Genomic DNA, 245,356 nt, shown 5'->3' with positions numbered 1-245,356 from the left:
TCAAATAATTGTCAAAAGCTGGCAGACTGCCCCACTGCTAGCTTATTTCTGGTCGCTCGCAGATTCAATTGGGAGATATTTCTGCAGAACCACTTTTACACCTCTGATCAAGCCCGATGGCCTGGCTATCTCGGCCAGACTCCTGCCTCCATTCCGTACTGCGGTTTCCAAATGAAGGAACCAAATATCTGTAACAAGGTGGTTGGATGTTGAATGAGCTGAAATTCATAGTCATCACTTCCATACTCTCAAACATATTGGAAATGGTGGTTGATAAAAAGTTGGTCACATAGTGTTACGATCTGCTCGGGTATGTAACGCATATTTTGGGGTAGTGCTTGGCACGTTTTGGAGAAACTCATACCGTCGGGTTGGATATATCCTTTGATAGGGTCTGGCACTGAGCGCTTGTCGGAAAATTACCATCATATTGAATCCATCCGACCTTGCATAGTTGTATAACGGACTTTCTCAAAGGAAGAACAATCAAACCCGTGGTTGACAGCTCATTTCCTCTCCGCACCAAATCAATGCGGGGGTGCCACAAGGATCTGTGCCGTTTTTGTAGCACATCAACGATCTCGTTGAATGTGCACCAATTCATTATTACGCTAATGACTGCACCGTTCACGAGGGATATCTTTTTAATAAGCCCCTTTCATTTAAGATATCCGTGCAGTCGAAGTTTTTAGACAAAAAGTTCTCGAGAGGGTTTGTGCCTGGGGTAAGGCTAACCTGGTCAGTTTCAACGTCTCAAAAACCCAAGGTAGATCAATGAATGTCTGGTGCATGTTAATGTAAGCACCCTCCCCAATAAATACTACATTGAAATGCTTGGAGTAAGTTTATCAGACCGGCTCGTAAGTATTGGGGCTCTAGAGAAGCCTGAGTAAATCTGGATACCAAGAAACTGGGTGTCTTGTACAGGACTAGCAGATTTTTCAATAGTAACCATCTGCCAACCCTATACAAATGTCAAGGGTTAGGGCATGCTAAATTTGTACGTAATTTTTTGTTGTCCAATATGACTTCCGGCAGGTCACCCAGATTAAAACTGGCAGGACACCTAGATTAAAACTGGCAGGTCACACAGATAAAAACTGGCAGGTAACCTAGATAAACACAGTTTTATTAATAACTTTAAGATTAGAGGAGATACTATTTTACATGGGACATAATATTAAAAACACTGCACATTGTAATATTTTTCAGTTCCTATTTTTTGTTAGTAATAATAATAATAATAATAACACCTCTTATTGGAAAACCCTGTATAATTTTTTTTTAAATAAAGTCTAATATTCCCGGGTTACGAATAACCTATAACAATATTTGAAAATCTCCTATAACCACCACAGTACGCGGAAAATGTTGTTTGCGTTGTCATGGAGGACTTAGCCATCCGAGGAATTGGACACACCTTCCGAAAGACATTCTCTAAATAATAGTTTAAACCCTAACTGAAGTCCGTTTTAGAAGAACCAAGCTAACAAACAAATAAACCCGGATAGCGACATTTTTTTATACTGCCGTCGTAATAATATACAGTAATTACAAGAAATTTCAAAAATGTGTTGAGTATGGAAAATTATTAAGTATCGATTGGATCGGACTGCTCTAATTGCGCCCGCATAGGGTCGATCCTGGAATTATGATGCAATAGTTGAACGAAATTGGAGAAGATACAATATTAAATTAATACTAATCTAATTAATGCTTCACACATCAATGTGAAAGATATAATTAAGCAAATAGAAGACGCAATACGTAGTAGAGATAATAATCCGTTTGCACATATTACATTTGTATTTGAAGATGACATATTCGACAGAGGTATTAACGACAATGACAATGTGTGTGCAGAAACGTGATAAGTAGATTAGTGGCAGAATAAGAAAGAAAACAATTCCACCTTTGTTGTAATCTTCTAAAACCCTAGCATTTTTATCATTTTTTTTCTATTTATCATCAAAAATATTTATAAACATATGTACCTACTTACAAATCAAAGTAACAATAAATGTATAACAACAATTCTAGAAAAGAAAGTATAAAAGCACAGTAATAACTACTGAAGAATAGTCGTTATTACTGTGCAGAATTTCTAACAAGATTAATTAATGTACTGTCTATGGTTAACCAATGTACGTACATATGATTTCCAATAAAACTATTTATTTACAAGTCGTTCGTTCATCAGGCATCGTCTATTTTACAATAATTTTATACGAAATTCACCAGAATTGTTTGTGTTTACTGGGTATATTATATATATAATATCCATTGTTTAGTGTCAATTTTAAATTGATTTAAGCTTTTTATTTGTCTTGTTTCGTCGGGTAAGTTATTACATAGTTTAGGTGGAAGTTATCTGAAGTTTTTTCGTCCAAATGTAGTTATTGCTTTGGGCTTTAGCATGCATTCTTTTGATTAATTTCGGGTGTTTCGTGTGTTTTGAGTATTTTCCTAATTGGTTAATTTTAAGTTAAGAAGTTTGTATTTGTTTGGCATAAATTTGCCGAACATCCGGTACTTGTAAGTTTCTTTAATGTCATTACCTATTTTGATTTTTTTATAACACACAACCGTAATCTAAAATGCAAGTCTGTCCGTGTGACAAATAAAATAAACATGATAATCCACGAGTTTTATTTTCGAACTCAGAATTTAATTTCATATTTTAGGAACGAAGAGGCTATAGAAAGTAGGAACCTACCTACGCAAATAACAATTTGATCTAGGTAGGTACAGGTAAATCATTTTATACAAATCCTTGCTTATGTAGTGATGTATACTATATGTATCATAAATTAATTGATTTAATGACATTTTTGTTTTTTTATGAAGCTGTTCAAATCAAAGAAAAAAAATTCTCGAATTGGGTCTCAAATTTAAATGTAATTGATAAACGTAACCAGCATCTTTAGGAATTATAGGGGTAAGAGGGGACTGCGGGTGAGTGTTCCAAGCTTCTTAGAAAAGCTTTTTTAAAACATTCGATACGTCCTCTTTACAATGATTTTTCATAGATATTTGATTTCCACCACCTCAGAACCTTCAAGTATTCTTCATTCTCAATTATCATGTAAGCAGATACCCATGGCCGGCCTTATGCAGGTGCAATTGGAGCAGTCCGCTCCGGGCGCCGGCTTGCTAAGAAGCCAAAAAGCCAAAGCACTGATAGTACCAACCTAAACATGTCCAAAGTATGAAAAAATTGCATTCCTGTGGAGAATTACAATAGGTATGCAAATTACCATGAAAAGTTTTTTTTTCTTAGATTTAAGCTTTAGATTGATAAGATCTAACTATGAAAATATACATACATAGGTACGTGATAACGACGTACGGTAAAAAAAGTAACATAAATGATGATTTTTCTTTTTTCAGACGATTGTATTCTGTCAACTTCAAAAGCACCGCCATTTTTTATTTAAAGATAGTGGAATTACCTGATGATTTATTATCTAAGCCCCTCGTGTAATACCTACACGAACCTACCTATTTATTTGTACAGTAACTCCTACTTAATTTTTGCCAACACGGCGCGTGCAACCTTAAATGTTAGTATCTTAAGTTGGCATTACAGTCGTTACCTACCTTTCATCGTCACATAGGCTGTCCCAATACGTTGGTTGGTTGGTGTCCTTATCTCTGTGAAGGTCAACTTGCTCCCGGCTCAGATCAAAGGACCGCCGTGTTTGGCCGGTAATGCCGCCATTACGGTCGGGATGCTAATGGAATGGGTCCTCAAGGAATATCTCTTCTCTGGAAACTATTTTATATCTGCGGAGGATGCAGAAATGTAGTGGCATTTATGTAGGTACCTACCTAAAGTGAAGACTGAACCCCATTTTAACTACTCGAGATTTTAGGCTTCCCAAAACTCAACTTATGAGGATACGTGAAGGCATTTTGATATGTGAAATAAAATTATGATTAGTACTTACTTATTATTAACCCATTCTATTTTTATGTACCTAATAATAGTAATATACCTTATCATTATTATTTTTATGTGATTCGTCTTACTTTGTTGTGAAATGTATTATTTTCTACAACATTTTTTTCATTTATTTAAAAAGAAAGAAGAATGTTATAACATTTACAGAAAATGTGTTAAAACATACATAGTAATCATTTAACATAATGTTATATAAAAGTTGTACCACCACAATAGCTAGTCTTGTATGCAGAGGGGGATGTGTCATTATGTTCGTTGTTTCTTTATTTAAATGTTAAAGTATGTAGTTTGTATTTTCAGTGTGTTTTTAAGATCAAATTTTAAGTCAATAATAAGTTATATTTCTGATACTTTCACCCTTTAATTATTAGGAGACCAAATTTGTCCCCAAACATCATACGAATTAGAGTTCCTGATATTTAAAGGGTTCAGGTAATGTATTAACGACTTTACTTCAAGAAATAGTTAAATTGCCCCATTGTTTTTATACATTTTGTAGTTGGAATAATTGATTTTTGTCTGAGTTTTAAATTATTTTTTTAAATGGTGCAGTTTTATTTAGAATATCCTTAGCTTTGTTAATTTTTAGTGCGGCATGGTGTATAAAAGCATTTAGTTTTTTTTTACTTCAAAATTCTTTAACTTGAAGTTCTGATGAATATGTATATTTTTTATATTAATTTGTATGCTATGTAAAGCGGACGTACCTATGTGAGTTTTTATAAGTTCCACCCCATCCTGTATGGCCACATTGTAGATATTATTGATTGACAGAAGACAAAGTACAGCATTCTGAGTAAATCTTTACTTTTGTTTTAGACATGTTTAGGTGTGTCGTCCATTTTAGGCGTTGGTCTACCCTAATGCGTAGGTATTTTATTTCGGTTTATGAAAAAATTACATGCATCTAAAAAAACGTTCAAAAACAATACAAAAAAGCTCTTGAGTTAATTTCCACTATGGGAGTAACCTTGCGTTCTTTAAAAATGATTTGTTATAATTATTAACACCCTTTCTTCAGAGTTAGGGAAATTACTCAGGGTGATTCCACAAAAACTTCTTCAGTATGTTGTTCCCCGTTCCCCTTTGTCCCCTAGACGCAGATTTAATTACAAAATAAATAATAACCCTATCACTAAAAAGATTAACTTACTTTAAAACATTCAATAAAATGGGATGGATGAAAGATGACGGTCTTGGTGGTAGAGAGGAAAGGCTCTCGACTAACGAAGGTCGCGGGTTGAAATCCCGGCGTGCGCAAGTAAATTGTATTTGATTAATTTGTGTTATTTCACAATTTCTTAGTTTAAAATAATATAATATATATAGATACTCTCAGTATCGCCCTGGTGTAAGACCACCATTCAGAATTGAAACGTTGATTCAAATGGCTTTATTTGGTGACCAGATCAGAATAACCACATGCTTCCATACCTTCCTCTGCCCCATCTCCTTCCCCTCCCCACTACCTTCAGCCTCACAACATATACCAATTGGGGATGCCTCTCACTGGCTCCAGACGGTTGCGAGAAGTTGGGACTGTGGTGCAGTATTCACATTTAAAAAAAACTAAGGAAATTAAAAATATGGAAAATTCAAACAGTGGAAATTCGAACTATCACAAATTCAAAAATCATCAACCTTCTTTCTAAATGGGACGCCAACTTCAAAACTTCCCACGTGTCCAACATCCTTTCGAGTGACCTCGGTAAAAAAAAGAACGAACTGAATAGAGGTACCCATGCATCTCTACATAGTTTTTTTATCCTGCCGTCTGCAAAGTGTCTCACTGGTGTTTACTCTGTTCATTCTTGTTACATCCGGTGATTGTATCTTTCGGAACTAAGCGAGTCATCTACAGAGATGGACATGAGACAGCCTCCGATAGCCAGTCACTAGTCACCTGCAACATGGTCATTTCGGAATAGGTAGGAAAGTACGTAATTTCATCTCAAAAGCTTTTCTTTTGGAAGCATTAACTCTTGACAGGCCAAGATGCCAAACAAAACGTTTGTAACCAAGTGGGTCTTCTGACGACCCCATGCATTTTTCTGTCTTATGGGCTCTTAAACTATAGAAATCCCAATTATGCAGTCAATTATTAGTGGTAACTTATGTATTTGCGCAGGAATACGTAAAATACATGATATTTCAAGTATTTAAGCTAATATAAGCAGGATAATAATTTTGAGTACTACCTACTCCCCCTCTTGGCTGCAGGATAGTTTACTAATAATATACACCCAGGTGGCATGTACCTACTTTAAAAGGTAGGAAAATTAATTGGAAACAAGGCAAAAGGTCAATTTGGGAGTAGGGTATGGGTACCGCGACCCCGGGAACCATTATTTGGATAACTAACACCCTTGCCTTGTCAGCCCAAGTGGTTCGCTACGTTTGGTGAGTGCAGGGATGCCCGGGTTCATAGGGGTGAGTATTATCTAGGTCTTGGCGGCGGATGTGTGATTTTCCACTGATTGAGAGAATATTTTTACCTCTCTCTCGGCTTTCTCGACCTATCCCCTTGGGAGGGTTGAAATCAAACGTCCGTCAATCCTGGACACACTGACCCCCAGATTCCTTCGCACCCTTCATACCATTTTCCTTTTCAGATCTTTCTGTCCTCATTTTCCTTAAAAAACTTTAAACACTGCATCCCCAAAGAAGTCATAGGCCCTAAGGTAAATTATTTTCATTAGGGCCTCCTATATGGAGCAAATTTTTAAAAAAGGTCAAATTAAAAATACTTGGCTTAATATCTGTAACTCTGGTTCCACAGAAATTATTCGTAACAAACCCGAAGTTTAAAGTTTACAAGCGGTAAATGGGCTACAGTACCTATTTAAGTACCTATCTGCATAACTTTTTAAACAGTTTTGTGAAATTTAACAGAAATGTCGCTCTTTCTAGCAAGTTACCTAATTGATGTGTAAATAAGCAAATACTCTAGTCTGTGCAACGCATAGTTTATATCATTTATATAAATGGCTTTGTTTTAACTCCCTCTAAACGAGTTAAGAGATTTATATATAACAGAGGCGGTTCTATACTATAGAGCTAGTGTCGTAAATTTGAATAGTACGACATTATTTATATTTTTATAGCTAATTCTCTCCTGAGAATTAGCATCAGCTTTATCGAGAGAGTTTATGTAATATAACATAAATCAACACTATTTCGCTCGTATACAATTTATGAAGAAACTAAAAAATATTAAAATAAATAGAATATTCTTTATTCAAAATTTAAATTTTCCGAATGATATGTAGGTACCCAGGTGTTAATTGCCCATATTTTCCCCGTCAATTACAACAAGCCAAGTGACAACACCTCAGGCCGTTGGAGCGGAATTTGGGAACAAATTAAAACTCCATTTCGATAATTTGTATTTTCTTTATATTGTTAAAACCGTGTTTGTAAAATAAAGTCTTTTGAAGAGCCCATTTCTGAGATAGACATAAGAAGCCAAATTAACTAAAGCATTTCTGAAGCAAAACTTCCATTTCCATGCAGCTCCATTGGCGGTCTAGACACAAAGTAAAACATCCTTTGTTGTAGGAATGTCTCATTTTAAAGGAACGTGTTGACATCTAAAGTGACTCCATGAATGAAAAAGAAATTTAGAAAATAGGTTTTTTTTTGTCGTCGGTAGATAGGCAATTTGTAAATTTGTCGTCGCCACAGGAAAACAAACGAACAAAACAAGTTTCATATTGTTTCATGATGGTTCAATGCCACTACTGAGACGTTTCTGATGAATGATGGACATTTGGTCATAAATGTATCATGAGTGTCTTTTTAGGCACTGTAGGAGTGTTGTTATGACATAATATTGGATATTGAAGCCCCAGATTATAAATAAATACTACCTACAGGTATCCGCAATTTTCTGATACTTTTTGACCACATAATAATCTTTTCGGAAATTTAAATAAAACAAATCATTTTTTGGAAATTTATATAAAGTAAATAATCTTTTTAGAAAATTAAATAAAATATATATATTTGTGTACTACACTATTTATTAAAAATTAATAAATACATATATTTCACTTAAAGAAGAAGATAATACTAATAAATCTAAACGAAACGTGAAACAGAATAAGACACGGAAAATGAAAAGATAACGATCACAACATGGAATCGAACCCAGGTTCTCTTGTCTTACCGTGACAGCGTCTTAACAACACGACCATTGGGACCTAGTTATTAAACCTCACATTTGTCGATATCATATTTCAAATTCACAATTAACAATATCATGTTGAAACAATTTTTTCTCACATTTTTGGCAGCTACCTTTTAAAATGATCACGAAGTTCTAATGAACTAGTTTGTTACCTAGATAGTGTCTCCTAAAATTTATATGGGACTTATATTTGTTATTTTTTACTATACGTTTATCCTGACGAAGGAACCATTGGTTTTAAAGCATGTCCATTATAATTATTAAATAGTGGTGTATATACAGTGATTTATTTTATTTAAATTAAAATGACACCACAAATTGTGAATTTGCGATTAATGAAAGAATTTTATGGGAGTTTCGTCCCCAGTAATTTCTTGTTTAAATAACAATATATTTTACGCAATTCAAAACATCTGTCCTGATGACAGAGGCCATAAGACTTCCCGAAATGTTAGCTAAAGGAGGAAGAAGCTGAAAACGGCATAATACCCTAAAACTCAATCACGATATAACATCTATCTTTTAGTTAGGTAACAAAATAATGTTCAATTTGAACCCATTGTTTTGGCGTTTATTGTGATACGTTCCTACTGTAAAAAACAGCATCCAGACTTTTTCCCGAAATATAAAATGAAAAACATTTCACTGAGACCTATATTAAATGGAGCTTATTACTCTATTAAAGAATAATAATTAATCAATCAACAATTGAACAATTCTTCGAATTTCAAACTATAAATTAAAGTTCTGTGAAAGTTCTATTAAAATTCTAGTAAAGTTCTTTCACAGATCTTGAACATTAACTTTGAAATTTGATAAATTGTTCAAATTCTGTGAAACAACCCATCCGTCTCGGATATTGGAATAATGACATAGATGGGCTTCGTTTTCACCGGCTGAGGTTAGTTCAGGATGCGCTTTGTGCGTGGTGTGTCAGATCGGGAGTGGCTGGTTTGAGGAGACCCTTTGACCTCTACAACTGATCTCTCTTGACCCATTGCCTTGCGCCGCAGCGGGTGGGATAGATCATACGTCAATCACACCTGAAAACACTGATCCCTAGATTCCTACCCATTCCGCATACCTTTTTCCTTCCCAGAACTTCCTCTCCTTCCTTTCCTTAAAACGACCCCCCACACAACATCCCCAAAGATGACCCTGGCCCTGAGAGAAATTATTTTCCTCATGGCCTCCTGTGTACGGTTAATGTAAAAAATGTTAATGTTTAAGCTATTTTTTACAAATAACTTATAGGTAGGTACATCAACATTTCAATATGTCATGAAGAATGCACGGTTGTGTCCAAAACACGTTGTACGATTTTTGAAAGCATTTCTGAATTTTTATGTCACTCAGTTAATAATAAATAGGCTGTCACCAATGCAGGTAACTCAACAAAAGTTCAAAATAAATACTTAAGATGGATATATAGAGATATAGTATAGTGGGTACTTTAGTCTTGTCGCATCGCGTACAAACGGTTTATTCGTAATTCCCAATTAAGCACATGAGCAGAGTGAATAAACACTATATCTAACATCTTTGAAATGATAATCTTGAGCACACGAGTGATAAGAAGATATGGTACACCATAAATATTAAGCGGAGATTAAGTTTTACAGCCGGACAATAATAATAATGGTAGTGTCAATACGCCGCACAAATATTTTATCACAGTTCAGAATCGTGGATTGTTGTGGAAGACGTACGACGAAGCATTAATCATTTTTTCCATCTTTAAAAACGTGATCGAAACCATTATTTTCTAGTTTTCAGAACGTGTCATCTATCCATCAATGTTGCCACCATGACTTTTTTTATAAATTCCCTCCTCATTTAAAATGATGAATTAATATTAATAAATTGATAATATTAAAGAACTTTTTGCCATAAGAAAATATTGTTTTCAATTCAAAATTCAAAAAAATATTTATTGCACAAAAAGAGTACAAAGGGTATAGCTTATAGGTTACATCCTATTTCTTCCAGCTAACCCAACAAATACACATTATATTACATAACCCAACAATTAGGTACATGATGTAAATAAAAAATAAAAAACAGAGGTATTTAATTTATGTAAGGTATTCATTTAAGGTGTAGTGACATTTGTTTAAAATAAATGTTTTAGTGTTGATTTTTTCCATGCTGAGGTGAATCATTTAAATAATTAACTAAATTTAAAGTTTATGTTATTTTGTTATTTATACAAATAGAACGGCGTCATATGCTCTTTTCAATTTTTACCCCGTATGGGTGTTTCAAATATTATCTGATTATTGTAGACTAAGGAAGGGTTGTTTCTGAAAATTTGAACAATTTATCAACTGAAATATTAATATATATTTTTTTAATATTCATATTTCCTTAAATCATAACTACAAACACTTAGGACGGGTTGTTTCGGAGAATTTCAACAATTCATCAAATTTCAACGTTCATTTCCGGGTTCTGTGAAAGTCCTGTTCAAGTTCTGTTATTATATCATTATAGGCTAGTTGCTTGACAAAATTGAAATTAAAACAGAACTTGAAAAATCTTTCACAGAACTGGAAAATGAACGTTGAAATTTGATGAATTGTTCAAATTCTTCGAAACAACCCGTCCTAAGAATGAAAAAAAAAAGTTCTGTTACTATATCAGTATATTACAGATATTGGATTCAGATTGATACCAAGTGATACAGAAGTGATACCAAGAGTATTATACCCAAATCGATGTTTAAGAGCTTTATGTTTTTGAGAAAAATAAAAAGTAATCTAGTTAGTATTATTCCTAATATTTATGGAATGGCTGCTGGAGGCAGTCTTCCATAGTAATTATTTTGACACTTTAAATTGTAGGACGCCTTTCATGGGTGGGGATGTTCACATTGCTCACACACAAGGATTCCGCGAGACCAATTATGCTACGAAGCGAACTGCAGAACTGAACCTCAACTTATGGGAAAGAAACGAAGCAACCGCCAATGGCGCGAAACGCCGCTTGCAGATTTTGTATTACGGTGAGAAATTCGACTTGAACAGAGTTCTAAAGAGAAAATACCGCGCTTACATTTAGCTCCCAATTTTAAAAATAATTCCATTTAACATTTACCATTTGAAAAAAATTTTCAACACTTGCAAATTAAAAAATATATATATATATATTTTTTTTTTTAAGCGAATAAGGGAAGTGACGATAACTTTTATAATACTTTTGTCTATTTAATTAAGTTTTTATAGTTTCGTGTAAAGCAGTAATTATATTTTACATGATAAAAACCATCCGTAAGTAACTTAAGAAACATAAAATTTTAATATTTAAATTACAAATGTCGTTATTAAATAAAATAATTATAAATATGTCGTTAGTATATTAAATATTATAAATACTAATATCTGAGTCAAAACATTTGCTTTCAAGAAAATTATATTATTTTGTAAAACGTTCAAAACAGCGAATCTGTCTGAAATCAAACGCGATGCGAAAATATTTTTTGCGAGAAATGTATGCTGACTGCTCGCTTAAAGGATTTACATTGCAAAATGTCGGATGCTTTAGGAGTTAAAATTATTAATTGCATGTTAATTCAACTACGTTACTACAACTATTCAGTATCCCCTCTCGTAGATTTCCCCAATCAACATTATCCTTTGTCCAGAATGGTCAACTGGTTAACTCAAGTCAAGATCTTGTTTTCTTTTAGTATAAGTAAGGCTATTGACTATTTTTGTCTCTCACTAAACATATTATGTCTTTTCCCAGGAGAAAAATTATCCTGTTAAAAAAGTGACAGCATGCCAACTTCCTGACAAAATATTAGTCATTCAGAATATATCTATATACAGAATATATCACACATAACACGTGTGCATTTCCTAATAGATATCATGATGGAATGCGATAATATCAATATGTAAATATCAATACCAGTACCTATTTGTGTGAACACGTGTTCCGCCATACTCATAAAATTTTAGCTTTTGACTGATACTTTGTTAGGAACTCTTTTAATTCATTCATTATAGACCTGTAGTCTCATTTTTAAAAGGAAAACGAATAATTTTTTACCATATTTTTTTCTCTGTGTAGCGAGGTGTTAACTTGTAACATATATTTTATTATGTTTATTATCTCTGTCTTTTGTCGTTGCTTTCATGCATTATCCTTACTATAATGCACATGTTTCTTTTAATTTCGTGTTAATTATTTTGTAAATAATTAAATTGTTAATAATTAAACAAACCTTCGAATTTCGATGTAATTAGAAAACCTTCCGTCATTTTAGGGCTCTCAAGGCTAACCGAATGACTTAATTTGGAATTTTGAAGTGTGCCATCTTCATGATGTAATTGTACGCACACCTGATTGCCTATTCAGATTCTGTGGGCAGTGTTGGATTACCATTTGATGAGGTTAGAAGGTAAACAAATTAGAGGCCTAACTTTTATAGAAGGAGGTGGGTTGGAGAGAGGGTGTGCGGGGTGAGGAAAAGATTAAAGTGTTATCTTTTTTGGTGGGATTTTAATTTAAAAAAAACTCGTATTTCATAATTTAAGGATAATTTATTAATTTATCACTATATAGCTGGTTTTTACTGTCGCATTTTAATCCTTCCAAACCTGATGAGGCATCGCCCTCAGAAATTCACCGAAAAATTAATGAAAATCTAAACAAAATAAAAATTTGGTTGGTAAGTACCCACCTAATAAAAACAATACATTTTTCAACTTCGACATAAGTTCATCAGTTTACAGTAGTTACCGTGTATAAAAAAGTCGGGGACCGATTGAACCTTCCTCCCACTCCCTGGGAGGAAGGCTCAATCCTCAGTCAAATTTAAAAAAAAAGTTTTAGTGATAGTTAAGTGAGATAAATTTATTTGTTTTTTACGTCCTATTTGACTTTTACATGAAATTAATACAATACAGTCGTGTTATATTATTAAAATAATTACATAGGTAATATTTGTAGAATATTTGGAGAATCTACGATGCAAATGTGAGGGGTAGCAGAAGTCGGGAACGCCCGAGGAAGACATGGCAAGATCAAGTGAATCAGATAGTTGAGTCGGATCAGGTCAAAAGTCAGAATAATAAAAGAGTATGTATGAATGTGAATGAGGCAAAAAGTGTTTGCCAAGACTGACTTGTTTGGCGGTCCGTCCTCTCTGTCTACCTCTGCGGGGAAACGGCGTGATGGTTAGTTAGTTAATTAGTTAGCTTAGAAATTTTGGTCTGCCTATTTTCATCTTCAATATTGCTCGCTTTACAATCTTAACTGTTACGACAACCAGACTGACAGACTGGCATTGAATATTGAACTTATATTGCCTGTGAACTTATGTTAAAAGCACAACTGAATGTAAAGAGAACGAAGAAACACCTTTTTATCTATGAGGCCAATATCTCAGTATAATGAGGAAAAATAACATATACCTTTAGCTTAGCAAACCTGATGCTAACGCCAGACTCCCGATGACCATATACCTTAGTGAACTACTTCAAATGGGCTGGACTTTTTTTGGGTGAAAAGGGTTAAATATGGGAGATGCCAATGTTTATGGAAATATTATGAAAACTATCCAACTATCTATGTATCTAATTTTGGTAAGGATATAGAGCAGTTATAAATGGCGAATAAGTTATCACAAGATTGTGCTGGATTCAGTGGTATGAAACGAATGAAGAGGAGAAAAAGAAACGTATAGAGGAAATATGGCAAAACTAGTTATTCACAACAGCTGACTCATTACGCACAAGCCATTTCTAAAAACCTCAATGTTTCAAATTGGTTGTCTTTAATCCAAGTTATATAAAAGTAATATCTACTCATTATAAACAATGTTCATGCTATATACGTAGGTAGTTTCCTACTTGTCCTACTAACGTGAATCGAAATTAAAAATGTTTTATATATATTTTTTATAATGTCACATGCTTCGGTATTAAACATCCTATATTACCGTACATAGTTATCGGTACCTGAACACGTGTTCACGCAGGTGCTCTTGTCTGAATAAATATTATGAAGAAAACGTGTTTCGACCTCAGAACGTTTTCGTGCTTTACTGATAGTTTGTTATGAAATCTCTAAAATCATTTGTTATAGGCCTCCAGTCCCGTTTTTAACAGGAAAACGAATAACAGATTTTTCTAAATGAACAATATTTCATATCAGTAAGTTTTCTCCGTTTACATGAAGACTATGGACCTTATAAGATGGCAGCCTTTGGCAGTCGCTACATTTCCGTAGAATTACGCTTTTTAAAATATTCCAAGAATTACGTCTTCTACCTGATTACGCAACTACATATTTTCCCAAAAAGTGACCCACAGCTTCAGAGAAAATACCTACAGCGGCGGTCCCTCAAAGGAAGGTCGAAAGGGACTACACGCATTTGGGAGATAATTCTGGGAAAATCTGCAATCGGTTTCATTGAACCTCTCGATGGGTCATAAAAGTCTTACAGACTTACGTCCTACTTATAAAAATGCGCAGCAATATAATAAGTTTAAAAAACATTGCAAAAAGTTTTAGTGCCGGCTTTTACTGATGTTGTGAAAAAGTGTGTTACTTACTTCGGACCCTCTCTTTTTGCTCGCGGGTCAGTTAAAAATATAATCCTCATGCGTACGTGCCCAAGAGTGTCATATTTTCAAAAAAGGGGATTATATTTTTATGTATAAAATTATACAAATTTAAAATATAACATTTCGGGCAAACGATAAAGTTACCTAGATATTATATATTTTTGGTGATATATTTATTCCATATAACTAGAATTTGGAATGCGGGTATGGGTAACCATTGGATAATATTGGATAACCAACACCCCGAGTGGTTCGCTACATTTGCTGACTCAGTAGGGGTTCCTGGGTTAATAGGGTGAGGTTTGTCTGGGTCTTGGCGGTAGATGCGTTTGCCCACCTACTGGGGAGAAACTCATTGAGGGAGACTTTTGGCCTCTCCAGCCGGACTCTCTATCGACTCATCGCGTTGCACCGCTTGGGAGGGATGGATTCATACTTCCGTCACTCCTGGATACTTTTCCCCTTTCCAGAACTTTATCTCCTTCCTATCCCAAAAAAAACCTCCGCGCACCATCCTCAAAGATGACATAGGCCCTTTATAGGGATTGTTTTCCTCAGAGCCTCCCGCGTAGAGCTAATGTAAAATATATATGACATGCGATTCTGTAGAAACAGAATGTCTCAGGCTTCGTCTTGGCAAGTGATGTACCTAATGTATAATGGTAACATTATTTTTATTACATCGATTGACCCTAGTAAAATTACAGTACCTATATATACCCAATATGTATTATATTTCCAATTTTTAAAATGACAATAAATTAATTTTCTGTTTAAATATTATATCATATGTGGGTACTTTATTACTAGTTTGATTTTTTTATTGCCCGTAGCGTATCTTATAATGCGCTTGAACATCGACAAAGAGATACAAATCGATTACGTTTCTTAGGGCTTAGAAAATGTGATTCGAGATCCCTTATGGATTTCACTGTTAAGACAATATTTCATTATTTAGGTTGTAATCGAATTTGATAGACTTTTTTGAACACTTATATTAGGCTGGAGTGAATTTTTAAAATTTTATAGAATCCCTGCATGTTTAATAATAATTGATCCTATACTAGATGAAAAAAAATTGTCGACCTGTGATAAAATCTTCAGGTGGCGCGGTTAACCTTAAATTTGCGAAAAACTTTTTTCTACTCATTGCGATGGCACGTATTGGACTATTATTTTTCGCTTTTGCAACTCTTTCTAGTGACTTCCGTAGAAACTCAAAATCACTCCAGCTCAAGTGTTACCGACTTATTGCTATATTATAAAGTTCCTTTCGTCGGTGAAAAACGATTTTTTTTTGCATAACGGAAAAAGTGTTTCGATTGGAGAACTTTTTAAATTTTGATTAAAGAAATTTAAGCAAAACGTGTAGAAAAAGTGTAGTACAAGCTTCGAAAATTTAAGGTTAACTGCGCCATCTGAAGACGTTATCGCACGTCAATAAAATGTTTTTTTTTCTCATATTTTTTCTAGCGATTCCGTTCAACTACTTATGATAAAGTCAAAATGCTATCGACTTGCCTACCAATGGACAATGGACAATATCAGCGGGAACATAACACGTCAATCGGTTTGATTGTTGGCAGATGAATCATCTAAATGCGTTAAAGATCGACGATTAATTTCATTTATTCACTTCATTCATTTAAGATATATATCCAGCTAGCCCGTTTTGCACCCGTGTTCTAAAATTAATTATAAAAACACCCTAATATTAAAGAACTTCCTTCTTCTTCTGGCGCTAGTAAAATTAGATTGTTAAGTTAATGTTAGTTGTAAGTTTCTACATATGTAAATATATATGTCATTAAGATTGTAGTTATAGGCCTTAGACGTAAGTCACTAAATATAAGTCTTAGATGTAAGTCACTAGTTTTAAGTCAGTAGTTCTAGTATTAATTATTTGAAAAATATATTTGTACAGCGCCCTTGAGGTTATTTTTCACGTAAACGGCGCTATATAAATTAGCCAAATATTATTATTATTATAGTATAGGGTCAATGATTAAACATACAGGGATTTTTAAATTCTAATAATAATTAAAAAAAATCACCCCGTCCCAACGTATATATGTCAGAGTGACTCATTTTTTTACGTTAAACAAAAGTTTATTCTCATCGGCCATTGAATATATTGCGTCCCAATCGTTATGTAATTTAAAATAGCCTTGAATGTCACACATCATCCTGAATCGTTTGAGATCGTCAGCAAAAAGCAAACAATTAGTAATTTGAATGCATTCTTGGATGTCATCAATCAATATCAAGAATAGTAGAGGACCCAAGTTTGACCCATCGGGTATTCCCTAAAATTCAGGGAGTTCCCTGGACACGTAACAGGAGATGAATACATAGTGTTTTCTGTTTCATAACAAAAATTTTGGTAGAGATTGGTCAAAACCTACCCCTATTGTATAATGTGATGAACTCAGTCGAAAACATTTGCAAAGTCCATGTACCTAAATCACGTCGTAATATTTCGCATCCAATCCTTTTGCATATTTACGTGAGTGTTAGATTTATTGACTAAGTCATTGTAAAAATACGAGACACGTTATATTAATACTAATCGAACAAAATGTAGCACCGCTCATGAAAAGGATAGCAATTCACAGTATACGTGTAAGTATGAAATAGCTCTAGAAACTGTCCGCTAAAGTATGACCACTGGACTTGGTTCAGTAAAACTATGCAGGTTAACTTTTTTTAATAAGAGAGCATGCTGATTACACCCAAGAAACAGTTTGATAATGATGTACAGGTATTACCTTACATGTAAGATGATATTATTCATAATATGAAATAGTTAAGGATATATATCTACATGCAAATTCTTTTATTGTGAAGAATTTTTTAAATTTAGATATACATATTATATCCATATCTGTTGGTAGGAATCAACAAAAATACTAATTCTTTTAGCCTCACAACTTGCAACATCCCCAAAATGTCAAGTTAATGTATTTTCTTGTTAAATTATGTTTACAAACATTTTATTTTCATATAGCTACCATCGATAGATAATTCGACTATAATAACAAGACTCATTGTAATAGTTACCTCGACTCAGTGAATTATTTAATAAAAGTAGTAATCGTTAAAAATAATAAACCGTTTGGTTCGCCTCGCCGCCAGCCATTTGGGCAGATACCTGAGTATTGCATACTATATAAGTATTAAAATGTTGAAATTTATTTGTCCTGTATCTAAAGGTAGGTACATAACTGTGGCTATTTGTTTTCTTTTTTAAGTTACCTACATATCACAAATTACGACATACATGCAGTGGGGGGCGTCGCTATTGAAGATATTGTGGAAAAAAAAATTCTCAGCTGTAAAAATAGCACGGCATAACACCCCAAAATAATATAATATTTTGGGGATTTTACGCAGTTAATAGTAACAGACAGTAGATAGGTCGGGTATTTCCTAATTTAGCTCTTAGCAGGAACCGAAAGGACTAAGCAATTATTAAATTAAATAGGATTATATCAGGTATGAAAACATACAATCTAGCAGGTACTACAAAATAACAATACCAACAGGAATGCTAACGACCTAACGATTTCGCTTCGCCGCCGACCGACAATGAATAACAAATTTATTTAGACACACACAGTACCTACATGGTCACAAATTAATAATAAGGAATATAAATATACCTATTCATTTTACATAGGTATGCTATTCCCATAACAGCCTCCTAAATTTAAAATAATTGCCAATAAATGGCAGTATTCATTGATTCATATTTTGATATGCTCCACCTTATTATCTCATAAATTATTGATAAATAGATTGGTAGGTAGTACCTACGTATCTATATGATTACTAAAACATTAACATTAAGCGTATGTGTGGTACCTATATCATGTAAGAGAATGAATCTTCCCCCCTCCCGCCCTATCTAATGGCCGTTTGACTATAATTTTTTTCGTCCAGTCATATGCGTCGTCGTGGATTCGGGGTGAAAAAATGATGTTCTTTTAATTTTGTATTATCGTTCGGTATAGAGAATTTCGCGTTTATTTTTTATGATTTTTTGACGGAAAGGCAAAGGCAAATACGATTTCATGTGATCTTTGCTTATATTCAATGCGTTGCAATATTTTAGCAAATCAAAATGAAAATAATGATCATGTAACTAATGTAACACAAAGATTTATCATACAGGTACGTAGTTTACACAAATGGGGATAGGTATAAAAAAAGCATCGTTTAAGAAGCCCATAAGAGGAACCAATATTTTCTTAGTAATTTAACTTTCAATTAGTAAGAACCGATGTATGAATTCGAATAAAGCAAGGCTGTGCTTGTGAGGCTGAGGGGAATTGGGAAGGGAAATACACGGGGAAGAGGAAGGTTGGGAAGTTCCTACCAGGCTATATGTCTGCTCACCAAGCACTGCTAAAGGCATTTCAAACAATATTTCGATTCCGAATTGTGGTCTTTCACGGGGGATTTTGAGAGTATCCACCACTCTAGTTAACACTAGAAAGACCGAAGCGGTCATTTTGACCGTTTCTTGATGTAATATGACGATATTTTGCTTAAAATTTATGGTAATGATCTGATTTTTTTTTACTTTTCATGATTCATGTTTTAACGACCATTGTGAAAAAAACAGGTAAGTACCTTATTTATTTATCGAAATATAATGATTTATACCTACAAAGACCGCCGCGGTCAATGTGACCGTTAGGGCCATTTTAAGCTGGGTTTGTTTAGGATCTTCTTTATCCAAGTTACGCTCGCGGGGTTTATAATGCTAGCCACCTGTATATTGACTTATTATGGTTGACATTATGGGGACCCCTCATATTCAAAGAAACTATGAGTAAGAACAGGTTCAAAGAAATTGTGAAATATTTGCGTTTTGATTTGCGAACTACGAGATCTTCACGACTGGCAACTGATAAATTTGCACTAGCATCGGCAATTTGGAACAAGTTCTTAGAAAACTGTAATCTGTGTTACGTTCCTGGTGAAAATTTGATGGTCGATGAACAGCTTTTTCCTAGCAAAACTCGTTTTCCGTTTACTCAGTATATAGCAAATAAGCCTGACAAATTTGGAATAAAGTATTGGCTTCTAGTGGACTTAGATACTAAATACCTATGTAATAGATTTCCATATTTAGGTAAAACTGTGGAACGTTCAAATGAGTCATTACCAGAATATGTAATAATGAAACAACCGTTTCTCAAAAAGGGACGAAATATCACAACTGACAATTTTTTTACTTCGATGAAGCTGGCAGAGAAATTATGAACTGAACAAACAAGTATTGTCGGACGATGAGAAGGGCCTGGAGAGAAATACCAGCAGTTTGCAAAACCGTTTGTACTCCACGTTATGAATAATTTATTTTGAAGGATAAAAATGGTACTACACTAAGGACGGGTTGTTTCGGAGAAGTTGAACAATTCATCGAATTTCAACGTTCATTTTCAAGTTCTGTGAAAGATTTTTTAAAGTTCTGTTTTAATTTCAGTTTTGTCAAGCACCTAGCCTATGATGATATAATAACAGAACTTGAATAGGACTTTCACAGAACCCGGAAATGAACGTTGAAATTCGATGAATTGTTCAAATTCTCCGAAACAACCCGTCCTAACTGTTTATCTAGGAAAACCGAAGAAAAATGTAATGATATTGAGTACAGTACATCCAAACTTTCAATTTGGCGACAGAACAAAGAAAATTCCCGAAACGATTGAATTTTACAATTATACAAAATATTGTGTCAATATAAATATTACGTAAGAGCTGGAAGTAGAAGGTGGCCTGTGCACGTTTTCTACAACATACTTGATCTAACCGCTATAAATGCATGGATAATTTATAAAAAAATATATCTTGTCACAATTTTATTCTATAGTTTGTTGGAGAACTAAGGACAGCATATACAAATAGCAGAGCTGGTGCAGTTGTGTTTGCTTCTGAAAAATTGACAGAAAGGGAACCGGAAAATAAAACTTCTAAAAGACAACAGTGCCAAATTTATAAAAAATGTAAGCAAAATAAAACAACCGACACATATGATAATTGTAAGAAATCTGTTTTCGGAAAGTGCCTCGGATATTATAAAAAAAAACAGTTTGTACTAAATGTGCACCTAATTAATTAAAGTTTATCATTTTTATATATAATTATTGTTTAATTTATTTAATATTATGCCAAATATTACAAATATTACACAACTACAATAATAATAAACTCGCATGTTATCAGCGGTCAAAATGACCGCTGTGGTCTTTATAGGTATGGAGCAGTACCCGGTCTTTCTAGTGTTAAAGCTTACATCCCTTCGACATTACATCCGTTACAGACAGACCGCTGTGCAAATAAGACCAGTGACAAAATGTAAAGAGATACATAAGTTTTTTGGGTTAACGGGATTAGTTGATTTGTTTCAGACTACACCCCTTTGGCGGTGACAAGTTCTCGGAATTTCATTTTGCATAAAACGGTAAAATTGCTACCAGGTTACCCGACCATTTTGGCTTTCCGTTATTTTAGCATTAAGTGGGTAAGTACGTACCTAAGTAGATATACGCAAACGCATGTGATCTTTACTAAAATAAATGTAAATTCTTTAATTATTAAAGACAATATTAGCGATTCTTAAGGCGATGCCATACGTAGTAATGCAAAATCATTTGTTTTTGAATTGAAAATTTGGTCGCCTAGAAATGTTTTAGATGCTTTAATTAAATACTGCGAGTAGAATATATCTTGGCCTTTGAAATAATCGAGTATTTTTTAGATTTACGTAAGGGTTGTTATTGATAGCGGCTCAATTTAAAATATTACACGACGTAGTGCATCGCCTTAAGCGAAAATTTGAAACAGAAAAATGGGAAAAAGATACGGCTGCATCTAAGACTTGAACCCAGGATCAAAATTTCGTTTAAGAATCGCTAATTTTGTCTTTCTTGTTTTACTCCTAAGTTATATAAAAAAAGTACATTTATTTTTTTTAATTTGTCTGCAGAAAGGTAAGAGTTTAGTAAACTCACAGTGAATATATTTTTTTCAATTTTTATTTATTTTATAATATATTTTGGGTTTCATACTGGTTTCAAAATTATATTTGTCTACTTTGTTTACGTGAATAAATGAGTTCAAATCTTGAAAGTGGAAACTAACCCGCAGCTAGACTCGCTGTCTTTGACAATGCAAACTTGGTCGCAATTACGCTTACAAACGTGGAAATAGGTATACGCATTTCTCTGAAATTGAATGACGTTACAACAGTTAATAAACGAAATAAATGTACGTCCTACCCAATCGGGATTTGGTTAAGTTGTTAGCGCGGTTGACTCCAGTCCCTGTGAGAAAGGTTCAATCCTCAGTCAAACCAAAAAAAAGTTTTAAAAGAAAATATTTGAAAATGCCTGCTCTAAAATATAAATGATGTAGCAAGTGAGATAAATTTATTTATTTATTTACGTCCTATTTGACTTTTACATGAAATTAATGCAATACAGTCGTGTTATACTATTAAAATAATTACATAGGTAATATTTGTAGAATATTTGGAGAATCTAAGATGCAAATGTGAAGGGTAGCAGAAGTCGGGGACGCCCGAGGAAGACATGGCACAATCAAGTGAATCAAATACTTGAGTCAGGCCATTTCAAGAGTCAGAATAATAGAAGAGTATTATGAGACGATGCATGAATGTGAATGAGGCAAGGAGTGTGTGCCAATACCGAATTGTTTGGCGGTCCGTCCTCTCTGCCTACCCCTGCGGGGAAACGGCGTGATGGTTAGTTAGTTAGTTAATAATGGCAGAGCAAGTAGGTACACGGTATTGATTTACGAGGCCGAATGTGTGAGTTTTGGTATTTTCAATAAATAAATTAATCTCAGTTGCTATATCATATATATTATAATTACCCAAAAGCTTGTCTATGCGATTTACGTGAACAATTAAAATTTATATCTAACTGTGACTTATGGTATCTGAAAGCCGTTTCTGTTAAATTTTTAGGGAATTAGTTTGTTCAATAACAATCATAATTTGGAATAAATCATATTGAAACATACCTACGTACGGTTTAATAATTCTCAACTCAACACAATAACATTTCAACACACATTTAAAAAGTTATATAAAGCTTAAAAAAACTAACCTATAAACCTAACCTATTTTACCTAGTTTTTTGTTGTATTTAGTACGGGTTATTATATACATTTGAGAAATGTTTTGTCTGTTAACTAGGAGAAAATCTCGTTTTAGAACGGGCTAAATTTAAATAAACTGACATTCATATTTGTACAACTCAAGTTTAAGAAAAAGGAAAGGAGACCAAGAATTAAAAAAAATTAAAACCTGAAGAGTAGATGTTTGATTACCAAACTTAAATAAAAATTATTTTGTTTCATCACTTTTCATGACATTACATAACTTTTCAAAGGTGTGTTGAATTGTCCGGTTACCCCTAGGTACATAGTAAATGTTAGTTATTAGGCTCTTCCAGACGTACGCTTCGGAGCGGCGGTACCACGCGCCACTCCAGTGCGCCGTGCAGAAAAGTAATGTCCGAAAGTAAGTTACATAAGTAAGTTTACAAGGCAGCCCATTATGAGACTACCATGGTACCGCCGCTTGTGTACATGAGGCAGAGACTATTGATTGATATTTCAGATTTTAAAACTTTTAAAAGCCAGATACAAATAATATAAACATAACATAAATAACTTTGTAGTAGTTTGCCTAAGGTTACCTAGTAAGAAGTGGGTACCGTATTGGGTAGGTGCCTACCGCTGTAATAAAATAATATCAGTTAGTTAAATTAGTTTGATGGCACCACCGCAAATATGCAATTAAACCCGGTAGTTGAATGTCTCTTGCCCCTGTTTATTTAACCATCGAATTTTTATAGGCGAGGAAAATACATTCCGGTAAATAATGGTTCCCCGGAGGCCGCTTAGCGCTGGCAGCGCCGTGATTTAGGGGCGCGGGTAACGCGTTCGAATTTCAAATTGCCCTACTAGGCCGACGTAGCATCCATCAAAGGTCACAAATAATAATATTCAGGTCGGGTTGCCATGTTTTGAAAAGGTACCCAGTCTAGTACCTAGCTATGTCATTTTGGATATTTTTAAAATAAAGATTTTCACACATTAAAAAAGTATTAACGTGGTTAATTTTTTCTTCCTCCTTTAGCTTTCTTTTAATATTTTTTAAATGTTTCAGTCAATTAAAAAAAAAACAAAAATGAGGTTCACAATGATATTAGCGCTTTCTATGAAAGAGCAGATTAACCATAAAAATAAATAAACGTTGCTTAGTGACATCTAACGTTGAGTAGACAAGAAGTCTATCGTAATGCAGTTTCCTACAATAATTATTTTATCATGTTTGCCAACTTACTCACTCAAAAAAGAAAAGTGGGATGAACCTCTCGAAATTTTAAATGCCAAAAGTGACAGCGCACTTCGTATATCTGTGGGTTTAAGGTTATGAGAGTTTATTTTTGTTTTATATTTGTGAGTTCTTATTCATTTTATCTTAGAGTATCCTAATAATTATCGCATCAAGATGTCAACAAACGAAGTAAAGCCGGTTAACGAAGATGATTTGAAAGACCTGAAATCTAGAATGAAAATGATATCGGATGCGGATCCTGCTCAATATCATAATGAATTTTCATTGAGACGGTATCTAAGAGCATTCAAAGATGTTGATAAAGCATTCCAAGTAAGTTTTTATTTTTTATAATACCATAATTTAAAAAAAATACACATCAGGATAAGGAAGACATTCATTCGACCAATCTAACATATGGTTATCATTGATATTAGATTAGGTGATTGATAAAAATTGCCCATAAAACCCTTCAAAATCGTAATATTTTATTCTAAATAATTTGTGCAAATTTAACTTCATATTCTGATACAATGCTCCATGTTGCATGCTCATGAAAAATAATGTCACCTCATCTATAAATTTTGCAGGTTTTGGTAAACCAATTCTTTCAATACATTTGGCATTTGAAAACAAAACCTATTTAAATTTATTACTTTATATATTATTATGTGAATGCGATGAATTATCAATGCTACAATCATATTTCGAGATGGTTTCCTGTATGTGTTAAGATTATCAAAACATATGGAAATGTAAAAAAAAATGTTATCAAGATAAACCAATATTTTAATGATTACCCATGTTTTGACATGTAAGCACTCTAAACAATCTTCTTCTGATTCATCGTTATTACTTTCCAGGCTATATTGAAAACTAACAAATGGCGACAGGAGTACGGAGTGGCAAATCTAACCGAGGAGACGGACGAAGTGAAAAAACACATGCTCGGAAAAAAGGGACGTGTGTTGAGACACCGGGACATGAGCGGAAGACCTGTTGTTTACATTCCTGCACGTAATCACAATGTCAATGACCGAAACATTGACGAACTTACTAAATTCATTGTTTACTGCTTAGTAAGATATTTTTACATACCTTTTATTTATGGATCTCTGAAGTAACTACTATTTGAGTAGATGTATTTTGTTTCTTTTTTAGATTATGATGTTTTGTGTGTTGCCATAATGCTTATTGACATTGAAATTACAATCAGTTGTATAGCATTGCATTTTATCATTTGTCCCGGGCTTCGTAAACATTAAATAAGAACCCTATCAGCTAATAAAAAGACACTTAATTTTGTTTGACTTTAGTAATAAAAATATGACTTTCAACTACTGATATTACTACTCCATAAATAATTTTGTTACGTTAACCACCTGTTTTGTTAATATTGGTTATTACAAAATAGCGATAGGATTAGGGTAGGTACTTTTAATATAGGTACCATAATTAACCGGTACCTAATTTTGACCAGCATTCTGACTGACCACAAAAATAATAACACTTCACCCTTCCCAAATCCACCAACAATCAGGGTAAGAACACATATCGTAATATCTGCTACTCAATGGTGCGTCGGCTGCAGTAAACGAAACTACCCTGCATTAATTACTTTACAAGTAATAGTAAAGAAGTAAGGCATCGGTATTTTGTACAATAAAATACTTCGCAATAACCCAGTCATATCTGCAATTGGGGGTAATAAAATGCGTATTTCTTGTCTAAGGTACATGTTTTTTTTTAACTGCAATTTACAAGTATAATATATGAATCCTATAATTTCTATACCCGCTATATCCGATTTTTTGACAAAATGATCTGAGTATGACATCTTGTTCACATTTTTGCGAGCAACAAGAGGAGCCTAAAATTGAGTTTCAAAACCCTCCTTATCATGACCAAAAACCATGTTAAAACTGCGAGTGAGAAACCAAATCCGCTATATCATACAGAAAGTCACTATCAAAACCCGCTATATCGGATTCAACGAATCACAAGCAGTTATTTTGCCAAAATACAATATGGCCGCCGCTCTGACGCCACGCTTGTGTGTCAAAATGATCTACGCGTGAGTTTCTAAACCCGCCATGTCGCCTCAGTTGACTTTCAAAATCACGAAGTGAGTATCAAAATCCGCTATATCCATTTTATTTATCGAAATTACTTAATTATTGCTAGACATATATAGAAAAATAAATGCTTTTCGAAATTTTATTACTCCAATTCATTATATAAAAAATTTTAATGCATTTACTTATGTACGCTAGAGATGTGACAGTTTTTTGCGGTTTTCTCCAAATCAATGAAAGTTGATATAGCGGGTATAGAAATTACACGACTCATATTATACTATTTATTGAAAACATTTTATTATTATTTTGAAGATTATGAAGTTGGTTGCATTTGATATGCTTGCACCGGTTGATGTTAGCTGAATACTTGAGCGACATTATTACATGCTTAGGGTTTTTCTCTTGTGGTCAAAGTTGAATTTACCTAAGTATGAAATTATTGAAATGGGATTGGTTTATTTGGTAAAAAAAACTGGGGTAATTGACAAAAACCAGATTAAAATGTTCTTGAGCATTCCTATTCCCATTGAATGTGGTCTTATTTTTTAAGTAACAATGAGTTGGAAGCATAGACATTCAAATTGATAGACCAACCAATCAGGGAAAGGGTAAAGTAATTTTGTACAATATGAATCAGTAGGCCCTCAGCGCGACATTGGTGCGAGGAAATCCTTATAACTACTTAATATTAATGTTTACATATTTCAACCTTACTTTACAACATAAATGCGAGTCCAGCCTTTCAATCTGTATATTTTTATTTTGTCAGGGAGGGGATAAGACCTAAATACTAGCTTTCTTATCCTGCTATGATCAGAAAGCTGCTTTGTGGCTTTTGGGTTGCATTGCGTTCGATACAGAATGGTTACCGCGGCCCCGGGAACCATTTAGCCAACATCCCTGCCATAGGTCACCTCAAGTAGTTTGCTACAATTCATTATAAAAACATCAAAAATGCTAGGGAAAAAAGTTTTTATGAGATGAAGCGGCGTCACTCTATTAAAGTCACTTGAAAACACACGAAGCTGCACATAAATGGACCTCGGTAAAAAAAGGGAGGTCCTGACGCACGCTCACCGATCTGTGCACGGTCCCTCTACGCCCTTTAAATACTGCGCGAAAAGCGATCTCAACTCTCTCTCTCTTCCGACATATACTCAGAATGCTTCACTCTGGACTGCTTCTTCCCGCTGAAACCACTACAACCGCCTTTGACTTCCGACCTTGCGCTTACTTGGACTACCTACTGCTCACTCCTTGGATATACGACATCACAGCGACCGGACCAGGCCCTGAACATATAGCAGCTCACCAACTAGAAAACCCAGCACCCCGTCAGTGTAAAGGACTCCAGTCTGATACACATACCCGCCTCCTAAATTGAGAAATTAACTTGTTCATAAAATATTTTTATTTTTTTTACAGGAGGAAGGGTGTAAAAAATGTTTTGAGGAGGTGGTTGACAACCTCTGCATTGTGTTTGACCTGGCCAACTTCAGCATGGGCTGCATGGACTACCAGATGATTAAGAACTTGATCTGGCTCCTCAGTCGCCACTACCCCGAGAGACTCGGCGTCTGCCTCATCATCAACTCTCCCACCCTGTTCTCCGGCTGCTGGGCCGTCATCAAAGGATGGTAAGTTGATGCTTATAGTGGCTGAATCACTTAAGTTAATCCAACAAGACGGACAGACTTTCATGTCATTTTCACTTCACCGAGTGCAAGCTGAGCTGAGCATCAAATAGAGACACAATAGGAACAATGCCCAACAACTGGAAATCAAATTTACTCTTTTGAAATTATGGCTGTCAAAAGAACACCAATAATATGATGTATAGAGTTTCTGCCAAAAGTAGGTATGTATGTCCAAATTTTAAATAAAAAAGGCGATAAATAAAATGTTGGCAAGAAATTTGTATTATCATTACGAGGGGGTACCTAAAAGAAACCGAACTGATGTTGCCAAGGGCTTAGTTTTTTTAGTACCGGGACCTGCCTGTAGGACTGTGTACAGTTGCCTTTCCCCAGTCAGTATACCAGGAACTGCCCTGGAGAAGTTGTCCATTCGGCCGGTGTGAATTTTTTGGCAATGGTTGTTTTATGTGCTCATGGTTTTTGCGATGGCTGATTTACATGAAGAGTGTGCGGCCATGAAGTTTTGAAAACTGGGACAGAAACTCTTGAAATGTGTAATTCTTGGGCAATAACATGACCTCTTTAAAACAGTTTTTAATCTTTGTGATGAGCTTATTGGAGTACTACAATATTTTTGCAATTTAAACAAAGTAGGCTATGTAGTAAGGTAATGTATTCATCCCAAACTTTTGATAATATTATTTGAGTGGAATTGGTTTTATGAGCATGGAGGAAAATGATTGTAACTAATTAAGTTTAAATCGGATATAAAATATAAATGTGGGAATATATTCCACTTTGAGCAAGTATTGTTATATTCTAATAAAATTAGTTCGTAAAAGAGATTAATATTTCCTTTTCTTTTCAGGCTCGATGAAAACACTTCAAGTAAAGTTTTCTTTGTGGGATCCGAGATAGAACTGTGTAAATACTTGATACCTGACATGCTGCCTACAGATATGTAGATATTAATTACCACTGTACAAACAATTTGTTGCCATGCTTTACTTACCTCATTACATTCCTTCATATTGTGATTTTAGTAAAATTATTGGACAGTTCACGGTGTATTTTTACACTTTATCGAAGAACTGAAATTTATCCATTAAAATAAATGAATTTATTAAAGACCTTGCTTGATAGCCCATTCAATAGCATGCTTGCCAATGCCTTCATAAAATAAAACAATTATTAATCCTTTGGAAAGGTTAATTAGTTGAACTCGTCCAATTTACCAGACTTCCCTTTTGGATGCATAATTTGACCAAAGCCCAAGGTATGTAAAGGACATCACCATCCCGCCCCACAACGCTGCCCAACCGGGTGGCGGCATAGCTCCCCCGCCTTTATACTGTACAGACAGACACACTCTCGTGAAGTGTCACAAAAATCACCACTGAATGAATTAATCCAAGTCGTCCAATGCTGTACATATCCCAATGATACGAATATGAATTTTTTTATATTATTGGTGTTGAATAAAGGACGAAAAAAGGGACAGATGGAACTTTTTTTGCTTAATGCATCCAAAGGGTTAAAATTGTTTAATTTTCTTTTTTCTTTATTTATTAGTGTATAAACATACATTAAATTAGATTATTTTAATTGTACAGTTAAAAATTAGTTGAATTTCACAGCTATTTTGGCAAACTAGTTAAATAATTTGTTTGTGTTATGTATAAACACAGTTTTATATATTTTTTTAAACTAAGCTTTAAAAGCTATTCGAGGGTTACAATTACTTGCTTTTATTTTATTACTTTTATCTGTACTTAATGCTTTCCATTTACCTGCGGGGGGATATAAAATATTGTTTTGTTGGATAAGTATTATTTTTTTAAAAGTTGTTTTTTTCTAAATAACTAACTAGCTTAAATGCATTTACCCTTCTTTCGATATCTCTGTCAGCCTTCCCATCTCTCACAAACAAGCTCCCTAAAAAATACACAAACTCATCCATCTGCTCCAAGTATTCCCCATTCATAACTATATTGCACACTGTTTTTGTACTCTCTCTTTCAAACACCATTACTTTAGACTTACTTATATTCATCATTAACTCATACTTGGTTCATACTAGACACAAGAGACTGTAGATCTTCCATACTGTTAGCAATCAGTTATTTTTTTCACTAAATCTATTGGTTTTCGTTTGTTTTGGTTGCAGAATGAAATGTTCTGGCTTTTTGTTATCTACCCCAAACATAAAACAATGGCAAAGAATAGTGAGAATTTAAATGTTTCATATTTTTGCATACATTTTGCTCAGTATTATTATTTTGTTTATCATTTAAAAGTGTTTATCTGTAAGGGATTTTATTCTCGGAGATTAACTTAAATAAACTAAATGAAATGTATTTTAATTTTTCGGAATAACTTTATTGAGTAAAACCTCAAATTGTAATATTTAAATATTGAAGACAATATTAGTGATTTTTAAACGAAAATCTGAAACAGAAAAATCAGAAAAGGAAACGGTCACATCTGGGACCTGGGTTCGAGTCCCAGATGTGACCGTTTCCTTTTCTGATTTTTCTGTTTCAGATTTTCGTTTAAAAATCACTAATATTGTCTTCAATATTGAAATGTATTTTAACCAGCATCAGGGCAACCTTACTATAGTTAATTATTAAGTCCTGATTTAAGTATATTTATAAAATTAACTATAAATTGAAACCCAACCAAATAATTCTACAAAAACTAAGAAGTGTTTTTAATTATATTTTATTTCTTGCTAAGTCGCCAGTTTAAAAAACTGCTGAGATGTTGCAATCAAAAGTTGGCAATATGAAAATAAAAATGTACACGAGTTAATCTTTGAAAGCTGATTTGCAATTATTATAGCAATTAATAATTTTTTGTTGTTTTTCAGCACATAACTTAGAATTGCAATATAAAAACTAAATTTTTGCTGATGAAGGCTTTATTTCGAGAAGGTATTTTTATTTAGAATAGATATCTCTGATTTTTGTTCTCATTCATGCTATTGGTTGAAGTTGCAGAATATTTTTTATGTTTTATTCTGAGATAAATTAAAATGACTTATTTCTAACGAAATATTTAAAATCTGCATCCTTGATGCTAATGCAGGTTGTCTGGGGGTAAAGTGCACTAACTTCGGGAGGTGATTCTACATGATGGTAGGACTAAAAAAGATAAATAACTTTTTCCAAAACTTTTTTTTCTTACAAAAAAATACATAGGTACCTACTAAAAATCCTTAGTGTGAAGTACAAACTTACCTGATAAAATCGCTGTGAGCTTGGCGAGAACGAGGTGGCAACTTTGTGATCGGCCCATATTCATTTAACTGACGGAACGACAGAGTTTGGGCGCGGGACAGTAGATTTAGCAACAGCGCAAAAACAATAATGCCATGCCAACGCAATAATTTTACGATTTTACCTGAAAAGTACCCATAAAAGTTGGAATTTCGAAAAAGTCATTTATCTTTTACTTGTACTATCACGTAGACTCACCTCTCAAAGTTATTGCACTTTACCCCGGACACCCTGTATAAACCTTAAAGTTCAAAATTTAAGAGCAATTTTCTGTAATTTAAAGTGTACTTATTAATTCATCATTAGTTTATTATATATTGATGAGATGCAAAGACAAATATAACAGGCAGGGATCACACGCTTGCTTTCGTCTGTCGGTATTCGAAATACACAAACTACCTACTGTGTTGTTTTGTAATGTTTCTTTCTATAAGAAGTATGCAGTCACTGCTTGAAGCTGGCGATACTGACTGCTACAAGCAGTCCGTGTATTCCTTGTCATACATTTGCTATATTGAGAATCATTACCTCCTAAGCCCCCTTATTCTTAATAATTTCCTGGTAGGTATTAAAAACGTTAGCATTTAAGACTTTGCACTAGTCAATTAACCTTGATGACACCTGCGGAACTTTATTTTCTTCAACAACTTATGATTAATAGGAAATATTTATTTTTGTGTTAAAAATGTTAAATAAGTAATGACAAAATACAATTTTATTACACCATTAGACTACGGATTATCCGGAGCGGAAGTGAAAAAATAGACACAAATAAATATATAAATCGTAAACACTTTAACATCAGGTCTTATGCAACATATTTTTCATATAAATTTTCCAGTTTGACCTCTTTTACCTGCCTTAAGTGAAGGGTCTTTGTGTAAAATTAAATGATATTTTGGAAATGTTATTAAAAACTCTCAACTATCTCAGTTTATTCACAGCCTGGTTGAATTGACCTCTGATAATCAGGTGTTTACTGTATTGTATTTATAATGTAGTTTTATATTATAGAAAGAAAGTCAAGTCAATTCTTTAGTAAAATATAACCATTATTTTCTAAATTCTTCTCATTGTAAATTTCTGTATTTTTCTGTGCACTTCTGTTTATCCAAGTCATCGATTGATGGAGTGATTCCATTCTACAGGTGTCGCTTAAACTATAATCATTGTCATTTGAACAATAATCGTGGTCAATGTCCCTGAACCTAATTATATTATCGTGATGTACATACATAAATATCTCTTAAAAGTAAACAATAATAAAGGCAATCCTTTGCTCACATAACTGTTCTATTACTGTAATTCAATGTATAAAATAACTCTTGTTACATTGAAGCAAGCTTACAATTCCTTAAAATTTTTGCAAATATCTATTTTATCACTTTTTTCTATAATAGTATCCATAATAATTAAAAGCCTTAAATAGTTATTAGACTTATTAAAAAGAAAAAACGGAAAAAAAACTTATGAAGACCATACCACTGAGAGCTCCATTATAACCTTTCTTTCTGATAAATACTCTGTGTATGTGAAAGAAGGGAAGGTTGCAACCGAGCTTTCAGCGGTAATATAATATTATTGAAGAGCAACTTTATAAACAACTAAAGAAGGTTACGTTTTGTTGTACAAAACAGAAATTACAAAAATGAAATATTTAAATTGTTATAGGTACATTATTACATTTTATGCGATAGATTTATTGTTCACCAATTCATTCAATGATAAAAGATAATGCTGGGTTTTAATTTTAAACTGCACATAAATTTAAGTGATAGTAAAACTAGTGTGTAATGGTGTATTAGATTAGTTATTGAATATCGTTACCATAATACTAAATATAATAAAGTACCTCACCGGTTTCATGAAATGTGAATATTGTTTTATTTTTGCTGACACAATCCTACTACAACTAACATTAACAATTTAGTTTGTTAAAAATTTAAAGAAATACGGCATAAAAGGAAAGGAATTAAAATGGTTTCAAAATTATTTAAGCAACAGACAGCAAAACAACTAAGGTAAGTAAGGTGATTAATTTGTGTTATTTCACAATTTACTCATTAAAAATAATACATAGTATATTTGCAGCACGTTCCCGAGTGGAAGATACTCTCAGTATCGCCCTGGTGTAAGACTACCATTCAGAATTGAAAAGTTGCTTGAAATGGCTTTGGCCGTGTTTGGTGACCAAACCTGAATAGCCAGGTACTTTCCCACCTTCCTCTTCCCCATCTCCTTCCCCACCCCCGCTATATTTAGCCTCACAACATACCCCAAATGCGCATGCCATAGTCTCACGGCTCCAGACGGTTGGGCGCAGTTGGGACTCTTGTGCTGTTTCATAAAAATAATTTGATTACTGTACTTCAAACACGAGAACGGCTTCATGGGCGTCGCCAGCTTGCAAGCTAGGGAGGGGGGCAGCTAATTATTTAATTATTTTTATGTAGCTTGTAGGGAAGAAACAAGGAAATAGTCAGAATAAACTAGAAATATTTTGCGTATACCGACGTTGCTCAGGGTTATAAACAGGGCTGTTTTAATCCGTGAAGAAGATTAAAATATCCTTTTGCAAATAAAATTTCAATTTATGTTGATTATCTAAATACCTAGATATATAAAGAGACTTAAAGAAAAAAATTGCGAATAAAAACTGGAGTAAGTAAAGAGAGGGAAGGGGGTGGAAAATTTGTTACAGTAAAAGCGCTGCAAGCAAAATTTAAAACATATCAGCTTAACCGGCTAGTAACTGAGTAGACAAATGTGTCGGATGCCCATCCAAGCGCCACGACTTCAAACCACTATTGTCATTGCAACATTTTCTACTTACACAAAAATGTGAAATCCTCAAAGTGTATCATTTTGGAACCTAGCTGGGGCCTCTCCAACGTTGGGGCCCTATGGACAATTTGGTTTGTTATATTATTGTTACCGTGACGACGTGTTAAGCTGCCCCTCTTGCCGACGCCCATGAATGGTTTCCATCTTAAAAGTGTCTCCAGGTGAATCCATAACTGTGATTTTATCTTTAAGCGAGTCCCCAGTTTAATTAGCATTAGACTCATAATTTCTTACTAGTCAAATAATAAGAAATTAAAAAGTGATGTTGGATTGCCTATTTATTTGTGTCTAAAATGCTTTCCAGTACTGTAGGAACATACATAAGTACCTGTCAGCTATGTTATGCCTTTCTCTGGGTTTTGTAAAAATGTGTTAAAAATTTATCTGAGACACCGTAAAAGAAAACCGTTCTCGAGTTCGAAAAATATATTTTTTATGCTCTTTCATGCCCTAACTCATGCTCACTATAATCTGAACCGTCATTAATCCTAACCACCGGGTGACGGGGGCAAGATGAGTGGGTGGAAAACACTAGTCCTTCAGGCTAATTTAAAATCATGTGGTCTCATAAAAATCTTTGTATCTCCCTCTTACTGTCATGACGAGAAATATGATCTAAACTGTGTTAGAAAGAGAAAACACCTGGTTTATATTCAAATATGGAAGTTAGCCACCGAAGAATTAAAATGTACACCTTTATGAAACCAAAGGTTAGGAACACAATTTGAAAAAAATTATGAAACTTGACGACTGTAAGGTTTGTAATTTTAGTTACAAAAAACGTGAGGTGAGCCATGTTTTTTTCACCAAAATTTACGTAAATTGCCTACTTTTTCAGTAGGCAGTGAGGAATATCGATGATATTGAATGATAAAGGTGATTTTCAATCTAAAACAGTTTGGTAAGGTATAAGAGCTATTTTTAAAGTTCTAGTGTGAGAACAGTTTGTTTTCAGTGGTTAGTTCATCATAATTTCAACTCTCCTGACCTCAGCAAAACAAGTACTACTGACAATTAGTAAGCACCATGCTGATTGAAGTGGGGAATATTAGCAAAAATCAACTTATGAATTAAACCCATTGTTAAATTGATTAAACCCGCATAAAAATAAAATGCCAACATCTCCACAACAGTAGTTTGGTTTTGCAAAGAAAAAAGAAATACATTCCTCTATTAACCTTTCCGGGAGTAAGTTACGTAATGCTGGCCGTGCTCTGGGGAGTGAGTTTTTTTTTAATAATTTTTTTTTTTTTTTGTTTGATTAAATGTATGCTTTATGCAAAATAAATAACAGCCGATATCTCTGTCGATAATGATGTAAAATGTTTAAAATTAGTGTAAAGTTACAGGAATATGCCCATTGATGGCAATACGATGCATATTTACAGAATATGCATCGAATATGAATATGCGACGCCTGTCGTCCATAGCCGTCCATACTCCATTGGCGAAAGTGTGTACTGTCGTTCATTAGCGTCCATACTCCCGGAAAGGTTAAAATTATAGACAGATGTAATTTTGGTGATATCTAAACTTATGACATATAAACGGATTTATGTACTAAGCTCAACATTCCAACCAAGCCAAGCTCAAAAAGCAACTTAACGAGCAGAAAGGCCCGGTATATCAGTCAGTCCCTATCCTCGCTATGTTCGACTTTCCTCGCTCAAATTTAAGCATGCTAAATCGGCCGCTTAAGCCTTGGAAAGCCGCAAAATAGTTTTCTTTTTAGACACCGAGGTGCTAGCAGTAACAAATGTCAAGTATAACATTTTTGTACTTCCATCTCACCGAAATACATGTAAATTGCATAGTTTTATCAATATGGACTGCTATATTCACTGCGCGAAGAGGGATGTTGACATTATCAATTGATAATAGTCTGATAAGAGGAATTTTTCAACACCAGGAGAGTGTTTTCAGAGATTTTTTGTCAATTTCATGAATAGTGCATTGACTTCAGCAAAACAAATAATATTTAAAATTAGTATCCTCGCATATGAAGTGGAGAACTTTATCATAAAAATTGTAAATTAGCCCGCCTAAAACATTTGATATTTCGAAAGCTCTCGATCTCCCGTTGACAGTAGAGAGCACAGATGTACCACTCACGTAGATAGTAATTTGGTATCACATAGAAAAATTAAGAACATTCCTCTATTGAAATCAAAGACAACAGATGTAATATTACTAATAAGTAGGCTTCCGATCTATATACAAATTATGTTCCATGCCACGCTAAGCTCATCATTAGCTTTAAATCAACCAGTATACTGGGTCATAATATAATCATTGGTAAGTTCACAGTGTCCGATTTGAAAAGTATAAAGAATTAAATTTTCGGCCATCTACGTTAAAAGGTTCTGGAAAATGAAAAACTCTCAAATGTTGCCAAAATCCAGCTGTTTCTTAATGATCAGAAAATTCCAAACAGGCTCAGTTTTTAATTGCTTGGATTACAGAGATTATAGTGTATGTACCAGCCGATAACAGAACCACTAGTTCTCAGGATAAAATAGGAATTCAGGATAGTTAAAACAAGGGGTTATTTTCTATTTTATTTTATTCTCACCTTCAAAGCTCACAATGAATGACAGAATAAAATTTTGACTTTGTATGACATATTTCACATTTACACTTTAATATACATAATTAAATAATTAACATAAAATTAGTTTATATGGGTAATAAATATATTAACACAGGATAGGAGTATTGAACAATAATCATTATTATTGGAACAAATGATAGAGAATGGCTGAATAAACCAAATTTAAATAATGATTTTATTGCAATTCCATTTGGCCATGGAGATAAATCATTCTCTTTCAGATTCATCCTAACCTCACCGTCAAGTCAAATCGCTAAATAAAAAATGTTTTAACATTGGAAGTCAATTTTGCTAATATTAAATATTCAAATAAGAAATACTTGATTAAAGAGATACTAAACGAAATCTGCTGATGGTAAACAACACAAAAAAATTATAACAAAATTACATTATGTTTTTCAATATTACATCCAGAAATTAGTGCCATTGTGATTTATGTACAAATTTCGAAAGTCTATTTTGTGAATATGTTTTATGAATGAAGAGAATATCATTTTTTTCCATTTACATCAAAATTGGCAGTTAATAAAAATATCTAAAAGAAATTATACAATTATGTACATCATAATTTGAGTGTAGGTTATATTATTAGTTCCAAGTGATAGAGGAATGGTATGAACATTACTGACTAAATCACATGCGATCATTGAAGCATACACTAGAGTTAGATTGATTACAGAATTATAGAAATATATTCCAGGGCAATTCCACCGCTTCTGTTATAAGATTACAAAATGCTAGTCAAAAGTAAAAAAGAGTTAAAACCATTGGTCTTTCATATTTCATTCAGTTCATACAAAACATCACTCATTATGTATTATAAGCACTTACCTAATACACACATGTCATGTGACTACATAAGCTGTTGAACACGGAACTTACGCTTGTGCTCAGAGACTAATCTTGTATAAAACTGTATTTTCCACAGAAAATACCTTATAAATGCACCAATCTGGAAAATTCTCTAAACACCATTTAACACTATCAATAAATACATGATTACAAATGAAAGGAGACTAAAATATTATTATTCTCGGCTGTATTTATGTTCTATGTAGTATTGAAATACAAAATATAAATATATGACATATTTAATCAATGATAATTCACATTTGCCTATGACTATGCAATTCCAAATTCTACCTACTTAAGTATGCATTCAGAATAAATAGAAATAGGTTATTGATCATTTTACTTGATGAAGTATATTCGTAAATAGATTAGGTATTCAGCGGGCATGAGTATTTTGAAGAACTCGCTCTTTTACAAGGATAAAATATATCATTGTAAAGCTGCTGTGATGCAGATGAAGGTACATATATATATATTTATTAAACAATTATTATTATTTTCATTCTTCGTATCGATTTGTTCGTTCTGTGAGTCGTATTAGGAGTCGAATGTCGAGAGATCTCTTCGATGAGGAAAAATGAACTCTACAGCAATGCAGTCCTGGAATACAGTTCCTGATCACACCACCTAGCCTTTCCGCAATACAAGAATTATAAATTCTGTGTTTTTTTTTAAAGAATAAGATTCGTCGTTTCATTCAGTTAAAAATGATGTGATGATTCTATGGAAAACGTTTCAAACATTTATTGAATTACGCAGGACATTTTATATAGAACACAGATAATATTTAACTATATTATGGCTTTACATGTCACATACAAGACTGGCTCAGCCCTTTATTTTATTACCCTGTGAATAACCTTACACATAGACAACCTTCTATATAACATGTATCTTTTCCAAAATTTATCCGTGTGAACAGGAGGGGGGTGACCAACATTAAAAAGGATGTTACGACTAATACTTCACTGCAATATAATATTGTGAAAGCAGAAATTGGTAACACTATGCAACCTGAATAATGGCAGTGCATATGTAAAAACTTGTTTATGGTAATAAAGTATTTCGCTTTCGTTTCGGTATGTTCTGCATTTCTCACAGCCATTCAGATTAATGTTTTCTGAGTTTTCGAGTCATACATCGTATTATTTATACAATGGCAAAAATTGAACAGGAATCGGGAATTTCAGGCATATTTAACTACGCAAACAATAGTCAGAGCAAAAAGCTAATATGTAAATATTTTCTACAGAATTTTTGGACTCTACTGCTCTTGGTTATTGTCACAAAATGATTCTTTTCATTTCTCTCTCTTTCAACTCTGTCCCGTGCAGTCTGGCCTCATACATACATATTATCATTGCTATGTTTAAAATTCTGGTATTCATAACACATACGTATATTACAAGACTATGTAGAAATGAAGATTGATAAAACTAATTCATTGACTTTAGGAATAATGCTTTCAGATCAAAATAAACTAAATTATTCGATGTCTTCACGAGCATTACTTCCTGAATTAACATATATACCAAAAGAATTATCGTCTTACGTGTTAATCACATTATCACCATTTCGCTTGATAAAACTAATCATTGTATTCTAAACACTCTAAATGCTAAAAAATCTACTATATACATTTATTTATTGTTTATTTTATTATGACAATTTCCTTTACATGATACAAACAAAAGAATATACGGTAATAATTTCAAGATTTCATAAATTAATCAGTTCGAGGATACGCTAGTGAAACCTTTACATGATGATTATTGGAAATCCTTAAATATTTTAATCAGTTGAATATTTAAGGAATACTTTACCTTAATAATAGACCGATGTTAGGATTAATAATGTAGTTAGAATGTGATGTTGAAGCCATATTAATAAAATATATCCACATGTAAAGCTACCATATATATTATTTTCAATAGAACCCTATATATTCCACAAGTAGTACATAGAACATCATTTCTTTTTGGCATTCTCTGCGATAATCTTACAAATATCTAGTAGCCACGGGGGCTGCCTGGCGGTGTTGGCTGTATTGGGGGGCACGTCAGGCTCTAGCGGGGGCGGGGGCGGGGAGGCCTTCTTGGTCCTGGGCAGCGTGGTTCTGGGCGGGGACTGCTGCTTGCGGGGGGCGCGCACCTTGCTGCTTGTGCCCTCGCTGTCCCGCTCCACCAGGCAGTGCGTGACTAGTTCCTTCAGTAAGACTGACTCGTTGGAATACTGGGTGAGAAGTCGGATCAACGTCTCACGGTGGCCTCTGGAGAGGGTGTCCAGGGCCGTCGGGTTGAGGTTGGGTGGTGAGGTGTTGAGAGAATGGCTCTCCTCCTTGAGCTTGTTGAGTGGGGTGGTGCCGGTACTGGCGGGCTGCTGCTTCTTGACTGGGGCCGGGTTGAGTGACTGGGTTTCCTCCTCCCAGGGGGGGGGCTGGCTGTGGGGCAGGGGGGGGTGGGTGGAGGGGGCGGTGGAGGAGCTTGATGCCAGTCAGTCGGCGAGCAGTCCCTGGGAGACGGCCAGCAGCTGATCCTTGAGTACCCTGAACGATGGTCTCTCTTCAGGGTTATGTGACCAGCACTTCCTCATTATCTATAAACATAACACAAATATTGTCTTAAAAATTACATCTACATAATTGTAAAATTTCATTTTGAGTCGTGTCAGAAACAATAATCTAGGAAACAAAAAAGCAAAGATAGTAAATGATGTTGTTTTTTAATTTGACCTTATATCCTAAAATATACCAATATTATATCAGTATAAACTTGCACATTACCTCATAAACTTCTTTAAAACAGGCTTTTGGCTTCTCAAGGACTATACCCCGTTGAACGCGATCCACCACTTCAGTGTTCTTTAGTCTTCCATAAGGCATTTTACCACAAGTAAATACTTCCCACATTAGCACACCTGGAAAATATAAAAGATATTATAATAATGTGTTTGTAAGAATCAATTAATCCAAGTACAAATTGAAAGGGAACAATTACAAATACATAATGAACAATTGTGACGAAACTAGAAACTTTTACTTTGAAACTTTTTTTTTACAAGAAACAAAAATTTAATTTCAAAGAATCATTGTCAAAGTATACTCCATATGAATCTTGACTACTATTTTAGCCGAGGTTGCCTGAACACACTTTATTATTTTATTCGCTGCCAATATTTTATACCAACCAAAAGGTAGTTGATACAAAATTATTGATAAATAAAAATACTAATTTTGGTTGTGGGTCTGTCTGCCAAAAATCCTACAATTCTAGTGAATGTTCTGATTTTGAATGGGAAATGTTAACAAAAATGAGAAGGATATTTGTCTACCTATTTAGTTATCTTTTGTATTATAAAACTCACCATAAGCCCAAATATCCGATTTGGAGGAGAACCTTGTGTAGTTAAGCACTTCCGGAGGCGCCCATTTAATAGGAAACTTGGTTCCCCCCGAACTCGTGTACTGATCGTCCAGGACATATCTGGCCAGGCCAAAATCGGCCACCTTCACCACATTCTCCCAGCCAACCAGGCAATTCCGGGCCGCCAAATCTCGATGGATGTAGTTATGTCTTTCCAAATATGCCATCCCTTTGCATACCTAGAAATAAATTTATACAAATATTTAACGTTGAATGCAAAGAAATGGGATAGGTTCTTGAACTGCTTGCTTGCAACATTTTTGAATCTATTCCATTTTATATAAAACAAACAGACAATTATGACAGACGGAGAATTTATGGCGAGAAGGCAAAATGGTAGAAAAAGTGATATTAGAGTTGTGAGATTGGTTGAAAGATAGGTTGTGATAGAAATGGTGTAATAAGATTAATTTGAGGCTAATAAACAGTAGAAGTAGGTACTAATTTAATCAATAAGGGTAGGTAAAATAATAAATTCATTTGCTTTGAAACCAGAAAATTTTTCAACCGGCGAGATTTTTTTTTTGGTGTTTCTTTATTCATACAAATTTAAATGATTACAGTTTTTTGTCTTCTAAAGCCACCATACTAGGCACATGCCCGTATTAAGGTAGCCATATTTCTTTAGATTACAATGTTAAGATGTTAGGATATACAGAAATAAGAGAGAGAAAAAAAGATATTAAAATGAAAATAAGAAGAAAACATATGAATATAATGGAATAAAAGAGCAGTTAATTTAATTTAATGACACGAGACATTCTTTGCAATAGTTCCTTCCCTTTACCAATAGCCAATTCTGAACATTTTTTATATAAAGATGTTCAGTTTTCGATTTTCTTGTATCTATATTGAGTGAATTGAATATCTTGGTAATTTAATTTAATAATTGATTTTACAATATATTCTCATATTGACACTGGTAGTGGTAATGTGGAAGAATGTCTCTTTCTTCCTTAAAATAATGAACTACGGACCTCTATCCCCGAATGCGAACTGTGACAATATGGAGTTTAACGTTGCGGTAATGCCCCTAAAAGTATGATATACCTTTAAGTCTTAGTAAATGAATATGTCACGGCAATTATTAATATTCCTTCCGTTTCATAAAGCTCTGGCTGTGTAGAATATGTAAAACCATACAATATCAAAACTGTTAACTCTTCAGGCTAATTTGTTTGCTTTTGTGAACAAACATCCGTTGGGTCAATTTGTTTGCTTTTGTGAACAGCTTGTACGGTCTAATAGAAATCATTGTTTCTCCTTTACTGTCATTGTGAGAAATATGATTTAAACAGTGTTAGAAAGAGGAAACACCACGCTTTATATTCAAATCTATAAGGTAACCGTAGCATATTTAAAATGTACACCTCTACAAAACCAAAGGACCTGACCGCAATTTGAGAAAAATAAAAAAACTTTTAACAAATTGTGCTTCGTTATTAGAATTTTAGTTCAGTGTTTATGAGCCATTTTTAAAACTTTTTTATGTTAAATTTCAAACTTCTAATATATCAAAAAATATATGATTATTTCTAATAATAAAATTTGAAAGTATATTTCATCCCCTTTCAAAAGAGTTTTTAGTTTTCGGATACATTTAGAAATATCCCATTTATTTTAATGTTATTGAGAAGCGGAAATACACACAAATCTCAGATTTTCTGACAGTATCTTTGAAAAATGTAACGGTCAATATGACAGAGGTTAACCTACATTCGCTTTGTAAAATAAATATGTTTTAGTTTTTTAAGCTGATCTTTTATAGTTATCTTATGATCTATAAAAAAACGAAGGTTAAAATTAGGTACAAGTACCTGTATGCACATGTCCAGGAGCATTCCAACATTCCCCGAGAGGGTGTTCTCATGCCGCCTGAGGTAGTTGAGCAAGGAACCGTGTTTCATGTATTCGGTGACTATAAAAATAGGTCGGTGCTTGCTACAAACCCCGTACAACTGCACCAAGTTCTGGTGTTGAAGCTTGCTGGAAAAAGGAAAAATCATCATATAATGGATGAGAAGGAACCAACGTGAAAAGTGCCGCTTTCCATAAAACAGTTGTTTCCTCTCATCGGGACATGCCACATAAAGCTTAAAACGTACAAAGAATGGTAAATGTTTTCAAATAAAATAAAGGGATGTACACAAAGTTATGTTGTTTTATTAATTTAATGGTAAATGAGAGCTTGTAAAATAATAAAACTCCAGTTTAATAAACATCACAAACGAGGTGCCAATTAAAAAATATGTCCTCATGTATTGACAATAATCTATGGTAAAATATAGGCATACCACTGACTGTCTGTCTGTGTAACTCTGGTTCAATGAACTCGGATTTGATTTGAATTTAAGTATCATTTTCAAAATTAGAACAGATTGTGTGAAGAATTCTGACAAGCAACAATGTACCCACCCTATCAATTTATTTTAATTTTTAAAGAAAGACGAACATTACCGGGTTACGAATAAACTGACAATAATTTGAAAATCTCCGCGATGCCTACTCAGCCACTGACTAGTTACCTCTCTCTCTTTCTTAAATGATCATCGTCTATGGTTAACTGTAGTGCTAAGATCTGAAATTTCCGCGTCCCTTATAAACTAGCCGAAAAATTAATAGGAGTTGTTTAAAGCCACAATAAATAGATTTAAATTAAAGTTTAAACCTTCTACGTTTTGTGGGATCAAAAGTTTTAGTTAAGATTTCAAAGTGTGAGTGATTTTTGCGCAAAAACTAATTAAAGTAAAAAAATATTAAATGTCAAGTTGAGTGACTTTGTCTATGCAATAAAACAAATATTAAATAGTGATTGCCACCATCAATTTTTCATCAAGCATAATTAAAGAGGGGCATTTGTGAACTTACTAAAATAGTGATGTCTAGCACACGTAGCAAAACCCCAATAATTTCGGAAGATAAATTGAACATGGATAAGATTATTGAATACATTGATAAAAAATTTGAAACCCTGAAAAAAGATATATTTACAAAAATTGATTTACAAACTACAGAAACTACAAAAAGTATTGATTTTATCAGTGCTCAATACGATGAGATGTTAAAAAAAATTGAGGTCTCAAATAATTTAAATCGAGCGATTCAAACAGATTTTGAAAATATAAAAAAAGACCAAATGGAAAAAAATATGATTATTAAAAAACTTGAAATCCGACTTTCTGATTTGGAAACGTTATCAAAATCTAATAGTTTGGAAATAGCAGGAATTCCACAACAAAACCGCGAACAACCTGTGGAAATTGTTAAAAAAGTTGCTGCCGCAGCAGGAATCCACCTCTTACACACTGATATAACTGACGTCACGAGAGTCTCAGACAGACGAAATGAAGCCCCTCCTAAACTTCTTGTGACCTTTTCCGATAAAAGAAAAAGAGATTCCCTCCTTGATAAGAAAAAGGAAATAAATTATAATGAAATCAAGGATCTGGCGACATCTCGAATCTTCATCGGGGAAGAATTAAGCCCGTATCATAAAGAAATCCTATGGAAAACAAAACAATTATCAAAAGAAAAAAATTACCAATATGTATGGTACAAACAGGGTAAAGTTATGATACGCAAAAAACAAGATGATAAAATTATCTACATTAAGCACCTTGATGATATGGTGAAAATAATTTAGTGAATAATATGAACAACATTACTTAATCCACTTAATAATTTAAATTGAGAAAATGAATAACGCACTAACAACAAACATACCAAACATATCATCCATAAACAATAATTTTAACATAATGCACCAGAATATTAGAAGTATCAATAAAAACTTTGATGAACTACAAATATTGATGAAAAGCTTAAATTTAAAATGGGATATTATTATTCTTACTGAATGTTGGCTAACTGATAAATACTACCCCCTACAAATTGGGAATTATGTCCCTTACTCTACAATAATGAACCACACAAAAAATGATGGTGTCATCGTATATATTAAAGAAGATATAGAAGCTGATGTCAGAGAGATCTGTATCAATAATGCAAACTGTCTAAGTATATCAATCGGTAATGACACAACAATACTCGCAATTTATAGATCTCCTTCTACACAAAATCTAGAACCATTCCTCAACTCCTTATCTAATCAACTAAGTCTACTAAAAAGAACTAAAGATGTATTTATCATCGGTGATATAAATATTGATATTCTTGAAAATGGCCATCCAAAAAAATTTGATTATATGCAAACACTAGCATACCATGGATATAAAAGCCTAATTGATGAACCAACACGTGTATATAATGAAAGCAAAACTTGCATTGATCATATCTTTTGTAAAACTAATAGAAAAACTCAAGCCATTATTTGTACTACCACACTGACAGACCATTATACAATAATTCTATCTATTACAAAAAAAAATACATATGTAAACCAAAAAAAGAAATCACTCCTAACGAAATCTGAAACAAATTGGGAAAACGTCAAATGCGAGTTAACAGTGAATGACTGGACAAGCCTTCTGGAAAAAGATGATACTGATACTGCTTGGAGTTATTTTATAGAAGTTTTACAGAACATTATCCTATCAAACACCAAAACCATAGAAAAAAAGTTATCTCATAAAAATTTACACATTAAACCTTGGATTAGTCAGAATATTATAAACTCAATCAGAAAAAGAGATGAACTGCACAAAAAAGTAAAAAACAACCCTTATGATATCCTAACACTTCGATTCTACAAAAGATATCGTAATACATGTAAAAATGTAATACGTTATGCTAAAGAAACATTCTATAAAAACAAGATTGATGAATGTAATAATGATTCACGTAAACTCTGGCAGATCATAAATGAAATAACTAATGCTAAAGCCTCACATAATGACAATAGCATTAAGGAATTAAACATTGATGAGATTCCCACATCTTTTACAGAACACCCGGACAAACTTCTTGACTTTATAAACAACTATTTTTGCAATATAGGCTCAAACTTAGCAAATAAAATTAAACAAAATTCAATTAGTACTATCGAAAATACAGTGAGGATTGACGATGTAAATCAAGAAAACAGCCTCAATATTGTCAAGATAACAAGTGATGAAATAAGAAATATTATAGCCTCCCTAAATATAAATACTTCATCGGGAAATGAACTGATATCAAGCAAATCAATTAAATATCTACAAAATGAGTTAATCCACCCACTGACGTATCTTATAAATCTGTCAATATCAAATGGTATTTTTCCTGCTTGTCTTAAAATTGCTACGATCATTCCAATATACAGGGTGTATCGGCACTAACCCGACAAACTTTAACCAGCTATTCCTTAGCACATTTGGAGTAAAAAATGTTATGTACACTTTGCTGTCCGGTAACATTTTTTTTCTTTTAAAAACAAAAAATAAATAAAATTTCCACACTCCGCTACTGCCCACAGTATAGGGGTAAAATAATTGGCAACGCCGCGCTACTGTCATCTCTTTCACACATATTCTGTCTCAAGTCCCGTGTGGTTCCCGCCACCCCGTCTCGTATCAGTGGTCAGTGCTGTTTTGGGAGTTCGCATGTCATCAAGTTTCTAGTTTCGTTTTTGTTTTGTTATCTAAGTTTTTACTGTTGAAATATGCCCCTCAATTATCCACCTGCCGAGCAAGCAGATATTGTTTTTGTTTATGGATTTTGCAATGGAAATTCACGAGCAGCCGTAAGGGAGTATCGCATGAGGTTTCCTGGAAGACGCGTCCCACACCATGCTACCTTTGTCCAGGTTTGTACCCTATCAATTGTTTATTGAAACTATTTACATTCATTGATAATGCCAAAAAGCGCTTTTGAAATTTAAACTGGGAACATTAAAAACATAACAAGGGGCCACCAACTTTAAAAATGTAAATTGTACTTTAGGTGATTTGTGTTCAGTGGTCACTAAACGGCGTTTTAAAAAGTTAATTAATTTTAATCTCTAATAAATGCATCATTCACTGCAATTGAATTCACTCCCTTTCTCACCATGGGATTATTTAAATTACTTGAATTCAATTTCACCCCTGTGAATCCAAGATATCAACCGTACCTAGTTAAGAAAATTATAATTTAAAACACTTTGTTATACATTTTACTATAAAAAAATGAAATAAATGAAGAGAAAACGTAAGTTTTCTGATATGTGCCTAAAATAAGTGTTCTTTAAAAATAAAATGAGTGAAAAAGCCCGCGATTGTTTATTTGACATTATTACTGAGCTGAATAATAAAAGCAGTTGTTATTTGTTGTTTTGTTTCAGATGTATCAACAATTGCGTGACTGTGGCATCGGACGGATTGAAGGCGCCGGCGGAGGACACAACATCGTTCCTGTGGCAGTTGAGGAGAGAATCCTGAACTTAATTACCGAAGACCCCACGCTGTCCGTGCGTCGGGTCGCTCTGATGATAGGACACAGGGAACACATGGCGGTATGGAGAGTTCTGAAGAAGCACGGGCTCAAACCTTTTCACTATAGGCGCTGCCAAGGCCTCATGGAGAATGACCACTTTTCCAGAGTCGTGTACTGCAGAAGAATGCTGCATAATGTCATAAGAGATGCAGACTTCATGAAAAACATATTGTTTACCGACGAAGCACAGTTCACTAAAACAGGAGTGCTAAATGTGCACAACTTGCACCATTGGGCTGAACAAAACCCCAAGCTTGTTCGGGAGTCGTCGAGCCAGGACAGATTTTCCATCAACATGTGGGCAGGAATCCTGGGAAATCAAATACTCGGTCCAATCGAGTTGCCTCCCAGACTAAATGGACCGATGTATTTGGAGTTCTTACAAGTGCAACTGGGCGAGATTCTGGAAGATGTGAACCTCGAATTACTACGGAGAATGTGGTTCCAGCACGATGGAGCCCCACCACACTATTCGATTGCCGTGCGGAACTACTTGGATGTCGAGTTTCCTGGTCGTTGGATAGGCCGTGGAAGTCCGGCCATTGCTTGGCCACCAAGATCACCCGACCTGACCCCCCTGGATTACTACCTGTGGGGGGCTCTCAAGGAAAAAGTGTATGCTAAGCCAATAGCCTCAAGAGAGCAACTGCTCGAACGAGTGATGGAAGCCGCTGCAGAAATTAAAGCAAATCCTGCAAACTTAAATAATCAAAATATAACAAGACTACACGCTTGCATCGAAAATAATGGTAGTCACTTCGAACAAATGCTCCAATAAAAAAATTAACATAAACTACATGTCCGCATTTTCATTTATTATTTATTGGTAAAATTCTCACAATGTCATTCATTTACACATCAATATTACCTACATATCAATATTTAATAAAATCTGTAGAAGAGTATGCCCGTCGGCATTCAACAAGTTTTTCGACAAGTGTGTCGAAAAGCGTCTTCTCTCTTTCCTACACACTAAATATTAATGGTTAAAAATGAGACGACTGATGCTTGTAAGCGCGCCAATACGTAAAAACAACGAAACTCGAATAAGAATTGCCAGGTGGGTTTTTTAATCGCTTTAATCTGACTTTAAACAATAATTAAACACGTAAAAATTATTTAATATAATATTACAGTACAGTACTTTGAACCTTCGCAATAAATTTATTTGATTTTAAGTTTAGTTTGTAGAACTCCATTTCAATTTAGAGATTTTTTTTATTTTAACAGTCTTATTAAAAAATTTATAAAAACAGTGTGTTTATAAACAAGTTCTGCTAGTTGTAATTATTATTACGCGTGACAGCTGTTTCACCTTCTGACGGCATTATCAAACTTTGGTAAAGCCACTTACAGACGACGTAAGTGATAACTTTCTTTTTTTATTATTCTGGCTTTATTGATTTCCGAGTAAATTGTCGTAAATTATTATTTGCTAATCCCAATATTATTTGCTAATGCTAATAATTAAGTGAAATTTTAAACAATGCAATAATAGGATTATTGCATTGTTAATTTCACTTAATGTCGTTGGTATTTCCAACTGATGACTCAGGGGTTTATTTCCCTGAATAATTAAGTATTTTGGGGTCTAATTATTATGCATTTCATTACATCCGATAATTTAAACAATTTTTATGTTGAATTGGGGTAAGTTTTATGGCTAAGGGAAGGAGTGGAAGGTGAGGAAGTACCTGGATATTCAGATCTGGTCACCAAATACGGCTAGTCATTTCAAGCAACGTTTAAATTCTAAACCTGGATATTCAGATCTGGTCACCAAATACGGCTAGTCATTTCAAGCAACGTTTAAATTCTGAACCTGGATATTCAGATCTGGTCACCAAATACGGCTAGTCATTTCAAGTAACGTTTAAATTCTAAACCTGGATATTCAGATCTGGTCACCAAATACGGCTAGTCATTTCAAGCAACGTTTAAATTCTGAACCTGGATATTCAGATCTGGTCACCAAATACGGCTAGTCATTTCAAGCAACGTTTAAATTCTAAACCTGGATATTCAGATCTGGTCACCAAATACGGCTAGTCATTTCAAGCAACGTTTAAATTCTGAACCTGGATATTCAGATCTGGTCACCAAATACGGCTAGTCATTTCAAGCAACGTTTAAATTCTAAACCTGGATATTCAGATCTGGTCACCAAATACGGCTAGTCATTTCAAGCAACGTTTAAATTCTGAACCTGGATATTCAGATCTGGTCACCAAATACGGCTAGTCATTTCAAGCAACGTTTAAATTCTGAATTAATTAATCAATTACGAAAAAGCGTGGGGTTAAGAATATTTTTTTTAAATTATAGTTGTAATTTATTGTCGATTTTTTAAAAAAATTGCGATATTTTAAATAAAATTTAATAATTATTGTTTAAATAAATTAGCAATCTGGCAGCATTCATTTGCAGGTGGTCAATCCAATGCAGTCATGACGTTTGTGTGAGTGCTTTCCTTTGTCTCAGTGTGTTGCGCAGCAGTTTTATATGAACCGTTTTTTGATTCATCGGGATTGTTTTTAAAACTATACATTCTTTGTACCTTCAAATTAGTGGAAATAAACTTAAGTGTGTCAAGCTGCTCGTTATATTCCGGTAATTCTGGAAGGCTTTTAACATAAGCAATAATATTCATAAATCACATTCCGCGAAGTTGTAAATAACTAAATTTATTAAAAAATATACGTTGTAGGATAGCCTAGCAAGTAACATTTTGACAGAGCACTTACGGTGATTTAAAAAACAACGGCGCTGTTCAAATAATCCAATTATTATTATTGATAAGTACCTAAGTGAGGAAAATTGTTTTTAAAAGTGCTCAGAATTATTGGACTTCGATTATAAATTCAGGAAATCTACTAATTAGTTTCTTAGTTTCAAAATTAGACTATTTAATACGTGAAACGCGTAAGAGGTGAAACCAAAGCATTCCAGAGGTGAAACAATTTAGATACAAAAATAAAACTGATGTGTACAATACAAGAAGACAATCAGTGATTCGCATACGAAAAATGTGAATAATCATTATTGTTAAATAAAATATTTCTTTTCTGGTACTGGATTATGTAATACGGGCTTCGTTCGCAGCAACACGCAAGAGTTGCGATGTTGCTTTCAAATTTTGACAAAGGATAAAACAGTGGTGACATGTGGTGAAAATATGTTTAATTAATTTTTTATTAAAAAAAAACGTTACCGGACAGCAAAGTGCACATAACATTTTTTACTCCAAATGTGCTAAGGAATAGCTGGTTAAAGTTTGTCGGGTTAGTGCCGATACACCCTGTATAAAAACGGTCCCAAAAATGATGTATCAAACTATCGACCAATTAGTATTTTAACTACACTATCAAAAATATTAGAAAAAGTTATAAAAAAACAAATGCTTACATTTTTGGATTCTAATAAAATATTATCATCTACGCAGTATGGTTTTAGGGAAAACCTGGGTACTGGTGACGCTATAGCTAATGTAACAAATACAATTATTAGAAAATTGGATGAAGGCAAAAAATGCCTAGCAGTTTTCATTGATCTTCAAAAAGCTTTCGATACCATTGACCACGAAATACTGTATTTAAAACTAAAAAAAAATGGAATAACCGAAACAACCCTAAACCTACTTAGAAGTTACTTAACGGGAAGAGAACAATTTGTACAAATTGGTAAAAGAAGGAGCAAAACTCTACCAATTAAGTACGGTGTCCCCCAGGGAAGCGTATTAGGACCTATACTATTTCTAATTTACATAAATGACCTTATGAATCTTCCCATCAAAGGAAACATAATGAGCTTTGCAGATGACACTGTAATTTTATTCCATGAACAAGATTGGACAAGCACATATAAGGAGGCTGAACATGGCCTAACTGTTCTTCAAAACTGGCTTAAAGCAAACTCCCTTACATTAAATGTGAATAAAACCAAATATTTAATTTTCTCCAAAAACAAAAGAGGACAACCAATGAATGAGCATATACTCAAACTACATGAATGTCAAAAAAAATTTCCTCAATGTTCCTGCTCGATTATAACTCAAACCAAAAGCATAAAATATCTTGGTATTGAAATTGACGATAAACTACACTGGGATTCACACATTGATCGTACTTCAAAAAAGTTAACTAAACTCATCTACTTCTTCAAAAAATTACGGAACATTTTGTCAGCTAGGGATTTAAAGAGAGTTTACTATGCTTTATGCCACTCCAAATTGGAATATGGAATAATAGGATGGGGCTCAGCAGTATCAAAACATATAAAACAGCTGAAGGTAACTCAGAATTGCATCATAAAGACCATACTAAAGGTTCCCATAAGGACATCAACAACAGAAATTTTTAAACAATTTGACGTTCCAAGCATACAGAAAATCTATGCCAAAAACATTTTGGTACAACACCTCAAAAATAATTCTCAGGAAAACACCTCACATACTCATAATACCAGAGCCAAACAAACAGAGATACTAACTATACCAAAGTGTAACTCTACCTTTGGACAAAGAAGCTCTGAATTTTTAGCAGTAAAGGTATATAACAAACTCCCACTTAGTATCAAACAAATCAAAACAAAAAACAACTGCATTAAGAACATTAAATCTTGGCTTAAGGAATTACCGGAAAAAGAACTTACTAGCATATTTAAAACATCGTCGTAGAAGTTTCTGGAAACCCTTACCCAAAACATGAAGTCGAACCATAGAAGTCGCTGAAAAATTATTCAAAACCTAGTCCCCCTCAGCACAGGATCTCCTAGTGAGGAGGACTATAAAAATCTATATCAATTAATCATATAAATATATATAATTCTTATAAAAATGTTTAAAAAAATGTAATATAGTAACTAAATAAAAAAAAAAATTAAAAAAAAAGATAGAGATCATAACGGCGTTCTCAGTGCAAGCGACAGAAGGTATATAATCAGGGACGTATTCTCGAAAGGGCGTAGGGGGCGATCGGCCCTCTGGACACCCCTGTTCCCTCGCCGGCGGCTTATTGTAGAAAAAAAATTGTTGCAATTTCTATTACACGAAATCCATGAGACGTGACACGCAGGTCTGAGAAAGGAAAGATGAGTGAGTTGGATAGTAAGTATGTAATTCATAAATTAGTTACAGAATGGTGTTATACAGTAACAGCGATCGTGTCGTGTAATAGACGCGAGTTCTGCCATTCGGGCACTCGTGGATTTTGTTCTGTTGTTCTGATCATTGTAATTTTTTGTTTTTTCGGTAGCGACCCTAAGCGGCAAAGCCACGGTTGACAGCCGTTTTATGTCTATTGAAATATATTCACATATTGTGTTTTGTTCGTAAAATGACCAATTTATTATTATATTCGTGTTATTCAACATATCTACCACTTAATTGTGTTATTTCTCATCAGTTTTAGAGAAGTAATTGTATAATAATAGCATTTGTAAAATCTACTTTCATGTTATGTCAAAGTTAAAAAGGTTATGTCACTATTCAAACTGAATTTTATGGTAAATATTCTTTAAAGAACTTCATTGAAGTGATGTTTTTTTATAACGCACATGTTGGTAACCATGACTAGTCGGTGGCTAATTTGACATCGCGTTTGGGTACCACACAAGTATAGTGTGCTCAATTCTTCGGCTGGCTATGTCCTCCATCACAAAACAAGCAACATTTTTCGCTTACTGTGGTGGTAGTAGGATATTTTCAAATACTGTCAGGTTTTTCGTAACACGAGAATGTTTGTCTTTCTTTTTAAAATAAAAATAAATGTATCGAAGAAATAAACATTTTAAAATGTGCAAGCATTTCAGTTTTTTTAATGTTGTTTTTAGGAAATTAAAGGCAAGTTCAAATTTTTTTATATATCTTTTTGTACGAATGAGATGAAAAGTGAGGACAGTTTTCTTGCATTCTCCATAAATAAAACGTGTTTTTTGAATTTTGATTTCTCTGAAATTTTGCAATGTTTTGACCAAAAAATTTTGTGATAAGTTTTTTTTTTTCAACTTTTACATTTTGAAATTAAATTATGACACTTTTTAATTATTAAGGTATATTTCGAATTCAAAATCCAATAAGTAATTTTATCTAGTTTCAAAAGAGGTATTCGTTTTTACGAAATCTTCAAAATTAAGAAATATATATAGAACATTTAAGATACCTTGGAAATTCAATGAGATTATTATTATTTGAAGTTTACACAACAGATAAACTACCCCCTGTGACTGGATGTATATGTCTTATGTATCTTTCCAGGAACTATTTTATGTCAGTTTCTATTTTACGTTTCAATTAGTAAGGTATTTACACACACACACGGTCGTAAGAATAAAATTTTCACCACGGTTTTTAGTAGGACTGTTAGAATTTTGTCATTTTTAAGTAGAATAAAAATGAATCGTTTACATAAAAATAAATAGTTTATGAAGTTTATGAAGGGTTACCGATGAACTGATTTAACATGTCTATAATTATTTCAATATTTCTGTAAATATAATATCACAAAGTTCATATTTTAGGTGTTCCTCAGCAATACATTTTGTTATAGGATGAAATATATAAATATGACAGAAATGCGACAGAAAAAAATGTTTTTTCGAAGAATCTGGAAATAATCGTAAATATATGTTATGTATGTTTGCAAGCAATAATAATATAATGGTTAATACTTACGTCATGACCTTGGCTTCCTCGATGAAGTCGTCTTCGGACATCGTGCCCTCTTTCATCATCTTGACGGCAGTGTCCATGCAGCCTCTCCATCGCCCTCTCCGCACCACGCCAAACTGGCCGGAACCCAACTCCTCGTGGAGAACCAGCTCGGAGGGGTCGATTTCCCATTTGTCTGGAATTGCATAATTAAATAGGTCAATATTATTATTATTCCAAAAGGTAAATCTTTACGCTTCCGGTACATTTGGGAAAAGGAATTACTCGGAATTATAGCAGTCAGGGTTAAGTACAACACGCTAAGGAATAATTTATATCGTTTATAAAATACAACTGATTAGTGTGGATTGTTAGAAATCAATTCATATTGAATTTCTCCTCATTGCTTGAAAACAAAATATCACCAAAGGCAAACCATCCAATTTATCCCGAAATGCCACTCGGCAGCGGCAACAATTATACATCGATTTCACAGTATCACCGCACAACATACACGCCCTAGAATTGTGTAATTTTAATTTATTAAAGCGGAGACAGTATACAGAGAGTTAGCGTGAGCCTTCAGGCCATGGACCCATTATGCTATCGCCTATTTGACCTCATTTCTTTGAGTTTGTATCTAAGGTTTTGTTTGGAAAGGTTCCTGTTTTCCCGCACATGGATCCCCTGGAGGATTCTGTAGCGGTAAGGGTTTTCCCATCGGAAGTCTCCCTTTGTTTGGGTTCCCTGAAAGCCCCACGAGGGAAGAATCTACCAAGGTGGTCTCAGTTCACCCCTCCACTCCCCCTTGCTTTAGTGAAGGCCAAGGTGGCCTCAATTCTCCTCTCCACTACCCCTGGCTTCCCCGGATGCCCCAGGAGGGAAGAGTCTACCAAGGTGCCTTCAGCTCTCTTCTTCACTCCCCTTTGCTTCCCCGAAGGCCATGAGGGAAAAGTTTACCGAGATGGTCTCAGATCACCCCTCCAATACCCCTTACTTCCCCGAAGGCCCCACGAGGGAAGAGTCTACTGAGGTGGTTTAGCTCTCCGCTCCACTCCCTCTAGGTTCCCCAAGAGCCCTTAGTTTTTTTTTGTTTTAGTGGTGCATTTTTTAGTCCCTCGTAGGTTTTAGTCGTAAATAGTAGGTTCACCCCAGCAGAGCTCCGAGTGCTATCTCGGTGACATCTTTCATGACACTTTCCCCCAGTGTCATTGAGCCGGATCATGGAAGCTCACACCTTGGCTTGGGATGGCTACTGCAGGTCGTGTTTCCAAGAAATGAGTTCACCACACTCAATACGATTGTGTAAAATCCCCGCGGTTTTTGCCTCTCCTGTAAAGTGGTTGAGTATGATTCACACAGTGATGAATTGTCCATCAAGGATATGTTCGAGTTTAGAATTTGATGAATCAAAATGATGTTACCATGTAACCATTCAAGCCCTGGGTCCATTGTACTATTTCAAATGCATCGCATTATTCCATAGACAAGTTATTGGGTCTCCATGTCTGGTTCTACAATGTGACTCCCCAGGTATGTGTACAATAAACAATACTAGACATCTGAAGCGTGTAGGGTACAGGATAATAAAGTAATGTATGAATGTAGTACCGTGACTAAGTCCAGCGGTAGCCGGGGCAGGCCTGTCGCTGGGGGAGGTCTTGAGTCGCGAGCAGAGCCCTCCGCTGTTGTGGCGGTGGTAATTGACCAGGTCCGCCACGGAGCCGCAGCAGTGCTTGTCTGACAGGTAGAACTCCCCGCGCGGGTTCGTCTTTATGTGGTAGTGCTTGGAGTGGGGATGAGGGCTGAAATGTTACATTGCAAGGTTAAAAAATTGTCATGTAATCATAGCATAGATTTAAATCTTTTCTTGTCCACTTGAAGGATTATATACATTTACCATATTATTTAATTAATACTCCTCGAAATATTAATATGGAAACATATGAAACTGCTTACTGCGGTTCAAAGTCAATGAATCCACCTAGATTTCACCACTTATCCCATATCTTTAGGTTCTATAAATTTGGCACATTATGGCAAGCGATCAAATTTTACAATGCAAAAACTTTAATTGATGCTTGTATCAAATATGTAATTGACAAAGTTATGTATTGCATTTCCAATATTTGTTCGCACATCCATGTAAAATAAATATACATATTTAATATTTACATATTGTTTTCCTATCTATAAACAAATTATTTATCAAAATAGGAATGCCTTATGCTCCTAGTACATGTTGGTTATTATTGTCAGTTTTCGTGTACACATTTTAAGGATCTCGGCACCAATCCGACAACAGCTTTCACATGTTGGAAGGAAGGCGCCAATGTTGGACCAATGCTATGGAACAATGTGTACTAGGGACCTTATACAACACCCAAGGATTTTTGCCTCGTTCGGTGTGTGGTCTCGCAGAAGTGAATATGAACGCATTAATAATGAATATGGAAATTTCAATGTACAAGTATATAATAATTTTAAAACGTAGAGCAAAATATTTTACTTTAATACTAGCTTTACATGTGAAGAATTGCGGAAAATCTCAGTTACTGAAAATGAAGATTGAGATTTGCTATCAATTTGCACGACACAGTTGGGGGGGGGTGAGTCTGTATCTTTTGCATTAGCCTAACGCGTAGGGGCGAAGCGATTTCAATTCGAATTTTAATCTGTTTGAATTCTTTTCTAAGTAGACCAGTGATATCCCAATTGCCCCAATGCATAACGCAGCGATAAGGGTGGGTTACACAGGGCGAGCTGCTGACCTGTCAGTAAAGAGCTACTGCCATTGTATACTCGCATGTCAGTAGCTCGACTCACCTCGACCGGTCATACAACGAGAGTAGCTGCCATGGCACAGGCGAGTAGCTACTGCCCGAGACTGCAGTCAAGTGCGAATTATGATTATTATTTATTATTGGCCCGAGCATATGAGCTACTGTCCTTTTTGTAAAATTGGGCAGGTGACGTTCGAGCTGCTGCCTTTTGACGTGGTGGGGGAAGGTGAGTGGCAAGTGAAAAAAAAATGTTGTAGTAACTCGTATGCAAGCTACTGACCGACTTATACAAGCCAGTAACTTGTATAATGCGGTCACATGGTGCGAGTAGCTCCTCTGCAGCAGTAGCTGCTCTCTCTCGCACGGCCAATTCGCATGCTGGCTCGCAGTGTGTAACCAGCCCATTAGGCTGACGCAAAGGTACAGACTCACATCCTGGATGTTGACTCATTGGAATGTGTGCCAAAAGAGTAGTCTGATTATTTTAGTGTTAAAGCCTTTTTATAAAGAATATTAAATAAAATAAAACTTACACTTTAGTGTAGAGGGAAAGCGTGTACATTCCCTTAGTAGAGGAGTTTCTGACTACGAAGCATCCTTCCTTGTCTTCTTGTTTCAGACACGATTCTGCCCTTTGTCTTGACATATCACCTACATACCATCTGGAATACAAATAAACATAATATTTAAAATATTCATCTTCAAAAATGAGCAACGATTCAAGACAATGTGTTTTAAACCATCCATGATGATTTCAATGTTGGAATTTTATAATCAGTATATGACGTGATTTCATGCAAGTGCAAATAAATAAGTAAGCATATCCTGTTCTAAGAGTTTTTGTTGTTGTTTCCTATTATCATTGTATGGTGAAGTATTAATTGGCTAGTTTATTAATAAATAAATAGAATGCAATTCACTTACTCGTATTTTTGTAATCCTAATAATTCCTTTTCTTTTACATAATTACTTGGAATGTACCCCACCAATCTGAAAATGAAAATGTTAAAATAATATAAATAAATGAAATGAAAATACTTGGCTTTGTGTCACTTTATTGATAAATTATATTGTCTACCGGTTTCAGTACCTCCGTACCATCATCAGGACAGTTATAAAAATTATGCTATTAAATACAAAAGTACACATATATATACATAAATTATCAAAAAAGAAAGAGACAGTATACTAGATTGGGACAGTGCTTCAGTTATGGGAGAGAGGTGGGGGAGGAGAACTTGGCTAAGTGAAGTAATGGGGAACATACTAAGAATTGACCTGACAGTTAAATTTAATTGGTTATTAATAATTTCAACCTTTGATTTTTTTTAATTTTCAAAGCGACTAAATTGTTTAGTCTTAAACCTATTTAATATTTATGTACGACTTTAATTACGTAAAATTGGAATAGGTATAAATAGCAATACACACAATTATTCCAATTCAGGGTCTCATCATAACATTGATATTATTCAAAGATTATTTTTTTTAAATAAATTGAATGTATAACTCACCCATTATCATCCTTCACTTTCCACCAATGTTCTTGGGAGTCATCTAAAACTTCATATTCCAAACCCTATAAAGAAGAAAAACACAACGTTTTTTCACAATTTTTTTTTTATTTTAAAATATTAAGAGGAAGGGCTGGACAATTTTTTTCCATATAAACTTAAATTTGGATTTGAGGCCAAAATACTTGACCAAACTGAAGAATATTTTTTTTTAATCAAAAGGTATCCCTAGTGGATATTTGCTATTTTATTAATTTGTGTTTTAAATTATGAAATATATGCCATTAATGAATTCGATTTTGCATGAATTTAGAGGAAAATTTGGCAATTTTTGTGCCTCTAAAATCATCATTTCTATACTTTGTAATTTAAAGCACAAATAAATAAAATAGCAAATACTAGATATTTGATAAACCTTTTGATTTAAAATAATAATATTCAGTTTGGTCTAATATTTTGGCCTCAAATCCAAATGTAAGTTTTGTAAGAAAGAGGCAACATAGCCTTTTCTCTTAAACTCTTTTTACAGTAAAAAACAAATTAGTTATAAACACTACCAGTTACTTATTAATTTATCCTCATAAATCAATATAATGCAAGAATTAACTGACCATTTCAAAAACAAAAATTCAATTTACAGCAATAAACAATTTTTTTTAACATAGATTCATTAGGTAGGTTAGGTTCTCTCATGTAATGCAGATTATGGTTTTCTATTAGTGTACTGTTAATATTTTAAAAGATTTGATATGTTTTTCTAATAGTGGAGGCAAAGGGTTATTTTGTTTTTGATTCAACAATTTTGACAAATAAAAAAAACATATATTACCTTATCAAGCGATAGATCACCCCCTTCAATGGCTTTGAAGGGGTAAAGTGCTACCACCACCTTGGCCACCCGGACAGCAGTTGGCTTATCCTGAAAAAAAATAAACATAAATTAATTGATGCTATAAAAAATCCTTTCAATGTCGTCACGTACCATGGATATGTAGGCGCCTTTCTGTAAAATTCTGCAAGAAATAATCTACACAAGAGAAGCTGAAACTTATTGTAGAGATTATAATATTATTAATTATTTGCGGTAAGCAATAGCGATTGCGGTAAGCAATAAGGTATTGACTAAAAATAATTGAAAATATTTGAGTAATATGTGATAAAGTCATCTTAATCATAAACGATTTGATTGATAATTTTAATTGAGACATAAATTTAAGATAAAAAGAATTTAGTGACAAATCGTTTAGTGACAGTAATATTGATTGAAGTGGCAAAAAATCCTTTAAATTACCAACATTGATTTAAATGTCCAAAACTGTTTTAAATGACAAAACTAACTAAAGTGACACATTTGATTTCAGTGACAATATTTGATTTGACAAGGGATTTGAGTGTCTGGGTTAAGGATCCTAAAGCAGTCAGCCTGGAGGAGGTGCACCACAGCAAGCTATAGAAGAAACTACCTTAACCTTGGAGGAGGGGGTCCCGGGAGCCGCTCCACCCGGCATCATGGGGCTGGACGGAGCGCCTGAAACAACAGAAAAATAAATTAGTCAAAAGTGGTCAAAATTAATTTCTGAAAATATTAAATAAGAACCCTGCTGTAGAAATATTCTCTAAATGTTGCAAAGGTAAGAATTGGTATATTATGATAGAGACATTAAAGATTTGGGAAAGCAAGGAAAAGTTACATTATGTATATGTGAAAAATTAGAAGATTATTGCCAGGGGCTTACATAATAATATAAAAGTTAATATTATTGGTAAACTGTTTTTTGATCGTCCCAGACTTTTTAGTTTATTATCTTCTCTTAGCACTGATTTGTTATTTTAAATGCTTTCAAACAATGAGAAATGAGAGTTTTTGATTAATAAAAATACTTGGATGATTTGTATAGAGTCGTTTTAGGAAAAATCACCTCAATAGGCTCTGAAATAGTTCTGAAACAGCACTTAAAACCTTTTTAAAAATTATAAATTTAGATTATAAGTTGAATGATATTTTCTTTTTTCATTATACCCCCTGATATGAATTAAGACACTTCTCCATTATAAAATGATAGCGGATTTATAAAATTTCAGTGTTACCTCTATGATATTGTAAAGTCGGTTTCATGCTGACTTTTCTACGAACGTAATAATTCGTGTAGGTATTCTTGTCAGCTTTATTAACCAAAAAATCAAAGAAAACGTGCAGAAGAGCTTATTTGCTTCTGTTCTACTGGAATAGGAGGTTTGAACTGAGTGGGATAACAAAATAGTATTATCAGTATGATGTGTTAATTTCCTGTGTTCTTGATAAGAAGAGCACTTTGTGGATGTCGAAGGCATACTTATAATAGCATAAATTCTCTTAATTTGTGTGCAAACAAGGCTAATGTATATTTTATCCAAGTGTCACTATCAAAATGAGTATGAACTTGATAAAAAATATGTATATGCTGCTATTAGAACATTATTATCAGCGTCATTTACATACCACACAATATTTGCACTGGCCGGAGTCTGTGGGAGTATAGCACCTCCAAGTAGGTAAGGTTGTGAAGTGTAAAGAAATGGGGGAAAGGAAAAGGAAGGTTGCGAAGTAATTGGTTATTAAATATAGCTAAAACCAATAATTTTAAAACAACTTATAGACATTTAAATGTAGTTTTCTCACCAAAAGGACAGGTATTTAAAGTAGCTTCTACTCTGGAACGACTACGAAAACTTATAATTTTTGAATGAAAAAAAACAATGAATTATAAATAAGATATAATTTCCAGTGAGTAAAAATTTCTTCTTCAAGGTCTTTACGAAAAATTCAAATAATAGGTATACGACATCATGGCGATTTAAATAAATAATAAATTTATGAACGTAATTATGACGAGTTTTTTCTTCACTCATGTCCCATAGAATTAAAGAAAACATCAATGATGTGTCCAATTTCCGTCTGTCCATCCCATGAAATAAAGACATAAAGGCGTATCGCTGATAGCTCCACCGCAACCTCACACTCACACGAGATGGCAGAGGCACGAGGCAGCTCATCAATCCGTAACTAAAGGTGGGCGGAAACCAGGAAACTACGACATTCAATAAAATATTTAGGCAAAATATCGCCATTTATATAAGTGATCGTGTGGGCGGCCGAAACGCGCGCCTTTCATTGTCGCCTAATAGAATAAACCAAAACGTGATTATTCGACGATTTCCCTCGCCTAATAATTTATTTTATTACGGAAGATGCGCGTCACAGAATATTGTGCGTCATTTCGAACTCGCCGTTGAGATTTTCGACGCAGATCTGCACGTGTTTTTACGCAACGCGCGCACGTGCTAATAGAAACACATTTATTATAGATTGAAACTCAAAAAAATCCAATAATTATATCTTTGTTTTGTTTGCGAGCGTAGCCGAAACCATCTTCTCTGGGGAAATAAATAACAAAGGTACTTCAATCATGCAATTAGTTTGCAAAAATATAAACTAGAAACAATGACAGTATTTATCTTTGGACTAGATCTAGGTGTAGACATTATGAATATTATTCGCGTTTATGATAATATTTATGGCAGTCCGAGGATGCATGAGGTAAGATTTGATCCCTCGAAAGTAAATTGACCCTATGCATAAACAGCCTTACTAAAAAACGTGGTATAAATATTACGCGGTGCGTAAGGGCAGAACAGTGTAAAACTTCACTTTTTACGACGGCGTTTGTTTGGTTAAAACGGTCTTAAACCAGCCTCAAGGCCGGCTTTACCACACCAACGTTGAACGGGCGTGTAAGAATCTAGTAAGACGGAAAGTGTTTAAATGTGTCCAAAATTTAGGTCATGAAAATAATATTCATTTTGAAGTTTGCCGCATGGGGAGAGAATTTAATATATCTTTTAAATGTGGTTACCAAACGAGAATCCATACTACCCGAAACTACAGTAGAACTAAAGCAACCACAATTTGGGGGATGTTGTGAGACTGAAGGACACGGGGAGAGGTAAGAGAAAAGAGATGGAGACTATTGGACAGTACCTGAATATTCTAATCTATTCATTATTAAAAACGGCCAAAGCCATCTGCAATTGAATAAGTATGCAATGTAGATTCCTACATTCATGTTAACTGGAGGGTACATAACATACAAAGGAAATTAATTCGTTAAAAATTGTTTCTGTAAGCAGCGATTAAAAAAAATGTAAGGTACTTTAGGTAACCTAATTTTTTGATACTAAATAATTCTTATTCATGTTTGTTAAAATAGCAATATGATAATAATAATTGTTATTATTGTATGACCTCCTAGAAGTAAACCCCGCGTGTTAAACGCAATAGGCACATGGTTAAAACAATACTGACCGAGATAACATTTCATTACACAAGTAATCATTGCGATCTCAGGCAAACATATTCAATGTCTAATACCTACACAAATACTCAAGTAATAAGGTGATTGAAATCTAGTCAACTGGAATTGAGTAATACAATGTTGTTAGAACCTACCGCAAGCCATGTTAAAAGTATTAAGAGGAAGCTACACAAACCAAAAATGTGTATATTCTTGGTATAACTTATATTGTAGGTAATAGGCATTAAAATCGCTTGACAAACGAAGTCTGCAAAACGTTCGATTTCAAGCACAAAACTGTTTTTTATTTATATCATAAGAATTTAATTTTATGTGAAACTGTCACAGATAATTTTAGCTATAATACTGTGTTTTTTAAAGTTGTTTCCTTTTTTTTTAGTAGTTAACATTTATTTATTTTTTGAGTTATTTATTTTTTATTTGTATTCTACTCGAGTGAAACGATAGGAAAACCTTCAATGTCTCTGAAGCATATTTTTTGCTATTCATAATGCACACCATTTCGTTATAAAGATCAATCAAAATAGTGATTAAGCATTAAGCTCGAATTAAATAATATTGAGGGCTGAAACTATTGATATACAATACCGCTGATAAAATGAGTATTGCAAATCACTTCAAATTATTAATAACACAGATAAACTTTTAGTAAATTCCTAATTAATCCTAAAAACACGTGTTCATGGACGTGCAATTAATTACCTTGATAATATACGAGTATAATGACGAAAAACGATTAGGATTTTCACGACATCGTGATAATACATTCGTCATTTACTAAAAAAATATCAAGAAACCTATTAATTCATTGGTTAAGGCCTGCAATCCCGTTTTAAACCGGATTACGAATAATTTGAAGACATTCTTAATAAATTAGCAAGCAGTACTCATGTTTCTCCGTGTGAAACCATAACTTAAGCAACAAAATCTATCGCCTTAATAATTTGCAGAAAAACTACCAAAAACATGAGCGAAATTTACCGGAGAAATATAGGAAGGTACTTATGAGAACGATGCGCGAAAAACTATTGTATGTTGTGTCCGTGAGCGATTCTATAAAAAGTTCTATAAATAATAAACAAAATTCTGAAAAATTATGGGTTTTTTATTTATTTTTACAGCCGTGATCTTGGTATTTCAAAACAGTTTTAAATGTCAACAAGTATTGGACGAAAGAGGTTATAAGCCCAAATAATTATAATAGTACAGACCTCACTTATGAGGAATTCAGAGCCCGTTGTGATATTGTAACTCGATCTATCCGACTGTCAGCCGAGCGTTTTATCTAACCATTTCTGATTCTTACGTAAATACAAACTATGAGGCAGAAAAAGTCTGTGTGTATTCAATGAACAAAATTCAAATTCAAAATTCAATTAAATGTAAGCAAACGAATGTTGAAACTTGGCCACATCGGTTAGTGACTATGTTTGATATAAGATAAAAAGCATCTCACGAAATATTATTTTGAATTGCCAATAATTTGCGTAGATAATAATATACACGGTTTAAAATTTAATGTATAAGTGGGCTTGTAAAATGTTCTCGAGTAAGTTTGTCGAATTTACGAGAAACATAATATTATTTGTTCTAAAACCTTATGCCCACGGATGTGTTTCGAGTGAATTCTTTGAAAAGAGAAGACTTTTATTACCATCACGAAATAGAATAGTTCTTTCCAGGTATTTTTACTTGTTCACTTGATACGAGTACAAATTAGAAGCGAAAACAAAATAAAATTAAAACGTATTATTGATTAGTTTGGAGGTGAACAGTGGAAAAGGTGAGCGCCTTGTGCGGTTCTCAGTACAAAACCGAAATAACAAGCCGCAAAAAATAGAGGTCAAACACAATAAAGTATATTTTAATGAAAATAATTAATAGGTTCGGATAATATTTGGAAAAAAAACCTTTTTTTTAAGATCACGGAGGCTGCCTGTCTAAAATGCCTAGCTCTAATAAAAGCTGTGGTGTAAGATGTTTTGAAAAGGAGATATGTAAATACGAATATTAGAGGGAGCACGATAATATAAAAAAACGATGTAATTAGGTAAGCGAAAATTGTTAAAATATTTAATAAAACACGACTCTTTAGAGCGTTTAACATAGAGCAAAAATCTCTCGACAAATGCCTAAGTTACATTTAAATATACGCTGTGAATTTCTCCTACTTAACAGAATAAAAATGTTTTTAATAATTTTTGGAACCAAATTTTGAATACTTTGCGATTTTTTCTTTCGATGGAATTTAATATAATTATCGTTTAGGCTCTACAAATGTATTCTATACCCAGAATTAGGCGTTTTTCCTGTTAAACTTGGAGGGGTTTATTAAAGTTAATGTTAAATAAAATGCACAATGAAATTAAAATATCAATTTAATGAGAAAATTTGTTTTCTTTTAGCTCTTTTTAACAGTAACAGATGTATGCTATGGTAGGGGAGGTAGGGGAGGGACGGGCAGTCGGGAGACATAGGCACCCCCCTTTTATTCTGATCCGGTCACAGATTTTATTTTTTTCCTAATTTTGTAGTTTACTTTACCGACTGACAACACTGTTCATCCATAGACTATCTGTGATTTCTGTCAGTTGTTACACACAGACACGTTTGAAGGTAATGCACTCGTAAAAGTGAATATTTTGTTGTGGTTTCGGATCGTAATAAAGAGACAACTAACGAAAGGTATGTCTATTTTTTATTATATATCTCTTTTATATTTACTAACTTATAAATCAAACTGAAATTCATGCTTAAATACCTAAATAAAAAGAAATACCGGTAACTTATGTTGAAAATGTATACAGAGGGAGTAATGGGCATTCTGATGTGAGGGAGGTTCGGGCATGCCCAAAGCTCCCTACTATATATTGAGTATAGGAGGATTTTTTCAAATTCTTATTACCTGCTTTAATTAAACTATTTGAATATTTTTTTATTACAGAAAGATGCCCTTCAAATTCAAAAAGAAAGGTTTGCGACGGGAAATTCCTAAAGATTTGATATTACGAGCCATAGAAGAGGTATCAAAAGGATCAAAAATAAAAACAACAGCTGATAAATATCATATCCCTAGATCAAGTTTGCAACGGTACCTTAAACAAGATTCTGTAAAGGATTCTTCGCACAGATTTATAACCTCACAAATTTTCACCGACGAAGAAGAACAAAAATTGTCAAATTACATGATAGTTTGTTCTAAACATAATTATGGATTGGCAAAGATACAAGCACGTAAATTGGCCTATGACTATGCTGTAGCCATAAAGAAAACTAATATTCCTGAAAATTGGATCGATAAATTTACTACAAAAAAAAACTGTTGTGCACTATGTCGGCCGAATCGAAGACATTAATCATACCATGGCTACAATAAAATTTGTGAGGCTGAGTAAGATAAGAAACACCTTTTTTTCCTGAAGTAGATGACGTAGCTAGTGTCCCACTAGACGACATCAAAACTAAATTGCAAGGACCAAAGACATGCAATAAAACCAAAAGTGGTAGCTCTAAATACACATTTGATAAACCTTTATGGGTTATACCTAATCTTAGATAAGTTAAGATACTATTTAAGATGTTTTTTATTTTTGAATACTATTATGGATATCAAGTGTTTTATAGGCCATGCCTAAGCCTCCCACAGGGTGTGTCCAAACCTCCCTGCCATAGGGAGCATCGGGCACTTTTGAATAACTTCTGAAATTATCTCGTAATGTTGAGACTGATTATAATTTCAAGAAAGTTCTCTCTAAAATATCTAGCCAAATGTGTGGTGAAATAAGAATTGGCAATAAATATTGATTATCTATAAGATCTAATTTTTTATGCATTTAATTGTGAAAAAGTGCCAATCCCTCCCCTACCTCCCCTACTTTAAAATCAAAAGAATTACAAAAATACAAAAAAAAGTTACTAAAAAAACTACTAACTATAGTAAACAAATCAGTCTTATATTATAAGAGCTTCCTTAAAATAATATGTAATTAAGTTGTACCAGTCATCAACGCAGGTATCGCATCGGCTGAGCCTAAGTTTCGGATAATTTTTGACCGAAAACCGTGGCCGAAACTCATTCATTGGCCGAAACTGGCCGAAACCGAATCTTCGGTCGGTCAATATGCAGATGCTTGGGAAAAAGTGGCATTACACCTACAGTAAAATAACATTTAACCACAAAAATGAGTATAATGACACAAGAACTTAAAGACCAGATCGGGCACTAGCCAGTGGGTCCGACACCATGGCATCCCCAATTTGGGGAATGTTGTGAGGAGAATGCTATGGGGAAGAGGAAGATTCATATCTGGATACTAAATATATTTATAGCAACTCCAAGTAACGTATCAATTTTGGGTGATAGTCTTCCAATTCGTTTCTTACAAAAACGATCGACAGTTAATGCTTGAATTTAATCAAATACAAACTATTGCATGTGAGGTTACAAGAGCTACAAATTAAGACGTTACGTTAGAGTTTGATAGACACTCACAAAACGACTAGAATATAATTGCTCAATGATTTCATCCAAATGTATAATATCGTCACGCGAAAACATAATTTGGGACGGCTCGAATCACGATCCACAAAACTGCATTCTAAAATAGTTAGAAAATTTGTGTGACTTGGTGATTACATATTATATATTATAAGCGAGAACACGTTCCTTTTTTCCATTCGCGGAACGCCTATAATTTTAAGATACAAATAATTATTATTTTCCCTTCCAATTTTTGTCATCGCCTCTCTACAGTCTATACTATCTAGGGTAAGCGAGGGATTTTTTCCAAATGATTCTGTCTTTCACCCTTCATTTCAAGTTATGGAGAGAGGGAAGATGAATTTATATAATAATTTAAACGGGCAAAATTTCTAAGTTATGTGGAAGATTGAAGTCGAGTTCAGATTTAGAAAGGATGATATTTTGAATGGAGGGAGTCAGTTTTAGATAAGGCTTGACAGAAGAGAGGATATTTGTTTAGAGAGGGACAACCACAAAATATGTGATGTAAAGTTCCCACAGAACGTACAATTTGGGTCAAGCAGGTGAATTTAAAAAAATCGTGATAAGGAACGGAACAGTGTACAATACTCATTTGAATAAGTAAGGAAGATTATTTTTTTGAAAAAATGGGAAAATTATTGAAACCACGGTTTTGATAGGATAGTTATTTGTATTGAGGCATAGCAGGCTCCCTTTGATTGGGTAGCTATGTGCCAATTCAATGCTCTGCCCAAAGGGTGGAAAAATGATAGAAAGGGGAATGTGGTTTAACGAGGGTAACAATATAAGGGATTCAAAATAAGAATTCTCTCACATAAAATATACTGTTTTAATATATACCTTAACTTAATCCCAAAAACCTCTGACATTTTGCAATGTACTATACATAGGAGAACTGTCAAAATACAGATTCCGGGGAAAATATTTTCGAATTGCATTTGATTCCAGTTTCGCTGTTTTAGAACTATTTCAAAATAAAATACTGTTTGAAAGCAGGTGAAAGACTTTCAGATTTTAGTATTACAAATCGACATAGAAAAAAAAATTAACGCAAACAAAGATAAAGTTTTTCAAGTCGCATACCGATAGTTTTTTTTATTGTGTAAACTGTAATTACTACTACGACGCTAAAAAACAGTTGTAATTAGACAAAGGAATTATAAAAGTTATTGCCATTTCACTTATGTTCGTTAAATATAAAAAAATATTTATTAAAAGGTTTGCAAATCTGGAGAAATATTTTTCAAGTGCTAAATGTTCTTTCATAGAATTATTTCATTTTTTTCGGGAGCGTTTATGGTAATTTTGAATGCAAACTGAAAGTGCTGTACTCTTTCTAACACTGTTTAAATCATATTTCTCACAATAAAACAAAATGAGACAGCATTACTTTTATGAGACCGCGTCAGGCTGGGAGATATGTCCCCCAAAAAGATTTTAAGGTTTTTTATAGTCTGTCTAAGAATATTTCTCAAAAAGCCCAAGGAATTATTATACCCAAAGCATTAAAAAAACAGTTGTAAAGCTAAATACATTAATACTCTATAAAACATGCTAAAACAACACTTAAGTTCGTATATAGATGCATACTGTTTCTGTGTGATTAAGTTTATAAGTCGATTGTCTACTTTTTCAACGAAAATATGATGTTGTGGTTATGTCCTTTTAAAAAAAATTAAGTATTCACGCCGATATATATTAAATTGTATAAAAAGGTTGTCCTGTCGAACGTCTAACGAACTTGGGTCACTTAAAAGGTTTAATGTCATAAACATAATTATACTATTCAGGTATGACATTTATTTTAATTCTTTTGTTGAAACATGAATCGAATGTGAGCCAGTTTTCCTCTCTCTTGATCAATTTAAAACGTGTGATACCTGACCTTTGATATAGGTACCTACATAGTCCGCAATATAATATGCTGGAAATTTTTAAAAGTATTCAAATATTTTATTTGTACGAAAATATAATGATAATGATTCCTATCATCCTCTGTCAATGTTGTGACATGCCACAATTAGTTGGGGTCTCTCGTTCCACAGCGGTATTCACCAAGGCTGAATAGCTTGATCCTTCTAAGGTAAGTATACATTTGCGAACCTAAACGCGAACGGTACCGCGAATTACGGGAAAGGAACGAATCAACTGCAAGCGGCATAAGTTGAGCGTTCGGCAGTTCGGCTCTCGGATGTATACATAGCATAAGCCACGCAAACTGCACAGGCAAAGTATTCGATTGTGCATTATTAGTGTGTAGGTGAATTGCTATTTGCAGAACCAGCCTACCTGATAATTATTGCGGGACACAAGCGTTGCAACAGTTGCAGAGAGATGCTGCCTAAACACACTAGCAATGTTGTGGTAATAATTACATGTCATCTCAGTTATAAAGAATAAATCTGATTGTGTGAAGTAGAAAAACACAAGTGCGTCGAGTTCAGTGAGGGCGGTGCGAAATTTTAACCGCTTTTTCCGTCTGTAATTTCTAAATCAACGCAACAATGTTCACTTTATTTCATTTCATAAATATTCAATTAACTAAAAAAATAAATATAATAAAGTGCTGAAACTCGGGTCAAGCTCGGTAGTAACAACTAGTAATTATCTATGTATAAAACCATAAAAAAATTCTACAATGATTTAAAAATATTGTTAAAAACTTTAAACCAGTTGATCAAAACTGTTGAATACTTTTATCAAGGGCAAACACTAGAATTATTTATTTGTAATAACTTATTAATTAACTAACCAATTAATTAACTAATTAATTAATTAACTAACTAATTAATTAATTAATTAAGTAATTAATGAAATAACTAATTAATTAACGCCATCTATGAACACGTAGAATATAACGATCGTCGCGTTTAACCTTAACCTTTTCAATACCAGAGTTCTTCTTTGCTAGGTTGCAATCTTTATTCCGGCGACAAATACCGTAAATAATATGACGCTTCGGCTGTTTTGCTGAGTGTGATCCATTATTGTTTTCTTGTTTCTAAATAAAAAATTGTATCTGTAGTAGAAAGGCCAAAAAAAATTTTAAATTAGAAAAAAATCTATAATAATAAAATTATTCATAAAAATATAAATAAAAAAATACACCATTTTTTTTAAATATCAAGCCTAAAAAATGGGCTATGCGTGAAAACAATAGTGCGGTGCTGAAAGAGTTCGCATTTTTAACTTTAATATTTTAACTTTAAAACAGATTTATTTAATTTTGATAGAATGGATCAAGGCTACTTGTCCAGTCCTTGTTGAGGCTGAAGCTTCGTTGAAATAATATTCCAATTTTATTCTTCTACAAGAAACAATCAAATTCTGATATTATTTTAAAGTTTTACTTTTATTATTCAATAATATTATTATTCTACAAATTAAACTTGATAAATATATGACATTGATCATTAATCATCGAAACATTACCAAATAAACAAAGGATTAATGTAAAATAGGTTAGTTGGTCGCATGAGATGATCATAAAAGAGCAAATAAATAAAGCACAACAATAATAACTAAGCAAAAGAGTTAATTGCTATGACGCAAGCGCTCACGTTCCTACAGAGATAAAACAAATTATATTTCCTTTTGCGATCATTAAGGCAGTACAAACTATTAAATTAACGTGACCTATTAGCTGCTTACCCGACTGAGCCATCATACAAAAGTCGTTAAGTAACTTGTATTCATTTGAATCACTTGAATGCACCGCAATTAGTAGAGACGCTAAAGTTTACATGAAAAAATCGATACCATAATAATAATACAGTGTAATTACCTACCTACACAGGTGTGCTATTTAAATTTGCACGTTTATTTAATAATTCGAGTGCCAAAAAAAACATAGTACCTAACATAGAATTATTTATTAAATTAAAAAATACACTTTGTAAAACACCACTTTTATTTTGAATTAATATTAACAGCCAACCAGGTTTCGCTTAGCTCAAGCTTCGTCAGGGCTTATTATATGAACTAAAGTTATTTTCACACAGACACATATATATATAGAAAAATATATTCACTCATTGTTTTATTTTCTTCTATATATATATGTGTCTGTATGAAAATAACTTTGGTTGATATAATAAGCCCTGACGAAGCTTGAGCTAAGCGAAACCTGGTTGGCTGTTAATATTAATTCAAATAAAAGTGGTGTTTTACAAAGTGTATTTTTTCATTTAATATATAATGTCACATCACAAAGTGTTTGCTTCTTTCTATAAAAAAATAGAATTATTTATTGTTCTACTGTGATCCATCTGAGAAATTTGGTAGGAAATTGATACATTTATTTTGGATTAAAGTTCATAATATGAATCATTTTCTTTATTTAAATTATTCTATTTTTATTGCTTTTAATTATATATTTTTCAGAGCAAATTCAATAAATCACGTTGTACTGTATTTTGTTGAAAATTAACCCACTTCCCGACTGCCGATCGAGTTGAAACTCGGCAGATAGGCTCGTTGTCGATCAATTTTTAGTGTCAATCACGTATACAAACGCCAACATATACGCAATTCTCTGAAATCTGACAAAATTATAACAGCTAATGTATTATGAAATAAAATTTAATCGTACACGATCGGCATCTGGCAAGGTCGGTAATGCGGTTGTCTACAGTCCCTGGGAAGGACGCTTTAGTCCTCAGTCAAAATATATATTTTTTTATGTTATAAAAGCCATTGACATTGTATGTTTCTAATAGGTTAATTTTTTTAGATCATTATTTTTACTCCATTTATATTGCCCGAAATTGTAATGTATGTTTATATATGTGAATACTCGCTTGTTGGGAAATTTAAATAATATTATGATATACTAAATATTTGGTCCACAGTATAGGTCGAGGCTAGTTAAGGCGAAGCTTAGTGCTAAATCACTATTTTGATTAATCTTTATAACGAATCGGTGTACATTATGAATACCAAAAAATATGCTTTAGATAAATTGAAAGTTTTCCTATCGTTTTGCTTGAGTAGAATGCAAATAAAAATAAATAAATTACTCAATAAAAAATATAAATGTAAACTACACTAAACTAAAGGAAACAACTTAAAAGAAATACAGTTTTATAGCTAAGATTATCTGTGACAGTTTCACTTGATTAACTTGTTTGCTTTCTTATTAAATTATTTACAAAATAAAAATAAAACAGTTTTGGGCTTGAAATCGAACGTTTCTAGAATCCGTTTGTCAAGCGATTTTAATGCCTATTTCCTACAATATAAGGTATACCAAGAATATACACATGTTTGGCTTGTAGCTTCCTCTTAATATAATACTAAAAACCAACAAAGACAAAACATATTAAGTAAAACTGATCATGGGCCGTAGGATTTAAGGCGATGCACTACGTCGTGTAATATGTATGAAGTAATGCGTACGATCGATTATTAATATGAGAGTATGGAATGTATCGGCAGCATCTCCTATCCTCTTCCTATTTTCCCCTTCCTCTCCCCTTCCTTTAACACCAAATTAATTTTAAGATACTAAAACTTCATTTCTAATGCACTTTAACATAAGAAACTTCTGTGGCTTGACTTCAGTTAACTTGTATATTTATATCTATCATTGTATATTATATAAAAGCTGTTTGTTTCTTACAAAATAAATAAATATTTTAAATTGAGCCGCTATCAATAACAAACCTTACGTAGATGGCGATAAGGTTTATATTCTCGCTTAACACCATCCGCCTGTTTTGATTTATGCAAGAAAAAAACATGGCCAAAAAGTGCCTTTTATTTTATTTTGCGGATGTTCAGGCATAAATATTTAATTTTATAAATAACTTAATTTGCCACATTATACAATAAAATCATAAGCGAAAATTGGTTCGTAAGTAGGAGATTTTGAACTTTAAAGCAGTTTTTATAGGCATTGTTTTTTCTGGGCTTATAAAAAGACTTATCTAAAAAATACTCGATTATTTCGAAGGCCAAGATGTATTCTACTCGCCGTATTTAATTAAAGGATCTGAAACATTTCTAGGCGACCAAATTTTCAAATAATCATTAAAATATATTATTTTTTGCGATTTTTAAACAATTTATGAATAAAATTTTGACTCTTTGTGGCATATCATCAAATTTCGATGTTAATCAGTGTTTATACGTCTGACCTATCCCCGGAAAAAAAACTACATGGTTATTCTAATATAAATTTAGGACTTGATACATTATCATTCAAAGCTCTTAATAAATTTAATTCGTTTTTATTACAGAGATATTATTATAATTGTATTGGGGAAGTCACGTTTATTGGACGTAGGTATATATGTATATACTCTTAAGGTTAATATGCATCATGAATATATCCGAACATAATCACATGTTTATTTGATATTTTTATTGACGTGATGCTATCTTAAAAAGACTTATCTAAAAAATACTCGATTATTTCAAAGGCCAAGATGTATTCAACTCGCAGTATTTAATTAAAGCATCTGAAACATTTCTAGGCGACCAAATTTTCAAACCAAAATCACATGATTTTGCATTACTATGGCATCGCCTTAACATCCTAAACTGATTTGACTATTGAAAAAAACAGTATTCGTTATTCACAAAATCCCCTGTATCAAAAAAAAACTGGTATAGGAATTGCTATTATAACCAAAATGTGCGCGGGTATGAACACTTCGGAATCTTCAACAAGTATTAAACTAGCAACCAGCTACCTAGAATATTAATTGCCGCTACCTAGTTGGGATTCACAGACACGAATATATACGGGTTGGATTGTATAACTGAAGCGAATCACCGTGTCTGTCAGCTGACTTTTTCACATAGAATATAATTACACTCGGCGAAGCGTACCGATACAATTTTAAACCACATTCAACACAGAACTATCGGCGGATAATGTAGCAAGAAATTAAAGTAAAAAAAACTAGCTTCTTCAATCGTTAGGATGATTCAAACATACGCTAATTCTATCACGGTTTGGTTAAAACGAATAAATTTCAATTTGGGAGGCAGGTTTGGGTACCATTTATCTGATAACCAACACCTCTGCCAAGTCGTTCGCTACGTTTAGTCGCATACCAGGAGTGCCCAGGTTAATCGGGTGAGGTGTGTTCAGGATGCGCCTGCCCACCAACTGCGAGGCGTGCCAGATCGGGAGAGGATGGTTTGGGGAGACCCTTTGACCTCTCCAACTGGTTTCTCTTGACCCATTGCCTTACGCCACAGCGTGACGAATAGATTCATACGTCCGTCACTCCTGGACACACTGATGCCTAGATTCCTACCCAACCCTCACACCTTTTCTTTATCAATACTTCCTCTCCTTCCTTTCTTTAAAAATACTCCACACAGCATCACCAAATTTTGTTAATTTTTCTGTTCCCAAGTTATTTTACACTATTTTTGCCGGAGTCAATAATTATAATCGTTACACACAGAAAAACAGATGGTTAATTGAATATTAAAAAGTATTCTTTATTGATATTCCGTTACCTTTGTTGATATAATTAATTCGTTTGGAGTAGGGATAGCGAATCTATGACAAGCTGAAAACGTTTAGTCACACACGGGTGATGGTGGAATTTTGAAAAAGAATATGAATAAGATCTTGGGTCCCGAATCTTTTAAATAAATTGTGAATTTCTGTCATCAAAAAACACCAAATATAAATTGAGTGGTAGATTAAAACCACTAAAACCTGCTATATTTCAAATTTATTTAGGTAGGTACATTATTGATTAAAACTCATTCCACACAAATAAATAATTGCCTGTATATGTTTCACCAAAAAATCCATCATGGAAATCGGCTTTTATGCAGCTTTTCACGTGCTAAAAAAGGTTCTACATTTTATGGTCAATCATGCGGTCAGATTTTGCATGTAGTGAATTGTTCCGTGAAGGTTCCGTGTATATATCGTAACGTATATACCGAACATGCAAATAAGTTTACGTTCAATCGGTGGTACGCCTTAGAATGCGAAAATCACCTATTATTAGAACTAGAGACAATAATCATTATCAATACTTTGGAGAATGCGGGAAATATGCAATGTCAGACTAACCATAAATAATAATATATTAGGTAGGTACTTGAAGTATATTAGAAAGGTAGGTCTGTATATTTTATTACATTAAGTCAGTTTATAAAGCTAATTTTGTGAAATATCACGCCAGTTGATAAAGATAGAAAATGATAATTAATAATTAAAGTAACTTAAGGCGAAGCTTAATGCTAAATCACTAGTTTGATTAATCTTTATAACGAACTGGTGTACATTATGAATACCAAAAATATACTTGAGATAAATTGAAGGTTTTCCTATCGTTTCGTGTATTGTAGCTAAGATTATCTGTGACAGTTTCATTTGATTAACTCTTTTGCTTTCTTATAAAATTATTTACAAAATAAATAAAAACCAGTTTTGTGCTTGAAATCGAACGTTTCTAGACTCCGTACGTCGAGCGATTTTAATGCCCATTACTTACAATATAAGTTATACCAAGAATATACACATTTTTGGCTGGTAGCTTCCTCTTACAGCTTTCTAAAATGAAGGAAAAATGATATGCAAATATGACGTGAACATTTTCACAATAGAAAATTTTAAATTACAGTAAATGAAAAAAAGGTGGGTAAATTTTTGGAATACAAAAAATATAAATTCGTTACTTAAGTAGATTTCAATAATAGTGCTGATAATAAACCATGAGAAAACATCGACATACATTTCAACACAATTACATTAAGGATGAGTTGTTTCAAAGAATTTGGACAATTCGTCAATTTAAAATGTTGATTTTCAAATTCTGTGAAAGTTCTACTTAAGTTTTCTTAATATATCATTACTAGCCAGTTGTTTCACAAAACTGAAATAATGACAAAATTTTAATTGAACCTGCACAGAACCTTGAAAATCAACTTTAAAATTTGTTGAATTGTACAAATTCTGTGAAACAACCCGTCCTAAGTATTTATTCACACCTCTTTGGACTTTTATATGATAATGTATTTTATTGTAAATAGGTATATTTACACTGAATATTTCCGAACAAATAAAATAATCATAATTTATAAAGTAACAAGAAATAATAATGTAATTGGTTCGCGGTTATCCTACTTGACACGTAAATAATCGATCATGTTGAAGTTACTCGCAACTAGGCAATACGAATGATATTTATAATACGTCAAATTATCAAAAAAATATATGACAAAAAGGTCAATACGCGATACTACGAAATCTCACACCTCGGATGAAATTTAAAAACTGGTATGCAATATCAAATATATTTGAAATTTTAAACCATCGAAAATGTCATCAGGATTATGCAAAACAACGTATTAGTTTGTAAGTAGTCATAAATCATACATACTCGTAAATTAATACATAAATGTATTTAAAAGTTTCTTGCTTTTCCTATTCCAACATTTTTTTGTGATTACTAATTTTCAAAAAATATTAATTTCAGCAGTAACTAATTGGCAATCAAAATAAATTATTTTTGCTCTATCAACTCAATACGTAAAAAAATGTATATAATTATGATGACATCCGAAATCTACACACTGCCTATACCTGTACATATAGAGATTACATTGCATGGGTGGTTACCTGCGATACAATTAATCAAAAACACGTATTCAACTTTACCCTCTCGGTTATTTTCGTTGGTTGCGAAAACGAAATGAGTTAATAAAATAAAATTGCCAAATCGTCTGAACAGATTCAACCATGCTTCGTAGAGAAGTGGGTGGCACTCGCCTTGGATTGGCAATCCCAGCTTCAACTTAGTTATATTATCTTCACAGTAAAAGCAGCCGAGATAATATATTGTCTACAATCGTGTTGGATACTATGTTGGTTCTGACAAGACGTGTGAAAAGTAAACTTATGTTATTGGTAAACATTTTTCATGCGGAAAGAATGAAGTAAAAAAATAATTATGTCTTAATTATTGAGAAAGGACAGATTGAAGAAAACTCATAACATGATCTTAATGTCATGACAGGCATTTTGGGAACTGTGGGACGATGAATACTCAAAAAGAAGCACACTCTTATAACACAGAGGTCAAGGTTTCAAAATCTGGCTTTGCAAGCAAAAGTGTACCTTAAATTTATTAGAAATAACTTATTGAAACTTTTATACTTCATTGTAATATTGAATAATTGAATGAGATTATAACAACCCTTCCAAAATGAAACATAAATAGAGATAAAATAAGAAGGTAACGGTCGCATCTGGGAATTGAACCCAGATTCTCTGGTCTTACCGGGACCAAATTCTCGACCAATTGAGCTATTGAGACGTAAATACATTCGGTTATTTTTATCGATCTCGTCTTTCATGTAGAAGATGAAATACATTAATTCGGAATCAATTCGTTGGCGTTGCTTTAAACGGTTGTTGAGTGACGTAAAATAGTCAGGCTCTTCCTAATTAATTTTACTCTTTTCTAACTTCCTTAAAACTCACAGAATTCCTCAAATGGGATGCCATAGTCTCACTGCTTTTGTGAAGTTGGAACAATTGAGCGGCATTTATTACAAGTATTAGAACTCATCGATAGACACAGTTGCAAAACTATAATACGAAACTAATGGACTGGCCGTTGACTGGAAAATGACACAATAAATAAGTGGTGGTCATCGACTCATAATAATATTATGATCCAATAGTCCCGTATTACGCAAGGCGATAAACATGCAAAGCTCGCCTCTCTATTCCTATTATGACGGGGGACTTACTTACTGATAAGGCCAAAGACATGGAACATGGATTGGCAAGCACAGGAAAGGCCCGACACGACACATTATATCATCATATTCACCGTTATTTAATAGGCGGCTAGGGCAGTGGGCACACCTGACTGTGCCTTGAATTCGTGATCAATACATACGAAGAGGGCGTCGAACAATGCGCCCGAAACCCAACGACAGGTCATAAATAACGAGGCGGTGAACTCTGACAAATAGCCGATATTGTCGTATTACGCAACACTCAAGGCTTCTACGGTCAGAGACGCCCAACTGCAAGCAAAGTGCTTAACTTTCGAAAATGGAAAAGTAAAGAACCTCCGTTGGGTTCGCACGGTATTTATCTTCTACTCTTGCGTCATATTTCAATTTTTTGACAACTCTTCAACAGTTTTTTTTGGTGGACTATTTATCTGTGATCTTTGTTCCGTGATTTATGGCTGTTGCTAAACAGACCGACTAAATTAATTTAGCATTCGGTAGCGTTGCCAATGTAAATGTTGGGAATATCAGTTAGAAATAATTAACTGGATATTTATTTGGACAAATTAATTTTTATCTGGATATTCTATCCAGAGTTTTCAAAATAATAATTTCACCCATAAAAATACAGTAGTCAATCCTGAATTTATTAGAAACTAGCTGAAGTCCCCGGCATTGCCTGGGCTTTTAGCTGTAGATTTGTATGAAAATCAAATCCGCCCGCCCGCCACACGCACTCTCAATTATGTAAAAAAAATTACACAAACAAGTCTTCTCGTGTGCAATTATTTACCGAGAAACTGGCAACGTAATTTAAAATGAAAGTAAATCGTCCTAATACTAGAAATACGGGGCTTTTCTAGTTTTCAAAGTTCATGAATTTCAAAATCCTGAGAACTTTTCATAGGCTAAAATCGTTTTATTATATCAAAAAAGCAAAGAACTTTGTAGAAATCAAATTGGAATTATTTGAACAGTCGAATACAAACCCTGGACCATTCAGGGATGCCCAGTACTGATGCAGCCTGGACCTCCTGGCCCTGTGCTGCCCGTACCTCTGCCCCACCCGGGGTACCCAGCGCCGATGCAGAGAAAAAGTGACATCTGTAGTTCTCATTTCGGTCGCCTTACAAAGTTAACTATGTCAAGCTATAATTTTTTTGGTGAACTATTTATCTGTGATCTTTGTTCTGTGATTAATGTCCGCTGCTCTGAGCAAATACTAAATGACGCGATAAATGTCAGTCTGGCGGTGATAAAAAGTGTGCGATCAAATATACCGCGATTCAAAATCGGCCATCAGATAGATGTTGCTAAACAAACGTCGGATGTAGTGGTAATTATTTTAACTAAACCGGACTCCATACGGCATGAACCGGTATAGGCATAGAAATCATTTTCCAGTACACCACTCATTGCTCTATATCTACATTTAATTGAAATCCCGTTGGCTACGAGCTATAGGGTATTCATATTATATGGGTCGCGCAATTAGAGTTACTCCAACAAGACAAACTTAGGCTTGTTCGTATTGGTGTATATTGTGTATTCACTTCCAGATGTCCTTTCCAAATGTTGCAGAAAAAAGCAATTTCTTGCCTGCTAACTATTGTTATTAGCGAGAAAGCGACAAGTGAATACTTCGAAAAATTTTATACAGAGAAAAATGATTATTGCTAATTTATTAAGAAACTCTTCAAATTATTAGTAATCCGGTATGAAAACAGGATTGCAGGCCCTTAACGAATGAATTGATAGATTTTATGAAAACTTTTAGTAAAAAACCGAAGTATTATCACAATGTCGGAACACGTATTCATGAAAATTTTAATATTTTCTAATTTCGTCATTATAATATATTATCATGTGCACGAATACGTGTTCCAATATATAAGGAATAATAAAAATCCTAACATTTTCGCATTTCGTCAATATATTATCAAGACAAACCACTCGACTTAACAAAACCCGCCATGAGATATTTTAATAATTATTTCAGAAAAAAAACACTATTTAATATTAATTCATTTAATTACTTTATACTATCTATACGACTAAATGTTATGCTACAAATGAAATCCTCAGAACGGGAGATCCCAACAAGGATATCATGAAATCTATTTGTTACAAAAAGGGAATATAATAAAACACTTTTATTATAAGTATTATAATTTTACTAACAGAATAAAGAATCTTTTACTATCATAAAAATAAAGTTTTCTTTTCCACTATAATTATATTTTTCTGAAATCGAATAAGTGTAAACAAACTGTATGCAGGTAATGCACATGTGTGGATACTGTGATTGGCTCAATTCTGATTGCGATACCTTAATATGACTATCCGATCATATAAATGCCATCTACTGAATGAATCCGTGGGGGTTTCCTGTTACACCCAGTATAGCTAACGCAGGTCTAAGAGGCAGAATGGGTAGAAAAGGTGGAATAGGGTTGCGGGGCTTGCGACGAAGCGAGGTCTCCTATCGAATCTTAATTGCGAAGCCTTATTTATCTGCCGCATCATTTCATATCTGAAAATTATTGTGTTTTATCTGCCGCTTCATTTCAAATCTGAAAATTATTGTGTTTTATCTGCCGCTTCATTTCATATCTGAAAATTATTGTGTTTTATCTGCCGCTTCATTTCATATCTGAAAATTTTTGTGTTTAATCTGCTGCTTCATTTCATATCTGAAAATTATTGTGTTTCTGCCGCATCATTTCATATCTGAAAATGTTCTGTTCGACGGAAACCATAAATGGAATATAATCTATCCGTAATTTGTGATATTGGATTGTGTCGAAAATTACTTTTAAAAAGCGTTGATATTTTTTGGTTAGAGTTCGATTGTTACGAAATGAATACATAAATCTGGAATCAGGGCTACGATATGTATACCCGGGATACCTGCTATGGTAATTGACACCCCCTCCCGGGATAGGCGGGAAAATGAGGAGAACGGATTTCCCAAAAGAAACCAAAGAAAATCTTTACCCACACGAGGTATTGAATTAAAAATATCTGTAAATATCAAGGGTAACTTGCAAAGGCAAAACAAATACTGTACAATGGAAGGTATTTTTATGGATCTCTCGCATTTGTACCCGACTAAAAACACAGAAAAACAATATGGCGTCGTGATGGAGCCTAACAAAGTTAAAACACTGTTTCTTCCGACATTTAAAACACTTCCTTAGAAATATTTCAATAATAATTGAACAATTAAAAATAAGACGTCTTGTCTTTTTAACAGTAAAACGCTTATTTAAAACATGATGAATTATAAAAATCTGTGCGAATTCGATGACACTAGAGAATTGGTACTGCCTCAGAAACAGACGAACAGAAATTACGTTTAGTACTCGTAGTTAAGATTGCAAAATGATTTATTTTTTTAAACCTTATTCTTTATGGAGTAACTAAAATTATAACGCATAACACGATAATAAAATGTGAGAATGCGGCGCATTGTTCCCTAGCATGTGTCTATATATCAATAGTTTAAAAAAAACTGGTCTACTTTTCACATACGTGTACCTATTATGTATGCCGAAATCAATGCATCAAGGCAACGCACAAAGGCTACCGGTTATAATATCACTGCGGGGCAAAAAGATTACCATCGAATTCAAAGGGGAACGATATTAATAAACTAGACACTAGACCAGAGGTTCCCAAACTTTTTTGCCCCGTAGACCACTTGCCAAATATATTTTTTCCATAGACCCCCTGCCTGCCGAATATTGAATTTTCCTAAAACTATTAACATCCCACGTGATAATCGTTTCTCTTTTTCGTAAGAAGATTCCCTTCCCTTGCCTGTCTAACAACCGGGTGGCGGTATAGTTCATCTGTCTTTACATTGTGCAGACAGGGGCGCCCTTGTGAGGTATTACACCAAATGAAAATGGAGCAGGATAAGCAACGGGAATTTCTTTCTGCTTGCCCTACAGAACTGCCCCTTAAGTTCTTTGTTAGCGCTTATTCCGATCAGTTCTTCTTGTTATATGATATCCGATTCTTCAACATTCCACTTCCACAGTAAAAATGTCCTCAAACTTAGTTTTGAAGTCTGTGTGAAGTACATTTAAATGTTGAACGTCATTATTACCCTGGACGTTTTTCAAAAACAAGTTGGGAATCTAGGAAAATTCGCGGCTTCCGATGTGCAATGTTTTGCTTCAATATATTAATACTGACGAGAAAAGGAACGTATAATTTTATTTATATACATCAATAAACAACTTTACGAAATATAAAAATACAAATATCAAATAAGTAATTTCTCAGTCTATTATAAGTATTACGTAAACTGTGTTATTTGTGTTAGGTGTATTGTGTCATCTACGGAACTCCTAAATGTTGACTTAATAAATGAGGGTCAAAATGAGGGTCCACTTGTATGTACCCCCATTTGAATCTCGTGGACCCCCAATTTTTTTTCTCGCTGACATAGACCCCCAGCAAGCCGATATCGACCCCCGGGGTCTAAATAGACCACTTTGGGAACCTTTGCACTAGACTATAAACGAGACAATGTAACGCACCGACATACCAAAATTAAATGCAAAAATAAAACAGATTTCAAATAAGAACTACATTAATCAGCATCTCGCATGGTTTTTTAAATGCCTTAAATTAAAAAAAAAAAATCACTGAGTTTAGAAAAAAGCTACAAAAGGTAGTTACATAATATGTTTTTCGTTAATACACGTAGAAAAATGAGTGTTGATAATTTACTAAGAATCTCTTCAAATTATTCGTAATCCGGTTAAAAAAGGGATTGCAGGCCCTTAACGAATAAATTGCTAGGTTGTATGTCAAACTTTTAGTAAAATATGAATGTATTATCACGATGTCGGAACACGTGTTCATAAAAAATATAATATTTTCACATTTCGTCATTATAATTATCAAGGCAAATGCATGTGCATGAATACGTATTCCTATGTTAGGAATTTACTAAAGTTTATCAGGAAAAGTCCTGCAATTACGTTTTTAACCAGATTACGAAGAATTTTAAAGGATTTTTAATAAAGTAGCAAAACTCATTTTACTCCGTGTAGATTGAACAAATGTTTTTTTTCTTCATTTTGTTACACAAAGCAAAATGGATAGTAAAAATATATAGTCAACATTTCAAGACTAACAACAAAAGTGATGAATTTTTTACTCGCGCGCGTTTTTTTAATGAAATTAAAAACGTAATGTTCAATTTATTGATTTATTTCTACGATCGTGAAACCTATGAAATTACTATTTTTAAAATGAATGGCTATTAACGTTTTTCTATTTTATAAATCGATAGAAATAAACTTGGAAAATTTTTAACAAATCACAGCGAATTAAAAATATTAAAAGTGAAAGCCTTATAATGAAAATAAAACTTTGTATATAATCGGTTTCGCGTAACATCTTCTAACAGTTTAATTTTGTATCCTGAAGATGCTTTTGCTAAGCGAAACCGGTCGGTCATAGTAAATTAAATAAATAAAAATTCGTGGTTATAATCAAAGTAACAACAAAAGTCAAACAACAAAATGACTGCTTTATACCAAAATAGAAATACTTAAAATTTATGTCAAAAAAAATCATAATGCCACTAGCTCATCAAAAAAATAGATTTACAAGTTAGTTAAAGCAGTAAAAATTTGCGCAAGACGAAAACGAAAAGTAACTTTAATCATCATGGTGTCGATAAAATATCCATGTAGGTACAACACATAATGATGCTGATTTAAAAACGATTCAATAACGTTACACTAACCAACTGGCGTGATCAAACTTATGTTCGGCGGAAACTGGTGTCAGCCGATAGACGATCTATAGACATTCAAAACTTAATTGCTATATTAATTTAGCTACGAAGTGTGATAATGCTACTCGGGTGAATTTATTAGGAATATTAATTAGACAGTTGGAACCCATTGTTTTTTTGTAGATTCAGAGCATAGATAATAGCTGCTGCTATAATGTAAAGTTTATCTTCAAAAAAACCAAACGGAACTTTAAAAATGTAGTAATCAAGTAAAAAACTAATTCAGTAATAAAACAAGTTTCAGTTTTTTTCATAGTAAGAACCAACAGCATCCCATGGCATTATAAATGTGCTACATAAAAAAATAAACAATCTGTTAATTTTTATGTGAAACTTAATGGTCCATAATCCACTAGTCTTATTTATTGCTTAATCAACGGAGTTCTGCGCCTTTTACATTTCGAAATGTTAAAATTATTAAATAAAATAGAGCGCGTATCGAACATGTCGCTATTTCCGTGTAAATAATATTTCGAACCGAGTAAACGAGGTTGTGAAAAACAAGAATAACTATTACTGAGAAAATCTAAATATGTATGCAACAAAATATATAAGAAGAAACAACAAATTCACAAATATGAAAAAAAATGTTTATTGTATGACAAGCTTCTGCCAATTTGGGAGCAGGCGGAGATTACGGTTGAACAGGGTGAATAAAGTCAGTAGGCTGTATATAATAGATTTACATACATTTTAGAATCATGGAGCCTTCGCGGCTGGGGCAGATGCCATAGGGCACACATTGCGAAATCAAACAATCTTCGAGATGATTGAGGTAAAAAGCATTACCGAGAAATGGAAAGGCAAGTATTCCGAACCAACAAACATAATAATAATATACGTTAGATGAAATAGTAATAGATACATATTCTTACATAAAAGCATTGTCAGATATCTCGGTAATGATTCTGGGAAAGGAAGAACTGAATTGATTCTTATTATTCTGTTTGAAGATTCTATATAATTCAGCAAGCCGAAATGGAAATAATATTAACTGTTCGAATATCACGTGAAATCGTACAAACAAATTGAATATTATTTTGATTTTCTTGGATTCCTTTGTTCAAGATAGAGTATCAACGTTTATTTTGCTTATTTTTCAAGATTCTCATTAGAAATCAAATAAAAAACTTTAAATTGTAATATAAAAATGGGAAGGTGACGTAAACAATGTGCCACAAGATCTAGTTCTATTGTAGTCCTCCCACAAGGTGGTAGTACAATTTTATTATAATATCATATCCAAGTACGTTACAACATGTTTCAAAGTAACTAAGATAAATGTTTGTAGGGAATATTTAAAATGTCCGTAACAAATCACGTAAATCAAATTTCACTTGTAAGTACCTAATTTAATAGGTATATTATAATATGTATGTAAGGATACAGTAAACACATTTAAGCAATACATATAGCATATACATTAAATATTTTATAGTTAGTAACAACATAGAGCAAAGTTCAAATTATACATAAATAAAACATAAAAATAAATATTTATGTGTGAAAATGTGGAATTAAATGCAAAATGCAAATAATGACCGTTCGAATGTGGTCATTATTTTGTAACAGCCAAGACGAAAATTACGTGATTAAAACATTGTTGTACCAAACCAACAAAATGCAAATCTTGTAAATAGTTTACTCACAGTACTTTGATCGTAAGTAATCTTGCCCTAATTATTATGCGATTAATTTCGCACTCAGTTATTTGATAACCCCTGATAGATAACTAGAGACAGAAAACTTTTAGGTTAAGCACAAGTTCTAAAACGAGCCGGAAGTCTAGATGTATAATTTGGTAGCCAGTAACGGGACCGCAGCACCGTTCCAAACCAGTGCAGCGTTGTAGGATACGATATAACTTATGTATTGCATACCTGCGGCAGAAAGAGTATAATAATTGCATACCTACGGGTGTTGAATCGATTCAGAGACCCGAGACAGCCCAGATAGTCCAGGCTGCGGACTAAGCCGAAAGCGGACATGGCCATTTCCTTCATTGTAATCAATAAACATGTAACCCACGTTTCGACTAGATTGCGGTCGAAATGTGTTTCAATTATGAGCCACATTTCTCCAATCAATACATTTTCATCTGTCGTAAATCAATAAAATTAAGCAATGTACTTTCAAGATAATTGTTGCAACGACACAGGTTTTTAAGGAAAATACTATACTAAAAATCTAAAATATTTAATTGTATGGGAAACTCGGTCGCTATTCAGTGGGGTACAGTCCACAAACAACACATCATTAGATAATTATTATTAATTAACATTATGACTAACCGTACACAGCAGTGTAAAATGATTATAAATTAATGGTTTAGGTTGGGATAGTTTCAATTATTCCATTATGAATTCCTTGTGTAAACTAGTATTTTTGATGAGGAGGACTTCATCTAATTTAATCATTTATTCATGTACTAGCTGTGCCCCACCACGCGTTGCTGTGGATCAGTCTGTCTGTGCATATAGAGAAACAATAGCGCGTGTTGCTTTTACGTCCAACTATTGGCGCTGTTTAAAAAATTATTTATTTACCTGTCACAGGTGACATTTGTATAATATAATAAAACACTCAAGTATTTGAATACAAAGTTGTGTCAAAATTTCAAAGCAATCGGTGAAGAACTGTCAGGAGATTTAAGATTTTAAACAAATGAATTTTTACATTCTTATTTATATAGATTAAAACATTTCAGAGGGAGGGAGACGAATATATTAAATATATTTGTCTTACACCTTCGTGCACATAGGTATAGATTACTCAATACCTGTCAAAAAAGGCTATAAGATAATAAATACTATAAGGTTCTCTCTCTCTGGTTTCAATCCTGAGATTGGTTTGCAGCAATTTCATCTAATCTCCTCTTCCGTTCTTCCCTGTCTTGTGCGGCTCTTTTGACTTGTGCATATGATGAGCAGCCACAGACATAGGAATTAATAGACGAGAAGATAATGGCGAGGGGTAAAATCAACTGTTGAAGAACGAAGGGGGTAAGGCTGACTGTGATTCGTCAATAAATCAATCTGACAGTAAATAGGCATCTCGCATTATAATATCACCATTTAATTCTTAAAAGTAAAATCTGCTTTTGAATGAATAGACATTTTTACATGGGAGCGCAAATTACTCGCCACGTTATGAACTAATTTGCGAAGTCCAAATTCGGCAAAGTAAGGCAGCTTCTATTTTCAGAGTCGTAGTTAGTTTCAGAGTATTTAGTTAAGACACTTTTACAAATGTTTCATAATTTACTTACCCCAGTAAACAACGATGAGCACACTTGAGAATCGCTACATTGTGATGTGATAGTATATGTTTCTAAAACTGATCCATATAATACGGTGTGAATAAGCTTAAAATAAAGTAAAATAATGCTTACTTATGGAATGTAATACGACAATTGGGTTTATTCTCTTTTTCACATCTATTTTTACAAGTTTTCATAGTACAAGTCAACATTTTGCCGTGTTATTTCGTAAAATGAACCGATGATGCCTCGACCATAGTTCGCACAAGAATGATGACGTCACGTTTTCAAATTTCACTTGAGGCCATACGCGAGCACAGCCGGCTCCAATGGAACCGGTATGGGGAGTGGGGATAATACGCTTTTAATCACTTAGGGCAGGTCTACTAATATTCATATGTCTATGTGAGCAGCGCACGTCCACCAGCAGGTCCTCCAGGTACTCTCGGCGTGGGCGTCCCCTAGAGTTGGTCCCCTCGGTCATACCCTCCATTATGACATGCAAGAGGCCTTCTTGTCGTATAACATGGCCGATCCATCTTGCACGCCTTTCGGACAAGGTCCTGAGCAGGTGCCTTCCTCCTTCGATTCTTTGGAGGACCTCCTCATTTGTAATATGGTCTCTCTATAAGGTTAAATATATTCAAAATATGGCTATCAACTGAAAAAACCATCTACATTCCCAACAGCAATATTGATCCCAAAGTCCCGAAAATTGAAAACATCTATAAAAAGACCCAATATTATAAATTTTCATAAGAAAAACACATTCATCATTAAAACAATACAACACAAGGAAATTAATTTTACATTTAGTGCAAAATAATTATATTTACAAAGGGATAAAATTTAACTTTTTAACAGTCGTCCCGAAGACGTACAAAAAATAAATAAGCATTGTATTTTTTTTCAATTTTATTTAAAAAAAAAACTGTACACCCGTAACATCATCCACAAAAAACAGTAATTTCATCAATTCAAACCATATTTATACTTTTAATTTAACCTCATCCTAGTACTATTTGTATCTCCTACACCAAACTCAAGAACTAGATTTCTTCATTTATCTAATATTTACAAACTATTTGGTTATGTCATTTTATGTTTATCATTGTAACAATATTATAATTCAAACACAAATTAAAAAAAAAATGATGTGAACATTGGGGCGGATTACCTGCTAAAATAGGCCGCTATCATGCGCAATAATGTTCTGTTATAATAAATTGAAACATTAATAAAAATATGATTATTATCCTTCAAAATAATAACCCATTTCATATTCGCAGCATGTCCGATTTGGCCGATAGTATTGATTTACGAGGTAAATAAATACCGGCCATACCAGCGAATCAGTTTATACTATTGTCCGAGACACGAGATATTCCTGCATGGTATTTGATGGAGTGCAGAAATTAAACAATAACCTGTGACCACTCGGTCTACTAATAAAGTTTCAATAGATGGCATTTCACATGTCGCAACACCATTACCAAGTCGTATGATATCAGCGTTGATTATTCAAGGTAAACCTGTATGCAGGTTGCCCAAATCTATCTACGAAGTATTCAACAACTACACGCCAAACTACCGTATATATTTACATTTTTACGTATCAACATTCATAACGTGTAAATTATAGATGGAGAGAATAAAATATTTTATGAGCCAAGTGTTTTATAATATTATACCTTTATAAAACCGTAATAAATACTTCAAGCATCTGTCGAAATCGAGACACTAAACCACAATAAATCAATTTTCCGCTAGCAAATTCATTTAGCGAATTCGAACAAACAAGAATGCATCATTGATATCACAACTTTCTAATGGCGTGATAGAATCAAGACAAAATAAACAGAATTGATTTAAATGCCTCGAAAGACAATGAAAAACCAAAGGTTAGATTCAATAATAATGTATTATAATCGTGATGTTAGTTAATAATCGACTTGTTTGGAAAGGAACTTCTCGGAAAATATTTAGAGGATATTCAGTATTTGATTAATACGTTTAATTAAGATTGGTATCTTTCACAATAACAACGATTTTAAAAAACTTACTGTACGAGCTGTTGTTGGCCGTTTGGGATAGCACGGTGAGCTCAACCCATTAATCAGCGGCCAAAGGTAATTATTTAGTCTTTAGTAAAATTACATATCAATTAGAAGCGTGATTTGGGAAAAAATAAGTGATGATAATTAAATACTGTATCATTTTCAGCTGTTCAATCGTTTTCCAATATACGGGAGCAGTCAGTGCAACTCGTTAAAAATAGATTTAAAAGTATTTAGGCGTGATTACGGTGGAGAGCTATTTCACCTTGTCGTTAATACAACGAAACTAAAGTATAAACAAAATATTAATTTTCATTATTACGAAAAACAAAACATCTAGGTAGGTTCCACAAAAACTCACTAAATTCTGATACTAAACCTTTTTTTCTTCATTTTGCAGCGCAGTTTCGTTCTTGTCCGCTCGTTTATAGTTTCAAAGTGACTGAAATGCATTATCATTATTGGTCGAGAATGAATTGATATTATGAAAGCTTTGCTGTCAGCGCCAGTTGGCTTATGGAGAAAGTACGTTTATTGAGATACTAGATAAATAAATAAATAAAAACGAATAGGTAAAATAATTTCATCATGTCAAAAATATTTTCGCATTACATTCGAATCCATATAAATTCAGTGTTTTTGAACGAATTTTTAAATTTCGGTTTTGAAAGCAGATGAAAAGCTTTCAGATTTTAATATTACAAAACGAAAATTTTGAACACAAACTTAAAGTTTTTACGAGTGGTTTTTATCGTTTAAACTGTAATTACCATTTAATTAGACAAACGTATTATAAAAGTTATGGTCATGGTCAAAGTAAATTTTGCAAGCCTCGCAAATGATAAATATTGTCTCGTAGAATTAATTAAAATAACGGGAATAATCGGGCACGTCTACGGTAAACTTTTAAACGAAAATACAAAGCGTGGTGTTCTCTCTTTCTAACACTGTTTAAATCATACACCTCACCCTGATACAAAATGAGATAGCAAGACTTTTGAGTCTTTTTCAAACTGGAAAAAATATTTCCCTAAATGCTCTTGAGGTTAAAAAAATCATAATAATACAAATATGCTAATTGCAAGGATTACAAAAATATGTAGCAATCGGCAGGTTTTGTATTATTTAAAATATTATTTGTATGATCGTTGATCTAACCGGACATAATTATATTACAAAATTTAAAAAAAAACATGTAAAGAGAACAACTCATATAGTTGTAAAATTATAAAAGTGACAATTTTATTACCACAATAATTTACCTAAATAACTGAAATCGGTCACATTAATACTGCAATGCGTGAAAAAATAATACAATAACAGTAAATTTAACTTTTAAAATCCATTAAATGGCAAAAAATAATTACTGTAAAAAATGTATCTTTCATCTAGTCACCGCAAATAACAACAAAAAATATGATTTAAATTTAAAGAGCGAAATTCGATATTATTATTTCTAATTACGCCGCAGGATATAAAATACTTCAAAGCTAAACAAAACCAATTGAGAAAAAATAATATCACTGTAACGATTGTAATAAATTGAATATTACAACTGAACATGCGCCCATCAAATGTCAGATGAATTTACACAATCCATTATAATAGACTGAAATGTCAGATTAAAAAATAATTTCAAAATAAAGTTACAAAATATGAAATGATTAAAAAAACTTTATTTTTAAATTTAAGTTTGACGGGCATGAATATCACTGGGACGAGGGACATTTCTGTCCCCAAAGGTTAAGATAAGAGTCACGGGTTAACTTTTATAATCCCCGACGAGAGTTGAAGGAAATTGAATTTTAGCACTATACATTATTCCTACGCGTAGTGATGCCAACGAGAATTGTAGTGCGAGTCTTAAAAATATAATAATCTACACCTATGTATTTTTATCGCGTATATCTCGATTTTCACATGAAGCTTAAAAATGCAGCATTTCGCTCGTTTGATCGAAGCCTTTGAAATGTAGATACTTTAATATTCTCAAAAACACGCTGATCAAATAATAACCAAGAAGTTCTTGATCGTATGGCCAAAACTGCACAGAGAAAACTTAATATTGCTAATTTATTAAGAATCTTTTCAAATTATTATTACATAAAATTGGATTGCAGGCCTTTAACGAATGATTTGATAGGTTTCCTAATAACTTTCAATAAAACGCGAATGTATTATCGCGATGTCAGAAGACGTGTTCATAAAAATTCTAATATTTTCGCACTTTGTCATTGTATATTTTCAGGACAAATTTAGGTACATGAACACAATATGTTCCAATATATTAGGAATTTACTAAAAGTTTAATAGGAAACGGCCTGCAAACCTGTTTTTAACCGGATTTTAATAAATCAGCAATACTTATTATCTCCGTGTGTAAGACTTTACTTATTGGTTATTAAAGAAAGATAACTCCATTTTCTTGATTGAACTACGAGGAACGACATATACATGGTTACACAATAAATTGGTAATTCAAGAGAAGGTTGATGATAGGTATAGTCGAGGAAAGAGCATTTCATAGCTTCGAAATACACGCGGCTGGGACTGCTGCCACTGCTAATTATCCTGACGAAGAAGAAGCTGTTTTTTTTTTTAATTTACCTTACGAACTACAACTATCGTTGGCAGAGCAATACTGCCTGTAGGTTTTAGAAAGACGAAACGAAAACATAAAATACATTTTCACAAACTTACTTCGAAAGCAGTTTTACTCAATTGGCTGGGAGACATGTCTTTAGAGAATAATTTAATCATAAGGATACTAGCTGTTAATTGAAACGACTTTCCTTGACTTTATAATGTAACTAATTTAAGCGCAGAAAATTATAAATAATGTCGTATACTAATAATAAAAGTATATTCCAGAATGTATGCAGGGGTAGTGCAATGCAATTGATTCCATATTTTAAAATAACAGACAGATATAAGAAAAATAAATTAAACAAAATAACAGTACATAGATAGGCAGAAAAAATGCGGAAAGTAAGTGAAAAAAGTTTAACACAAAAATGTATGCAAGCAGCTGTTAATGGGGGATATTTGAACATCCCCCATCTCCTGTCGGGCCATCAGGGGGGACTCCATCCAGGCAACCATGGCAGGGATGATTGTATTATTTGATTGGCGTAGTCTGCGTCATAAGCTTCCCACGTGGTGGCGGAGAAGCGCCCTAAAAGAGTGCACTCGTCCCTCCAGGAATATTTCCGTAGCGCTGCAGTATCTCGGTAGGCGAAATAGTTGGCAATAAGCATTATTGTATATGTTATAATGAAACGCGATTCCGATAATTGCGATGAATCGACTTAGATGCGAGATAAGAGATGAAAATCATTTCACACATTCTAAATTGTATCTATACCGTTCACCACCATAACAATTTTTGCTCACTTTTAGAATCAACCGACAAAATTATAACAGCGAAAGATAACATCTGGCAGATAAGTCAATGTTCTCGGCTTCTAAATCAAAAGTGTAATTTATTTTCCTTAATTAAAAAAAGTGAACATTCGTAATGAAAGCGTTCAACACAGAGAAATATCTTTGGCGGCAATTATTTATTGATCGCAATCTCAGTGTAATTTTCAGCGCATTCAATAAATCAGTGATTCCAAAATCGGAAATATCGTACACCTGAGGGCACTGAAATAATGCGGGGTTCTCATTGAAAGGTTATTAGAAAGCGGCGAGAGCAATAAAAAAGCGCTGAAAAAATTTAGATTGGCTAAAACTTCATTTTCAATTGACTTATACCATGCGTTGTCGCAACAATAAACCGTTCTGTCGTTTTATGTGAATACCACACAAGAGTCCCAACTGCCCGGAGCCAGATGGCAGATGGAAAGAGGTTATAAGCGATTCTGAGAATAGGTACAAGGTGGCGCAAAAATAATCACCCTATCGGAAGATTCTATAATTTTTGCAAATGGCGGCAAATGTCAATTCGGCCTTGACATTTGTAAAGTAAACAGATGCAGAATACACATCCACAAGCCAAGGAACGCTATACTCTTCAAGAACATGGAATAATTGTTACCTTTTTTTGCGAAATAAAATAATAGCAAAACTCATTATAATGTAAAAATTGATATTATTATCGATAGATTTTCAAGATGGCGGGTATTAAAAAGTGCGCAAAACCTTTGAAAAGAGGGCGGTGAAACAAATAAGTTTTAGAAACTCTACTTCAAACCATTCTCAACATTTTTTGCCGTGAACAAGCCATTGTGTTAAACGAGATAGTGTGGGTTGCACCTTTATCTACGGATTAATATAGTTATCAAACTACATTAACCGACCAACGCGATATCGGCCCATTACTAAAATGACAAGCACTCACCATCGCAACAAGGCTCAGCCATCTGATGCCATTTGTAATAATGGAATCAAGTGACTTAATGCCATTTCCAGCTTTCATTGTGACACTTTAAAGTAGGTATATTATTACGTAAGAGTCGATCGCAAAACCATAAATTAAACTGGAAAACCAATCTTTAAAAAAATAATGTAGATATCGTATATTAGAATTAATTATCTGTGTAGAATCTAGACTAAATGTTAATGTAAAAACTAACAGAACGTTGTACTTTCTAAATCAGGTAAAAGACCATAAAACAGAAATGAAACGGTTTTAGTGCTTTCACGACAAAATTTGAATTAATTACACTAATCCATCCTGTACACAATCTAACCCCTTATTCCTCCCCTAACCCCAATCAGGGAAGACATAGAAAACAGATTTCAAAAATACCTGGTAATTACGGATTTCTCAGACTATTTACATAATATTATAAGTCAACAAATTACATTAATAATAATAATATTTTGCTGATTTATATAGCGTCGTTTTCGTGAAATATCAACTCAAGGGCACATTACTTGGTGATGCTTAAAATTTTAACTTGACATTGGAAAAATAATGACTTCTGGTAAGAATTTATTATTAAAAATCTATGTTATACACCTGTTTTTACAAGGAAACAGATTTCAAAAATACCTGGTAATTACGGGTTTCTCAGACTATTTACATAATATTATAAGTCAAAAAATTACATTAATAATAATAATATTTTGCTGATTTATATAGCGTCGTTTTCGTGAAATATCAATTCAAGGGCAGATTACTTAGTGATGCTTAAAATTTTAACTTGACATTGGAAAAATAATGACTTCTGATAAGAATTTATTATTAAAAATCTATGTTATACACCTGTTTTTACAAGGAAACTCCTTCCAGTAAGACAAGCGTAGTAAACACCATAATTACTAAATAAATTAAAAGAAAGAAAAAATTAAACTAAATTAAGTCGGATATTTTAGATTTTCACTACCAAAAGAATGAATTATTGTGATTTATTTTAGGGGTAGTATGCTGTGATGCACTAACTCATTATTTAGCCAGAGTTACAATGTCCGTCATCAGGGCAGATGTGTACTAAATATGGAAACTGTAACCAGCTAAAGAAGGAGGTAGTACAATATACCCCGGGCGCAATACCCCAAAAATAAATCACGATAAAAATTAAGTCTATTATTAATTCACCTTGCAACAGTCATCTTCAGACTGGAAGTTTGTTCTAATTAACGAATTTTTACTATTCCAAATACGATATAATTTAATCAGAATAGGAACTGACGGTTCTTTAAAATTCAACTATATTTCGCAATAAAATATGTCATTATATTTGCGATGACTAGTGCCTATGACGTCGAACAGCTGGGACTCGTGTTTTTAAAATGAAAAAAAGGTTTGCATAAAGACCAAGAGAAAACGAGAAGTAAATCTCGTCGTAAATATGTTATATCAATCATTTTCCAATTGCAAGACAATCTTCTCATTTCTAAGAGGCGGAAGCCTTGTGCGGGCATTTAACATAATGAGACGTTCGCAAGATGTTTTTTAAAATTGTTATTTCGGTTCAGAAAGTAATTCATTTATTTTCATTATTTATATATTTTCGAAGCTTATATTTTTATGCTTTTAATATCGAGTTTTTAATAAACTATGAAACAAGTTTCTTATTGACGATAACAGCTGGATAGTATTTTTTTAAACAGAGCTGTTGTTATTTAATTCTCGAATTACATAGGTAACTACCAAGTTTCGTAGAAAATATATACTTGACATTAAAATATACTTTCTACGAAACTTAAAAAATAAAAAAATATGCCCCGGAGACGATCAATTAAAATTGACAATAAAGCTTCAATATAATATCGAATCATTCGCAACGAGTGTCAAATGGAAAACGAAGGGGAAACGCTTCAATTGCCTCTGCAAAAGATCAATTATTATCAAAGTAAACATTGATCATTTATATTGACTGTCTTTGGTGTGCTAATGTTGGAAGTTAATTTGTTTTTAAATAGCTAAAATCGTCAAACGCCATAGAATAACGAATAACACAAGAAGTGGTTTGTGGGCGTGTTTCGTGATCCAAATATAAGCCCAAGTTGGGCCTATATTTCCAGACTAAACTGTGTTTCATCGTGATTACGAAGTTCATATGGAATGGCGATGTACAATTTCAGGAAAGTGTAAGAATACAGACCGCGTGCAAAATTTAGAACCAAAATGTACTCAGTGGCACATTTGTATCGAATATACTCCTACTTGCTTCTTTAATAAAATCAAATGTATGTCAGTTTTTAAACGGCAATATTAAAAATATATATTTTGTCCTGTAACTGGAAGGCTATTTTCATACGTAACGTCACGAGCTAAAAACACGTATTTCGTTTAATTTATTTTTATCATTTATGTATTCTCGGTACAAAATCTATTCACATGAATTCGAACCCATTTCATCATTCTGAATGTCTAGTAGTAAAAGTAGATATTAAAATTTGCCAGACACGAAAAAAATAACGATTCAAACAAATTTTGTGGTATAGATTTATGATTAATCCATGTCGGTAACTTATTTCATATAAAAAGTTCCAGTAATATAAAATTTCTTGCGGTGGAAAACGATATCTGGAGTTGACAGTGCCAAAATTCGTTTTCCATCAAAAATGCCCTGGCTGTTTATCGGGCCCGTGTAATGTTTTGATATTCCTAATAAAAAATAAAATACACCAAATTGCGTTATTGTGAGGGAAATTTTATCTGACAATTCTTCCACGGAGTTTTGTTTTTTATTAAAGAAAAACAAAGCAGACAGATGAAACGAGATTAAATTTCCCCATCGTAGAACCAGATTAGACGGTTTAGTGTTTAGTCAATTATATGTTTAGTCAGTTTAGTGATTAGTCAGTTTAATGGTTATTGAGTTTAGCGTTTAGCAAGTTCGGTGTTTAGTCAGTTTGGTGTTTAGTCAGTTTAGTGTTCAGTCACATTAATCGAGCTTTTTGTGTATATTATGCATATAGTTTTAAAGAATGTGGAATTGAAAAATTACGCAAATTAAGGTTTGGGCAGAATAGGGGCACATTGCTAGTCAATCCAAGGGAACCGCCACCAGGAAATAATTATAATGAAAAAAAATTCTAAACTTAGAAGGAAGTTTAGGTAAAATTTCTGGAAACACCAAACAAATTGGTTTTTTAGAAGACGGATAAATGACAAATTAAATTAAATATATATTATTTAAAAAGTTCTCATTTTTACATTAGCTCCACGCAGGAAGCCTCGAGAAAAATAATTTCACAAAGTAGGCCCTTTGTCATCTTTTATGAAAACCTAAAAATGCTTTGAAAATTAAAGATTTCCCGAGTTAGTAGTGAGAAAAATGATCGCTAAAATTTTACACTTGTACAATGGCGGTGCTATGCTTGAAATGGTTTCAACCGTCTTAAGTCAACAGATCTGAATAGCCAGGTACTTCACAACTTTCCTCTTCCCCATCTTCTCCTCCCACACTACCTTCAGCCTCACAACATACACCACTTGAGGATGCCGTAGTCTCACTGGCTTCAGACGTTTGGCAGCAGTTGCAAATAAAAAGCATATAATGTAAGCTAAATAGAATTGCGACAAGATTATAGCCATGATATATAGTTTGAATGCAAGTTCTTTCAGATGCCATAAAAATAATAAATGGCAACATTAGAAGTGAAGGGCATAAACGCGAGACACATATTATATCTTTATACTTTGTATCAAAGTATCCAGTAACTTTATCTTATGCATAATAAACAATTAGTACCGTGATATGCAACGGTGTTATTAACAGAAACGATTTTTTCTTAGAAACAGGTAGTACAAGTTTCTTGTAGCCTTCTGAAAGAACAAAAATCGTGTATCCAACTAAATTTTATTTTCATATACAATAATTCGGTTTGGTCATGGCTGATTAATTACTAACAAGTAAAAATGAATAAGCATAATTTTAATTGAGAAGATTGAAAATTAAAAAAAAATAAACGTTATGACGTCGGACACATCAATTATTACACAATTTATTTTAAACGTTTGCTAAAGAACACGACTTTCAAAGGAAATAATAGTCTGTGTGTATTGCTTGATTTGCTTACAAACTTATTTCCATAAATGTTTTTTCATATCAATAACAAGTCGTGAACCAGAGAAGGAAGCAACCATATTTTTTGGTTTATCAAGAGAACGCAAAACTAATCAAATTATTTATGAGGTCAATCGACCGATGAAGAATATATCAATTGATATTGGTGAAAAACCTAAATTTGAATTGAATCGTGAAACGAATTCACAAAAATATCCATAGGATTTATTACTTGAGGGCAGTGGCGGCTCGTATGAGTGTGGTAGAGTGCAGAGTTTGAAAAAATGGTTGACGTTATTTAGTTCAAAACGATTACTAGTGTGAGTTTCGAAGATTCGGATTTTTGTATAAAGATTATCAGGAAATTTCAGTTCACTGAATTCCTGAAAATCTGCATAAAAAAACCGAATATACGAAAAAAACGTTTTCGGCTACAACAACACCAATAATGCTTTTTTTAAATATTAGCACTCTAGTACACCCAAAAGTCACGAGTTGCCACTGCTTGAGGGTTGAAAAATAGAGAGTTTATTTGAAAAAATGGCGCTAAAAGGGAAATTAACAGAACACCGTTAGGTGCGGTTTATGTGCTACACAATTTAAAGCTTTTAAAGCCAGATTTTTGCAATACAACCTTAACATCTCCGAGGCAGTTAACCGATAATTAAAAATGGATTCAGATAATGAAATCGCTTTTGTTACTTTTTATTGCGATTGTGTTATTTTTTGTGCTTTTTGTGTCTAGTTTCATTGAATTGATTGGGTTATTCAGTCAGTCTCTTTACTCTAGGAACGTTTGTTACTGAATTAGGAAAGTACCATTGGTATTTAAGATTGGCCTAGTGCGAAAACCGGATCTCCGGTTGGCGTGTCAAATCCACCGATTCAGCCAAGTAGATCACATGTAGCTAAGCGCCCGTTAACTATGTCAAATCGATCTGATAAGATGTGATGGTTTGTCTTTTTATGCTTAATATGCGATAACATACATTTAAAGATCATACATTTAACATTCTAAAGCGGACAAACATTTAAAACAGATGCTAATTGTACAAAGTAGAAAATTTGTGAGTGAAAATCTGAAGGAGGAAAAACTTTAAATATTCACGGTTTCTCGGGAATTTCAAGTATAACATGTTTTCACTATTTTCATCAACATAGAGGTTTAAACTATCCATTACAACAGTGGAAGATAATCTCAGTATCCCCTGGTGGAAGACCACCATTCAAATTGAAACTTTGCTTGAAATCTTTGGGCGTCAAATATGATTTAAGATTTTCACGGCCAAAAGTATTTTTGTTATTTGTTTTTGGGGTATTATGCCGTGTTGCGCTAACTCCTTCTTTAGCCAACGTTTCGGACAGCATTGCAGTGTCCATCATCAGGGCAGATGTCTTATTATTTGACAATAAGACATCTGCCCTGATGATGGACACTGCAATGCTGTCCGAAACGTTGGCTAAAGAAGGAGTTAGCGCAACACGGCATAATACCCCAAAAACAAATAACAAAAATGGCTTTGGGCGTGTTTGGTGACCACATCTGAATAGTTAACTTCCCCACCTTCATCTATCACATCTCCTTCCCATCACCACTACCTTCAGTCTAACAACATAACCCAATTGGGGATGCCATACTCTCACTGGCTCCAGACGGTTGGGAGTAGTTGGGACTGTTGTGGTTTCACATTAAAAATATTTATTTTTGGAATAAGAGAGTAAAACCTTAAATTGTAATATTTAATTATTGAAGACAATATTAGCGATAGGTATTACAAGTATTTTAATTGTTCAATAAGAAAAGATTAAGAAAGAAGCCAGGTAATAACTACTAGTGAAGACCTTATCAATGCGATCGGAATATTTATTTATTTATTTATTTTGTAAGAAACAAACAGCTTTTATATGCAGTGATAGATATAAATATACAAGTTAATTGAAGTCAAGCCACAGAAGTTTCTTATGTTACAGTGCATTAGAAATGAAGTTTTAGTTTCTTAAAATTAATTTGGTGTTAAAGGAAGGGGAGATGAAGAGGAAAATAGGAAGAGGATAGGAAGAGGAAAATAGGAAGAGGATAGGAGATGCTGCCGATACATTCCATACTCTCATATTAATAATCGATCGTACGCATTACTTCATATCGATATTTCTTTAGGTTATTACCAAAAATGTCAATGCTGTAAAATTTTTTATTATATTGGGCACATATACGAGGAATTGGGGAATTTTTTCGAATGTTTGTTCTACACGAGGGTAGATAAAATAAATCAGATTGTCGGATTGATCTAGACGGAATATGAAAATTAATTAAATTGGTAAGTTCTGGTGAGTCCAGACCTTTATTTAGGATTTTAAATAATAGGATTTGATCAAAAATTAGACGTCGTGTTTGGAGGGAGTTAAAATTATGAAATTTAATGTCAAGGAATATGTCAGCAGCAGATCGGTAACAAAAAAACACGACAAAAATGTAATTAATCGCCATGAAGGAAAGACGAATAGCCGTTTTTCAACCGAATAGCCAAATTCAATTAATTGTCGTAATACTTATTGACCACATTTCATTGAAAGCAATAAATTCATGTCAAAAATATTTACTTAAAGCATAACTTAATTGTCAAGTCAAAGATACGTTACATTGTAATATTATATGCATATAGATACCTACTAATTACATGGACGTAATGTGAAAATAGTGGTAGTCAAATTTAATGGTTCTAATCGTCACCGCCTATACATAACATCACGCTTAGCGCTGCTTGTTCCTCCGAAATAGAAAACTATGTAGAGACAAAGTATTATTTTTTATGCATTGAACAGACAATACCTAGAAATGTGTTACACAAGGTGTCCGCGGGTAAACTGCACCCGGTAAAAATAAGTACGAGTAATAAATGAAAGATAGGCCAATAAAAAAATGAAGAATAGAAGAAGAAGAAACACGATGCACACAAAAACAGGAAAGATCCAAAATCACGACTGTTCAGAAAAATATTATTATAAAAAATGAAGGTTATAAAAACTTCCTCGCAAAAACTAACAATACAACATGTTCTAGTCAGGTATCTTCCTTTGAAGATAGCATCACGTCAATAAAAATATCAAATTAAACATGTGATTATGTTCGGATATATTCATGATGCTTATTAACCTTAAAAGTATATACATATATACCTACGTCCAATAAACGTGACTTCCCCAATACAATTATAATAATATCTCTGTAATAAAAACGAATTAAATTTATTAAAAGCTTTGAATGATAATGTATCAAGTCCTAAATTTATATTAGAATAACTATGTAGGTTTTTTTCCGGGGATAGGTCAGACGTATAAACACTGATTAACATCGAAATTGGATAATATGCCACAAAGAGTCAAAATTTTATTCATAAATTGTTTAAAAATCGCAAAAAATAATATATTTTAATGATTATTTGAAAATTGGGTCGCCTAGAAATGTTTCAGATGCTTTAATTAAATACTGCGAGTAGAATACATCTTGGCCTTCGAAATAATCGAGTATTTTTTAGATAAGTCTTTTTATACCAATTTTCGCTTATGATTTTATTGTATAATGTGGAAAATTAAGTTATTTATAAAATGATCGGAAAAAAATTAAATATTTATACCTGAACATCCATAAAATAAAATAAAAGGCACTTTTTGGCCATGTTTTTTTCTTGCATAAATCAAAACAGGTGGATGGTGTTAAGCGGGAATTTAAACCTTATCGACATCTACGTAAGGGGTGTTATTGATAGCGGCTCGATTTAAAATATTACACGACGTAGTGCATCGCCTTAAATTATTTTGTTCGTGATGTTATTATTATTAGTAAGGCAATATTATGTATAGGCATAGCTCTAACTATAATGTACCAGTAAAATAGAATAAAGAGGAATACAATAAATCCCTTGTGGAAATTTTTCGTGATCCAAATATTTGCCCAAATAAAAGGGGCTTAAAATTCCATTATAAAATTGTGTTTAAGTAATTCAAATGGGATAGAGATCTACGATGTCAGGCGAGTTTAAGTGAAGCAGAGCGCTGGGCTATTGGGCGAAATTGAACATTTCTGTTTCCCTTAAAATTTGTACGTAAGGCACCAGTGCCAGGCTTTTCAAATACGTTCTTCTCATTGAACCGTGAAAAAATATTATACATACAATACGGCGTCTTATTATAAGATAAATGAATATTTCAAATCTCCGTAGCTCATGGTGGAAATGGCGTAGCGAGCTGACAGTAGCATAATTGATCTAGAGGGCCAACGCCGCGTGAATTTCATGACGCCAGAACTCAGAGCTGGAGAAAAAAATCAGTTTTGGAGATTAAAAAGACATGTTTAAACAACCATAGAATATGACAAAAGCAGAATAATAGCAAAATTTAAATGAGACTTTAATTATATTTTCATGGATCGGTCATGTTTTTACGTGTGTATTTTATATAGCAAGGTAAATTAATCAATTAAATAAGTCAGGAAATTGATTTCCTAGCGATCACGTAGATCCACAGCAATCAATTCCTAAATAATAAACCACGAACTATGTACATTATAAACACATGTTTAAGAAAAATTAACACAAGGGCAACATAATAGGTAATATTCTCCGAAGTAGAGGATCTTATCCGGCAGAAATATCGCCGATTCTAAATCACAAAAAAATAATTTATTGATTGTTTGCGGTTTTATAAACACGCTTGCATGAAATTTTGATATGGGTAATTTAATCATAAAAAGGTTTTTTATGTCATACCGCACAAGAGTACCAACAGCCCGAAGACAATGGGACCATCGCATCCCCAATTTGGGTTGCGTTGCGAGACTGAAGGAAGTGGAGAAGAGAAGGGTGAGAAGGAAAGAACCTGTCTGATCAGAGAATTTCAAACAATTTTAACTTTAAATGTCATATGGAAAAAATCTGTGGGTAAACGTTATAATATTTTTGTGTACGTTTGATTTCCACTTAAAATCAATAACAACTTTACAATCATCAGTCATTTTACGTAAATGATTTTAGGATTTCAGATTTTTAAATATAATTAATAAAATTCTAGATCTAATTTTTATATCTTACCATTAGGTATTGTTCGTGAATACCATTAATATATTAAAATAAAATTAGTATGATAGAATATTAAACATGCGTTTGGAAACCGTTGCATACAACGGTATATTATAAACAGATGTTTGCTCATTTACCTAAGATGACGGAACTAGAAACTAGCCTTTTGCAACAATTAATCCGTATTCAAATACTAAAATCTGCATTGGATTTGTCAACTGATCGTGACTTATGAATAAACTAATGGCATTAATGAAGCAGACCAGAATTATTACAAGTTACTACTGAAATTTAAGCTTTGTGAAAGTTTTTATCGTGGTTTAGCTGTGAAAATGGAAGTATTTGGAATACGAAGGTGAATTTTGAGCAGTGGCGGCCAGTGAATTTGTAAATAGCAATTACATTGTTTCTACACAGAGCTATACATTACATTTCTAAATATTTTCGTAGAAAGTAAGCCCTTTAGTGACACAGCGGTGCGCATTTGAAAAACATGGAAGATAATATTACGTTATTTTCAACAAAAAAATCAAGAGACTTCAAAGATTTTGTGAATCTTTAAGCCAAAGAGCACACTTTCATCTAATATTTATATTGACATTAAGTAAAATGCTTTTGATATTCGACTCCATGACTGTCGGAATACATTATCATAATTATTGTGGCGGATACGTATAAGGTACGTTGGTTGTGCATACAATACCTGTGTTGTTAGTTAACCAAAGATAGGATGGGAGGACGGATGTAAAACTTGTTGACGTAAGATTAAGATAATATTTTATAAATAACTTTTTTCAAGTGGAAAAACATTTTTAATCAAAAATGTGGAACGAAGTTTACATTATTGGAAAGAGGTGTACCGCAAGGATTCATAATTTGACCAATTTTATTTGGAAGAGATATAATCGGCTTTTGAAAACCAATTTAAGTTGTAGTAGCTCGATTGGGTTTGCACCATCAACCCACGTGCACAAATAACTTAAATAAATAAAAAAAATAATACAAAATTCCCAAATAAATGCTGGGTTAGTCGAGTTAACTGCCCAAGGAAGTGAAAATATTAATCTCTTTTAACAATATGAAAAAAATAATGCTAAATAGGCAAGGAATTATTGAGGATATAAGACATGAAAAACGTCTAAATTTTAAAGTGTTCAGTTACTTGCAAACGGATGGTATATTTTTATAAATCATAATAATAATTATTTGTTTTAGCATCCGTTAAGCCCGCGATATTAACAATATGAGTAACTTTAATCCATTTATCCTAGGGTATGTGTAACCATCTGTCGCGCCGAGAGCCAAGAGGCAGTGTCCCTATTACAAAGGCCACATCGTGCTAAAGCCATCAACGAAGAACCGAACACAGTGGAAACTCACCGTATAAGATAATGATATTACATATTAAGCAACCAAAGATGCCCCAACACTGACAACAGAAGGGATATCTCCGTCGAGGCTCGAGACAAAGCCGCCGGTAGAGTATCACAAATAAGCGGCAGTAGGTATACTATAGTGATATATTATAATGTGTAGTGACATACAAGGCCAGCGAGAGATTGATGGTAAGCCAGTCTGATGAACCAAGCGTATGACGAGCGAGCATCGTGAACAATGAACCAGCGGAGAAGAGCTCAAGTGATACATCATCTTTAACTGAATAATTTGCCTATTGAAGGACTTTAATACGTAAATCGATGGACACATTAACCCTTTAAATCTGATATTTACTTTTCTAAGTCATTTTTATTCTCCATACATGAAAAATATCGATTTATTCTTTTAGTCATAGTATTAGCTATCACGACAAAATCAGGACATCTGTGTTATTTCTAAACATAATAATATGGTAATTTTATTGTTCGAACTTTTTTTTACAATATATATATTTTTTTAAAACAAGGTAAAATCAAATGAGCAAATTGATTCATCAAAATAGTTTTAATAATTTAAACCAAATCATTTGAAAATGTGATTAATTAATTACGAAGTAAAGGCCTACGCATTTCTTAAAACCGATGGATTCAAACGGGTCATGAAAACAATAGAAATAAAAATTGTAGGTCATATTTAATTCACAGTTCATTGTCATAGGTAAATACTGTAGGAGGATAATATTATTAACAAGCTGATTTATTTACCGCGTGCACTTCGAAGTAAATATTAACAAACCTTGAAAATAATAATTTGTTTAATTTAAATTGTTCTGACATATTGAATTTATATCAACTGTGTATTTTATTGTCAATCGAAATTCGTCCAGAAGATTATTATCCGTATTCAATAAGGTAAAAAAGGATGAAAAGTTAGACGTGGAGACAAAATAGATAAACTTGTCGACCGTGAAGTAACTAACGATCAAATGCCGGATGAACAGAAATATTATAATGTAAGTTCTAGGTTCCTACCTGCCTACAGAATTATTCCGTGTGGGTGACAATCCAATAAGCCAAGCATTGTATAAGTAGTCGGCAAAATACAATACTTATTACTGAATAGGCGCTTTTATAAATGGATACTTTTTATCACCTGTCGTGTTACAGTAAATCACAATATGTTAATTACATAAAAATCGGATTCGGATGGTAAGTTTAAAAGTTGAAATCATTAAAAAAAAATCCTATTAAGGAAATTGAAGCAAGTACGAATTAATATACTTTGTAATATGTAATCATTGAAGGCAATATTACCAACTGTCAAACGAAAGATGTGAAATAGAAAAATCAGAAAAAGATTCGGTCGGATTCGGGGATAGGGTCTTACTAGCTCAGTGGTGGTGCACTTCCCCGGCAAGGTTGAGGTCCTCGGTTCAATTTCTAGATGCGTCCGAATTTTTTTCTGATTTTTCACATCTTTCGTTTAAGAGTCGTTAATATTGTCTTCAAGGATTATATATTACAATTTGAGGTTTTACTCATTAAGTTATTCTAATTTCAATACTTTTTACTGTATAAATTCGTAACTTTTTTTGTCTAAGGCAACGGTGCTTTAGATTTTTTTTAGATAATATTTCAATGTCATTTTGATGACAGAGTATTGTATTATTGAATAATTTCTGATTTTTTGTAGTATTATGTTAAATAGTCAGTCGTGTATGAAAAAAAATAATCCTTCCGACAATATATCCTTTTGTGTCAGTTTAATCGTGAGTTCAGGCGGCTGGAAGCATCTGTAACCTTTATGGGGAGAAAGCCATTGGACTGGTAACTTTAAAAAGGGGCCATTCAAGGTGAGATCATTCTACATTTGCCCTATTCTCCTGATTTAACAAAAAGTTTAATCTTTTCCGCTTTTCATCCAATAATCTTTACGGAATCTCGTTTGATACTGCTATTCAAAATAGTATTTTTTCTCAAATTTGTCTGGAAAAGAAGAAACATTTGAAAATGAAAAGTGAAGTTAAAGAGCAGCGTTCCTCTGACATGTTTGTTGGATAAGGGGCGGAAATGTCTTCACCTTAAACCACCAGATCCTTTCAGGTGTCGTTCGGAAATAATGCAAAAAATATTTCTATTGATCAGTTAAATTAATATATCTACAGACTTATATTACCATCCTCAACCCAAATTAATGATTTCTACTGTTAATGGCAGGGTCCTTTCAAACCTATTTCGTACAAATAAAAACACTGTTTAAGGGGTTTATTTAGCGAGATCGCATTGTCTGATATTATATATACATTTTGCATACATAGTTTCTGCGACACGGTGAAACTAAAATGTACGGTTTATTTTAATATCATGGTTCATGCGATAAGAATTCAGTGTGGGTGGAATACATTAAAACACAACTGAAAGTTGCACAATATATATTAACTTGCCTTCAATTTGTCGTATTGATTGGTGTAACAATGTACATATCGTCGACAGCTACACCAAAAACTAATTTATTTTTATCGTCAATAAATATCCATTTTAAGATCTGATGCATCCAATCATTCTTGCAATATGAATTATTCAGAATTCTTCAGGAAATGAGATGACTTTGAATGTCAAAGAAAAAAAATTGAATACATAATAATAAGATGAACTCTAAAAGAGTGATATATTTATTTCCATTCTATCGCAGGATTCATTCGTCGACCAGCGATAAACCAACACAGAAAATATATTCATATGATTGTATATACATACATTACGTGCAAAGTTTTAGTATTCACTTCGTTGGTAAATACTAAAATCAGAATAATTTATCAGTGTGAAAAACCGGTTTCAGTAACGAACAGATGCTTAGAACAGGTAAACAAACCAACTATAACTTCAGCTTAAAATTTAGATAAAGTTTTAAAATATTTTTCAGTTATATTGTTTAATGTCAGACTGTCAGCAGCATCGAGACTAAAATTAATTATGAAGATTTATGAACAGACCCAGACAGTTATATATCTACGATATAAATAGGTCGGTTGGGAAATCGACCGAAAATAGACAAAAAAGTTAAAAATAAACATTCACCTAGTGCAGTTTCACAGTCGGAAAATAATTAGCGAGGCTGATTGAAATTCATCTGCTACGGTAGCGAATGTTATAATCACTGTACAGAGTGGTCGGCTTGGGTTCAGTGCTTTATGACAATTTTAATGAATTTACGTCTAAACTGTGGGAGTCTAAAAGGAAGTACAAATAAGCTATTACGAGTAGGAACGTATGTAGATGAATGTGTTAATGGAAAACAAATTCTCTCCGAATGCAGAGTGTACACAGGTACGGTGTGGGGCCGTAGGTGTACTTTGCAAACAATGGATCATCAACGACAAACGTAGGTGAAACATTTATAAAGTTTTTTTTTCACGACTAGTTAAATATTACTTATGACGATGTTGTTATCGGACGAAAATAGTAAATTATTTGTCCTTCCGCTTCTGACTATTCTAAAGGTTATTTTACGGAGGTCTACAATATTTGATATAAGTTATCAATAAGCTATTAGATTATAGTATTGTCAAGGAAACACTAATAATACGGTACCTACCTTGCGGACGAGGTGTAAAGATTACCAGTTGTTTGAAAGAGGCTTCTATAAAAATATTTATAAATGTGGGACACTCCGCTAGGCAGGATGTAAAACAAATATTGAAAATAATCGAGTGTCAAAGAGGCTTCCCTATAATAATCCTGGAAGATGAGAAATGTTGGGAATCATAAAACTTAGGTGGTTAGGCGGTGTCGAAATGAATACGGCATCCTTAGGTATAAGAACCTAGAGAAAGACTGAGAAAGAAAGAGTTAAGGCGATTCCTGGAGTGGGCAAGGCATTGAATTAAAGCTCCTTACTTCCATGTGGCCAGCGATTTCCAAGGGTTGTAGAACCGATTATGATTACCGGGGATCCTAAACCCACAGAATCGTTAAGTTAATAATAATTCAGACCCTTACAGTCTTCATCGAGATCGAAGCGAAGCTACAACGGATAAGCACCTATTAACTAAAGGCAACCTAAATCTTTCGAAAACATCCTTGCGCCAACGCAAAATATCCCATCCCGTGCCAATATTGGAAATCACTTAAGGCGTCGGCAGTTATGGCAGTGTTGTAATAATAATTGTAATTTGCAATCATATTCAATCTCCCCAATTCATTATGGAGGTTAAACTATTCGCGTTGACAAATTCACATTGCGAAACAATGCGCCTGAATGATTTAAATAGAGAAAACAATAATGATTCAACTGTAGCCATGATGAAGGCGACATGCGACGGTTTGAGTCGAAGGCGACTTGCGAACAATACTTATAGTCAAAATGGTGAGATTTGTTCCTAAGAAGAAGCACAGTATATTTTAATGTATAATTTTATCGTTATTTTTCTTGTAGACAGCGAAAAAAAATAATGGTGTCAATAAGAGGAGGAACCCTTTGCTTTGCCCAGTGGACAGACATTAAAAAATAGTATAATAATATTAATGTGTAAGATTTTTGTGTAAAATTAAACTCAAGAAATTTTTTTGACGACCTCCGTGGTCGAGCGTGGTCTCAACTAGCAAGCCGAAGGTCGCGGGTTCAATTCCCGGCGTGCGCAAGTAAATTTTATTTGATTAATTTGTCTTATTTTACAATATTAAAATAATATATAATGTGCTTGCGCCATTCCAGAGTAGAGTATACTCTCAGTAACGCCCATGTGTAAGACCACCATTCGGAATTGAAACGTGGCACGAAATGGTTTAGCCATAGTTTGTAGTTTGGTGACCATATCTAAGTAGCCAGATACTCCCCCACCTTCCTGTTCCACATCTTCTTCCCTTCTCCACTACCTTCAGCCTTATAACATACCCCAATTGGGCTCCAGACGGTTGGGAGCAGTTGGGACTCTTGTGCGGTATTCAGATTTAAAAAATGTTATTTTATTGATTGTTATAAAAAATTAGCGAAGCAGTTAGTATTATTTTTCATATGTAACAATTAAAGTTTCCATTTTAGCACACTGGAATGATGTAATATTAAAACGCTGTATAAATTGAACAACTGTTGTGAGAGCAAAGTTTTAACCTTACATTAATTTCAGACTCTCGAAAGAAGGAAAAAAAAGTTTTCGTCTCAAAATGTATTATAAGTTCAAAATGGGGATTGAAGCGAGCTTTCCAACTAAGTTTAACCGATGGGATGTGAAACCCCAAAGGCAAATAGAAAACAATGATTTATATTTTACTTTCAAGACAAATGTACAATCTTGGTTCAGGACAGTACACGAGAAACAGCTAACGGGAGTGGTGTAGGGCTTGCAGATTAATGGATTTTTTTAGGAAAACTGAATGAAGGGTATAGGATTTAAATGAATATGGATGATCTTAAAGCTACTCTCAGAGCGGCCAGTTAGTCAAATAGACCTAACTAGAAAATAGTACGGTTTGCTGAAATACCATATTATTATCAATTATCAACATAAATGGTCAGTAAGACGACTAAGCGTGATGAATTTCCGAATAGAGAAATTTTCTCATTGGCGCGTGAAAATGATACCAGTAATGTCTGCTTATCAATTTATAGTACGCAAAAGAATTTACTTCTTGTAATTATATTCGTTAAAACATAAATACACGAGAAATAATAGAATCTAGAATGTACACATCATGAAATTTATTAGAAAATAGTGTTGGCAGTGATGATGTATGAGATGTTTGTGTAGTAGGCATCAATATAATTATTGTTCCTGTCCACTAGCTGTATGTCATCAGAGGTGGTCGGCGTATACATAACTAAATATTACTAAGAAGAAGATAACGGATCCAGGTTATGTTATTTGGATTGAAAAGAAAATATTAATTAGTTGGGTGGGAGGTTTGTTTAGACACAATTTTAAGTCGCAACCAAAAGAAAGTGATTCCATGACAATGTTGCGGATATTTGCATTCCGCAAAAAATATGAATGTGCGGTGAAATCGCTGGTGGCGAAACTCCGCGAGTGAATGTTCACTAATTTTACCTTTCTGCGGGAGAAGAAAGTTGCTCGCGAACGCCCAAAACGAAAAGCGGTACCCGGCGACCGAGCGGCCGTCTGGCTTGCTGGCGGCCCCGGACGTGTCCTCTCTCATGCTTTCCCCGTCGGCGTCTTCACACCTATATCATCACTACACTCACTATCCACTATCCACCATCCACCATCCAACGTGCACCGTTAGCTGTCTCCGTTACCTGTGGCGTCCTCCATGTAACCGTGCTTCTCCGTGGCCGACCAACAGCCAGCGACTGCGGGAACCCTACAACAAACACTCAACAAACACTATACCACTGCACTAGTCCTGGATACTTAGACCTCCAGTCCACATGCACAATGCGCACCGGCCTTATCCGTATTATAATATAACGCAACTAGCGTTTAGAGTTCTGATTAGGTATCGACATGGCCAATATGATCGAATGACTTTTGTAGCTCGGTTGCCAGAGGCAAGAACGGAGACACACAGGTAGTTGACACAGTTATCAAAGCTGATTTCACAACACCGGTTCTGGCGCACACAACACACCAACCACACTAGAGTTACATACGCCAGCTACATGAGCAAATAACGATTTACGCTGACATCCGCAGATAATCAATCACCAAGCACCACCAAATGAAAAAAAAATAAAAGTCACAAGGATGAGTCTCCGAGACGATTGAAGACGTTTCTTTTTAGTTATAGATGTTATTAGTATATGGTGTTATAGATCGAGAGATTTGATGGTGTTTGTTAGAGGGTGATGCGCGGTACAGGTGCGCGCGGCCGTGCACTGTGCAGTACTGAAGACCGGAGGAGGGACAGAGTGGCGGGAGACCGCCGCGCATCGCCGCTTGCCGGAGAAAGCAAGCCAGCGTAGCCACCATGTAGCCACTAGCCAGACATGCTCAACACTAACACCAGCAACGACCAACACCACAGCGTGAGGGCTTATGTCAGGTGTTCGCAGAACCTGCATTAGACGGTGTTGATGTTGATGCTGATGTTGGGGCATGGGAAGCGGATGGATTCAGTTAGGCAGACTATTGATTGATTGTGTAAACATTGGTGCGAACAGTAATAATCTGAATGTATCGGTGTGGGGTTTAAGGTTAGCATGGAAAAAGAATTACGGAAAACTCGTATTTATGCTATTATGGTAACATTTTAAATACTTTCGATAATTGACATCTACATATATTAGTTGTCTTCTCTTTTCTCCTTAATTGTTTCAAATTCACTTTATGTACTATATATACTTTTATTTTCTTTTCTTGTATGCATTTTTACTATAGTTACTATGTCTATATTCTATTATGTTTTGCTTTATCTGCTAACACCACAGCACAGGTTCTCCTAGTGAGGTATTTCCGTATAATTACTTTACACCCTAAAACAATGTTTGACATCAGTTATGTTACTTGCATTTGTCATTTGTTTACTGTAAATCGTATATGCGAATATGGAAATTAAAAAATTACAAAAATAAAATGTTATAGACAATTTGTGGAGTTTAAGGTTAGTGTGCGAATGAAATGACTGTAAATGAGACTTTTTCTTAATTTGTTTGAATCCCACAATAAGCTAACGTGTACTACCGAGGTGTTTAGGTGTGCATGGTAGAATGACGCGTGTGTTATTGTATTTTTGAATGAAATGACTGTAAATGAAAATTTTTCTTGATTTGTTCCGCGAATCCCACAATAGGCGAACGTCAGCGAACGTGCACTACAACGGTGTTTAGGTGTGCGTGGTAAAATTAAGCATGTTTTTTTGTATTTTTGAATGAAATTACTGTAATTGAGACTTTTCTTGATTTGTTTGGCGAATCCCACAATAGGCGAACGTCAGCGAACGTGTACTACCGAGGAGTTTAGGTATGCATGGTAGAATGACGCGTGTGTCATTGTATTTTTTTGTTGGTTAACCAAAGTTTTGAGTTATTTCTTTTTGTATTGGTTTGTTTGATTCGGGGTTATTTAAAAAAATAATTGAACATCTTATTTTTTTATCCTTCAATGCAAGGCCAATATCCAGTAATGACGACAGAACCGTGCTACAATCTCGTTAATCATAATTGAAATTTTAGTATTTCTCACCGCTGTTCTTGCATTTGATTAAAAAATAATTGTGAAAAAACACGTTTGTAATTATTATACATTTAAAAAAAGAAAATATTAATAATTCATCAAAGTCCGACACAAAACATGCATTTGAGAGTAGGCAAATTGATTTATGGGATGAGGTCAAAGTTTGCAAGAACTGTAAAACCGTACGTTTATATTATTATCAATCGACAAATTAATCGCTCTAACACGAAACGAATAATGAATATCATTCAATGGTAAATAGTAGATTCATCACGAGTTGAAAGGGAAATATTGAATCGTTTAAAGTTTAAAGCGAATTAGATGATATCGGAGCTGGAAAGCTCCAGGGAACGGTGGTGGCCTTAAGCTCGGTCCAGACATGTTCTTTTGTCCGTACCGTACCTCCGTTTCGTACCAGCGTCGCGATCAAGAACGCTAGTTTGGACGCCCGTTCGGTACGGTACGGTGGTACGGCATCTCGATACGGATAGAGGTACGCTCCGATCCATCGTGAGTCGGTTTTTCGGCCCGTTCAAAGGCGATACGGTACGGGTCTGCGCCAGTCTGGACGTGTTCGCGGCGTCTTACATCTTTCTCTGTTTTTGAACAATTCTAACTCCCACCAACGTCGCCTTTTTTGTTTTTTTTTCGTTATATTATTGTGAATAACAATGAAGGACGCGCAAGCAATCGTCAAATTCTCAAACACTTCCGCAGTCGACGACATGGTGGGAGGAAATGGACACGCGATGATCGCAGCGACGTTACGGAGATACGGGCTCTTGATCGCGACGCGGATACGAAACGGAGGTACGGTACGGACAAAAGATGATGCGTCCAGAGTTTTTGGATCGCGACGCTGGTACGAAACGGAGGTACGGTACGGACAAAAGAACATGTCTGGACCCAGCTTTAGGGGTAACAAGGGGGAGGGGGTTTTTAAAAGTAGTAGTGGGCGGAAAGGCCAAAAAGAAAGCGGTGAAAACTGTGCCCATTTTTTAATTACATTTTTCCACTTGACGACCCACAGATTAACCGACACACACACTAACCGTGCATCGCCGCAATCTATCAAACATTAATATCAGGGATTCTATGTACTAAATTTTACATTAAAATATAAAAAATATCGTAACAAATGTACTGTTTGTTGACTTGTGCAATATCTCCAAGTCTCAATAAACTATTTCAAAATGTATTTGGATTTTAAAAATGTTGGAAAACTCTAGTTTAAAACAACATCTACGATTAGTGAACTGCGACAATTTTCTTTTGAAAAAAACAAAATGTGAGTATTTTCAATTGTCTTTTTACACGGATGCGACATCCCCATTGAAGAGTCCTGGCGTGTCGGGTTCGCGTGAGACGTACGGCGCGGCCATTATCCGCCGGCGAGGAGACGCGACGAGATTTACAATAATATGAATCGCGCGCGCTGACCTCAATAAGGTCCGCGACCCAACGGCAACCGGCCCGCCAGCCAGCCAGCAAGCCCGCGAGCCTGTGAGACAGCCAGCCGCTTTGTCCCGGCTGTCCCGGCTCCCAACCATCCCAACTCTCTCTCTCTCTGCTGCCAGCTCGCCGCTGATATAGTGCCTGCGCTCGCCCCCGGAGATGGCGACCTGATGTCTCGCCGTCAACTTTGGGAGTGATCCATTGCAAATGATATTATGTAGATGCTGTGAACTAAGCCAAGCGGTGCATCAATAAAAGGACTGAGAATAATATTCGTCGTTCTATCACTTTCAAAGTTATCATAAGACATATGCGAAAAGATATTCTGTGTCACAAAGTATTTTAAAATCATTACAGTTATTTATTCATTAAGGTGTTGGCAAATAAAGATATGGAAGTGTCTCGAGATCGAGCATTTACAGACTTTTTACCAGATTTTACAGTTGACCCTTTAAGAAATAATAATAATCATCAAATTCCATTAAAAAATAAAAATTAATTTCCTTTTCGTTGACATGGAATATTTATATTATTGATCTATCAATGTTCCTTACGACAGCTGTAGAATGTAGAACTGTAGTCGTTTAGTAATGTCTATCAATTAAGCGATCAATCTCTCATAATATGACAACACATATATATTTAAAAAAAATCCATGATAGTAAATGTCGATATCCGGAGCATTCTGTTTAGCAATTACAGTAAACGCGGGTTAATTAGTTGTTAATTAGCAATTACTGTAAACGTAAGATAATTAGTGGTATTCATAGCTTCATGCTGGATGTACATATATAGCGGTATCTATAAAAATTGCTATTTACTGTTTTGATTGCCAACCCATATTGTATACCCGCATATTTATTGTATTTTAAAATATATCCGTTATATTATATTTTTATAATAAAATGATGTTTCAGCAAGAAATTTCCGGAAAAGGCTTCAACTTGACAGAAGACAACTTTCATTTTCACGAATCAATTTCAAGAATATTGGAAAAAATTTGAATAACCCCGAACCAGATAAAATACTGTTTCTGAGTGAACTAGCCGACTGAATGAAAACTGTAGATAAAAGAATCGAGATAAATTTAAATATCCCGAATAACGTGATGTTGTTGAACGAAAGAGCGAATAAATCCATAAAAAAATACCCATTTCAATTGAACACAAAGATTCCAAAACACGCCAAGAGGAAATTAAAAATACAAAAGAACCGCAAATAAATAATGCATATCCGAGCGGAATATTCATGATATAAAAAATGGAAGATTTGATAATCAGGTTCTCGAAAATATTCAGACTTTTGTAATACACTTTTTGAGGATATATATCATTGTTAAAATAATCAACCAAAACCTCATTGCAAGAGAATAAAATAAAAAGAGTAATATTTATTCAAGTGCTGTTTTTGAAGAAAAACCCAATTTACCAAAAGTAAAGAACGGATGTACGTTTGTTATCCGATAAGAGGCGGATGAGATCAAAATGGAAAATGAGATACAATGTGTTGCTAATTTTATTTTTCGTCGGAGAAGCCATTTGTGAATACTATTTGCAAACAGCACTGAGCCGTGATGTAACAAACGCGGCGAACATGAATAATGAAAGACATTTGGAAGAAAACTCCCGCACCCATCAAAACCTACCTATATACTATACATTCCAAGACACACTTTTTATCAATGAATAAACGAAGACGATGCCAATGAATAAAAATTATATAATATTAAAAAAAAAAACTATTTCGCACAGTGAAGACTATTCGGGGAAAAATCAAATTCGTCCGTTTTTTACTTTTTGCAGATGATATTAAACTGTTCTTAAGAATAAGATCATTAGAAGACTGTAAAAAGCTCCAGGAAGGTATAAATGCAATTATTAACTGGAGTATTGACAGCAAACTCGGTTTCAACTTCCAAAAATGCTCAGTTATGTGTTCTACGAGGTAACAAAAGATCGTATATTTTAATTACAAAATGAAAGATACATCACTGAAGCATACGGTGACTTATAAGGACTTAGGAATTGTGTATGACGCTCACTTAACATTTCACGCTCACATTGAAAAGATCTGTAAATCAGCTACAAGAATGTTAGTTTTGTCATACACAATTCAAAGGAACTGACAAACCTTGCAGTCATTAGGTTGCTTTACTTTAGCTTAGTGCGTAGCATTCTCGAGAGTGGATCTCAGGTATGGGGGCCAGAGGACACTGTCTACGTACTAATGGTCGAGAAAATACAAAAAAAAATTTTACGATACCTCTATATGAGAGAGTTTGGTTTTTACCCATGGCTGTTTCCAACAGCATTTATCTCGGGAATGCTGAATATCTGCAGCCTTAGTTCCAGACGGGACGTCGCATTATTGTTGATGGCTTACAAGCTTCTGAATGGTTTACTATCAATTCCAGACATTCTGTCAAAAATAGGACTTTATGTCCCGGATAATTTCACGAGAGGCCGCCAACACAGGCTTTTAATTCTTCCCAGGTCCAGAACTAACTTACCAATGGTGATGCCCCTGGGAAGACTCACTAGGTTAATTAACTCCCTTCCAGCTAACTTGGATATTTTCCATATGTCCTACAACGACTTTAAGCGCGAAATATTGTATTTGTTTTAACTGTATACTTACTTATGTATAATTTTTTTTCCATATTTTGTTTACCGCTTTTGCAAATGTTTTAACTGTATACTTATGTATAAAATTTTCTTCCATAATTTGTTTACCGCTTTTGCAATGTATTGGTTTTTTTACTGTTTTTGCAAATAAATAAATAAATAAATAAAATAAATTAAAAAAATTAAAAACAGTGAAAGTAAAATATGAATTTGATCGTTATTAACACCTATATGCATCAATATGAATGTGATCGTTATTAAAACCAATATGCATCAATATGAATTTGATCGTTACTAACACCCGTATGCATCAATATGAATTTGATCGTTATTAACACCTATATGCATCAATATGAATTTGATCGTTATTAACACTTTTATACTCATACCTAATTCAAATCTGAAAATACCTACAATATAAAATAGAGCAAAAAATTATCGCTCTATCCCATGTTGTAATTTGTTAATTTTAAAGGCCAATAGCAAGCCTGAAAGGCATCGCATAATTAGAAATAAAGATGAAGTTAACAACACAACTTGATGTAAACTTGCTATATAAGGTTCTAAAAACGTACGCGAAACCAGCGAAGATCGTTAATTTCTTGGCAAAAGTGTTAATAATTTGTTGCGTGACATAATTGTTTTGCTAGAAAGAAATGTAAATTTTTTTATCATTTTTTACATTAATGGATACTCATTAATATACGAGGTATATTTTTGTTTAAATATTCATATAGCACATTATATTGTGAATAATAAAATCCCTACCTAAAATATTGCTAACAGCCTCAAATTTGTGTCTGATAAATGATCTTCACACCGCTCACGGACGAACTTGCTGAAAGACAAACTTGCTCCGTGCAGACCAACATAAAGTAAGAAGCAATGCTTCTTCCGACCTTTCGACTGCGAGATAATGCAGTTTCTTTTTGATAAATGTTTTCTTTAACCAATAATTTTGGTTTCGGTGTTAATTTCAAAGTTCACACGCACCGTAAAACTTGGTCGACGCTTACAAGTGTGTGGAATAACTAGGCTCCGTGGTCGAGGGGTAAGGCTCTCGACTAGCAAGCTGGAGGTCGCGGGTCCAAATCCCGGCGTGCGCAAGTAAATTTTATTTTATTAATTTGTATTATTTCACCAATTACTGATTTTGAATAATATATGTTATATGATCAGCACGTTCCAGAGTGGAAGATACTCGCAGTATCGCACTGGTGTAAAATTACCATTCAGAATTGAAAGGTTGCTTGAAATGGTTTTGGCCTTGTTTGGTGACCAGATCTGAAAATCCAGGGACTTCCCCACCTTCCTCTTCCCCATCTCATTCCCCTTCTCACTACCGTCAGCCTCACAACATACCCCAATTGGGGACGCCAGTCTCACTAGCTCCAGACGGTTGGGGGCAGTTGGGGCTCTTGTGGGGTTTTACATAAAAAAATCTTATGTTGATAGTAATGCATAAAAATTTCTGTTCCTCAAATTTGGGCTGTCATCGCAATATGCTAACCAGTGGCGTCCAAAAAATAAACTTGACTCACTTCTTATTGGCTTCGATTTTATTTTACTACTTTTGAGAGCATCTTACTAAATATATTTCGATAAATAAATATATATATATAACTACGCTAGTTGAAACCCTGATTTTGTATTTGACCATTTTGGTCCTCTAACTAGCTTATTATTTATCAGAAATTTAATTATGATTACAATGATATTAGAGATAAGTAGTTCACAAAGATCGGCGGCCATCTTGACTGTCAGTCTAAGGTTTTGCATCCACCCTTTGCAAACTCATCCGAGAACATTCACGCCATCAATTCCATATCTCCGCCATTGTTAATACAGAAATAAAATCGGCGGAGGTGTCGAGACAAAGGCATCCGAGAAAAGCGGCCATCTGTACATTCACGCCGGGGTCTGTTTTCCCCCGGTGCCAGCGCCAAATCGAGTCGCTCCTAATTGCGTATTTAGCATTCTCCCGACGGGCAATTGGGCACGTCACAAAGGTGTGCGAGACTTATTACAATTCCTTTAAAGGGATGTCAGGGCATTAAGTGACGCTCAGGTAATTTAATAACTTCTGTCGTTAAACTGTTATGTAAGCTCTTGCCATCAAATGTTTCGGCAAAATGTGGTTTTTACTTTTAGCTTGTCAAAGATTTTTAGTTGTTTGTTTACATCTTCGTAAAAACCTGATGCACTGTGGCTATTAAGCAAATAATCAGAAAATGTTAACCTAACCTAACGCCTTAGAAAGACCCTAACAGAATGCCGACGAAAAATTATTTCACAAAGTTAGCAATCCCTGAACTATATGACAGTCAGTTCAAAATGATACAAAAGTAGAATTAAGTACATTTAACATTTTGTACGAGAACTTGACTGAACCTTAACAAAATCCACATATTTAAATATTTAGATCATTCAAATTTAAATTCATTTCATCAATTCCCTTTTCCCAACCCAAGCGACCCGAATTATTATGAGATGGCAGAGTAACATGAACATACATATATTTAATTACCTGTGCTAGTATACACGTGAAATATTTCCAATGCGAAAATATCTGAAATCATCGTAGCATAATACCTATCGGATTGTAAATAGGAACATCGTTATTAATAAAAAGGCTTCGTCATTTCTTTGAATAGGTCTTAATAGGGTTAATGACGTGATTTTTATATTTGATTCAGCGACCGGTGGTGCGGAAGTTCCTACTTCCCTCCAGTCTATGCTAGTTATTCCGCTTTATTCGATGGCAAAATACAAAGCTGGGAAAAGAAGGAAAAACGTTATTGGATCTAGAAAGTGGCCTTAAGGAAAATAAAATATAACGAGAAATCCTATTATGTTAGGTTTTACCCTTATATAAATGCATAAATAAAATATTATATAATTAGTTCAGCAGAGTTGGAAGGCGAAGAAAGCGTAATTGAGAAATAAAAGAATGAACATAAAAATAAATCAGGTACTTATTAGTAGATTTATTGAAATGAATTCAATAATAATTACTAGCAATGTTGACATTATCACGGAGAAATTTTGTTTTTATCAATAACTATCTGAAGTTCCCGGCGTTGCCCGAACTTTACATGGAGTTTTACGAAATCAGATATAGACAGTGACCTTACTCTTTGAAGGTCATGTGTACAAAATTCCTCATTCTCGGAATAAAATTTTATATAGATTTTTTTTAAATCAAATCCACGCACCCGTCCGCCAGACACAGGCATTAATAAATGTGCTATAAATTTAGCACAGCTGATAAATAACAATGGTAGGGTAAATGGTTGTTTATCATTGTGTTATAGGGTTCTACACCTCAATCCCTACTCATGGAAAATCGGATAATTGAAGTTAATTGGGAAAAGGGAAGTAGGGGAGAAGTGGAAACATGGACAGATAATGATGTTGATTGCACTCACCGGATGTGGAGTCGATGGATACCCTCGGCGTGGCGAGGTCGGCGGGCGGGACGGGCACTTGCGCCGCCCAGGCCCCGGCCGGCTCGCAGCCCAACGCGCCTCGCACGCTTGCCCTGCAGCACGCCCAGCGGCGGCCCGCCCACAGCCCGCTGTGGAAGCGCGGGCTCAGCTGGAGATTGCCCGAGCAGACTGCACTCAACAAACAAATACATTATTAACTAACTAGGGTGGCGGATAGGCCTGAAAAATCCATAGATAGCAATAGTAAAATGGATAGAAAAAAAAACCCGACACACTGGGAAAGCGTAAGGACGTTTTGTATCACAGAATTAAAAATATTCATCAATTTTCAAGTTCTGTAAAATTTTTATTCACATTCTATTATTATTTCAGTTTTGTGAAAAAAACTCGCCAAACTGATATAATAACAGAACTTGAAAATCAACTTTGAAATTTGATGAATTATTTAAATTCTGTAAAACAAGCCGTCCTAAATGTTTCATAAAAATATGTATAAGATCTCGCTTTTAATCGTCCTGGCCACGAACTGAGCGTTCTAGTCATGGCATGGAGTGGACCTGTAGTAGCCTGTTATTGCGGCGATGAATTTATTTTTAAAATAGTTATCAATTTTAAGGTTTCCTATAAATTTATTTCAGTTGTAAGACACCAGACCATACTGATAAAGATAATATTATGAGTACGATTAAAAGTCTTCCAACTTTAAACCGCAAAATTAAACCATCGGTATCAGACGATATACGACATAGTTGTAAAAGCAAATTTAAACGGAGCTTTGAAATATCCTAAAGGATTATTATGACCCGACGCCATATTTTAGTTTCTTTTCTGAAGAAAAGAAAATAGTAAAAAAACGTCAAATCCCGGTAGTAAATACAAATAGGTACACATCAATGGTCAGAGAAATCTCCCTAAATCTAGGGGCGAAAAAAAATGTTCATGGAATGGGGAAAGCAAAAATTGTTGAGAATTTCGGACGACAAAAGCATTTGTAGTCTAAATTCTCTAGTAACTCGCCCCCAGGATACGAAAAATAATATTATATTCGATTGATGTCAGATCTCTTAGGATGTAATTAAGTACATTGTTCTCCTTAAAGGTATCGTCACTGATCACCTCGCAGTAAGCACGTGCCACTCGTTACTAGGTATTGATCGTTGATGATTTGATCGTAGATAAGTGTGTTGGCCTCCAGAGGCTGACTTTGCAGCAGAAATTGATGTAAATCTCAACGGGATTTAGAATCAGAACCGGATTTACTAAAACTAAAGGGATAAAAAGGTTACAGCACAGGGCCCCAAAAATGTAGGTGTAGGCTGAAAATAAATATGCACAACTGGTAGTTTTTGAAATTAGGATGCGTCGTCCTAAAGACTAAAACAAAACGTTGCTTAAAATTGCTTTAAACGTGTTTGGTAACCAGATTTGAATAGCCAGGTACTCCCCCACTTTCCTATTCCATCTCCTTTCCTTCCCGCTACTTTCAGCCTAACAACATACCCCAATTGGGGAGGACGAAGTTTCTGTAAGGACTCTGGTGCGTTAATCACATTAAAAAAGAAGGGACATTTCTTTGATAAATCCGGCCCTGGATTCAGCAATACATTTAGATTTGAAGCCAGGGAGATGGAAATAACAAGGTTCTCCGCTAGACGCAGGTGAAGTTTTCATTGCGGAAATGCCCCAAATTAAAATACGAAATAAGCCAAAGTGCTCAAACACAAAAGTAATATATAACTGGGAAAGCTCGAGTGCTCACTGCTCAGTGCTCACTGAGAAATACAATAATAATATGGCACGGAACGAGTACACAGGAATACACGACTGCAAATAATACTGCGGGTAATTTGGAGACAAATTCAATCGTGGAACCGGTTCCCAAAGTAAGCATATTAAATGATTGATAAAATATTCGTGTGTCCGTTGTTGTGATTAGTTGATTATAGCATTATTAATAATGACAATTTAACAAACTACGTGGTACAGCGTAAGTTACTTGCACCTGCCAAAAAGACCACCATTTAGAATTGAACATTTGCTTAAAATGGCTATAGCCGACTTTGATTAGCAGGTCTGAATAGACGGGTACCTACAAGTCTATAATTTTATGAACAATGAAATGTAACGTTGACAAAAACAATAAATAATTTATAATTAAATTATTTATTGAGTAAATTAAAAGTAAAGTAAAAGCGAAGTAAATTAAAATCATGAGTTTTAGGTCTTGAAAATTTAATCGCCTAGAAATATTAAAGATGCTTTAATTAAACCCCCGCATTCCCGATTTATAGCAACTTTAACTCTTTAACTCTTTAAATTATGTTCCAAAACTTATTTTATTTATTTATTAACGCCCTTTTTCGGGGCATTTACATGTGAATATAAAGAAATATACATTATTTATCGTACATAATAAATTTACTGAATTGCTTCATTAACAACATTTTATATTTGTTTAAGGATAAATTGAAGATGTCCACTGACTTGGTAAAATTGTTTCCCTCCATTAATATTCTGGGCAAAGAGGAATACATATGGTAGTTAGTCAATTTTATTTTTTTTAATAATATATATTTTTGAAAATAATATTTATACATTTGTTAGGCCGAAACGTTAATTATATGAAATTCTATCTATAGAAAAAAATCGCAAAAGTAATCTACGAAATTTATTAAAAAAAACTTTTGTTCTGTTATTTAATAGGTTATGGGCATATAACATATAGAACTAAAGCATTTATCGAGAGATTTTTGCTCTATTTCAAACGAGTCGTGTTTTATTAAATATTATCGGTTTTTAATATTAGCTTGCTCCCTCTAACATTCGTATTTACATATCTCCCTTTCAAACCATCTTTGAACGCTTACTACCGAGGCCTTAAATACTGCTAGAACACTTCTTGGAATTTTCTTTATTCGAAAAAAATTTTATAAGCTATATTTATTAACCAGAACTGTCAGGAAATTCACAAACATCCATCACCCCAAAGATATTAGGAGAACGAGATATGCTATGTTGGCCGCCGGACCGTAGCCGGAGTACTACCTAATTAGGGTACTTTGAACGGTATCGGGACGTGTACGCACAGAAATCTGTTATATGTATTAGTGCGGATACCTTAGCGCAAGCGAAGGTGTGCAGTAGTATTGGTGAACAAAACCGGCGACACTCGGCAAAACAATTCCACTCAGTACGAACTGCGCATAGCACATCTCGTTCTTCTAATATCTTTGCATCACCCTTTCTCACGACCCTCCAAAACACTTTTCAACTTCACATTATTCGTAGGGGCCATAGTTCCATTAACAGTTGAACATCTGTGCTCTACAGCATGAAAAATAAAATTTAATTAAATGTACAGACAATAAATTCAACTTATGCGAATATTGATGAATATATAAGCACTTTAACTGTGAATGCACGAGGATTCATTTTGTAATCCGCTGGCCTGTTCTTAGCGCTTCGGGAAAATAGCCGGTCAAAATGACTAGGTTTTTTTCTCTAAAAAACACTTGATTACTATCATCACGCTTTGTGGATCTGGCGGTTCCCATAGAGTGGGCATAATTAAGAGTTCAGGATTGTTATTCATTGTTCGCAACAACAAGAGATTAAGTACCTAAGCGTACATCTGTAGAAACCTATTCCAAAAACTACCATAAATAATAATAATAGTACAACAATGGGTGTTTTTTAATAACTAGGATTTGCAGGACACTATTAAAGGAAATTAAATTACAGAAATTAGAAGAAATACCTAAATAGATTGTGAAGACGTTTAAACGGGTACAAAATTCGGAAGACGGTATTGCCAAAATTTTACACTTACGGTTCTCAATTAAGGCGAAGCTTAATGCCAAATCACTATTTTGATTGATCTTTATGACGAATTGGTGTACATTATGAATACCTAAAAATATGCTTTAGATAAATTAAAGGTTTTCCTATCGTTTCGCTTGAGTAGAATAACAAATAAAAAAAATAACTCAATAAAAAATATAAATTTAAACAACTAAAAAAATATTTTTTCAATAGAAATGTGTGAACCCATAAAGGAAACAACTTAAAAAAATACAGTATTATAGCTAAAATTATCTGTGACAGTTTCACTTGATTAACTTTTTTGCTTTCTTATAAAATTATTTACAAAATAAATAACAACCAGTTTTGTGCTTGAAATCGAACGTTTCTAGACTCCGTTTGTCATGCGATTTTAATGCCTATTACCTACAATATAAGGTATACCAAGAATTTACACATTTTTGGCTTGTAGCTTCCTCTTAAGTGTTTGGAAATTCAAATAAGTTGACGTCGTAACGCAAAAATTTGGCGATCACAAAATTGATTGGAATTGTTTCCTGAAAAGTTCAAAGCCACACAGCTATGTATGTGTCCAAAATAATCTGTGTTGTAAAATTATAAAGGAAACTGGTACATTAAGTCGGAGAGTCAATAGCCTTGTTCACACACCGCGCTCCTAGCGTTCAAGACAGTTAACAACCAACAGCAAGAAATTGCAGTCAAATTATTGTTAAAAAGGCAAATGAAATCAATAGTTCAGTTTTGAGTTTCAGTGACGGCAACCCGGGCGTTCATTTTATTTTATTCATATTAAGCAGATACTTTGTGATGACACATTATAATTTAAAATAAAAACAATAACTTAGTAAACACCACTTTTATTTTTATACTTAACACTTTCACACCTGCATTATTTTTTCCACGTATATAAAATATGTAATGCTTGATGATACCACAGAATTTTATTTTAAATTTTTTGGTATTTAATTTATTTTTGTTTTTAGAAATTATTCTATGTTAATTTGGATAAACATTGGACGTCAGAGGGTATTTTTTAAATAGTAAGGTAAAATAAACATAACACAAAAGTAATATAAATAACTGTTTCATGTAAAAAAATGCACATTTACAATGTAGTGATAATCTCTAATGTACAAAACAAATAAGATTTTAACTGAAATTCATTTAGAAATTAAGAAATAATCTAGGATAATAAATCTTTAAAAATTCGCCATACTAGTCGAAAACATGTCCGTCACTACCAGTGTTAATTTGAATGAACTTTGAAATTATTTTACAATATTCTGGCAAATGACTGTGAACAGTGAATTGAACTGATGTTATTATTATATAACACATCTTTACGCGTTAAAATATTTGTAATTCGAGTAGAAAATATTGATATCTCACCTTAAATGAAGTAATCAATGACGGCAGAAATTCGATGAAACTCACAATCAGCAGATGTCTAAATATTTATCGTTGTTGTGGCGGGAATAAGGATTTCAACCGAGTGGTAAAAATAGACGCCACAGAAAAGATTACAAGCTATAACAAAACAAAAACGTGGCTTTTCTAAATCGCTACCATTACGGGAAAAAATCACAAAGTTCGTGTTAATTAGGATTAACACTGGGGCTGAAAGGGTTAAAGCCGAACGGGTTTCGCTACAATCGTAGCTTTTCCATAAGGGCTGTATAAAAATGTATTAAGCTAAAAAAATATAAAATCTACAATCTACCAGAAACATGTGTTATCAATATATTGAGCTTATTTGACTGCTGATGACTTGGCCATTATTGTTTTTGGCTTTCCGTAACTCTAATGCCTCCAAGTTATCCAGTATGAACCCATTTGCATTCTTATAATCTGTTTCAATGAGATTGTTTGCAAATTGGAAGAAGCCGTTACTTTATTGTGATTGCGTTTATTTTATCTGATTTTTTTTTACATAGTTTTCTTTACCAACTTGGTACTTGCTCGCACTCGTCTAGGTCACGCGTCAAACGCTTCGCGGCGTCAGGACAGAGCCAATTGAACGAAATACAAATCCAATTAATAGATCACCTTCAGGTTCCGACTTCTTAGGACGAGCTTTCGACTTCTATCATACAATTATAACAACACAATATATGATAAATGTACCTGCCTACTTTTTTAAATATGAAAACATCCTTGGATGGGCTAACCCCCAGCATATAATATTGTTTTTGTACCTGTAACGAAAAAGTCCAGATCGCGTACGTTACGTAACAGAATTCATTTCAAGCTTAATGTTCCGCCAATCAATAATTTTGTACAAAAGAGATTCGCTCAAATGCGCCGGATTTCAAAAGGAAATTGAACACTGAAAAAAGTTTTGAAAGCGAGTTATACCCACAGTAATACATATATATACAGGTTATATAATATCTGGCGGTCCCAGCCTTCAATTCATCCGAGCGGAGCGAAAACAAATCTATCAGCTGACAATTCCGATCCTTGCTCCTGAAGGGGGATTCTTTGTGAAATACTTTATACTTTGGGGCCGTGGAAATCTTATCGCAAAATAGAAATTAAATATCCGCCCGTATTGTGTTCACGTACCGTCGCAATATCGATCGTCGAATTAAATTCCTACGCTTAATGGAATGGTAAGTAATGGAATGCACTTAAAAAAAGATTTTGAAGTTCTTTAAATTTACACGGTTCATTTTGTGGAAAAGTGTAATACTGCTCATAGTGATGTAACACATTTATCGCGGTGAAAGAGGTATCGATTGGTTCCAATCGAGTGCAATTTAAACCGTGCCATAATGAGATACGCCAAAAGAAAATAATTGATGTTTTGTGTTTCGCGGGATATTATAATCTCTGCACCTGGAGAAAAGTGAGTATTACAGATTTATTAAGAATCTCTTCAAATTCTTCGTAATTCGGTTAAAACCGGATTGCAGTCCATTTCCTGACAAACTTTAAGTAATTAAATTCCTAATATATCGAAATACGTGTTCATGCACCTGCAAAAATATTATGGTTTTTACGAACACGTATTCCGACAGTGTGATAATACATTCCTTTTTTACTAAAAGTTTTAACAGAAAACCTATCAATTTATTCGTTAAAGGCCTGCAATTGCGTTTTTAACCGGATCTCGAATAATTGAAACCGGTTATCACTTTACATTTATTCATGAAGTCGTGGAAAGACACGAAACGCATTGAGCATGACTAATTAGGAGACATTGTTAATTTTTTTAATTGATACATTCGAAGTATTTTTTGTACAAAATATCATATGTGAATGTGAGCCTGAATGGGTGACATTTTACAATTTTATGTAAAAGTTAAATTGAACGAATTTAAAGTAAATATTAAGAAATAAAGTAATGAAATTAAAATAATTAAGTTATAAAAACCGTATCTAATTATTAGTCCGGTTGTATATGATATGTGTACTATGTGGGTATTTTTTATTATTATTTTAAGTTAATTAAAAATAATTCACCATTTTTTTATTCTTTAATCTATATCTTTAATTTTTGTGTGTAGTGTAAGATTGTTAAATGCTTTTATCGCCTGGTATTTGTGGTGTCTTTGTCTAAAGCTTGTGCTTATCAACGGAGTTTTTATGCTTTTTATGTACGTTCGTCTAACTGGTCCATTAGTGTTTGTTGAAATTTAGTTTTTTGGTCAAAAGTGTATTTTAGAAGTGTTTTATGTATTGAAAATTGAAATCCAGAAAAAACTCTATTAATATTAAAACAGACGACGCATACGTAGTTCTATGTATTCGGTACTTGACGGCTACACCAAAACTAAACGCCGAGAACCTATTAATTTAACTAATTCACTTACTGAAATACGGGCCCTGAGATAATTGACGAGCACAACACAGAATCACTTATAATAAATAATAAACATAGGTAGATTTCACCACAATCTACACACCTGCACTGATAGATATTGTAACGTTGTCCGAAATATCGGATATACAAGAAGGAAACGCAACACCCCATACTACCCCAAAAATAAATCACGATAGTTAATAATGAACTTTCTTCAAAAACAAAAAGATAACGATTCAAATATATCTCAGTACTTCTCAATATGATGATATTATAGAAGAATAGTAAGATAAACGTAGTCTATGATAATTAAGAAGGAATTGTATAAAAATCAATCACCGATTCATTATGAAAATTGCTTCAGACACACGGATATTGGATACAAGCGAAGATTTACGCAATTTATTAATTTTCTCAAATGCTTTCTACGTGCGCAAAAAATAGCTCACTAGTTACTCCGCGAGTTAAATAGGTCACAAAAAGGTTTTCATATAGAAGGTTCAAATAATTAACGTAAGTATCGTATTACTTTCATTAAATATTTTCAAAGAAAAACAAATTAACGGTTATAATTGCTTTAGAAACATGATCCTATTGGGGTACAAAAACGCAGGAGTTCCTTCATTGATCATTTTTCTAGAATTCATAATATCTTTGTACAATATCGTACACATTGGCGAGTGAAAAAAAAAGGTCACGGACATTTATTTACCTACTGTAAATTTAGGACCCTTTGATGTAAAAAAGCGTGTTAAAAGTTATTTATTTATCATTTTTAGCTTGACAAATTGGCCATTGACGTTACGGGTAAATGAACGATTTCCATGACAAATAATATTAAAAGGATTAACACCATCAATCATAGCGACTGAAAGCTTCCTTCAGGGGCTGTTTATTCCAGTGACACCCAATATAAACTGTGGGGAATAGAAGGAAATACAAGGTAACAAAGAAAATTCTCAACTCTCCACACTCACCGATCAGCCCACGCGTGGTTATTGAGCTATCATAATGAAACCGAAAATAAACTGACTGCTGTGATACGATACCGGTAATTAAAAATCTAGATAATTTTTGGGTGCTTTCCGTGTAAACATTTTTGATTATCTGGGTACTGAAAAGGAATTATGAAGTATTTTTAATTTGATCGTTACCCATTCATCAGGGCGTTGAATGGGTCATCTATTTTATCAAAAAAATTGTGTTATAAAAACTTACGTAGAGTTTATAAAGGTGTTAATACTATTGATTAGAAGCAGTGGAAAACCAAAACATTCGAGTTTGGAAAAACTGAAAATAAAACATGAACATCAAATTTGCAATTAGCTTGCTATCAATCTTCGCGAATGAAGCAGCAAAAAGTCACCAACAGTGAGCTCTAACACCATGAAATTTGTACTGCTTTTGTCTGAAATTTATAAGTAATTATAACCATTTCCAGCATGAAATAATAATTACTAGAAATGTAAAATATTAATTATTGTTTGTGCCATGAATATTTTTTAAATTACATAATTTTACGGAGCAAAAAAAAGTTTCACTTAAAATAAACATTTAATTGATAGGTTTTTCATATTTTAATATTTTATGAAACATTATTATATTATTTTCATATAATAATGTTTCTAATATCATTATTATTAATTATGTTTTTATTTAAATTGTACTTGATCTAAACATATCTGAAGGCGAAACAGCCGTCACGCGTAGTAATAATTACACAGCACTTATTTATAAATAAACTTTTATTTTATTGAATGAAGATTACAATGCGCAATTTTAACATAAAAACTTCTTCTTTCCTACGCCTTCTTACATTCTATCTTCTACGCACTTAGCCAACAAAACCCCATAAGCGAGTTGAGGGATGTCGAATCCGCCGTATAATAATATATTTCAACACCTTTCAACCCTTCGGGTGTCAAGTAACGGAAATTATATGTTAGAGGAGAAAGCGGCCATATCCGGCTGCGAGTCGGAGGAACGTCAGGTAATTTGTAACACCACGCACCGTGTCACGCAGATTCGTAGGGAAATGGATGTCCATGAAAGAATGTATTCTTGCGTTGGGTAATGTACTGATGATGCAGATCTGGAAACTGTGATGTTTATTATTAAGATTAATGTAACACGCAAACAGGGTTGATGTGAAAACAATTTTAAAATCGATGCCGTGTTCAAATGAGTGACTGTTTCTGTCAGGGTAATTTCAACATTCAATAACTCGGCAAAAATCAACATAGCGCCACCATCCTAGTCTAGTTTTAAAGGGGAAGGATGAAAAATGATATACCAGTACTGCTCCTGACATTCGTGGACATCTCGAACTACGCACCTGCATATTGAACTGACTTTTATCTACATTCCGGATTCTACGTCCATAAACGTAATCAAATCTCAGAGACTAATTCCATCATGCTAAGAATAAAGAGTACAAGTAAAAAACAACAACTTTATGGGAGAGCGATTTATTTAACTATTTATAAATTACTTTTCGTAAAACAACTGATTACTTGTATTGGGTGATTAAGTAACAGTTCCTGTTATAATTGAAATATATTTTTGAGATGTTGTACAAGAAATTGAAAAAATTAAATAATCTGAAAGAAAAATTTCTTGACTTATACTTTTTATACCTAGCTTTTTATACCATAGCTTATATCTTATCTGAGAGAATCAAGCATGATGAGTTTCTTTTTTCAGTAACCCCACACAGGAGGCCATGAGGAAAATAATTTCCCCCAGAGCATATGTCATCTTTTGGGATGCTGTGAGGGGGGTCTTTTTTAAGGAAAGGAAGGAGAAGAAGTTCTGGGAAGGAAAAGGGTATGAGGGGTGGGTAGAAATTTAGGAATTAATGTGTCCAGGAGAGACGAACGTATGAATATATCCCTCGCGCTGCGGCGCAAGGCGATGGATCGAGATGCCAGTTGAAGAGTCGCCCCGAACCAGCCGCTCCCGATCTGGCACGCCACGCAGCTGATGGGCAGGCGCATCCAGAACACACCTCACCCGATGAACCCAGGCACCCCTGCTAAATCTTCAAACGTACCGAACCACTTAAGATGACCAATGGCAGAGGTTGGTTATCCAATAAATGGTTCCCAGGGCGGCGATACCCAAACCAGCCTATAAATATATCAAAAAGATCCAGAGCTCTGAATTTGAAGTTTTAGAAATTTCCCATTTTTCCTTAAAATGTCGAAATGTATGAGGACTTAGCCCAGATAAACTTAAAAAATATATTCATACTCTGAATTGAATCTGGGTCCAGAAAGACTTCGGAGTTAAGTTGTCTAAGGAATATTGATAATCAAATAATAATTAATGGAGAATGATTACTAATGAAAGTGTTCATATTTTATAGGGCGTTTTAGATCAAAATACTCCTCGAATCAAAGAGTATAATGTCTTCGTGTAATAATAAGATTAAAACTGTTTTAATTATCTTTTCTCAGTTCGTTCTTTGTATTTTAGCATTTGAAAGTATGAGACAACGTTGGTATAAATGCAAGAATTTGCAGGAATGGTACCAAAATCCGAACGAGAAATTCGGAAAAGAGGCAGGAAATAATTTTGTCGCTTTTCCGAATTTCCGCTTTTACGACAGTCGTTAATCGGAAGTTAATGATTATTTTTGGTCCAACTTGAGTGAATGCCCACGTAAGTCATATTTAACTACGAGAAGCCGTCATTAATAATAATAAAGGTGACCATAACACTCACGAATCACACTTAACTAACTTTCATTAAATTATATACACTGAAACAAAATATCCCAACTGAAAAGGAAAAAAGTGATCGGATGAAGCAGCAAACCTTTGAAACTGTTAACTCTGGCGTCATTTGCACAACTTTTATGTCTGGAATGTATGGTTCAACGCAACTATTTTAATCTAATACGGAATCATGAATAGTGGAGCTTTGAAATATTATTTTAACCGTCAAGTAAGATTTTGATTTTTTTCTCCATATTTTGCAATCGTTCATACTGACTTGTAAAAGCTTATTTTTGTATCTAAATCATGTGCAAAATATAAATCTATATTTTGGATGTTGAAAAGGGACAAAACGAAATGGAAAATCTAAGGCCACTGGAAATTAGGTATACATTTAATGACTTCTCCGACCAGTTTGTGGAACTCTTTACTAAAGCATTCATGCACGCAGCATTCAGATTTTTTATTCAGTGGAGGGGGCAAAGGTAATTAAATTTTGATTAAAATTTAAGTAAATTGAATTGAGGTAGGTACTTACATGAGCACATTAATTTTGAGAAACCATAGAACAATTATTAGACGTGAAAACAATTGGAAATATCTAATTACATGCACAGACGATTTATTTACGAAGCCAAAGAAAGCAAAATATCTGTGAATTATTCTGAATTATTTGCTCTATGGAATGAATATTTTAAACTAGTAGTTCTGCGAACAAGTTCGGGTCCAAAAAAGCAGGTGCGTTTCTAAATATCTCTATCTTTATCGTTTCTCTCTCTTATTGTAAAATTCAAATAATCAAAACAAAAATTTCTTCTGAAATCATAAGGTTTTCTAAGTAGGTAGATACTTAATTACAAAAATTCTCCAGTCCTAGAGTCATAAATTTTCCAGTCTTTTAAAAATAACTATTAACCCTACTTTTGCCACCAATTTTCCTAATATATAAAAAATCAGCCTGCGTATGTTTGCGCCCGCAAAACTCAAAGAGTAATTGACCGATATTGTTGAAAATTTAAAAGTTTGTTCTTATTAGTGCCAAGAATGTTTAGATAGTGTTTTGAATGGTAGAACAAGTCGGGAACAATTTCTACCGATTTATAATATATTTCTCTTTAAGTTTTTAAGTTCCAAAAAAATGTTATTTTTTGTAATATCCATACATTTTTAAGCCAAAATGTTAATTATATATTATGAAATTCCCTAGATAGAAAAAATGAAGCTCCGAATGAAAAAATTACAGTGTATCTTTAAATGCAACTAAAACATTTTTGATAGATTTTTGCTCTATTTCAAACGAGTCGTGTTATATTAAATATTTTCAACATTTTCGCGTAATTATTATCGTTTCTTTTATATTAGCGGGCTCCCTCTAACATTCGTATTTACATATCTCCCTTTCAAACCATATTTGAACGCTTACTACGGGGCGGGGCCTTAACGCTATATTTCTGCATCGGAAAGAGACACAGACGAGTCGAATGTAATGTAGTTTTTTAACAATAACATTGTGGTACACAGTAGATAATGGTGAAAGAAGTCGGAGACGCACTAGAAAGACATTAGCAAATAGCAAAGCATTGCGAGGTCCACTTCTCTCTAATAAATGAAAACTCAGTGTTTTTACTATGGTGTCGTAAACTTTTAAAATAAAACTGTGTTTATCTGAAGTGACCTACCAGACAAGTATGTATATCTGAAGTGACCTGCCAGGCAAGTATGTTTATCTGAAGTGACCTGCCAGGCAAGTATGTTTATCTGAAGTGACCTGCCAGGCAAGCATGTATATCTGAAGTGACGTGCAAGGCAAGTATGTTTATCTGAAATGACCTGCCAGGCAAGTATGTTTATCTGAAGTGACCTGCCAAGCAAGTATGTTTATCTGAAGTGACCTGCCAGGCAAGTATGTATATCTGAAGTGACGTGCCAGGCAAGTATGTTTATCTGAAATGACCTGCTAGGCAAGAATGTTTTTCTGAAATGACCTGCCAGGAAAATATTTTTTTCTGATGTGACCTGTCAGGCAAGTATGTTTTTCTGGGTTCCACGACAATTCAACACACCTTTAAAAAGTGATATAAAGTCATTAAAAGCGATGAAAAAAGACTAACCTCTAAACCCAACCTACTAACCTATTTAACTTTTCTGTGTCTGTTTCTATGAAATTAGATAGAGCCTAGGAACTCATAATAAATTCTACAACGCCCTTGAGGTGATTTTCATAAAAAACAGCACTATACAAATTATAGAAATATTATTATTAATACTACCTAGTACCTACTTAATCATAAACCATACATATTTTATGCAACATTTTTTTTTTTATTTCAAATTTGACAACTCTTTTCTCAAACTTTTTTCAAGTACCTACCTAAATATTTGACAGCTTGTAGTAGAATCTATGCTCGTGCAAAACTCTGACGGATTCTTGAACCGGAAACGGAACACACAAACAAATTAACAGCCAAATTTGTTTCAATTTTGATTTTGAGACGTGTTGCCTAAAACTAAACTGAGATAACCATAATAAAGAAATATTTTAACGAAAACTTTGAAGAAATGTGAACCTCGGATAGAAACTAAGTAGTGGGGAATTAAAATGAACCACGAACTAGAAAATCTAATAGGACATGAAGGACTAGCGTGATTATGCGGGTTCTAAGTTCCAAAGGCTTGTTGTGTTTTGAATTACCACTGTCCTGAGTTGCCGGGTTACCCTGGAAAGAATAGCAGATGACTAACTTTGACCGAGTTTTTCAATATTTTGGTACGTAATTGCCTGAAGACAGTTTGAAAAAAGAATTGTCATTTATATAGTGACGTATCTCTTTTCGAAAAGAATGTATAATTCCTTATTTGAAATAAAATAATATATGGTTTATAATTAAGTAGGTACCTAGATATTTAAGTACCTACTCACAAAGCTTATGATTTCTGAGGAAATTTTGGTCCTGATTTAAAAAAAGAGAATACTAGTAGTAACACAATATTTCTTGGATGCGAGGCCTACAGTTCACATAACCACTAGTTTTATTCAACATGTTACAATCGTGAAAAATGTCCGAAATTGTACCTCGAGTATACAGAAAAAAAGTTGCATTTAATTGATAAATTAAAATATTATTTTGCAAGTGCATACATTAACACCCGTATTCAGAGTCGATCCTTAAAGTTGTCTAAGTCAAGTGTCAGCCTTACCTAAGCAAAGGTAAGAACCGTCCTTACCTTTAACGCTTCTATACAGAGTCCACACTTTGAGCTTCCTTTCCTCAGGTAGAGACCTTTTGTCTACGCCGAAAGAAAGGTGTGACGTCATCCGAAACTTGTCGATGTCCTGCTTCTACGGAAACAACATGCCCCGTTTTGGGACAATCTGTGTGTTTATCTATGCTGTTGTCTATGGATTTAGTTCAAGCGTCTGTCGTAAATAAGTAAATAACATCGGCCTGTCAAAAGTCTCTGTTACATCTTCAGTTGAGTGTCTCGAAAGTTTCCTTTTTAAACAATGAATTCTCGTATTATAATCACGCCGAGTGAAAGGCAATGTTTATTAGATTTAATAAACACATATCCTGCCGTTGCCAGCATTTCGACTAATCATCTGCAACTTGGCGAGAAGAAAAATGCGTGGGCCAAGTTGACAGATGATTTCAACTCAATCGCCGGCAATCAAAAGGTTTGTATCTTTTGTAATTGAAATACTAACTAGCCATCACGCCGTTTCCCCACAGGGATACTCTTTTTTCATTCATATACATACTCTTCTATTGTTCCGATTCCGTAATACTATTATAATACTGTATTATTGAATTCCTTCTTAGCGGACCCAAGCGCAGCTTAAGAAATGCTGGGACAACATTAAGTCAAAAAGGAAGATGGAGCTCTGCGAGGAAAAGAGGAGCAGGATGAAGACGGGAGGGGGCAGGCTGTCGCCAACTGTCTCTGATGAGCATCATCCCGTTGACAGCGTGCTGGACTTGGCCACCAACGTTGAACTGAGCTTTAGCAACGACAGCGATCGCGGTTAGTTTAAGAAAGTTATGTGAAATATTTTGGCTACTTGTTTATTTAACTTTGACCTTATTTCTTATAAAGTATTGTTTAAGTTTCAGATACCGCTGTGCCCAGCACCAGCACGTCTGCTTTATTCAGCATGCCATGGACTGACCAGTCGACGGAAGTGCCGGTGTTTGGTAAGTCAATTTTTGATAATATAATTGATTCTTATCAATTCAAAATGTGATTTGTTGTTAGATGGTAGTGTTCGCATTTCTCTGTAGGAACTTATTACATAATTTTATCAGTTGTCATGCTAAATCTTAAATAATTTTCGAGATAGAAATATTGCAAAAGTGTTTTTAATTTTCAGATATAACAAAAACACCGGAGGAAAGTTCAACGCCCCAGCTCAAGACGAAGACACGTCGCATTATAGCCAAGAAAGGTGACTATATTTACCTCTCTATTTGCTGTGATTACTTGCATTTTCGTACAAAGGTTCAAATAATGCTCGGAGTTCGGAGAGCTTTACTTTAACCTCTCGTTTTCCACCATAAAGAAAGAGGGGCCCTGTTGAAGATGCTGTGTGGGGAATGTTTTTGAGGAAGGAGTGAAAATGGGTCTTGAAGAGACCAATGTTGTAGGAGGGAGGAAAAACAGAGGCCAGCAAATCGTTCCACAGCCGAGCTGTTGATGACAAATGTCATCCGTGTACATGCAATGAATATGCTAATATCGATCACTTCGTCGGTAATCTGGCCTCATACAAAAGATGCATTAAACTTAATTTGTTTGCTAGTAGGTACCACGATAATACATCATGTAAACATAATATGCCTACCAGTACTGCACTCCAAAACTATTTAATGTACTAGAAATCATAGGTACTTGAAAAATTTATCAAATCGGATGACATAATCCAGGATTTCTTACTTTTTATATTTAAATCTTTGTGGGTACCTTTTAGAGATAATTTATATTTCTACATTTTTACTGTTTTTTTTCTTACTTTAAATTTTAATTTTTACTTGTAATTTATAGTTTGCACTTTATATTTACTTTACACTTACTTACTTTACTGTGTAAATAAATAAATATGTTGGGCGCGTGTTTGGCGTGTTTCCCGACTGTGCACTATGTCATGGGGCACAGAGTGTTATTTACACAAATAAACCTGTTATTTACATTGATGACTAATCAGCTTGCAATTTTGTGTTGTTTCACTAATCAGCTTGTAATTTTGTGTTGTTTCAGACTTGATACCATCTAGTGGGCAGGTGGTTCGGGACGAGGGCCAAGTGCGTTGCCTCAGAAGCACCAATCTAACAAAGTACGATGAAGAAATGCACGTAGTAAGGATGGAGACTGCCCGGGAGCAGAGAGAGACTGCCCGGGAGCAGAAGGAGACTGCCCGGAAGCAGAGGGAGACTGCCCAGGAGATTGCCCGGGAGCAGATCGAGACTGCCCGGGAGCAGAGGGAGACTGCCCAGCAGATTGCCCGGGAGCAGATCGAGACTGCTCGGGAGCAGTCGAAAGGAGCTCGTCTGCAGAACGAACTTATAGAACTACAAATAAGAAGAGCGAAGGCAGAATTGGAAAAAGAGCTCGCCAATAAATAAATATGAATAAAAAATATATTAATCTCCAATAAATGTTTTATTTATTTTCCATTCTGTTTCAATTTTTTTGATAATGGACATTATTAATACATACATAGGTATATATTTAAGATAAACCCTTGTGCTCTTTCATAATTCAATACACAGCATAATTATAACATATTATAAAAAATATGACTTCACTACTCATTACATTAGATAAGGTGTCCTTTCACAGCATGACATTACACAGCACAATTACTATGCATTAAAAAATATGACTTCATTAGTCATAACATTAGATATGGTGTCCTTTCACAGTTCAATACACAGCACAATTACTATACATTATATATGGTGTCCTTTCACAGTTAATTACACAGCACAATTATTATACATTAGATATGGTGTCCTTTCACAGTTCATTACACGGCACAATTACTGACGTCACTATTCATTACATATATGGTGTCCTTTCACAGTTCATTACACATCACGTAAAATGTCTTTGGATAAATGCATCTCTTATCGTTCTGCCTGAAGCAGACTGCACCACCGAATTGACAGGTATATTTATACCCTCAAACCGCCCAAAATGCTGGTCGTTTGACGATATACATAAATTATGCAAAATGGCACACGCAACGATAATGTTTGTAGTATTACTTAGTTTATTTTCTAATTTCCTCCTCAGACAAGGAAATCTCCTCTTCCATACACCAAATAATCTTTCGACTACATTCCGTGTGGAAATTTGCGCCTTATTATATTTTTCTTGCCCTTCATTTGCAGGATTTAATACTGGTGTGAACATATAATTTGTCTGGCCATATCCGTTGTCCCCGAGAAGAATGCCTGTAATCCTTTTCTCCTCAAACTTTAGGCGGCACGCGCTGTTTTGAAATATCCTGGAATCGTGGGTAGAACCAGGCCACCTGGCAACTATGTCCAAAAATTCCAAACGTGGACCTGACACAGCTTGCACATTCAAGGAGAACCATCCTTTCCTGTTGCGAAAAGATTCCCCTATTGTTCGGCTTGGGCTCTTGATGGCAATGTGTGTACAGTCAATACATCCGACGACTCCTGGAAATTGGGCTCTTGAATAGAAGAGTTTCCGATTTTCAGCGTAGTCCTGGGGCCGTTGAGGAAAATGAATAAATTCAGTTATCCGTTGCGCCAATCTGGAGGAAATCTTTTGCACTACTCTGCTGGAGGTTGGTTGGCTCAGTTTGTGTAGATCTCCCGCAACAATCTGGAATCATATAAAAATATGTAGGTAGTTAATGAACATTGAAAATAATACAAGATGAACACTCCATCTAGATATTTTGTACATCTAAGGGCATCTGGTTAATTTTAGGTTGACATCATGTTTTCATTAAATAATATATGCATTTTTTCATTCTTTGTCGATTTCAAATCAGTACAGACATAATGTAAATAACAAGTTTCAGCATCACAAAATGTAATATTTTCGTTTCACAAAAGTAGAACATAATTTGACAATAGATATCTAGTAAAAAAGACGCATTTACCTGATAATTACCAGTAGCGTAGAATCGCAGCGCGATAGCTACCTGAATAACAGGAGGTATGGGCAAGCCTCTATTATTAACTAAAGCGTAATTCGGAAATAATAGAGGAATTAATATATGCATTACAGTTGTTTTCTCCAACCGATAACGATCCTTAAATTGCCGGTCACTGTAAAACTCCACGGGATTTTCAAAATCGCGTAAATAACGCCGCACGCTGCCCATATTGTCCGTGCCAACGTCGTCACGTGTATTGTATGGATCAACGATGTAATCCAAAAACTCGTTATCCATTTCCATGATCTCCATTTCCATAATCTGCATCTCCATTGTTTTATGTTTTCAACAGCAACAACCGCAACAACTGGGAACAAATCACCGACTTAGCAAGGCAAAGGTACCCTACCCACCAACCTCGAGTTTTGACAGCTAAAAGTCAAAGTAAGCAAGTATGCGCGTGCGCAGTGTCGTAGAGACTTCCATAGTGACGTCTCTGAATACAAAATTTTTTGAAATCTTGAGAAAGGTAGCTTCCTTACTAAGTGACGTCACACCGACTTTAGGCGTGTCTCTGAATATAAAACGGTGTTTTTTAAAGGAAAGGAAGGTTTCTTGAACTAAAGGATCGACTCTGAATACGGGTGGTAACACAAAGCAGGTAATCACCGACACAGATGAACTTTAGCAACGTAATTCTGATAAAAAGAAAGGATGCAAAAAAAAATTATAATTTTAAGAGTAATCAAAAAGAATGACGCGACGCGAACAAAATATATACGTGAGAAAAAAGCTGAATTGTGAACAGGGATTCGTTGGTACGTTATAGAACCACGTAACCGTATGAAGAGTCAGTGAAGCGATTCCACTTCGGATGGCGCTTCGGAAGCTTTCACCATAAATACTAGTGATGCGACGATAATTATTTTAGTGTTGATGATATTTCCTAACAGTTTTCGATTTATTAATTGAAAAAAAATAAGACCAATCGTTAATCAATAATAATGAAAACCGAAAGAAATTATATTAAATATAATTTAAGGTACTATTTTTAAATATTTTAGGATATACATTTTCATTACATTACGATGACTAAAATAACTAAAACCAATAAGTTATATATATAAAAATATTTATCTATAAAAATAAAAATGTAAATGTCCGTTTGTTCAAAATCTTAAATCTTTGAAATTTCTTCACTGATTGCTTTGAAATTTTGACAACGTTGCATTCGAACACGCATATTATCAGAGATGTGCAAAATGGGTACCCAAAACCATTTGAAATGCAAAATGGAAATGGGTCAAAACTTTTCCATTTGAAAATGCAAAATGCAAAATGGTTTTTAGAAAAGCATTTAAAATGCAAAATGCAAAATACCTATTTTCAAAATGCATTGAAAATGCAAAATGGTTTCTCAGGTCAAACAATTAAATAATTATAGAATTTTTAAACAGTTTTGTCATTTAATAATGGACATCAATATAGAACAAACATATTACATTATGGTAAATCAAAAAATGCAACGACTACAGATTATGAACCACAAAAAATTTGCGCGGGACAAATGATGCCAACGTAAAAACATAGAAACTGCTATCTAACATTTAATATTACAACCTCATGGCCCCATGTTCAGTATTTGAATCAGTATTTTGTGTAATGGTATCACTCGATTGCCAGGGCTTCTACCAGGGAGCAACTTGAAACATGTAAATTATCTCTCATAGCGAGGTTGAGGATCGACTGATTTGGGGCTTATGAAAAAAAAAATGAGTGGAGATAGTAGGAAGAATGTTGCAAAAAAGCATTTAAAATGGAAAATGCATTGAGAAAAGCATTTAAAATGCAAAATGCAAAATGGTTTTTAGAAAAGCATTTAAAATGCAAAATGGAAAATACCCATTTTGCATTTCCATTTGAAATGGATTTATTTGAAATAAAGCACATCTCTGCATATTATATAGATGTCATCTGTGACAGGTGAAAACATACTTAAAAAAAACAGCGCTATCTGTTGGAAAAACACGCTTTTTGAAAAACAGTGTCATCTGTTAGACGTAAAAGCAACATTCGAGAAAAATTCGAGATAGAGACATAGGAAAAACATACTTATTATTCAGTGTTTAAAAAAACATTAACGATTTAAGATAATAAATAATAATAATAATAAATAAATAATATAACAATGGCAAAATATCCAAATAAACTACTTTTTAGTAGTTTGTCAATGGGTGCTTTTAAATTTAAAAAAAATTTATTATAAACATTTATTTATTTGTGGTACTAAGTATGTCCTAATACAATCCCTATACGAATATTATTTTAGTAATAACTGACGACAAAACTTCGACGATTTCGACAGTAATATTTGGGAAACAAATAATCACTTGAAAGTTGTGAGAGAATATCAAATTATTATTATAACTTAAATTGCTTCGAACAAATTACAAGCGTTGTTTGATTCGAACCGCCTTACTAAAATAATAACAGACGACATAATTTCGACATTAATGTTTGGGAAACAATTGATCACTTGAAAGTTGTGAGAGAATATAAGTCGGTTATGGCAAACTTAAAATGCTTCGAATAAATTATAAGCGTATTTTTTTAAATTCGAATCTGATTATTAAACAACGTTTTATTAGCCCAAACGATGATAATTTTGTTTTCATACATTTTTCGGAGCATTAAGGTCAAAATGGCATCGCAAATTATTCTAATAAGAATCATATTAAAATGCTCGAATGTTCTCCAGAGACCCATCGGCGTTCCACAGGTTATTATATGGAAATAGTTATTTATTAGTTGTGTAAAATTTAAAAGACGTTTATTAGTAAGGTCTGAAATATCTAGAATCAACAAAAATCGAAATTTTTTTAAATATATTTATTTTGTGGAAGATATAGTCGATCATTTCGAAATGAATAATACGATTAAGCCCATCACTAATCGTAATCGCATTAGTTGCATCACTAATCCGTACATTTTTGACGCGCCGTCCAGTCAATCGAGTGCACATCGCTAAGTGCCCGTATTCAATTATTATTAACAAAACACTATCGAATTAACGCTGCCAACTTCATTGGTCAATAATATCCAACCTGCAGATCGAGTAGCACACGTCGAGTAATGTCAATGTACATCAGGGGTTACCAACCTTTTTGTACTCTAGAGCACATTCTAAAATATCGGTAGGGTGGCGGGGACCGCCTATTATTAAACGGGGCTTCAATCGCAATCAAAATGACAACAACGGGGTCCAAGGCGGGGAATGCTATTTTCACATCACTCCTTGTACACGCCGAAAACCCGAAGTCAGACGAAGATCGCCGAACCGAGCGGCACGGTACGAGCACGTGACTACTGTCAGTTTGGCTGTCGGGGCCATGCTTATTGCTTTCACTGACAGACAGAGCTGGCAGAGTCATTTTCCATGTTTTTGGCGCCTTCGGCGTTCAACGGCTTAGTTCGTGGCGTTCGTTCACTTCGGGTTTTCTGCGTGTACATGGAGTGATGTGCGAATAGAACTCTCTGTTCCAGGCTAGCTTGAAGAGTGCAGTCTGGCTCGCCGCTTGACAGGTTGCGACAAGTACTGTCAGCAAAGGAACCACTCATACGTACAATATCTCAAACATACGAACGTATTTAATAAACCTAGGCACTCAAAAAAAATATAAAACTTTAAAAAATCGGCCATTTGGGACTTAGTGGAGGTGTCAAAAAATTATTTCACTGTCGAATTGTGGCGGGCACATACGAATCGTTCCGCGGGCGCCATGGTGCCCGCGGGCACGGGGTTGGGAACCTCTGATGTACATAATAGAAGGTACGATTAATGTAGTCGATTCGAAACCAGGTCACACCGCTCGAAAGAAATAATTTCGTATTGAGTAGCGATCGTAAATTAATAATTCATTTTGTAATTATTATCGAAGCAGAGCGCTAATCACGACTGATTAGTCAAAAACCATGGCAGATTTAATTAACGTAAATTACTCGGGACACACAATCCACTGGAAAATTATTTTTGCCGTATTGCATTATTTATATATTTATAATTATGAAGATGTGTAAAAAGCCGCGTTGGCTGTTCTGCCATCCTGATTGGCAATTATTATTTGATTACAACGGGCAATCTTTGTAACAAAAATCAGATAATAATTCTGTGTTTGTTCTACCGGTCTTTTAATGGAAGCTGCTGAAGCGTGTTCCCAACAAAAAGGTACTTTATACTACTCGTCTTTGTCAACGAAAGCTCGACTCGGCTGAGGGGTTACGATCCTCGGCTACGATTATGGAGGTCGCGGGTTTAAATCCCGTTGCAAGAATTTATTTATTTGATTAATTTGTGTTATTTCACAATTAATTAATTTAAATGTATTAAATTGCGGCACGTTCCAGAGTAGTAGATACTATCGTATCGTATCGCCCTGGTAAATTACCACCGTTGAAAAACTAAAAATAACTTGAATCGCTTGAAATAACTCTAGACGTGTTTGGTGAAGAGATCTCAATATCCAAGTACTTCCTCTCCATCACCTTTATCTCCCCTCCACTCCTATTAGGGATGCAATGGTCTCACTGGCTCCAGACGGTTGGGACTTTTGCGGCACACTCATAAAAAATATTTAAAAAAAAAACAGGTCTATAGACCCAGTTTTACACATTTTTCCCATTGAAAAGATACTCCACACAGAATGAGCCCCAATTTCGTAAAAAAATCCTTACATAATGACTTACGCAACATGATATTTTTCCTCCTGTGTGAAGTAAATTAATTTTAAAAAATAGTTATAAATTTGCTCGCAGTATGGGTAGGTAAAAAAATACTGATTTTTTCTTGGTCGAAAATATCGCATAGTATCGATGTCACTAAAGGAATAATGCTAAGGGACATACGAAGCCCCACCCCAGTTAACATTAACCCCCGCCAATCCGCAAAGGCAGAAGCAAGTCACCTTGATTAGTTTTTACTTTACTTTGTTTTTTTTACAGCTTCCACCTTCTCCCATATGAACTAGACACCGTCGCACCACCCACACATAAATTCTGATAAAACCAAGTATAGATATTGATTTAACGATAGGAATATCAAAGAAAACGTGGCACCGTTGCTAGCCGCTATTTCGATATTAATGATTTCTCTAACTACCACCTACACACTGAAGATTGGCTAGATTTTTCCAAAAAAAACGGACATTTCTTATATTCGTGGATTTTATTTGAGCTCCCATAAATACCTACCACCCAAATTAAATGACATAACGGATTACAGTTTGACGTAGTTAACTTTGCAGGCGACAAAAGGCAAGTATAATTTTTTTGATGTGAAACATATTTTGGCATGCCTAGGGAGGTAAGCGTGGCAAGATGGGACGACGCTCTAACGACCGTTCATTCGGCCAGCCTCGTGACTTGTCGGGTCTTTCCGCACGGCAGTTAAAACTTTGTATGCTACATTTCATTCCATTCTCACTAAAAATGGCAATGGATATATTCTACTCGTAAATGATGGATACTTTTAAATTTTTTTATATTTTTCTTTCGGCATATTTTTAAAATAATAAAAGAATTGTGTTACTATCTAAAATGTAGAGACATAAATAATAAATAATTCTCATTCATTTTCACTTCCTTCGATAAAAATCAATTTCGATGTTTCACATCTTCCAGGCATCACGCAACTTTTTTTAAAAAGCTTTCCCGGGTCACGAATAACCTGTAATAACCATTTGAAAATATATTTCATTTATTAGTAAAACGCCTATTGGGATTTTAGGTACATACACATTTTTTTTATTTAAAAAATTACAAGAAAATAATAGTTATAATAACCTTATTCCTCAATCATAATAACAAACTGATACAGTTAAATTTTACATTAAATCCACACAGGATTGGGGATGCTGTATAAAGGGTTTTTTGGGCGAGAGGAAGAAGTGAACATGTTGTAAGAGGGAGGAAACACCGAGACCGGCAAATCGTTCCACAGCTGAGAAGCGACCCGTCAACCGTGTCAATGACTCTAGTTCCTCGGAGCATCTTCCATTGCAATACCGGTAGAACAAGGACATTATAAGCTGTCGTAGATGTCCCTTAGATTAAATATACCATTCCTCAGAGAAAGTCCAGTTATATTCAATTTTTCAATTAAGTCCTAAATTCTGTATTTAAATTTCGCCAATAAACAGTTACATAATGTTAATTAAGTGTTAATCTCAAGTGACCTACCAGGTAAGCATTGTACTGTATATTTTCTCCATAAATAGTTAAGAAATAACATAGATCACTGTAGAAATGTATTATAAGTTTGTATAGCGCCCTTGAGGCGATTTTGCACAAAAACGGCACTATACAAGTCATCCAATTATTATTATTATTATAACTACCTGACGACTGTGCCCTAAAGATTGCAATCAATATATCAAGATAGGGGAATTAATTAAACGGACCGCCCGTTTCTGCACAGAGTCAAGGGTTTTTCAGGTATTTTGGGGCTCCATACCAGAGGTGGCTGCCAAATTCAACAGTGGGGTGCACTTGCAATTTGTACAGGGTCAGCAGATAAGAGAGATAGACAGAGTGCAAAATGGACTAGAACCTCGTCAGTGGCACATTTGTTTCCAATAAAATTTATCTGGAAGACTCTTCTAGTTTTCTTCTTTATTCTATAGCTGACGACGTGCAATAACTCTATGATGGCATTTTAATTTATCATTACAAATAAACAAGTAGGTATCTATTATTTTTAAAATAATAATTATAAAAATAAATTATAGTTAGTAATTTATCTAAATAAAGTGCAGTATTTTTCTCTTGTATCCCCAATATACACTCAAAGTTAAGCGTGTCAAGCTGAACACTTTCAGACAAAACAAAAAGCTGTGAGAACCCACACCACGACTGTATATATTTACATCTTCAAGATTTCTATTAACCCCTCCAGAGTTTTAGGGGCATATATGACCGGGCGTACATATTTTATAAAAGTATTTTTTTCTATCATGCGGAAACACGTTATGTTTTAGAAGTCAGGAAGAGAAATAATAATTCTTTCCAGTTTGCATCGAATATTTAACTAGATGCCATTAATAAAATACTAAAAATAGCCAAATGAATAATTCATATTTCAGGTCTCTAATCGTAACAATCGGTTTAAATTTAAAAAAAAATCTTATATTTAATTACATGAACGAGATAAAAGTAAAGTTACAGTTTTCCTTCAAATTTCCCAAACTATACGAATGTGTTTTCGAAGTATTGAGTTCTCTCAATTTTTCTACGATTAGAGTAAAGAATTAAGTAAAACTGTGGTTAGCATTTTCGACAACACTTTACACGTTTGTTTTAAAAAAAATATATTTAGAAATATTCATGTTTATTTTAAATACGTACACCGGATAGATAATTTCATCTAGTTTTTGAAACAGTATTTGTTTGTAAAAATAAGATGTGTATTGAAATACACAAAAAACATTGCAAAGTGAACAAAAGTGTTGAAAGTACGAAAGATTTTCCTATTCCCTTCCAAAGCGAACCAATTTCATTGGATACTTGCAGTAAAAACGTCTGGGAAAGTTTACAAAGTTTCTTCACACTGTGTGCTTTCTCGCAAATGAAGGTTACTGAACGCGATTCGAAACAAAATATATGATCTTTTATCGGAATTCATTTAAATGCAGCATTTTATGACGATTATAAAACGTTCGGAATAAATGGGAAAATTCTATAGAAATTCTATCAGAGCACTTTACTTGGAAGTAATAAAATAAATAGCATCTACAAACAAACAATACTAAACTTACTCATTTTGGTTATCGGTGTATGGGTGTATGGATACATCCGTTATTTAAAATTGTATTTAAGATTATTCAAGTTCAATAAACTTTAATAATTTTATTGAACTGTAACTGGAAAGTATAAATCATATCATACAAGCGAAAAAGTGGATACCAAAATTTATTAATTGATAATTCATTATTTGAAATGTATATTTGTTTTGTTTAAATGTTTGACAGATTTACCTGGCAGGTCAACTCAGATAGACACTTTTAAACTTATTGTTACGAGAAAGTTTAATAAGATAGACAGACAGACGTGGGTACCAAAATTATGTTATCAATTGATAACTCTTTATTTGAAATGTATATTTGTTTTGTTTAAATGTTTGACAGATTTACCTGGCAGGTCAACTCAGATACACACTTTTAAACTGATTGTTACGAGAAAGTTTAATAAGATAGACAGACAGACGTGGGTACCAAAATTATGTTATCAATTGATAACTCTTTATTTGAAATGTATATTTGTTTTGTTTAAATATTTGACAGATTTACCTGGCAGGTCAACTCAGATAGACACACTTTTAAACTGATTGTTACGAGAAAGTTTAATAAGATAGACAGACAGACGTGGGTCCCAAAATTATGTTATCAATTGATAACTCTTTATTTAAAATGTATATTTGTTTTGTTTAAATGTTTGACAGATTTACCTGGCTGGTCAACTCAGATAAACACACTTTTACTAGAACGTTTAATAAGATAGACAGACAGACAGGCAGACAGACCACACTTTGAGACCACCTGATGGGAACTTTTGTTTTTTTTTTTTAATTCTTCACAATACGAGAGAAGAATCCGAAAATTTCGTCTGAAAGCCGAGGAGTAACAACTAGTTACAGATAAATACGAATAAAATAAATAAATATCATTCAAGCCGAATGAATCATTCGCTCGTCAAATTTATATTTCCAAACGAATAAATGACATGAAACAAGATGACTGTATAGTTTCATAAATCACAAACTCACTCAATTCTAAAAACAGTTCACAGACCGAAAGCTGATTGTGGAAACTCATTCGGAAAATATGTTTTCCAACGTTTTGAATTAATGAAGGGTGTCTCGTGTTTGCCGATACAATTAAAGCCAGAATACCTAGGCGCGCGGAGCAGGGGGAAGTATCGAGGCGAACAGGAAATTAGAAATTATAGGGGGCTGAACCGCGGTAACAAGGATCACTTTCGCCTGCCGGGCGAGCGAGTGACTAAACAAGAATGACGAACTAACTCGTCGAGTTAATAAATCTTCCTCGACAGATTCGTAGGGGTGGTGTTTAGTCACTATTGGAATTGCGGAAAGATACATTTAATAATTCAAAAAAGAGACATACAAAATGGATGAGGCTTTCCCAATTACATCGACATACGGAAGTGCAGGTCTTAAACAAATATGGCTATCGACTACCAAATAACAAGAATCGAAAATCAGGTAATACAAATTATGTTAAGTTGGTTCGTTTGTTATTTTTCTTCACTTTTCTTCAATTTTCTGTTTTGTTATGGAACCGTCATACTGTGGTCACCGGATAATACCCAAATCTTAATATTATTTATTACACGATGGAACCAGCGCGACTCTATAAGATAAGGGGGATTTAGACAGAGATTGATAACGACGGAGATTGGTGCCGACGCCTTCTGAGAAACGGATAAGACGCAATTCGAGAGACTTATCGAGTTTAAACGAAAGCCGGAAGTCTGAAAGGAAGTTCAATATAACCTGACTTCCGCGAAAAAACGTAAATCAAGAATAATGAGACACAAAGGAAGGACTTTTTCCTCTTCAAGTCATATCTTATTATTTTGACTACTAGTTGTTAACAGCGAATAATCAAGGGATGTAACTTGACTTGCCAAGGTGAAAACTAATACATTTTATTTCTACAGAATGAAATAAATATTATCCACACATTTTTTTTAATTTTTTTTTTTAAATCGTCCCGTTAGAAATATTATATGTAGGAAGATAATTAATCGCTTGTTTGTATTTGAAAAGTTAATTTTTATAACTTTCTTAACGAATGGAGCAGTTTTGAAAATAACACACTCGTACGAATAAGGAAATATCGCCCAATTCAAAAGAAATATTTCATGTTTTGAAACAGTGTCGAATTTTCAAATATTTGTCATAAATCAAACATACTGATGTTTTTTTTCTGTTATCAGTATAAATCTTTTTTTTAATCTCTAAATACTATGAAACAAAGTCGCTATCCGCGTCTGTCTGTTTGTACGCTTAGTTAAGCAATCATTTAGAGAATTTCTCCCGGAAGGTTTACATATACAGGGTTTTCCAATAAGAGGTGTTATTTTGAATAGCCCGCTATTTCGGTAGATGTTACTTTTGAAGCTGTCATTTTTGACATTTGACAAGTAGAAACAACGCCATTAATAAAAATGGAACGATACACGCTTCAACAACGCATTGAAATTATTAGAATTTACTTAAGTGAATCAAATGCAAATCATCTTGAGTGATGAGGCCCATTTCCATCTCAGTGGCTTCGTCAACAAGCAAAATTGTCGCATTTGGGGCTCGGAAAACCTAAGATTTATTGTTGAAAAGCCTCTCTATCCTCGTGACTGTTTGGTGCGGTTTATGGTCCGGCGGAGTCATTGGACCTTACTTTTTCGAAAATGAGGCTGGAGTAACAGTTACGGTGAATGGATTGCGCTATCGAGAGATGATTAATGATTTTTTATGGCCGAAATTGGATGGAATTGATCTGGACAGCGTTTACTTTCAACAAGACGGCGCTACGTGCCACACAAGCAACGAAACCATTGATCTTTTACGATTGGATATCAAAATAACACATCTTATTGGAAAACCCAGTATAATACATGCATATTATATTTACAAAAAGTAGAGATAAGTCGAAGTTTTGTAATCAAGTCGTAAAAAAAATCGGGCGCTTACATTGCTAACGCTGGCTAAACCTTATGATTAACATTACTACGGAATTGTAAATCTTAAAAAGGCATACAGAAAAGTCCGTATATGTATAGCTCCTAAGGATAACCCCCCGCCGGGTACAAGACAGCTAGTTATTTATAAAAGAATACTTATTAAAATAAAATTATATAACATTTGTAATGTTTGAAAAGAAACATATCCAACAATAACGGCGAAATTAGATAAATAGCAGATGTGGTCTTTTTACATAACGAAGTTAATTCAGTTATTTTAACTTAAAATCACGATTTTCGCACATGTGGTTCTTTTGAATTACATAAGCGCTAAATTGTTCAATAAAGCAGGAATTAGTGTCTTACTAACGATGATCTCTGGTGTCATGAAAAGGGCACACTCATTTCTAGGTCAACAGACCTATTTGATCGGAACGTCGAATATAGGTACCTACTAACGTGCTAACTATGAAAATATGGTTTGCAACTCTGTACCCAAGAAGCATACGGATGCAACTCCAAATATTACACGAAATGTTCAGGAGAGACGAAAACCTATGTGTTCTTAGCAAATTCTCAGTAGTCCGGCAAATATTTTGATATATAATTGAAAAAAAGACAATAATTATTTTAATTATGAATAAAATAATAAGAGATTTTCTAAAAACACAAAGGTTCAGCACTCCTGAACAGTTCCAGTCTTCCTTATAAAGATTCCCTAATACGCCGCAGAAGCGCTGGTATAGCTATACGATGAGAAGGGCCGTTTACTACTTGAGTTAAAAGATTTACTAATAATAATAGTCAAGCAAGATTTGTTTAGACTGGCACCACTTTGTTCCAATCCTCAAAAACACGGTCATTTTTGCATTTCGCGTTTAGATGCTAACTTCACGTTTCTTCAGATGACATTCGCGATGTCATCGACACGGTCTGCTTTGAATTGCTTGGAAATTTGGCCAATTTGATTATGCGTTCCGTATTTGCTGTAGTAAATCGATATTTTGATTCAAACTATTCCACTGATAGTGCTGCTAATGGGTATTACTGCTTTTTACATTTCCATTGCGTGACCGATCGTTATTTGTCAAATCAACCAGATTTTAACAAAGTCCGCGACCTGCGTCTCAATACCATAGTAATACGTCCCTAATCTTGGGGGCCGGGTGGTTTATAAATCTGTCAGCCACTAATACTGCGGCATTACGACCGGTATAGGCAGTAAGAATGCGCGTGATTATGTGACACCTTTTATACTAACCTGTTCTTATCCTCCGTTTTATCTATTATGAGTAAAACGGTTCGTGTTTTGGAGTTGCATTCGTATGCTTCTCGGGTACAGAACTTTATTGTTCTGTTTGGTGAGGCAGGTTAGTTAATAAGTATTTCATTTCGATAAATTCGATAGGTACATTTTTTGAAAAATTGTAAGTCTATTTAAAATTTGTCCGGAGCTCTTTATATCTAGATCTAAATATACTTTGTACACATCTTTCATCCTTTCTGGTAGTAATTAGGTTTCGAAGTAAAGATATCATTGTAATCGGTAGGTACCGAGTTTTTAGTAATAGCGTTAATTAAGTATAGTCGGATGGCAACATTAAAGTTTTATTCAACGGAAATAGTGGGCGATGGCGTAGGAATCGTTTGGGGTTGATAGGAAAATACTCAAGTTTCAAGATGGTCAAAACAACGTGCGTCAGAGCTCAAAGATAAAAAATAAAGCAATCTTATTCAAGATTTTATAAATAGATATAATTAGAACTAACTTAAAATAGCATATAAGTCTGGTTAATTTACGTAGAGTAAAGGGTAAAGGTAATACAGTCATATATTTTTCAATCCAGTGAGCTTTCGGTGTTGTACACATAAAGCTTCGTTATTTTTGTTGTTTCTCTTTCTCAATTCAGCACAGTAAATTATAAAAAATAACTTTTCAAATCTAAACAAGCGATTAATTATCTACCTATAACATAACTTATATAATATTTAAGTGAGACAAAGATGGCAGAGTTTTTAGAGAAAAATATATATTAGTGTTCTTAAATCTGCTTGCATCTCACATGACAGCATAATAATATAATAATTCCTCGATGACAATAATAACGTAGAAAGGTTTTCTTATATCTATAGTTGCTCCACATTTAGATTATTACTCTACTATGTTATATTTGGCCAATGAAAAAAAATTGAACGAAATAGATGTTATACAGAATAGAGCTATGAGATGTAAACTGGGAAACATTAATCAAATGAGAGAGCAGCTAAATTGGAATCCAATAAAAAAGACTGTGATTTAATGCGTTAATTTTTGTACATAAAGTCATGAACAACCAAATGCCAAAATATTTTAAGGATGAAATTGTTTTTAATAGACGAGTTCATAAGTAAGAAACCAGAAAAGTAAACAGAATTAGATTGCCACATATGAAGAAATCAAAATCACGGAACTGCCTAATATACAAAGGACTAAAGATGTATGATGAAATGCCTGAAAGTTTGAAGAATGAATGTATTTAAAAATTAATGTTATGTTTATTATAAAAATATTTAAAGTTACAATAAGAAATATTATCTTGTTTATATTCAAATGTTGTATAAACTAACACAATAAATATATATTTTTAAATGAATGTTAGAAACATTGGTGATATTTTTAAATACTAATAATTATTATTTTGATGTAACTTAACTGCTTATCTATTTGTAAAAAATCTGTTTCGAGTATAGAAATAAAAAAAGTTCGTAAAAAAAAAAATTTTATGGAATTTATAAAGATGAATTAATAAAAAAAAAGCTTACAATGTTACGATAAAATAAAAATGCCTATGTGATTTAAATAATTTATTTTTTGTGTTTTATGCCGTGTAATCATGCTAGTACTGTTGGCCGTGAAAATCTCAAATCATACAAGAAAGTACCCAATATGTAACCCAAGAAATTAATAAGCAAACCTGTGCGAAATTTAAAGTAGTTTTTACTTGATATCTTCACAAATTATTAAAAAAAACATGTCATTAAATCCAGTTTTGCATATTCTTAAAACATGGATTTATTTTCGTGATAATTTTTGACGTACCGACGAACAAAAATTATAACTTATTATTTTTTTTGGTAAACTAATGTTTAAGACAAGATTTTTTATGCATAGCACAAAGGGTAACAATTATTTTACAAGCAATAATTATTAGCCTGAAACACTCATCCACATTGAAAAATCTCCTGATAAAAGATACATGACGCCAACGTGACGTGTATGTGTGGATGAGTGTTTCAGGCTAATAATTATTGCTTATAAAATAATTGTTAAAAATTATAACTTTGCTTATAAGTTCGCTCCTGCAAAGATATAGATTTTAAGGGTTATTACGTGGGGTATATCTGTGTTTGCATACTACCGTGTTGAATGTCTTTTAATTTTAACGCACGTTACCGTAATAATTTTATTTATTTTTTATTTTATAAAGTTTTTTACGTGTATTTATCGACATCTGTCTCACTAGGGTACACCTGTGTCGAGACAGACGTATTCAGATACTTAAAGAATATTTACATGCATGACTAAATCAAAATACAAATTACAAAGTTGTATACATTTTAAACTATGGAGTCAATAGATAGATTAAAGGTGAAATATGTGAGAACTGTCAAAATATGCGGTAAATGGTCACGCCAACAAGCGTCGAAATAGTGACTTTTACCCCTGATTTCAATAGCCAGTTAGTTAAGAGATTCTTGCATCGGTGACCGGATAAAATAGAAAAATGATAAAAGAACCAGTTCTGTTTAGTGATGGAACCAAATAAAGCACCAAGTTGTCTTACCTGCGCGGATAGCAGCGATCCACTCTGTCTTATCCTGCTCTCTGGCGGCGATGAGATATAATGTGTACTGCTGACCTTGGTCCGCGCGGTAGCCGACCTGGAAGGGGAAGCCCTGGGGGTGCTCCGGAGGTGGGGCGGGCTGCGCGGGTTCCGCGGGCGGGGTGCTGCCGCCCCCGGGTGCAGGCGGGCCGCTCGCGCAGAGGGCGGCTGACTCGACCACCTGCACGCGCCCTACCTCGATGCGGCCGCGCTCTTTTCGTTTCTAAAAGAGAATGCAATCGTCGTTAGAAACATCATCGAAATCAATATAAGAAAGAACCAAATCACCAAAGTTAAATACAACTACACATGTGTGACCAAATGGACTTAACACACAGACATAGGAATTAATAGACGAGAAGATAATGGCGAGGGGTAAAATCAACTGTTGAAGAACGAAGGGCGTAAGGCTGACTGTGATTCGTCAATAAATCAATCTGACAGTAAATAGGCATCTCGCATTATAATATCACCATTTACTTCTTAAAAGTAAAATCTGCTTTTGAATGAATAGACATTTTTACATGGGAGCGCAAATTACTCGCCACGTTATGAACAAATTTGCGAAGTCCAAATTCGGCAAAAAATTCGGTTCTATTTTCAGAGTCGAATATTTCGTTTAAGTATTTAGTTAAGACACTTTTATAAATGTTCATAATTTACTTCCCAGCAACCAACCAGCTTTGTGTTTCGCGTCCAGACGTTTCTCGATGTGATAGTATATGTTTCTAAAACTGATCTATATTATACGATGTGAATATGCTTAAAATAAAGTAAAATAATGCTTATATGTATATGGAATGTAATACGACAATTGGGTTTATTTTCTTTTTCACATCTATTTTTACAAGTTTTCATAGTACAAGTCAACATTTTGCCGTGTTATTTCGTAAAATGAACCGATGATGCCTCGACCATAGTTCGCACAAGAATGATGACGTCACGTTTTCAAATTTCACTTGAGGCCATACGCGAGCACAGCCGGCTCCAATGGAACCGGTATGGGGAGTGGGGATAATACGCTTTTAATCACTTAGGGCAGGTCTACTAATATTCATATGTCTATGACTTAACATCAGTAAAATCTGACTCTATGGTCTGCCTACGAACACACAAAGCAAGCCTAAAGACTTAATGACCATTCCCATACAAATTTTCCTATAGAATAATTAGGTGTGCAATGTGCAAGCCTTCAACAAATATCGTGTCTAGTGCTTTTGTAGACCTTCATAAACGTAAATTCTTCTTCTTGAGTGGGTTTCTCATTGCCCTGAGCATCTTGACCCCCATTACAATTTAAACATAAATGGTATTAAAAATACTAAAAGATTTCACAAAGTAATTACTTAATTGAATTCACGCAGTTTGAAAATGCTTCGGGAAGGCTCAACAGCCGATGTTTCCCATTCAATGGTATACGGTAATACGATGAAGCTCAAACAACGATTTTCATAGCGAAATATTATCATAAATTCGTGTTGTCGCTTCCACAGAGATGTCTAAGCATCAAATTTAAATGTATCTTAACAGATACCAACAACTATGTTCGATTCAGCATGCCAGAAAGCAGGCACAATGCGGTTCTGATACCAGGCCTGATGTATGACAGTAAGTATATTTGCACCACGTTCCAGAGTGGAATATACAATGAATATCACCCTGGTGTAAGATCACCATTCGGTATTGAACCGTTGCTTGAAATGGCTTTAGCCGTGTTTAGTGACCAGACTTGATTAGCTTCCCCACTACCTTCAGCCATCACAACATACCTATATTGGGGATGCCATAGTCTCCTTGGCTCCATACGATTGGGAGGAGTTGGGACTCTTGTGCAGTATTAACATAAATAAGTAAAGCATGCAACTGGCAAAGGAATAAAGTTAACTGAATTCAATAGATAAAATAAGATCCCTCCGACATTGCACGGTAAAATCAATGCAATTAAAAATGATGAGTCCAGAAAACAAAATGGATAAAATATTATGACGTGAGATTTGGTGGAAGAATAAATCGGCACTTCCCAATAAAACATGGAATACGTCGGGTCATGTATGAAATGGTATGTGCAAAAGTGGACGTAAACTTCGCTTACTATACAAAAAAATAAATAGTTATCATAATTAACGTATGTATGTATTTGTTTATTGTGAAAAAACGGTGAATCTAATTAGATCGCATCAGAAAATTATAATTTATAACATTACATTTATTATTATATCAGTTGAGACGCAGCATTTCGACAAAAAATATATTTATTGCATTATTGAAATCACTGAAATTTAAGGCGATGCCATACGTAGTAATGCAAAATCATGTGTTTTTGGTTTGAAAATTTGGTCGTCTAGATATGTTTAAGATGCTTTAATTAAATACTGCGAGTAGAATACATCTTGACCTTTGAAATAATCGAGTATTATTTTTATAAGTCTTTTTATAAGCCCAGAAAAAAATAATGTATAGGCCTATGAAAACTGCTTTAACCGTTTGGGTGCCAATCGTCGATTTTCGTCGATTCGTGTTTTACCGAAGATTGCCGATCGCCGATTTCCGTCGATTGCGTCAGTCGTGTTCTGATTCGCGCGTACGTCTGTACGTAAAATTGTCATTTTTTCGAAACGCCTGGACTTCGGGATCCTCCTCCGCGTGATTCTAAACCAATATTCTTTAATAAAACACGAAAAAATCATCAAAATCCTTGAAAAAACAAAGAATTTATGGGGTTTTAAAAAAATATATAGTTTCATAAAAAATCATGTTTTTTTGGTGGCATTTTACAAGCAACTGTATGAATTTTTTTGGCACTCAAACGGTTAAAGTTCAAAATCTCCTACTTACGAACCCATTTTCCGTTATGATTTTCTTGTATAATGTGGCAAATTAAGTTATTTAGAAAATGATCGAAAAGAAAATAAATATTTATGTCTTAACATCCACAAAATAAAATAAAAGGCACTTTTTGGCCATGTTTTTTTCTTGCATAAATCAAAATAGGCGGATGGTGTTATGCGGGAATTTAAACCTTATCGCCATCTACGTAAGGGTTGTTATTGATAGCGGCTCTATTTAAAATATTACACGACGTATTGCATCGCCTGAAAAATGTCTACCTCAATTATCTAATAAAATTTAATAGAACAAATAAGATGTACGAGAAAAAGAAGTGCTGATCTTGTATAATTCCCGAATTTTTAAATAAAAAAATATCAACTGACTCGATTAAATGTTAGATTTATAAAATTTCTCACCTCGTATCGCCAAAAAACTGTTAACACAACTAAAATTAGACTTGACAAATTGTCATAATCATAAATCAAAACGAACAAAAGGTTGTTTATTCAGTCGATTGCGTGAACGACTTAAAATAACTACATATTTATTGTGAAGCATTGACAATAGTCGCGACCGGCAACCGTATGTGCAGAGTCTTAATGCATCAAATAAAATACAAAACGCAAACCAATTACAAATCATACGAAGTTTAGTATCAGAAGAACTGTGATGAGTAGTGGAAGATTCAATAAGTTCACTGCCCGAAAGTGCACGAGTGGACAGAAGAGACGTAGACAACGGATGTACCGAATGCATTCACTCATATCCGCATGCCCATATGGGGAAATGTATACAGACTCATTAAAGAATTCAATAAAATTAAATGTAGATATAAACTACAAACCATCGATTATAAAAAAAATATAGAACTACGTAGGATTGAAAGAGTTGAGTTCTTATTTATTATAGTCGATTTGTTTTCCATTTATATTTTTCAGTCGGTTTTATGAATCAGTTAGGAATACAGTATGAAACTTCATACATGCTACAAGTTTAAAGATGAATGAATTAATTGCGCAGTAAGTACATTCCTAGACTCGAAATAAGACTACTTTAAGATTCATACAAAATTAGGGGTTAATTCTAGATGAAATAGAAGTTTTAAAATGTGTTCGAATTTTAAACCAAACACAATTTATTGATTTATAATAAGATTTTTTTTATGAATTGAGTTTTTACAAAATATAAAAATTGGCGGAAGTAGGTACCTTTAATTTGGCTATACGGTTGTCAGAAGTATACGGCGACCACTAAACAGTGCAGTCTCGGCTGAGTCGGTATCCGTCAAACCGTCTGGGACGGTGCTTATGAATTTCTTCCAGGGTTTCGGATGCACTCGTAATATATCCGTACACCTTTTATAATGAGTATTGAAGCGCGCAACCCTTTCCCCTTGGGGTTTAATGTCTACGCCCACAAGGTGCGGAGGTTGGGATTCGAAATGTCGCGACGGGGGTGGTCTGGACGCGCGTCCGTATGCTCGGGCGTCTGTCGGCGCACTGCGGGCACCCCCTCGGCCTCCCCGTGGGGTGGGCCCCCCCGTCAGGGGGAAGTGTACGCCTGCGCACGACCCACCCTCCGCCCTCGATATCGACGGCCGAAGGACTAGATGCAAGGCAAGGATACCCTTCCGTGTTCGTTATTCGTTTCTGAACGTAACGGAAGAGCGGGGTTGAAATTTACAAAACCGTAGAACAAAATGTCAAAAAATGTATAAAAAAACACAGAAAAGTCCGGTACGTCCTAAGTCCCAAGAAAATCTTGATTCGCGAGGGTTCACCTAGGCTTTTTCTCACTTTTGCTACGAACATGATAAGTTATCTGTGGTAGGTCTATTAAACCAATATTGCTAACTTATCACTTTTGCTACGAAAATGATAAGTTATCTGTGGTAGGTCTATTAAACCCATATTCAATTAGCCGGAAACGACCTCAGTAGCGTAGTGGTCAACGCATTTGACTTTTTAGGGCAGTTGAAAAGTATACAAACTAGGATTGACAGATTTACAGTTGCGACCATTGAAGCATTGATAAATAAATAAATAAATAAAGTTGGTTGGATTGCGAGCCCAAGTTTCTGAATATAGCCGTAAGCTTCGAGGAATAAATACTATGTAATATGTCCTTCAAGAGCGTCAGTAACATAGCAAGTTTGGATGTAACGTTTATCAGGTTTATTCAGTGGAGGTAACAGATTGTTCAAATCTAAACAATAATTGATAGATACGAGTAATCAGTATGGGTAATAAAACGAAAGTATTTTTTTTTTATTTTAGTCTTTATCTATAAATTTTGCCGGCCAGTTTCCTAGCTTCTTGTCTCAGGGGGCGTTCGTGTCAAGCGTCAACACATTTCCCTCCAGATAAAAATCACCCCCTCGAATATTTAACTTGATTTAAGTGGGGTGCTTTTCACTGAATGCATGTATTACTTGATTAAATACAAACGATATTGCAAAGAAAATTATTTTCAAACTCTAACTTCAATAAAGGGTTGGGTAACTGAACAAATCAAATGTGAAAATATATATATATAAAGGAAACAAAGCAGCATTATAATAACATTTACGATCAAAATAACGCTAATTATTTTTGTATAAACTACTCATGCTGTAGGCACCATGTCAACATTTTTTTCTAATCTGGCAAGATACTGACATTTTGAAATTAGTAATATTCATTTTTTTATGAGAAACTAATGTTTATAAGATAAGGTTTTTATGCATAGCACAAAGGATAATAAATTATTATAAGCAATAATTAGTCGCCTTCAATATCAATACAAATTGAAAATATCTCCCGAGTAAAAATAAGTGCCGCCGACGGGAATTGAACCCGCGTCTTCTAATGTCCGGTCAGACGCTCTGGACCACTGAGCCACGTCTGCTTATCTCCAACGCCTGCAATATTATACAGGGTTTTCCAATAAGAGGTGTTATTTTGATATTCAATCGAAATGGTTTCGTTGCTTGTTTGGCACGTAGCACCGTCTTGTTGAAAGTAAACGTTGTCCAGATCAATACCATCCAATTCCGGCCATAAAAAATTATTAATCATCTCTCGATAGCGCAATCCATTCACCGTAACTGTTACTCCAGCCTCATTTTCTAAAAAGTAAGGTCCAATGACTCCGCCGGACCATAAACCGCACCAAACAGTCACACGTTGAAGATAGAAAGGCTTTTCAACAATAACTCTTGGGTTTCCGAGCCCCAGATGCAACAATTTTGCTTGTTGACGAAGCCACCGAGGTGGAAATGAGCCTCATCACTCAAGATTCAAGATGATTTGCATTTGATTCACTCAAGTGAATTTTAATAATTTCAATGCGTTGTTGAAGCGTGTATCGTTCCATTTTTATTAATGGCGTAGTTTCTACTTGTCAAATGTCAAAAAATGACAGCTTCAAAAGTAACATCTACCGAAATAGCGGGCTATTTAAAATAACACCTCTTATTGGAAAACCCTGTATTATATTAAATTATTTGGCGGGTTGGAAATAAGCCGACGTGGCTCAGTGATCCAGAGCGTCTGACCGGACATCAGAAGGCGCGGGTTCAATTCCCGTCGGCGGCATTTATTTTTACTCGGGAATAATCATAATATTCATATGTCTATGCTCGGGAGATATTTTCAATTTGTATTTATATTGCAGGCGACTAATTATTGCTTATAATAATTTATTAATAATACTCATATCCTGATGAAAAAGAAAATGTCGTAGACTTTCATTCAAGGACCCAGTAAAATTACAATATCAACTAAGAATCATAAAAAAAAACAATCCTACATCATACACGGAAACACTTCAAATAAAACATGCTCTTATGAAAACACAGGATTTTTATTACTTTGGAAGGGTTGATATCAGTGTTGCTAGACGCATGGATTTTACCAAGTTTGTTTGTTTTTTGGGTCATTTGTAGGTCGAACAACGTGGTTTTTTTACCGGTCACTAAAAATATGTACTGTTTATGATATGATATTTTGGCACGATTCGCGTGGGGGAAATCCCGAATTCAGGAATGTAATTCTTGAACTTCAGTACGGGTTCAAAAAAGAGTAGAAAGGGTCTCAGCACCCAGTGATGACCAAATCATATATTATATAAAAATATATTCTAATGAATCAATAAAAAAATATATTTTTTTAAAGTAACTACTGTAAAATATGGTATTTATAGGAAGGAATTTCTTCTCCCTCATCTCACGGATCTCATAAAAAAATTAAGTTATTTATATTTTAATATTTTTATTTAATTTTAAATTGCGTTCTACGAAAAACACTTCATAACATAAAAAATAACTTTATGATTTTATTATATAATTATTAGCATTTTTTATCAAAACTTATGTTTTTCCAAATTCAAAGGAAAATATTAAAATGATTGTCCATACATCATTTAGTCAGGTACCATTGTTTCTTATTTAAATTCTCAATAAAAATAGCTTACGAAAAACGTGGTTTTTTAATATTTCATTTGGATATAGCATCACTGGTCGGCATGTATCAGAATTAGCATAATGAAATTTTTACAAAATATCGATATTCTTTACTAATTTTATTTTATTTGTTCATGCATTTATTTATTCTGTATTTATTTTCCATTCCGATGAAGATAAAAATCATCGCAATTTTTTCAGCTTTTTCGTGCAAAATGTTACAAATAAGAAAATATTATATTTCGGCACTGGAGAGATAATAAACCGAGATTTTTTGTTTGCATTTCGGGTAAAATATTTAGATTTTTTTTTAAATCGGTAAATATGTTACTAAACGGCTCCCATGAATATGCAATAAATGCATATAAATTAATAAAAAAATACAAAAAGAAACATAACACTTAATATCATTTCAAAACCATGCATATTTACCTGTTATTTCCTGGTAGCTACTTTTCCTAGCAGCATGAAAAGAGACATACATAATAATAAATACCAAATAAAATTATCAGTAATTTTCTATCCAAGCAGGGATGAACGTATGCGGGCGCAATTGGAATTGTCCGCTCCGGGCGCCAAGGAGCTGATAATATCTAACATGTAGCCCTTGAGATTGTTTTCCGCAGAAACGGCGTTACACAAAAATACAAATGATCCAAATATTATAAATTACAATGATCACCTACCTACCTAGGCCCTAGGCATCTACTTACTAGCACCAGGCGAAGTTTGGCTCAGGGCCGTTCCTGTTCCCCATACAAAGCCTTATTGTTTCTGCACTCTAACCACCTTTAAGCTTGCGGGTGTTGAAATCAGAAACCATCAATATCAACTGACAAATAAAAATATATGTACTTTTTAGTACCAAATGAACGTGAAACAAACAAACTCACAACGCACATTACATATAACATTCTTCTGCGATACATACACAACCTATCAGATACACTCTCTGACCAATAGGATGACTGGTCTGGGCAACAAGTATGGGGGTACTATTAATATATTTATTGAATCCATATACAGGGTGTATCGGCACTAACCCGACAAACTTTAACCAGCTATTCCTTAGCACATTTGGAGTAAAAAATGTTATGTACACTTTGCTGTCCGGTAACATTTTTTTTCTTTTAAAAACAAAAAATAAATAAAATTTCCACACTCCGCTACTGCCCACAGTATAGGGGTAAAATAATTGGCAACGCCGCGCTACTGTCATCTCTTTCACACATATTCTGTCTCAAGTCCCGTGTGGTTCCCGCCACCCCGTCTCGTATCAGTGGTCAGTGCTGTTTTGGGAGTTCGCATGTCATCAAGTTTCTAGTTTCGTTTTTGTTTTGTTATCTAAGTTTTTACTGTTGAAATATGCCCCTCAATTATCCACCTGCCGAGCAAGCAGATATTGTTTTTGTTTATGGATTTTGCAATGGAAATTCACGAGCAGCCGTAAGGGAGTATCGCATGAGGTTTCCTGGAAGACGCGTCCCACACCATGCTACCTTTGTCCAGGTTTGTACCCTATCAATTGTTTATTGAAACTATTTACATTCATTGATAATGCCAAAAAGCGCTTTTGAAATTTAAACTGGGAACATTAAAAACATAACAAGGGGCCACCAACTTTAAAAATGTAAATTGTACTTTAGGTGATTTGTGTTCAGTGGTCACTAAACGGCGTTTTAAAAAGTTAATTAATTTTAATCTCTAATAAATGCATCATTCACTGCAATTGAATTCACTCACTTTCTCACCATGGGATTATTTAAATTACTTGAATTCAATTTCACCCCTGTGAATCCAAGATATCAACCGTACCTAGTTAAGAAAATTATAATTTAAAACACTTTGTTATACATTTTACTATAAAAAAATGAAATAAATGAAGAGAAAACGTAAGTTTTCTGATATGTGCCTAAAATAAGTGTTCTTTAAAAATAAAATGAGTGAAAAAGCCCGCGATTGTTTATTTGACATTATTACTGAGCTGAATAATAAAAGCAGTTGTTATTTGTTGTTTTGTTTCAGATGTATCAACAATTGCGTGACTGTGGCATCGGACGGATTGAAGGCGCCGGCGGAGGACACAACATCGTTCCTGTGGCAGTTGAGGAGAGAATCCTGAACTTAATTACCGAAGACCCCACGCTGTCCGTGCGTCGGGTCGCTCTGATGATAGGACACAGGGAACACATGGCGGTATGGAGAGTTCTGAAGAAGCACGGGCTCAAACCTTTTCACTATAGGCGCTGCCAAGGCCTCATGGAGAATGACCACTTTTCCAGAGTCGTGTACTGCAGAAGAATGCTGCATAATGTCATAAGAGATGCAGACTTCATGAAAAACATATTGTTTACCGACGAAGCACAGTTCACTAAAACAGGAGTGCTAAATGTGCACAACTTGCACCATTGGGCTGAACAAAACCCCAAGCTTGTTCGGGAGTCGTCGAGCCAGGACAGATTTTCCATCAACATGTGGGCAGGAATCCTGGGAAATCAAATACTCGGTCCAATCGAGTTGCCTCCCAGACTAAATGGACCGATGTATTTGGAGTTCTTACAAGTGCAACTGGGCGAGATTCTGGAAGATGTGAACCTCGAATTACTACGGAGAATGTGGTTCCAGCACGATGGAGCCCCACCACACTATTCGATTGCCGTGCGGAACTACTTGGATGTCGAGTTTCCTGGTCGTTGGATAGACCGTGGAAGTCCGGCCATTGCTTGGCCACCAAGATCACCCGACCTGACCCCCCTGGATTACTACCTGTGGGGGGCTCTCAAGGAAAAAGTGTATGCTAAGCCAATAGCCTCAAGAGAGCAACTGCTCGAACGAGTGATGGAAGCCGCTGCAGAAATTAAAGCAAATCCTGCAAACTTAAATAATCAAAATATAACAAGACTACACGCTTGCATCGAAAATAATGGTAGTCACTTCGAACAAATGCTCCAATAAAAAAATTAACATAAACTACATGTCCGCATTTTCATTTATTATTTATTGGTAAAATTCTCACAATGTCATTCATTTACACATCAATATTACCTACATATCAATATTTAATAAAATCTGTAGAAGAGTATGCCCGTCGGCATTCAACAAGTTTTTCGACAAGTGTGTCGAAAAGCGTCTTCTCTCTTTCCTACACACTAAATATTAATGGTTAAAAATGAGACGACTGATGCTTGTAAGCGCGCCAATACGTAAAAACAACGAAACTCGAATAAGAATTGCCAGGTGGGTTTTTTAATCGCTTTAATCTGACTTTAAACAATAATTAAACACGTAAAAATTATTTAATATAATATTACAGTACAGTACTTTGAACCTTCGCAATAAATTTATTTGATTTTAAGTTTAGTTTGTAGAACTCCATTTCAATTTAGAGATTTTTTTTATTTTAACAGTCTTATTAAAAAATTTATAAAAACAGTGTGTTTATAAACAAGTTCTGCTAGTTGTAATTATTATTACGCGTGACAGCTGTTTCACCTTCTGACGGCATTATCAAACTTTGGTAAAGCCACTTACAGACGACGTAAGTGATAACTTTCTTTTTTTATTATTCTGGCTTTATTGATTTCCGAGTAAATTGTCGTAAATTATTATTTGCTAATCCCAATATTATTTGCTAATGCTAATAATTAAGTGAAATTTTAAACAATGCAATAATAGGATTATTGCATTGTTAATTTCACTTAATGTCGTTGGTATTTCCAACTGATGACTCAGGGGTTTATTTCCCTGAATAATTAAGTATTTTGGGGTCTAATTATTATGCATTTCATTACATCCGATAATTTAAACAATTTTTATGTTGAATTGGGGTAAGTTTTATGGCTAAGGGAAGGAGTGGAAGGTGAGGAAGTACCTGGATATTCAGATCTGGTCACCAAATACGGCTAGTCATTTCAAGCAACGTTTAAATTCTAAACCTGGATATTCAGATCTGGTCACCAAATACGGCTAGTCATTTCAAGCAACGTTTAAATTCTGAACCTGGATATTCAGATCTGGTCACCAAATACGGCTAGTCATTTCAAGTAACGTTTAAATTCTAAACCTGGATATTCAGATCTGGTCACCAAATACGGCTAGTCATTTCAAGCAACGTTTAAATTCTGAACCTGGATATTCAGATCTGGTCACCAAATACGGCTAGTCATTTCAAGCAACGTTTAAATTCTAAACCTGGATATTCAGATCTGGTCACCAAATACGGCTAGTCATTTCAAGCAACGTTTAAATTCTGAACCTGGATATTCAGATCTGGTCACCAAATACGGCTAGTCATTTCAAGCAACGTTTAAATTCTAAACCTGGATATTCAGATCTGGTCACCAAATACGGCTAGTCATTTCAAGCAACGTTTAAATTCTGAACCTGGATATTCAGATCTGGTCACCAAATACGGCTAGTCATTTCAAGCAACGTTTAAATTCTGAATTAATTAATCAATTACGAAAAAGCGTGGGGTTAAGAATATTTTTTTTAAATTATAGTTGTAATTTATTGTCGATTTTTTAAAAAAATTGCGATATTTTAAATAAAATTTAATAATTATTGTTTAAATAAATTAGCAATCTGGCAGCATTCATTTGCAGGTGGTCAATCCAATGCAGTCATGACGTTTGTGTGAGTGCTTTCCTTTGTCTCAGTGTGTTGCGCAGCAGTTTTATATGAACCGTTTTTTGATTCATCGGGATTGTTTTTAAAACTATACATTCTTTGTACCTTCAAATTAGTGGAAATAAACTTAAGTGTGTCAAGCTGCTCGTTATATTCCGGTAATTCTGGAAGGCTTTTAACATAAGCAATAATATTCATAAATCACATTCCGCGAAGTTGTAAATAACTAAATTTATTAAAAAATATACGTTGTAGGATAGCCTAGCAAGTAACATTTTGACAGAGCACTTACGGTGATTTAAAAAACAACGGCGCTGTTCAAATAATCCAATTATTATTATTGATAAGTACCTAAGTGAGGAAAATTGTTTTTAAAAGTGCTCAGAATTATTGGACTTCGATTATAAATTCAGGAAATCTACTAATTAGTTTCTTAGTTTCAAAATTAGACTATTTAATACGTGAAACGCGTAAGAGGTGAAACCAAAGCATTCCAGAGGTGAAACAATTTAGATACAAAAATAAAACTGATGTGTACAATACAAGAAGACAATCAGTGATTCGCATACGAAAAATGTGAATAATCATTATTGTTAAATAAAATATTTCTTTTCTGGTACTGGATTATGTAATACGGGCTTCGTTCGCAGCAACACGCGAGAGTTGCGATGTTGCTTTCAAATTTTGACAAAGGATAAAACAGTGGTGACATGTGGTGAAAATATGTTTAATTAATTTTTTATTAAAAAAAAACGTTACCGGACAGCAAAGTGCACATAACATTTTTTACTCCAAATGTGCTAAGGAATAGCTGGTTAAAGTTTGTCGGGTTAGTGCCGATACACCCATAGAACTAAGCGTAATCTGTACAAGCACTTTGTTGAATCCTCAAAATTAGAGTAACGTTGGTAATGTAGTTTTAGTGATTTGTTTTAAATTTAGTATTGTTTTAGTTATTTGTTTTACTAATATTATTTTATATTCATCAGCTTTAATTTGTTTTTTGTACAATTTTCGATAACTTACTGGATATATTCTGTATAAAATGCATGTAAAAGCCAGGCTGGGCGAAAAACCAAATAAAATAAAATAATTTTATAGATAAAACAAATAAAATTAGTAACATTAGCTTTTACAAGTTAAAGTCCAGAAGAACATTTCGTAGAAGACAGCACTCGGATAGGTGACCATTCTTAATGCATAAATAACTTGCAGTTGTATCTCATCAAATCATTCAGAATGATTTGAAGTAATATCGCCTGTTCCCAAAAATAAACCGAAAATCAAAAAATTCCCAAATTTCTAGAATACTATAAGCAGATATCAGTGGCGTGTTGTCCATAAAAGCTGAAAACAAGTGTCTACCTTAGAAAACAGAGTGATATAGAAATTCTTTGTTTACTTAAAATGGTAACTTTCCCAAAATACATTATTTTATTTAGACAGACTTTTCAGGATATGGAAAGATTGAAGATGAAAAACATAGTGAATCACAAAAAAATGAAAACAAAATCCATTGAAAATAACAGGGCTTTTCATAATTAATATGAAGATGAATAATTTAAAAAAAAACTGTTGAAAACCATGAATGATCGATTGGTAAATTTTCTTAAATAGACAGGCGAATAAAATAATCATAAATACTATATAGTATAGTATGCAAAGGTTGGGTTGTGGCTGAATATGCCAGCACTTTCAAAATGTACCTAATCTTTATATAGTATAAAATAAAATCACTATCCACGTTTGTCTGTGCGTTTAGTTTTTCTAAACTGCGCAACGGATTTTGATAGGGTTTTCACTATCATTTAGAAATTTTCTTCCGGAAGGTTTATATATAAAATACATGATATTATAATTATAGAAAGTAGAGAAAAGTGGATGTTTTGTAATCAAGTCGTAAAAAAAATATTTTCGGGCCCTCACATCGCTAACGCTGGGTAAACCTTATGAGATACATGTTAAAATTGGTATTCCCAAAGAAAACATGCGAGACGCACGGGATTATGCATGAACAAAGTAGTGCAAAATTCACTTGCCTTAAACGCACTTTGCGCATGCCTCGATAGGGCACGGGATGAGTTATATATCTGAACTGCTCCAACACGTGATTTTCCATTAGGAGCATAGTCTGTCTCACTCATGTCACTATATCGTCGGACTGAGCTGTCTTGATAACGCCCTTAGTACGGTAAAACAAATTATACATCGCAGGAGAGTCTTGTACTAGAAGATAGCTCAAATTCCCAATGGCGGGAATTATGACTGGAGCGTGCTTTCGTATATCAAGGACTGGGGCACGGATGTTGTTGTAAATTATGTGAAGACTGGATATAAGCAGTACAATGCACAAATGCACATACAAAAGAACTGCCTCTGATAGTATATATATAAATAGGTAATGAACTTATACTTATTTATTCCTGTGGTTGCAACAGTCAAAGGAAGATGATAATTAAATGACCGATTTCAAACATTCAACGCATAATAAAATACATACATGAGCCTGAAAATCTACACACTTACCTGTGGTCATAGAGTAACGCAGGCCACTGATTCCACTGGTAGATACCATTATATTTATTCAAATAATAGAATATTTCATTTAAAATACGAGGAAAAATTTGTTGAGCAGTAAATAAAAAAGGATGTGAGCAATTGGAACTTGGAACGGAGAGCATTCAACATAAAACACATTTCACGGGAGCGGGGGTTTGACCAGGGGGAGTGTAAGATTTCAAAGAAGGTGGGGAGAATATATTTTGAAACAGATGGCATTCAATGTAATAAAATATATTATGAAATGCATATCTTTAGGAATAGGTTGAGTGGCTTTGAGGAGGATGCCTACGTTTTCTGCTAGGTCCAAAAGAGTATCTACAGGTTGACATGGTTAAATTTCCAGGGCGCCAAAGAAGCATCTATCGAACAAAGAATTTTTTCAATCGATAGGTTAATGGATCGGAAGTCGGTTTAGATTGGTGCAAGATTATACTGTGGAGAATATATATTAAATTTAATATATATAGAAATATCAGGAATCTGATTTAAAATGCTGCTTGAAATCTCTTCCTCTGGGACTATTTTAGAGAAGCGCATCGATTAACATCATATAATTTTTTTTTTTTTTTTTTTTTTATATTTACTCCACACAGGAGGCCCTGAAGAAAATAATTTCCCTCAGGGCCTATGTCATCTTTGGGGATGCTGTGTAGAGGGTCTTTTTGTGGAGAGGAAGGAGTGAACATGGGTCTTGAAGAGTCCCATGTTGTAGGAGGGAGGAAACACAGAGGCCGGCAGTTCGTTCCACAGCCGAGCTGTTGAACTTAAGAACGAATCGTAGAAGCGACCCGTTCTCATGTGACAAGTGTCAACTGTGTACAAATGTTGGGCGCGCGTTTGGCGTGTATCCCGACTACGCACCGGTGCCGAAGGGATCAATGACGCTAGTTCTTCAGAGCATCTTCCATTGTAATACCGATAGAACAAGGACAGCATACCTACCTGACGCCTGTGCTCTAAAGATTGCAGTCCGTTTGTTAAGATTGGGGAATCTATCAAACGGACCGCCCGTTTCTGCACAGAGTCAAGGGTTTTTTTCAGGTATTTTGGGGCTCCAGACCAGAGATGGCTGCCAAATTCGACAGTAGGGCGCACTTGCGATTTGTACAGGGTGAGCAGTTGTGTACTATTAAAGTATCTGCGGGCCCTGTACAGTACGCCCAGCTTCTGAGAGGCCAACTTTACTCTAGCTTCGATGGAGCCCCCGTACCTGAGCTGGTCACTTATAGTTACACCAAGCATATCAATGGAAGGCCTGTTCGGAAGATTGCTTAATATAATACATGACATAAGAAAATCTGTAGCGCTAACTATCTTGTATATCTACAATACAAGACTTACACCTTTTTGCTGAGGTGCCTCTTCTGGGAAAGACTGAACACAAGCATGTCTATTTATACTTCAGAGACAAGCGCTCCTAACAAAAGGTTGTACTAGAATAGTACATTCTACAAGGTTCTTTGACGGGGTGTTTTTCATCTAGAGGTACTTTATTTTCCTTCAGTAAACGTTGTTATATTTCGTATTTAACGCTGGTAGTTCCGCCTATTATATAAGTTTCCTGCGTCATCTTGTTGAAATTACTTTCAATCATTTATTCATATGACTTCACTTGTTGGTCATGTGGAATTACCAAGAATTTTTTTAACACTGAATGTTGAGTTATTTTGTTGCAATGGTCGATAAAATAAGTGACAATTCACAAACTATGTAAAAAATATAATAAATACTATTATGTTGCTGAAATAGGCTATCACCTCTGGTTTGGAGCCCACTGACGTTATAAAAAACTACATACATATAAGAAAAAGGATAGGTACTTGAAAACCCCTAGAAACACAAAACGCGCAAGATTCATTCCATTCTCCTAACGGACAAATTGCAATTTTCGGGGCATTACTAATAGGTGGGAATTCTCAGTTTCATAACCAGTGTTTCAGTGAAAGGTATTCTGAGGAACTTACACCATGGATCCCAGCAACACCGATACACAATCGGGTAAAATAAGCAAGCCCATCTTCAGCACCACTTGTACATAGATAATGCAAAGAGCAATAGAAAGACCTTTCTTTCCTCTCTTCAAATTCCATGTTCATTCATCTTCAAAGTACAAATAAATAAATGAGGATAAAATCATACAAAATTCATTAGGTTGTTACACCGGTCAATACTGGGCTTCAAATATTATGAAGCGTGATTCTAAATATAGGGATTTTATCTTTAAAAGTTTAAATTATGTCTGATAAGATATCATCTCATTTACATAAAACAGATTTCCTAGTGAGACAGGCACAGTACATCACCGATGTAATTTAATTAATAAAGTTGAATAAAATAAAATCATAATTTTCCTCAATGCATTGACACCGTATTGAAGGACATTCTGTACAAACACTGTCTTTCTGATGGGTCCGACTAGGGTCACTTTAACACAAAAATATGGATATTATTAATCTTACGGACAAACCAAAAATTTTAGATCGGTACCATGGAACGGTAAAGAATCGACATAAACCGAGCGCTGTAAGACCCTACGCAGAAAATTAAGTTTGTCATAGTAAGGTAACGGTCTGAAACCCAGTTTAGAACTTTTCTGCGCAGGACGACGGGCTTATTCTTCTTTTAACTTTTTTCTTGTAATTCATAAAAGTTAATTTCTACAAATATCTTAATAATTTCACTTGCATTAAGTACTTAAGGTAGTTGAAAACAAATTTGCAAATTTTCAAATTATTTAAATAACTATGATTCCTCATATTTTTTAGTAAACTAAATTGCATCATATTATATAAGCCCTCAACATCTGATAAATTAAATTTCTTTATCCATTAGCTGCATACACACAATGTCAAAAAATACAGTATCATTTGTTTATCAACTAATACGGTCTTTTGATGTTGTGGTTCTTCATATTATTTACACTGAACGATAAAAATGCATAAAAGGCAAATATTTTTATAACTGTTCCCCAGTTCTTAGAATTTTCATACTTTTAAATTTCACTGTTTATTTTGTTATCTCATAAACAGGAATTAATGAATTATGTATTTCAGTAACTGTCAAAGAGAACCTATTTATCATAATATATCAGTAATCATTGAAACATTTTGACCAATGATAATAATTTTACATACAACTTTATAATCAACAGAAATATGTTTGATAAGAGAACCAACAGATTAAATGCAGTAGGTACATTTAAAAAATACATTAGTCATATTTTCTTGTCATATTGATCGTAATAATGGAGATTATATTACAATTTTGTTCTCATTGAACACATTTGATGAATGAAAACTTTAGATAATGCACGTCATCCCACGGGTCGGTAAGAAATCGACATAAACCGAGTGCTGTAAGAGCCTGCGCAGAAAATCAAGTTCATTGTAGTAGGGTAACGGTCTCTTCAGTGTGGTGCTTTTCTGCCTAGGGTCTTACAGCAATTCGTTTATGTTGATTGCTTACCGACCCATTGGACGACAGGCTAAGTTATTTTTTTATGTAGATCATAGTGGCAGAAACCTATGAAATTAACTCGGACGCAATAAAAAAAATAATAATAATAAAGTTAAATACCGTTGATAGCAATTTGGAAGATTGCCATCAGGGAAAAATTCTGAATAAGAATCGCATAAATCAGCATCGATCTGCATGAAATTACTTTCGACATTGTATTGAAGGAGGTATTATGATTTGGTAGCAATGTTTAGTAGACAATAAAATAAATAATATTTTGGTGAACTGACCTCGCCATCGATATCGTAATATGTCAGAGCTTTTCTGGTTAGAATAAACAGCCGCTGTTTGTAATTCACTGGTGTGAAACGCTTCTTATTTTGGGATCGTTTAGTCATCAACCCTTGTCGTAAAACGTCCTCCCCTTTGTCATCTTTCACAGCGCCCGCCATGGTCGGTGTACCTTTAAAATGGTAATGAATAACATCAAATAATGCAAATTATTCAAGAACATTTTTTAGTATTTAAACAACATGCCAGCAGTCAGTATTTTTCAGTGACGATTGTTAAAAAACATAGTTAGCAACAAGTTTAAACGTGCCGCTGTTTGCACTAGAGTTAGGTGACAGCAATAAATAAAAAAAGTTGTTTACCATCAAACCTTATAACTGAACATTCTTTTGTGTACACCTTATTAATTAACAGTCCTTAAAAAAGGCAAGAACCGAGTTTCTCTCATGAACTGCCAAACCGGGCGGAAACAGACAGCACCAGGTAAATTTTGACATAGAATCAAATACACACATACAGAATTTCTCGCAGCATCCATAGACAATTAATTAGAACGGTGTAAATGGAATGTAGATTACACAGGTGTTGACGACAGGTGAAAAAAATAGTCGAGCAATGGTGGTCAGCAGAAAATATTGCATTTATTGTTTAAAAAAATGTAAGCAATTTTTTTTTAAATATGCATTATTTGAAGACTATTTTGAAAAAAAATGCTCTCCAAAAATTAACGTTGGTAAAAAAATAAGTTCATCGGTGGATCTATATAACCCGACGTGGTGCTTAGTTTCATCAACTGTTATTGCATTATTTTACACATCTTCGGATCTACCGGATCTGCCCTGATGATGGACACTGCAACGCTGTCCGAAACGTCGGCTAAAGAAGGAGTTAGCGCAACACGGCATAACACCCCAAAAACAAACAACAAAAATGCTTTTGGCCGTGAGAATCTAAAAACTTACCTAACTGTTATTGCGTATATTATTTAACCGTGTTCCATTAAATTTGACATCTTATATTTACTCAGATCAATTTACAACATCTGAACTGGAAAATGTTATGAATAGGTAAACTCTGTTTTCTTTATGTTTTTAGCAAAAACTTTTCCGCCATCTACTAATTCAATAAAAGTAACAAAATTAATATTATTTTTCATAGTAAATTATAATTTCAAACTGTAAAATGTTCTATATTTGCAACACCACACTATCATAATATTATGGGAGTAAAGGTGATATTATTTACTTTTAAAGACGTATTAGGCCTATGACAGACCACGCTTTTTAGCCTATTTCAGCATATTGCTCGCCATACATTCCCATTAGTAGTGTATGGCGAGTGATCTGCTGAAATAGGCTAAGCCATGATGCGTATAGCGTAATATGTCGCCTACCTTATAGCGAGCGAGCAAAATAAAACTTTTGCACACCATGCTTAAAACTATTCTGTGAAATATTGTCTATGCGTCAAACATTTTATGAGGAATTTTCTTTCTATTTTCTACCTCCATTTCTATGATTTAGCTGTCAAACGTTGTCAAAAATCAGGAATGCTTGGTCCGAGTCGTGTGTCTTTTAAGTTTATTTGTTTCGTTATTATATTATTATCTCTACGCGAGGTTGATGTTATCTATATCTGATTTAATAATTACGTATTTCTGATAAATGTCATTTACTTCAGTTTTAAATACTTAAAAAAACGCTGCAGTGAAAACAAAAATAACAGGATGGCTACATCGGAAAGTACACAAGTCAGCTCGTTACCTCTCCCGCCTATGCAGTATATAAACTTGTATACCGATGAGAATATACGTAGAAATAGAGCGCCACTACCCCCTCAGCCCATACACGATACATATTCTATGTTTGGAAACGCTTTTAATGCCGATGATACAATAATTAGATCATTAGAAAGCCAAGTACGTAAACAATTTATTAATGGGAAATATGCGTTATTTTTTTATAGTGACTGCATTGTACAATTGATTAATCGGGAAATATGAGTTATTTGTTTAATATTGACTGCATTGTTCAATTATAGGAATTATTTATTTTTAGGGTTTCAGACGATTATACCCGATACATTTTGAGAGAAGACGGGAATTAAAAAAGCTAAATCATTCCTTATTAGTAAATTTCCTCGACCTGTTGGACCTTCTTGTACATTGTCCAGATTCTCCAAGGCGGCAAGAGAAAGTAGAAGATCTGAGTCTCTTATTTATTCACATTCATCATCTTCTTAATGAATTCCGACCACACCAGGCAAGAGAGACACTCCGTGTCATGATGGAACTGCAGAAACGCCAAAGGATTGAAACTTCTATAAGGTTCTCAGTTTTTTCAATTTTGTTTACAAATCTGTCCATGTTTTCTTTTAACATCGGGCATACATAACATAACCTATTTGATATGCACATTGTCTGGATTTCAAGGAGTTTCTCAAATTGAATAATGTTACTTTAAAAATTGGTAAATATCCAGAATTACTGGACACGGTTAATAAGCACAAATTTAATTTGTATGTATTTTAATTTCTCAAGTGCCAAAAGTACCCATTGGATACGAAAAATTTGCATCCGTTGAGCGCTGGCGTATCCAGTAAAGAATTCTTATAAATTTTTTAAATGAAAGTTCACCTTCCAACTTAACCAATGTAACGCTGATGGGTCTCTGGAGAACATGCGAGTGTTCTAATGATATCCTTTTTAGAACAATTTGTGATGCAATTTTAACCTTAATGCTTTGAAAAATTTATGAAAAACAAAATCAGCATTGTTTGGGCTAATAAAACTTTAGGTTCTACTAATATCTTTCTGTTTAATGCTCCGGCCGCCAACCTGTGAGGTAGCGGTATAAGAACTTTCAGAACCCGCCGACCAATTACAGGACGTTTTAAATTATTTTTAAATGACGATTTATTAATTCTGCCTGTAATTATAAAACTTTAATATTCAGAATCAGTGTTTTTTGGTATATATGAATGTATGTATTTTAAGCCACAATATTTTTCACTCTTAAGGGTCAATCCGCACCAAATCATCCAGGCCATGTCACCCACCATCTCAGATTTTGATGAAACTTTAAATTTTAAATCCTTCCATATAGATAAGAAAATATACCAAATTTTACCTTCCTACCTCAACTCGTTTTTTTTTTATGGGCAGTTGAAGTTTGGGCAAAATAAGCGTTTTTACATATTCCGAGCACTCCGGAAGAGCTTGTACCTTCAATGAAAAAAAATTGTATCTTTGTCATTTATAGTGCAAATGCAATGAAAATTTTCAATATTATCAAAAAAACTATGCTGATTGCAGAAAAAAATAAATAAACCCTTTACATTTATCTACTTGACTTTAAAAAATTACCAAAAGTAATTTTTTAAGTAATTTTTGGGACGGAAAAGGTACTTTACAAAAAAGCAATATCTCGGGAAGGTACAGTGTTAATGAAGTAATTTTTTTTTATTCATATCTACAAATAGCATAGAATCACATACAAAAATAAAATTCATGGCATTTTACTTGCTTCAATAAATAAAATCCATTTTAAACTTTTTTCAAACTTTTTGTAATTTTTTTTTTATTCTTATCTACAATAAACATAGTACAACCTAAAAAAATAAAACTCCTGGTATTTTGTGTGCTTCACAGTGTAGAAACGTTTTTAAAATGAGAAATCTTAATCATACAGAATTGTTCTAGGTTTTTTTAAATCTAGATACTGTATTTGCAAATAAAAAAAGTCAAACTTTTTCGGTCCTTTACAACATGCTGGTAAGCTTGCAATGTAAGCTTAAGGCACCAACAAAATAATGTACCTTGTTCCTTACCCTGAATGCATACACCATAGCAATATTTTATAACAAGATCAACTTTTTAACTCTTTTCAATACAAAGTTAACTCTTTAAAAAACAAATACAATAAAAATAAAACAGGCAATGTAGGATTAGGTTAAATGAAAGTACATTACAATAATATATCGTTGACCCTCCCACAACAAAAGGTTCAGGAAGAGCTTACTACTTTCTTGAAAAAGACGTTCATCATGCTGATCAAAAGTTCAACCATCTTATGGGTCAGATCAAGAATAAAAGTAAAAAATGAACTTGAACATTTATTTGTAAACAATATTATTGTAATGTACTTTCATTTAACCTAATCCTACATTGCCTGTTTTATTTTTATTGTATTTGTTTTTTAAAGAGTTAACTTTGTATTGAAAAGAGTTAAAAAGTTGATCTTGTTATAAAATATTGCTATGGTGTATGCATTCAGGGTAAGGAACAAGGTACATTATTTTGTTGGTGCCTTAAGCTTACATTGCAAGCTTACCAGCATGTTGTAAAGGACCGAACAAGTTTGACTTTTTTTATTTGCAAATACAGTATCTAGATTTAAAAAAACCTAGAACAATTCTGTATGATTAAGATTTCTCATTTTAAAAACGTTTCTACACTGTGAAGCACACAAAATACCAGGAGTTTTATTTTTTTAGGTTGTACTATGTTTATTGTAGATAAGAATAAAAAAAATTACAAAAAGTTTGAAAAAAGTTTAAAATGGATTTTATTTATTGAAGCAAGTAAAATGCCATGAATTTTATTTTTGTATGTGATTCTATGCTATTTGTAGATATGAATAAAAAAAAAAATTACTTCATTAACACTGTACCTTCCCGAGATATTGCTTTTTTGTAAAGTACCTTTTCCGTCCCAAAAATTACTTAAAAAATTACTTTTGGTAATTTTTTAAAGTCAAGTAGATAAATGTTAAGGGTTTATTTATTTTTTTCTGCAATCAACATAGTTTTCTTGATAATATTGAAAATTTTCATTGCATTTGCACTATAAATGACAAAGATACAATTTTTTTTCATTGAAGGTACAAGCTCTTCCGGAGTGCTTGGAATATGTAAAAACGCTTATTTTGCCCAAACTTCAACTGCCCATAAAAAAAAAACGAGTTGAGGTAGGAAGGTAAAATTTGGTATATTTTCTTATCTATATGGAAGGATTAAAAATTTAAAGTTTCATCAAAATCTGAGATGGTGGGTGACAAATCCAAAATTTTCTTTATGATTTGGTGCGGATTGACCCTCAAGTTCCTTATTGATAATCTGATAACTTACAAGTCGTAGCATTTTTACCCTCATGGGAGTTTGGTGTTCCAAAGGTTAATAGTTATTTTGGTGAAATTAAAATTGATTGTTCACTCGGCGGCTTTTGCTGTAGGTATGAGTGATTTAAAGTTAGTTTTTTCTTCTTCTTTTATTTAACCTAAACTGAGAACCTAAAATAAGTTCTTAGTTTGGGTTTAAAAAAATAAAGAAAAAACTAACCCAAAAAACTATTAAAATATTTATGTCAAAAAATTGCATGGAGAAAATATCTCAAATTATCCATATTTAGCCTTAGACATATTACGTTCTTAGTTTGGGTTTAAAAAAATAAAGAAAAAAATTACCTTAAACCTATTTATGTCAAAAAATTGCATGGAGAAAAGATCTCGAATTATCCGTATTTAGTCTTAGACATTTTACGCTATACGCATAACGTATAATTTGGGCGTGGCCTACACATATTATATTCTGAGGTGTCACACTACGCTATAATGTTCCTCAGGAGAAGGGGTCAGATCAATTGGGGAACTGCCGCGGAATATCATTTATCTGTATGGGATCTGTCACCTTGACAGATGACAGCTGCATAATTACGGCGCTCCGTAAATTGTTCTGTCTCTGATTGGGTTGCATAATTTTCAAATTTTGCCTGGCTAGCATATCACGTCGCATATCGTCGCCACACCCACACATATAACATATCGTCTTTCTGGTGTGACAGGTCTGTGTGGGATTGTATGGCGAGCAATACAAAGTTTTATAAACCTCGCTGTTAAAAGATCAGAAGTTAATCTTGACACTAAATGGTATTATTTGAGAGCATGGGTCTACTTGTATAAAATGTTGACATTTGTTGCAGGTTCCAAAAGCATCTATCAAAGGTGCAGGATATTCTACAGAATGCGTTGCAAAGTTTACCAGACCAATGTGAATCTGAATCCAAGTTATTAGTTCCTATGGAAGCCTTTGAACACATGGACACCAGCCAAAAGGAAGTGTCCAGTATGGACGCCCTCTACGAATTGGACAAAATGATGTGTGGGATTGTAGATAAGATGCAATGATGCTCATTAAACGTAGAATCTTCTTTATTTTAATCAAGTATTTTTAATTGAAGAGAAAATGGTCTTATTTGTTTTGATCATTTCATATTTTCTTTGAACATGATTCGATGATCTCATCCAAATCATTGTGTATGTATTTAAATCGCTTGTTAATGATTGTATTCATATAATTACCTTCTATATATTTGTACACTATACAAGGAGTCCGAGCGTAAAGAGCACTAACTTTGGAGAGTGATTCTACATGAGATAGTACAAGTAAAAAAGATAAATAAATTTTTTCGAAATTGCAACTTTTTAAAGTAGTTTTTAGGTAAAAAAAAGTAGAATTCTTTTTATAAAAAATAAATATTCTTCTACGGAAAAATATTTTTGAAATTAAACAATGGCATTTCTAAAAAATTTATTTATATATTCTACTTCTACCATCATGTAGAACCAACTCCCGAAGTTGGTGCACTTTACTCCCAGACACCCTGCATTATTGCTATCAAAGATATTAGAAGAACGAGATGTGCTATGAGCAGTTCGTACTGAGTGGAATTGTTTTGCCGAGTGTCGCCGGTTTTGTTCACCAATACTACTGCACACCTTCGTTTGCGCTAAGGTATCCGCACTAATACATAGAACAGATTTCTGTGCGTACACGTCCCGATACCGTTCAAAGTACCCTAATTAGGTAGTACTCCGGCTACGGTCCGGCGGCCAACATAGCATATCTCGTTCTTCTAATATCTTTGATTGCTATGAACTAAGATTGTTGTATGATTTTAACTTATTCTTTTTATGTAAACCTATCGCTTATTCTCAAAAGAGGGAAACTAAGGCCCAGTTGTTTTGTCGAAATTTTAATGTAACATTGTCATCAAATGGCCATTCAGCGCCATTTTGTTTTTTTTTACATTTGAAAGGTCTGCGTTAATTGTTGTTTCTAGGTGCGTTTCATTTTTTTTGTCAAATTGTAATAGTTGTCCTCTTCTGCTGATCACAATTTGTTCAAAAGCTAAAACGGACTTAAAATAGGCATTTGATCTTTCAACTGTCAAAAGAACAAAATGGCGCTGAATTTGATAACTTTGTCACGTGAATTTCTGCGAAACAACTGGTCTTAAGCCAGATTGATAAATAATAGCAATCTGTGGGTAATAAAAAGTAATGTATCGTTAGATTACAATTATAGCTGTAAAGTTTGTTAAAATAAATTAAATCAAACCAATGTTTTAAATTAAAGCATTGGTATAAGAAATAAGTATTTTCTTTTACTAAATCTTTTGCAGTAGGTAAGTACTTGTACAACTAAAATGATTTTATTGATTTTTATAATCATGTGAATGAAGACCACAGAAAGGATAAACATGATAAATTAATACCAATCCTTCGTTACATTGAAATTTAGGGTCCGCCACATGTAAAAAAATACTGACCGCTGGTAATATTTTGATTATAATGATTTTTTAAAGTTATTAGTTACGTAGTAACAAACACTTTAAAGTATGTAATATGTATTAGTGGTGTTCAGTAAGGCTACTTTTACTGCCCATCGGTAATCGTTACTTTCACATAAAGTAATCGTTACTACGTATTTGTTACTGTATACTTGATTACTTTCGTTGCTTTGCTATCGAGTGGGGTACCTACTACTAGAATACAACTCGGTATTGAATACTTGTTACTGTGGATACTTTTTGCATTTGACTACTTTCGTTGCTTCATTATCGGTACCGGCGGATTTTATTACTGGTTACAATTAGACTTTTGATTATTTCATGAGCGTGTACTGCGTACTTCATATATGAGTTATTAGGATCTAGAGGAGAGGCGTATTTATCGTACCCAGTAAAAGTACCGGGTATTTTCATGCCGTACTTTGTAATTGTGACAAATTTCCAATATACCTGGTTCCTAAGTATTTGTAAATATCACAGGTACTTCGTACTTTAAAAATAAGTATTTTTGCCTACTGTATTTCTTTAGCGGAGTGGAATGGTATCTATTTTGACCCTCGGATTTACTCTTCAGTTCACAGGTGAAGCGTATATACTAGAACAGATATCGCAAAGATACTTTCGTACTTAGTATTTGTTTTTAAGTATCGCGCGTCTTGCAAGAATGCCTTTTGCGTCTTGTATATGCAATATTCGCCAGCTGCAAAACACTGAGAAGAGTGTTCCTCCAACCCAAATACGGTTTACCCGCAAGGCAAATGCACCAGAAGTCACGAAAAAAAATGTAGGGAATTTTTTGACAGGGAAATCTCCAGCCGGTGACCGGATAAATCATCACATCTTTAAAAAGTTATATAAAGTGATGGAAAGTGATGAAACAAAAACTTTATTAAGTAGGTTAGGTTTAATTTTTTTTTCATCGTTTCTAATGACTTTATATCACTTTGTGAAAGTGTGTTGAATTGTCAATGTGTTGAGTTATAATGGAACCCTCCTGCTACCACCTCCCATGGATTTGAAATATCATTGTGGGGAATCAATTACCTGTCACAGAAATTCTCTAATAACCCCCCCCCCATGGATTCGAATAATTATCGGGGGGAATCAATTTTACGTAGAAAATTTGTGGGGAATCGTGGGCAGAAATTATCTGGGTACAAAAATATAGTTGTTATTTTATACTGCGACTGGGGATGGAGAGTAATTAATACTCTTCGTCTTCAGTCCCCAGATAGGTGTAAAATACTTGTGAGTATTTTGTGACCGGTATTTTTTTTACCTGTACTCACTGTACCCAGTAATGAAAAGTACCAACAGAACTCACCTCTATTAGGATCCTACATACGATTATTAATGATTCGGTACTTTGAATGCTTTGAAGAGTTTTGCTCATGACAAATTAATAACAGACGATTATTACATTAACATTGGACCTTACGCAAATAAGTTAAAGTGTCGGAGAAGATGTATTATAGGGATCATAGTTGCAATAATATTATGTACATCTCAAAATATTGAAGTATCTGCCATCAATTGTGGTTGGATAATATTTATTAAACTAGCTGTACCCTGCCATGCATTGCTGTGCCTCAGTCTGTCTATGCAGATAGATAAATAATAGCGAGTGTTGCTTTTACGTTCAACAGATGGCACTGTTTAAAAAAATCATCTTTTTTACCTGCCACAGATGACATTTATATAATATAGGTATATAAAAACACACGCAAATTCGAATGCAACACTGTGTCAAAATTTTCAAAGCAATCGGTGAAAAATTATTGAACATTTAGGTTTTTATTTATATAGAAGATTTTTTTACACCTGAAGTCTTTAGGCACATTTTTATAATGATGTTATTTTCATTGAAAACGAATAATTTCTATTACATAATAACTTTATTTGTATGTTACGTCAATCAAACGCATATTGTCTTTTTTTTTTAAACAACTCACAAAATTAAACACGCTTTCGTTTCCAGCAAATTCTTCAAATGTTGTTCATGTATGACAAACATAGCAATCAAAGGATGTGTGTGTGTGGGCAAAATAGATACAGTACTTACTAGCTTACACTAAGACGAATACGGAACACTATATGAGATGGCCTACTGTGCCGTCATAAGCAAAAAGGCAGCTATGAATTTGTAAAAGCCACATTCTGATATACGAGACCTTTCACCTATTATAATACTTAGGAATGTGATTTGCAATTCCTAGCTGCCTTTTCGCTTATGATGGCAGTACTGCCGTTAGGCTGTCTTTATACTTATGTGTTGCTACGCTCGCTATCTCACTTTCTCTGATGGCACTCAGGCTTATTCGTTCGCTTTTGGGAACAGTTTATAAGTCTAACAGAGATCGTAGTCTCACTTACTGTCATAGTGAGAAATATGATCTAAAGTGTTAGTGAAAAAACACGCTTTATATTCAAATCTAGAAGGAAATAACAGAAGAATTAAAATGTGAACCTCCATGAAACTTAGTTTCCTACCGCGATTTGAGAAAAATTTTTGAAACTTTTTATTAATTACTATTGGACCCTGCAATGCTTCGCTATTGCTAAAGTCTTTCTTGGGCGTCTCCGACTTCTTCCACCATTCACTACTGTTAACCAACTACATTACATCGATTTTGATTTCAACTCCATATCTCATTCTGGTACAGATATATTTCATTAGGTATTCCTCGGGCTTCCCCGAATCCTTCCATTCGAACCACTCCCCTGGTACTAATAGGAACAAACTTTCAGTGATATCATCCAACTACTTTTAGATTTTTGCCAGCACAAACTGCAGGCTGAATTTGTATGTATTACTAGCTGACGTGCACCTGGCGTTGCTCGGGGACTTATTAATGGTTTCGGGTAATGTTTTGAGGTTGTGAGGCCTTTTTAAGATCTAAAATTACGTAGAACATTATCTTGACGTATTTCATAATATTAAGTCAGGGCCAGCAATGTAAGCCCCGAAAATATTTTTTTTACAACTCGATTACAAAATATTTTTTTTACAACTCGATTACAAAATATTGACTTTTCTCTACTTTCAATAAAGATAATTTGAATAACATAAATATATTACATTCCTTCCGGAAGAAGTTCTCTAAATTATAGTGAAAACCCTATCAAAATCCGTTGCATAGTTTAGAACAAAGCTGCTCAACCTTTTTAACAGTTGGGCAAAATTGACGATTTAAAAGTCACTGGCGGGCCACTGACTACTGACAGTTCCTATTTTTGTTATCTAAGCTTTTTAATGTCTTGTTTTATGCAACAAACAAATAAACATATTGAAATTTTAATGTCGTTTATTGAAATAATAAAATAAATAGCATCCACTGCCAAATAACGAAAAAACATTTTATGTAACAAAAATAATATGATTTTTGACCTATTTTTTGTTTTAATAATTCTCCTATGTTTGGAGTCAGTTCAGATGTTGACAGTAGCAACAAATCAGACATATGTTGCTCAGTTAGAGATGTGCGGTATTTATTTTTTACAAAATTAAGATTAGAAAAAAACTTTTAACAAACATATGTTGATCCAAAACTACTTAAAAATTGAAACGACAGTCTTCCTTTGGCAGCAATTTCCAGAAATCTCCAAATTCTTCTGAAGAAGTTTGTGACTTTGAAAATATTTTTTCTGCAAAAAGGTTTTTCAGTGCAGAATGATTTTGCAGTTCAGTTAGTTCCAACTGGATATTGGCAGGATTACTAATTATTTCAGTCAAACTGACTGTGATAGGATTGAAAAAAAAATGTAAATTTTGTTTTGTACTTTCAAAGTCCTGGAATCTGCTATCAAACGACTGTAATAAGACTAATAAGCATCTAATTTTAGCTTCGTACTTAGTACAGTTTATGGTGGCAATATTGAGCTTCTCTTTCAAATCTTTGAGTATGGGAAAAAGGTTAATATTTTCGTTGGCTAAACATAGTCGTAAGTGAACAATTTTTGCGTTATAATTTGAGATAATTGGTGATGTCAACAAGAAATGCAAGATCACTGGAGTAAATCGCTTTGCAAAGGTGACGCCCCTTTTTCTTCTAAAAATTACAACACCTGCTCTCTCAAGATGAAGAAATGTTTTAACATGTTGCCCCTCGAAAGCCATCGCACAGCGCAATACAGTTGTGACTCTCCAAATTCGCTGATTTCTTCTTCAAATAAAACTCTGAATTGACGTCTGTGAAGAGCTTTTGAACGTATGTAATTTATGCAGCGTACTACCGGCTCCATTATATCAGTTAACTTCATGTCCTTTGCACACAATGCCTCCTGGTGGATGATGCAATGATACGAACATATTTTTCGATCTAAGTAATTTTCAAATTGGCGGGTATTTTTAAAATGGTTTCTGCGGGCCGCTTATAATTCGTTCACGGGCCAGAATGTGGCCCGCGGGCCTGGGCAGCCTTGGTTTAGAAGAAATAAACACACAAACGCGGATAGCAACTTTGTTTTATACTATTTAGAGAAGATTTTTATAACTGAATTTGAAACTAGCTGTACCTTGCCACATGTTGCCATGTCTCCTTCCAGAACTTTCAAGAGCATTCTTGAATGTTCCGGAAAGTTTTAGACTCACCGACACACCCCGCCACTCCGTTTGGAACCATCTTGAACTTTCTCCTTCCAGAGCATTCGAGAACCTTCCAGACTCACAGTTATAGTCGGTGGGCCTATGTAATCTGAAGCATTCGCAGCCTTCCCATTACAAAGCACATTTTCGTCACCCACCCCCACCAAACTCTCTTACTTTCAACGTGACGCCAAGGGCTACCTACCACCATAACCACGGGGTAAGAAAACATAGGTTTCTTATTATAATATATATTAGATTCGACTACAACGTTTTCCTTCATTATCAGTCATTTCAGTTACAAAAAACGTAAGGTGAGCCATTTTCATGTTTGCACTTTAAAAATTTATTGTATTTTCGCCTCTGGCAGTAGCGTTCCTTGAATAGCTTGCTCTATCATCTCCGGCAACATATCAAAAGTAACGAAACAGCAACATGAAGATTTTTTATTTTATTTAGTGGAAATCAACATGCATAAAGATGAGGAAATCATGATGCAACACCCACACCTAGTCTGCCCCGGAACGGGAATACCTAGTGAGGAGGACTGTAAATGTAAATAAACCACCTTTCTTTATATTGTTAAAATAGTCATTAATAAAATAATTTGATAAGCAATAATTATTAGCCTGAAACACTCATCCACATTGAAAAATCTCCTGATAAAAGATACATGACGCCAACGGGACTTGAACCCGTGTCCTTTCGATTTCCGGTCGACAGCTCTGACCACTGAGCTATGGCGGCTTATCTCTTATCCGCGAAATAATTCAATATAATACTAGTGTTTCATTCAAAAATTACTGCTTGTTACATTTTTTCACACGGGTTCAAGTCCCGTTGGCGTCATGTATCTTTTATCAGGAGATTTTTCAATGTGGATGAGTGTTTCAGGCTAATAATTATTGCTTATAAAATAATTGTTACCCTTTGTGCTATGCATAAAAAATCTTGTCTTAAACATTAGTTTACCAAAAAAATAAAAATTAATAAAATAAAATAGCCACTACCGTCAGTGAGCTCTGCGCTCTAGCGGCACAAATAATAACAAAATAATCAGTAACAACTACTTTTCGTTTTGAATGGTTGTTACTTTTATAACATTGTAAGTAACAATTACTTTATGTGCATCTGTTACAAGTATTTGAAACATGTTTGAAAGGTAGAGAAAAACATAGTAAAAATGCTTTAATAGATTAAAAAAAACTTTTATTGACGATAATAATATATGAATGTCATGACTATAATATTATAAAGGTGTATGGGTATTGTGGAACGGGATAATTGAATACTATAGAATACCTGGAAAGAGCATACACAAATTAATATTACTTCAAATATAATACAAAAGAGGGCTGGAACTCTGGCCGTGTCATCAGGTCATTACTGTAAAAGATATTTGAATTAGTAGTAATGGAGTGCCTCGTGAGAGTGTCTCGTGACCAACGCGTGTAATGTATTCTGGAAACCCTAAAGTTATTTAAATAATAGGGAGGAATTAGTTGCAGTTGACAGGGCCAGACATCAGCAGCTAAAGAGCTAAAAATTAGCTCTTGAGGTGATTTTCACATGAAAACGGTGCTATACAAATAATCCAATCATTATTATTAAGAAAACCTTTAATCACAAGTGTTCAGGAATATTTTTGAAAGCTGGGATAGCATTTCTGGAAACAATAGTCATTAATTGGGTTAAAAAAAACACTGAAAAAAAAATTTATTAGTTTGTAGTCACATTCCGCTTACTAATCTTTATTTGATAAAATTTTCAAATAGTATAATAATTAACAATTTCCATACTGGTTGTTATTATTGTATAAACTGTTCTTGAAACAGTATTAATTATAAACAGGCTGTAAACAAACTACGTAGGTTCTAATTTAAAAGTATTGCTGCTCGTCAGATAACCTGAAATATTAATTTATTAAGAGATAACTACTTCTAAGTAGTCACAAGAGTGTTTTCCGTCAAGACTAAATCAAGACTGAAGTTATGATAACTGTTGACTATTTTGTTCAATGCACATTAGAACTGAAGAAACAGATTTACTTTGCATAAAATAGTTAATATTCATTGAATATGAACCACCAAATTAACGCAGTAACAATATTTAAAAAAAAAACTGCAACAATAAAGCACTTATGTATTAATAAAACAAAAATAAATAATTTTGGTTATGTTCCTTTTTATCTCAGAAGTTTCACGAGAAGCAGAATATATAGAGAAACTGAAAATTCAAAACAAAGTATAGAGAATAAAATAAACACAGGAGCTTATATAGTAAAGTGCTGCCCGAAGATAGACTTGGGAATATGCTGAAATGTTCATAAAATCGATTAGTGGTATTTTTTGAAATCCGCATACAATCTGTGCCTGGAATAAATGAATTAATAAAAGAAAAAAACAATAGAATCACCCAGCACCTACAGCAAAAGTCGGCTCAAGAAGGAAGTTGGGTTGGGTTGGGTTGGGAACAGTGGAGAAATATATTAAATGAGTATGTAATGATAATGTTTGTAATGCGGTATTGGCGTCAGATATTCTTTCATTTTGGCTTTACACTAATTGATAATAATCACTGAACGAGTACAGTTTTGGACAATATAGCTATGAAGTTGAGAGTTATCCTTTATTTCCATACTTAAATGTAGATAATGAATAAGCGTACCTATATTTAATACACAAGACAAGAGAAGAACTTTACTTAGAATGACCAATGGACCAGTGAATACTAGTTGGATTTAGTAGCTGTTCTTTCGGTAGTTTCCACCACCACCTCCACGGGAATAATTTCTGTTGTTATTCCTGCCGCCGCCCCTGTGCTTCCAGCGGCCTTGGAAGCCCCCTCCAGTGTTTCTTCGTTCACCTCTGTCTTCCGACGACCCAGAGAACCTATCGCTGTACTTCCCAGAGGGTGGAATGTACATCTTGACATTGCCATCGCGTTCTGATCTAGCTCGCTTTTCTGGCGATGGTTTTTTGTCGTCCTTTTCAAAAACTATCGGTTTGTGTCTTTTCTCTCCGACGGATTGAGCAGGTTCCTTAGACACCTTTGATTCAGGTTCAGACTGAAACAAAATTATTTATTTATAAATAAATGTATGTACATGTCACAGAACATATCACACTAATGAGTTTGTTTCTAGTGGCCACAAATGATTTAGATGTTGTTCGCTAAATGAAATGCAAATGTTTACCGTTGTTTTCTGGTTCTTGACTTCAAAAGATAGTTTCACAACACTTTTGTAGCTCGGTGGAGTGTGGAACAAATCCTTGATGATTGTGTTGATGTTGGAAGTAGTCTTCAAAGCAACGAGTTTAATTTTGTTTTCATCAGATTTCAGATCTTCATTCGATTTTCCCTAAAACATTAAAATAAATTGGTCAAATCAAGAATGAGAAAAATTCAATTCATACAGATATGTATGGATTTCTCACAGCTTCAATATTTTTTTGTAAAACTTACAAATGTAGCTTCCTTTAGTTTTTTAATGTATCCTTGAGTGAGCCGGGCGAAATACTGAAGACGGAGACGGAATTCTTTAAGTCTAGCCGCGTCTGATGTCAGGTATTCAGGGGAGAGTCGGGCCAATCGGTGGAAGGTAAACAGCAGACACTCGACATGAGAGAACTCCAACACGGGAAGGGCTTCCTCAACCTCGGGTGTTTCACCGAGGGAGAGGGGTGGGAGCGGCATGAATTTCTGAAAGCAATAAGTAAATATTGTTTAGCTTTTTATTGTTACCGTGGGGCACAATCCAATGAAGGTAAGGATGAAATCAAAAAGAAAGGTCTTGGTTCTGTAGTGGTGGAAAAAGTCCTAAGTTTGGGAAATTATTTCAGTAAAGGATACCATTTATTTACTGACAACTTCTATACCAGCATTGAGCTAGCCAAGTCACTTATTATTATTAATAAATATGTTGTATTCAATTTATTTGCTTTTATTATCATAGTCTGAAACCTTCTGAAGAGAATGTTGAAAAAATTATGAAAATTAGTGTATTGTAACAGAAATGGCAGAAGTGTTCTTTTTTATATAAATTATCTATAAAAATGCACTTTTTTACTGGCAGTTTCAGCATATTTTGTCAAAATATTTATGGCACTAAAAGGGTTAAAATAAACAGGAATCTTACATTAAGGCAGGAGTATACTGTTTCTATCTTGGAGTCAGTATTTTCTAGCACTAAAAGGGTTAAAATAAACAGGAATCTTACAATAAGGCAGGAGTATACTGTTTCTATCTTGGAGTCAGCATTTTCAAGAGCTCCACAGTGTAATGTTAATTCAGCCAGGAGTTTGAATAGTTCCAGTTTTGGGTCTCCGCCGTCTTCAGATTTCGCAACTTCGTCAATTTTTGGTAACACATGCTCACAGAAGTAGTTTACGAATTTTGTTGACTCCACTTGTGACTGCAAAAGAAGAAAGTAATGCAAAAATTGTTACATATAAACATGTGTTACCAATAACACTTGCGCCATAGTTTTGTAAGTTATATAAAACTATGCAATCTAATAAAAAACTTAAAATCGTCAAATTTCTTAATACCATTTCGAAATTTGACGGTTTTGCAGAAACTGCAGAACTGCTAGAATCCAACTTGCAAACTATGTATTTATATTTTCTAGATGGCTGCTGTAGTGTTTAAAATAGTTTACACATAAACATATACGAATATCGTTGAGGTCAAATTAATTTGATGATCTAATAAAACACAATATAAATTATCTCCAACGCAATAATATATTATTTTATCAGTCTGATCAAGGGGAATAACTGCCATTGAAAATTGGAACCGTGATTTTTGTGACCTCATACTGTTGCCTAACTATATCCACCAATGAAAAACTCTGAAAGTCTATGGAATATACTTTCAGAGTTTTTCATTGGTGTATAGTATAATAAGTAGGCTCCGAATGAGAATTTTTGTCTCTATACAATGGCACAAAAAGCCCGAAGATATCGATCTAGTGAGTGGTTTATTTAGGAGTCTGATCAAACAAATCAATGGCGATAACCAGATAACGAAGGAACAAGCAACATTTTGAAGTAAAATTACTTCCCCAACCAGTCTCTAAAATCTAGCATATTATTATATTGCTGTTTTAAGTAAATTTTTTACTGTACTGTAAATGAAGTTGATAAATTATCAGTAACTTACAGAAAAATAAGGCAACGCCTGTCCGACGCACTGCACAATTCTGTCGATATGTTCAGATTCACTGGCCACAAACTCTCCGTCAGCGAACGCTTGCACGCTCACCAGCTCCACTATCTCCTTATGGCCAGCCGTAGTGCGACCTAGTCGAGACCAGCCCAGGAGCTCCATTATTTGGTCAAATTCGTCTGCATTTACATCCTTAAGAAAGAAAACATTAAGCTAAATTAGAAATAAGTAGAAAATACGTCACATTAAATGTTTTCACACGGGTCATTCATTAGGTGTTGGTGCATGGCTAACTAATTCATACAAATATCGCAGGCTAATAGTAATTTTTGTTGGCGATATGATAAACATAAGATCGGAAAACATTTAGACCATAATATTATATATTTCAAAATATTGCACATGTTTTTGATGTTGTATGCCAGAAAAGCGCTGTGAAGATGGAATCAAATTTAGCCAGTAACGAGACAAAACTGAACAGTGACGAAATAGAACACTTTTGAAGATTGATGAAAAAAATTAGTTTAGCTAGGTTAGGTAAGTTTTTTTGGTAAACTTGTAGAATTCCAATGCATGCAAAGGCTCTTTTAAAAAACAACACTTGATTTCAACTTTATCTAATGGAGACAACAGTTTAAGTTGGGGGTTTAAGTACCTCCTAACCTTCAAATATAACATTGAATGAGAAAAATCGAATTTCAATGCATCTTTTACCATCTTCCACCACATAAATAGTTATTTCTTGTAGCAATTAAGTTGAAACCAAGTGCTATTTATATATATTTTTTTGCGTATTAAGCATGCAGCGGAATTCGACAAGTTTAATGTTTTTTATCCATTATTTTTCATGACTTTATATCACTGTTCAAAATTATTCTATCATGGAACCATGTACAACTAGTGATAATGTGTTTTATGTGGTGTCTGTGCATAAAATTATACAAAAAAATGAGTGTTGACATGACACTTCAACAATAAGACAAAATCTAAGAAAGAAATCGTACCTCTAGAACTTTCTTGCACTCAACGATAATGTAATCCTCAGCTTCCTTGTTGATTACTTCTCTACCAAGTTGTTTAACTTTTGAAGATAAAAACTTGATGCAGCGTTCACGCACTAATTCATTATCTGTGCCTTGTTGTATTTGAGAGAAAAGGCCACTCAAAGTTCCCTTGGGTTCCAGTTTCATCAGAGTCATTATTGAGGTGTTGACCATGTTCAATTCTGAAACATCGTATGCCTGGAAGAGCTGTGCTAGAATATCTGCAATTCGCTGTGTATGTTCCTTGTTGTCTCTACAGAGGTTCGGCAAGTCTTTAATAGCTTGTTTCCTGATCTGAAAATAAACATTGTGACAAAAAGCAGAGAATTTAGAAATTTAATTTTAAAGCAAGCATTTTTTAACAGATTAACATATTATGAAATAAATACGACTAAAGTATTGTATTTACCGCAATATCATCATCCTCGCAGAGATCTAGGTGTGCTTCGATCGCCTGGTCTGCTAGGTTAGGGAAATGCTTGAAGAATTTTGCGATAAATTGAGATGCCAATCGCTTTTCTTTATCAGAACCTTTGACGGCCTCGATAATCTCAAGGTACTCTTTTTCATGCTGAAAGGAAAAGTGTAAATAAATAATATTTTCAGTACGAATAGAACTCGTCACCGGGAATTTCAAGGGTTGAAATTTTATAAAAACTAACCTCTGTTATTTTGTCCTTCGCATCAGCAAGTATGCCATAATTTTTATAAAGTTTTTCAATACTGTCTGCACTCATTTTGAAAAGTATTTATTTAGTATTGAAAACAATTCGTATCGAAAAAATTACGTCAATACATGCACGCCAACAAACGCCAAACCGCCATTGAAACAATATTCAACATTGCCAGTTGCCAGTTGTCATAGAAAACAAAACATAGAAAAATAAAAGAATTTGTGAAATTTCGGTACCTGCTTAAATATTTCACGGTAAAATGATGTAAGAGCTCACTCGAGATGGTATACAAAATTGGAGAGATTTTAATTGGATTTTATCAATATTCTGTAAATAAATTGCTTAGTCCATCCGCTCACGGGTCAACTGAAATGAAACTAAGAGATTGTCTCACGGCGCACAGTGGGCTGAAAATCGCCTTTCATGGACAAAGAGACTTGAATTTTTGAAGGGTATTTTTTTGGCTAGAAATGGATTCTGCTGATCATTACTATGCTATAAAATTTCGTATCAAGAAATTGTGTGTACAAATGAAGAAGTTATCATTTTTTAAGAAAAATTTGTATGGCACTAATAATTATAATATAATATATTATAACTATTCCAAATTCCTGTAATATTCAAAAATCTGTTGGTGAAAAAATAAGAAAATACACAGATTTAGGAAATGAAATAAAAAGAATTTGGCATTCTCAGACTATAAAAATATTACCATTCGTTATTTCGGCTACTGGCATTATACTTAGCTCTCTAATTAAAAATTTAGGCGTATTAGATCTATCAAAAAAATTATATATAAAGATGCAAAAGTCGGTCATTTTGAATACATGTAGGATAACAAAAGATTTTTTAAATATTTATGTTGAGGGATCAGTAGGATTTATAGGCCCTGTTAGAAGTTCTACCGAGCCGAACCCTCTGATATGAAAATATCTGGAGTCGGTGAATTATTTTCCCATTTGATCTCTGGTGAGTTGACGTGTTGTTCTTGTATTGTTTTGTATTTATTTTGCTTATTTAATGCACTTACATAATGTTGATTGACTAGATGATCATTTGTGGGAAAGTGAGTGGAAGGGTTAAGTTTTTCCTTTGGAGAAGATTTAACCCGGACAACTAAATCGGAAGTTAAAAAAAAAAAAAAATTACAAAATTATAAAATAGGAACCTGTGCACAATAGTAGTGGGCATTTTTTGTTATTTAAAAGAACAGATTTTTCCAAATGATCAGCAAAATCCATTTCTAGCCAAAAAAAGACCTTTGAAAATTCAAGTTTCTATGTCTATGTCTTTATGTCTCAAGTTTAGGATTTCACAAATTATCTATGCTTGTTAAACCATAGAATAGAGTGGTTTATTATGGGTTTATTTATGCATAGAATGAAGAAGAACCCTTCAGCTGTCATCTGTCACTATAATATTGCGTTAAAAATTACCTGCGTAATCAAGTGATGATGAAGCCGCCATTTTTTCTTTTTTTTCTTGCAAATCAGGAAACCTGTGGAATAATGTAAATACATGGAAATTTTTGAACAAATATAATGTTTTCCTGTTGGGACATATCGTAATCTGACAGCTCTTGAGGCATGGACAAATCGAAATTTTTTTAAAACGGATATCCATAAATATACCACTCTCTAGATCAGAGGTTTCCAAACTTTTTTGTGTTGTAGACCCCTTGCCATGTTTTTCTGTTTTTGGTAGACCCCCTACTTACCTGATATTGATTTTTTTGTAAATTTCTAACTGTAGTGAAGTTTAGTGTTAAAAACTTAAAGTAAAAACACATGTTCAGTTTAATATATTTATTAATTGAATTTAAATTACAACTACTCAAAATAAAATTTTGTATCTGTTATATAAAATAAACGTAACATAAAATAAACTAAGCAATAAGTAAATGTTTTTAGTGGAAAGGATGAACCTGATGCTTTAATAATAAATTAACAACATTTGGCGTCAATTTTGTAAGGTTTAATCTTAAGTCTCCTCGGCTAGTGATGTCCAGTCTGTTTTTTTTTCTCGTTAGGAGATTGGTAACAGCGCTGAACCCCCTTTCCACTAGGTATGACGATGGAAAGAAAATTAAAATTTTCCTCGCTATATTCCATAATACGGGATAAGTAACGAGTATGTTTTTTTGCAGCCAGAAGTGCTGATATCCGTGCTTAAACTGAACCTTAAGTTCTTCGTTTGTACTTTTTTTCCATTTTTTCTGGCTTTCACCCTTCAAATGTGTTCTTGGCCATCATTTAAAATTATTGAGAAATGAAAGGTGAATTTAAATATTAATTTTATTTAAATAGGCAAATTTCAAAATTATAATGAAAATTGGAGTCGAGATCAGACTTAGAAGAGATGAGATGTTGAAAGGAGGGGAGGCAATTTTAGATAAGGCTTGATAGAATAGAGGATATTTGTTTAGAGAGGGACAGCCAAAAAAATGTAATCTAAAGTTCCCACTTCTAGACCACAGAATGTACAATCGGGAGAGTCAAGGACGTGAATTTTAAAAAGGTGGGAACTAAACAATGTCTGATCCTCATTCGAATGAGTAAAGAAATTTATTTTTTGAAAAAATGAGGAAATTGCTGAAACCACGGTTTTGATGGAATAATCCTTTGTATAGAGGCATAGCAGGCTCCCTTGGATTGACTAGCAATGTGCCAATACTCTGCCCAAACATTGCGGGATCTATCTTTGATGATGGAAAAAATGTGAGATAGGGGAATGTGGTTTACGAGGGTAACAACAGGGTTGGACGCTCCTTGTTTTGCCAAGGCATCCGAAATATCATTACCCATGATACCAACATGTCCAGGAATCCAAATCAGAGTTACAGTTTTACCAGAGCTTTCAATGGAGGCTATCATCACTCGAATAAGGCATACAAAGTGATCATCAGGATGAAGAAGAGGACTGGATTTAAGTTTTTGGAGGGAACTAAGAGATTTCAGTCAGTTCCTCTTGTTTTATGACATTCGTTTCTTCTATGTCACCATATGGGTTAATTATCCACGGTGGTATTACCATAATCAAAACATCCTCAAACTAGTTTCAAAATCTGAATAGAGGGCATTTAAATGTTGAACGTAGGTTGAAACGTCGTCTTCCTGGCAGTTTGTCTGTGACAAATTGGGGAACTGGGAAAATTCGCCCCGTTCAATAAATTGCTTCATTAGCTTAACTCTGGCAAGAAACGCTGATAAGATGGACTTTGTTTTAATCAAATTTAGACTGTCGCCTTGTAACTGCAAATTATACATATTAAATTTTGTAAACAAATCTATAATAGGCGATGTCTGTTTTCCACTTCATTAAATTGTATTTTAAAATTTTATCTTTAGTATCCAGAAATTCTAAAATAGTCTCAAAAAGTGCAAAAAATCTTGTCAAACATAAGCCTTTCGACAGCCAGCGTACATTCGTCATTTTCTTCACATAACTGCGCAAATAACCGCGTATTCAACGCGTTGCTTCGGATTCGGTTTACTACATCAATGATTGAAGAGAATCATGTAATCTAACACTCAAATTTTTAGCAACTAAATGTTGTCGATGGATGACACAATGTATTGCTAACACCCCTGGCACATTTTGTTTTAAATAGCTTATAAATCCACGATAACGTCCAACCATGGCAGGTGCTCCATCTGTAGCTACTGACATTATATTTGATAAAGGGATTGCTTTTTCAATGAAGTAATCCTTCAAAACATGAAATATTGATTCACCTTTAGTGTCGGTTAAGTGTAAGTAAATAGGTACTATCAGTGTATGTTGAGATCCACTATCGTGGACCCCCATTTTCATTTCATGGACCCCCAATTTTTTTTTTCGCTGACGTAGACCCCTTGCAGGTTGTCATAGACCCCTGGGGGTCGATATAGACCACTTTGGGAATCACTGCTCTAGATCGATATCTTCCGGCTTTTTGTATCCAACAGAATTATACAGTACTTAACCACAGATATACAAGCAGTACCTACCGTGCGGAGCAGAGCAGTAGACAAGGTAGAGGAAACTCAAGGCCATTTAAAAAAAGATGCGACCATAGACAACATAATTGCTCTCAGCCTACTCTATTCATTCACTAGCCCAAAAAAACTATTATAAAAATAAAAATGTCCTTGAAGCAGAAAAATGTCGAAATGTTTTCCAAGGGCAAGGTTCATCTGACTAAGAAAATAAACTTTTACAGTGCATTTCCTTAAGATGAAACTTGTTAATCTGAGAAGAAGAAACCCAAAATGACAAGAAATTTGCAAAAACACTGAAGAAAATTTCCAAAACATGATTGTCCGACAGTACGACGAAAAATTCCGACATTTTTCAGCCTCATGAACTCATGGTTACATATGTTTAAAAATCTTTAATTTCACCAAAACAATAAGATAATACAGGATAACACTAATCAATAACATGAATAAGTTTATCGATATAATAAATAACATTTATACGTTGTGGAGGAAGACATATGTCAAGTATGAAGCATTGTTCAAAAAACCGAACGAATAACCTAAAACTGTTAATTCACTTTAAACTTGAACTTACGTAGGTAGGTTGAATATAATATGTTTGTAACTCGCTAACACTATACTGGCTTATATTGTATTTTTATCACGAACAACTTTAACACGCAATATTTTCGACGGAAATGATAGTATTTCGGCAGAAAATTACAAGCCGCGTGTATAAATAAACCACTCTCATTTTGTTTGAATGATTTGAAACTGTCAAACGGAAAAATTCCGTCATCTCTTTCTGTTACACGAGTCATTATGGTAGAGAGCGAGAGATCAAACCAATCCTTCTGTTCTCACCAATGAGATCTGAGCTTTTAGCCATATTATTCGTTTTCTATAAGAATTTTGAGGTGGGCGTGGCGGTTTCAAATGAGTTTCAAGGCCAAAGCTTAGTTAAATGCCCCTGCGGATATCTATGGGCAACTGAAACGCTCAGGGCCCGTTCCCACTTCCGTTTTCAAATCGGAGGCGGGTCCCGTTTTAAAAACGGATGCCCTAGTGGCTGTAGTGGATGCAGGGGCATTTAACTAAGCTTTGGCCTTGAAACTCATTTGAAACCGCCACGCCCACCTCAAAATTCTTATAGAAAACGAATAATATGGCTAAAAGCTCAGATCTCATTGGTGAGAAAAGAAGGATTGGTTTGATCTCTCGCTCTCTACCATAATGGCTCGTGTAACAGAAAGAGATGACGGAATTTTGCCGTTTGACAGTTTCAAATCATTCAAACAAAATGAGTGTGGTTTATTTATACACGCGGGTTGTCATTTGCTGCCGAAATACTATCATTTCCGTCGAAAATATTGCGTGTTAAAGTTGTTCGTGATAAAAATACAATATAAGCCAGTATAGTGTTAGCGAGTTACAAACATATTATATTCAACCTACCTACGTAAGTTCAAGTTTAAAGTGAATTAACAGTTTTAGGTTATTCGTTCGGTTTTTTGAACAATGCTTCATACTTGGCATATGTCTTCCTCCACAACGTATAAATGTTATTTATTATATCGATAAACTTATTCATGTTATTGATTAGTGTTATCCTGTATTATCTTATTGTTTTGGTGAAATTAAAGATTTTTAAACATATGTAACCATGAGTTCATGAGGCTGAAAAATGTCGGAATTCTTCGTCGTACTGTCGGACAATCATGTTTTGGAAATTTTCTTCAGTGTTTTTGCAAATTTCTTGTCATTTTTGGTTTCTTCTTCTCAGATTAACAAATTTCATCTTAAAGAAATGCACTGTAAAAGTTTATTTTCTGTCAGATGAACCTTGCCCTTGGAAAACATTTCGACATTTTTCTGCGTCAAGGACATTTTTATTATAGTTTTTTTGGGCTAGTGAATGAATAGAGTAGGCCGAGAGCAATTATGTTGTCTATGGTCGCATCTTTTTTTAAATGGCCTTGAGTTTCCTCTACCTTGTCTACTGCTCTGCTCCGCACGGTAGGTACTGCTTGTATGCTGCTTGTATATCTGTGGTTAAGTACTGTATAATTCCGTTACATACAAAAAGCCCGAAGATATCGATCTAGAGAGTGGTATATTTATTTTTTATTTATTTATTTTTTATTTATTGGATGATTATTATAGCGCCGCTTTTGCGAAATATCACCTCAGGGGCGCTGTACAGTTAATGCAGATATTACAAAAAAAAATAATATAAATATTACAAATTGAAATTAAGTTAAATAAAATGAAGTACAGAAACAGGTGACACGGAGATGGAGAGTCTGCTGCAAGAATCCTAGGTGGTGAGGAAACTGGACCGGCTGCTGCAGCGAGAGAGTCCACCGCGTCCACCAACAGTGCCAGCACGAGGTTCGTCATCCTTCCAGGTATGTGTCTGCTGCTAATAGAGCGCTGACACAATGTCCTCTCATGGATTCCAGACCTTGGCAGCACCGCTGTGACATTCGACGAAGGTAGAGGATGGAGACTCTGCAGCAAGAATCCCAGGTGGTGAGGAAACTGGACCAGCTACTGCAGCGAAAGAGTGCACCGCGCCACCAACAGTGCCAGCACGAGGTTCGTCATCCGTCCAGGTATGTGTCTGCTGCTAATTAAGCGCTGACACAGTATCCTCACATAGATAACAAACCTTGTGACGCTCGGAAAGTCCATCTCCTTGTACACTTGTTTCTGGTGATTATGTTAGTGGTGCATTGTTCCGAAATAAAAGGCGGCGGACGGAATAATAAATCACCTTGGGCACTTGTTAGGGCTTTCACTGTTTCCAAGAATAACATTGAAAACATCTGGCGTACAACAGTTACCGATTCTCGTCCCAAGTGCAACTTCAACTTCAGCGAATTTAGAATGTTTTTAGCACAATTTTCGATTATTCATTTTTGAAACACTGCACTCTAGTCACATTACTATTAAGTTCTGATTACTAATTGGTAAGTTAATTTAAAATGTTGATTCACTGATTTTTTAAATAACTTCAAAGGGATGTTGCCTCGTTTCCCTTGAAAATACTAAAAAAACACAAAGCGGTTGGAGACGGCATGACGCGTCCAGCTGCCACAAAGGGCGCTACTCATGTGGAGCGGTTCACACTTGTCCGACACGATTTGAAAACGGATCCGACATTTTTTGTCGGATGGATCGCCAGCGCAGCGCGTCCGTTTTCAAATCGTGTTGGAACTCGCTCGCTCATAGTTTTGTATGGAGCGGTTCACACTTGTCCGACACGATTTGAAAACGGATCCGACATTTTTTGTCGGATGGATCGCCAGCGCAGCGCGTCCGTTTTCAAATGGCAATATAGCAATATTATTGTAATAACATTATAGACTAATATTAGACATTAATACATCAATGAATAACATTCATTTAAAATGACCACCCAACGAGAGGCTGATTTGTTTCACAGTTTGTAGAGGAACCGAACACACGTGCAGTGTTATACTAATACCAGCTAGAGGAGAGCGTAAAACACTTCAATATTTTTTATTTAATTTTTGATAATTCCTCGATGCTTCATATTAATGTTTCATAAAAATTCAAATCAAATCACACCACATCCAGAAAAAGAAGCCGATATGTTTTTATACGCAAAAAAGTTTATTTGGATATTCTCTGTATGAAAACTAATTTCGTCAAAAAATAATACTGTATTGAAAATGTGATCAGACCTTCACTTCGTTGTTAAGACAATGCACCTGCGTACTGTGGCCGGGATGTGACAACACCCTGTTTAGAATACATTTCACCCATATAATAAGTTTAATTTAATTTGTCTTTGATAATCAACGGCTATGGACTATTTCTACGTTTTGCCACCGCGTTCCCAGATACTATTGTTTACTAAACACGGCGAAATATTTCAAAACGACTTATTAACGATTCCAGAATGTACTTTATTCATAATTGTTTTAAAAAATTATCTGTTTCTTTAGATAATTTTTTTTATAAAGTGCTTATAAATTACGTTTTATTACTTTATCCACTGGAGCGATTTTTGCCATATTATTCTAATATTGTGCAATATCTTAAAAAAATTATCTGTTTCTTTAGATAATTTTTTTTATAAAGTGCTTATAAATTACGTTTTATTACTTTATCCACTGGAGCGATTTTTGCCATATTATTCTAATATTGTGCAATATCTTAGTTTTACCTCTAGGTACATCATAGAGTGGGTACTTATTGAATCTAAAAATATGGGATAATTGGTTAAATCTAAGTAGTACCTATTTATCCGCATTTAGTAGTTTATATTGTTTCTGTTTTAATGTTTTCGGGGGATGATTATACCGGTACAATTGACCCCGTGCTACAACTAAACACCAGTTTCTGTGAGTACAGCTCCCAAGTTTTATAAGCTCAAGTGTATGTCCGTCCGTAACACTTAGTCAATGTACTTATTTGTTCGTTGTCCTCTCTTTTCTAATGTGAAGTTGCTATTTTAATTTAAATGAATATATATACACATTGTTTGGGAATTAAATGACAAAATTTATTAAATATAATTGTATTTGTAACCACCTTGTAGCTGTTTTTTAGTTCAGCCAATTTCCGGTCATATTGTTTTATAATATTAAATATGAGATGATTCTTTTAAATGCGAGTAAGTATAATTTTATTTAGCGAACTTTAAAATAAAATGATTTCTCAGGACTTTTGAAGTGAAACTTCTTTACGCGCGTTATGCATTTTCGAGGACCGGAGTAAAACTGATTCATGACCGTCACGAAAAACCGTGATCATTTCGCTATAGGAGCCTAGCTAATATTATAAACCTAGTTTAGGTCACTCTCCAAACTCAGCTTCGCGGTCTAGAGGCAGAGCGCCCGACTGTCGTCGTGAAGAACCGAGGTTCGATCCCCGCTCTAACTATTTTTTTTTCTTTTTGTGATTTTTTTTTTGAATACGAGGAAAAGTGATAAAATGCTCTGGTGCTGTGACTTTGTCAGGCATAAATATAAGAAGATATCTACATGATTTGTAATAATGTAGTAAAAAATCACATAAATTTGTTAATTTTAACCGAGAGTCTCCCGAAATGTCTAAATCCATTTAGTGAGACTATAGACCGGCAGGTGTTCACTCGAGTAATTGGCTAGAAGTAACGGTCGGTACCTATATGATATTTTGGTCGAAATATAGCTTACAAATCGAGCCGGTAGAGTCGCTCGGTATTTTGATTAATTATTTTTATTTTGAATCATTAAAATTACTAATCAAGGCCGATAACGCGACTAATTACCCTCGCAGACGTGCGTGACAAGTTTTTAAAGTAAAAAACACAGCCGTATGTGAGTTTTTCAAAATTTAAGGAAATATTTAGAAAAACGACAGATATGACTTCACACTGCCGATATATCTTCGATTCGACCCTATATAAAGCGTTAACGAGACGTTATGTGATATTATTATTCATTTGCCGTGTTTGAAAACGAAAATTTGCGCGGAAGTCAATTGAGGAGTACACGTTGTATACGCGGTTCTCGTCGCGCGAGATACCTCTCCTCGCAGTCTAGAGGCAGAGCGTTCGACACTCGTTATGCAGGACTCGGGTTCGAATCCCATATTTTTAAAACTTTTAATTTTTTTATCACATGCTACTTATAAATATGTCAATATTAGGAATCTAGTTAAACGTTCACTTGTTAACAACATGCTTGTAAATAAATTTATGCTTTTTAAAACTAAAATGTACAGCATTCTGAATAATAATAATATGAAATGAAAAGAGAGAGGGAAGAATACTAAAAGTTTCACTTCCGTCGTGCGTAGGCTTGCCACACACTGTATTTTTTTCAAGAGTTGTGTGATTATTAAGTTTACGTTTTTTTTTAAATCCTGATAATATGTGATAATCGATAAAAGATGGGTGGATTCATTGGTTATAATTAGGGGTACGTAAATTTCGCAAATAAAAAATCGTGATTAGACATTTAAAAAAACTCAAAATAGAAAATTTCGCATATATTTCGCAAAAAAAATACAGTGTTAAAAACTCAATTAAAAGCTAGCATTGTTGTAATTTCTACATTTTCATCTTTCATTGTTTGCCTGCGATCAGTTACGACAATGTTGTAGATACTAAAGTACCTCTCGGCATCAACACTTTTTCATCAAAGCTTTTGCAAATCCAGGGTAGCAAGATTTTGATGTAACTAAAACTTGCATTACATCCACAGGAGCTTCTTGGCCGACCAAACGAAGTAATTGTCTGTGAAAATGAAAGTACCTACCCGTCAATTAGTTCTTCTTGTGGTACACTTTTGAAAAACGGAATTTTAGCAAAGCTTTCCACTGTGGAATTTGAATTGACAGAAGAAGAGGGCACATTTGCTGCTTCCGATGGAATAAATAATCTGCCAATGTGCTTGTAGCACTCATTTGTTGGATTCGGCCCCCCATGTGTACCAACAATTTATCTTTTGAGCTGCTGTCTTCAACATCATGCTGTGATCGATAGAATTTTCGGTTGATAAAATATTCATTGTTTTTTCGCCAAAAGAGCCTACAAATTGACGCTGAAGAGAGGACTTCAAATCTTCTAATTTACTCCACAAAATGTGTGCAAACGAATAGTTTGAACCTTTTAAATTGTCAATTAGTTTCATAATTTTCGGACAGAATTCTGATACGAATGTAAGTTGAACTTGAATTTTACTGACTAGAATGTCATTTTCAAAACATTCGTTGAGGTAAATAGTGCTAGAATTGTCGTCTTCGTATTCATTAAGAAAATCGATAATTTGCTCCATATACTCATTCAAATAAATCACAGATTTAAACCAAGAATTCCACCTGGTTACAACAGGCATAGGGTAAAGTTTTGGAGTTAATTGTGGAGCATGCTGTTGTAGAAAGTTTAAATAGGAACTTTTCATTTTTCTAGAATGTAAAAAAGCTGACTTTGTCTTGGCCATAATAGAGTTCAGTTCCTTAAATTCTTTTATAAAAATGTCACCCACAAGATTCACTTTGTGCGCCCAGCATTGAAAGTGCAGTGCATGGTCACCCAGTAGTATTTTTAGCAAGTTGAAACATGCACCCATGTACATTGCCGAGTCAGACACTAAACCATGTACTTGAGAGTATTGATGTTCGTATTCTTTCAAAGTATCAATTATTGCTTGAGAACAAGTGGAAGCATTGGCAGTGTCTAAAAAATTTACACTTACTAAGAAACAAGACTGCTGGGGTTCTGAAGAGACATTTTTAAGTAAAACTGCAAAGACACATCTGCCTTGTTTGTCAGAAGTTTGGTCGGCCACCACAACTACAGGCTGATCCTTTAGAGCGTGAGCACACAGAGAGCGGTCAGGAGTTCCGAATTCCGAGTTCCGCGTTCGGCGTTCATTAGAATGTACTGATACTATAACAACAACGCACACAGCGGGCAGTCAGACCGCGGCGGTCAAAACGGAACGCTGCGTTCTAAGAGTTCTTTTTCCGCCGAGGCAGAGAACGCCAGAACGCCGCGATGTTTGAGGTTACAAACACAGAAAAGTTAATTGAATTGGTTAGGGAAAGGAGTTTGTTATACGATTTAAGTGATGTAAGTTATAAAAAACGCGAAAAAAAAGTCGAAGCTTGGTTTGAAATTGCTACTAGTAAATTTAAATTTTAAGTAAATTTTATTATTAGTAAATTCGCCTTGTTCTTCTCGCGTTGTGTTGATTGGGTGCACCCAATACTTTCTTTTCTTTTTAGAAGCTGTTAAGCTCCACAAGAGCAATATATTTTCACGGATGATGAACTTTCTAGTGACATGTTGCATATGCAAAGACCCAAACGAAACTAGAACGCGAGAATTTGAACGCCGCTTGTGTGCGTTGGAACTCTTGAGCGGTCAACGGTCACTAGAACGCAGAACTCTGACCGCTCTCTGTGTGCTCACGCTCTTAGTTTTTGTTTCACTTCATCTTTCTCCTAAGCAGCAAACCAGAACTCGAATTTTATGGCGCAAATGCTCGCGCCTACCAAAACACGATCCTGCAATCTACACTACTTCTTAGCTAAGCAGCAAACCTGAACTCGAACTTAAAGGCGCAATCGACTCGCGCCTCCCAAAACACGATCCTACAATCTACACTACTTCTTAGCTAAGCAGCAAACCTGAACTCGAACTTAAAGGCGCAATCGACTCGCGCCTCCCAAAACACGATCCTACAATCTACACTACTTCTTAGCTAAGCAGCAAACCTGAACTCGAACTTAAAGGCGCAATCGACTCGCGCCTCCCAAAACACGATCCTACAATCTACACTACTTCGTAGCTAAGCAGCAAACCTGAACTGAAATTTTAAGGCGCAAATGCTAGCGCCTACCAAAACACGATCCTGCAATCTACACTACTTTGTAGCTAAGCAGCAAACCAGAACTCGAATTTTACGGCGCAAATGCTAGCGCCTACCAAAACACGATCCTGCAATCTACACTACTTTGTAGCTAAGCAGCAAACCAGAACTCGAATTTTACGGCGCAAATGCTAGCGCCTACCAAAACACGATCCTGCAATCTACACTACTTTGTAGCTAAGCAGCAAACCTGAACTCGAACTTAAAGGCACAATCGACTCGCGCCTACCAAAACACGATCCTGCAATCTTCACTACTTCGTAGCTAAGCAGCAAACCAGAACTCGAATTTTACGGCGCAAATGCTAGCGCCTACCAAAACACGATCCTGCAATCTACACTACTTTGTAGCTAAGCAGCAAACCTGACTTCGAACTTAAAGGCACAATCGACTCGCGCCTACCAAAACACGATTCTGCAATCTTCACTACTTCGTAGCTAAGCAGCATACCTGAACTCGAACTTAAAGGCACAATCGACTCGCGCCTACCAAAACACGATCCTGCAATCTTCACTACTTCGTAGCTAAGCAGCAAACCAGAACTCGAATTTTACGGCGCAAATGCTAGCGCCTACCAAAACACGATCCTGCAATCTTCACTACTTCGTAGCTAAGCAGCAAACCAGAACTCGAATTTTACGGCGCAAATGCTAGCGCCTACCAAAACACGATCCTGAAATCTTCACTACTTCGTAGCTAAGCAGCAAACCAGAACTCGAATTTTACGGCGCAAATGCTAGCGCCTACCAAAACACGATCCTGCAATCTACACTACTTTGTAGCTAAGCAGCAAACCTGAATTCGAACTTAAAGGCACAATCGACTCGCGCCTACCAAAACACGATCCTGCAATCTTCACTACTTCGTAGCTAAGCAGCAAACCTGAACTCGAACTTAAAGGCGCAATCGACTCGCGCCTCCCAAAACACGATCCTACAATCTACACTACTTCTTAGCTAAGCAGCAAACCTGAACTCGAACTTAAAGGCGCAATCGACTCGCGCCTCCCAAAACACGATCCTACAATCTACACTACTTCTTAGCTAAGCAGCAAACCTGAACTCGAACTTAAAGGCGCAATCGACTCGCGCCTCCCAAAACACGATCCTACAATCTACACTACTTCGTAGCTAAGCAGCAAACCTGAACTGAAATTTTAAGGCGCAATTGCTTGCGCCTTCCAAAACACGATCATGCAATCTACACTATTTGATGAAGTACATTTTTTAAAAAGCATTTGTCCTGGACGTGGTAGAGGTGACGCTAAAGTTACTGATATTAGAGCTCTTCAGTACACTCCAAACGGTGACGTATTTTTTAAATGGAGATTCACTGATGTATGGAAAATACTACCGCAAAGAAAATCACTGACTGTAATTGCATAGCCTTTTGATTCCCTTAGAAATCACTTTCAATCAAAAATAAAAATTACAAAAAAGAAAGTTTGAAGACTTGCAATATTTAAAAAGCATTTTACCTGAAGACCATCGTTATTATTATGATAATTTACTTCATGACTAGTCACTACTCGTATTAGTAATAATTGAGACTGACTGGTTTGTAATGTGATTTATTTTGATTTTATTTTAGAAATATTCAGGTTACAAACTTTCAACGTGTAACTGTTACTTTATGTTAGAGAGTAAAATATTATGAGTTTATATTTTTTTGATAAGAGAGAAATTTTGTTATTAACAGAAGCTATTATAATAGAGCATTTAATTTTAGAATTAAATTATGTGGTAATTTTCCAAAGTTATAGAATCTAGCAATATTATAATATTGAGACCGAAAAAAGGTGCTCCTAATCTATACTAACAAAACGTTGTATTTAGAAACATTACTTATAATTTAAAAAAAAAAAGTAGTTTAATATTAAGAGTGAAAAACTGCCAAATCCTTTATTAATAATGTTACTGCACTAAGAAAACCTGTTATATCACAAATGGGTTAATTATTAAATAAATACTGAATTTACTAACTCTTGTTTTGATTTATATTATAAAGAATAAAAAATACACAATACTGTATTAGAACCGTTTGTTAAAATTAATTATTTTTTTTAAGAACGTTTTTTGTCTCTCCTGTAAAGTTACCTATTTGGCCGTTAGCAGGTTTACACTCTAAGCCGACGATATATATAACGTAGAAGATTGCATACTTTAAATCTTATAAAGGACGTTACAAATAATGATGAAGCGTTATAAGCCAGAAGTTGAAAACTCAATGATTATTCAAACTTTTGTCAAATTATTCGTTTTCTTGTTAAAAACGGGACTGCAGGCCTATAACGAATGATTTGACAAATTTCATTACAAACAGTATCAGTATCAGTAAAGCACGAATATGTGCACAAAATAATATTTTCGCATCTCGTCCATTATATTTATTCGGACAAGGCCACCTGCGTGAACACGTGTTCAGATATATTCCGAATGACTAATATTTTATTAGGAAATGATAATGCAGTCAAAGTATTTTCTGTCTAGCCAATAGTGGATAAAGGTTTTTTTGTATTAGTGCCAATTGGCCTTAACCAGTCTTATTATTAACCTCCGGACGGATGCTGCCCATTTCCTTCCTCGAAATCTTTACACCCCCCAACCACCCCCACCGCCCCCTACACTTCCTCACGCCGAGACTAGAGGTCACTCAAGGGCAGGCGTTTTCCCAAAGAGATTTCGTCCGATATGTCTGTAGGAACTAATCTACAAATTGATACGCTTTTCAAAGGCATTTTTAGTCCAATTAACGACGAAATGAAATTTGCCATTACTCGGAAAATTATCGACAGAAATTGAGGCTTCGTTCTGCGCAGGCGCCCGCAGGAAATCGTTGAGCGGGCGACGACAGATATCGGGAACGGTCGCAGAATGGAAATGGAAGCGTAGGAGGAAGCATTGTATATAGCCAAACTTTCTATAATAGAAGCGTCACTAGCCTTCGCTTATTCTTTATCTACATGTGAAAATAGCTACGTTCTTTTTTTAAAACCCGAGTGAACGAAAGGGTAAGTTTTATTCCTTTAACATATTTATTTCTGGTTTGAATTCTAATCTTGTTTGAAAGAACCTCAGAATACAAGCAACATGTTATCCATTTTATTGAGTTTTTTACTAACCGCAGAACGGAAGGAGGTGAGCGTATTTTTATCAAGGATTTGAATATATTGTAAATTATGTTATTGTGTGTCATGCTCTCTTGCAAATAATAACATAAACCGAATAAGAAATAAATATACGGGTGCTTTAAAATGAAATAGCGCAATTAGTGCTCTTTGACCGTGAAATACGTAGAACCTGTTATCGACAAAATGTAGACCACGGTTATACTTTTGAAGAACGGGAAAATTTATTTTGTGGTCTTACATAACATAAATTTAAACCAATTTAGTGAATATCAAGTTTTTATACATTTGAAAATTCTTATTAACATTTTTAGTCGAGTAAGATCAGTGAAATATCATTTTTCTTTTAATCCTTTAAAAAATGTATCACGTTCTGCATGAATTACAAGCTAACTTAAATACGAATTACTCATATAATTTTTGGTAATGTAAGAAGATTGCCTTGTCCTATCGTGTGCAAGAGGTTAAATGTAATATTATGTTGCTTTATTACATATCTTTTACTCCAGCTGACATTTCTTTAAACGCCCTTAATCTTTATTCCTGGAGTACGCTGAGATTCCCGTAGTCCCATACTACGCCACCTATCTACGGGATCTTGCCTACACCGTTAGTATAACAGTTAGTTATCGATTGTGATGTTCAGTCGCACTAGGAAACTCACTTTCATAGCCGTGTTTTGTCATATGACGCACAATAAAGTACAATAATAATAATTATTATTCGGAATCGTTGACTAGGATGGCTGATCAACTGCACGTAATGACTTTGTATTGTATGTTGGTGATAAAGATTAAAGTGTTGGGCAAAGTTGTCGCGGAACATTTCGCTTATAAGGGCCGGTGGAAAAGCGATAGGGACCTGCATATTAATGGATTACTCAACATCACTTGTAATCTGTTTCACTTTGCTAATCTGCTATGGTTCCGATACATTAAAGTAATATTTATGTCACTCTTTTATGGCATAATAGAAACAGCCACGCCTAAAAGTTGAAAAAAAGTTTTTGAAGGATACTTTTTCGTTTTTACGTAGATTGTGATGAATGTTTTTTTCTGTCTTAAATACCTCATTAATAAATAATGTCCACTCAGATAAATGACATGGTTCGTTAAGTGTCACTTATGGAGATCATTAGTAAACACACGGAAAGGCACTTAGGATAAAACCTGTTGGAGTTACCCCCCGTACAGGCCGACCTCTGTAAATATGTCAAGGATGCAAAAATAATCAGGTCAAGTCCTGTTTGTTGAGTAGGTACCTCTCCACTCAGCCAGTACAACCACTTATCCCGCGGGCGGACCATTTTATGTTGAGGTTGCGTCTGGGGAGAAATAAAAGAAAATTGCAAACAATAGATATCCGGTAGGTACCTCCCCCGAGAGAGTTTCTCCGAATTAATATTTGCGCTTTGAGGTATTCAGATTTAGAACATCATAAAAATTTCCCGTTCTTTTGTTTTTGCTTTTTTATTATTTTTCTCGTTATTTTATTATTCTTCTCGTTCTTAAACAATCACATTTATAGATATAGGTATACATGATATATACGAAACATAATAGAAATAAGAAGTGATCGTGTTATGATAAGAATAAAGCCGGGGCGTGCACGGAATATTTTACAAATTCTCTTCATTTTATAGAACCGAAAGCAGCGTTCCTGTTTGTTAAATTTTTACACATTTTGCATGAAGACGCCTGATGGATACTATTCAAGTTATTTGTTTTATTTAATCATTGGCTAAGATAATATCAACAACTCTCAGAGTATGAAACAGAAAGACACAGAAAAATTAAAAAGGTAACGATTACAACTTGCACGATTAACTTTTTAGTTTCTGTATCTGACTGTCTCATATTACTTTAATTAAGGCAAAATTTCGCAGTGAAAATACCAGCAATCACCAAATTTAATGAATCTGATAGTAAAAACTGGTAACGACTCATTAGCATAAATTACTATGTACTAATACCATTTCCCCTAAGTTTTAAAAAAATACTGGGAAGAAAATATGCTGAAATACTATTTGGAATAATAGAATTTCGAAATTTCATCGACATGAATATTCATATGTCTATGCGAAATTTAAAAAGTTTTACAGTTTTGGAAAAATATTTTAATTGTCGCACTTTGATAATAATACAAGCGAGTCGGCATAAATATATACCTACAGAGTACTTACCTAAACATTACTTGGGAGTGATAATAGTATTACGTTTATTAGGGAGTAATAATAAACATATTCATGTTAAGAAATTGATGTTTGGAATATTATGTAGGTATAGATAGGTTTGATCGAAACTTTTATCCTCCTATCGAAGCTATACCTACCGTTACGGCAAAGAGAAAGACTTAGAGAATATTTGTTTAACCCGTAAAGCCTCTGACATTTTACTCTAACATCTATTTCTCTTAGGAAAACTATCAGAATAGAGATTCCGAGGAAAATATTTTTGCATCACTTTGATTCCAGATAAATTCGCTGTTTTTGAAAAGATTTTAAAATAAAATATTGTAGAATCGCTAATATTGTCTTCAATAAATAAATATAATACATTTAAAATCCGTAACGAATAGACAGATAACCTCAATACAAACCTAAACATAAACATTGTTTGAACGTGAACCAATAAGTTCCTTTTGCAACTGCAAAAAAAGAAGAAAAACGAATAATAATATACCTATGTATAGTGATTGATCAAAACTTAAAATGAAACTCCTAAGTTGAAAGTAGGTACAAGCATTTTTTTTTCAAAAACGACGTATTTTTTCAACAAAATAAGAAATATTTTAGATAAAGAACAACTCATAAACCAGGATAACTTTGCGCATTTAAACTCGAGTCGATTCACAAGATTATTACAGTGTAAATTTCCCCTTGTAATGTTTTAGCACAAACTTTTACAAAAACTTACTATAAAAAATTAACATACTTACAAAAATGACTTGCTAATTTATAAGTCACGCTCAAAATCATGTAAAATGTGACTTTAAACGGGGTACTCCAGTTAGGTGACATTCTTTTCAACATTTGTAAAAATGTATAAAATATCTCCCAAAAGTGCTTAAATTCTTAAAAAAATATTCTTAATCGGTAAAAACGTTACAGCCCATCCTGGCCATTGGGTGGCTACCCTTATTCTCGGTAAAAAAATACTATTTTCGATTCGTATTTTTTCCATTGAATAGTCAATAATAATATGTACATTATTTGCAGACAGAAATATCCCCATCGTGGGTAGTAGCTACCTTACTCTTAATGGACAACTGATATTTTATTTTCCTATTTTGAATAATTATTCTATTATTTTCTTTTGATGGTATGCTCACCGACTTTTATAGATGAGATCAAAAGCTTCGTACAGACGGCACAAGGCGTGTAGAGCTAGACGAGCGCGAATAATAAGCAGGTATCGAGCAGTAGTTAAATATTAATGGAAATTAATATAGAAAATAACATTATTGCATTAACTTACGAGAAGGAACGAAGCAACGTTTGCTTCGTTCTTTTTCCGTGATACGTGGCTCGGCTAGCGCGTTTTCTCATGTCTATTCGCAGTATAATACAAAAAATAAAATTAATCTTTATGATCACAATATTGGTTTCACTTTATTTTCAAATTGATTCCTACACTTATATTTTGCCCCTTTATTTTTCAATAGTCGCGAACCGCCTTACACGCTGGCCGCGTGTCGTCTGGACGAAGCTAATGGCTAATGATTTTAGTATTCATGTGCTAAATTGTTTCTTACAGAATAAAATGCTGATATAATGTGCTTCATTTTCCAAAGGACTGCACACTTTGACATTATTTCTTCACGCTTCATCTCCCCTGGTGTCGCAATGGATTGCGAGGAAAAATACACGAAATGCTCAACACCCCCAAAAGCGCGGTGACAAGAAAACGCTTTGCTTGATTTTTAAGATAAATCATTATACAAAAAAAATCAATATGGATATTCAAAAGCAATTCTTATGCCCTCGTTTATTAGATTATTTAGCTATAGTGGGAGCTAGACCTACTCCCGGCAATGTAAAGGGCGGCAACCCTGCCGTACAGGTAACTATAAATCAGCTTATTATATAAAGTTTTTACAAAATTTATTAAGTACCTACCTACATACGTTATTGTGAAATATTTTTACGAAACTGATGAGGAGGTACCCAGGGTACCTGCCCTGAGTCAAACGTAAATGCGTATTAACAGGAGAAAAAAATACGAATTAAAAAAGAATTACGGTAAAGGAAGCAAACATACGCAAATGTCGCGAAACGCCCCTTGCTGTTGCTTCGTTCCTTTCCTATAATTCGTGGTCCGGCTCGCGCATTTTTTCTCCTGTTTATGCGCTGCATTAGGTGTTAGGTGTTATCGAGCAGACCGCTCCAATTGCGACTGAACAGGGCCGGTTCTGTAAGGTACCTACTACCCACCCACAGAAAGTACATATGTAGGTACTTATGAGAAAAATGCAAACTCACATCTTTCAGACGTTCTCCCAGTGGGTCATAGACATGTGAATTCATATGTCTGTGCAGTGGGTAAATAAAAATGAAATCACGCGTCACATATTTATATATTATTCGATTGCGAATACCGTATGTATTTAGAAAAACGTAATAAATGTTTTCTACGGAATCACAATCTTATTATATTATTTTATCCTCGAAAATCATCATATGATTTTATGAAGCACGTCTGACTTATTACGAATAACGCTACGAGAAATTCGTCACGTCAGCCGCCTCAAAAAAATTGCCCCAGGGCGTAGCAAAAGCGTAGAATAAATAAATGAGACATCTTTTCTGCGTGAGTATATCGTCTTTGCCGTTTAAATAATTCAAAATGAAGCAGTGTGCAAAAATTCTCTCCGAATCGAACTGTCTGTAGCTTTTAACCCTTTTAGACCGTGAATATATTTGAAAATACATTGATTTCAGAATTTTTTCTCACTATTTAATATGCTCAGGAAATTATGTACCTAATTACGCAGCCGGGTCTAGTACCTACGTGCTCCTTAATTATTTTCTTTTCACTTCTCATTAGCTCTGGGCTCTTGTTTTGTAAAGGTGTCATTAATTTTTTTACTAAAGTACCCACTACTACTGTAATGAATTGTATTAGATTGGGAATTATTTATAAACATTGCGTTTAATTATTATTTAAGGCACCGGAGTTATTGAGGCGTTACCCTCCAACGGATCATTCGGATTTCGGCCTTCCTTTGGACATGGTTTATTTCTGTCAACCTGAAGGGTGCGTTTCTGTAGGACCAAAGAGAACTGCTTTGAGAGAGGCATCTTCATTTGTCTTTACACTTACTGATAAAGATTCAGGTACTTACATAACAAAAAATATTTACAGCTATTTTTTTTTAAATTTCGTCACGATATAAATGTTTCGTCATTGATAAACGCCACAGCGCGTGTAAAGCCGCCAGTACACGTTGGTACTGGCAGCTTTATGTTTATATGAGAATGGAACCAAGTTATACACGGTGTCCGGAAACTCGTAGTACAAGCGGGAAACTGGAGAATCTACACCACATGGGGAACCCAAAAAAACATAAAGTTTTTTGATTTGAGCATTTTCAAAAAAAAAAAAAAAAACCAAAAAAAAATATTTTTCGGCTATTTTAGGGTTAAAGTTTTTTCTGGTGTTTAGGGTTGAATAACAGATGTTTTAAGCCTGCAGAGCAGAAATATTTTATGATTACACCGGGTTAAATGAAGGGTGATTTCAAAATAATGCTTCAAATCCGAGTTTCTTCATTTGTTTTACTTTCAAATAGTTTTAATTAGTTGGGTTCTTTGATCTTCAGTAATAATTTATAAGAATTTGATTAAAAAAAAAAAAAAAAAAAAAAAAAAATCAACTTCAAACTCGATTTACTCGATAACGAAAGCTCAAATAAAAAAAAATATACTACAAAATCGACTCCAAATGTGATGTAGATTCACCAGTTTCCCGCTTGTACTACGAGTTTCCGGACACCCTGTATAGCTGCCGGTTCACTTTGGGCCGATAGAATGCGCTGAACAATAGAATGCCCTGGCCCAACGTGTACATGACCACTTGGCGTATTTTGTGCTTTGCAACGTGGTGGCCGTTAAAATTGGACAAACAACTGATTATTGTCGGTTTTTCGTGCACACATTAAAGGATCTTGGCGCCAACCCGCCAACAGCGTTCAAACGTTGGCAGGTTGGTGCCAACGCTGATCCAACGTGTACTGGCAGGTAGGTATACAGGGTGTATCGGCACGTACCCGACAAACTTTAACCAGCTATTCCTTAGCATATTTGGAGTAAAAAATCTTATGTGCACTTTGCTGTCCGGTAACGTTTTTTTTTAATAAAAAATTTATTATTCATATTTTCACCACATGTCACCACTGTTTTATCCTTTGATAAAGTTTGAAAACCCATCTGGCAAATATTTTATTCGAATTCCGTTGAATAATGCACGTGTGTACCTATATTGGCGCACGTTTACAGTCACAACGAAATAGCACGGCACCATTTGTCTCATTTTTAACTATTATTATTTAGTGTGTGCGAAAGAGCGAAGACGCTTTTTGACACACTTGCTTATAACAGCTGTTTAACACGAAACGCAATGCCAATGACAGTGATGTAGTGTGGAAATTTTAAATTTTTTTGTTTTTAATTGAAAAAAAAATGCTACCGGACAGCAAAGTGCCCATAACATTTTTTACTCCAAATGTGCTAAGGAATAGCTGGTTAAAGTTTGTCGGGTTAGTGCCGATACACCCTGTATATAACCTACAAGCTTCATAGGCTTGGAAATAAATTTAATATCTTATGATATCTTCATTTTTTTTTTCTTCATGACGGCCGGCATCGTCCAGTGGTAACGCATTGGATTGCCATTCCGAAGGTCGCGGGTTCGAACCCGGCGTGCGCAAATAAATTTTATTTGATTAATTTGTGTTATTTCACAATTAATTAATTAAAGTAATATATAGTATATTTGCGGCACGTTCCAGAGTGGAAGATACTACCAGTATCGCCCTGGTGTAAGACCACCATTCAGAATTGAAACGTTGCTCCAAATGGCTATAGCCGTGTTTAGTGACTAGATCTGAATAGCCAGGTACTTCCCCACCTTACTCTTTCCCTTCCCCACTTACCTTCAGCCTCACAACATCCCCCAATTGGGGATGCCATAGTCTCACTGGCTCCAGACGGGAGCAGTTGGGACTCTTGTGAGGTATTCACTATAAAAAATAAAAAAAATTATTACTAAAATTAAAATCAGGAATATCTAATATTTTGTTTCGATATTACAATAATATGTAACTTACTGTTCGGGGGTTTAGGATAACAGGGGCTTATCTACAAAAACATAGTTTTGAGACAAACGTTAATAAAGGTTGGCATGCTCATGTGTTCAACTGAATGCCCAACTGCTATGCCCCACTGTATTTTTTAAATGGTTGTATGTATTAATATGATTATGGCATTACCGAAACAAAGCTTGATTCGAAACTCAAAACATTAGTTTTTGTAGTTAGGCCCCTGTAATTCCAAGCCCCGTGTTTATGTTTATTTTTTTCCATATACCTTACAATGATTTTTGTTATTTACTCTAGGTAGGTATCAATACCTTTCTCTTCTATTTTCTTTGTATTTCTTGTACCTACTTTGATTCATTTTATTCACTTCATATATTTTTATATTTTATTATTTTCTACAGTAGGTACCAGTCTAAATAAATTGAATAGCATATTCCATTCACGCAGCTAGGAATTGAGCTAGTATAATGTTAATTTTAATACACTAATGTTGCACAAATGTAATTTATTAACACTTGTTTTATGTACAAGCTCTAAGGGCTTAAATAAACAATATAAGCGCTAAATACCTACGTAATCTAACAACATATCTAGTCATGTTTAAGAATTTTTTTACAATAAGCTCTGAAAAAAAATGGTGCCTAGGTACATTTTATTTTTAAAATCTTGTTATCAAGCAAAGCTACGACTTTAGAGTGGCATGAAAAAAAATTATAGCGAGTTCAAACGTTTCAATTTAAGTTTCGACTTTTATTGAACGACAAAATTTCTAACAAAAGCTTGATCAACTTTGTTGAAAGAGGGATCACACTAAACTTGTCGATATGCTTTCAAGTGTAGAGTTGATCAACTCAAATCGAAACGTCGGAACCCTCTATAACTCTATATTTTGTAAGTGTTAAATAAAAATAAGTGTATTTTTAGAATACACTATGGCGTTTCTCTCCAATTAGAGAGAGCGATAAAAGATAAATATTATGTTAAATCATGAAATTTAACTCTTAATTAGTATGTGTAACATTGTAACATACATACTTATGTTTTATCAATACAGGGAAAACGAGATACGGAATATGTGTAAATTTTTATCGCCCCATTGAAAAGTCAGGCACAAATACTAATGTGGGGAAGCATAGAGGAGATAAGTCTACAACCTTTCGAAGAGAATCATGGCGGAAAAGCATGGAAAAAAGTTCTGACTCCGCATTTTCAAGGTGAGATAAAGATTTAGATTAATCTAGAAGAACAAATTAAGGAAACAAAAAATAGCTAATTGAATGAATTTTGTTGTGTTGTTTTTTCTCGCCAATCTACATATTTTAAAATAAGAATTTTCTTTCTCGAATCAACTTTAAGCTCATAAATTATTCATAAACTCGTAGGAGTTTGTCCCAAGATAAAAACTCCATAATGAACATTTAAAGCTCCCGGGATGTTTTGATTGGCTGTTGAATATTCAATGCCGCCAACTTATTTTTATTTTCATTCTCCTCTTGTTTTTTGCGCGATGTTCGAAAACTTAGAAACAGAGTAACAGAATGAAAAGATTTTAATTAATTTTGACACATTGACAATTTTTGAATTCCGAAAGTCGAAATTCATTTGATCAGTAGTTTCTTTACACTTCATTTGTTTTTTCATCACTTTCTATTTCCACTGTTCAAATGTTTCACAAATTTCCTTTTTTTTAGAAATTTTATTTTCAGGGTTCTAGGTAACTATTATAATGAATAATAAATTCCTTTGTTTAATTTTTCAACGATTATCGCTAATAATCTACTCAGAACGAATAGTGCACGCACTCACAGGTGGCGAATTAGCATTCCAGCTATCATAGATTAAGTTTAGATAATGCTTTTGGTTATATTCCCTCATTGACTCTGATTGTGTTTGATTGCCTTCGTTTTAGTGACTATAGGAGTAGCAATGTGGCGCCTAGCGACTCTGACCGCGAGTGCCTCAGCGGTGGGGGGCGCCGGGGCTCCGACACGCCGGCGCAGCTTATTCCGGGCGCCCCGCGGCTTGGCATCATCCCTGCGCCGGACTCGGAGAGTGGGGGAAGCCATTCTCCCAGCCCGAGAGCTTCTAGAAAACGACAGGCAAGTCATCCTTTTCTTTTTGGATCCTTGTCTGTAACAAATCCAAATTACATAACATCTATTTAGAAAATTACTCCAAACGTCTGCGTACAGTATACACACTTTACTAGGAATTTCGCTGGGTAGACATTATCAGTTGTAGCTGACTGTTTCCATACACGAAGTATAAAACAGGTAATGCAAAGTCATGTATTTTCATAAGACCCGTATTAACAAATCCCTTCCTACCACAGTCCTTTCCTAAAATGATCTCACAATGTCACCCAACTGGGTGGTAGTGGTGATTTTACACTGTACGTGTATAGAGAGGTGGTATTGTCAAGTGTCACATATAAAAATGTTTTGTTCATGTGAAGCAATGAAGAATACGGTTTAATATTTTGGTAAAGTTGCCGGATTCAAACTCACGCACGCAGTTTAAAAAAAATAACACTTGTTTTCAACTTAATTATTATTGTAAGCAACTATTTAAGTCGGGAGAGATGTAAAACATGCACAAAATAGGTTTATATCATATTTCCCAACCTTGAAACATACTTCGATTGAGAAGAAATGGATCTTTAAAGCGTATTTTACCATTTCCCCTGACATACATAGTTGTTTCTTGTAGTAATTAAGTTAAAACCGAGTCCTATTTTAATTTTTTTGCATATTGATCGTAAGGCGGAATTCAACAACTTTATTAATATTTTTTATGTTTTTTTCAATTTCCAGAGAGTACGAAATCATTCCCTGACGTCTCTATGCCTTTTATCACACCACCCATTCTTTTCAATATTTCGTGAGTGCCTTTTTATCCTAAAGAAATTAATAGATGCCTGTAATGAATCATCGAGTCCCAAAAGGGTCGGGGCTTCAAGACAAACTGGCAGGTAAATACTCACTCACTTCATTAATTAATTAGTTCATAAACAGGTTTGTTCTATGATTTTTAAGACCTTGTAACAAACAAATCTGTTTGTACAAGGTGGCGTAAAAGTAATCACCTGATTTTTTTTTTTTTTATAAATGAAAAGCATTGGTTCTACTTGTGGATTATGTTTACTTGATGTCTTAATATTATGGCATTTTCCATCACTTCCGGAGATAATTTCTCGCATTCATGGCGGATATTCTCTTTGAGGGCTTCAAGAGTCTGGGACTTGATGACATAAACCCGTGACTTCAAAAACCCCACAAAAAGATGTCTGGAGCGGTCAAATCAGGTGATCTTGCCGGCCCATACCACAGACGAATTATTCCGCTAAAAAATGGAAACAATTATTCCGCATTCTTGAGGAGTATAGCGTTCCATGGCTTGTCGATATGTATTCTGCCTCTGTTTACTTCACAAATGTGTAAGCAGAATTGCTTTAGCCGCCATTTCTAAAAATTATAGAATCTTCCAATAGGGTGATTACTTTTGCACCATCTTGTATATTATATGGATATTCCCATAGAGTTGAAGTTCAAAGAGAACATGTTTGGTGATATTTAGCCATCCTAAATTTGTTTGTGCGCTTCATTGAACATGTCACGTGTGTCAGAATTGATTGACGCAATCTGTTTTGATATACTTTGAATATTTCAAGTCGACCTTTTGGTGGTAACCAAGTACTGTAATGTTGCTTAAATTATTTTTCATTAAGATTTTTTCCCTAATATACTAAATGATAAACCAAGAAGTTTAATAATGTGCGATCAAGGAATCTTATAATTAAAAGATCTGTTAACATTTCCAGAGATACAGTTTGGTCAGTCTTGACGGGGCAGTCTTACGACAGTACCCCGAGCATTGTGATCCACGATGTGCGGGAGATTGAGACCTGGATCCTGAGGCTACTGTCGGCCCCCGTGCCTATCCCTGGGAAGACGAGAATAGAGGTGGAGGTACTGTCCCCAACGGTTCACGATCCCTTGACATTTGCTTTACCCGACCACACCAGATTCACGCTTGTGGATTTTCCGCTGCATTTACCACTGGAATTGTTAGGTAAGAAAAATTTACACAAATATTTTCATCTGGGCAATTTTGTTTGTAAAGAAAAGTTTTCACCTTTTTTGTTTTTGGCCATCGATTATATAAATATTTTATTTTATCTAAAATTTACATTAGTTTCGATGTTTGTTCAATCGCTTCAATCAACCTGTATCAATTAATAACCATACATACTTTAATTCTCTACGATAAGGCCTTTCAGAAATATAATGTCACTTGGAAGGAAAAAGCCATTTATCCTTTCCAGCGTTGATAATATTATATATTTAAAAATATATGTACTTGAACACCTAAAATATAATCTAAACTACTTTTTCCAATCGCTTTGAAATTATTCTACGTTACCACGAATCAAAGCATTATAATTTTTTTTGTTGATATATTATACTGAAATTTAATGTTTGTTTCAATTTGTCCACATAACACAGAGATTTCTTTAGCAAGACAGTTAAAATAATAATACAAAACTATAAAACAATTTGCGTGTTTTGATTTCATAAAAGTTATAATATATATAGATTGAAAACTTAAGATTATTAGCAACGCACATTATTTTAATAAAATGAACCTACTTGATTTTCTAGGTGTGGAAACCTGCCTCAAAGTTCTGACACTGATCCTGCTTGAGAACAAACTGGTCCTCCAGTCTCGAGACTATAACGCCCTGTCCATGTCAGTCATGGCTTTTGTGACTATGATCTACCCTCTGGAGTACATGTTTCCAGTCATTCCCCTTCTACCCACCTGCATGAGCTGCGCTGAACAACTTTTGCTGGCTCCAACACCCTTTGTCATTGGAATCCCAGCAAGTTTTCTGTTGTACAAAAAAAACTTTAGGTTAGAATATATCTTGACCGATTGATTATCAGTTATAATTACTTTGTTGGAAATAGTAATATGACCTCGTGCAACTTATTTTAATTTACGGGAAAAACTATGCGGGTGTGCTACAAAAAAGTCTTAAATATCCAAATATGTATTCTGATTTCTTTCTAGATTACCTGATGATATTTGGCTAATTGACCTGGACTCGAATAAATTAACCCCTCCCACAGGAAATGACCAGGACCTACCAAGTCTACCTGAACCCGAAGGAACCATCTTGAAAAACCATCTTAAACAGGTGAGTCAGGAATATAAATTTACTTATTTAAATGCAGATATTTAATTTAAAGCTCGTTACAATTTAATTGAAATGTTGTTGTGCTTATGTGAATCTCTTGTGCTCTCTGGGGGGTTATTCTGTATCTCTTGTGCTCTCTGGGGGGGCTTTCTCTATCTTTTGCATAATTACACTAATTACTTCATCAGAACTTCTTTAGTGTCTTGATCCTCTCCTAATATATCTTCATCAGAACTCCTGTTATGTAAGTTACATGCAACTGATTTAATGCCGATAAACCTACGTTAGGCTAACACAAAAGATACAAAATAACTCTGCTGATTACAAATTAATTTAATATATTGTTTTACTGTGGAGAAGGTTACTGAACGAGAATATTTAAGTATGCTTAATATTTATGTATTTTTCCGACTTTATGTCCAGGTTAAATCTTCCCCACAGGAAAAACTAAACCCTTTTATTATGGGTACTCACATTATTTATTCTTGCACATTGTTTTGACTGTCCATGAATGAATTTCATAATATTCACTTGTGCACAGTAAGGCTGTTAACCCTATATTTTCTTTCTCTTTTAACTATAGGCAATGCAATTGATGGACCAGGTTGGCTCGACAGTAATTATCTCTAGTTTATTTTGTAGTTTCCTAAATCATGAAAAACATCTTACTTAGCGAAAAAAAAAAATAGCTTTTTGCGAGAGTAAGATTTTTTTCAGTATTTATGTTTATCTGTAAGCATGATGTTCTTAGTATGAACTAGCTGTACACAGAGTTGCTAGACTTTCCTCTACTTTCTATAAATATATGATGCATGTATTATATATATATAAACCTTCCGGAAGAAATTCTCTAAATGATTGTAAAAACCATATCAAAATCCGTTGTGTAGTTTAGAAGAACAAAATGCACAAACAGACAGACGCAGTTAGTAACTTTATTTTAGTATAATAGAGACTATGTAATTGTTTCCTTCTACATATTTGGCTAAACTTTTTAACTTCTTTCAAAACGTTTATTTCATAATAATGTATTTTAAATATGTGTTTCTTATTAGGTTTATATGTACAACTGTACTGCATATTTTCAATTGAATCAACCTATTTTTAAAGGAGATACTATAATAGATATAGATTCTTCTATTAAATTAAATCGAAGTAGGTCACTTAGTAAATATGTAGTTATTAGCTGCTTAGATTGTCGGTAGTTCTTGTTTTCCACTTCTTCTAAAAGTACTATACCTCACAGGCCCTAAGCAACATGAATGGGAATGCTGCCAACCCCCCTCCAGCTGGAACTACCCTGCTTCCCTCCAGGAGAGACAATGTTGGAGGAGCCACTCTCACGTAATGACTGGACTGAATTTTCTTACAAAATACCTTTTATTTAAAACACAAAAGTGTTCAATACTGCTACGCAAATGTTTCTTCAATCGTGCAAAATATGCTTCTCACCTTGATATAGATTCTTGATTATATATAATTTTTACCTCACAATAGGTGAATTACATAATGAGAAGGGGTATTACATCTAGTTGTATACATATATCTATGGTACAATAAATTATTGAATTTTTCCAGTGTTCAAAGTGCACGTCACTATAGTTCTGACACTTCTGCCAATACCTCACCCTCGCATCGAGCCACCCCCGACCACAAGGCTTCACCGTCTGGGCCCGCAATGGGAGCCTCTGGTCACCGAGCCTCAGTATCGGGCCCCCCTACTCCCAGTCCTGCCGCTGGCCGCCTGTCAATATCCCAGGGCCAAGGCTTCTCCGGATTCAATCCCCTCATATATGGAAATGACGTGGACTCGGTGGATGTTGCAACTAGAGTGGCCATGGTTAGTACCAAATGAATATCTATTTTTACAAGACACCTTCAGGAGTCCCTGTGCTGCGGTGTCAGTTCATTATAGACCCAGTCTCTCCGCGCACAGCATCTACAGCTACTTTCTTCAGCTTAGTCTGGGGCGGTCTATTGGATGTCTTTCTTCTGGATTTGCTAATGAATTCTAATGTGTCTTCTATTGTAAAAACTATTTTAATTTGCAGGTCCGATTCTTCAACTCTCAAAACCTGTTGGCAAATTTTACAGAGCACACTCGAACTCTCAGGTTATATCCCAGACCTGTAGTAGCATTCCAGATTAACAGTTTCTTGAGATCTAGACCTAGAACAACACACTTTCTGAACAAATTTTCAAGAACGCAGGTAAACTATTTAAACATAATATGTATGTCAATGTTTAACCTTACACATATTAATTATTCTAATTTTTAATCAGCATATAATAATGTTCAATCACAATCAGTAATAATGTACAATCAGTAATATTATATCATAATGGAGTGTTGTTTTCAGGCAGTAGAGTTTTTAGCTGAGTGGTCACTCACCCCCAGTAACGTAGCCTTCCTCAGGGTGCACACGGGAGTGTTTGACCCTCACCAAATAGGGGATAAGCCCAAATGGTTTGCCAATGCCCTGGAGCCCATCAGATTCCCTGTATGGGATGATGGTAGTTCTCTTAATGGAGCCCTCAGGTGTTTGCAAAGACAGGAACACCAACCAACAGGTATTATTTGACACATTATCATCCTAACCTAGCCAATTTTATGCTGTAGATAAATGTTGATTCCATCAATATAAGTGTTCCGTTTAGTCTATTTACTAGCTACTCTATTTGTTTAAAATTATTTTTATAGATGAAAGCGGTTCAGATTCAGAAGGAGCCGAAAGCACTAGTTCATCATACTCTTCTCTGAGTGATTTCGTTTCCGAAATGGCATCTTCTGACATGTCGCCAAGTAAGAGTTGCTTAAATAATGCAATCACAATAATATGAACAATGTCAACATTGCGTAGTGTTGTACATCAACTACGGTAATATGTATTAATATTTTAGGTTATCTCACAGGTGGACAGGTGCACCATGGCTTGGGAGAAGTCTACGGAGCGGTGGTACAATCACTAACACCAATGACATTATCATCTTCACTTGACCCCAAAACGGTAAGTTGATTTTTCATTAGTGAGCTCGTTTCTCATTCAATAATTCAGTTTTTGTTTCTTGTGTTTGTATAACTTGTTACATAGCTTTTATCAAATGTAATTTTATTCTTATTTTTTATGTTTGAAAGTATTTGTCAAATTAAAATTATACTACCAACCATGTAAAAGCCCTCTGGGCGTTAAATAAATAAATAAATAAATAAAAATAAGTATCCATTATCAAGCTCAAAATTTTGTTTTTTATATCGACGTGATTTTTAAGTAAAGTAAGTTAAATATAATATAATCTTATCTTTCCAGGTCTACCACCCCCCATCCAGCCTCCTGTACCCACCCACTGGGGTAGGGGGAGGGGGAGGGGGCGGAGCAGCACACCACCCCTCGCGATCCCCCTCGCCCACCCCCTCCAGCTCTGACCGCAGTGACGCTTCAGATGATAACCATCAGGATGCTCAAGCCGTGGAAGAGAAAGTGGTCAGGGACACACCGGCTGTCAGGAGAAATGTAAGGAACTTTTTTAATATACTATCATAAAACTATATCTAGTGACTGAGTTTAGTATATAGAGAGTGTGACATCACCCCCACACTAACACTACATGCACTAACAAAGAAACTAACCAATCAGTAAAAAAATATTCTTGATCTCGGATAGACTTGTTGCAATTAATACCCCTCCTAATCCCCCACACACACATTAGAACTTAAAAGTTCATTTGTGCTTAATTTTAATTTGGCTATCACTAAAGATGATTGCGTTTGGTAAAAGTCACATATTATTTATGGATTTCATGCAAGACCTATATTATAAAAAGTCAACATATGATTCATCGAACTGCTGAACCCGCTTTGGAGAGTTTTATGGGATTTTCATGAAATTAACGAAAGCATCCTTAGCGGATATTGCAATTTGACGATTCATATTAAATGACAGCTTCTGTGGTCGAGGGGTAAGGCTCTCAACTAGCAAGCTGGGGGTCGCGGGTTCAAATCCCGGCTTTCGTCAGTTAATTTTATTTGAGTAATTTGAAAATCTCCTTCTCCTTCCTTCTACCTTCAGCCTCACAAAAATACCCCAATTGGGGATGCCATAGTCTCCCTGGCTGTTTATCTGTTAGCTGACAGCTTAATCATGGGGGTACATCTTATATTAAATTATTATTACATCGTAACATATTTTTTTGTACATGATTTAACATTACCTTTTTGAATAAACATAAAAAAACAAACTTCTACATATATGAACTCTGATCTCGTTGTACCTAATTTACGCATAAAAATTTCATTGGATTCATGAACTCCTTGTTCACATTCTAGTTGAAGGAGCGCAGCGGCAGCATGGAGAACGAGTCTGACTCCAACTCTACCATAACTCCCCGGACCGTAGTGAGTGCAGTGCCTCTTCACCCGCCCAAGCAGGATAGCGCCAGCACCAGTGACTCGGACTGGCCCTCCGCCTCTCCGCCCACGCCCTCGCCCTCTCGCTCCAGGGCCCTGTCACAGAGAGGCTCGCTCAGGGGGGCCAAGCCTACCACTCCGGTCAATGTTAGTAATAAAATAATAAAATCATAATATTCATTAATTCAATCATTACCGCACCTAACCTAATCTATCCTTTACAAATACAGCTCTAACTTCTTGACCTCATTTTTTAAACCTGCCATAAAACTGCATGTTTAGACTGATTGTTTAACCCATTCATGACGAACTATTTTTTTTTCGAATTTCGCGCAGAAAATTCACAGAGTGGTTGGTTTTGAAAGTAAAATAAGAACGTTTTTTTCGGAATTTGAAAAAATCGTCTCCTCATCCCCCAGGAGCCTCGAGAAGGATGAGGTCCATATGGATCTTTCGGCAAATAACTAGTCAGAAATTTCATTTTTTCATCTTTATTGTTCAAAAAGTGTAATTTTCAACAACATTATTTAGTGTGATAGCCCTCGAAGCATTTCACGCATAGTCCGACCTTACATGTGATGCGACGGATGCGCTGCTTGCTTTTACAAGATGCACAAGACAGTTTTCCTCCCTTATTAGTCTCAGTTATCGGTATTGGCCCAGGATAATGGGGGACGGAGGTATCATACTGCATCGCCGTTTGACCTATTTTGGTGAGTTTGTCGGGTGCCTTGAAGTATTTCTTGATAGAATACTTCTCGCAGTAATGCTTTGATATTTCTTCACGGAATTCTAACTGCCCCAATTTAAAATTGCCCGTGGCTTTGCGCTTCAGAAGCCAGCAATTCTGAATGGTTACATCAATGGCCCAGGTAAAAATGGACCACCACCATTTCTGTTGGCGAACAGTAATGCGATAACATGCAACGTTTTGGTCCATTCTGTCAGTTCCGCCCATATTCGTGTTATATTGATGAATTGCATATGGCCTCTGTATACTGATCTTTTTTTGCTCCTTCCGTGAGTAACGGCTTGCTAGATCCAATGGATTCTTTCCGTATTTTGTTGAAGCTACAGAACAAACAGCGTTATCAACCCATTGAGTAACGTAGATGGGGGTCTTGCCAAATGATGTCTGCGCACTTTCAGTATGTCCTCGAGAAAGCACACCTTTGTTGTATTTTGACATTGTTGCCTTCTTCTTGGGGATAGGAGATGAACTGGGAATCCGATTGTCTCGAATTGTACCTGTGCCATTGTATCCATAAAAATGCAAATAGTACAACAATGGCATACCCGTAAAAAGATTATCAAAGTAGAAGTGATATGGCAATTTGCGCTTTTCCACTGGCAATTGATCGACCAACATAAGTAGTGGTGAAGCATTCAAGCCTACAACACCCATACTCCTTTGGAATCCGGGGATTGCTGCCTTGGTAGATCTCAAAATTGATCAAGTAACCGGAGGGTGTATTTAGGCTCCACACTTTATATCCGAATCGAATGGGTTTGCCTTTTATGTATTGCTTACATCCATGGCGGCCATAGTATGGAATCATCGATTCATCATAACTTAAATTTTCTTCTGGGTGGAAGTTTCGCATAAACCGTTCAATAAGCCTATCTGTAAATAGACGTAACTTCCACATCCGGTCTGCACTATTGAACTGATTTGGTGAAGCAAAGTGTATCATTTTGTGTATCTGTTCAAATCTATCACGAGACATGGTGGACGCAATCTGCTTATTGTAGAAAGGGCGAGAGCTGCTCCAGTACAATCGAGTTGATGGAATCGGGCATAATCCCGATGTTATAAGTATACCCATGTACGCTTTGATATCCCCGACAGTTAAAGGTGATACTTTATGACTATTTTCAGGGTCTTGCTTGGTCTGATATTTGTTGGATTCTGTAACGATGAATTCGTACATTTCGTTGTCAAAATTTAGTTCAAATAATTCCACCGGTGATAAAGCAGCTACGTCGGTATAATTTCCTTCGGAAAATATGCTAGAAACAATTGGCGTCACATCGTTAGACTTCCATTGAAACATAGTTTTCGGACCAGGCATACGTTTTGGAATGCGATAAGGTGGTTCAGCGGGATCATTCACTCTGTCTCCAGTACTAACACGGCATCGTTTCAAAGGAGGCTCGAAAGAAGTGCTTGCAGACGCTTGACCGTGTGATGCTGAAGCGTCGAATAAATTTATGTCGAAGTCACTGAAAGTTGAATCCAAACGCTCGTCTCCGAAATGCTCTAGATTAGGGTTCTCTTGATCTGAATCATAATCGGGCGTATCTTGTCCCTTTTTGTGTCGACGGCGATTTACGATTTGGCAATTAGAAAACAATTGCGCTCGAGAAATATTGGCAATTATTCCACCGTCATCTTCATCAGCTGAATCTGCTCCGGACAAATCACTCTCATTTGGCGGCTCCATATACACATCCACATCCACTACCTCATCATCCTCCAAATTCGTATCCGATTGTTCTTCAAGCAGTAACATCACTTCTCCAACAGTCAGACCCCTAAAAAACACGAAAAAACAATGAAATCTGCGAAAAATTACAATTTATGTATAGTGAGATCTGCCGAAAGGTCCATATGGAGCCAAAAATCAAAACCTTCAATTCAAAGTACTCTCTTTGATACAATAAGGATTATTTTTGTAACAATATGTCTATAAATAGTTAGTAAATTTCATTCTTTACGGATCATAAACGGTTTTGGAAAAAAAAAATCAAATCTACACATAAGTTTATTGGATTACTTACTTCACTCGCTTTGACATTTTGAAAAATTTGCACTTTTTTTCAAACTCCGTTTATACACGTCTGCCCACGCCGGCACATGCAAACGAACTGAGCGCCTCTAAGACAAACGTGTTTGTACATGCTTGTAGACTACATAAAACTGAATTTCGCATCGCCATTTTAATATATCGGCTTGATGTGACTAATTGAGGTCCAACACTTTTTCGAGGTCCATATGGCACCTTCGTCATGAATGGGTTAACAGAATACATCAAATTTTAAAGAAAATTCTAGTTCAATTCAAATTCTGTTATTATTTTATCAAGAGCTGGTTGTTTTACAACACATACTTGGATAATAACAGAACTTGAATAGGACTTTCACAGAACTTGAATCTTAACTTTGAAATTTGATAAATTGTTCAAATTCTGTTTTGAATAATTCAACTGTATTTTGTCTTCTGAAGATAATGCTTCACTTTGAAAGGCTGAAAATATCTGATTTTAGATGATATCAGAACCATACTTCTTTAATACCATTCTTGTGATCAAATTAGGTATGCTTGCCGAGTTTGAAATTGTTACTTTACTTTATGTTACAAAATAAAAGAGAATTAAAAAAAATGCACTTAAGACTTACCTCTTCGTAACCTTTTCCTCTTCTTCAAAAACAATGCGTATAGTGGAAAGAGAGGTTGCAACGAAACTCTTAGCTGCGGGAAAATAATGTAATAATAATAATAATGTAATACATTATTTATTTCAAAAGTGCAACATTTTGATTGCACGAGTCCTATTTTCACACATAGTTATAAAATACAAGCTTGTCATAATTTCAGAAGCAAGCGAGTGTAGGCAATGTCCTGGCTAGAGCTGGTTCGTTTGGCTCCACTAGTCAGACGGGAAGTATGGCTTCCACAACTAGCACAACTTCAGGCCAGGGTCAGGGTGTGGTGAGGCAGGGCTCGCAGGGCTCCATCTTTGAACAGTTCACTACACAGGCCAAGGATCTGGTCAACAGGCAGGGCAGTCAAGATGGCATCATGGCTCACATGGATAAGGTAAGAGATTTCTGTATATTTTGATAAACCCAAATCAGGATTGTTGTGCCGGCGACTGTACTCTTTAACTTATTCATTTGTGATTATAGTTCACTGTACAAGCCAAGAAAGCAGCAGAGGAAGCCTCTAAAAGCATGCAAGTTGCATCCAAAAGTGCACTAGAAGCTAGCAAGAACGCAGCTGGTGTCAGTAAGAACACGTTTGAAGATCTCACTTATGTTGGGAAGTCTACATTGGATGATCTGACCAAGAGTGCTAAGGAAGTTGCCACTAAGAAGGGCCTGCTTAAGGTATGTAACCAATAATAACCAACAATATAATTGTACATATATGTATTGCATTTTGTTATTGTTTCATTTATTACAATATAAATATTAATTCAAATAATTAATGTTTATAGACTGATTCGTGGAGCAGTGGAAGTCCTCCTGGAAGTAGAAGAGACTCTACACAAACAACAGTCCAGACTACCAACATCATCACTGCAACCCACAGGGATTTCTTCTCTAATATCAGCTCAGACTTGAACGGTATTGCTGCGTCCACCTCCAGTATATTCAGTGACTTCTTTGGATCCAAGGGTATACTAATGTTCACTCACAATTAAAAATCACACTGAAAATTTGATGTGGTATGTTCATTCTGTAAGCCAATCATTCTTTTGTTATTATCCAGGTAAGAATGCAAAACAACCCCCGCCAGGGCAGCAAGCCAAGGCTCCGGGCCAGCCCCAGCAAGCAGGCAAGCCGGCATCCCAGGGCTCCTCACAGTCCTTTGGGCCCTTCCCGCAGGGGGCCAAAGGGCTAGTGCAGAGATCACCCCTTATCAAACACACCAACGCCTCGCAGCATGATGACTCACACAGGTCTCCTCATGACAGGACCAATACTAATACTGAGAATCAGAACTTCCTCAATGATGTAAGTTATGATATAAAAAGTCAATGGTCTTGACTCCTATTTATTTGCATAAAATATTACAATTCCTAACTCTTATAATTTATTTCCAGGTGATAACTCAAGTTTTGGATGGTGAGGGAGTAGGTTGGCTCAAACTGAACAGACTCAAGAAGTTAATGGAAGATGAATCTTATAGAAACTTGGTATTGAGTAAATTAAATAAAACATTGAATAAGAAAATATCACCCGATGACCATATCGAAGATGTTTGTGTCTCAAAAAATATTTGGAAGGGAATCTTGAAAGTTTTACTAGCCGTCGTTCACGGCTTAGAGATGACCTTCTCCAACTTCGGCCTGGGAGGAATGGCTTCAGTGTTCCAGCTGACGGAGATTGCTCACACGCATTTCTGGACCAAGGAGATAATTTCAGTGGAAGACTCCGGCCAAGGTGGAGACAATCATAACACCCTTTCACTGGCGCGAGGATTCAGTCCCTTCGGAAGTAAAGATAACATTGGATCACCCATGAGCCCTTCCTCATCACCATCTTCAAGGAAGAATTCACAAAATGGTTTGTATATTAAAATGCTATACGTGCAATTTTTTTGATATTCAGTCACTATTAAAATATCCAGAACAAAATGTGTATAATACAATAGATAAGTTTAGTGTTGTTAAATTGAAATATTTGACTTATCCCTTTAAATTAAAGAGCCCCCTCCGACCTTGAAGTTTACGGACCCGGAAACTGAGCCTCCAGATTCCCAAAGCACGGCCGATATGTTCAAAGATATCCTGAACCAGAAAAGAAATATGCTATTAAGTAAATTGACATCCTTTGAATCAGAGGTGAGTTTCAATCCTATTACAGAACAAAACATTTGAATCATATTACAGAACAAAACACAAACACGTCATCTTTTTCAAATAACAACACAATTAGAAAATTCAAAATCTTGTTAAAGTTTTAGATAAAAGGTCAAAGTTGCTTCATTAATTTTATGAATCTGATGAACTACCTTCTCGAAGAAAATCTTTCATTTACATTAAATATTTATTTAGTAAAAAGTTGAAAAAAGACAATATGACAATCAGAGTCAAAGTATATATTTTACAAATCCAAACAATTACAATGTGTTGCTTCAAAGGTTTGTGTAGTTCTGCTAATATTTTAAAGTTTCTGTGAAAGAATTATTTGAAGCTATTATTTGCTAATTTCCTCCCTGAACTGTGTTCATACACATAAATTCAAATTATATTTCTGATTTATTTAAGTTCTCATCCTTTCTGGTATAAATTAAGCTTTACACTTACTTTGAATTATTGTTTATTAATTGAATATATGAATTATTTCGAGACCCCTAATTGGGGAAAATCCTTCAATGCTCACATTTGATGGAATCTGATCAGGGAGGATGATCCCCAAAACCCTGTAAATGAGTAGAAGCGCATTTGAGTGCATTACTATTGATATTGAACCGTTAGTGCATTCTTCTGATGGACTGATTGACTTGACCACCTGGAAATTGATGGATTGCTTTGCCTGAGTTGAGGCATGTGTGCATTGTCATTGCATTGTGCGTTGTTCATAGTCCCTGGTAGAAGTGTTGTCTAGTTGTGTGTTTGTGGCTAGGGAACTCTGCACGGCTCTGACTCCTCCTTGGCGGAGACTGGTTCCATTACAACCAACCATCCCAATGCCTTTGCCAACCATCGGGCCTCCTTTAGGTCCACCGTGTCTGACACTGAAGTCCAACAGTCTAATGTGAGTACATCTACCACCTTTAACCAACCACAATCTGCTGTGGAATCATTTTACAAATTTCATTTCATACCCAGTTTGAGATCTGAGATTGTGTCACTTGGTTATGAAGTAATTAGTTAAATAATACTTAATCCCTCAGGCAAATTTGACCGGTTTAACAAACAAAGAGCTATTACCCGTAAATTCAATTTGTTCGCTTTTGGGAACAGCTCATATCAAATCGATGAAGGTCTCATAAAAATCGATGTATTTACCTTACTAAATATAAACTAAACGATGTCAGAAAGAGAAAACACCACGTTTTATATTTGTATCCAGAAGTTGTTAAGCACAGAAGAATTGTAAAGCATACCTCCATCAAACCAAAGGTTCTGACAAATATGAAATTTGGTGACCGGGTATATCATCAAAATGACAATTAGACACCTACAAAAAGTGGTGTAAAGTCATGAAAAGTGATGAAACAAAAACTATGTTAAATAGGTTACATATGTAACTATTAATCCTACTTTTTGTTTCATCACTTTTAATGACTCTATATTACTTTTTAAAGGTGTGTTGAATTTTCATTTTGATGAAAATTCAAGGAACTATGAAATTTTACGAATTTTTAATAATTATTTTTATACGAAACAACAAAAAAGGGAGGTGTCGATAATGTTTATAAAATGTTTTTTTTGTTGTTATCAGTAATTTGAGTTCGATTTTAGGATGAAAAAACCTAAGGTGGCCATTTTAAACTGTTTTTATTGATTTCAAAATTTTAATATTACAAATAAATATATATTTATTTCTAATAATTAAATTTAAAAGCATGTTTTATCACCTTTCAAAAACAATTTATAGTTTTCGGATGCATTAACAAATATCACATTTATTTGGATTTTATTGCGAAGCAGAAATAAACACAAATTCTCTTTCTGACAGCTTCTTTTAGAAATATAAGTCAATATGCCAGAGGCCTGAAGGATTAGCTGTTTATCTAAACAAATATATTTGTGTATTAAAAAAATAGATCCTTCTCATGAGAAGTGAACAAGTCGGTCTTTCAGATACTTTAGCTTCTTGTGCATGCGAAAAGAGAATGGTATGATGGGGACCGTTATTTAGAATACAAGCCTAAAAGATTAGTAGGTATAAAAATTGATGTGCTTTATAATATACATTTATATTATTAATTTCTTCTAACATTACCTTTACTGCTTTATAATACATTTGTACATATACTATAAGATGTCTTTTAATTGAGTAATTAAAAATATACTTTTTTTTTCTGTATCAATGTAATTATTAAGTTATTTAGATAACATATATGTATGTATTATATTTTGATGTATAGATTTCTATGATATCTTGTGAATAAATTATGTGTTAAAAATTTTAATGATTCTGATTTATTTTAGTTTCCACGTAATACTAAACAGAGAACATCCAGTGTCTGGTCTTCTAAGTCTTCCCTTAGCACCGGATTCCGCTACACCGGTGGTCACATCGTCAACACTTCTCCTACTCCATCTCCTGACAGTGGGCGGACTTATCTCTTCCAAGGATTAATAGGTACGAATAACCATTCAAAGAACTGCACATAAACAAGAATAATCGAAATATTAACCAGTCTGACTATTTGAACACACTATATGTAATCAAAACATTATCTGATTCTAGGTAAGGAAAGATCTACTTTGTGGGACCAAATGCAGTTTTGGGAAGATGCATTTTTAGATGCAGTCAGTCAAGAAAGGGACATGATAGGAATGGACCAGGTAATTTTTAAAGTTATTTCAATGCAGTCTTGTATTTCACATATATACATAATACTACAGCATAATTTTAACAAGTAAAGTGACAACATTAAAGAGAATATTGGCTTTTTATCCATTCTAGATGAAATAAGTAATTTTAAATTCCATTAAAACATCTATTTACAAAGTAAGTAATCTTTATAAATGCTTTACAAAACTTGTAATTGTTTTTCTTAAAATTGCAATTAACACATGTGTGTGCTAGGCCATCGATTTAGTTCAAATTTATTTACAATTTAATATTTATAATTAAAGGGTCCCGGCGAAATGATGGAAAGATACAAATGTCTCAGTGACACGGAACGCAAACGCTTGGAACATGAAGAAGACAGACTTTTATCCACTGCACTTTACAATCTCAGTGCGTCACTCGTAATGCTTGGCTGTGAACCTACTCAAATTAGGAACAAAGTCAGAAGATTGTTAGCAAAGAGTCACATCGGCCTGGTGTACAGTCAAGAGGTCAATCAGCTTCTGGACCAAATAGGAAATCTGGTAAATAACAGTTTATGTATATATTAAAAAAAATTTAAAAAAGAAAGACAAACATTCCCGGGTTACGAATAACCTGACAATATTTGAAAATCTCCTACTACCACCACAGTAAGCTTAAAATGTTGCTTGTGTTGTAATGGAGGACTTAGCCAGCCGAGGAATTGAACACACTACGCCTGGGTGGGACCCAAACGCGATGTCAACTCGGCCACCGACCGGTCTATAATATGTATATACAAATATATAACCGTAATTTAAAAAAATAAAAAGTCGTCATGTGCCAAATTTGGGATATGTCTAGCATCACAGGTGTCACACTCTCATAAATACATCATTTATTTTTAATATTTGATTACGTATTATGATTTTCAGCATGGAAATGACATTGATCTCAAACCACTGGGCTCCAGATTACTGCATCGACAATCCTTTACCGTCCACCAAGGAACTGATGCCACAGGAGAATTACGATTTATGGAAGTCAGGGATGATGGTCTCGTTTTGAGAACCACACAAGGTATATTATATGATGTACTTACTTCTTCTTATGAATGTGTTCACTTTTTTATACTTTATTATTTTTTACTTAATTTAGCCACCATCAACTTTCCAACTAAATAATAAACAGGGTGTCAGGGGGTAAAGTGTACAAACTTCGGAAGGTGATTCTACAGGATAGTACAATTAAAAAGATAAAGAACTTTTTAGAAAACAAATTATTATAAGCAATAATTAGTCGCCTGAAATATCAATACAAATTGAAAATATCTCCCGAGTAAAAATAAATGTCGCTGACGGGAATTGAACCCACACCTTCTGATGTCCGGTCAGGTGCTCTGGACTACTGAGCCATGTCGGCTTATTTCCAACACGCCAAATAATTCAATATGTACTAGTACTTCAATCAACAATTACTGCTTATTATATTATTTTTTTCACCTGTAAACATAGTACAAAGGATAACAAATTATTATAAGCAATAGTCGTAATTATTATAAGTAATAATTAGTCATAATATTATCATAAAAAAAAATAATAATAATATTTGACAAGCCAAAATATTTCACCAACAAATGTAGATATAATATGTCTCAACGCCATCTAGTGGGAAATTTAGCACTTACAAAGCCTTTCCTACAAAAATAAAGTTGGTTGTTTACAGGTGAAAAAAAAATAATAAGCAGTAATTGTTGATTGAAGTACTAGTACACATTGAATTATTTGGCGTGTTGCAAATAAGCTGACGAGGCTCAGTGGTCCAGAGCATCTTCCGGACATCAGAAGGAGTGGGTTCAATTCCCGTCGGCGGCATTTATTTTTACTAGGTAGATATTTTCAATTTGTATTGATATTTCAGGCGACTAATTATTACTTATAATAATTTGTTATCCTTTGTGCAATGCTTAAAACCTTGTCTTATAAACATTAGTTTATCATTAAAAAAAAACTTTTTAGAAATTTAAACATTTTAAGGTACAAAAGTTATATTTTTTGTATGGAGAGAATAATATTCTTCTATGGTAAAATATTTTTGTATGAGAAAAAATGGAATTTAAATAAAGTTATTTATCTTTTTTACTTAACCCCCGGACATCCTGTATAATATGAAATATTTTATAAATATTTATTTTCATTTTTTTTTCAGGTTCTATAGTGGAGCGCTGGTGGTATGAGCGCTTAGTCAATATGACGTACAGCCCCAAAATTAAGGTTCTTTGTTTGTGGAGACGAAACGGTGGCCAAACTCAGCTTCACAAATATTATACAAGGAAGGTTTGTTCATAATTGACTATCTAGTTGCAATGGGAGCATTATTAGGTTGAATCATGAGGAGTTGTGACACACAATGTGTGGTGATGTATGTTATGATTGCAGTGCAAGGCGCTCTACTACTGCATCAAGGAGGCCATGGAGCGCGGGGGCGGAGGCGGGGTGGGTGCTGAGCTGGGGGGGGAGTTCCCCATCCAGGACTGCACCACGGGGGAGGGGGGGCTGATCCAGGTGTGCATGGAGGGAGTGGGTCTCCTGTTCCAGCATAGCAAGGTAGGAAAACAACAACCATCCTACTTCCTTTCATATATTAAGTGTTGTGGATTTTATAACTCCATATGTACTACCATATACTAGTAGTAAACCCCCAGTATTAAAGTGGTTTGTTTCCTTACCAGAATGATAAATATTGTTTTTATACTTATTTTTATAATTTCCCAGGTATTATATCATGTATATTTGAATTTTCGTGTCAATATTTTGTGACATTTTGCAAAGTTAATTTCTGTGGCTAATGTGGCAAACAGATGCAAATATATGTAACATAATATTCTTGAGAAGTTATTTTATCGATGGTTCCTTTTAGATTTCCTCCAAATCTGAGCTTTTGTTATATCGGTATAATAAGTCATCCCTGTTCTCGAATCCCTACAGCATATTAACTTGTCAACTGTAAATCGGGAGGAAATTATTTTGTTATAATAATATGATGAAAATATATTTCTGAACACAAATATATTTATCATCTTTCTAAGGCGGGACCTCTTGATAGTTAAGGTCTTGTATATGCAGTGATTTTTCTTCTTTCAATATTGAAAATATTTATATATTTAAAGAATTTTATTTTGTACATTGTCCTATGCTTTGGCCGGAGATAATTATTTTTTTGGTACCAAAGGACTAAGATTGAAAATAACTTGAAAAAATGATTTATTTTGTTGTAGTAAAATATATAGTTTCCTTAATCATTTAATTTTTGTGTGGAAAGGTGTAGAACTGCAAATGTCTGCAAAAGCAACATTAAAAGTGGTTTTTTCAATATTAGCTTTCTGACACAAAAAGGTCACCAGTTGCCACATTGCCAGTGATTGAAATTATGAAAGTTATTTACTTCACTTAACAGAAAATGATGATTGTCGCTAATAATGTTCATATTCCATGCACTAGTCACAATAATATAATATTATGTTTATACTTATATTTGGTGCTCAATTTTAAAATGAATGAATAAATATGCTTTTACTGTTGCCCCTTGGAACATTCCTTTGCAGAAAATACCACTGCTTATTTATACCTTTTATAAAACAAATTGTATAAAATACTGGGGGTTTATTATAAAAGAGGTGTCACAGTGTTTTATGAATGAATCATTTTATAAAATATATTTCATTGCATACTTTACTCTGCGAATATTCAATTATTAAGAAGCTTTATTTACTTCTAATTGATTGCTTTGATGATTTATCCAGTGCTTATAAATTTTACAGTGTTTTTGCAACATAACTTGTATTCCATTTTCTAGGTATTCGGCTCGTTTTGTAGAAAATAATTTTGGCAAAAAATAATTTGAAATAATAATAGAAAAACATATCAATTTAAATGAAATGAAATATACATAATTGTGACCAAGATAAAATTAAATGATTGACATCCTTGTATTTAGTTAAGGATTCGTAAGTTTATTGCTTAGTATTGTCTAGCTACTAGGAGACTGCAATAAACATTATTGCCATGCGGTTTTTGAAAATTTGAGGTAATTATGTCCACAATTCCTTTGTATGGAATCAAATTAATTTTTAGCACAGGAAAATAGTAAGAAAAAAAGCCCTCAACACAATTTACAAATTAATTGAAACCCATTCTGTTTAAAATTACCTTCATCTTCCATCTTTTGCCTAATATTACGTTTTTTCATTAAACATAAATTTGTTTCTGCAGGAAACAAATAATTATTTAAATCTTGCATACACTAATATGTATACGACTGTAAAGAGGTTGAAGTTGAATTTCAAATGGAAAATAACGATATGTATTATGATGAGTGATGACTTACACTGAATCTATTTTTTGGAGACATGATTTAGTTAAGAATGTGCATTGTTAGAAAATGCAACAAGAGTATTATTAGGGAATGAAGATTGGGGTCTTGATTTTTGTTTTAATAATTTGAAATATTATCTAACCTTTTGAGTAGTGGTTGATTATTATCTAAGTATCCCTCGTAGCTAATGAACTACATATATTTAATGTTTTATCACTCCTTACATAAGTTTTAATTTGACTGCTTGTGAAGCTGTGGTGGTAATTTATAAAATTAAGATTTACCAGCTACAATTTAAAATACAGTTGTCTAATTTTATTTTGTTGTTGCCTACCCTAATCGAGTTTTGGAATAACAATCAAGTTTAGTTAATTGATTGATGACTTTAATGATGCCATGGAAAACATAGTTTATATCAAGGACCACTCAAATAGTCTCCTTGTAGTTGATTGAATGAAACTAAAGTACAGGTGCCGGGGAAATCTTTGTGTCGCATTTGGAAATGACTTGATAGTCTTTGGTCCCTCGCTCGCATTTTGCTTGCAACTTCTGTAATCATTGTTTGTATCCTTTGAGTTCTTTCGACCATATCATTTTGTCTTTACAACCTATTTTATATCCATATTTGTGATTGCGATCTCTTTCAATATGTTGAAGTAAGCATTTATTATAATATAAAGTAAACGGTCTCTCACTGAGGAATAATGGTTTCCTGGTTTCAGTGTTTTGCATGCTGCTATCTGTTGGCCTTCTATATTCTTCTATATTTGCATAATATAAGTTAACTTAATCGAATGATCAGTATTCTTTACGTCTTTTGCAAAAAAAAACTTAACCTTATTGTCCAATAATTTATTCTGAAATGATGAAACCTACCGAGTATATCGTAACGTTGACCATGTCTCGCTGGAGCCTTTCCCTTGATCGGTGGGACATATTGCGGCAATATGCGGCCACGAGTGAACGGAAAGGCTCTGCCAGAAGCTCTGCTAGGAACTTTTGAGATGGTCCTTGGGTGTGCTTGCTGCACTTGTGGTAAACTAATATGATCTTTGTTCTGTTTCCCGTCTGTCCGGACATGCGCCCACCGCTGGCAGGACTATGAGGTACAGAGATTCCATATCTGTCCGATACACACACTTGTCATTTCATCACGTCGTCAGACTGTCTCCTGTCTTACATACTCGTACTTAGCAACTGACTGTTTAGAGTAGAGGGCTTACCTGTAGTTTGAGGCTTTCGAATCATTTCGATCTTTAGCATCTTTTTAGTTATGATTTTCTCACAAACTTACTCCTCACACAGAAAATTGTAAATTTTTTGTATGTTATTTTTGTTTATAAAAAACCCATTTTTAGTGCTGTTTATATTATTTGGATAAGTTATTTGGTTTATAAATAGTTGTTTGGTCTGTATTGAAGAGAAAATATGGCAAAACACTACGCATGCCACTGATTAGATGATATAGTAGCGAAATAACGGGCCCTTCTGCCTCTAGGTCTGCAGCTACTAGCAGCCGTCTCCCGTGCATCTCACCCTCTAACATCATTCTTCTCAATCCACCGTTTGTCTGTTGCCGTCCACTCACGTGTCACTGTCATTGTCACTGTCACTGTCACTGTCACTGTCATTGTCACTGTCAATTTCATTGTCATTGTCACTGTCATTGTCATTGTCACTGTCATTGTCATTGTCAATGTCATTGTCATTGTCATTGTCACTGTCATTGTCATTGTCACTGTCATTGTCATTGTCACTGTCACTGTCACTGTCACTGTCACTGTCACTGCCACGACACCACTGTCAACTCTCCTGTCCCCTGTGCTGTCACCAGGACTGTTATTGTTAGTGACTGGCTCAGACCTACTAGTGCAAGGTTACATTGATACATTAGAGCAGACCATCTCTCAAGTTTCATGGCGCCACTCTGGCCGGGCGGAGTCAGCCACGGTGTAGCTACTGGCCGTTGGCTGCTGGCTGCTGGCTGCTGGCCACTGGCCGCTGGCTGCTAACTGCTGGCTCTCCTTGCTTCCTGCCCTGCTTCCCTTCCTCCCCCCGCATGCAATGCTCCACCCCACATCGCTGCCTTGGCTTATTACTCTCACAGTGAGTGGCTGTTACAGAATGGTAGAAGGATCTCTCTAGCTTAATACACACACACCTATGACTGATAACTATGTTAGTTGGCACCCTATATTGCATGCCATCACTGTATCCGATTCATTATCTTTACTCCCTACTGGGGTATAATGACAACCATGTTTCTCCACTCTACACTTACTGTGTGGCTTTCACACACAAATAATATTACTCATTATTATAATACATTATATAAGTAATGATTTCATTACATGTTAGCATTATTTTTGACCAATGGCTTTTCAATTAGCACTATTGACAGTATCTAAGATATTACAAACCAAGAAAAGCTTTTAACACATCATTGAATGTTGCATTAAGATGTCTTTTGGAATGCAACTGTAGAACGGTATTTGAAACAAGGATATCTACTAATTGTACATTTCTGTTACAGTTTTTTGTTCGGCTTGATCATATAAGGAAGTGCTTTACTCAAGGAGGGATATTTATCCTGGAAGAATTCAGTAAGTTGGAAATAATCGCATGCTTACTATATTTTGTGAATTAAAAAAAAGTTAACTCCACACAGGAGGCCCTGAGGAAAATAATTTCCCTAATAGGGCTTATGTCTTCTTTGGGGATGCTGTGTGGAGTATTTTTAAGGAAAGGCAGGAGGAAGTTTTGGGAAAAAAAAGGTATGAGGGGTGGGTAGGAATCTAGGGGTCAGTGTGTCCAGGAGTGATGGACATGTGAACGTATTCCTCCCACTGCGGTGGGTTGAGAGAGTCCGGCTGGAGGGTCAAAGAGTCTTTCTCAACCGGCCTTTGCCGATCTGGCCTTCCGCAGTGGTTAGGTGGGACGCATCCTCCGCCACAAATACGCGGATAAACCTCACCCAATGAGCCCAGGTAGCAATGCTAAGTCACCAAATGTAGCAAACCACTTGGGATGATCTATGGCAGGGTTGTTGGTTATCCAATAATTGGTTCCCTGATTAATTTCCAAATTGATTGTGATTAATTACATTGAACAATAATTATATCAGTTGTGATGTTTGATAACAAATTGATAGCAAATTTCAACCCTTATTTTTCTGTAAAATGAAACAATTTGTGGTAAAATAATCCTTCGTGTAACGAACATTATTCTTCTCTTACCTTTTTAATGAGATTGTTTTCAAATTGTTACAATTTTTATAAATCTTAAGAATTTAATTTGTGTCTTTTTTAGATCCCAAAACACGCCAAGTCACACAGAGAAAGTACAGATCTTCAATGGTAAGTTCTGTAGTGAAACTGTTTGTCCTCTATTTTGTATATTCACATTCGCTTAGCATGACAACTTGATTGCAGTAAAATAGTGTCATTTTCAATTTATTTTTTTCGTACTTAATGCTTTTTTAGAATATATTAACTAAAATTTTATAAATTTGATAAAAGAATTGAATTATCACTCCTATAATTTTAAATGCTTCCAATATTTTTGTGATTTTATGATACAAATCCTTAAAAGTCATTCCAATATCCCAGCCCGTACTACCAAAAATATTATGTTGAATGACATTATTTCATCTAAATGGCCCAACTTTTCTCTTTTATTTACTGATGATTCCAAATCTCCAAACTCTCCTAACTGTGGTACAGATATTAACGTTTATCACAATAATTCTAGCAATAGAATATTTTAATCAATTTACAATATTTTCAGCCTAGTGCATTGCAGTATATAATAAATAATAATTTTGAACATTCCTTTGTTCTCTCTCTCTCAATTCTTCCAAAAATTTAAATCCAGTCCAGTGTCAATCAAGTGATCACTTTGGACGCTTTATTCGAGTCCTGATAGCTTCCATACAAAGCAAGGAACATCCGTAATACTAATTTGAAAGTTGAACTAACTAATTAACCATCACTGTTTTCCCACAGGTCTTGGCAAACCCTTCTTGCCTCATTTACATTCATACATACTCTTTTATTATTCTGATTCTTGACATGGCCGACTCGAGTATCTGATTCACTTGATTGTGTCATGTCTTCCTCGGGCGTCCCCGACTTCTGCTATCATTCGCATTTGCATCATATATTTTCCCATTTTACCCATTTAAATAAAATATATAAATTCTTCTTCCCTCTCTCCATTATTTGAAATGATGGGCTAGAACACCCCTTTTTAAGGGTGAAAGCTAAAAAAATTGAAAAATTATACAGTGTGCCATGGAATTAAAAATATTTCACATACACTTTTTCTTCCGTTGAATCGCCTATAATTTAAAACGGAAATGAGGAGAGAAAAAAATTGTTCCTATTTTATGGGCAAAGATTGCAATAATATTAGCCTGAAGATATAACAAGTATTATAAGATATTATATTAGATTATTATATTATAAGATATTATATTAGATTATTATATTATAAGATATTATATTAGATTATTATATTATAAGATATTATATTAGATTATTATATTATAAGATATTATATTAGATTATTATATTATAAGATATTATATTAGATTATTATATTATAAGATATTATATTAGATTATTATATTATAAGATATTATATTAGATTATTATATTATAAGATATTATATTAGATTATTATATTATAAGATACAGCAAGTATTTTTTTGTGTTTAATTTTTTGGCAAATTTGTTATTATTAGAAGTTTAGCATTGTTTATATCTTTTACTGTATTGATGTATGTTGTTTTATTGTTTTTACTTTGCAATTCATTATGTTTTCTAGGCCAGCGAAATCTCTAAGGCTCTTCATAGATATTTCTCCATTAGACTTATGCACTGCCTGAACGATGAAATACTCTTAGAAAGTTAATTTCTGTAGATTTTAGAACAACGCAACGATGATTTTTCCGCATGCAACCGTAGTTTCTGTTCATTGTAAGCATTTTTCTTTTTATCTTCATTTTATTTTTCTATTGTTTTTTTCGCTTTAGTACCATTTGGAATTACAATAAATATATATTTACTGTTCGTTTACCATGCTATGTTATGTCTCTCAATGTTTGTTTTGTATCAGCATTTTTTATATTTCAATTAAAAAAATAATTCTTGAGTCAATTGAATTCATCAGAAGTTAATATTAATACAAATTATTAAATTTTACCATTTTCTAAAGAAATCAAAAGTATTAAATAAGCCATCCTTTGAGTAGTCATATTTGAAAAACATGTACAGCAGAAAGTGTATTAAAGTACCCCTTTCTGAATTCAAATCAAATTTTTTTATTAATTAAAGAATAATTTTTTCCTATAACAATGCAATGTTTGTATACAGAAATTTGGGTGTAAATTTTCAGGCTGAACAGATTTGCTACGCCGTGTTGTGCGTATTCTCATATCTGGCCGCAGGTCAGGAACAGAAAAAGCAAATCCTTCAGCAAGCGGCACGTAGGCCATCCAACGCCCAGGAGTTGGACCCCCCACCGACTGAAGTAAAAACTGCCAGTAGCCAACAACAACTCCCTAAACAAGGCCCCCCGCCACAACAGATGGGGAGGAAGCCCCCAGAGAGCGATATAGGTAAAAGCCCCACACCTTGTCAACCACCGCCACCCCAGCAAATGGAGGCTGCGGAGAGTTCAACTCCGCCCCCGCGGCACCCTCCACCACCCCTTATTCCTCCGCGCCAGAACTCCCAGGGGGGGAGGGAGGGGCCCCCCTTGCGCCAGCAGAGCCAGGGGGCACCTCCCGCCATCCCGCCCCGCCGCGCCCCGCCACCCCTCTCCATGGGGAGACACAACACCATGCCAGACTCTCAAGAGTATAGGTGAGTGCATTTGCTCTCATTTATTAGCTCTAATACACTGATGTTATTCCTGAAGCACTAATAAACAACTTGTCATTTCCGGATAGGTTCCTGCTTATAAGCAGCATATCTCAATAGCATAGTCAAACAAATAACTAAACTAATTATATTTTGGCCATTTGTTGCATATACTATTCAAAACACATTCTGCAAACTATCATCTTTTATTTCAGCTATCCGCCGAGAACTCAGAGCTCCCCGAACCAAATGAGCCCCATTTCGCAACATTCCTCCGGAGGCAGTCCGGTCCTCTCGCAGAGCCCTCCCCGGCGCATGCCGCAGCGCCAGGGCTCCATCTCGGGACCTTACTCTGGCCCCAACCCCTTTGTAACCCCCCAGAGGACCACGGAGTTTGTGATCCCGCAGCGCCATGGCAGCCAGCGGGGCTCCGGGGGTGCCTCCCTGTCTCGCCAGTCCTCCCAGTCCTCGCAGGATATGAGCAGCTCCCCGCCCCGGAGACGCTGACATGGGCGATTGTCTCTACCCGTAGCCTTTGGGAATGATGACGAATCTTGTGTAGTCCCTTATTGTTTGCCATGGAAATTGAAAAAGTAGAGAATTTCCAGTATTATTTATCATAATATGTAAATGAGAAAGTTAACCTAATCTAACTTGTGTTATCGAAATCAAGAATATTCTATTACACAATATGTACATTTTGCATGTCCATTATATTACATGTTGGTTCTGATGAATTTGTATTGGTTTGGTCAACAATCCTGAGGCAATGAGAATTATTTGTAAATTCAGTTTGATATTTATTTGTACTCATAAGTTTTTTTTTTCTTCATATTTACTCCCAACTGTATTGTTTTGTAAATTAAGATGAATATCTAAATATAAATAATGTTGCGTAGACCGATTGGGAAAAATTGAACATACTAAATAAACAATAGGCTTTTATTTTTAATCAGATTATTATTATTATCAGAGAATTATCAAGTACAACTGTTATTGTTTTTCAGTCTTGTATACATAAATAAACTGAAATATTAGGTGTTCAAATAGTGTACATACATAATACTATTCATGTCTAATAAACATATTTTGATTCTGTATTTATGTACAATGTTGTACAGATAGTAAATGTGCGTAAAAATATTAATAAGCTTAAACTGATTATTTTTACCTACATAGCTTAGTTTGAATGTTGAAATCAAACCGCATTCAAATTATATTACTGGAGGTGCATGTTGAATTTAGAAATCACTTAAAAATAAATTGAGTAAGATATTAACTTATAAGCATGATAAATAACACCTTTCCAGTGAAAGCATCATATATGTTGTCTACCTAAGTTCAATACCGTCGTACGAGTCAATAATTATTTTAAAATACGGTTTATGGCACTTTCAGTTGGACAGTTCAAGCCGCATTGATTGGTGCTTTCAAAATTTGAATTTGACCAATAAACTGCTTGTACTTGGTTAAAGTGAATACCGCAAATGAATCATCCCCTGTACATAAACAAACAAGAGCGGGTATATCCCTGGATAGTTTTATGTCCATCCTTGACATTTTTGCTAATGGCTCTTCCACGGTGTTGGACTTACATCCAGGATTTGTCAAATGTTTGATTGTGCTTGTTTGACCAATGAGGGACCAGGTATGCGTTTATGGACAATGCTTGATAACCTCATTATGTTATGCATAGAGCAAAAAAATGAAGATTAACTCATTCAACAGTCACTGTTAAAAAGTGACGTGCTGTGACTTTTTGTGGTTTTTTTTGTAGAAAACTTTTTTTCAACTTTCATTTATTTTGGAGAAAAGACTGGAGAGAGTTATTTCCATATGGATTTTTCTCCACGAATTCTCACAATTTGAAAATAATATGTAGGTATGTAGAGGGTACGGTGCGTGATCTTCCTTATTTAAAAAAAAAATATAAAACAAAAAGTATTGAAGATATCATTTTTATTCTTTTTCCTTTACATAAAGATACACATAATTTTTTTTTAAAAAATATTTTCGAATACTTTTTGTTTTATGATTTTTTTAAATAAGGAAGTTGCACCGCAACCATCATTGGTTTATAATATAACAAAATGTTTTCAGTTATGAAGAGCATTTATTTGTTCTGGAAAATTGTAAATAAGTCATTGCACAACACTGCTGTTGAATGGTCTTAGAACACCATAAAATTAAAGGGGTCTTAACTTTGGCATAGAAATAGCGGCCATTATGATAATAGTGTCTTGGTGTTGTAGTTTTGGTTAACTCAACACTTCATTTGTACAGTTTTCGCTTTTAGGTGTTGTTGAATGACATATCCTTATTTTCTCTTGGAGATCGTGATTGTAAAAATATAACAACAAATTCCTAAGATTTTTCATGTAAGATTATTTGTGTTTGATTGTATAAAAATAAATTTTGTGATTCAGTTTTTAAAGCTTTAGTGGAGTTTGATAAGATTGTTCTTGTTGCGTAATAATATTGCGACATTTTTCTGTGATCCCTTAGTCGTTAGTTGTAAAATTAAATATCTATGTTGTTAATTAATTTGCTGATTTTTTTTATAATTGCCATTAGATTTATATTGAAAATCTTCAACTTCTGGTTCAATTGCAAAACTATACAAGAACTTCAAAGCAGTAATATCTTAATAATACTTTGTATTGGGCGCGTATATTTAATAAACAAAATTTTATTCACAGTGCACATAGACATTCAAATTGATAGACGAGCCAATTGGGGAATGGGGAACAAATCGACTTGTGCGGAGCGGCGTGACCGTCAATAAATGAATCTGACAGTATTCAGGCAACTCACATTGTAATATCACCATTTGGTCCTGGAAAACAAAATCTGCTTATGAATTACTAGTCCTTTTTACAATGGCGCGCAAATTGCTGGCAGCGTGAAAAACTTAACTAAATAACCCAAATATGGTAGCAAATGTTTGGGCTTGTTTCCCAAATTTTATATTTTGCTACACAATTTAGTTAAGACACTTTTACAAATGTGTCGTATTTTACCCACCTCAACAAATTTTAACGTCTCTATGCCAGACGATTCGTTTAATTCGTTTTGCCTTACTTTAGCGAACATTACTTTTTTGCGCATGGCCTGGTTATTTCAATGTGCCCTCTTCGGTGGTCAATGTATGACTGATGTCATAATTTATTTAAAGCATTCTCGTACTCTCCTGATGACAAAAATATGGTCACCTGGTTTGCCTTCAGCTCGTCGAAATGATACCCTAATTTCATGTTAGGGCAAGTCTATTAATTTGGATGTCTATGACAGTACATATTTATGTAGGAAGATAAAAAATATATTAAAATTCCATATTGAAAATGAAATCGCCTGACATTTTCACATAAATATTTGAATTCATTATACCTATATGATAGGGAACCTTGCCTTGATGTTGTATGCCATCACTACATGTATCTGTATATGGAATAGCAATAAAAAGTCTTAGGTATATATTAATCTGACAAAAACTCAATGTTATTATAACCTTACACAGTCCTCCGAGTTATCCAGTAAAGTTATATTTAGGAAGTAGATAGGTAGCATTGATGTGTCTAAAAATAAATAACAATTAATAATTAATGGTATCCACTGTGGTCATACCAGTTATTTTTTTATAGCATTTAATATATTTTTGTTTTCTAAATACAATATATCAAATTGACAAATAATATTGACTTACCTATCTACATCACCGAAATAGCAAACAAAATACATTTTGCTTCTATTATATGTGTTTTATTTTACTCAAGAATTCCACCCACTGAAGAGATAAACCAATAGAATTTTGTTATGGGCGTTTCTGTTGTTCTTTTCTTTTCAAATTTGACCTCACTTCAGGTAAAGATTAATCATTCTTTTCAATTTGGCTGTATGGAACATAGGAGCTGAGTGGTATTATTTATTCATTACTAGCAGAAGTCCCCAGCATAGCCTTGGCTTTACGCAATAGTTTTTCGAAATCACGTTACGAATATCAAGGTGCAAAATTTCATCAAGAAGTATTTATTAATATTTATTTATTATTAACGCTATAAAATAACTTTTACGATAGTGATAATCGAATTACAAGTGGTAAACAGGATAATAATAGCAATAAATTAAAGAACAATTTATTAATGTGTACACAAAAACAGTATTGCAAGTGATGCAGTTATTAATATAAGTGCAGTAAGACAATGCATAATTCAAAAGAAATATATACTTACCATTTTAGCAATAAGATAAGACCCATCATAAGTCGAAGTATGAAGTGTTTATGATAAAAGTCAGTAGTGAGTTTATTGTTACCCACAAAATTAATTGTACTTGGAATAGCTGAGTAGGCATCGCAACTTGGCATTAACAATTCAGGGCTGTCAGCGATTTAATGATACTTATGGATAAGAAATAATATTTTTTAATAAAATAATACATATGTTAGCTAACACTATAATATATCTGAAGTAAATAGTTTAGATGTAGTAAAATATGATAAAGGAGCCATGCAGAAGAATATTATCATTCACGACATTGATTATTGTGTTTGAGGTATGTTATTATAGCCTTCTTATAACTATATTCCGTGTAATTGAACACATCCACTACTTCTGAGAAA

The 245,356-nt window shown here is 34.3% G+C and overlaps 6 protein-coding genes across 12 annotated transcripts; 4 read left to right on the top strand and 2 right to left on the bottom strand.

Moving 5' to 3' along the window:
• Positions 1 to 24,142: 24,142 nt before the first annotated feature.
• Positions 24,143 to 30,208, top strand: LOC149423470 (uncharacterized). The gene is made up of 4 exons (XM_089631973.1): positions 24,143 to 24,440; positions 24,971 to 25,186; positions 27,611 to 27,822; positions 28,691 to 30,208. Exons 1-4 carry the CDS (start codon positions 24,282 to 24,284, stop codon positions 28,785 to 28,787), a joined length of 684 nt encoding a protein of 227 aa, XP_089488099.1. The 5' UTR covers positions 24,143 to 24,281; the 3' UTR covers positions 28,788 to 30,208.
• A 9,562-nt stretch (positions 30,209 to 39,770) lies between these two features.
• Positions 39,771 to 171,272, bottom strand: Btk (tyrosine-protein kinase Btk29A). Of its 2 annotated transcripts, none has more exons than XM_089631560.1 (15): positions 171,144 to 171,272; positions 170,781 to 170,953; positions 152,535 to 152,796; positions 119,457 to 119,645; positions 59,650 to 59,714; positions 59,016 to 59,105; positions 58,187 to 58,251; positions 57,597 to 57,662; positions 57,206 to 57,334; positions 55,501 to 55,694; positions 53,914 to 54,085; positions 42,650 to 42,818; positions 40,774 to 41,011; positions 40,193 to 40,326; positions 39,771 to 40,005 (listed from the first exon to the last, which is right to left on the bottom strand). In XM_089631560.1, exons 2-15 carry the CDS (start codon positions 170,940 to 170,942, stop codon positions 39,904 to 39,906), a joined length of 2,037 nt encoding a protein of 678 aa, XP_089487686.1. In that variant the 5' UTR covers positions 170,943 to 170,953; positions 171,144 to 171,272; the 3' UTR covers positions 39,771 to 39,903. The 2 variants fall into 2 exon arrangements, with proteins under 2 accessions (XP_089487686.1, XP_089487687.1); XM_089631561.1 differs by having other exon boundaries at positions 59,656 to 59,714.
• LOC149423469 (uncharacterized) lies at positions 133,976 to 137,243 on the top strand. 2 transcript variants are annotated; one of them, XM_089631563.1, is made up of 5 exons: positions 133,976 to 134,499; positions 134,645 to 134,846; positions 134,936 to 135,016; positions 135,193 to 135,267; positions 136,077 to 137,243. In XM_089631563.1, exons 1-5 carry the CDS (start codon positions 134,329 to 134,331, stop codon positions 136,439 to 136,441), a joined length of 894 nt encoding a protein of 297 aa, XP_089487689.1. In that variant the 5' UTR covers positions 133,976 to 134,328; the 3' UTR covers positions 136,442 to 137,243. The 2 variants fall into 2 exon arrangements, with proteins under 2 accessions (XP_089487689.1, XP_089487688.1); XM_089631562.1 differs by having other exon boundaries at positions 134,930 to 135,016.
• A 1,040-nt stretch (positions 171,273 to 172,312) lies between the features above and the next one.
• MED7 (mediator complex subunit 7) lies at positions 172,313 to 176,992 on the top strand. The gene is made up of 3 exons (XM_089631972.1): positions 172,313 to 172,699; positions 172,839 to 173,107; positions 176,759 to 176,992. The coding sequence occupies exons 1-3, from the start codon at positions 172,508 to 172,510 to the stop codon at positions 176,961 to 176,963; spliced, it is 666 nt and encodes a 221-aa protein (XP_089488098.1). The 5' UTR covers positions 172,313 to 172,507; the 3' UTR covers positions 176,964 to 176,992.
• Positions 176,993 to 184,181: 7,189 nt separating this feature from the next.
• On the bottom strand, positions 184,182 to 189,945 carry cass (apoptosis inhibitor cassowary). The gene is made up of 8 exons (XM_089631971.1): positions 189,868 to 189,945; positions 189,615 to 189,776; positions 189,167 to 189,499; positions 188,157 to 188,354; positions 187,213 to 187,407; positions 186,459 to 186,695; positions 186,190 to 186,354; positions 184,182 to 186,060 (listed from the first exon to the last, which is right to left on the bottom strand). Exons 1-8 carry the CDS (start codon positions 189,940 to 189,942, stop codon positions 185,734 to 185,736), a joined length of 1,692 nt encoding a protein of 563 aa, XP_089488097.1. The 5' UTR covers positions 189,943 to 189,945; the 3' UTR covers positions 184,182 to 185,733.
• Positions 189,946 to 205,108: 15,163 nt separating this feature from the next.
• Positions 205,109 to 244,592, top strand: Rab3-GEF (Rab3 GDP-GTP exchange factor). 5 transcript variants are annotated; one of them, XM_089631555.1, is made up of 35 exons: positions 205,109 to 205,241; positions 209,114 to 209,419; positions 210,525 to 210,693; positions 213,730 to 213,889; positions 214,585 to 214,774; positions 215,489 to 215,646; positions 216,496 to 216,746; positions 217,337 to 217,589; positions 217,749 to 217,875; positions 218,459 to 218,491; positions 219,122 to 219,219; positions 219,454 to 219,715; positions 219,927 to 220,085; positions 220,236 to 220,446; positions 220,577 to 220,678; positions 220,789 to 220,883; positions 221,184 to 221,387; positions 222,200 to 222,427; positions 225,879 to 226,100; positions 226,190 to 226,390; positions 226,501 to 226,681; positions 226,776 to 227,020; positions 227,110 to 227,572; positions 227,714 to 227,850; positions 228,635 to 228,766; positions 230,170 to 230,323; positions 230,432 to 230,529; positions 230,824 to 231,063; positions 231,436 to 231,580; positions 232,709 to 232,836; positions 232,939 to 233,106; positions 237,408 to 237,477; positions 238,184 to 238,230; positions 240,272 to 240,741; positions 240,954 to 244,591. In XM_089631555.1, exons 2-35 carry the CDS (start codon positions 209,312 to 209,314, stop codon positions 241,243 to 241,245), a joined length of 6,201 nt encoding a protein of 2,066 aa, XP_089487681.1. In that variant the 5' UTR covers positions 205,109 to 205,241; positions 209,114 to 209,311; the 3' UTR covers positions 241,246 to 244,591. The 5 variants fall into 5 exon arrangements, with proteins under 5 accessions (XP_089487681.1, XP_089487680.1, XP_089487684.1 ...); XM_089631554.1 differs by having other exon boundaries at positions 220,777 to 220,883; XM_089631558.1 differs by lacking the exon at positions 218,459 to 218,491 and having other exon boundaries at positions 240,954 to 244,592.
• Positions 244,593 to 245,356: the final 764 nt, after the last annotated feature.

The sequence above is a fragment of the Hesperophylax consimilis genome, chromosome 5 (assembly GCF_061612785.1).
Source record: "Hesperophylax consimilis isolate HC1 chromosome 5, BYU_Hcon_1.0, whole genome shotgun sequence".
In the NCBI taxonomy this organism is placed as follows: Eukaryota; Metazoa; Arthropoda; class Insecta; order Trichoptera; family Limnephilidae; genus Hesperophylax; species Hesperophylax consimilis.
The sequence above is the reverse complement of the archived record's forward strand: the minus strand, read 5'-3'. Positions and strand labels throughout refer to the sequence as shown.

Bases quoted from the DNA above. Each gene is read 5' to 3' on its own strand.
- LOC149423470 (XM_089631973.1), top strand. From the start codon at position 24,282: ATGTCAACAAACGAAGTAAAGCCGGTTAACGAAGATGATTTGAAAGAC. The intron at 24,441-24,970 runs GTAAGTTTTTAT...ATTACTTTCCAG, and splicing joins ATGTTGATAAAGCATTCCAA to GCTATATTGAAAACTAACAA. The intron at 25,187-27,610 runs GTAAGATATTTT...TTTTTTTTACAG, and splicing joins AATTCATTGTTTACTGCTTA to GAGGAAGGGTGTAAAAAATG.
- LOC149423469 (XM_089631562.1), top strand. From the start codon at position 134,329: ATGAATTCTCGTATTATAATCACGCCGAGTGAAAGGCAATGTTTATTA. The intron at 135,017-135,192 runs GTAAGTCAATTT...TTTAATTTTCAG, and splicing joins GACGGAAGTGCCGGTGTTTG to ATATAACAAAAACACCGGAG. The intron at 135,268-136,076 runs GTGACTATATTT...GTGTTGTTTCAG, and splicing joins TCGCATTATAGCCAAGAAAG to ACTTGATACCATCTAGTGGG.
- Btk (XM_089631560.1), bottom strand. From the start codon at position 170,942: ATGGCGGGCGCTGTGAAAGATGACAAAGGGGAGGACGTTTTACGACAA. The intron at 54,086-55,500 runs GTACTACATTCA...ATGCAATTCCAG, and splicing joins TACCGCTGGACTTAGTCACG to ACAAATGGGAAATCGACCCC. The intron at 42,819-53,913 runs GTAAGTATTAAC...TCCTTTTTCCAG, and splicing joins GAGGAAGCCAAGGTCATGAC to CAAGCTTCAACACCAGAACT.
- MED7 (XM_089631972.1), top strand. From the start codon at position 172,508: ATGGCTACATCGGAAAGTACACAAGTCAGCTCGTTACCTCTCCCGCCT. The intron at 172,700-172,838 runs GTACGTAAACAA...ATTTATTTTTAG, and splicing joins TTAGATCATTAGAAAGCCAA to GGTTTCAGACGATTATACCC. The intron at 173,108-176,758 runs GTTCTCAGTTTT...CATTTGTTGCAG, and splicing joins AGGATTGAAACTTCTATAAG to GTTCCAAAAGCATCTATCAA.
- cass (XM_089631971.1), bottom strand. From the start codon at position 189,942: ATGAGTGCAGACAGTATTGAAAAACTTTATAAAAATTATGGCATACTT. The intron at 187,408-188,156 runs GTAAGTTACTGA...CTTCTTTTGCAG, and splicing joins AGGCGTTGCCTTATTTTTCT to TCACAAGTGGAGTCAACAAA. The intron at 186,355-186,458 runs GTAAGTTTTACA...TTAATGTTTTAG, and splicing joins AACTAAAGGAAGCTACATTT to GGAAAATCGAATGAAGATCT.
- Rab3-GEF (XM_089631554.1), top strand. From the start codon at position 209,312: ATGGATATTCAAAAGCAATTCTTATGCCCTCGTTTATTAGATTATTTA. The intron at 220,884-221,183 runs GTAAGTTGATTT...TTATCTTTCCAG, and splicing joins CTTCACTTGACCCCAAAACG to GTCTACCACCCCCCATCCAG. The intron at 226,682-226,775 runs GTATACTAATGT...GTTATTATCCAG, and splicing joins TGACTTCTTTGGATCCAAGG to GTAAGAATGCAAAACAACCC.